The sequence below is a fragment of the Clarias gariepinus genome, chromosome 15 (assembly GCF_024256425.1).
Source record: "Clarias gariepinus isolate MV-2021 ecotype Netherlands chromosome 15, CGAR_prim_01v2, whole genome shotgun sequence".
Classification (NCBI taxonomy): Eukaryota; Metazoa; Chordata; class Actinopteri; order Siluriformes; family Clariidae; genus Clarias; species Clarias gariepinus.
Genome location: NC_071114.1, coordinates 10,146,758 through 10,433,027, shown reverse-complemented (window position 1 = coordinate 10,433,027; position 286,270 = coordinate 10,146,758). Strand labels below are relative to the sequence as shown.

The 286,270-nt window shown below is 37.9% G+C and overlaps 19 protein-coding genes across 26 annotated transcripts in view; 13 read left to right on the top strand and 6 right to left on the bottom strand.

Annotated features, from left to right (window-relative positions):
* si:ch73-40i7.2 (FYN-binding protein 1) overlaps positions 1 to 80 on the top strand; it is a 14,634-nt gene extending 14,554 nt beyond the window's left edge. The window contains exon 16 of the mRNA XM_053512567.1: positions 1 to 80. This exon is cut by the window's left edge and continues 121 nt beyond it. The gene's annotated coding sequence lies outside the window, so the exon portion shown is untranslated.
* Positions 81 to 3,034: 2,954 nt separating this feature from the next.
* On the top strand, positions 3,035 to 7,254 carry pex11g (peroxisomal biogenesis factor 11 gamma). Its single transcript, XM_053513502.1, has 5 exons — positions 3,035 to 3,330; positions 5,407 to 5,595; positions 5,694 to 5,872; positions 6,549 to 6,620; positions 6,760 to 7,254. Exons 1-5 carry the CDS (start codon positions 3,262 to 3,264, stop codon positions 6,968 to 6,970), a joined length of 720 nt encoding a protein of 239 aa, XP_053369477.1. The 5' UTR covers positions 3,035 to 3,261; the 3' UTR covers positions 6,971 to 7,254.
* Positions 7,255 to 8,748: 1,494 nt separating this feature from the next.
* Positions 8,749 to 17,966, top strand: si:ch73-40i7.5 (amyloid-beta A4 precursor protein-binding family A member 3). Its single transcript, XM_053513710.1, has 11 exons — positions 8,749 to 8,953; positions 10,983 to 12,260; positions 12,345 to 12,381; positions 12,464 to 12,609; positions 15,404 to 15,490; positions 15,565 to 15,738; positions 15,882 to 16,055; positions 16,328 to 16,540; positions 16,661 to 16,780; positions 16,914 to 17,054; positions 17,136 to 17,966. The coding sequence occupies exons 2-11, from the start codon at positions 11,283 to 11,285 to the stop codon at positions 17,205 to 17,207; spliced, it is 2,142 nt and encodes a 713-aa protein (XP_053369685.1). The 5' UTR covers positions 8,749 to 8,953; positions 10,983 to 11,282; the 3' UTR covers positions 17,208 to 17,966.
* A 2,425-nt stretch (positions 17,967 to 20,391) lies between these two features.
* On the top strand, positions 20,392 to 47,003 carry abca7 (ATP-binding cassette, sub-family A (ABC1), member 7). The gene is made up of 49 exons (XM_053513930.1): positions 20,392 to 20,501; positions 21,095 to 21,204; positions 22,242 to 22,335; positions 22,750 to 22,891; positions 23,013 to 23,140; positions 23,820 to 23,941; positions 24,837 to 25,031; positions 25,199 to 25,291; positions 25,622 to 25,859; positions 26,063 to 26,202; positions 28,081 to 28,197; positions 29,466 to 29,663; positions 29,752 to 29,957; positions 30,628 to 30,804; positions 31,282 to 31,504; positions 31,864 to 32,085; positions 33,064 to 33,268; positions 34,353 to 34,466; positions 34,571 to 34,742; positions 34,828 to 34,959; positions 35,055 to 35,194; positions 35,313 to 35,450; positions 35,566 to 35,789; positions 35,876 to 35,933; positions 36,169 to 36,371; positions 36,657 to 36,741; positions 36,997 to 37,142; positions 38,088 to 38,212; positions 38,292 to 38,384; positions 38,469 to 38,664; positions 38,770 to 38,864; positions 38,951 to 38,983; positions 39,726 to 39,831; positions 40,023 to 40,097; positions 40,185 to 40,354; positions 40,464 to 40,641; positions 40,766 to 40,881; positions 41,597 to 41,741; positions 41,858 to 41,981; positions 42,103 to 42,232; positions 42,324 to 42,447; positions 42,625 to 42,687; positions 43,484 to 43,590; positions 43,676 to 43,817; positions 43,993 to 44,127; positions 44,304 to 44,407; positions 44,660 to 44,752; positions 45,530 to 45,773; positions 45,861 to 47,003. Exons 2-49 carry the CDS (start codon positions 21,139 to 21,141, stop codon positions 46,245 to 46,247), a joined length of 6,963 nt encoding a protein of 2,320 aa, XP_053369905.1. The 5' UTR covers positions 20,392 to 20,501; positions 21,095 to 21,138; the 3' UTR covers positions 46,248 to 47,003.
* Positions 47,004 to 50,606: 3,603 nt separating this feature from the next.
* On the top strand, positions 50,607 to 57,041 carry r3hdm4 (R3H domain containing 4). Of its 2 annotated transcripts, XM_053513933.1 has the most exons (8): positions 50,618 to 50,875; positions 52,911 to 53,065; positions 53,331 to 53,449; positions 53,527 to 53,644; positions 53,904 to 53,989; positions 54,077 to 54,162; positions 54,253 to 54,308; positions 54,503 to 57,041. In XM_053513933.1, exons 1-8 carry the CDS (start codon positions 50,829 to 50,831, stop codon positions 54,604 to 54,606), a joined length of 771 nt encoding a protein of 256 aa, XP_053369908.1. In that variant the 5' UTR covers positions 50,618 to 50,828; the 3' UTR covers positions 54,607 to 57,041. The 2 variants fall into 2 exon arrangements, with proteins under 2 accessions (XP_053369907.1, XP_053369908.1); XM_053513932.1 differs by having other exon boundaries at positions 50,607 to 50,875; positions 54,253 to 57,041.
* A 3,305-nt stretch (positions 57,042 to 60,346) lies between these two features.
* On the top strand, positions 60,347 to 64,065 carry LOC128543000 (G-protein coupled receptor 54-like). Its single transcript, XM_053513264.1, has 5 exons — positions 60,347 to 60,643; positions 61,226 to 61,350; positions 61,696 to 61,831; positions 62,198 to 62,436; positions 63,387 to 64,065. Exons 1-5 carry the CDS (start codon positions 60,427 to 60,429, stop codon positions 63,732 to 63,734), a joined length of 1,065 nt encoding a protein of 354 aa, XP_053369239.1. The 5' UTR covers positions 60,347 to 60,426; the 3' UTR covers positions 63,735 to 64,065.
* Positions 64,066 to 66,559: 2,494 nt separating this feature from the next.
* On the top strand, positions 66,560 to 101,022 carry arid3a (AT rich interactive domain 3A (BRIGHT-like)). Of its 3 annotated transcripts, none has more exons than XM_053513321.1 (9): positions 66,560 to 66,747; positions 74,796 to 75,426; positions 76,192 to 76,474; positions 89,656 to 89,728; positions 91,659 to 91,842; positions 92,550 to 92,797; positions 94,115 to 94,396; positions 97,067 to 97,156; positions 97,437 to 101,022. In XM_053513321.1, the coding sequence occupies exons 2-9, from the start codon at positions 75,074 to 75,076 to the stop codon at positions 97,571 to 97,573; spliced, it is 1,650 nt and encodes a 549-aa protein (XP_053369296.1). In that variant the 5' UTR covers positions 66,560 to 66,747; positions 74,796 to 75,073; the 3' UTR covers positions 97,574 to 101,022. The 3 variants fall into 3 exon arrangements, with proteins under 3 accessions (XP_053369296.1, XP_053369294.1, XP_053369295.1); XM_053513319.1 differs by having other exon boundaries at positions 94,112 to 94,396; XM_053513320.1 differs by lacking the exon at positions 66,560 to 66,747 and adding an exon at positions 67,058 to 67,226 and having other exon boundaries at positions 94,112 to 94,396.
* A 6,358-nt stretch (positions 101,023 to 107,380) lies between these two features.
* On the top strand, positions 107,381 to 113,947 carry ctdspl3 (CTD (carboxy-terminal domain, RNA polymerase II, polypeptide A) small phosphatase like 3). Its single transcript, XM_053512657.1, has 11 exons — positions 107,381 to 107,660; positions 110,250 to 110,367; positions 110,514 to 110,630; positions 111,227 to 111,335; positions 111,476 to 111,593; positions 111,692 to 111,778; positions 111,906 to 111,968; positions 112,804 to 112,883; positions 112,993 to 113,119; positions 113,224 to 113,319; positions 113,544 to 113,947. Exons 1-11 carry the CDS (start codon positions 107,523 to 107,525, stop codon positions 113,607 to 113,609), a joined length of 1,119 nt encoding a protein of 372 aa, XP_053368632.1. The 5' UTR covers positions 107,381 to 107,522; the 3' UTR covers positions 113,610 to 113,947.
* Positions 113,948 to 115,656: 1,709 nt separating this feature from the next.
* On the top strand, positions 115,657 to 121,595 carry ndufs7 (NADH:ubiquinone oxidoreductase core subunit S7). The gene is made up of 8 exons (XM_053513393.1): positions 115,657 to 115,696; positions 118,194 to 118,230; positions 118,409 to 118,477; positions 118,764 to 118,881; positions 118,978 to 119,157; positions 119,230 to 119,276; positions 121,134 to 121,222; positions 121,351 to 121,595. Exons 1-8 carry the CDS (start codon positions 115,681 to 115,683, stop codon positions 121,446 to 121,448), a joined length of 654 nt encoding a protein of 217 aa, XP_053369368.1. The 5' UTR covers positions 115,657 to 115,680; the 3' UTR covers positions 121,449 to 121,595.
* A 3,884-nt stretch (positions 121,596 to 125,479) lies between these two features.
* Positions 125,480 to 128,557, bottom strand: gamt (guanidinoacetate N-methyltransferase). Its single transcript, XM_053512509.1, has 6 exons — positions 128,190 to 128,557; positions 127,146 to 127,291; positions 126,991 to 127,054; positions 126,821 to 126,888; positions 125,874 to 125,984; positions 125,480 to 125,789 (listed from the first exon to the last, which is right to left on the bottom strand). The coding sequence occupies exons 1-6, from the start codon at positions 128,362 to 128,364 to the stop codon at positions 125,649 to 125,651; spliced, it is 705 nt and encodes a 234-aa protein (XP_053368484.1). The 5' UTR covers positions 128,365 to 128,557; the 3' UTR covers positions 125,480 to 125,648.
* Positions 128,558 to 136,732: 8,175 nt separating this feature from the next.
* dazap1 (DAZ associated protein 1) lies at positions 136,733 to 151,536 on the top strand. 2 transcript variants are annotated; one of them, XM_053512505.1, is made up of 13 exons: positions 136,733 to 136,917; positions 137,698 to 137,738; positions 140,421 to 140,587; positions 140,737 to 140,802; positions 141,061 to 141,168; positions 141,372 to 141,420; positions 143,991 to 144,073; positions 146,065 to 146,218; positions 146,501 to 146,530; positions 146,637 to 146,786; positions 147,287 to 147,454; positions 149,702 to 149,791; positions 150,767 to 151,536. In XM_053512505.1, the coding sequence occupies exons 1-13, from the start codon at positions 136,853 to 136,855 to the stop codon at positions 150,937 to 150,939; spliced, it is 1,344 nt and encodes a 447-aa protein (XP_053368480.1). In that variant the 5' UTR covers positions 136,733 to 136,852; the 3' UTR covers positions 150,940 to 151,536. The 2 variants fall into 2 exon arrangements, with proteins under 2 accessions (XP_053368480.1, XP_053368481.1); XM_053512506.1 differs by lacking the exon at positions 149,702 to 149,791 and having other exon boundaries at positions 136,753 to 136,917.
* A 3,522-nt stretch (positions 151,537 to 155,058) lies between these two features.
* Positions 155,059 to 157,378, top strand: rps15 (ribosomal protein S15). The gene is made up of 4 exons (XM_053512510.1): positions 155,059 to 155,113; positions 155,580 to 155,665; positions 156,216 to 156,450; positions 157,223 to 157,378. The coding sequence occupies exons 1-4, from the start codon at positions 155,111 to 155,113 to the stop codon at positions 157,334 to 157,336; spliced, it is 438 nt and encodes a 145-aa protein (XP_053368485.1). The 5' UTR covers positions 155,059 to 155,110; the 3' UTR covers positions 157,337 to 157,378.
* A 1,926-nt stretch (positions 157,379 to 159,304) lies between these two features.
* Positions 159,305 to 161,073, bottom strand: abhd8b (abhydrolase domain containing 8b). The gene is made up of 4 exons (XM_053513687.1): positions 160,331 to 161,073; positions 160,059 to 160,229; positions 159,742 to 159,958; positions 159,305 to 159,629 (listed from the first exon to the last, which is right to left on the bottom strand). The coding sequence occupies exons 1-4, from the start codon at positions 161,020 to 161,022 to the stop codon at positions 159,372 to 159,374; spliced, it is 1,338 nt and encodes a 445-aa protein (XP_053369662.1). The 5' UTR covers positions 161,023 to 161,073; the 3' UTR covers positions 159,305 to 159,371.
* Positions 161,074 to 166,183: 5,110 nt separating this feature from the next.
* dda1 (DET1 and DDB1 associated 1) lies at positions 166,184 to 174,600 on the bottom strand. Its single transcript, XM_053512470.1, has 5 exons — positions 174,268 to 174,600; positions 171,771 to 171,851; positions 170,886 to 170,937; positions 170,730 to 170,791; positions 166,184 to 167,116 (listed from the first exon to the last, which is right to left on the bottom strand). Exons 1-5 carry the CDS (start codon positions 174,274 to 174,276, stop codon positions 167,006 to 167,008), a joined length of 315 nt encoding a protein of 104 aa, XP_053368445.1. The 5' UTR covers positions 174,277 to 174,600; the 3' UTR covers positions 166,184 to 167,005.
* Positions 174,601 to 176,614: 2,014 nt separating this feature from the next.
* Positions 176,615 to 225,257, bottom strand: ano8b (anoctamin 8b). 2 transcript variants are annotated; one of them, XM_053513211.1, is made up of 17 exons: positions 225,175 to 225,257; positions 197,696 to 197,806; positions 197,462 to 197,594; positions 190,005 to 190,143; positions 189,704 to 189,800; positions 189,358 to 189,474; positions 189,076 to 189,203; positions 187,806 to 187,967; positions 187,149 to 187,301; positions 186,016 to 186,142; positions 185,466 to 185,521; positions 184,343 to 184,417; positions 182,358 to 183,086; positions 181,256 to 181,447; positions 181,030 to 181,161; positions 180,815 to 180,925; positions 176,615 to 180,723 (listed from the first exon to the last, which is right to left on the bottom strand). In XM_053513211.1, exons 2-17 carry the CDS (start codon positions 197,760 to 197,762, stop codon positions 180,028 to 180,030), a joined length of 3,114 nt encoding a protein of 1,037 aa, XP_053369186.1. In that variant the 5' UTR covers positions 197,763 to 197,806; positions 225,175 to 225,257; the 3' UTR covers positions 176,615 to 180,027. The 2 variants fall into 2 exon arrangements, with proteins under 2 accessions (XP_053369186.1, XP_053369185.1); XM_053513210.1 differs by lacking the exon at positions 225,175 to 225,257 and adding an exon at positions 222,007 to 222,303.
* Positions 224,829 to 244,782, top strand: gtpbp3 (GTP binding protein 3, mitochondrial). Of its 2 annotated transcripts, none has more exons than XM_053513213.1 (9): positions 224,829 to 225,056; positions 225,162 to 225,463; positions 229,593 to 229,679; positions 229,894 to 230,096; positions 233,103 to 233,175; positions 235,124 to 235,267; positions 239,825 to 239,957; positions 242,176 to 242,481; positions 244,406 to 244,782. In XM_053513213.1, exons 1-9 carry the CDS (start codon positions 225,004 to 225,006, stop codon positions 244,635 to 244,637), a joined length of 1,533 nt encoding a protein of 510 aa, XP_053369188.1. In that variant the 5' UTR covers positions 224,829 to 225,003; the 3' UTR covers positions 244,638 to 244,782. The 2 variants fall into 2 exon arrangements, with proteins under 2 accessions (XP_053369188.1, XP_053369187.1); XM_053513212.1 differs by having other exon boundaries at positions 224,832 to 225,056; positions 239,792 to 239,957.
* Positions 244,783 to 248,365: 3,583 nt separating this feature from the next.
* plvapb (plasmalemma vesicle associated protein b) lies at positions 248,366 to 251,256 on the bottom strand. The gene is made up of 5 exons (XM_053512543.1): positions 250,773 to 251,256; positions 250,574 to 250,646; positions 249,819 to 250,465; positions 249,424 to 249,549; positions 248,366 to 249,036 (listed from the first exon to the last, which is right to left on the bottom strand). Exons 1-5 carry the CDS (start codon positions 251,157 to 251,159, stop codon positions 249,028 to 249,030), a joined length of 1,242 nt encoding a protein of 413 aa, XP_053368518.1. The 5' UTR covers positions 251,160 to 251,256; the 3' UTR covers positions 248,366 to 249,027.
* An 8,597-nt stretch (positions 251,257 to 259,853) lies between these two features.
* babam1 (BRISC and BRCA1 A complex member 1) lies at positions 259,854 to 268,225 on the bottom strand. The gene is made up of 9 exons (XM_053513944.1): positions 268,144 to 268,225; positions 265,790 to 266,226; positions 265,645 to 265,703; positions 265,445 to 265,565; positions 264,283 to 264,361; positions 264,145 to 264,169; positions 262,590 to 262,719; positions 262,411 to 262,497; positions 259,854 to 260,603 (listed from the first exon to the last, which is right to left on the bottom strand). The coding sequence occupies exons 2-9, from the start codon at positions 266,195 to 266,197 to the stop codon at positions 260,403 to 260,405; spliced, it is 1,110 nt and encodes a 369-aa protein (XP_053369919.1). The 5' UTR covers positions 266,198 to 266,226; positions 268,144 to 268,225; the 3' UTR covers positions 259,854 to 260,402.
* Positions 268,226 to 270,407: 2,182 nt separating this feature from the next.
* Positions 270,408 to 282,596, top strand: ushbp1 (Usher syndrome 1C binding protein 1). Of its 2 annotated transcripts, none has more exons than XM_053513658.1 (14): positions 270,408 to 270,713; positions 272,024 to 272,142; positions 272,231 to 272,376; positions 273,648 to 273,823; positions 274,004 to 274,213; positions 274,385 to 274,614; positions 274,723 to 274,863; positions 275,040 to 275,116; positions 275,589 to 275,670; positions 275,885 to 276,113; positions 277,029 to 277,187; positions 278,526 to 278,623; positions 279,319 to 279,441; positions 281,087 to 282,596. In XM_053513658.1, the coding sequence occupies exons 1-14, from the start codon at positions 270,705 to 270,707 to the stop codon at positions 281,250 to 281,252; spliced, it is 1,965 nt and encodes a 654-aa protein (XP_053369633.1). In that variant the 5' UTR covers positions 270,408 to 270,704; the 3' UTR covers positions 281,253 to 282,596. The 2 variants fall into 2 exon arrangements, with proteins under 2 accessions (XP_053369633.1, XP_053369634.1); XM_053513659.1 differs by lacking the exon at positions 270,408 to 270,713 and adding an exon at positions 271,815 to 271,923.
* The last annotated feature ends 3,674 nt before the right edge of the window (positions 282,597 to 286,270 follow it).

Sequence of the window (286,270 nt, the reverse complement as noted above, 5' to 3'; positions counted from 1 at the left end):
ATGAAGACAGGATGGAAGATCAGGAGGATAATTTCCAAAACTTTTGTACACTGAACAAACAAATACATAATTTTTACGAAGATGTGATAGTTTACAGGGCATTCTTATATTTATATTACTATTGCAAATTATCAATCACATAATCATGGTTTGACAGCAGATATTTCTATAAATGAATGGAAATGCACTTCTGTTTATCATGTATATATGAAAAAAATACTTTAAAAAAAATAAAAAAAACAGTGTTTTTTAAACAGAAAACTATCAAATAAGACATGGTATGGACTGCTTCTATAAGGTCTTCTATAAGGTCAATAATTTTCAAAGCCACACCACCTTAAATATAAACTTGTAGAGAACTATAGTGTACATTTTCTATTAAGTAGAATAGAATTAAATCCAATGTGATAATTCAATACCATGTGAAAACACTGTTTCTGGTGAGGATTACCCCAAAGACCAGATTAACTTGATTTGTAGGTGGTAGTGACAAATCAAATAACAAAAATGTACAGGTGTGTTAAACATAGTCTTACAAAACCCAACTTATTAGTACAACTACTCTTACATGCAGTCCCCAAGATGAAACAACATATCAGGAAAAGTTTAGAAATCTTAGAGCCAGGAAAACTGAATAACCAACTATGCACAAGAAAATTGGTAACAGGATCATGGGTACTCAAGGCTCACCCATGCCAACATAGGGACCAAAGGCCAGTCAGCCCAGTCCAATCCCACAGAAAAGCCAATGCAGCACAAATTGGAAAAAAACAAAAAAAACAAGCCAGAGCTGGCCCAGTCGATAAGGGGAACCCAAACCTTACAGTAAGGCGGTTTAATGTAAATGCTTTTAATGTTATGGCTGATCAGTGTATCTCTGTAGATCTTACTATATTTCTCCTCTCTGAGTCATATTCACACAGTGGATTGTGATACTTTCACTTTTGTCTTTTGGAGGCTGTTGGTGATGTCACTGACTGCTTTTTTGGGGTTTTCTTTACAGCTCTCGCAATATTTCTGTCATCAGCTACTGATGACTTACCTGTACAGTGTTTGATTTTTAAATCAATCAGTGTTTGATTTTTCTTGATTTCAGAATACCTTGCTTTTCTCTTTCATCTTAATATTGGTTTGTCCTTTTTCAACAAATGCAAAAATGACAAACAAATGGCTCAATTCACAGGTAAAACCCAGTACCATATTCTGGGTTCTAACACATGCAGATGTAAATATCAGGAAATGAAAGCTGAAATGAAAGCTCTTGTTTCATCAGCACCATTAGATTTCAAAACCAAGATGACTTCACAGGTGAAACCCAGGGCTCAAAAAAAGGATATGGCATTCCGAGCTAACAGTTATTTGTCAGGGCACACCTGGGAAACAACAGACACCTGTAAGTCACATGTTCCAATATTTCTGATCACTTGAAAAATGGGTGAATTTAAAAAGGTGTCATTTTCCAAGTTGTTATTTTATTGCCTCCGTGTTGTTTAATTTATGCCTAAGGTGACCTACAAACCTAAGTAGCATTTAACATAAAGCTAATTCACAAACCCCCTCTAACTCATAATCAAGTGATCTGTGGAACAAGTCATTGTACACTCTAAAGCTCTAGCTTTCCATTTTACGCTATTTGGGATTCAACCCTGGAACCTAGAAGTTAATGAAGCTGATATTTTAAAGAGGAATAAGTGGAAATATAAAGAGAAACTTATGAGATTTCCATCGCCTCCATGGTTTATTCTCTTTACCTTTTGGCTACGTAGTATTACATTTATTTTAATGTATAATATTTTAAAATATTTTTCCCCTTGTTAACTAACTAATTTACCAGTCGTGGATAGTTCTGCCAGGTGTGAAAGGATATGAGTTGGCTGAGCAAATATCTGGTTAAATAAAGAAGCTATTCATAATCTGCTGATAATAAATGTTGCTTGTGGAACTGTTGTATATCAGCACTGCTGTGACGCCTTCAGTACAGCGTTACAGCCGTGGGGATAACCAGCACAACAGCACCCCCTCTCGTGTGCTATTGCTTTTATACAACAGTTTCACAAACAACATTTATTATTAAAAGATTATGATTTGTTTCTTTATTTAATACATATCTTTGCTCTTTTGCTCCTGGAGAAACTAACTACCTGCATCTGGCAGAGCTGGTGACTGACAGGTAGTGTAAGTAACAGGGGTCTAAGTAGTTTTTAATTCTTACCGGCACAATATCGCGACCTTGAGTGTGATATTGCTTAAATATATTATATACAAATACCATTGATATTGTGAGAATTATTGAAGATGAGAATCAATTCAGAGGTTTTTTTTTTTATTTCGCTGTATGAATGTAAATTCAATACATTCTTTTTGTTCTTTGACAATAAGCGAAGCTATATTACTTTTATATTGTTACATACATTTGTTTTTTACATAAATGATATGAAATGACCTTACCAGCTTCCAAAAAGTACTCACTCAATCATTATCTATACAGCTTTATCCTGTATACAGGGTGTCGGGAGGCCTGGAGCCTATCCCAGGAGACTTAGGGGGTGAGGCAAGGTACACTGTGGACAGGGTGTCAGACCATCGCAGGGCATACACACACACACACACACACACACACACACTCTAAACTGTGGGAGGAAACAAGAGTACCCACCAAGCATGTGAAGAACATGCACACAGACCCTGAGGTGTAAGAATCGAACCCTGACCCAGGAAGTGCAAGGTGGCAGCGCTAACACTGTGTCGCCACAAAAATGACTAAAAACTAATAATCTTTTTATTCCTGGTATTTCTGCTATGTTCTAAAGATAAATTTTACAATATGAAAAATGAATTGTTTTATTGTGTGATTAATAAATGAAACCTTTAATACTTAAAACTACATTTTCAAAAATGTTTGACAGTGACTAAGCATTAATGTTTGTCTTTACATTTGAAGCAATGCCTGGTGTCTGAAGGCTCAGCTGATCTCACATACAATAGGTACTCGATTGGTCTGGTCTGAGAAAACAATTTCCTGTTCAAAGTTCGCTCGCTATTCATGTGTTCTTACACCGTGTGCTGAGCGTTAGGTACACTTGTGTCACGGTTCAATTTGGTTTTCGGTTAGGAGATAAAGGAAAATTGTAATATATTTTTGTTTTATATAGTATTGTATTTACATTCCATAATGAGATAGTACTGGTTAGAGTAGTTAGCAAGCTGTCACAGGAGCAGTCTGGTGGTGTTCATGTACCTGTATGCTCACATCACACATTCATGGTCATGGAGCATTCACTTGAGTCAGTGGTGAATTTGCTGGAGTCCTACAGAGGAAGAGATAAAGTGGTGAGTCTCCTGTGCAATTTAAAATCATGCATGTGATGCATGTGCAGACAAAAATGTGTGATATTGTAGTATATATACAGTAAATGTTGCAGTTGGCATGTTTTTGGACAAAATCTGAATGCCTGGTATTAGTGTTCATAAATGTGATTAATCAGTAATCGATTAAAGGTCAAATAAATGTCTAAGTCTCTGTCAATACCCACTTACTCACTCATCGTCTACACCACTTTATCCTGTACAGGGACGCGTGGGTTCTAGAGCCTATCCCAGTGGGCTAAAGGCATGAAGTGTGCCAGTCCATTACTGGGCACACAGACACACACACACACACTAAGGGAAATTTGGGAATGCCAGTTAGCCTAATATGCATGTCTTCTTCGGACTGTGCGAGGAAACCCGCCAAGCACGGGAAGAGCAGAGACCCCTAGGCAGGAATCAAACCCGGACCTCGGAGGTGCAAGGCGACAGTGCTAACCACTAAGCCTTTGTGCCGCCCTGTCTATACAGTACTTAATATTATAATAAAATGCTCTGTTCATTTGTGCAGATATTCTGCATAATTTTTAAAAGGTTTGATGCAAGAAAGCGGGCAGGGCTTTCTTGGTGGTTATGGTGTTGTACTGCTGACCAGGAGGTCCCCGGTTCGAGCTCCGATGCCGCCGGGTTGCCACTGTTAAACCCTTGAGCAAGGTCCTTCACTCCCAAGTGCAAGGATACAATTGGCGTCAAGCTGCTAACTTAAATATCTGCCACAGAAACCATGGATATATATCAGTCACCCAGTGTGTCTGGCACGTAGATGGCACCTGAAAGAAAGATGCATGAAAGTTTATGTCCTCTGTTCACTGCTAGGATTGTGCATTTTCTCTCATTCCATAGAAAAACATGTCCTGTGGTGGACTGGCTTCTCTAGATTTTGTCCGATATGTACAGTAAATGTGTATATGCTTTGTCCAAGTTGTGTAATAGATCCGTGTCCCATCTATGTTGTATTGTTCTCCTAGTTTGTCTGGATAGTGATGGCAAGATGAAGTTTCATTTAGGTGTCGAGTGTTCCCAGCCAGTAGTTTCATGTTGTTTCATGAAGTTTAGTATTAAGTGGCTTAGAAGATAAATGAATGATTAAGGTTTCCCTCTGATTATATTCTAGCAATACTATATTGGGAAAAATTACTTTAAAATTGTTCCCAGTCCTTCTCCTTCTTTTAAATTATTAACATGAATTTAAATGCAACTAACATGTCACTGTTTGGAATCTTGGAACAGAATCTATAAATTCGCCAAACAGTTTTAATAATTTAATACACAAATCAAATTAAAAAAATACACAGTAAAGAAAATTAACCGAAAAAGGAAAGAAAAAACTATTTTAAAAAATGCAATAGCAACATTAGGGTTTATTAGCTCAATTGAGGTCATTAATGTTAACCAAAGGTTTGTTGTGCATTTTAGTTTTTCATGTACTGTATTTCAAAGATTAAAAAAAAGTTTATTTTCCTGAATCTTGATTAATAAATTTAAAGGAATCCACAATATAATGAGTTCACAACAGTGAGACATCCATGTGATCGAGCCTTTACTCTAGCCATGTGAAATGCCGAATGAATCCGTCATGTGATTTCGGTAAAAGCAGGGCCTAGTTTGTCATTAATAAGTTTGACACTCAAGAAAACAACAAAGTGATCTGGCAACCAGCAAGAAATGTAGAATTCTTTACTGGCCATGTCATCTCAATTAAAATAGGCTTAAATTATTAATTGATCCATTGCTGTTGTAATGTCTTTGAAATTCTGGAAAAACTTTAAGAGGATATGTGCAACCTCACCTCGCACATTACACATGACAAATACGTATTTAAAAAAAATAGTTTGTTTAAATATTGTATATTTTCTCTCATTAATTAGTTGGTTAATCAGTTAAGGCATGCTATATGTCATGTTTGTTGAAGAGTAAAATCCTTAACCCTGAGCTTACAGATCACATTATTGTGTTTAATTTTGGTCATTTCCGCTCACTAGAGTGAGATGACAACTTGTTCTTCATTAACATCTTTGTCTACATATTTTTTGCCTTTAGATAAGGACAGTTTGCTATGGATCGCAGCTGGTCGGAGGCATCATTTCAAGAAAAACCTCCAACTCGTCACAGTTCGGTAAAAGTCTCCTAGTCTTCTCAGCTCAGCTCAGTCACTGCCGGACGGTACTGCGGCTGTTTGATGACCTTTCTATGGCTGCGTACTCGCGGAGCTATGGTCTAGGATCCACGGTAATGTCCAAGTTTGGTTCACACATAGTGCTTACATGATAGCTGTCGACTACTAAAAGAGTGGAGAAGGTGTTTAGTATTTTGCCTGTCATTTACAGGAGGAGGACAAGGTGCTACGGTGCATGTCGGTGCTGATTAACGTTGCAGATCAACTGTATTATCCCTGCGAACACGTAGCCTGGGCTGCTGATGCGCAGCTTATTAAAGTCAAGTCTGACAAATGGTGGACACTAAGCACAGTTCTGTGGGGTGTGTCTTTACTACTGGGTACACTCAGGTAAATCAGGAGAAGTTACGGCTTACACAGCTGCTTATTCTTGTTTTTGATATTTCACTAATTTTAATAGCGTATATAAAATTTTATTCAAAACCCCAGCCAATGGATGCACTGCCTGTCCCAAGCCCAGATAAAATCTGAGGGCATCTAGTGTAAAACTTAAATCCAGTGCCAAACTGTGTGTGGATTGAGTCCTCTGTTGCAACCCCTTGACGGAAGCCACAGAAAGACAAATAACAACACAGTTTAATAATTAATTCCATCAACATTAATTAAAGGCATAATTAATTAAATTTTGTTTTAATGCAACTGCTGGTTTTCGGACTGTAGGTTAACAAAGCTATGTACGTATAATAATCCAAATTATGTACAACTGTGATATGTGAGTTTTGTGGTCTGGTATTTTTTGTCATTTTGCGCTTCAGAATTGTTCCAAATTAAGAAAGAAATATGCAGGATATCTGTATATAATTAAAAATAAATCACAACTTACGATGGGGAATCTTTCAAAAACTCACTACTAAATAAGTTTTAAGTATTAAATCACTTTTTTAATCACTTTTTCAAATATCATTACAAATTAGTGTTCTTTTTGGAATTTATTTTGACACGTCCACTTTTAGAACAAATTGTAATAACTATAGTTGGTAATGAACAGCACTTGACTTGGTTTCAGGTCGCTCAGACAAATTCGAAAATTAAGAAAGAAGGCAGAAACATGCAGGAAAGCAGCACAAGGGGACAGCAGGTGAGTTTCCATCATTACTGTTCATAGAACACATTTAAGTTGTTTCAGTTATTTTACAGCATGAGCTGCTTTGTGAATACCAACTGCGCAGAAGATTAATGCTGTTTCGTGATTGTTATTGTTTTTTTGTTTGTTTTAGGGAAAACACTGCTACCGCTGCTGCTGACATTCAGAAGCAGATTTGGGGAGAGTTTCTTAATATTCTCTGCAGCCTGGCAGATCTGAGCAACGCTATTCATTGGATGCCACCTGGATTTCTTTGGGCCGGGCGCTTCCCTGATTGGCTGGTTGGACTAATGGGAACTGTGTCCTCCCTGCTTGGCATGCTGCACATGAGTTCCAGCGATTAACGTGCCAGTGTTGATGCTGATGAACTGTGAAGACCTGAAAGAATGTCCTTTTTTTTTTAACTACATAATATTCAATTTCTTGTTGATTATAAAGTTTGTGTAATGATGCAAGCTTCATAATTATTTTACATAATACACTATAACAAGTACATGACCAAATCTTAGAGAAGGTATGCAGCATATAATTATGACTAACTGTAAAGTAAGAGAAATATAGCACTTTAGATTAAGGATGTACACTGACCAAAGTCATCAAATACAATAAAAATTTAGGTATTCATTTATACATAAAAACTGAAAGTTTTTTTAAATAACTTTATTTAGTTATTGTCATTTACGTGTTTGAGCACTGGTTTTATTATTATTAAGCGGCAGGGTGGCGTAGTGATTAGCACTGTGTCCTCGTCCCCTGCCTCCTGATCCGTGTTCCCTGGGATAGGCCTGTTGTACAAGTTTTTTACAAAGACAACACTGCCTATTGTTCTTCCTTTTTTTTTTTTTTGTTTATCAGCGGTTGGAATCCAGTAGGTTATATTACTGCCAAATGTAGGTCATATTCTGTCTCGTCTTCCTGGCCTTTTAAAGTAGACCAGGCCCCCCCCCCAAAAATGTATAATTTTCCTTGATCTTGTCTTGACTTGTTTAGTGTCTTGAAGTCTTAGTCTGCTTTATCCAGCACTTCTACACAGTTTTTATTCTCGACACGTTACCCTTTCAGTACCGCTCTGTGTTTTCAGTTGAAGCCATCTAAGTTGTATCTTGAAGTATCGCCGCCAGTCTCTCGCTTTCTCTCATCTTCTCTTTTCCTTAAAGCCAACTTTCCAGTCCAGTCTTTCTCAAAAAAGCATAATGTACTTTCTTTTCTGATCATTGACTCCTCATTCTAAAAGACTTTTAGAATGAACTCTACTTAGTTCTTGGAGCTGTGCCACCATATCTAGCCTCTTTTGTATATGCGTGTATTCCCTGCATGAGAGCGGAACATGCTCACTTTCATGGTATTCCTCTCAGAGTGTCATTGGGTGCTTACAGCGCCATTAAGGTTGCCGTTTCGAAATCTTAGTCTGCTAAATAATACTTCCTCTTTCCAATGTTTTTCTCCTCCTTATCACATCTAATTTGCCTTGTATTGAATGCAAATGTCTCCCTTTTGGTTCATTATCCCACTTGTGTTGGCATTGTTGTTTTACTGTTCCCCTCTGAATTTGACAATTTGATATTGACCTCAACGTCCACTTTTTTGGTTGCTTTTTTTGCCAACTCGTCTGATGTCTTATTGCCTAATGTTACATTTAGTGAGGACATTAAAAATTATGATGATGCTGCCTACTGTAACATTCGGTGAGGATTTGTGACAGGCTCACAGTATGACAAAAAACGATGATAACACTGCCTACTATGGCACGCCTGTGACACGCCTGTGATGGACGGAAAAACCTGTGCACACAAACAGTGCACAATATAGGCCTACATCAGTGTATTTATTTAATAGAAGTTTAGTATCTAGCTATATATAAAACTAGGAAAAATATATAGGTAGCAAAAGTATAGTATTAAAAGCAAAAAAAGACTCTACATTTTATTAGGAAGAAAATATCCAAATGAGAAAGTAAATACAGAAGTGACTTGTGGACGCGCTTAACTAAATAAAATAAAAAGAGAGAGGAAACCCTTATGTTTGCTCTTGCTTTTCTTTCTTTTTCGGTGCAGCGATTGACAATCGATTAGTCGTGTCTTGGTGCCTTGGCGCATGCGCAGTCAGGATCCGTTTGCGACGAAAAGGTTTGGAAATGGAGCTGAACTCTTCTGAGAGTTGTCGGGTTATTTAAATCTCGTTCCTTCTCCTCTTGATATTATTTTGGGCAGTGTTACTGGGTTTTACTGTATAAGTAAAGGATATCTTAGACAGATAAACACGGATTTTAGGATGAACCACGTCAACTTTGTTGTACCGGAGAAGTTCCAGCTCAGTCGGTAAATAAGGTGAGTAATTAGTGAGTGAAAAGCCAGCTGAGACTGTACAGTACTAGTACTCTATAGTGATGGGATTTAGACTTGAAAAGTCTGTGTACTAGGTCTGACTGTAGGTAGTTATGTTTTAAATGTATGTTATTGTTTTGCATTGGATATGGAGGAGATAAAACTCTACACTTTGGCCCATTACACACTATACATCAGATTTATGGGGGAAAAAAAAAAAAACAATATAATATATAAAATATGTAACTTATAAAATACATCTTGATGTATGAAAGCATGTTTTTTTATACTTTACATTATTTCAAGATGTGATTATAAGGATAACTCAACACTTGTTGCCTATATAAAAACTAAAAAAGTTTATATTCATAAGATTATTTTCACTATATAGACCAATTCAATTTTATTTGTATAGCGCTTTTAAGAATTGTCATTGTCGCAAAGCAGCTTTACACAATCAAAAGAATTATTTAACTTTGTATGGAATGTGAATGTGTATAAATCAAAATGGTCGGATAGTCCCTGGTGAGCAAGCCGAGGGTCACAGTGACAAGGAAAAACTCCCTGAGATGGTAATGGGAAGAAACCTTGAGAGGAACCAGAATCAACAGGGAACCCATCCTCATCCGGGTGAAACAGAGAGCAGGAATTGATCTGCATTCATACTGTGTGTTAGGTGGCAGGCAGTTCAGTATAACAGTTGAAGTTGATTGATGTTAATATGGAGTCCAGGTAGTTATTGGAGACTCAGATAGACTTGTAGGAAATTCCAGTCCTGAACTATCAAACTGTCAAGTCCTCAGAGAAACATCTGTCAACACCAGTCAAGGCCAGAACCGTCTTCATGGTAAAGTGAAACCATCCCCAGACACCAGAAGCATCCCTAAGAGACACATCCATGCGGGGCATCCATGTGATGAGATCTCCAACCAGAAGCGGGGCACCAGGATGGGTCAGACAGGTCCGGAGGGCAGAGGGAGTCTGGATCACTGGCAGCTCAGGACCGACATGTTTAGCTTGACAAGAGGGAGAGAAAGAGATGGGGAGAGAGAACAAGAGCGGGGAGAGCAGGAGAGGAGAGATAGCAGTTAGTTATGGTTGCAAGAACATAATGTGTAATGTTAATACATATTTAGTGTAGAGTGCAAGCAGGGACTCCGGCAGGACTAACTATAACAGACATGAGGGCTCCCTGAGATGTAAAGTAAACAATCACCTCAACGTCAACAAATTTGATTGATCAACGAGAGTGAGGAGGACAGCATCTAAACATACCAGTTCACCTAATACTCTATGTCCATTAGTCGCCCAGATCTGCTCCTTTACCCAAGACAAATCTATTTATAAAAATGCTTAATTAAAAAAATAGCCTGTTTTTAGCCTGGACTTGAAAACTGAGATTGTGTCCAAATCCCGAACACTATTTGGAAGGCTATCCCATAACTTTGGGGCTTTGTAAGAGAAAGCTCTGCCCCCAGCTGTAGTTTTTAAAATACGTTGTATTCAAATACATACACTTCAATATAGAGTTGGTCCCCCTTTGGCAGTTATAACGGCTTCCACTTTCTTGGAAGGCTGTCCACAAGAGTTTGGAGTTTTTCTGTGGGAATTCGTAATCATTCATTCTGTAGAGCTTTGGCACTGACGTTGGACGAGAAGGCTTGGCTCGCAATCTCCGTTCCAGTACATCCCAAAGGTGCTCAATAGGGTTGAGGTCACAGGGCTCTGTCAAGTACTTCCATACCACGTCTTTATAGTCCTTGCTTTTTGCACTGGGACGCTGTCATATTGGAATAGAAAAGGGCCTTCCTTAAACTGTTGCCACAAAGAAGCATAGCATTGTCTGAGATGTCTTGGTTTGCTGAAGCATTGAGATTGCCCTTTGCTGGGGATAAGTTGCCTGATTGAAACACCTGAATTCGATAATCAACAGGTTTGGATAAATACTTTTGTCCATATAGTGTATGTTATTAGGATCTTGCTTTATGGAAATCACTGATATTGGTATAAATTATGATTGTAATTATTGCAGGTTTCTGAACGTGTTATGACGCGCTGCAGATGATCATGCACCTCTAGATGTTCCTCTCATTATCTCTAGAAGCAAGAACAAAGTCATCAAAGACAACGCAAACATTTTCTTTAGCGTTATCGTTATATCAACGTCACTACGACCCTTTTTTTTTGGGTTGTTGTTTGTTCACGCTGATTATCTTTCAACCTGCACCATGTATCAAGGAACATTTTGTGGCAGAATGGGTGGTATGATGGCTCACCCGTAACAAGCGGACAGATTTTATCGTTCTTGTTGTTTTACGTTTACCGACGTGACATGGAGAAGCAGGCAGACATCACTCACAGTAAGGTGGCATTATCATTTCAAGATGAGGTTCAGGAGGATAAACTTGAGGACCCGGATTCCTTTAACCCAATAGAGCCCCCTCCTCTGGACTGGAGGTCTGACTCTTCCAGTGAAGCATGTTCACTTAAAGATATCGAAGAACCTGGATCTTTTTCCATGGATACACCTTTGGATGAATTAAGTGACTGTGGGGCTCACAACATAAGTTTTACGCCAACACAAGTTGAGAATCGAGTGCTTGAGGAACTTCCAGATCACCTCACAAATCAGAAAGCTGAAGGTTGCACAAATAATACATGTAGAACAAATGAATCTTATGTTTCTGCACCACTGGAATATAATTTAGCAAAGACGAGGCAAAAGCCAATAGGGAATCAGAGACGGCATGACCAAGACCATGCTCACATTCAAGATTTACTTGATCAGCTCCAGCTCTTTCACCCAGCACCTCCTTGTGAAGATTCTGTCCCTGAAACACATGTAGAAATGTCAAACTTTAATGCTGAACATGTAGCCGAGAACCTGCCGTCTTCATGCTCAGTGCCTGAGTTTAATACAACTCACACGCACTCGGAGAAAAGCACGGTATCCGGCCTTCTTTTCACTGTGAGCAACCAGAGGGAGCTGCTAGAGCTGCTGGAGGACCCAGAACCTCAAGAACCCCAAGAATTTCAGGAATCTCTTGAAGATCGCCCCATTTACACAGAACAGGCTAATGAGAGCCAGCTCGGGAACATTTCACAGCTGCCTGACTGCCGGACCAGGTATATATCAAGAACTGGTGAGGCAGACGAAATGGTTTCTGTCTCATATGGCTCAGAAATCTGGCACAGCCCGTTTCAGGATGAGGGTATGATGTCAGGCTACCCAGAGGAGGAGGTCATGGAGCAATGGCAACAGCCGAGATGTGTTCTCTCAGATGAGCTGGCTTCTCATGGAGCTGACGTGGTGGGTGAAAATAAATTTGAAAATCATTTAAATGTAGCCATTGTGTAAATGCTTACGTTTTTTTTTTTTGTTTTTTTTAAACAGGATGCTGAAACTGAAGCGCCTGCTTCATATAAAGATGGTAAGAGAATTTAATAAATGAATAATATACAAAGCATAAGTCACTGCAGAAATTGTATAGTAGATTTATTATTGCTTTTTAGTGCCTGGTCCTTGCGATCCTGAGGATCTGCTGGATGGCATCATATTCGGAGCGAAATACCTTGGTTCCACGCAGCTGCAAACAGATAGGAACCCTTCCACGAATGCTCGAATGACGCAGGCACAAGAAGCTGTAGATCGCATCAAGGTGAAATATAGAGTTTGGATTTGAAATTACCTGCAGTTCCCGTTTCTGTGTTTTCGATATTTGTGATGTTTGTTGTAACCGTGGCAATTTACCATCAAATTTAGGATCAGTTGACCACACTGCCTCTGTCTTTAACCCACACACTGAAATATCATTTGTAACATGTCTGACGCACAGGCAGCACCACAAACACAGACACGACATGAGGCAAGGTCTTACGGAAAAGGGGCAATTTTATTAGGAATAGTGTGGAAGGAAAGGGTTAAAAGTAGGGATGCACCGAAATGAAAATTCTGGGCCGAAAACGAAACCGAAATTTTTGGATGCACTTGGCCGAAAACCGATACCGAAACCGAAAATTGCTTCATTAAAAAACATGTTTAAAATATTTTCTTTTTGTTTGTATTAAAAAAATGTTGCATATTGCAACTTTGCTGTCCTTATCTGAAACTTTGAAGTGCTTCCAAACCGCCGACATACTCCGTGTTTGATGCGTAATGACAGCGCGAACGAGACGGGAGGATGGGAGAGGCGTGGCGACAATTTCGGCTTTTATTTTCGGCGCTTTCTTACGTTTCGGCCGAAACCGATAATGCTATCTCGGCTGAAAATGTTCGGCGGCCGAAATTTCGGTGCATCTCTAGTTAAAAGGATGGTGGGATGGAGGAAGGGAAAAAAATGCACATGCCGGTCTGAAGGCACAGGCTGGTGAGCGGTAGCAGCAGGCAGAGTGGGCCTGCATGTGCATCAGCTCCTGCAAACTTCCTCAAATGGCTCATCTCGTTGATCGGCTGAAATTGGCTCCTCCCAACTCTCGTTGATGCAGCAGCAGGCGGGTATCTCCCGGACAACCCTCCTTTGGGCGGCTTTCCCAGCTGGGTGACGTGAGACACACAGCAGCCTTTTCCTCTTCGGCGGCAGGGTTTGATTGAGAGGTCAAATGCTGCAGGAGCTCCAGCAGTCTGGTCGGGGCTGTCCTCACTGCGGTGATCAAAGGGCGCCACTCCATTCGCTCCATTTGAAGCCCCTTTGGCACATTACACCACATCTTTCGCATGCCACTTCTCGCGTTTTAGGTCCGCCACGCGACTCTCCTCTGTAGGACTCCCAAGCTACACTCCCCGCTTTGTTTTTATATCACTGGAAGAAGCCTGAGATTCATTACGATGATTAATTACCAGTCGTTCCTGCAGCCCCGCCCCTTCGTACATCTGCAAAGGAGGGGCCGTCTACCTAGTCAGCTCCAAGATTTAGATGGACGCCATATATACTTGTGTGCTGTGGTGGTCATTTAAAATAATGACAGTCATGATGATAAATAAAATGTTAATTTATGTGAAATTGCTGTACAATATAATACCTACTATATAATCAGTATTTAGTCTTTGCTCAATCTATGCCCGCCTGATTGCTTCTGATGATCATGTACAAAAATTTGTCACACGAGTTCACAATTTACTTGCAAATTCCCGAGTTTCATCCATCTCCATACACAGGTGGACACGCTGTCATCAAAAAGTAAATGCCCTGCCACGTATTTGTTCCATCTATTAACTAAACCAGCTGATGCGAATTTGCACAACTCTCCAGGCAGATAGGTGAGAACTATTTAGTGACATCAGCTCAATTGTGCACAGGGGGACCTATAATCTATGACGTACAGTATGCTGCCTTAATAGACCATTGTACATGAGTTAAAATGTACTTTATACCCTTTCCTCTCATGAAGCAAACACAAAAACTGGCCAGTGATGTTTAGCTGACAATCAATGACTTGCACCAGGTTTAATATTTCATCATTCCTCACAGTCCTCCTTGTATCTCTAACATTCCCAATATGAACAATGAAATTCCCTTAAAGCACACAATATTAGCACTGTGGCCTCGCACCTCTAGGATCTGAGTCTGCCTTGGGTCTGCATGCATGGATTTTGTATGTTCTCCCTGTGCTTGGTGAGTTTCCTCCGGATACTCCGGTTTCCTCCAGCAGTACAACGACATGCAGATGTGTAGGCCTTTATGCAGGTTAAACTGGTATAGACAATGAGAGAGAGTGAGTGAGGAACATGTACGGATGGTGGTTACCAAGGACCTCCAGACATGATATTTTCGCGTGCCCTGTGATGGTTTGGCACCCCATTCAGGGTCTACCCCACGTCATGCACTCCTTAAGTCTCCTGGGACTCCCTCGTTATCAGGATAATGTGTTACAGACGATAAGTGTGTATGTGAGCAAGTACAATACAGAGTCTCCAGGCGGTAACCTCTCGAGAACTGCTATTTGGTGTATATGTACAATCAACAGTCAGAATTTTCCTCCCTGAGAGTTGAGACTTACATAAGCAGCCATCTTCTGCACCAGGTAAAAACCCCTACACCACACTGAGTCTCCCTTGGAAGTTCCAGACAAGGACAGAGACCTCACTTGTAAAGAAGTATGGGAGTCCATACTATATCTGGAGTATATCTAGTGTCATGAATTTCCATCTCGCATGCTCGTTCGTCATCCGTGATATAGTTTTCCACTTTCCCAAAGTCGATTTCCATTACATCAGTCTAATCCATAGGATGCCAGTAATCACATACCTACATGACACCAACTCCTCTTCTTACATGGGGTGAGCCTACATTCTAGCTTTATGGTGTCATTTCAAAGTGAACTCAGCCGAATTATCCGTGGCTGTTCAGAAGCCTTTATGTTACTATTATTGTAATATTGTGTGTTGTGTGGCACCATCCTGTGGAAAAAAAAACACCTCATACAAACATACTTACTGTTGCGTGTCTGAAACAGGCTCCTGAAGGAGAATCTCAGCCGATGTCCGAAGTGGACCTTTTCATCTCCACTCAGAGAATCAAAGTGTTAAGCGCAGATTCCCAGGTTTGTGACGATTACTTTACATTAAAATGAAACATCCATGTTTGTTTGTCAAAGACTTTTGATTTTGTCCTCAGGAGGCTATGATGGACCATCCTCTGCAGATGATCTCCTATATTGCTGATATCGAAAGTCTTGTAGTGTTGATGGTGCGCAAGAAGCCAGCAGATCATAAAACTGATTTAGCTGCTTGCTCTCCATCACCTTTGAAGAAATGCTGGATGATATGCCATGTGTTCTCTTCTGCAGATGTGAGTTTTCCCACCGCATATGTCTTAGAATTCACCGATAAGAGAGAAATCCTCATATCCTAATTTTCAGATGCTCAGACATTTGGTATTGTGTTTAAAGGGCGTTACTGAATTATTTCATTGCTTGTGTTTATCTGCTTTAGGCGCAGATTATAGCTCAGGCCATTGGGCAGGCGTTTGGTGTGGCATATCAGCATTTTTTGCAAGCGAATGGAATTAAAGCCGGCGAAATCCAACCAGGGGAGTATTGCCTTGGTTCACAAGAACTTTATAACGGAGATCTGGTGCACTTTTCACAGTCTGAAAATATCCGAGAGGTAAGACAGACTCTTAACATTATAGACAGAAACAGCACAAAACACTTTATATAATGATTTATGTTTTATGGAATTCCAAAAGGAATAGATTACATGGCTCATTTAGTTACACTAGAGGTGCCCAAGTCCTTGGAGGGTCTTAAATCACAAGGACAAGCACCTTGTCAGAGTCACTTTTCTCATCTTTTGCTTATTAAATGTTAAAATTGATTTTAAGTCATTTATTTGCATAGAAAATGAAAGGAATTTTTTTCTCTGTTATTTCTGGTAAGGTTTGCATTATAAAGAAGGTTGGGGAGATCCTTGGTATTGCCATAGTAGAATCTGGTTGGGGCTCCATCCTGCCCACGGTAGTGGTGGCCAACCTGCTGCACGGCGGCGTAGCCGAGCGCTCTGGGGAGCTGAGCATCGGAGACCGGATCATGTCAGTGAACGGGGCCAGCCTGGTGGGCCTTCCCATCACCACCTGCCACAACATCATCCGAGTGAGTTCTGAGTACAAGTGTAAAAAGGCAATGATTTATATAGCTTGACTGCAAGACACTGAAATATGGCTATCCTTACTTTTATGGTAATTTTTTTATTATGTCTCCTTTCCTTAACAGGAGTTGAAAAATCAGTCCCAGGTGAAGCTCAGCATAGTCCACTGTCCACCTGTGACCATGGCCATTATTAAGCGACCCAACCCAAAATACCAGCTGGGCTTCAGTGTAGAGGACGGAATTGTATGTTAGATTATTGACAAATCTAAGAGACAAATCACATTGACTGTCATGTCATGTCATTGACTGTCATGTGATAAAGTGATAATATTTGACCAATGTTTTTTTTTTTTTTTTTATCCAATTTTTATATCAGATTTGCAGTTTAATGCGCGGAGGCATAGCAGAGAGGGGTGGCATCCGCGTCGGTCATCGCATCATTGAAATCAATGGGCAGAGCGTAGTTGCCACGCCACATGAAAAAATCATCCATATTCTCACAAACGCCGTCGGAGAGGTCAGGGAACACATATTGCTATTGACTTTCATTACCATTTAAACTCATTGGCAAGAAATAATAATCTTTTGCTTTTAACAGATTCACTTGAAGACGATGCCAACATCCACCTATCGTCTCTTAACCGGACAAGAGCAGCCTCTGTTCCTTTGAAACAGATGAACCATGCAAAAACCTTTTTGTCCTGATGCATTTATTTATTTTTTTATTCAAGTAATGTGACAAACAATGACGGTGCACATCATCCATGTCATAGAAATCACATCTAAAAGCACAGAGCACAATTTAAGCACAAGAAAATTTTACAAATCGCACAGCATGCACAATTGTATTCCATTGTGCCTTCCATTGTGCATTCTGCTTGAATGTTTTCCAACAAAGTTGTTCATACGTTTAAGTACCACAGCTTTATCGAGCAGGTCACAAGCATCTGTTTTGCCGTATCGCTTGTTGTAGGCTTGCATGCTGTCTTCAATGCCTTGGTGTCTGCAAAAATAAACTAAGTGACATTAAGATGTTTGCTTTTAAGCAATAGGACGTACATACATATATTTTAAAGCTGCTGTATAAGACTAAAATATGTCACCTGATTCTGTATGAATTTTATGAGAGCTTCTTATTTTGTATTTTTAATTAAATAGTTATTACTGAGTTTTAGGATATGCCCAGCATCTATTTCAGGTGGCTTGCTACCTCACTTTTCAGTGGTAAATCAATATAATGCATTACTTTTAAGACTACATATGCATATATATCATTGGTAACAGCTGTTTCGACTTTTCAGTGGCATCAAAAAGAGGGTGTTTTTACTCTCTGACTGACTGGCCACATAGCTTAGGAAGTGTCTGTTTTCAACATCATCTTGTCAGTGATCCTGTTTGTGATACCTTTATTAAAACAGGTCTTTGCTAATAGAGTGTTATTATTATTGTAAACTGGTTTGTGTATGATGTAACATACTGTATAGCTAAAGTTATAAGTTATTCCATCAGGAAGGTGCTTTAAGCTGTAGAACTGCTACTCAATGGGTAATATTGGTCTGTTTGTCTGCATTGTTCTGTGTAAACTTCAGAGAACTTCCTGCATAAAAAATTTAGATCAACAGTATTTGAAATGGTCCATCTGGCATTAACAACTATTCCAGAGTCAAAAGCACTGAGATTAAAATTTTTCTTTTTTACCTGTATCTAAATTACTTTTTGCTTTGCGCTGCTGCCAGATGTTGGGCTGGGTGTGTAAATATGCAGATGTTTCTAGTAAAATAGAACGTATACGATTGAAGTTTACACTTAAAGTTAGGTTTAAGTGTAACTAATTACATTTAGGTTAAATGTATTATTTTTAAGGTTAAAGTCCTTAAAAACTATTAGGTTAAAGTCATTAAAACTGTTTTTAAAATCGATCTACAGATTAAAATTTTAACTAAGTTGGTTAGAACATCTATTTATGCATAAATCATTTTTCCAACAACTGTTTACGGATAGATAATGTACTTTGACAAATCAATCCCAGAACAACAGCAAATGACCTTGTCAAGACTCTGGAGGAAATGGGTACAAAAGCATCTTTTGTACAGTACCAGTCAAAGGTTTGGACACACCTTTCAACTCCATGGTCTTTCCTGATTAATTTTTTATTTTTTCTACATTGTAAACCATTATGTGTCTGATACTAATACTCAAAGTCTTCATAACATCTCTAATCTGAGGTGCTGTAAATTTCTGGTAACTCTACAGCAGCAGAGGTAAGTTTTGCTCTTTGGAATGGTCTTCACGAGAGCCAGTTTCATTATAGTGCTTGATGAGTTTTTGCAAATGCATTTGACAATGTTTTTTCAAGAACTCTTATAAAACAGCTGACCTTTATGTCTCAGATTAACTGACTGATTTTGTTACTTTATTACCTAATGCCGTATGTGTTTTTTCATAGTTTTTAAATGTCCAGTATTGTTCCTGAATATAGGAAATAATGAAAAAATATATTAAATCTTTTGACTGGTACTGTACATGCAAAGTAAAATGAGACAGATATGTCTTGAGATAGAATGTAACCTGAAAGGCCGCTCACCAAAGAAGAAGCCACTGCTCCAAACTAGAATCATAAAAGGCTAGAATCCGGCTCGAAGCTACACTTAGGAACAAAGAAATATCCTCTCCTCTAAAGAAATAGTTTAGCAAAACTGTTTGGCCATAATGAGGATTTTTGTCTGGGGGAGGCCTACAAGCCAAAGAACAGTACTCCAACCATAAAGCACAGGGTTGGGAGCATCATTGTGGAGGTGCTTTACTCCAGCAGGGACTGGTGCACTTCACAAAACAGATAACATCATGACGAGGAAAGATTATGTGGATATACTGAAGCGACATCTCAAGACATCAGCCGGGAAATTAAGGCTTAGTCGTAAATGGTTCTTCCAAATTGACCATGACCCCAAGCATACTTTCAAAATTGTGGCAAAATAGCTTAAAGACAATAAAGTCAAGGAATTGGAGTGGTCCTGACCATGATCCAATAGAAAATTTGTGAGCAGAACTGAAACAAAGTGTGTGAGCAAGGAGGTGTGACTTGAATCAGTTCTATCAGGAGGAATGGGCTACAATTCCAGCAGCTTATTGTAATAATAAGCTTGTAAAAGTCTACTTTGACCCAGGTTAAACAATTTAAAAGCAATATTACCAAATACTAATTAAGTGTACAGTATGTAAACTTCTGACCCACTAGGAATTTGATGAAAGAAAAAATACAATAGAATAAAATAGTGATCCTAACTGAGCTAAGACAGGAAATGTTTATTAGGATTAAATGTCAGGTTGTTGTTAGTCTTTTGGCTGCTCCTGTCGAGGGGCACCGTTCGATCCGCACAACAACCTGGCATAGGTTTTACTTTGGATGCCTTTCCTGATGGAACCCCTTTTATTTTATCTGGGCATGGGTCCGGCAATGAATCCAGTGGCTGGGTTTTAGGCATTGAGGGGATCCAGACCCCCTGTATTAGGATAAATCTGGAGGTTCATTTGCTTTGTGGTGAGAAGGTGGGCTAATTACAGATAAGATAATATCTTGTTCCCACAAGATATACTTAGAACTCATAACTCGTGCATACTGTACAGGATTTTTTTTTTTAAATCACACTTTATGATACTTTATATGCCCCCTGGTATAGTTCAGTTAGAGCAACGCAGCCTTCCTGATACCCTGCTGCCGGAAAGCGCCGTTAGCTGTTGTAAACATTAACCACGACGGGCGGGGCTACAACTAAAGTCCTAAAGCGATTGGCTGAAAGCGCAATGTGGTTGTAATGTTTTCCTCGAAACCCCTCCCACTTTCCTGTCTTTTCCTTCCTTCTGCACGAGCCGAAACCGGCTTTATGGCGCCGTGAAGAACAGCAGTGTTTCACTGTAACGCAGGATGTCCAAGATAAAGAAAGAAGTCATGTTGACCCCAGAGGTAAATATATTATCGTTATTTCTTCATGAGCTTTGTATAAGGGCCGTGACCGGAGTGAGCTGAAGGTGAAACAGGAGCCTGAGTATCGCAGGCTAACTCGTTTAGCTGGTTATGAAAGTACCTTGTAAACTGAAACAGACCATAATAATAATAATAATAATAATAATAATAATAAGGGACAGTATACCTGGCATATGGCATTTCATTTCTTTAACCATTAGGAAAAATTAACATTTGCTTACTGACAGCTCTTCTAGTACTTCCTGTTAAAATGTAAATAACTCATTGTGTTACTAAAAAGGTCCAGTTGAACTAAAATGTTATTGTTTATATTGTTAAATTCCCACCACAATAGTAAATATCCCTCTGAAGTCTGTGGAGACTTCACTGTTAGCTGTACTGTATACCAGACCTACAGTATGCTTCTGTACATGCACAAGGAACTGAGGTTTCTTTACCTTAACTCACTAAGCCAATTAATCTAATAAGTATTTTAGTGCTAGGAAGTCTTTAAACATTTCACTGCTTAGTAGCTTTCGTCATCCTTAAACAGCTCTGAATTTGAGTTTTAATTATGTGGTTGTTTATTTTAGTATTACAGCAAGCATCGTTCCATCATGGTCGTCTAGACGCCACCATGGCCATAGGAACCCAGCTTTTACTTCTGCTCTGGAAGAACTTGACCTACCGCCGGAGGAACAAGGTAACTACATTACCTTATATATATATATATATATATATATATACAGTATATATATAATTTGTATACATTGGTGGATGAGAATCAGCGGAGACCTCTCAGTACAATATTATCAGGATACCTAGGTGGTGAGTCTATTTGTATTCTGATTTTGTACGCACAGTGGTACCTTAGCATATAAATTTCATCTGTTTTGGAGTTATTAAGGCAAAAAATTGTATTGAGGAATATATTTTCCTATAGAAAATAATGTTAATGCAGATATCCGGTCCAACTGCCCAAAAATATTACCAATCGTAACATTTCCAGCACTATAATCATGTTTTCATACAGTATATAAAAACAATAAAAACACTTAGAAAAAACATGTAAATAAAATATAAAGTAAATAGACATCAATTTATGATTCCTCTTGGCACCAAAATTAAAACTTTTCTCCGTGCTACCATCCTTGCTACCTTTCCTTGGACCCTTGGTGCTATGTCTTCACTAAAACTTGTACAAAATGCAAAAATTCTCAAAAAAAACTGTAAAGGGTTCCTGGACATACAGGCTGTATGGTTCGGCTCAGTTTGTTCGTTTCCTATGCCAGAACTGCTTTGTATGCGAGGCATAATTTCAGTTCTTAAGTCAAAAATTTGTGAGGCAGGGCATTCGTATGTCAAGATACCACTGTATCATGATTTCATACATGTCCAAATATATACATGTCCAAATATATAAATAAGACTTTTTTTCCCCCAGATTTTCTTATAGTTCTAAAACTAAGCAAATTGTTCACTTTTACCACACAGGACGCTTTGCTGTTTAACAAAGGGAATAGTTTCAAGTGTGACACCTGTATGATTATAGAGCACTGCAACATATTACTACCTCAAATGCAAAAATATATAAAATAATAAAATAAATTACAAATTTTATAAATTTTATAAATGAATACAAATTTTGGAGTGTTTTTGGCAAAAAAAAAAATGACAAAAGAATCATGATACATAACTAAATCAATTTTTCCCCCATCTATATTTAATGTTTCTCTACAGATCCAGCTGATCATAGAGCTGCTTTGGCCGCTCTTCCTGTTCCTCATCCTCATCTCTGTACGCCACTCGCACCCTCCCTACAAACACAACCAGTGTAAGTGCCGTAGTTGTGTGTTTGTTTGAGCCTTTTGAAATCCCATAAGCTGATTAGCTCCTGCCAGAGTAATTCAGGATAGCGTTTGCCTTGTGACCTGCTCTTTCATGGTACTATAGTTTCAGGTCTGTTATGCTTTTTAATATGCTGCCGTTCTGCCCAGAAACTTATAGATGTCTCACAAATTGCATATAAGTCACATGTTTACCATTTGCACATTAATCTGAGATTTATTATTTACTTTCAACACCTATGTATTGTTATAGAGACCTAAAATCACAATAACTTTGATAATGTTACAATAACAAATATGTATGTGCCTGACAGTAATAATGGATATACAGTCTGTAAAGTAGAGAAGAAACTGTGTTATTAATACTTTATACAAAATGAAAATTCTGCATCTTGTTACAGGTCACTTCCCCAACAAAGCTCTCCCGTCTGCCGGCACTCTAGCTTGGGTTCAAGGCATCATTTGCAACATCAACAATCCATGTTTCCAGTACCCAACTCCAGGGGAGACCCCTGGTGAAGTGGGGAATTTCAATAAGTCAATGTCAGTGGTTTGTTTTGTTTATATTCTTAAAAAGAATTCTTTATTTTCCTTAAAATATTTTTATTTTAAAACTTAATATTTTGCTTAATATTAGGTTGATTTTGTATCCTGACACTTTCAGACTTTCCCGGCTGTTTGTGGATGGCAGAACCCTTCTCACTAACCTTGGCAACCAGACAACGCTCTCCGCCTTAGAGAACTTCTCGCATGTTGTTCGGAGACTGGGCGAGGCTCAGGAAGATTGGCCAAGTGGGACCTAGTTTTAATATGCTTTAAAATACAAAAATAAATCAATACACATTAATGTGCAACAGTGGAGTAGAGGGGGAATGCTGTTATATAAATTATATATATTATATAATTTCTGTAACACTTGTTGAGTGCTTTTTAGTTGGAGATCATTTAAGAGGCTGAAGCCATTAGTTCTCTGTGCAAATCCAGAGCAAAGCTGCTTTCTGTATGAGTTAATGTTGGTTATGATTAATCTATGTTCCATGAATCAGGCGGCACGGTGGCTTAATGGTTAGCAATGTGACTTTGCGTCTCCAGGGTTGAAGGTTCAAATCCTGCCTTTGTGTCTGTGTGCGTAGAGTTTGCATGTTCTCTCCGGCCTTCCTTCAGAAATGTACTCTAGTTTCTTTTCACAGACCAAATACATGCATATTAGGCTACCTGGTATTTCCAAATAGTCCATAGTGCATGAGTGTGTCTGTTAGTGCCCTTTGATGGATTAGCACCCAAACCTCCATCTGCCGTGACCCTTTACAGGATACATGATATAGAGAATGAATGAAAGAACCAATCAATCAATCACTCACTTAATGTGTTGTAATTTAAACAAGCACATTCATGCGCAATGTTTGCATATAACTTTACCATGATATTTATTATCATCTTCCTGATTTCTGTCTTAAATTTGATGATTAAGAGCTACCAGTGGCAGAGTACCTCAGAGACAATGAGACATTCTCATCCTTCTTGCGGACCAATTGCAGCCTTCCTAATTCAGCTGTAGACCAGTTACTGAGAGCTCAGCTGCGCCTCCAGGTGGTAAGTCTGTGAACTTCATTCTCCACTTCTGTTGCACACTTCTGGCAACCTCTACAAGTCATATACTGTTCGGTCCAAAAGTTTACACCCCCACCTATTTGACATTTGAAAACAAAATTCCATTTTGGGTAATTTTCCAACAAAAGATGTTACAAGCAATTCTTCGAAAAGTCACTAGATATTTAGTGGCAACCTCTGAAGATTTTGTTCTGGCTGATACTGCTCTAGTCAGTTTATTAAAGTTTACACATTTATATTTTTATTCTTATTTAAATCTTGGAAAGTTTAAAGACACATGACTGTTGACAAAAGGAAGAAAAATGCTTAATTTCATATTAATATTTTAATATTCATAGTTAATATTAATATTTACAATATTTTTATATTAATATTTTACAGTTATGTTATTTTAACAATTGTCTTGTTATAAGAGTGTGCAAATACGTATGTGTACACATCTGACTGGATCGCCACTGTTTCTATTTTATAATTTATTTGGTCATTTTCTTAAATTTTAAGTTCTCATTTTTATTTTACAGTCAAATTTGTTTTTACTTTAAATTTAAAAGGCAAAAGGATTATAATAATTAATAGAAACCTAATTGTGGCTTAAGGGCTATTTACTATTTGGATGAACTAGAGTTTTCTTTAAAAGTATTAGAAAAGTTTTCCGTCTCTACTCAATTGTCTCCAGTTCTTTTTGTTTTGCAATGTATAATATTTGTAAATAATATTTGGATATTTGGTCCAATGTCCAATGAATCCAAAACCTATTTATAAAAATGCCATTTTGTGAGCTAAAAAGTGAGAATGGAGAAATTGAATGTGTAAATCATCAGGCTGCTTTAAACAAACCCCTTCATACACACTATGTTTTTTTCTTTTTGTTCCCTAGGTGTCTCTGGCACGTCCTGGAATGCGACTGTCCGATATTGTCTGTAATGCCACACTGCTTGAGCGCTACCTCACAGTGCAAGGGAACTCCTCATTTACAGAGCTACAGCAGCACTTGTGTGCTGTTCCCTCAGATTTGCTGCAGCAGGCTGAGCAAATCTTCCTTTCACAGCTGAACCTCAGCAGAATTTTCACAGTTAGTGTTTTTCACAGATTTGCTCTGAAATAGATAGAGAAATACACAATCATAGAATTTTTTTTTTTTTTTCATTTTCGTTTCCCATATGGAGGTCAGATAGAGTCCTAGTTTTGGTTTTACTTACTTTGGCTTCTAACCAACTGATTTGCATCTGTTCCTGTCAGAGGGAGCGGCTCCGCTCCAATGCTGCTGAGGTTCGCCTGCTTAGCCATGCTGTATCCTCTGTGGCTCGGGAATTCACATCCATGTTGAATGATGTATGTAGCAATCTTTCATTTTTGTACTTCCCTTCTTTTTATCCTTTCCATTGTTATTACAGTGAGTACCCGATACCTAAACAAAACATGCTTAATGTGATAATAAGTGAATAGTTGGAAATGACACACAATGGATGTTCATATGTAAACAGATCCTGCTTAGCAAGACAATAACTGAACAGCATGTGAATAATAAATGAAAGAACACCCAATGAATGTTGATATGTACAGACCAGAGGCCCTTTTCGTACAGCGCCTTCCTTAGTGTCACTTTAATAAATGCTAATTGTCACAGCATTTTTTTTAATCCTGTTTAAAATCTCACTCCAGATATCTGCTTTATCAAGCTTCACGGAGCTGAATGCAGAACTGAGTAATTTTTTTCAAGAAAATGGCACAGTGCTGCCACGTGAGAGGTTTCGAGCTTTCTCTAGGATTGTATGTGGCCATCCTGAGGTGGGCGGTGAGAAAATTCCTTCCTTTAACTGGTATGAAGACCATGACATCAAGTCCTTCTTGGGTAAAGATAGAACAGAGGAAAATGGCTTAGAAAGTGACAATGCCACCAGTAAGTGCAGTTTTAAATTCCTCTAAGTTCTGAGTTCTTCTAAGATTTGAGTCTCTAAATTAATGCCCATTAAAAATAAATCAGACCGATTAATAATAATAGGTCAGAAATAATCAGCGTGTTTTAGTCTCGCATATAGGACTATAAGAAAAATGTATTACCCCAGCTGTGTGATGTTTACAGATTTGTTTGATTGTTCTTAGCTCCATACTGTAAAAACCTGATTGACACCCTTGAGTCGAGTCCCCTCTCTCGTATGGTATGGAGAGGCATTAAGCCACTTTTCATTGGGAAACTTCTATATACACCGGACACTCCTACAACAAGGCGCATCATGGAAGAGGTATTTATTGTTTTAGCTTTTCTGCTTTTTTCCTTCTGCTAGTTTTCTTTATTTACTAAATAAAAGCAAGAATACTGCATAAGGCAAAAACAACTGTAATGATTTCAACAAATAGTAACCTTTATTGTATGTTTAGAGCTAATATGCTATCAAGTTGGATAAACTAGAATTTTCTTATAAAGTATCAGAACATCAAAGCCTTTTGTCTTTTGTCAAATGTCTTCAGTTCGTTTGTTTTTGTTATATACTAAAAACATTTGTGTTTGAGATCAAATATTACCATGGCACCTTTGGTGGTACTGAAACAGTTGATGTGTGAAAATGGTTCCTCATGCTCCCAGAACCACACTTTTACAATTTGGAACCTAGGACGTGCCTGTGTCATCAGGGAAGAAAAATTTTACTGATGTGACAATTTATATACTTACTTACTAAGTACTTATATTACTATATATACTTATTAAATGTAAAGGGCCATCTGTTGAATTTTGAGAAGGACTAATGATTTTTCTAAGGTTTATTTTTATTTATATACTTATTTATTTATTTTATGATACTAGATGTGCGCGTAACTTCATTAACATGGAATTTATTTGCATACTTATAAGTGCGTTTTTAAAAATGTATCTTAAACACCATCTGTTAAATCTAGTAATGAACTAAATATTTTCTGTTACCGTGAAGTTTACGTAATAAAGGTGTGAGATCATGTTTATTAGGTAGATTTCAATTTCACACTCATAAGCATGTATTAAAAAATGTACAGCGCCATTTGTTGAATTTTGAGATGAACAAATGATTTTTCCAAGGTCGATTTTATTTATTTATTTATAATATAAGGGTGTTTTCCATTGACATTTCAAAGTTAAATGCTAATGATTGGTTTGCATATCTTAAATATCCTTTTTGCGTCATCACTGCCCTATGGAGGTTGTTGGTGATGTCACTGACTCTTAATTTTTATTTTTTTTACACAGTTCTTACAATAAACATTTCTGCCATCAACTGCTGTTGTTTACTTTGGCCCAACAATTAGATGTATGATTGTTAGTACGCCAGTGATTTCCTTTCTTTTTCAGGACATTAAATATAGGGGTACTGGCTAAGCCCAATGATCAGGCAATGAATATGATTGATTTTCTCAGCGTTAAAATGGCTTGCTTTTCCCCATAGACGCTTCTCTGGTCTTCCATTGATTTATCCTTTTTTTACCAACAAATGCAGGCTTCACAGGTGAACCCCAAGAGTAGACATTCATTGAATAAATTGATTGTATTTCTTAGACATAATTAAGTATTATAGCAGTCAATCAAACAGGAATAACCCAGGCAAATAGAAATACCTGTCAGTCACAAAAATATTTTTCTGAAATTTGATATAACATCATCTAATCATTTTTTTTTTTTTTTAATCTCAAATCCAAATTTCCTTAGGGCATACAGTAGCAAAAACAAATCATCTGGCCTATACTGAAGACTGTATAAGAAAACACTACCATAAAAATATATTTAAATATATTTCAAGGTTTAATTTTACTCTACTGTGCTGATGCAGCACCAGAATTACACTTTTTACCCTTGTAACTACTATTATTTAATGATTGAATATTTTATTCAATAATACTGTACATAAAAAATACTGTATTGCATGTTTTGAAATGAGAAGCTGTGTTAAGGCATTATGTTATTTTATCTTCTTGAATAATATACATTTTGTATTTGCTTGTAATGGCCATGACATTTTTTTATGTCATGCCCCCAAAATAAGATAAAAGTATAACTACAATGTAAAAAGATATATCTGATGTTCAAATCATAATATTGTTTAACATTCTGTTTAAATCCATAGTTTGTCTCTAAAAGTTGTGCCATTTTTTAGGTGAACAGGACCTTCCAGGACTTTGAAATTGTGATGGAAGTACATGCTGCATGGGAGGAGGTGGGACCCAGGCTGAAGAGCTTCATGGAGAACAGTGTGGACATCCGTTTGCTACAGGTTTGCTACTGGTTCCCCATCAGTGTTTAGAAGTTTGTCCATGTAGACGTTCTTAGCTAATATTCAAGTAGACATATACCGGCAGCTTCCCCCAATGCAACCTTATGTTTTCCTTTATTTTCTATATTGTAATGCTTGTAGTTAGATCAGAAGCACATGCAGAATCCACAATAAAATTTGTTTTCATTAATTAAATGAATTAATTAAAGTACAAGTCAAAAATTTAGACACCTACCAATTCCACGGTCTTTCCTGATTTTTATTTCTTTCTACATTGTAAAATAATGCTGAAGGCATCCAAAATATACACAAATTTTCTATGAACAGCTGAGATTCAGATTAAATTTATAATGGCTCTAATTTGGGGTGCTGTTAACGGGAGTTTTTTTTTGACTGTGCACTGACTCTAACTGAACTTCTCCATTGCAGCAGAGGTAAGTTTTGGTCTTGCTTCCCTGGGATGCTCTTTATGAGAGCCAGTTTCATTTTGGTACTTGATGGATTTCGCAAGTGCATAAAGTGACCCTTATGTCCTAAAAAAACAACTGACTTTTCTTGTTGTTGTTATTACTTAATTACCTAATGCCATATGTGTTGTTTCACATATAGTTTTGAAATCGCTAGTATTGTTCTAGTACTATATGTAGGAAATAATTCCAAACTTGTGTACAAACTTTGTACTGGGTACTGTACAGTACATTGTGTCAAAATACGGTGCTGTGTATGTCCATTTTATGGTAAATCCCAATTCTCCAAATTTGTCTCAGTGGACAAATAATTTCTTTCAGGATAATTCACTGCAGTTATGTGTGAATTACTCATTTTTAATCCACTTTCTCACATTGTTATGGATATTGTTTGCACCTTTATGTGATATTTTTTAAAATGTTCAGTCAATTAATTGACGTTTTCCTATCAGCTTTATATTTGATCTCCAATTAATATAAAAATAAATAACTTTCTTTTCCCTCAACTGTTGTATTAGGTTTTGCAGGATCATAGTCCCAATGCATTTCTTAAGTTCACTGCATTAGCACTCATTCTACACCAAATACCTGTTAATATCCATAATGCACTGTATCTTTAAAGATGAATGTAACCTGTGCACTAAATGACTGCAAGCCACATAAATGGCAAACGTTCTGATCTGTAGGGCTCCATTTTGAGCTTTTCATTTCCTTACGTTTCTCAAAGGACATTGTGGAAGTAAAGTCTTTAGCAGTATATTACCAAAGCATAATAATAATAATAAATATCTTGTGTTGCAGGATTCACTGAGGCGTCCCGAGGTGGCCGTTATGGTAAATCAACAGCTGGCGAACACTTCTTGGACAGCTTCTAGCATTGCCCATTTCCTCTCTCCGCAAAAGTCAGACACTTCTAAGAAAGAAGGAGCACCTCCTACATGGCTGGATCTCTATGAGGATTTCAATAGCACCATAAGCCTCCTGTCCCAACTCACAAAGGTGCAGTAATCACGCCCAGGATATGTTGTACCACCACAGTTTAATTCTCAAGTCCTCCATGTGACCAGTCTGTGTTGCCCTGTTGTAGTGTTTTTCATTGAATAAGCTGGAGGGAATGGCCACAGAAGGGGAGCTGGTGGAGCGGGCACTGGAGCTGCTGGAGGATCGGCAGTTTTGGGCTGGGATAGTCTTCCTCCTTCCAGACCCTTCCTCCTCAGACCTTCCTCCACACATCAAGTACAAGATCCGCATGGACATAGATGATGTCACACGCACCAACAAGATCAAAGACAAGTGAGGATGATGCTTGCATGTTAAACTATCTTTTGTAAACTGAAAGTGAATTTAGTGTAGAGCACCAAAAAGACTATAACAGATGATTGGTAATATAGAATGCACAGTTGCATTGCATTGATAAGGTAACCTTTTTTTTTTTTCTTATTCATGTATAACTTGTAAAAACATTTAGTCAGTCACCACATTCAACAGTCAGTCAACACTTTTCATTCTTGATGATTTATGGAGTTAAACCGAGTTTCTTTACTGTAAAATATAATGGAATAAAGCACAATAGAAAATTATATTACAGAAAATAATCTGCTACAACATGATTATTGAAACAGACAGCAAATTTATTTCTCTTATACTTCAATAATTTGGCATTGCTTGCAGTTTTTGTTTCTTAAAGAATTACATCATACATTTTAGCTGTTTATGTTACCATTTAATGCCATGAAAAAAATTACATTAGTTCCTGGTATCAATTATGCTGTCTTGTTAATATTCTAAAAAGCAGATTGACAAGTCAGGGAGAACCTTATAGCTCTCTGTCCTGAACACTTTCCCAAATCTTCAGAAAGCTTAACAGTCTTGACTGTCACAAAGCACTAATGATCTCTTAAGTTGCAACAAAAATGTGTAACTGTGTAAAATGTGTACTTATGTAAAACATGGTGTTTTGTAGGTTCTGGGATCCTGGTCCAGCTGCTGAGCCTTTCAGTGATCTGCGCTACGTTTGGGGTGGCTTTGTTTATGTACAGGATTTAGTGGAGCGAGCTGTAACACGTGTGCTGAGTGGCAAACAACCAACTACAGGAATATATATTCAGCAGATGCCATACCCATGCTTTGTGGATGATGTGTAAGTATCTAAGTAGCTGTATTGTGTGTTTCACTATTATATACATTTTCTACAATTAATGCTGTAGTTATAACGGCTATAGAGCTTTAAGCACCAGCATTCAAGCACTTGATCGCAGGGCATTTAAAGACACTTGATGAAATCAAGAATGTCAAATATAGGATAAACTACAAGAATGGGATTTCAAAATGTGTCCTATTTGGCAAAATAGCAATATTGGACTTGCCAGATGCCAAATGCGCAACTAGGATTACAAAGTGTAGAGAGGTAATTATCATAACTGAGAAAATAAGGCTGAATAAAAAAGGCCTGTACAATTTACTATAGAAGCTGCCATTTGCCTTGTAATAAAACTGTCAAAATAAATTAATCAACACCCTCTGGCCCATCAGAATTTAAAATGTAAATACAAATAACTAGCTGCACCTGCATCATCAATAATCACTTTACTTTCTGCTCTGTTTTTTTTACATCTAGTTTTCTGCGAGTCTTAAATCGATCTCTGCCCCTCTTCATGACACTAGCGTGGATATACTCAGTGGCAATGATCATTAAAGGCGTAGTGTATGAGAAGGAGGCACGACTGAAGGAGACTATGAAGATCATGGGCTTGGGCTCAGGGACACTCTGGCTTAGTTGGTTCATCAGCAGTTACCTTCCTTTTCTCTTCAGCTCTGGGCTTCTCATTATTGCACTCAAGGTGGGTTTGAGGTATCAGCCATTTATAGGTGACCTAAAACTGTAGAAGTATAAACAGTCTATATGTAATAGGTATGATTGGTTTTATTGAATAAAATTGTTTTCTTCCAAATGGGTATGATATAGAAAAAATCAGTTCTGATTATAAAATAAAACTTGAAGCAGTTGTATTAGATTCTGTTAAACCAGAGGTCTTAAACTCCATTAATTCTGGAAAAAATACCACATTTATTACTATTGGAAAGCATTATACAGTAAGTGGTGCACTAAGTAATCTTTGAGGCCAAAAATCTAACATGGTTGTTGTCTCTCCTGTGAAATGGTAAACATCACAGATTGATTGTTTTATTTTCCCCTCAGTTGGGAGACATCTTGCCCTACAGTGACCCCGCTGTGATTTTCTTCTTCCTGGCCGCTTTTGCTACAGCCACAATTATGTTGTGCTTCCTCATCAGCACGTTCTTCTCTCGTGCCAATCTGGCAGCAGCCTGCGGAGGTCTCATTTACTTCTCTCTCTATCTGCCCTACGTGCTCTGTGTGGCCTGGAGGGAATATCTGACCAGCACACACAGAATCCTAGCAGTGAGTTTTAAACTGAGCTTCATGTCTGTTTTTAGTTAAAGGGAGACAACAAGCGCCCATACATTCATTCTGATCATCTGGTTAGGAGAAAGAGGTCTTTTCTGTATTTTATAATATACGCATAAATTCAGGTGGATGACAAATTAAAGGGAAAAAATGTGGAATATTAATAATGGAGAAGCATGATGAAGGCAGATGATTCAGTATTGTGTTAATGTACTTACATTTCCCACATTGTCTGTGGCATATTTTCTGAGCTACATAACTTAAAAAAGTGCTCATGAGACATGGATATAAGCATTTCGGTTACAAAGATCACACTTGCTGTTTCAATAGGAAAAATTACAAAAATGCATCTGCATTTTAATATATGGTTAATACACTGTTATCTAATCACCCAATCATGTGGCAACAATACATTGTATACTATCTGAGATACTTGTTAAGTTAACTAAAATAAAAACATCAGAATGGTGGAAAACTCAAGTAACCATTGCACACTATACTATATTGCACATATACGGCAGATGGCCTACAACAGAAAATTGCCACAATGGTTTCCTCTTATTTTTGTCAAAAACAAAAATCAAAGAACACAGATTTACCAATATTGTGTAACTGAGACTGAAATAAAGCAACTGATGCTGTAGAGCTATAGAGTTTGTGCTGTCTGTAGCCTTAGATTCCTGTTCTAGGTTGACAAGTGTGTAGTCTTATGTGGTCTTCTACAGTTACAGCGTATCCACCTCAAAAGTTAAAATTCAGAAAAATTCTGGTGTAAGATGACAATGCTTCCATCCACAGGGCATCAGGGAACAAATCTCTGAAAGACTTTAGGTGGTGTGCAATGAGGGAACACCTTACTAAGACAATTTAATTTAAGTAAAAAGAATAAAAAAAATTGTTGTGCTGTTGTACTTGTTGTTAAGTGTAAGGGATCATTCCAGTGCTTCCAGAACTGTTTTATTTGTCTTGTAGAGCTTTCTTTCTCCAGTAGCCTTCGGATTTGGTTGTGAATACTTCTCTCAGTATGAAGAGCAAGGAGTAGGGATCCAGTGGTTCAACCTTCTGTCCAGTCCTGCTGAAGGAGACATGTACAACTTTACTACTTCTATCATTATGCTGTATGTGGATGCGGTCATCTACGGAGTCGCCACTTGGTACATTGAAGCAGTATTTCCAGGTTAGAATGTAGGGATTTTGTTGGGATTATATATAGATCAAAGACAAGTTTAGTTGATTTTTTCTGCATATGAAGAACAATAATTAATGTTTATGAAATGTGTTCGTACTTAAATAAATCTGTCATAAGGCAGGACGGTGGTGTAGTGGTTAGCACTGTCTCCTAGCACCTCCAGGGTCTGGGTCAATTCCCACCCAGGCTCGATTCCTGTCTCTGTGTGCATGGAGTTTGTATGTTCTCCCCATGCTTTGTGAGTTTCCTCTGGGTACACCGGTTGTTTCCTCCCACAGTCCAAAGACCTGCAGATTAGACTAATTGGCGTCCCCCAATTGCCCGTAGTGTGTGAGTGAGTATGTGAGTGAGTGTGTCTTTGGCACCTTGCCTCATGCCCTAAGTCTCCTTGAATATGCTTCAGGCCCCCCGCAACCCTGACTACAGGATAAAGGAGTATAGACAGTGAATGAGTGAGAGTAAATCTGTCATAAAGACAACTTTTAATGTATGGACATTACTGTGCAAAAGTCACATGCACATAACTGTTGTAGAGCAATTATGTTGTCAAAAAAGTTTATACGTTTAAAACAATACTACAAAAAGCACAAACAGTAATTAATAAAACCAGTCAATAATCGGTGTGATGACTCTTTGCTTGGAATATAGTTTCAGGTTAAATTTATACAGTTGTACATATAATGAAGTTAGCTTCTTAGTTTTAGTGAACGCCCTGCAGAACCAGCCACAGTCTTCCACAGAATCCTTCTAAGGACATTGTCACACCTAATTCTTTTTTCATGTATGCAAAACCATGAAGCTTTCTTTTTGTTTTTGTTTTGTTTTTTGTCTGAAAAGTGTTCTTTTACACAATACTGTATGCTGCTTTCTTTTTCGGGTCTACAGATATTTTAATGTAAGATTAAAATATTTAGCTGGAACTATAATATTTGAAAATCTGACTTAATAAAGAAGTCATAGAATAAACATGTTTAACAAAGTTTGTACCAAAAAAGACTTTTGCTCAGTACTGGATGCATGTGCATACCGTATACTGTATATGAGCTTTTCTTGGTATGATCCCATTTTTCAGGACAGTATGGAATTCCCAGGCCTTGGTATTTTATGTTCCAATTAAATTACTGGAGAGGAGTACCACTGGAGGCAAACATGCCCATTCCTCCAGTACCGAGTGATCAACCAGATGGTAAGAACACATTGCAAGTGAAATATGTTAAATTTAGCTAAATTCAATTGAAATTCAGATTTGTGCTTTGTGATAGCTCATGAATCCTAAATGTTCTTTTACAGATCACATAGAACCGGAGCCTTCTCATCTCGTCCTTGGGGTAGCCATACATGACTTGGTTAAAATCTATAAAAGAGGGGCCAAACTTGCTGTCAATCATCTGAGTCTAAAATTCTATGAGGGTCAGATCACATCATTCCTGGGTCACAATGGAGCTGGCAAGACAACGACAATGTAAGGAGCAAAATTGTCTAGAATTTTGTTAGCGTTACATTTATTGTATATTGTACAGACTCTTAAAATAATGTATTCCTGACAGGTCTGTTCTGACTGGTCTGTTTCCTCCGACTGCTGGCACAGTTTACATCAAGGGCAGCGACATTCGCACAGACATGGATGTCATACGTAGAACTCTGGGAGTGTGTCCTCAACACAATGTTCTTTTCCCAATGTAAGACCTTAAATCTGAAATATAAAATGTATTCGTATAAATAAAAGTAGTACATTTGTGGTTTTAAAGATTTTGCCGTACTGTTTATTCTCCAGGCTCACTGTAGAAGAGCATGTATGGTTCTATGGCCGCCTGAAAGGCATGAGCAGTTGCGAGGTTAAAGAGGAGACGGCGTCCCTGCTGGAAGATGTAGGACTGTTGTACAAACAGCATGAGCAGACCAGGAACCTCTCAGGTGCTCTTTTTAACACAAATTACTCCCTGTGTCAGAATGCCAGAGAAAGTCATGTTTGTTTGTTTGTTTGTCACTTATACTTGCCTCAGACATTACTCATGCCTATTTCTTTTCCCAGGCGGCATGCAGAGGAAGCTTTCAGTGGCTATAGCCTTTATAGGCGGTTCTAAAGTTGTTGTCCTGGATGAGCCAACTGCTGGTGTGGACCCCTATTCACGACGTGGGATCTGGGACCTACTTCTCAAATACCGCAAAGGTTGTTCCTTTTATTTCTGTTTCATTCCCATTGATGTACAGGATTGATAAGAAATTATAAAATGTAATAGCTATAAATTTATCTATGTAAATATTTAAGTCTCTTTATGTTTCAGACCGAACCATTATATTGTCTACACATTATATGGATGAGGCTGATCTCCTGGGCGACCGCATCGCCATCATCTCTCAGGGGAAGCTGTGCTGCTGTGGCTCTCCACTTTTCCTAAAGGCTCGACTGGGCACAGGATATTACCTTACTGTAGTAAAGAAAGAGCTCCAGAGTCTTACACCAAGCAGTGCCAGTGCTGCTAATCTCTCAGCCTCCTCACACATGAAGGTTTGCATATTTCATCACAGAAAATCAGAATTCAGTGATGTAGGCTTGGTAAAAAAATAACACTGTGTTGGTTGGTTGTGTTTTAGGAGAGCAATTCTTCCTTAAGTGATGATACTGGACTTGGAAATGAGATTTCTGGCTCAGGTGGGAACAGCAAGCATTGAAAAACAAAAATGTTGAAATACTGTAGAGTGAGACTGACTCTCTTTGTTAATGACTAATCAACAATTATATGTTAACAAATTAGTGGTTATTCATGAAGTGTTCAGCCACCAAGTTGCTCATTAAAACTAAAAAAAAGGGCAACCTTGACTTTTACAAGTCTGTGAATTGCATAGGTTTTTAGTGCATTTTCATACTCTTTTAAATGCTTCTCCAGACGTGAGTGGACTTGTGGTTCTTGCTCAACACCACATTGCTGGGGCTCAGCTAGTGGAAGATATGGGCAGAGAGGCAGTAATCAACTTCCCCCAGGCTGCCTCAGAGGATGGCACTCTTGCCCTTTTCTTAGCAGAGCTTGAAAAACGTCAGAGCGAGTTTGGCATTGTCAGTTATGGACTCTCAGATACCACTCTCGAGGAGGTGAGGAGCTTAATCCAAAGCAAGAACAACACGTTCAAACACAGTTTGAGGAGATTTTATCATGAAATTGTAAGGAAAGCTGCTGTACAGTGTTAGTTTTCATCTCATAACCAGTGGATTGTTTCTCCTTATTTAATTATGGTCCATCATCAGATTACATTTTTACCAGCATCTATAGATTTACATACTGTACATGACATCCGGCCTGTGGAATATAGAAGCAGGGTATTTATGTGTTTGCTGTTATAAGGAGATTAGTAAAAGAGAGGCATTTGTACATTTCAGATCTTTCTGAAGGTGGCTGAAGAGAAAGGAGTAAATGCTGACCAAGAAGGAGGTGAAGGAGAACCGCCTGAGGACGGAGACACTGGTAAACTGAAGCATTACTAATTCCTGAGATTCTCAACTAAGTAATGTAGCTCAGTTAAGGTTTAGAGAAAAAAAAATCCCTCCTTTTGTAGCTATGCAGATATGAGCAGAGATTAAATGCTATTTTTCATTTCTCCCCTTTTCTCAATGCTGACAGAAAGGACACAACATGGTAACAGTAGCTCCAGTGAATTTATGCTTGTTTTGATGCTGTAATGAGTAGCAATTAACCACAAAGCTCCTCTCTGGTACACAGATGCTAATGAAGCAGACCCGCTGAGCAGTAATGGAAAGGTTGGCTTGACCCTCACAGGCTGGGGGCTGACCTGGCAGCAGCTCCGCGCACTCTTTACCAAGAGGCTAAAGTACGCCATACGCAGCCGCCGAGGTTTCATTGCACAGGTACAGAACAGTGTGTTACTACAGAAAAAACTCTAAAAAAAAAAAAAAAAAAAAAACTCATACATTTTTCAAAACATTAGATCATGGATAATCAGTTGGCATTTCAGGAAAATTTATTTTTCTGAGCACAAACCTGATATCCAGTTTAAAAAAAATCGAAAAGTCTAAAATAAGAAAACTAGCCTTATCCGCTATATAGCAATTTTAGTTAAAATTGTTAGGCAGGTATTTTTAAAATTATAAATTTTTGTGGGTTTTAAAACAATTGTTGCAAGAGAAATTTCAGAAAATATAATAAAAAAAAAATATATTGGGGTTGGTTTAGATGTAACTCCAGAAGCATGAAATCAGCTCTGGTGAAGATATTATATTTTATTTCTTTTTTTTGTTATATCTATTTTATCTTCATGTTGTCAGAATTTTTTATTGTCTACAAATGCTTACATAGCCAAAAAGCATGGACATTTTTTTTTTTTAAATAAGGTACAACATTAAATAAATTCTTTAAAAAATGTGATATTTTGATTTCAGACAGATTTTTATTTAATGCTTAAAATTTTGTATTTTACTATTTCTTTAACAAGACACAGGTCTCTGAGATCTCCTAAAGTGTGTCCAGCTGAAATACAGATTAAATAATGCATTTTTCATCCGCCAAACTCTGTTTTTTTTTTCACTCTTTCTAAAAATTCACGATTTCAGTGTCTATGTCAATAAGCTACTACTGAGCCACACCTTACCATAGAACAACAGAACTGATGGAAGGGATGTTCTTATATGAGCCCGCAGTAGGGCTCATATAAGAACAAGTAAAAAAAAGTAAGAAATGACAAAAAAAATATATATGCCCCCCCTTTAAAGTAATGAAGTAATAAGCATTTTATATTACTGTATTCACGTTGGTTTATTAGAAAATTATAATTTTGGTTATTAAACCTTTTTAAGATTGTGCTACCTGCGGTGTTTGTCCTGGTGGCTCTGCTGTTCAGCCTCATCGTCCCACCCTTTGGAAAGTATCCCCCTCTTCAGCTGCAGCCGTGGATGTATGGCGAACAGTACACTTTCTTTAGGTAGCCACAATGAATTATTCATTAGACAGCTTTTATTTATGTGGGCACCCAGGTTTTCTCACAAATAATCTCTGTACAGCAACGACGCCCCAGAGAACCCTGAAATCCAGAATCTCCTCGATGCTCTGCTGGATCCGCCTGGATTTGGGACCAAATGCATGGAGTCAGACATGTAGGACAGCTCCTTCTGTGTATTGATGGATATTGTATATGTTACTGGAGAAATGCTAAGGTTTGTGTAACATGGTGTCAACAGGGAGCCCCAATGTGAAGACAGTAAAGTGGGCGCAAGCTTTGTTCGACCCCAGGTTTCTTACACCACATGGCATCTCTTTAACAAACGCAACTGGACAGTTGAGCATCCTTCTCCTGCATGTGAATGCAGCACTGAGGATGTTCGCAGAATGCTACCTGAATGCCCAGAGGGAGCAGGGGGTCTGCCTCCTCCCCAGGTGATTACACTACTGCATCTTCATCTGTCCCAGCTCAGATCAAAATAAAATTTAACTGCAATATCATGTTTTTAAAAACACTGCTTCTTGACTTCTTGGTTTTAGATAAAAAGATTGACAGGTGACCTGCTGCAGAATCTGACAGGCCGTAATATTTCTGACTACCTCATCAAGACTTATCCACAGATTCTGAAAAAAAGGTCTTGTCTAAATTTTCAAAAAACAAATTATAAGGTGGATTAGATTTTTGTGTTTGTTTTTATTTATTTCTTTTTTAATTATCTAGCATGAAGACTAAAAAGTGGGTGAATGAGTTCAGGTGAGTCATTTCACTGTTACAAGGGTGAATCAAAAATTATCAGCACTCTGGCTGTAGAAAACGAGTGAGTCCTGATATACTTTTGACTGAGCCAATAGTTCTTCACACACACACATACATGGTACATGCACGCACAAACCCCAATGGAAACACTTATCTGTTGGGATTTAGTTGTACTTTTTTCAAAGGTAAAGTGCAGGTTAATTTGTTTTATTTTTACTTTAAATTTTGTACTAATTATTTTTATATATTTTTTGAGGTTTTGGGACAAATAAATTAAGTTTTCATTATTTCTTATGGGGAAAATTGGCTTTTATATACGAGTGTTTTGATATACAAGCACGATTCCACGACAATTTATGGTCGCAATTCAATTCTCCACTGTACTTGTGTTTACAGTATGCTCTTCTGTGAGTTGTTTCAGCACCAGGGACACTAGCAAACCAGAAAAAAAAGAAATGTTGCACGCTGCTCTTCTTTCGTGCAGATCACAAGTGGGGCATCCATGTTTTCTCGCACCGCAGTTACAAATAAACTGATGTAACACTTTCACACCTGCACAGCGGTGACTGGGGAGACAGTACCCCTGAATGGAAAATGCTAATAAAACATTTATCAGAAGCAGAGGTTTTAATATAACTGGAGTGCAGATAATTTTTGAACCACCGTCGTAGATTAAACACTAAATACAGAATTCATGCATCAAGTAAATATCAAACGATTGAATTAACTGTGTCTACAGGTATGGAGGCTTTTCTCTGGGCAGTAAAAATTTGCAGAGTAAAACGGACATCCGTCAGCTAAAGCAGTCTGTAAGGTCCATCAGAACACGCTACAAAATAGCACAGGTATGCACACTAACATCAGAAGCACAATACAACTGTGCAGTTTAATATTTCTTACGAATTTGACCCAGACATATAATTGAAATGTAGTGTGCACAGCATTATCAGGAACCCAAGGTGATTGTTACATTTCTGTGCTAGTAGTCATGTTTTTTTTTCTTTGCATTTGCTTTTTTTTTTTTTTTTTTTTACAGAACAGTTCACTGGGTGAGCTTCTGGATAGATTACCAGACTTCCTTTCTGGGCTTAATAGTCAAAACAATGTTAAGGTAAGAGAAATAAAGTTTGTATCTTTTCTCCCAGTTCCCAGGAACATGTAGTACATCTAGCTATAAGTCTTTGCTTCTGTTTTCTAGGTGTGGTTTAATAATAAAGGTTGGCATTCCATGGTGTCATTTGTGAACATCATGAACAACGGCCTGCTTCGTGCAAGTCTTCCTCCAGGCCCAGACAGACAGAATCATGGAATAACAGCCTATAATCATCCACTTAATCTCACCAAGGAACAGCTCAGCGAAGTGGCCTTGTACGTGCGCTCTGTCATGTCCAGCAATGTGAGCTTTACTTCCTGTGAATTAGGTACATCTGTGCATTTATTAGCATTTAATCTTCTGTATATTTTACAATCTTTTCAGAATGACCACCTCAGTGGATGTCCTGGTATCCATATGTGTGCTTTTTGCCATGTCCTTTGTACCAGCAAGTTTTGTACTGTTTCTGATCGAGGAGAGAGTCAGCAAGTCTAAGCACCTTCAGTTCGTTAGTGGGGTCAAACCCATTCTGTATTGGACTGCAAACTTTCTTTGGGATATGGTCAGTTTCTGTCTAACTTATCCTAAATGGGCTAAATAATTAAATAATTAAATGTTCTATTTGTCAACATATCAGATGCATGTTGATTTTTTTGTCTCATGTCTTACTTTTTCTCCTTGAGCAGCTGAACTACACAGTTCCAGCTACCATGGTGGTCCTTATCTTCATTAGCTTTCAACAGCAGTCTTATGTCTCTGAAAAAAACCTTCCTGCGCTAGTGCTTCTTCTGTTGCTCTATGGGTAATGGCTAATAAACAGTACATTATTAAATATATAAATATAAAGGTATAAATGTAATGTATATTATAAAATAAATATAACGGTACTTAAGGTCATATAGTAAAGCAATAGTGCTCACTTTTTAAAAGCACAATGATAGGAAAATGTACCTATCTAATATTAACATTAAGAAAAAGACTTGAACATGTAAAATGTTAAATGTACTAATTATGATTTATATAGCAGCACTACTGGAATTTCCATAGCAGCACAACTCATTAGTTTTACCTGCAGTTTTTATAATAATCTGATCCTGTTACTATAGTAACTACCTGTATGCCACATAAACATTTGATTTAACATTTATGGAAGGAGTCTCTAGTGTCAGTGCTTTACAGTATAATAGTCAGACGTTAAACTTTAAGAAATGTAAGTTTTCCATGACCATAAAGTCTTCAGGACAGTGGGCTATACAATTCAAGTGACAAAATAAAAAGAAGTGAGGGAATGATTGTTTATAAATGTTATAAATTATTAAAATGTTAAACTTAACTAAAAGCTATATAAATAGTATGTGTTTTTCTTTAATAATGAAAAATGTGCGTTATTGGCAAATTGCTGAAAACTAGAACACACCTATCTAGTCGTATTCTTTATTTTTTAGATAATTAATAAATAGATAATAATATACTACTATATATTGTTGATAATGTTGTGCATTTCTATCCCAATGTAGTTGGTCCATCACTCCCCTGATGTACCCTGCCTCATTCGTGTTTTCTGTGCCAAGCACAGCCTATGTGGTACTCACCTCCATCAACCTTTTCATCGGAATCAACGGCAGCATAGCCACTTTCGTCCTTGAGCTCTTTGTTGATGAAGTAATGAAAGTCATACATCAGTTGCCTTTCTGGGTCTTAAAAAAAACCCAGACATGTTTATTCAAACTGTAAAATGTATTGTTCACCATTTCTTATTGTTCTTGTTCTGTTTTCAGCATTTAAATGAGGTCAACAGGATCCTCAAGAAGGTATTTTTGATCTTTCCTCACTTCTGTCTTGGTCGAGGTCTTATCGACATGGCTAAAAACCAGGCAATGGCAGATGCTTTCCAGAGGCTTGGTAAATTCCCTTATAACATCAGAGAACTTGTTTTTAAATTATTTTTCTTGTGTAACCTTCATCTCTTTGTGTAGCATCTTTCAGTACGTCAACAGTAGTATGGCTTTTCTGTTGTTCACAGGAAACAAGCAGACACTGGAGCCACTGGCATGGGATTTCGTAGGGAAGAACTTGTTTGCTATGGCAGTCGAAGGTGTTGTGTTCTTCATTTTTACTGTACTACTTCAGTACAAGTTCTTCATACACTCCAGGTACACAGTTTATTTACATTACTAATATACTGCTATGATTGGTCACGTTAACATACTTAATTTTTTGTGTGTGTGTGTGCGTGTGTCCTAGGCTGTGGTCTAAGCCTGTATTGCCACTACTGGGTCCAGAAGATGAAGACGTGGCAAATGAAAGAGAACGTGTGAAAATGAACAAAACCCAGGAGGATGTTCTCACTGTCAGAGACCTGAGCAAGGTTTGTATGATCCAGATGTTAAAATCAGCATGGGTCTGCAGTCAAGAACAAGAACAAGAATATTAAAATTAGCTAAATGATGCTGCTGATTTATGTGGGCCTAAATGTAAATGTAATCTTTTTTTGGTATTTTAAAATCATTAAAATCCAGTTTTCTTTGTCGTCAAATCTCTACAGGTCTATAAATCAGGCAAGAGGCCAGCAGTGAACCGCCTTTGTATTGGCATTCCCCGGGGAGAGGTGCAAAGCCATTCCATTAATTTGTGCATCATACACTACCACTCAAATATGTTTACGAATGCCTGCTGATCCACTCAAAATACATAAAAAAAAAATTCATGACAAATCAGTCATTTTGCTAATGCTAATATAATATTTATATTTAAAATATAAAAACAAGCTTCTTAAGATCCATTGTTTTGTTATGGTTCTGATTGCTGGTATGAACAATTCCTTGGACTATAGCAACAAAAACAGGCTTGCCTAATCCTGCCTAATCTAATTACTTTTGCACCACTTACAAAATGGTGAATCTGAAACTTACTTATGATTATTTGCTCATATATAAACATACTCTTTATTAACTGTATGTTAAATGTCCTCTATTGTAAGTTAACATAGTAGTCAGAGGTCCTCTGAAGTGCGCATGTTAATGCTCCAGCTGAAATAACCCTCAGATAATGTCTTTTTTTTTTCACATCTCAAAATCCCTTTATTTTACTACATCTTAAACACACACCCTTTCTGTGTAAATGAGCTACTGTTGAGCCATGACCTTGTCAGGTCAGTAAACAGAAAATCTGAGTAGAGCTGTTCAGAGCTGAGCAACAAGGGTATCTACATTTATGAGGTCACAGGGGAAAACATAACTGGCTTGTTTAAGCCCTGGCCAATACAAAAATGAAAAAGTTAATTTTGCGTAGGAGGTCCTCTTAACTGAACAGTTATCTTTATCTATCTGTTTAATATGGTCATGTCAATGTTTTAGTCACCCATTAAAATGCTGGAAATCTGTTTTTATGCTCTTGTTTTACAGTGCTTTGGGCTTCTCGGGGTTAACGGGGCTGGAAAGACTTCCACTTTTCGCATGCTGACAGGAGACACCACTATTACCTATGGCGATGCCTTTCTCAACAATTACAGGTCTGCTGATGTTGACCATTATACCAGCTTATAATGACCATACAGTGTTTTAAATCTGTGTGTAACTGTGTGAACTCTCGTTCAGTGTGCAGAACGACATGGACAGAGTGCATCAGCTTATGGGCTACTGTCCTCAATTTGATGCCATCAATGACCTTTTGACTGGAAGAGAGCACCTAGAGTTCTATGCTCGATTGAGAGGAGTGCCTGAGGCATATGTAGCAAAGGTACTAGAAGTTATACGTAGTTCTTCTGAAATGAATTCAATTAAAATCTAGGCATTCAAAATCCTGTAGCTGCAAAATACATCTAGATACAAAATAGGTTTTTAGTACATAAACAAAGCAGCATCCAGCTCTTTCATGTCTTAGCCATCATTAATAATGAATCTTTGGCCAATAGGTCTCACAGTGGGGCGTGAAAAAACTGGGACTGACGCAGTACGCTGAGCAAGAAGCAGGAGGATACAGTGGAGGCAATAAACGCAAACTCTCAACTGCGATCTCTCTTATCGGAGCTCCACCAGTTGTTTTTCTGGTGAGCGTTTTTCACAACAAAGCAAAAACATTCAGTAGTAACATACATAAATACTCTGACTTACCTGACTACTATTTTATTAAACATGCTAATTTTGTTCCTAGGCGGAATCAGTTGACCTTCTAAACTATTCAAATAAAAGAAACTTTAATGGTTTTTTTTATTATTATTATTAGGATGAGCCCACAACAGGAATGGATCCAAAGGCTAAACGGTTCCTGTGGGACTGTATTCTCAGCGTCATCAAAGAAGGCCGAGCTGTCGTTCTCACATCCCACAGGTACAAGACATTAGTAAAATAATGCATCTGATAGACTACACCACTTAAACAGCTTAATTTAATAAACTAATGTTTTTCTACAGTATTTATTCAGGTGAATTAGGTAACTCATAAAAAAAACATATTAATATTCCTTAAAAAATATTTGTGTAGATCACTGGACAAGCAGTTTATCCAGGTAATAAACTGTAGAACCTTACAGCTCCAGTAATATCCGGTATCTGATGTATGACTTGCTGTTGCTTTGTGCAGCATGGAGGAGTGTGAAGCGCTCTGCACTCGCATGGCCATCATGGTTAATGGGAGGTTCCAATGCCTGGGTTCAGTTCAACACCTCAAGAACAGGTACCTATCTGCCCACCTAAACAAATACGTGAGTGAGGTGAGTGCACAGTGAATAAATGCAATGATCATATAGCAAAACCTACTACCAGGAAAGTTTACGTCCGTTTTTATACTGAAAACCAATGGCAACAATAATGCACCTTGCATAGGAAAAGATGTACACCTGTCTGGAACCATTAATTACATTAGACTGCCATTAACTGTAGCATGGGTATTGATGTATGGGTTGAGTACTGTAGATCTGCTGGAATTTTCCCCCACGATAGACTCATTTTTCTTGCACAACAGAAAGTACAGCTTGTACTGGTGGGCAGAAATACTTTTTTGATGACTGGCTAAAGGCTAAAGTTTTACTTTTGAAGGCTAAAGTAACTCTTAACAGCCTTGGTAAATGAAAAAAGCATCCCATAGTCTAATTACTTAAATTACAATGACTGATTAATTCACTGCTATTTCAAATTTTTCCTATTCTGATATTTGAGGTTAAATGAATCTCTTGATTTGTAAGTTAAAGATTTTTTCATTGCACTACATGACTACATATTCTTCATGACTTCCAGTGTCCGTGTGGGTTTTCTCTGTTTTCCTTCCTCCTCTAAACTAAATTGCCCCAAGATATGTACCAGTTTGTGAATGTATGTGCATCTGAGGGTGTTTTCAGGATAGGCCCTGACCAGGTTACAGATAAATGAATCAATGAAAGAACGCACAAGTAAAAATGTAGCTTCAACCCAATGCACACAATAAGTAATATCTTTCCAATGTGCTTTCCTCCAGATTTGGCGATGGTTATACAATTACCCTCCGCTTGTCTGCATCACCTCCGGATCCCTGCCCAGTGGATGCCTACATCCAGAGCTGCTTTCCTGGAATCCAGCTAAAAGAGAGACACCACAATGTGCTGCAGTATCAGCTTCCAACTCACGCCTGCTCCCTCGCTCACGTCTTTGACGTTCTGTCCAACAAAAGTGAAGAGCTGGAAATAGCAGAATATTCCGTCTCTCAGACAACATTGGACCAGGTTAGAACTCTTTGAGGAGAAATGATTGTATGGATGCATGAGGTAATTTCAGAATGAAACTAAAAGTGAGGTGTTCCTCTCCTACAGGTGTTTGTCAACTTTGCGAAGGAGCAGATGGATGACGATGACCGACTAAGAGAAGTGGCTATAATTAGTGAATCAGATGCCATTCCATCTTGCACATTACTTCAGCAATCCAGTCAAACTATTTATCCATTGCTAACAACCTCTTCGGAACCTCACAGATCTCCGGCTATTGCTGCTCATTCACCCTGTCCGTTATCATCATCCAGTTTCAGACAGCCAGGAGATGAGGTGTTAAAGACTAAAGTGAGCAAATGTAGCCAAACGAAGCAACCTCAGCAAATACCAATGCAACCTCTAGTGGATTTCTCACCCAATGGATTAAAGTGCACAGAAGGAGAGAAATCACAGAGCAAAGACCTTAACAAGCTTTTCATAGTCAAGATATAATCAAACTCTTCGTCTAAGATTTAAAATAAATCAATCTGTCATTTCTATTCTATGTTTTAAAGATATTAAGTGCTCTCAGGACCACTTTGTCTGAAAACTGGTGTAGGATACTAGTTGCACTTCACATCAAGTCAATTTCTGGACAAATTGTCTTTACTTAAACTTTATTATATGATTATTTTTTTCATAATTATCTGTAAGTCTGTACTATGTGTTATAATCAGACACTGCCTTTATCGGTCAGTCTTTTTATTGTTGTTTTTGCTTTTAAAAGACTTCTCTTACGCACATTGCAAAAGCTTTGGAAACCCAAACTGTAAAATGCACTTATGAAAAGGGTGAGTCCTGTGTCACTGGAATGTATTTATAAATCAAAAATCACATTGTAAATAGTGCAAGCTTCATATTGCACATATAAAGTGATATTTGTTTCTTTGTATACATGTAGAAAAAAAAATGCAAATCCATTCAAGTTCAGAACTATGTGAAAATATGTTACATAAGCATTCAGAAACCACAGTAGGAAGAACCTGTTTCTTAGTACATTAAATTAAGTCTTTGTGCTAATAAATTTTGCACAGACCTCCATGCTCATTAAAAACATCTGCACCTTTTTGCACGTCATCATGCACGTATTTAAATACAGATGCACATTACAGTATTTGTGTCATTTTACACAATTCCAAAATTATTTAAACTACATAATATTGCCCTTATTTATTCGTATATAAGTACTTAATAAATGCATAAACTGAGTACAAGCATAACGTTTAATGTTTGTAATTTTTTGTGTAAAAGTCAAAGTATAATCTAATGGTAAATCTGCAAACATTTCTTTAAGTATTCTATTAAGTAGTGTGTAATGGCAAAAAAGCAGGTGGAAGAAATAAGGCTGAACAAAGTTGATAAAGTATTGATATAATGATAACTAATGTCACAAAGCTCTTTTTTTTATAGATTTTTTGGTAACGGGGGGCTTGAAGCCTCTTCAAGGGAACTCGCTCAAGCTGGGTATACCCTGGAGGCTAGCATTTCAGACATGAAGCAGCACGGCTGATCATGACTCTGGGTGTACTAAAAAATTCCAAGCACTAGTGAAATGCTGGGATAAGTACATTAGTGTAGCAGGGCATGATATGAAGAAATAAAGGTAGTTTTATTCTCATAATTGTGTTCTGTTATTCTGCACAGTCAAAAGTCCTGGTTTGACACGAACACCACTCATAATAGAATCACTGAACATAGTTTATGAGCAAACTTGTCTAACATGCTAGAAATTTTGGGAAACTATATAATTGTTACGTCGCCCATCTACAATCTGAAAACCAACAGAACATAAGATAAGAAAACGAATGAGACGCTTAATAACCAAACCTGTAGAGAATGCTTATGTGCATGTCTTGTTTTTAAGTATAAAGCCTCATAAGAACATTTTACAATATATTGTGTGGAATGAGATGTGTTAGAACCCGAGGAACACTAAAATATATGTTGCAGGCATGACCGAGATGTAGTCATGGGAAGGAAATCATGTTTGTTTTTAAGTAAGATTGGCAATGGAGTAAAGATTGGGTCAGACTGACAATGGCAGTTATGTGGCAATCACTTCAAGCCCACGCCTAACCACTGAGCAATTTTCCCTGCCATTGACATGGTCACTGTGACCCTGCTCATGTTCTTTTTTTTTCAATCTTTCTCTCTGTGAGCCAGTATTTCAAGACAATTTAATGTTTCTCCTGAAAGCACTTCAGCACACTGTGCAATTTGTGTGCTCTCTGTTTGTATTTTAGAGATATGGGGTAATGTACATGATGTTCAATTGCAATGTTCCCTCTGAAAGTTTTGCTTTGTTATAGAATCAGATTTGTTCTTTGTCTTAAAGCTGAAAGGTGAGTTTGGTTTAGAATACATTTCCTACACAAGATATTGTGAATGTCAGTGATTGAAATATAAAAGTTGAGAAAAAATGTGTAACAAGACTTTTTTTTTGTTGTACAGGATTCTATGACTGTAAGGAATTTTCAAAATGAAGCCATTCAATTGTATGTTTTATTTTAATATTTAGTATTTTTCCTGATGGAGGTGAACAAATTTATATCCCTATACTATTACTGTATATTCATATAAGGTCTCCCTAGTCACTGCTGTGCAGGTGTAAACATGTTACCGTCAGTTCATCTGTAATTGAGAATGGATGCCCCAAAAATGAATGCCCCACTTATCATTTGAACAAAAGAAGAGCAGCGTGCGGTGATTCGTTTTTTCGGAAAACGGTTCAACAACTTACAGTGCTTGTTGCAGTGAGACGTTTATTGAAGAGCTGAAGCCTAAACGTCTGCCCACACTGTCAACCATTTGTTTTGTAGTTATCAAGTATCCCTACAGTCCTGATCTTGCGCTATTGGATTTTCATCTGTTTGAAAGCAACCGTACGAGAATGAAGATTCACTTCTGATGAAGAAGTGAAGACAGCGGTGCATTCATGGCTCAGCCTAAAACATTTATTAATGAGGGAATGCGGAAGATTGTTGACAGATTGTTTTGAAAAGCAAGGAGATGATGTAAAAAAAATTATTTCTCTTATCCAAAGGTTAATTTAATTAAATGATTGTATCTAAAAAGCCAGCAAGTGCAGAAACAAGAGTAGAATATCTAACTAGGTGTAAGGAACGATCACGAGCAGATATGATTAGAGTTGTAGACTATTCTGATCACAGTACTGACACTGTAACATGTGTGTGGCACTGTGGTATTGAGTTCAAAACAGTCTGCAATCCCTGCTGAAGAATCCAACTTGTGCATTAGTGCTTAGTGTGTCTTAGTAACTATTTGTGTGTTTGTGTGTACTATCAGCAAATCCATCATGCAATAATGAGATCTCCAGCATGTGGTCTTTTACATGGATAATACCGTACATTCACCATCCTGAGGACACTATCCTGACCACAATAGAAGAAGAGCAGTATAGACAACTCCCCTTCTTGGACATTTATTGTATGTGATGATGGTTCTCTCAACACGTAGGTTTATCGTAAACCCACCCAGACCGACTACCCAGACTTGAGGGTCTAATCGTCTGGAACACAAGAGGTCAGTGATCAAGACTCTTTTTGCAAGACTAGACAAGGATATGTCTGATGATCAGGAATTGTTGAAAGAGATTCAAAATGTAAAGAAAGTTCTAGGGAAGAATGTGTAGAAAAGTGGGAATACACGCTGGATGTCCACATACTCATTTACAACTAGTGTAGCCACTACCAACTGTGAAAGATGTCCTCTAGTGATTGGGTTTTTCAGCCAGAAATGCATTAGAAGAGGAAAATAATAATTAACACAAACTATAAATGAATAAATTATCGATAGTGTCTGACTCTGAACCTGACTAACAAAGTAGCTGAGTCTAATGAAATGGTCAAAGGGCGTTCAAGTCAAAACGGGACTTGTGATGAAATTTCTCATGTATAAAGGTGTAAAACCGATTTACATTTCCAGAAGCCTTTAAGCACAGTATGGTGATAAGATTTAGGCACAGTAAAACATTTGAAATTGTGCAAAGAGAGAAAAAGAAGCTGAATAACGATCCAGAGCCAAAATGGGTCTTCGCCACCTCCAGTCGTTCCTGTGAACATTCAACGAGTGGAACACCTGGTCCTTGAAAATCTACAGATATCTTGTCTCCAACTTGCGGATGAGACGCATCTGTCTTGGAGGAACTGTAGACACAATCATTTACCAACACCACTTGCACATCACAGAAACTCGGGTGGGAGTTATCGCCACATCCTGAAATCACTTGATTTCTCCTAAAATCAAGAGATTCAGGAGATTTCAAGAGATTTCCACATGTTTGGCCATTAAAAGGAGTTCCTGGGAGGCCAGTGTTTCAGACATGAGGTAAATCAGCTGTATTTGTGACAGGTTAGTATGACAATTAAAGTAATGCTACCTCTACAGCTACAGAACCCAGACTTTTTGTTTATTATGTTAAATGCTAAATTCATGATTAGAAGTCTTGAGAGTCGTCAGGAAACCAGGTCAAGGCGTTTCCCGCTGACCCAGCTGCTTTATTACTGACAGTTCTCAGATGTCATGTTGGTGTCCTCAGGTATTCTGATCAGATAAACACTCAGTGCTCATTTAAACACCTTAAAAACTAAATATGTACTTAAATTATAAATCAAGGTCTATTCTGAGCCTTGTGCTAAATGTACACCCTGATAGCAGCCCTGGCTCTGGAGTTCCTGGGAGGCCAGTGTTTCAGACGTGAGGTGAATCAGGCAGTCTGATCAGGTCTCAAGAGAAACCTTTTTACTTTGATGGTAGAAAACGCTGGAATGTGTGGATTAATGTATCTGGGGATTATATAGAGAAATAAGGGGAGTTTTTACTCTCATAACTGTGTTCTGTTATTCTGCACAATAATGTCTAGAGTGCTTTATCAGAGGCTGCATTCTGTCTCATCTGGCAACCTTGTGGGCTGTTGTGTGTTTTAAGCAGCTAGTTAGCCTCCGAGGCAGCGTCCGCCTGCAGGACTCAGACATTTCTACATCATTTTTATCACATTTAATTGTGTCTTTCGAGATGGTTGTGCTTAATAGTAACGCCAGTAATGAAGAACACGATATAATGTAAGTAACTCGGTTTATAATAAATTTAACTTGACCTTGTTGTTGATAACAAGATGGCTAGCACTTAGCAGACGCTAGCTGGGCTGGCAGTAAACAAGCTTAGTGGTTAGGTTATTGAGGCGTCTTAATGTTGTTTTTTATATATTATTTGTGTAGTTAAGCCTTAGGTTTTAAATTAATAATAATAATAATAATAATGTTCTGTGGAAATTAACGCCATTCTACACAAAAAAGCAGCCAAGTTAGCTGCTGAGCTAGTTCTTGGGTATGTTTTTATTTGTGACAGGTTAGTATGACAATTAAAGATGCATAGGATTAAGTAATGCTACCTCTACAGCTACAGAACCCAGACTGTTTGTTTATTATGTTAAATGCTAAATTCATGATTAGAAGTCTTGAGAGTCGTCAGGAAGCCAGTACAAGGCGTTTCCCTCTGACCCAGCTGCTTTATAACTGACAGTTCTCAGATGTCATGTTGGTGTCCTCAGGTATTCTGATCAGATATACACTCAGAGCTCATTTAAAACCCTTAAAAACTAAATATAAAAATTATAAATCAAGGTCTATTCTGAGCCTTGTGCTAAATGTACACCCTGATAGCCGCCCTGGCTCTGGTGATCACAACCAGGACAAAATGTAGGTTACTGTACAAAGCAAGGAGATTATTATTTTTTTCTTTTAACTTTTACTCAGAAATGCTTCAGAATTCATGTTGCACATAAATTAAGACTTATGAGGGTAAGTAAAAAAAAATTTACAGGTTTTTGATAATGTAAATACATACTTTTTTGACATAATCTCTTTTCATTTTAATACTTTCAATACATGTCTGTTCCTTATTCCCTCATTAAAAATATGTTGGGCTGAGCTGTGAGCATGAATGCACTGCATAGAAAGTGAACTTTCGTCCTCGTAGGGCTTCTTTCAGGGGAAAAGTCTGATGGAGCGAAGTAAGGACTATAGGGTGGACGCTTTAACACCTCAAAAACAATCTTTTTTTAGTGTTCATCAACGGTGAAACTCATATGATTAAGCTTTCTGTAAGGAGATTTAACTAATATTTATTGAAGAAGGCCCGCAACAGTTTGACCTGATTAGGTCAAAAATACGAGGTGCGTCCAAGTCAAACCGGAACTTTTGATTGTGCAGATTATCAGAACTACCCTATTGAGAGAATAAAAAACTCATTATTTCTCTATATAAACTCCTCTTCTAAACTAGTGCATGTATTCAAGCATTTCACTAGTGGTTGGACACCATCAGGGTAGAAAGGTTTCTTAGTACACCAGAGAAATTATTGGACTGTCTGCTTGGCCTCCCTTGGCCTCACAGGAACTCATTTAATGGCCCAAACATGTTTAAATGGCGTGGATGCATCTCTTCCACAAGTTAGCGACAAGTTATCCATCTACTTTCAAAGATTAGGCGACCAATTGTTCACGAGAACAACTGCATTGGGCTGTGAGCCACCTTAACATGGTATCATCATCCACCGACCGTTTTAATGCGGCTAAGAGTCTCATCACCATACTGTACTTAAAGTCTTCTGTAAATATCGATCGGTTTTGCACCTTAATTCATGAGAAAGTTTAGCACAAGTCCTGGTCCGACTTGATCGCCCCTCGTAGTATATGCTGCCTCTGGATTTCCACTTGTTTGATGGCTGTGTTTTCTTAAAAAATAAATAGATAGATAAATATATATATATGTATGTGTGTGTGTATATATATATATATATATATATATATATATATATATATATAAAATTAAATTTTTATTTTTTTGAAGAAATGTTAAATACCAAAAATAAACGCTATGGATGAAACTATCTGTCATATTTATTTTTTTGTATTTTCTTTGCCTTACATCCTGTAAACTGTTGAAAAAAACAATGCAATGCTCCCAGTTTTATTTGTGAAACGTTTTAATTAACTTTACAGTTCACATACAAGGTAGCTTTACTTGATGAATTTTACTACTTGGTAGGCAGACTTAATAATTTAGTCATTAATTCTAGACTTTCTTTTGTTTTTAGCCTGCTAGAAGAGCGCTGCTCCTCACTGCCTAGCTCTCCTGCTAAACGAGTGTCTCCAGCCAAGAGGAAGCAGTTTTTTATAAGCCAGGCCATACGCAACTCTGACCTTACTCCCAGAGCCAAGGGGAAAAAAAGTTTAAGACGACAGGAGAACAGTAAGTCCTATTTAAAAATTTTTTTTTTTTTTTTTTTTCAAAAATCTCATTTGGTTTGGAGTATCTATGCATCCGAGCAAGCATGTATGACATGCCTCACTCACTGGCTTAACAAGAACAATCTGATTATTCGTCCTGAAATGTTTCAGATGATTAACCTAGATGTTCTGCGCCCTATTAAAGGGTAAAGCTAAAAATGATCTTGAGATGGTACATAGTTTAAATTTTCTTTTTTCAATTTTTTTTTGTCAATGAAAAAAAATAGCTCGCTACCTGGATAATCTCCTGGAGAGGGATGAGTGTACCAAAAATGAGACTGAAGCACAAGAGACGGCCGCGCCGACTATTTTCACCGAAGCATGCACCAATGAAAACTATGTGGAGGTACAGCAACCTGTTCCAGTGATTCAAATTAAATATGTTATAGTGCATTTAAAATAGACTTTCCTCATCTCTCTCAGTACTGGAGTGACTTCATGAACCGCTCTGGAGAGGAGCAGGAGAAAATGTTGGCCCTGCTGGATGAGGACACAACAAGACAGAGTAACGCTAGCAAGGCTCCAAAAGACCAGAGAGAGTGTGAGGCTCAACTCGCTCCTCACCTATCTACATGAATAAACCTACAGAGTTTTTTTTTTTTTTTTTTTTTTTTTTTTTACAGAGTACAAACCTAGAGTTTTTTTTTTCTTGCTAGACTAGAAGATTTTAATAATTGACTTGAACATGGTGCCTAACCTTTGTTTGGATGAGTGCAAGAGTTAATATCTGTGTGCTCATATAATTTTTTAAAAATTATTTATCATGGTAATCAGCAATTAATTCACATTTTTTCCATCAGTGAACCCTGCCTTCAATGCTCAGGAATGCTTTCAAAGAATTGATCGGAAGTTGCGTGCAACATTGAAGCGCAAACATATCCCCAAGGTGAGAGAGAGAGAGACTGTTCTGGAAATTATAGTGTACAAAAAAATCTATTTTAATCATATATCATTTTAATCTGTCCTGTTAAAGACGACACTGGAGCTTCTGGAGAGTGACCTGCTGAGCTTTTTTGAAGCTCACCCACAATCTATATACGTCGCCAAACTTAGCAACAGGTATGTTATCCATATATCGGAAATAATGGCCAGGAATAGTTTTTGTATATATTTTTTTCATTAATACTCGTAATTTGTTTATATCACCAGTTTTGAGAGACTGTTGCTTCATGCCATTTGCCAGTACATGGACCTTGCTTCAGCTAGTAAGTCGATGTGTGTTTTTCTCACACTAGCCATCTTTCCACTGAGGAAACTTATATTCTGGAACTACAGAGCTCTATGGTTTAGCTTACCACTAAGAGCTTCGCTATGACCATCTTCTCCCATCATATACGCAAAGATCCAGTCTATTCATGTGACCATGCACGATTTTCTACTAACACATCTTCTATCGCAGGTACCGACTGTAACGGGATGCGACAGACAAAAGTTGTGAACAAGCAAGAGGAGTTCCTCCCTCCTTCTCCATTGCTCTCGGCTTATTTGGAGCAGAGGAGCTGAGAGAAGGACGGTATTCTCGCACTGCCACCAAAATTGGCCACTATAAACCATAGAAGCAGCTTTAAATAAACAGTCTGTGTTCCTGGTCCAAAAAAAGTAAGGCTTTGTTTTAGAGAGTGTCACTTTGTTATTTAATAGGTCCATGCACTAGCTACTTGGACTTTAAACTTTAGCCCCTAAATCAAGCACAAACGAAATACAGTAGAAATTAAGAATATTCTCCTGGAAGTTGTACTGTTTTGTCAAAAAAGGGCTTTTAAACAGTAGGTGCTACCAGTAAGTTTAAGTGTTAGATTTTTTATTACCAAAAATCACACAAAAAATCATACTGGATTTACAGGTTAATGGAATTATGATCCTGATTTTCATGATGCTTTAAAAAAAAAAAACTTTTTTTTGTCCTTTTCATCCTATTTAGGTACAAAGATGGCTTGTAAATTCTGGCTTATGAACTTTTTTGTAAATTTTGCATGATTAAAACTTGAACAAAAAAAATAGCAATGCTTTGCTGCTAGCATCCTAAAATGTATCTTTCTACAACAGTGAAACAGCAGATGGATTTTAGCATAATGAAATATCCTTCTGCTTTCTCAAGGCCGTATCAAGGGTATGGTTAAAACTAATTGTGATTAACGTAGAGATCTTTTTCCGGTTTTAAATATAATGGTCTAGCAAACAGTATGTACATGTGACTGAGGCTGTAAACATGGAAGATGTAGAAACTTCTTTTGGCTTGGTTTTGCTTATTGTTAGAGGATAAGAGAACGATCGATAATATTAGCATAATATCGGTAAGACTTGCAGTTTTATTTCCTCACCCACTGTACAGGTGAAAGATAACTGCCATTTTTAATGCTTTAATAATTTAATTTTAACCCTATTATTACTATACAGTAATGTACAGTAGTGACAGTGTTGACGTGTCCATAATTAAAAACTCTGCCGTATATTGTGCTTTATACTTTTAACATTTTCATTGTAGTCACTGTAAAGATCCCTCATCATTTTACACAACAGTTTACAATACAGAATATCAGGTCTCTGTTTGGTTCTGATAACAGTGGATGTCAGTGATGCTATACTTAAAGTAAACAAAGCCTTCTAGGCACATCCGTGTGACGTCAATAGGCCTGCATTACTCTTTAATGCTCTTTGCCCTGTCACTCTGTCATGAAATTGCCAAAAGCCAAACCAACTTGCACTTACAACTATGCCTTACATATGAATGCCAATTTGTCAGCAATGTGTTTTTTTTTTTTCATGTCATACTGTACATTTATAGACAAAAGTTTGCTGAGGTTTACATTGTGAGAAAAAACAACAACAAAAAGAATCTGGACAGACCTGATCAGTCAGGGTGTTGGTGTTGCAAACCAAAATGTACATGTATGTGGTTGCTTATTTGCTCAGGCATCAAATTATGATTGTGGATTTCTGTACACATTGAACACTTTTTTTATTCACATGAAGCCAATTTTTTGTATTTTTCTTTAGATGCAAGTGATAGGCTGTGGGCCCTTTGTAGAATATCTATACTTGTCTGATATTGTTATTGTGGGTGTGTATAAGGTATACAGTGGGATCTGAAGGTCTGAGAACACATTAAAAAGTTTTTTTTTATACTGAGGGGAAAAAAATAATGAATCTTGTATAATTTGGAAATGCAAATTGTCGCTGACTTCTAATAGTCCGACTTACCATTTTGTGTTATCGCCTTAAGTGTTCTTATGAAGTTGGAGAATGGCTAGGCTTAGCTATGATGTTAAATATGTTATATAAATTCCTTTTCAGCTGTCACTGTTTTAAGTTAGTATGGGTTTATCCAGACAAAATTCCATGAAAGGCCAAATTACCTTAAAAAAGAAAGGTAATGTACAATGTTAATAATATTTAATATTCAACAACATGCACTATTTCTAGGTCCCTATTTAAATGTGAGCAGTTGTAATTTTGACAGCTTTGTGTACAAGCTCTGATTTCCTTTCTCATGTCTAATCTTTTTTTGAAGCATCAGTTCAGACACAAAGCTGATGGATTCGATATAAAAGTGGTTCAGTGGAGTTTATGCCAGCTCAAGTGCACACTGTCATTAAACCAAATACAGTTCTAGGAAACCTCAAAATACATGTAAATATTTCAAAGATATCTTTCACTCATGGTGTTGTCATTCATTTATAATGAAAATTCTAATGTTGAATTAAAAATGAGTTTCAAATAAAAGCATTTTGGCTAGAGTGCTCAGACATTTGGACCCCACTGTATAAAGAGGTATTTAGCATCATTCACTGTTAACCACAGGATGCTTAAGTGTGCAGCGTTAGATGTGCGACAAATAGAAAATGACTTGTTATGATGATTACATATTTATATGACCATTGTGCAAGCCATGAATGATTGTGTGTAGCTACATTTGAATAAATACTCTGTAAATGTTATGTTGAATATGTTGTGTAATGGTTATTTACACTCACGGTAACTGGGTCATGCCATTTAAGTTAAAACGTCTTTTAATGATTTATTACTGAGCTAGAATTGTAATAGACAAAGATATCAGAGTTTTACTGATACTGTAATTAGAAAAAATATTATTGAGCTGCAAAACATAGATATTATACATCTATGTAGCATGAATCTAGATTATTTGTCCATCCAATTTTTATGTTTTGATTTGTTTCACTCCTTAAAAAAAAGTGTAGGTTGTACAATGTAAAATATTTAATTCATTTGCTTTGCCATTTTCATTTTTTTATCTTTAAAACTTTTCAGGATTTTGAACAGAGCAGTGATCTTTTAAACCACAGCACTGTTGAATACTCAAATCAAACTGGTTAGAGGATGTCTGGTGCCAGCTGTAAGGCAAATTAGAACTTTATTATTATTATTGTGCTCATTTTTCTAAAGATGTTATTTATATAGTAACTCATTCACAGGAACAGATATAATATATGGCATACTAAGGCTAATAATCAACGCATTCAATTTTTTAATTGTCATTTAACAAAGTAAATGTATAAATGATTTTTTTCCTTTTTCAAAAAACATTTTAATCCATTGAATAAACAAAGTCAAGGAAACTTAATGAGCTTGGTGGCAGTACAGGAAGCAAAGCTCCACAGTCGGGTAAAATAACTCGCTACTGTAGCCTCTCCTACAGCCCACTGTTGATCACAAGTAAAGCTTTGTTGTCATTTTGAATATACTGATGATCTTTGATATGGTTATAATGATCCACATGTTGGCTGTTGTAAGTGCCAACATGTGGGGGATATTGGTTACTTCACAAAGGGACATTTTTGCCAATTTGTCAATGGCACAAGCTCTTTTTGTCGATTTTTCTCCACAATTTAGGGGCTAACTCCCACCCCTCATTGTTAGAGCACTCTCCCATCAAGGTGACCGGTACCAACCAAGGAAGACAAAGACTATCATGTGCTACCTATGATGTTAAATATGTTATATAAATTCCTTTTCAGCTGTCACTGTTTCAAGTTAGTATGAGTTTATCTGGACAAAATTCCATGGAAGGCCAAACTACCTTAAAAAAGAAAGGTAATGTACAATGTTAATAATATTTAATATTCAACAGCATGCACTATTTCTAGGTCCCTATTTAAATGTGAGCAGTTGTAATTTTGACAGCTTTGTGTACAAGCTCTGATTTCCTTTCTCATGTCTAATCTTTTTTTGAAGCATGAGTTCAGACACAAAGCTGATGGATTCGATATAAAAGTGGTTCAGTGGAGTTCATGCCAGCTCAAGTGCACACTGATATAAACCAAATACAGTTCTAGGAAACTTCAAAATACATGTAAATATTTCAAAGATATCTTTCACTCATGGTGTTGTCATTCATTTATAATGAAAATTCTAATGTTGAATTAAAAATGAGTTTCAAATAAAAGCATTTTGGCTAGAGTGCTCAGACATTTGGACCCCACTGTATAAAGAGGTATTTAGCATCATTCACTGTTAACCACAGGATGCTTAAGTGTGCAGCGTTAGATGTGCGACAAATAGAAAATGACTTATGATGATTACATATTTATATGACCATTGTGCAAGCCATGAATGATTGTGTGTAGCTACATTTGAATCTGAGATGAGTAATGTCAGCCAAACGCATCTTTTCACTCCTGCTTATGTAACATTAGGGACAGTGAAACACAATATACAGTACTCCACTTTTGAGTATATACCATTCCTTCTCTCGAGACGGTGTGGTCAATCTGCTCTCTCTCCCTGCTAAACTATCAGTTTCGGATGGCTCTTATGGTTTAAGTGACTCAATGGAAATTTCACACACAACAGCCTGTAGAATTCATTTAAAATGGTGCAATAAAGAAAAAACACTACTTTGGGAAAACACACTAGATAAGGTAGGTCAACAGACAATGGCCGGACTGAGCTGATAGAAAGGCTACAGTAACTCAGATAACCATTCTGTACAAATAATGTATGGTGAGCAGAAAAGCATCTCAATGCACACATCAAAATTTAAGGTGGATGGGCTGAGACTACAGTGTGCACTGGCTCAACAAAAGGGAAAGTTGTTACATGACTGTAAAAAAACATAGCCTGGTCTGATGAATCTTGATTTCGGCTGAGGTACACGGATAGTAGGATCGGAATTTGACAACAATAACTCGAGTCTATGGATTCAACCTGATTGTGTGAACACTTCAATTGTAATGATGTGAGAAAGGTTGTCTTGCCACACTCTGGACCCATTATACCAAAACCAGTTAATCACTGTTCTAATGCAATTTCCCATTTAAGTAATGTTGCTGACATACAGTACTATACAGACATCTTTTTATCATCTTCTAATGGTTCCTCCCAGCATGATAATGCACCATGTCACAAAGCAAAAGTGTGACATGTCAGTAAGTTGATTGTGTATTAGTGGTCTTCCCAGTCACTAGTTCTGAATCCAAATAAAACCCATTAAAAGTGCATCTGAAAAAAAAAAAAACCCCAGCTGGAACTGCATAATGCAATCATATCAACACAGACCAGGAGTGTTTCCAACATCTTATGGAATCTATTGTCGCCATCATCTATATCGCTTTATCCTGTATACAGGGTCACGGGGGGCCTGGAGCCTATACCGGGAGACTTAGGGCTTGAGATGGGGGAACACCCTGGATGGGGTGTCATTTCATCACCGGGCACACATATACACCCTCTCACATGTTCAGGCACATGTTACACAATTCGGAAATGCCAAGTAGTCTTTGGACCGTGGGGGAAAACCAGAGTACCAGGAGGAAACCCACCAAGCACGGGGAGGACATGCAAACACAGACCTGAGGAGGGAATCGAATCGGAACCTTAGAGGTGCTAACCACTAAACCAATCTGCAGGAACTGCATGATGCAATAATGTTAACATGGAACAGAAATGTTTCCACCATCTTGTGGAATTCCATAAACAATTCCATTTATTTGATTTAATGATGAAAAAATGATTTAATATTATTTATTAAAAATAAATGATAAGAGAAATGCACTGTAATACTAATTTTATAATGTTACATGTAGTATAACACTGGGGGCTCTATTAGTTAATCGAACAACCCTGTAACTCCAAGGAGTCATTTGTGGAATCGAACAAAGTGTTTCGATTCGTTAAAAAGATTCGATTCGCATCCACACTTTTGCTCTCGTGCCCTTTGCTGCAGCTCAAACGAGCGCGCGCTCGGGTTTTATAGAGACATCACAGAGACATGGCGGCGCTTTTACTCTGTACGAGGACATCACTTTCCTCACACTACTGTGATTACAGTCATCACTTGGGCCAGTTAGGGAATAAAAAACTACAATGAATGTTTCAATTAATTCCACCAACGAGTCTTGTCCTGGTCTCTCTGTGTGTGAAGAAGACACGCTCGCGCCCGGGATTCCCTTCCTGCTGGACGCCTGGCTCGTGCCGCTGGTCTTCGCGCTCATCATGGTACTGGGACTGCTGGGAAACTCACTGGTTCTGTATGTGATCTCTAAACACAGGAAAATGTGGACAGCGACTAATATTTATATAGGTGAGAGTCTTTTCTTCTTTCTTTCTTTTTTTCTTAAAAAAATCATGCTTAATGCATTATTAGCACACAAACATCCAAATTTTTTAAATGCATTTAAAATTAATTTCATTGCACTTATGGTCAAAATTAAATTACATATTTAAAAATGTATAGGGAAGAAAATCAGGTCTAAAATATTTCAGACCTGTCAAAAAATATTTTTATTGTCATGCAAAACAAATTTTTTATTGTAATGTAAAAAAAACTGTACTCAGTTTTACTGATTTTTGCTTTTAAGCAAATATAAGATAATTTCCATTATTGCCAAGGTGTGTTTTTTTTGGTGGCCAAATTACCCATAACTGTGTGAATGATCGTGTGAGTGTGTGCGATTGCTTGGCATCCCATCCAGGGTTTGGGCTCCTGGGATAGACTCCTGGTGGTATAGAAAATGAGTGAGTGTATTTTTAGTGTGTATCTAATACGAAAATTATTTGGGATTGTATGCAAAAGGATTGTTAAGAAATGTGAAACTACAAGACGTGCTACACTGAGAGCAGCAGATATTCTATAATAGTTTAAATGTCACTAATTTCTCTGCAGCAAACCTGGCGATGACGGACATCACCTTTCTGGTGTGCTGCGTACCTTTCACTGCGGTGCTTTATCCGTTACCCAGCTGGATCTTTGGAAATTTCATGTGTAAATTTGTCAGCTACATCCAACAGGTCAGTTTCTGCCCTGATGCATGAATTCCAGTAGAAAATGGCTTTTTTTTCCCATAAACTGTGTCATACTGTAAATATCGTGGACGATGCATTGGGATAAACAATTTGTAGATATATAATTTGTGGATAATGAATATGATTGCTTGGTCTAACTTTGAGTCTTGTTTAATATCAGTTAACCCAGGTTATGTTTAGCAATCATACTGCAATCAAGGTTTAAATACTAAACACACACACTAATAAAGTGTGTAGTATTAAAAGTTTGAACTGCACTACGGTGAAATGTCTCGTAGTAAATGTAGATGTTCATATTTATATCTGATGTTTTTTTGTACATCTGTCCAGGTATCCGCACAGGCCACTTGTGTAACACTGACAGTGATGAGTGTGGATCGCTGGTATGTCACCGTGTATCCGCTGCGCTCCTTGCAGTGTCGGACACCGAGAGTTGCCACCATGGTGAACCTGGGAATCTGGATAGGTCTGCATTTTTCCAATCAATGCAGCAATAAAGGAAATGATTCACCCTAAACAAGTTGCATCTTAATCATTACAATTAACATGACCTTCAGTTGCCAGATTTCTGCTACTGTATATTGATATTATAAGTCGACTTTTTTACTTTGTTGGCAACTTCGTTTCCTACATTACCCACAATGCCTGTTGACAGTGGTGCGGTAGGATTTTGCCCTTGCTTCCTTTTTAATTTTTAACTTTCTCTTAATCCTTTAGCTTGTGTAGTTCTCTTAACTTCTCGTGCTCAAACACGTCAGCATCCAAAGCTTCAACTGTCATGCCATCAACACTGTAATGCTCGTCACCTTTGACCCCTTTGTGTCCTGTTTAGGATCTTTCTTGGTGTCTCTCCCGGTGCCCCTGTACACTAGGACTTTAGCTGGAGAATGGTTTGGTCCACAGGTATTCTGCACTGAGATTTTTCCCACAACAACCCACAAGAAAGCCTTCATCCTGTACAACTTCCTGGCTGTATATCTGCTCCCACTGGTGACTATCTGTGTGTGTTACGTGGTCATGTTGTACCAGATGGGCCGGCCAGCTGTGGAGCCTGTTGATAATAATTATCAGGTAATGTCAAGCCAAAACGATGTCTATAATCAGTAAACAGTTGCTGTATTGCAGCTTTTAAAGGCGTAATTACATATTTCATGTATAAGGTAGGAGTTGGAGAGCATTGCAGATAGATTGCAGATCGGCGTAGTTCTGTGTTGAGATGTTTAATGTCAACAGATTTTGCTTTGCATTGCGACACATTTAGTATCCTCTCTGCTAACTAAAATAAACATGGCTTAGATAGCATTAAGTATTTCTTTTATAATAATAATGCGGTTATGTCTATGCAATGGATGTTTCTCTCACTGATAGGTCTGTGCGAGGTCTGTGCATGCTTTGTACGAGCAGTATTTAAGTCAAACTGGGTTTTGTAATGAAATTTCATGATTAAGGATATAAAATTGATTGACAGTTACAGATGCACAGTATGGTGATGAGACTCTTAGCTGCTATAAATAATTTAAATGATGCAAAAACTTTAAAGTAGGCTATACACCAATGAATGACGATCCCAGACGAGATTCACAATCATTCACGAACATCAATTGCACACTACAAGAATTCAGCAGGGAGTTATTACCACATCCCATGTACAGCACAGTCCTGACCTTCTTTCCACAGGTTCGGGCCATTAAAGGAGTTCCTGGGAGGCCAGACTGATCATGGCTCTGGCATTCTGAGAAAATGTTCTAACTTGTTGATATCCAGTGCATTAGTGCATTAGAGTAGTAGGTATTATACTGTATAGACAAATAAAAGGAGTTTTTACTCTCATAACTGTATCCTGTTATTCTGCGCAATCAAAAGTCCCAGTTTAACTTGAACACCCCTCATAGTTTTAAAAGACATTTCCATCACAGCAGAACTTGGTAGAACTTTCTCAGATGAGTCTCAAAGTGTCCGTATGATTATATTAAGCCTGCTTGCCTTCACGGTCTTCCTTGTGTAACTCTGTGATTTATCAGCTCCAGGTTCAGACAGAGCGCAGTGCTGCTGTAAGAGCTAAAGTATCCCGTATGGTGCTGGTGATCGTTCAGCTGTTCATTCTGTGCTGGGGTCCCATTCAGCTGTTCATCCTGGCCCAGGCATTTAGCCCACACTTCCGTCAGGACTACTACACATACAAGGTGAAGATATGGGCCCACTGCATGTCCTACAGCAACTCCTGCATTAATCCTATAGTCTACGCCTTCATGGGTGCCAACTTTCGCAAGGCCTTCAAGAAAGCTTGTCACTGCTGTTTCACACAACGGGTAAATGTCGCCGAACAGCCGAACGCACACGGAAACACCGAGATGCATTATGTGTCGTAGAGGAAATGTCTTATAGAGTATATCTCTTATCTCTATGTGGTGTGTGTGTTTGGAACCTTTGACCTAGTGCAGACATTATGCTAGTCTACATGAGGGGAAGAAAACTGAAATGAAAAGATTTAAAGAGGCAAATGGTGTAGGTTAAGGATACAATGTATTTTTTTAGGTTCGAGTGTAGTAGCAATAGGCCGTATGTTATGTGGCCATTGAAGCTGTATTTTCATTAGACTTAGTTTAAAGTACAAATACGTGCAAGTAATTTATATACCAAGACGCTGCTTTGAAAACAGATGGATGTATTGTACAGAATGCGCCATGGTGAAGGAGGAAGACAGTGAAATACCAATAAACGTCAGGCCTTTTATTTGTGTTACCTTGAACAGTATTGACTTGTATACAGATAACAATCATATCAAAATCTGTATTATTATGTACAGAAAGAAAGTTATTAAACAACAACTGTAAATGAAAGATTTTGACAGTAAGAATGTGCAAAAACAGATATCAATGATTGTATGCAAAATAAATACTTTATGACTGTTTATATGTTTTGGTCGGGTTTAATTCCTGAAATGAACTATTGAAAGCTGCTGTGTCGACTGTTTTATTTTTATCCTTAGTATTATAAGAGTTCATGTGTATTTAATTTGTCTATATACAGTAAGTGTATTTAGGTCTGTCGCCTTGCACCTCCTGGGGCCAGGTTCGATTCCCGCCTCTGTGTGCATGGAGTTTGCATGTCCAGGATGTACCCCCACCTTGTGCCCCAAATATCCTGGGATAGGCTCCAGGCCTTCACAACTCTGTATACAGGATTAAGCGATATAGACGATGAGTGAGTAAGAGAGATATTTCTGAATTTTTATTCCTTTGCACATACAGTATGTTCATGAACTTATAACTAAATTCCTAGTTGTGTATAAGGAAACCTGCTGATGAAGTCTTATTGGCTGCAAGTATGCACTATATTAGTTTTATTAAAGCCTAAGTTTTTTTAGTAAAATTAATCTGATCTAAGAATTTATTTTAATTTATCTGTTAGATGTGTTTATCATAGCAAAGTGCATCATCGAGTTCAGGATAGTATCTACCGCCACTAGGTGGTGCTATAAAACCAATAGGTTTTATGCTGAAGGAAAAATACACAGTAATATGTGACAATCACTCATCATTTTCTAAGTTCAATGATAAAGCAAGATTAAAGTTTAACTAGCACTCAGAGATCTAAGCAAGTGGATGAATTAGAAAACAAAAATTATTTCTATCAAATTAAACATTACATTAATGTATTCATTATGCTTGAATAAAGGCATTTCTGTTTAAATAATCCTAAACTTGGGTTAATGTCTGTTTAGGGGTTTTGTGCACATCCATTAGGGTTCCCACTGGGTTCTTTGGTGTTCTCGCAACTCCGAAATACATGCCATTAGGTGGACTGGCTAAAATAAGTGATGCTTAGGTCTGTCAAAATGTGTACATGGTGCTGGATGTATTCCCAACTATTGCAGTGTTTCCCGATTGACTTGTTCATCAACAACAACCCTGACGAGGAATAAGTAGTTACTAAGAAAGAGTGGGTGGTATCTGAGAAACAGTTCTATTCACCTCTACTCTAATAAAAAACCTGGTAGTTCAGGTTTAGTCTACTTTGAAAACTCACACGTTGCTGCGTATTTTAATTGTGCATTAGTTTAAATGAGGACTAACTTGCACTGCAAAACATGGACAATAACACTGACACACACATCATTTAATTTCATGCTTCATGTTTAACTTATTATAACTTATCAAGCTGCTGTCATACCCACATGCCATATCTTTACCCTTTTCCATTGCACATTCTGCATCATTTATACGTTATATATTTATATTTTAACTTTGCAAATTTGAAATTTGTAGATTGAACATTCATCCCACTTTTTTAAACGTAACATTTTTCTTAGTGCAATTTTTATTTTATTGCAGTAAAATCCCTCATTCTAAAAAATCTATCTTTCCATTTTTACCGTTGTATAAGTATTTCATCGCACTGTGTATGGTTGAACATGTGAAAAATAAAATTTAAATTATTTCTCACTTTGTGAAATTTTTATATGGTATTCTAAATAAGATGAAAAAGGTTTCTCCTGCCTTTTTTAATTTTTCGCCCGCTCCTGTCAAGGGGGCACCACAGCGGACCATCTGATTTGCACACAACTAGACACGGGTTTTACGCTGGATGCCCTTCCCTCCCTTTTTTAATCAGTCTTGAGACCGGCACTAAATCCAGTGGGTTGGAGTTGAACCCGGGCATTCCCATGGCAGGCGAGAAACCTACCACCAATGCCCGTTAGAGGAAACCAGAGTACCCAGAGGAAACCCACAAAAAACGAGGAGAATCGAATCCAAACCACACGTATATCAGAATTACTTAACATAATTGACCAGGCTCCTTTACACTTAGAGAACTGGCGTTAATGCTGATAAGAAAGCCTATAGATTAAAACATTTAGGGAACATCAACAAAGTCGAGCTCTCATATAAAACGTCAACTCTATCAGACTACCTCTTGGATAATAATTGCTATACATAAAAAATAAAAACCTAATTTTTTTAAAGTGGTATAACCCTCAATATTATTGGTTGTGTGGGCTTTTTTTTTTTTTACAATGAAACCTATTTAAGTGTTTTTCTTTTTTCACGCATTCCGCAAACTCTGCCATTTACACACGTGCCCTGGTGCTTATGGAAGGCAGGCCTCCTCTGATTCACAGGTTTGGAATTTGCATCTAAATGCTGTTTATCAACCAATGATTTGACTCAACGGCTGTGGACACACCTCAGATTAGTGCAGGATGCCTCGATACGACCAAAAATCAACTGCAGCACGAAGCAGACGTTCAATTATAACGTTCAACTGGAGCGAGTATTGAGGAAGCGCCTCGCGTGTCACGAGCGCCTTGTTTTCACAGGGAAATCAGGAATGTTGCTTCCGGTTCCCAGGAGTGCGAGAAACAAAACGGAAGCTCAATTGGTAAGGAGTTTTTTTTTTTTTTTTTTAATATATATAAAAAAAAATATATATATTTTTTTATATATTTTTGTTTGGAGAAATACGTGTGTTTTTTTTCTTATTATTTAAGCAGTCCGCGTGTTTTATTTGGTATGTGGAAGTCATTTAGTAGCGACGTAATGCGAATCGGTTGCGATGGTTACGACAAAAAAAAAAAAAAACCGAAGAAGAAAAATGTAGCCGCTATTGCAGTAAACAGTGTGTGAGTGCGAACTGGAGTACTCAGGGTGTTCAATGTGGGTGCATGACTGGTGCTGGTGTCCTATTTTCACACACTTCTTACTACTACGATAGTAAGCGGTTTCGGACAGCCGATATATATTTATCTAGCCCTGCCCTATTGGCCAGAACAAACCGGCTGACTCCAACAGTACTGTATATTAAACGTATAGGAGGACGTGTCAAAGCTTTTATGGAGGAAATTCTGGGCGTTTTAAAAGGTAAGGAGACGTATAGCGCGTGAGTGGAAGACGGGATAATACGTGAAGCGTGTTTCGAAAGCATTAAATCTATAGTTAGATAGTAAGTAAGTCGCTTATCATTAGTTAGTCAGTTGGGGAAGTGAAGGATTGATTGCTGGTCTGGGGTGATAGGGTTCAACTTTTTATCAGGATAATAGTAACAGCAAGAAAAAAAAATGCTGTAACACGTAAAAGTTGTTGATGAAGGACGAAAAATATAGCATATTTACCTTGTTTATGTCTTAACTCACATGATATGCCTTTAAACGTGTCGTGAAAATTCGTGAGCTGTCCTCATATATATATATATATATATATATATATATATATATATATATATAAAATGCATAACACATACAGTGTACATGCATACTGTACAGTTTGACTTATACTGAATGTCAGGAAGCCTAAATGTAAGCCAGCTCCACTCCACGTGGTCTGACTGCCTACCTGCTTCTGGTAATTTCACTCACTCACTCACTCTCTTTCACAAACACACACATAAGCAAGATGTTATTTAGTGCACCAGTTAGATATTAGTGCTTAAAACTGCCCCCTGTTTTTATTTGTCTTCGCTCAACTTGTCTATAAACTAAACTGGAACGCAGATTGTGTACATCAGCTCACTTCCTGCTAAATTTACAGAAAACAGTCATGGCTTCTGGTATGAAATATGTCCCAACTATGTGTGTGTGTGTGTGTGTGTATGTACAGGTATGCATTCCTTAGATCTTTCATAGTTTCATGGTTTGTTTCATTCCTCATGAAAAGGCATAATAAGAGACAGAGAGAAGGTGAGAGCGAGTTAGAGAGTGAGTGTGATGGAGATGTTTCAATTTAGATTTTTGTTTAGATGTTGTTGCTGATAACTTCTTCTAACAAAAATGACGAATCTAGGTTCTGATGTCACGTTACGTTTAACGTCATTTCCGACGCTTTGGATGCACCCGGCTGGTGTGGATTTTTGTTCTTTTTAGGAATTCTTCAAAGCAGCCCTAAATATAGTGTTGATTGATGGAGGTACCTGTGTCACGTCAGTGCTGTTGGTTGAAAAGATGATTAAATTTTATAGTTCAGTTAATTTTTTTTTAGATTGCCAGGAAGAGCAAATAATAAATAAAAAAAATTGAAAAACAACTAGCAGATAAATTATATATATTGGTAATATTTCCACTCACGCACCCTTGCTCTATCCCTTTTTTTTTTTCTCGTTCTCTCATTCAAATTTCCCGTAAAGTAAGTGTAGGAATGATGGTCTCTATAAGAAACAAGGCTTCTGTCTGTGATTGGATCTCGGTGGATTAGTAGCATGTGGCCAGGGATCAAGTTGAGGTCTTTAGAAACCGTAGCACGCATAATGAAGGCTTTCTAATGAATGGCGTGCCTTGTTAAAAGCGCATACATCTTGCTACAAGACTTGTTCATGCAGTGATGCATGGAATGGAATCAAATGTCAGACTTGGCATTTTTAATAATGGCGACGTGTTTATCATAAGTCAGACATCGATGGCATTGGGAAGTAGCAACCAGATAGGCATAAATGAATATGAATTCAAAACAACTATGGTTTCAGTGAATATTAACGTTATAATATTTCACAGTTTCCAAGATTTGCATTGTATTTCTAAAGTAAGTCTCATGAGTTGATGTTTTCCTGCAAACGGTTTCATCTCACCATCACACCTGGGGTTTTACATCTGCTGACGGATAAGCAAGTGTTTTTTTGTTTTTTCTTCTTCTTCTCTTCATTCTGTGTTTAATAAACATGCTCTTGGGTTCTGTTTTGACTTCGCAATATCACGTCATACTGTAAGACCTATTTCGAATGTTTGGACGTTCTGTCCTGACGCGAGCCATTTCCTGAGAAGCCTGGGGCATATAAATGTGATTGATAACATAAGCGAGAAGCTGATGTGAAAGATATGACATCATTAACCAGTATCTACTGAGGATTAAAGTATATTTTTTATATAAAAAAAACAATATGGAACTAACAGTAGACTATACTGTAGACAGGTGCTGTTGAGGGGGAAATTCACAAACTGCGAGAATTGGTTTAAATGACAGCTGAGTCTTGTCTGAAAAACTGGCTCAGGGACTTTTGCCTGATCTGACTTTGTTATTCAAATAAGGCTGATGTCTGGGGAAGAAAACGTGGCTACATAGTATTTGTTTCTTAGCCAAGAGCGTTCTTTTATCCCCCCCCTTTGAAAGGTAGGTAGGGTGTGTGGTTTTACTTAGTGATAAGAACTAGCACGTGAGAACAGTAGGTCCTTGGCTTTTTGCCCTGAGGTTCTTTACATTGTTTCATCTAATCTGATTTCTAGGTTTTTTTTTTTTTTTTATCTATTTCTTTTAAAGGATTCAAATCCTTGATCAAGCTGGCAGAACAGGTTTCCACTTGGCATGTTAGCAAGCAGAATTGGTGTCAGATTTCTGGTCCTGCAGCTCTCGCAGGGGTTGGCTGTATATAGATACAACTCAGCAATTAACAGAATATCTACTGTTAGCAAGAGATCCGTGTTTGAAACAGAAGATTTAAGGTGTGTTCGTTTTTTTTCTGCTGCAGTAGGAAGTCAAGCGGTTTGGCCACGACTCAAATAATCCACACGTTTGAGGGTTTTTTGGCACGGCATATCTGTACTTCTGCCAACAAACAGAGTGAAGGAAAGCAGTGATTTTTGTTCTTTTGAGCACACCATACTCCAACGAAGTGGCTTCCAGGTGATTTTGACTGATATGGGTCATAAATTTCCATTTATTTTGCAGTCAATGAAAAAGAAAAAAAAAACATACACGTGCATACAGTGCCAGTCAAACGTTTGGACACGCCTTCTTATTCCATGGTGACTTTTAAGTCTTTTTAGTTTTTCTACAGTGTAAAACAATCATAAAGGCATCAAAAATATGCAATCATTTTCTTTTGAATGGTTTATATTAGATCTGTGGGCTACTTATTCTCTGTAAAGCCTTCATAACGGCCTTCATAACTCGAAATAAACCGCAGAAGATCTTGCTTTCCTGGGATGCTCTTCATGAGGGCTGTTACATCATGGTGCTTGATGGGTTTTGCAAGTGAATTTCACAGTACTGTTCTTGCAAGAACTGTTCCAGAACAGCTGACCTTAAAAATATCTTTAAAAAAAAGAAAAAAAATTTTTTTACTGTTTAAAAAAATTTTTTACATTTTTTTTTTTTACATTTTTACTGTGTGTTAAAATAACAACTGACTGTTGTTGGTTTTGTTAATTTCAGTATTGTTCTAGAATGTAGAAAATACATTCAAAAACTTGTGTTCAAACGTTTGACTGGAACTGTATATATATTGATGTTAGGAATGCCATTCATTTGAAATACTTTTTTGTACTTATTAAATAGATTGTGTGATTACATGCTTGGATATTAGTCTCAGAAGACCACGCACGGAATCATCTGGCAATGAAAAGGATTCATGAAGGGCTGCATTATATTCGTATACACAGAGCCAGTGCTCACAGCTGTATGGACTCCCCAGCGTTTAGGCTTTCAGACGTGTAAAAATGAGTTGTTTTGAGCTGCAATAATTACATCCGAAGCCTCTGCCTGTGCTAATGCCTTCTAACTGTCTCTCGTTTCTCTGATTGCGACGTTGTCTCAGTTTCCAGCTCGAAGTCTGTTGCAAGAGTTCGATTGCATTGTAACAAGCCAGCAGAACTGAAATTTAAAATGGCAGTGGCACATTGTTTTCATGTTAACCACAGCAACTGGACCTTCCCTGCTAATGGGGAAAAAAGGGTGATAACTTGATTATACCCCTCCAGGCTGTAAAAAGTAAAAAATGAGGTTTTTAGCTGTTCTAATTATTTCTCATATAGTGTTGATCAGGTTTATTGTTTGGAAAAAATGGCTGCATTCAGGGTTTTGTTTCAAGTAATTAAAAAAAATTCTGTTAGCCATTAAAATAAAGAATAATTTTAAAAAATATAAAAAAATATAATTTTATATATATATAATATTGTGCTATTTCTCCACCTTCAAGTGGTGGTGTAATTTATTCTGGCATAATCTGGATAAATTAAAGGTTATATTAGGAAAATTAGCTGCACGGGTGCAAAAAAAAACAAGGAAAAAAAATGTTAATAAAGAATCGAATTTGTTGCATTACCATGAGCCCTTTATTTGAAGCCATTATCCTTGTGGCATATATATTTAGTCAAACATGCAAGGTTTTCCAGAATCTTCGGTGTGCAAGATAACAGCAGATACCCCAGCACCCCACCCCCAGTAGGCATGTTTGGTTTCTTGAGGCAAGTTCATGCTTCTGTTTCCTCTCCCTGAACAATGTGTTCTTCTCTCTATTTAGAGGAAACATTTTTTTTTTTTTTTTTGCTTGCAGATTTTCGACCTTCAAACATTCAACACGGATCATCAAAGCACTTCATGACAACCTTCAGCGTCCGCCCCCAAAAAATAACCAACGATCCAATCTGTGTAAATTAAATTACTGAATGTATGCATGGCTAGCCATGTTAATCAGATTAGCCTTTCCGTTCAGTAGATTCCATACTCTGTGGTCGACTCTAATATGTAGCAGTAATCCTCTGAATGACTGTGCCTTTTTTTTTTTCCTTTTTTTTTTTACAGTGAGAATTTGACTTTCCACAGAGCACATGCTGGCAGGGATCTGAAAAGCTACTGTATGCTTTTTGTCACTATAGAGAAATGAATGAAAGGGGATTTTATGTTCTTTGTTCTTTTGAAAAAAAAATTTTCCGCTCGTGTACCACTTTGTACCTCTCTACCTCTCTACCGTAGCTGTGTTCCTCGTCGTGTCACATACGGCTGAGCATGTCCGTCTGGTTAAGAGTGCTGCGAAAGCCTGTGACGTTGCATCCTGTTCATAAAACCAGGCTGAGCAACTGGTGTAAACAAAGAACAGTCAGCCTTTGCAAACCAGCCAACACTGTAAACATTCAGTGACGGATTTAGCTCTTTATTTAATCTTCACGTGCCATAATTAGAACCTTACTAAGAACATTATTTTTGTCGCCTGGAGCTCATCTTAAAAAAAGGCTACTCTGTCTGGGCAAAGAGAGTTTCTTTGTGCCTGCCAGTGATGTTAAATATGCATGCTGGTGCTTTACTAAGTTGTGTGTGTGTGTACTGTGGAACGACTTATAGGATGTGAGTTTAAGTCTGTGAATATGTGGAGTTAGACCCATAGCACTTTGTCAGATCCAAGCAAACAGTGAAAGAGATGAGCATTCTCTCAGTGTTTATGAGAAGACACATTAGCACTTTTTCTTAGTAGATCATTTGGTGTAAAGTCAGGATAACAGAATTTTTTTTCCCGCCTTCTGAAGATTAGTCAAGTGCTCTCAGACTCTGATTTATTAAACGAAAAAAGAGCACTTCTTAGAATGTATGCTTTGCCTGAGAAAGGTTTGAAACATTTATTTAAATGAGGCTTTTTGTTTGTGCTAATTGTTAGCCATGGCTGCTTTAACTCTCAAAGAGTCCTGGAACAGCAAACTTCACCATGTGTACCTCAGGAATAATGCAGATGATGGGTCATAAGAACACGTCAGAAAATGGTCAAAATAGGGATGTAAAATAAGACGCGAAACCAGTGTGTGTTCTGTTCACAAGGGCTGTGAAAATGAAAAACTGCAAAGTCATTGTTTTGATATGTTACGGCATGGGCTTGGATGAACATTCTTTTTGTTAAAGCATGACCGAAACCAGTTTTTAAAACTTCAAATAACTTTTATAACTTCAAATAACAGGTGCAAAATTAATGATAAGCCCGAATTGGGCTGTTGATAAAAATTATCATAATTTTTTATCACATTTGACAAATATCTTTAGCTCTGAAATATAATTTTATCTGGAATGCATATAGCCACAGATTTCACAAAATATCCAGAATTTGAATAACTAATGTGCGCTAGGTTTTTCTAGCAATGTTTTTCTTTTCCTTTTTTTTTTTTTTTTTTGGTCCAGCTTGCAATTCATACTTAAAAAAAAAAAAAATTCTTATAAAAAAAAATTCAATAAATAATTAAATCATCAGGAACTGACAACCTATTAAAAGAAGGAAAATGTGTGGTTACGACTTTAGAAGTTTAAGTAAAATGTGAGAGAGCATAATAATAACACCAGTTGTGCTTTTGGAAACTGTATACCAGCAGCAGCCAGCAGGAAAATATTTTTTTAGGTGGTTGTACATTAATGTGTAGTAAACAAACAAACAAAAAAAACTTTTAACACAGAACATTGTTGATACAGGTTAAACTTTTTACAAATATTTACTGCACATAAACTTTCTCTCATTTCCTCACATTACATTAAATTACTACAACAAAACAGAATTTTATATTAATTTAAACTCCTTTTGTCAGATCTTAAGCTTTATGGCAGTCATCACAGTACGACTGCAAAACGATCCCTGCTATGTCTGTCTGATATCACGCAAATGAGAATGTGTTCCCTGGTTTCTTCCTATCGCCATTTCTGGGAGTTTTTTCTTATTTCGGTCACCCTTGGCTTGGGCAATCTGATTATTATAAGCCTGGAAAACTATCACTGGAAAACTGCTTTAAAAATATTTAAAAAGTCTGGCTTATTGGAAGAAAAATATGAAATAAGGAATGGGTGGCTCAAGACCTTTACACAGTACTGTACATTTAGGCTTTTTATCTGCTCTTGTTTAAGTGTTTAAACTTTATATTGAATTCCTTTCTAATTATCACCATTAGATCCATTTGTCAATTGTTAGATTTGACACTCTGTTGTTGATGATTTAATGTTTTAGGCTAAAAATGCTCTTTTAACCAAAAACTAAAAAAATATATTTTTAATACTGTACATAAATAATTTTATTTTGCAATAATGTACATACAGCCTGTAAAGATTGGGAGGACTGTGTGATAGCACAAATCTTAGCAAGTAGTTGAAATTGTAACGATCCGCAGCTAATGAGGGTGCAGAAGGATACTCGAGAGACATGTTGGGAACAAGCAGAACAGCATCAATCCTGCTGAAGCATTGGCATAGGAAACTAACAGGAGGCTGAAGTGCTTTGATTTAAAACACTTTGTGTTTACAGCATAACTTGTGTTATTACAGTCAACATCAAAAGTTCAGGTCATAAATTTGGGCTTTATGTGGAAAACATCATCCAATTTAGTTTCCCTCCAGCATTTCAGACCAGTTATAGCACTTAATATTTGACCAGTACATACCTACAGTACAAGTAAAGTTGAGTTTGCACTCTGCATATCATATATATTCACTGGAAAAATAAATCTGAGTTTATAGGTCTAGATCCCTTTAGAGAGTGTGGTAATGGCTCTGTGTGATATCTGATATCTATATAGTTCAAATAGGACCGCTATCATTTATCTAGCTAGTATCTGTAGTTCAGAAAGTGCCCTGATGAAGCTAGATGATGATTTGGCAGCGACAGATAATTCTTACTCGTACACTGCATGGAAGGGTTAAAAAATATTGCTATTTGTACTAATGCATACTCTGTTTCTCTCCTTTTTTTTCGCCCCTCTTTTTCAGGCTCTGATAGAGCTAGCCACTCTTCTTTGGGGTGAGCTTCTCCTCTCTAAAGCCTGCTTCAGTGTTGTGTTGTAGTGTTGTAGAGGGCTGTGTCTTCGACCCAGTCTTGATCGACAATCCTCAGGTTCAAGTAGGAGGCGTTTCTCAGAGTTCTTCAGGGACGCTCCTTTACATCCGTTCGAAATAAAGTGTTCAGAAGCTTCACTGGTGCCCTTTTTTTTTTTGGTAAAGAAGAAGGTAAAGGAGGCGATATTTCTGCGCATCCCGTTCGCCTGGAGATGAAGCTGCAGGCGGTTATGGAGAACTTGCACAGGCAACAGCGGGCCAGGCTGCTTATGGAGATGGAACAGCAACAGCAGCAGATGGGTTCATTTCAGAGCTCCTCCCCCACAAGCGAGGAGCTGAAGCTCAGCTCCTCTTCAGACACGGAGCGTGCTCAGATAGCGGCTCTGGCAGCCATGAGGGCTGCAGCGGCAGGGCTGCAGAGACGGCCAATGGCTGACAGTCCTAGATCAGAGCACAGCACCGCCGAGGAGGAGGAGGATGAAGTAGACGGAGAGGAGGAGGAGGAGGAGGAAGCAGGAGAGGAGCATTACAAAGACATGATGGGGTCTGACGAGGAGGAGCAAATGTACGTACACTTGTAATTACCAAGATGCCAGGCTGTAATTTATATTGGTTTAGTGTGATAAAGATGCATTATTGTTGTAACTAGGCAACAGCTTGCAGTCATTTACACTTCCTAATGTTGTCTTCTCCCCACCTTTCCACTCTGGAGGAGGGTGCCAATCTGTAGCGTTCGTGCTGCCAAGTTCCCTTTGGTAGGCACCAGAAAGGGATCATTCAGGTTTTTCGAGCCTGTCTAAATCGCATTAAGTTGCCTGTAATTACATCACAATAGGTCTTGGCCGTTATAAATTTTCCTGTTCTTCACACAAATTGTGCGAGCTCAGTGGGACTGCGGAAGCTTTAAGTGAGTCTCAGCTGCACTTTGGAATGCATTTTCACATGGAACGAGGGTTGTGGGATTTGGCCTCAATTACTTACGTTGTATTTGCGTTTCAGGTGAAAAATTTTACAGGCTGTATGCAGAGCAGTAGAATTTATAATGACCAAGACCTATCGTAACGTCCTTATATGCACCTTAATTTTGATTCAAGACAGACTTGACTGTGCCTTCTAGGTTACAATACCTTGGCTATATTTTAACCTGGTATTGGATTTTCTTCAAATGTCATTAACTGTAAAATATTCCTTGAAAGTTTTCCTCTTGTGGATATTTAATCATGGACCAGACTTAATGTTTACAAAGATTACAGAACTCTGCTTGGGTCGTAAAATGTTTTGTACGCTTCATCTGGCACAAAATACAAGTCCACATTTCGATCATTTTTAGAAAGCAGAAGTGGGACGAGGATGATTTCGAGGGCGAGATGGAGGAAGACTACGACGATGACATGGCTGAGGATGGCCTGCAGATGAGCCGTGAGGCCATCACCCCAGGTCGAGGCATCTTGCTGCTGCCTCATCGTCAGCTCCATCCTCACTCTCAGTTGCTAAAGGCGCGATCAGGGCTCGAACCTGAAGCACGGGCCTCAAGTTTTTTAACTCCACCCTCTCAAGGCCAGCAACATAGCCAGGACCACACTGACTGGACCTATGAAGAGCAGTTCAGACAGGTAGGAAGTGCCAAATCATCTTGTGCAATTTTATTGTTCTGATATTTTTAGGAATCTGCTTATGGTTTGAGAAAAAGATTTAGGGAGAAAGTGATTTGATTGTCTTTACACAACCTTGCACGGCTACAACATCGGATGATATTTACTTTGAGTACATTAACAGATATTCATGTCCATAAAGGTGTCGCCAATGTGGACTTTACACAATTAACATCTAAAAAATTGTCTTAAACATTTATTTATTTATTCTTATAATTTACACGTTATTTTGGAATAATCGGAAAATCCGCTTTCAAGATGAGTTTTATGCGATTAACACTAGCTACTAGGGATGAGAATCACTTGGGAGCACCCAGTATGGTATTACGATACCTAGGTGCCAATTCGAGTTGCGGTTCTATAAGTAGCACCGTTTTATAAATTTCCCCATTCATTATTCTTTTTTTTTTTTTTGGACTTTGTTACAAAAAGGTTGTGTTTTCAAGTTTTTTTTTGATAAATCCAACCTTCTGTGTTATGATTTGTTGTAAGAGTTTATTCTCATCTATGATTGAGAAATGAGAAGCCAATCAGTGCTCCTTCCTCATCCAGTGGATGAGCAGTTCTCATGGAGTTTGCCAATCGAGAATGGATACCAATACCAAAAATGTTAATGTCTGGTACAAATATGTGCAAAAAGATATATATATATATATATATATATTTTTTTTTTCTGACGAGAGAAACGATCAGATCATGCGTTTACATGACGAACATTTACCTATCTAACAGATTATTAAAGGTTTAGAGCACTGTCTCATTCTAATTGAAATTGGATTCTGAACATGCCATATTGGGTCAAAGTGTTCTGATTGAGGTGGTTACATGATGTGTTTATTTTATTCTGACTATTAGTGGAACATTGGGGTCCATGCAAACACAACTACTGGCAACAAGCCATTTCCTTTTTGCACAGCTGGAAATATTATCAGGTCTGCCTTTTCTTTCCTTAAATCTGACATGGTGGATATGCTTGTTTTCCTGTGTTTTTAAAAATTTATTGGAAGATGAAATCATTCATTTAGTTTTTATAAATGGTAAACACAGTCAAAAAAAAGCAGAATTGAATGGAGTACTTAAAAGTAACAACTAAATAACACTTTTTTTTTTTTTACATTTTATGTGTTGAGTGTCCTTCAGAGTGCACATAGAAACTTTTTAAACTGCTGTAATCTCAATTATGATGTCTATAAATTGACCCGAGAGTTTTGTTCTTGGTTGTTTTTTTTTTTTGCAGCTGTTGAAAAGCCTCATGGTTCAGTGCTTTATTAGAGGAACTGAAAAGGAATCTCTCTGCATTTGTGTTCTTAATTAGCATGCCTCAAACCCTGTGGCACATAGTTTTTTTTTTTGTTTGTTTTTTTCTCCTTATTCTATTTACAAAAGATTCTTTAGACATATTGTCTGTCTTACAGTAATCGTTGAAATCACATGGTTTGAGTGTGTCACTTTAAGACCTGCCCCTTGAACGATGGAGGGGGAAATTAAGGACTATAGAAAAGTTTTGAACTAATAGATTTATCTTTGAGTGGATAACTTTCAGTCTTTTTCAAAGAGCAACCAAACAAGGGAATGATTTGTAATTAATGCTGAAGTAAGTGTAATTGTAGATTTATTTTTCATGTTCTGGCAGTTGCCCAGTTCAGGGAGAACTGAAGTTTGGAGATAGAGCTCCATATCATACTTTCACCAGAAAGCATGAGTCTTGGTGACCGTTAATCAATACTTGGCGTGTTCTTGTCTGTCAAGATAAAGGCAAATAATCGCATCCGCCTAATTGTTTTATGTTAAAGGTGCTTCGAACTGTTATGCGACCTGCATGTTTGTGTTTGGAAAGCGAGGGGTTAATGCACTGCAGTTTATTTTGGGCAGGTGGGTGGAAGCAGTTTGGAATGTGCCTGCGGAAAAGTGATAATCTGTCACTCTGGACTTGGACTCTGCCGCTACTCGTCGGCGTGTCTCTCAGCCCGTGTCAGTTGGAACTCCGCCCAAATGTTCTCTGGCTAGACACGACAAAATTCTATTTCTCAAGAGATACAGTATTCGAGCAAGCCATTAAACTCTGGAATCGAATTCAGATCGTTCTTGTCTTAAATGTCCTGGCGAAAGTACAGATGAGGAAGCCGAGTGAGTAAGTGTTTTAATACAGTTAGGTGAAATCAAATTTCAGATATAACTACCAGGCCCAGCTGTTTAGATGAATGAATAAAAGACACTGATTTATTCATTTGTATTGAGAAATACCAGGCTGCAGTCAACAAAGCATTAAATCTAATTTGTTGGTGAAGCTTTTTATGAGCCAAGTTTGTGGTTTTGGTTAAGCAAATCCTTGCATCAGAGTGCATGGTAATTTTGTTTGTTATTTCAAATATTAAGAAAGTGCTTACTACATAGGTTTTTGAAAGGCCACATAGAATCCCTCCCATGTCATAACCTGTTTATGAAATGTAAAGACTTTTACGTAACCTCTAATATACATTTGCAGCTTCAATTAGACTAGATGTCTTTTATATTATATATAAGCAAACAAAAACATAAGTAATACATGATGGGTAGTTAAAAATAGTTTTTGTCACCCCCTCACAGTTGAAAATAATAATTTCTAATCATGAAGCAGCTATAAACAGTTGTGTGTGTGTATTTATTTTAGTAGGTATACTAAAGTAGATTACTCAGCAAAAAAAGAAACGTCCCTTTTTCAGGACTGTGTATTTCAACAATAATGTTGTAAAAATACAAATAACTTTACAGATCTTCATTGTAAAGGGTTTAAACAATTTTTTCTATGCATTTTCAATTAACCATAATCAATTAATTAACATGCACCTGTGGAATGGTCGTTAAGACCTTAACAGCTTACAGAAGGTAGGCATTTAAGGTCACAGTTCTAAAAACGCAGGACACTAAAGAGACTTGTCTACCGACAAGTGAAAAACATCCAAAGAAAGATGCCCAGGGTCCCTGCTCATCTGCGTGAATGTGCATTAGGCATGCTGCAGGGAGGCATGAGGACTGCTGATGTGGCTAGGGCAATAAATCGCCATGTCCGCACTGTGAGACGCCTAAGACGGCGCTACAAGGAGACAGGAAGGACAGCTGATCATCCTCGCAGTGGAAGACCACGTGTAACAACACCTGCACAGGATCGGTACATCCGAATATCACACCTGCGTGACAGATACAGGATGGCCACAACAACTGCCCGAGTCACACCAGGAACACACAATCCCTCCATCAGTGCTCAGACTGTCCGCAATAGGCAGTCCATGAGGAGGAGATGCACTGCAGTACTTCAAGCAGCTGGTGGCCATACCAGATACTGACTGGTACTTTTGATTTTGAGCCTCCCTTCATTCAGGGACACATTGTGAAACATTTTTAGTTTATGTTGTTTTAGCTTATGGTGTTGACTCTTTTTTTTAAGTTAAGTTAAGCCTTTATTTGTCACATATACATTACAGCACAGTTAAATTCCTTCTTCGCATATCCCAGCGTAACTGGGGTCAGAGCGCAGGGTCAGCCATGATACAGCGCCCCTGGAGCAGTTAGGGTTAAGGGCCTTGCTCAAGGGCCCAACAGTGGCAACCTGGTGGAGCTGGGGATCGAACCGCCGATCTTCCGATCAGTAACTCAGTGCCTTAGCCCTCTGAGCCACCAATGCCCACCAATGACTCTTTTAGTGTTCATACAAATATTTACACATTAAGTTTACTGAAAGTAAAAATGGTTGAAAGTCAGAGGACGTTTCTTTTTTTTGCTGAGTATATATTAGTAGATATATCCTTTTTTCTGTTATTTGGTCACGTTCTCGTATTGTGCTCAATCTTCCTGAGGCAAAAAAAGAGGGCGGAAATGAGCTTTGTTGTCTCATCTGTATTGTAAATATCCCCAGTTGCATAAATGGAGCCCAGATGGACAGTAAAGCAGACAGGTCTTTAAAAATTTATCACAGCCCTCCACGGTGAGCTCCCATTTAAAGGCTTTCGTATTAAAGATTGATGCTTGAACTGGATAGGAGAAGGCAGTGCTGACTGAAACCATGGCACTAAATTACAGAGGTGTGTGCGTGTGTGGTTCATTTTTTTATTGAGAGTGGCATTGTGTTTGATCCGGCTTTTAAGTGTATTATTTGACTACAATTTGACAAGTTTGACTAGTGCACCTAGTGTGTATCTTAGGTCTTTTTAAACATACATAAATGAGATCACATTAAGTGTGTGTAATTTTGGATTATATTCAAGGATCTGAAGAGAGAAGGTCCATACTCTCAGAGAAGGAATACATACATACATACAGTATATACACAATTAGCCTAAAACTAAAGCTAACCATATATTGAGCCTTAGTTTATGGTGTTACACAAAAAATTCACAAATATACGTTTAGAAATTACAGCCTTTTTTTTGTTTTCACAGAATAAGCAGCAATTGTACAACAGGGTGCTAAGCAGTTTGTAAGCCAGCTCTGGGTTTTTTTCTTAATTATTTTATGATAAATTAAGGAGAGGAAATGTCTTGTGGTATTTGCGTTTTATGTTTGTCCAAAGCATAATAGTCCAAAAAGATGCTAATGCCAGTGAAGGACAGAATCATTAAACAGAACATTCATCATTAAACATTTATGTAAGGAAGGAATGCAACGTTTTGAAAGTCATAGAAGACTTTTAAAGTGGATGATCGCAGAAGTTTTTCCTCGGTGATGAAAAGTCACTTTACAACATTTACACAACTTAAGAACACTTTAAGGCAGACTCCAACACCAATCCACTTACCACCTCTAAAGATGAGATGCCTTTATAAATTTACATACAAAGTGTTTACTTCTAGATGCAAATCTATTCTCAGGAATAGAAAGGGCAGATTTTAAAAAGGCTGCCCATTTCTGAAACTCTCAGGGTAGATAATTTGTAGTAGAAGAATATGGAGAATGAAAAGAGGGCTAACGGCTGATTGTCCATAGTATAACCTATCAAGTACCTGTCAAACCTGTTAAAGGCAGCGTTATGGCATGGGCAAGAATGGCTGCCGGTGGATCTGGGTCGGGGGTTGTGGAAGTTATCAATGATGTGACTGTTGATCGAGGTACGGGATGCATTATAAAGCATATAAAGCAGTGCTTTTTGCTCAGATTCAGTAAATTATGTACATAAATTTAATTACATGAATCTGCGTTATTAAATATATTAATAGCATATTCAACATCTGTTTTAATTACCTATATACTGTATAATTCAACTAATATATCTGTTATGTCCATTATATATTTTTATTATTATGATCCTTTTCAAAAAGCCGCATTTAAACGTCTGTTGACCGTGTCTAAGCCTGTTACGACGAATACGCCATGTATTGGCACAAAACAACCTGGAACCAGTCCGTGTAACTCCTCATAGTTGAACTCGGTCCAAACCGTGCGTGCTGTCATGAGGAATTGCTCCTTGGCAGCGAATCCATGTGAAGATTTCTGCAAGCAGCAGTCGGACTGACGTCAGAGCCACACAACCTGAGGCTTTGAAAAACTGGCCGGGATTCAGTATAGAGAAGAGGGAGGGGGAGCTGCTGGAACGTAAACAAAGAACGCACAGAGGCTTAGCGCAGCAGTTTTTCCTGGCTTGCTCTCCATTTTGTACCTCTGAATTGTTTCTTGTATTCAAGTCAGTTCCTCTTTTTTGTCACATTTTTGTGCCTGGCATCCTCTGCTGAAAGCTCTATAAAAAGCACAATTGGTGGAGTTTTGTTGGTATTACTGAATTTACAGTTAAAAAAATTATTTCACTTTCAGGCAATCATGTTAGATAAGCTTTGTTGAACTTGATATTTGTTTAGCACAATTGTGTCCATTAGAAATGTATGTGTAAAAAAAAAAAAAAAAAAAATGCTGTACAAAGTACTGGGCAAACTTGAATCTGACACACCTACAGTACAGCTGGTAATCAGTCTGTCGTTTAGAGCCAGTGCTGTAGTAAAGCAGATATCTAGATTTGTCTTGGTTAACACGTATATAATCATCTACCTGCTTGGTGGACAGCCTAAAATATTCTTAGAACTGAGCTGGAATGTTCAAAATGTTTACCGAATGATATTCAAATTTATTGTAAAAAGTTTGCAGTTTTACTATAAAAAAGACATACAGTACAGTTTATTTATACAGTTCTTACGTTTTTTACTTTCTTAAATTTTTATATACTTTAAATATTTCTACTTTATACGTTATTTTATTTTATCGTAACAAAATTGTAGATTTTATTTTTTCCTATTAGCATTTTGCCTCCTTACTTTCTTATTCCTTTTCAAGGTCACAAACAGTCGAGTAAGCAGTGCATTGCATATTCAGTTCAATTCAATTCAATTTTATTTATATAGCGCTTTTAACAATGGTCATTGTCTCAAAGCAGCTTCACAAAGATAAAAGAAATTCAAAAAAAATAAAAAAAATAAATAATAATAATAATAATAATAATAAATTGTGTATGTGTGAGAAATGTGTCTAGATAATAATGAGATGAATGAAAATTTCTCTGATGAGCAAGCCAAGGGTGACGGCGACATACTGTACTGTATATACTGTACATATATCATCATACTGTGTATGTAACTAATTAAAAAAATATATAAATTTGAAAACAGAATGGGGGGGAAATGGGAACAAAAACATCTTTATCTTGATAAGGACTCCTCTGTCATTTCTAATGTCAGAATTTTTTATATTGAGAAAAGCAACATGCTGTTATTAGAGGAAAAAAAATCCTAGGTAGCATGGAAGTGTGTAGCGCTGCTTGGTTGTAAATAAATTGTTGTTTTGTTTAGTTCTGGTCAGCAATGCCATGTTTGTTTGTACTTTTGATAGCCATGGCACATGATACAGTTACGAACATGTAGGAGTGGCAGCACAGGTAGCAAATGTAATGTGATTGCAGAGGTAACCGATTTTCTCTTCAGTCTGCTTCTCATCTGCTGGGAAACTGAGGCTGCATGAAGTAGGTGAACAGTTTTTTAACAAAATAAGTCTGTGTCAGTGTAGTTCGATTCCACATAACTAACACCTTCAGTAGTAGTTTGTAGGTGTATTATGCAAAAGTCTTAAGCCACCACTCATTTCTTTTATTACATTATATTTAAATGATATAGATTAAGTGAAAGAAGTAAGAATTTGTGAGAATGCGACAGCCTACGAAGTGCATAAAGATACTTTTTAAAAATTGGTTGTTTATGTAACACCCAGAGCAGCAACCTAACTTTCCCTTTCATCTGTTCCAACCACTCTCCACTCAGCATCACCAGTATAATAATCACTGGCCTTACAATCTGTAATCACTTGTGTCCCTTGGATGACACTGGGTTCTTCTTAGCAGAGTTGAAGACTTTGTGTACTATAATGTACTTCAAGAGGGGTTGGGCTGCTTAAATAAATGTAATTATATAATATTCATAATAATGTTTTATTCTTTAAAAAAAACTTTTATACTGGTGTTGTCTATCAAGGATACACAATGTGTGTTGATGTCCTTTTGCCCACCTTAAAAAAACACACCCACCCAAATGCAAATTCTAATTCAAATTTTATTTGTCAAACACACAACACGGTACGAGTTGCTGTGAATTGGTTATCACAGCTGTCCGTAACATAAAAATAGAATTTAAATAAACCAGAGTATACAATTGTACAGACAGTAAAGAAAAAAAATATATAAAAAGAGTATTATAAAGGTTATAAAAGATGCTTAGGTACAGTTGCAAAGAGATAAATACGTGGCTGTGTGAGGGTAAAGATTTGTCATATTGATTGTGCTATACAGGATGGTGGATGGAGATTGTAATTAGATGCAAATTCAAGGTTTTGTGACATTTGGAGGGTGTTCAAAGGCCAAGCCATGCAAGGCTTACTAAAGCTTTTGCCATTGATTATTAACATATGAGGTCTTTCGCAGCTTCTTATTGCTCACAGTTTTGCATTAAATCTATTCTTAAATATGTTCAAAGAATGAAGCTGTTCTTTGTTATTTTAATTAAAGACATTATTCTTAAATAAAAATATAGAAATATAGATTTTTTTTTGGGCCTGTCTGTTAGGATCCCTCCAAAAGAGGAACTGAAAATGCAGGACTATTGCTTGGTCTCGATCTTAGTCTAGATAGTTGCATGCTTGCACTTGTGAGAACTCTCGATGGTGAAATTTGTATGTTTATTTATGGGGAGAACAGAAGAACATTAACTTCTTGTTTTTTGGGGCTTAAATGTGGGGAAAGTGTAGTCAGTTATCTGTAAGAGATTTTAGTTTTTTCAGGATATGTCATACAAATGAATTCGTTCTATACAAAAAAGGGACTTAGGGCTAATTTGCATATTACTTTGTATATTGTTTTTAGCTCTTTTGTTTCTTATCTGCTTATGTGGACATTCACGAGTGCTGTTAAAAAAAAATTCTGTTTCAGCCTGTCCCTCTCTCTCATTTTTTTTTTTTTTTTTTGCCATCTCATTCTTCACTTGTTGCTGCAGATGCACCTCTCTTGGGGGAAAAGACACAAAGCTGCTACTGTTTAAAATTTCGTTTCCTGCAACACACGGCACTTAACCGGCATTGTTTAATGTCTAATTTGCAAGATTGCTAAATTCAAAAGTCATTTGAATTATTAAATGGTGCAGATCTTGGAGATTCAGGTTTCGTTCTGATTCAGCGATACACAAAGTACGATTCGCACCATGCAGGTGTTTGTTACAGCCCTGGCTGTGCTGCTGATTCAGTTGGAGAGAATCAGGCCATGGTTATGGAAGCCAGCACTATTGTTTTCACACAATGCCTCACCTCTTTTATTAGAGACATTCGCAGGGCCTGCCTGCTATTCAGCGACAGATCTCTCGTGTCCCTTTGTTGGGGTTCTGCAGCATGTTGAGCAAATTTGTAAGACTGAAACTGGCTCACCGGTTCATTCCTAACCCCCACTACTCTGCGCATGGCAGGTGTGAAATGCCGTTAGAGTTTCGACACCGGCCTCTTGCGTTTCTTAAAGGAGTGTTGCGGAGGCTTTCTCTGTCTGGATCCATAACCCTTCGTGGACACAGTGTTTGCTGAATGACGTTGATGAAACATAATACATGTAGGCTACTTTGTGCAGGACATATATATATATATATATATATATATATATATATATATATATATATATATATATATATATATATATATATATATAATTATTATTATTTTTAAATATATAAATACAGAGCTGCTGTATTACGGATTCACATTAAGCGGCAAATTAGGGGCTTGGTTGATATTAGAGAAATATATTTACCAGCTCAGAAATGTAAGCATGTAAAAGTCTAACTGACAGGACAATCAGAGGAGAGGGTGAAAGAGCATGAAAGAGTAAATTTGTCAGGGAAAGAGTCAATGATTATGGAGAAGGACTTTGTATCGATACTGTTTTTCTATATTTTTGCATGTGTTCTCTGGTTGGATAAAAAAAATAAAAAATCAACATCAGAGATGCAAAGCACCATCTCCACTGCAGAAGTGAGCAAACCACACACTTAAAATTCCTGTAGACAGTGACATAAACTTCATATGACATGAAAATTACTGGTGCGGAAGCTTTATTGAGGCTTTAAAAAAATAACTAATGCATGGTGTGGGGAACATTTTTCTGCCTTTAATTAAATACCCAATCAGCATAGAAGTTCTCTTCTCCCATAACTTAAGTCAAATGTGACACGGCATCCTACATACTGTAGATCACTTATTATTAGATTCAGATTAATTTATTGTCATTGTATAAGTACAACGAAATTGAGACACAAGGTAAAAATGGTACTGATAAAATTGTGATAAATAATGTAGAAAAATAAAAGAAAGGAAAAAAAGATTTCCACTGGCAACGATAGTAAGAATAATAGACAATAAACATGTACTTGCAATTACAAATCATCAGTTGTGTATGATGTCAAAAAAAAAAAAGGAAACATGTAGAAAACAGAATATAAAAGATATATCTATGTATCTATCTATCTATCTATCTATCTATCTATCTATCTATCTATATAAAATTACAAGTTATATATTAATGTGTGTATATGTGTGTGTTATATATAAAATGAAATAAATATGTGCTAATTTAGGTGAATGAGGATGAATAATAGCGGATAGACTAGTGATAGACTAGTATACTAGGGAATTAATTAGTATATTGCAATGTTATACTTAATGCTTTCCTAGCATTCTAAAGAAATTAAACACAACTTGCTATTCTTTAACACTTTTATACCGTATATTCTATACTGAAACGCATCTTTTCTTTATGTTAATATAGCTAATAACTAGACCGAATTAACTCATTATATACCTTAACTAGATAAAATAAAAAATTCTTAATAAAATAAAATCTTAAATCAACGATTTCAATTTATAATTTTTTTACGATTTTTTTCCCTTTTTTCTAACATTCTTTTTCTCATTTGTCCTGCAGAAACGCACACAGTCAAATTAGAATAATATTTTTTTTAAAAGCCGTCATCTGTATTTATTATTTTTACGCATCAGAACTTTTTCCTTTACACAAAATTTGAAAGCCCTTGTCAGCTTGTAATATTTTGTGCTCTATTAAATTGCCATGATAACACCTGGTGTGCTTTTGTGAATTTTTCCGACACACTGATGATCCATATAACAAGCATTTTTTTATATATATATATATGTGTGTTGTGTGTGTAAAGACGCTTTCTCCTTTGTGTCAGACAGACGTGTTTCCACTGCAGTGTTAGGAAGCTGGCGGGTTAAATATCCTGCCAAATATCCTGTCATAAAGCCCGAGCTCTGTGAAGGGAAGCATGCAGAACAATGAAGGAGCTGATTGTTTTCTTTTTTCTTTTTTTTTTCTTTCATTTTGCTGCTCTCTGTTAACAAGCCTTTGCTGCTGTCGCGGGGTAGATAACGCTGATCAGGCTGCTGAGTAAAGGTTCTGTTTTTTTTACCATGCGTTAGAGGCGTGTATTTAGTAATGCACATCGATTGATTGCTGCTGCTGCTGTGTGTATCAACAGTGTGAAGGGACATCACCTGAAGGAAAATGTATTATTATTTAGCGTAGAGCACTGAGGAGTTGTTGAGGAGAAAGGATGTGTTCATAAGTGCATTTGATTGTGATGATGATGACTACCAAAGCTGATAAAGATCCACTGATGTGCTTTGGAATGTTGGGGAAAGGAAGGATGGTTTGTAAATAAGAGGCAGGAGGGGCTGATGGAATTCCAATACAAATAGAAAGAGAGAGAGAGACTGTATGACTTGACTATGGGGAGCTGTTTGAGAAATTTACGGTATGGTGCTCCTCCAAAAGTGCATGCATCCTGTAATTAAGCCTATGCTGCATTAACGGCCCTTCCCCTCCCCCAAAACCCTGTAATTTCCCAACCCCCACTCAGTAATCCGACTCCTCCCTTTCCTTCGTCCTCCTCCCCACGTGCGCGCACACACACTTTCCAATAGCCCCCTGGGACTACTTCACCCCGGCCTCATCCCTTGAAGTCTCACTCTACTTCTTTTGTTCCCAAGAGATGTAATAATTAACCTTTCCCATTACTCCCTGGATAGAAAATAGAGGCCGTGTGAGTACAAGCACAGCCTAATGTGCACAGCACGAGCTAATGATATCTGCATTCCTCTGTGGCAGTCTTGATATATGTCATTATCACAGTGAAGCCTTTAGCTGCTGCTGCTTTAGCTTTTGCACCCGTGAAAATGAACAGCTTGTACACGGCTTTGTGCGGCAATACCAGATTTTCCGGATGTCTGGCTTTTTTATATTGTCGCTTTTATCCCAGGTTCGCGTGCGTTTTAGAATTCGATATCTTCATGGATCACTGCTAGTTTCGTCATGACTAAACTGTTCCCGAGGTGTCAATGTTGCGTATAAAAGCAGATTCCATACTAAACTCCGAGTGCTCTTGGAACTGTGTCTGTGCTCCTTTTTCACGGCACCACATTTGAGAACTAGACTTTCAAGCTTTTTTTTTTTCTCCACAAAATATTTATTGTTCCCTAGATCAGTACCAAAGGCTCAGGATTGCTACCTGCATGATCTAAAGGTTCTTAAGTGTGGTGTTATCAGAAATGTTCCATATCACGCACATCATGTCTCTGAAATAACCAGCTTTACTAGTTTTACTGCACTGATAACAGCCTTATAATAAATACAAATAAATAAATACTGTGTGTAATAAAATATATGAATCATAATAACAAAAATGCTTGTAATATTCGTTCACATTCGATCAGGGTTTCGTTTTTTACATTTTTGTTAACATAGGTTAATCAAAAATCCATCCAAGTCTAAATTTCGTAAAGAAATAAATAAAAAAAAATCAAGTTATTTTCAGGTGTACTGGAAGGGCATGTTCTTATCTGCTTAAATTAGAAGATCACTAGAATATAATACTTGCATATAATAATATAATATTATATAATAAGTGTTATCTTTTGGTATTTTCAGGTTGCTCAGGCTTTCTCTTTAACCACTGAAGCGAAGCAGGCTATTATCCACATGTACAGTATGTGTGGAAGAATCTGATAGGTCAGACATTTTAAACAGTGAGACAACTGGCTCTTTTTGTCAGCGTGGTGGAGGCCATGTACTACATGTTTCCAGCTTTTTGCGTGTTACATGCTGGTTGGTTTGTCCCTACTCGTACCCCCATCGATTCTGGGTTGATTTTAATCATCAGGACCTGGTGTAGTATTATGTCAGTTGCTTTTAAAGTTTCGTTGGCTCTTGTTTTGGCATGAACATGCGGTGTAACAAGACTCCATTAAATGTCTTTCAGAATATAGTGAAACCACTATGGTTACGACTTTATACCTAATAACCCTTTAGAAAAACAAAAAAACTACACCCACTGCAGATTTTCAACCGGAGCTGAGTTAATCTTGCTGTTTGTGAAAGATTGACTGCTGATTTATAGATGATTAATTATTATTTTCTGTTGTTTTGAAATGATTGTGACAAGCCACCTGGTGGTTTATTTCCGTGAGCCAACATATAGTTATGTGTCTCGTATGTTTTTTACCTTTGAACATTTATACAGCCTTATCAAGTTTACAGCTGCAGCGTCTCATTCGTCTTCTTCTTTTTCCTTGGTTTTTCTCCACAGCTTTATGAACTGGACAGTGATCCCAAGCGAAAAGAATTCCTGGATGATTTGTTCAGCTTTATGCAGAAAAGAGGTACATGATCACCTCCTGAAACAAACATTCATTAGACATGTTTTTTCAGGTTAAAAACGGTTTTGCATTTAATTCATACAATTCAATTGCTTCTCAAAACCAAGTTTGCATTATAAAAACAGCAAGTCAGCATTACACAGTCACAAAAGCAGTCACGGTCCATGAGCATATTCATTCGTTAATTTTTTGTTAACCGCCAAGTTATGGAGTTCAGTCAGAGACACGTGTTTAAGCAGACATTTTAATGTGGTTAGTCTGCCTTCTTGACAACTAGATCTATTTCATTTAGCAGACTTGAAAAGTTTCAATTACAAGTTACAGTTACATTTACCCCCATGTTTCTCTTCCTGTAATGAGTGAACACCCAGCTCAGGTTTCAGCCTGATGAAGCAACATTTCTGAAATGTCTGCTTTATAGCTACTGACGTTTTTACTGCTTATAGTATGTTAAAGTTGATCTATGGCCTCTGAACATGTAGAAAATTGTCATATATGTGTGTGTGAACATGACCAGGTTGTAGTTTGGCCTTGGAATTATCAGAACATTATCTATCATCTGACCTTTTTCTAGTAAATAAGCTCCAACATAAAGTCATGTATACAGTTACTCCCTCTCCCTCATTTAAGCAGAAGTTCCCTATTTGTGGGAGTGAACGTTAAATCTAATGTAACGCACAAAAAGGAACATATACCCATTGTCTACATTAATATGAACACCTGTCCAACTGCTCATTTATGCAGTTATCCAATCAGCAAATCATGGTGCAGTGGGGCAAGTCATACTGTAAATCATACTTACATTAAACATGAGAATGGGGGGGGGGGGCGTGCGATATCTCTGACTTTAACCATTGTGTGGTCGTTTGTGCCAGATGGGCTTGTTTGTGTATTGTTAATCTCCTGGGAATTTCACACGCAGCAGTCTCTAGAGTTTACTTAAAATGGTGTGAAAAACACAGACCATCCCATGTACGGAGAGTCTGCAGGATGAAACACCATGTTAATGAGACAGATCTGAAGGGGAGAAATGACCAGCCTGGCAAATACGCACTCTTTAAAACCGTGGTGAGCAGAAAAGTGTAACAAAAGAAAACTGGGTGGTTAAAGGGGAAAAAAACCCTAAATGGTCTTTTCCCATTTGTCCAGTCTTAGTCCATGTCTGTGCCCATGGTGGCATCAGATTCTTGTTCTAGACTGGAGTAGAACATGATGTGGTCTTCTGCGGTTGTAGCTAACTTACCTGAAAATTTGATCTGTTATGATCTGAGATGCTTTTCTGCTCATAATGGTTGTATAAGTGGGTAATTGTCTTAATGTAGACCTTCTGTTAGCTCAGACTAGTTTAACTCTAAGCTCTCTTATCAGCAGTTAATTTCAACCTGCTGACCCACTGCTCGCAGGATTGCTTTTTGTTTTTCACTTTATTTTGTGGAAATTCTACAGACTTTTGTGTGTGTGTGTGTGTGTGCATCCCAGGAGATCTGTAGTATCGGAATTACTCAAACCAGCCCATCTGGCACCAAAAACTCATGCCTCAGTTTAACTCGGAGATCACACACGCAGACCTTTTTTTCCCCGTTCTGCTGTATGATGTGAACATTAACTGAAGCATATGACCAGTTTCTGCATGATTTTATGCATTGTCCTGCTGCCACAAGATCAGCTGATTAGATAACTGAATAAATGAATAGTGTCCAGCTGTTTCTGTGTACGGTATATACGTTCATTAGATCTAATACTGCCCTCTAGGGATGTAACTGGGCAGAATTTAATAAATAAATAAATAAAACTCCTCCCCTTGTTCCTCATTATTTGCATACACTCTATGAACCTGAATTGAGAAGTAGGATTTAGTTCATCTTAATGGAATTACAATATTGTGTAATAATTCCCATTTTTTTTTAGCCATAATCATTATGTTGCTTTGCAGGGACTCCAGTGAACCGGATCCCCATCATGGCCAAGCAGGTGCTGGATCTGTATATGCTCTACCAGCTGGTGACGGAGAAGGGTGGCCTGGTGGAGGTAATCAATAAAAAGTTATGGAGGGAGATCACCAAAGGATTGAACCTGCCCACCTCAATCACCAGCGCTGCCTTTACCCTCAGAACACAGTGAGTGTTTGACTCTACGTCCTTAACATCAGTGCTTTGTACTTTAAACTCGCATACACATAAGAATTTTTCTAAAAGAATGGTTAAAGATTATTCTTCTTATATCACAGCGTTTTTAGCAGTAACAATGTATTATGTATTAACAAAAGACATGATGTACGAATTATAAATTTTGTAAATTAGGAAACCTACTGGAACATCTGCAAAACATGTTCATTCCAGTTATTTAATAATTCTTCAGTGATACTCTTACCAGCCTTTCTTTTGTTTTTATCTAAACTCTGCATTCTGATGTTACTGAGACCATTATAAATAATTCCTTATGTCAGAAAAGTTAAAGAAACAACTTATCTTGACTGATACAAAATCCTGACACTTGAGACTCCTTGTAAAAATGCTAAATAAATACTAAATACGTAAATATTCTGTTAAAAGAAAATGTTACCACATCAAGAATTACAAAGATTTTAATAAATTTATGTAAGCTGTAACAATAGGAACAATAATTTGTAAAAAGCACAGTAAGCCTGTGATTGATCTACTGTACAAGACACGTTAGCAAATTAATCAAAACGTTCTGAGCCTATGTGATCGCATCGCACCCCTCGTCTTCTTCCTGAAGCTCAGAGGCAGGTTGGACGATCTTGCACCCGATGTTTATTAGCAGTTCTTTTGGACCTTATATTTATGCCCCCTTTTTTTCATAGATACATGAAGTACCTTTACCCATATGAATGTGACAAGCGGGGTTTGAGCAACCCCAATGAGCTTCAGGCTGCCATAGACAGCAACAGGCGAGAGGGACGGCGCCAGGGTTTCGGCGGATCTCTTTTCACCTACTCGCCCAATGGCGCTCCCACCATGTTCTCCTCCCCTAAAATCTCTATGCCTAGCATTGGAATGGCTGTTGGCACCAGCGATACCTCACTTTCCTCTATTCAAAAGGTCAAGAACGGTAAGAGCGTTTAAACTTTTAAATTTTAACTTTTAAACCTTGGTGTACTTGGTGATGATGGTATGCTTTTGATTGTGTGATGTATGACATTGTCTAGTAAAAAATAGCATTGCATTTTTTCATTGTTTTTACCTAAAGGTTAAATGGCTTTGTGAAAACATTGAGGTGTTTTAAATCCTGTAAATACTTCCATACATTAAATCCCCGACTTACAAACATTTGAGTTACAAATTTCCGCAGAAAAACGAATGGACCGCAGAGCTACGAATATTCGTAGATGTGAATGTGTATTGTAAAAAATAGACACTGCAGTGCACCAGATGTCAATATTTACAATTATGTGTGTAAGTAAATGTATAAAATGTCTGAAGTCCAGTATATTGTGTGTGCGTGTATGGAAGGAATGAGTCAGTCTTACCGGTTTCATTAAATCAGTCAAGGAGTACAATTATATAAAATGTCTGTCCTGTAAAACTGTCCCCATGGTAAATACTATAATCTTAATTTTAAAAATTCCCCAACAAGACAGAGTTCACAGTCCAATGCAGTTTTAAGACAAAATGCTATCTGTTCAAGCACGCAGTAAACACCATGTAGTGTTGTCTTTCTGGTCTGTGGACCACGCTGCGTCACAGGGATTCCCCTCGCGATTTGGAAGCATGAGAGTGAGTCTAAAGAGAGTCTCGTGAGAGTATAAAGCGGGACCAAAACACCAAACCTTTGTTGGTTTTTTATGCTTCACATTTGTATATTTGTGTCAAAGGTGTATAACTCCCCTATCTCACCTACGCTGTTTGACTCACAGTGAGACATGGTGTTAGGCACCGCAGGGGGCCATCCAACTTTCCATGAGGTTCTGCAGCACCCGCGAGCTTCCATGATGGCCGGCAAAAAATTAAACATATTTGTCGCGTGGAAAGATTGGATAACTACAAAACTGCAAATACTTAGTGAATAGCGATGAACTATACTTACGGCCACTGCCCGAAGCCGCACTGACCCCGGTAGGTGAGATGGGTTTAAGGCTCACTTTGCCGAACTAACAAACAAATTCGACTTATGAACCTGTTCCCGGAACAGAACTCTTTTGTAAGTGGGGGACTTACTCTGTATATAAACTATGCTCTATGGATATGGATTAATTGCTGAAGATCACTGAACAAATTCTTGCTCAGAGCATTAATGTTTTAATGAAAATAAGATGTTCAAAGATCGTAGCTGTTAAAAGCCCTCGAAATCCATGTCTCTGATGCTCACCTTCTGTCTGCCCTTTATCTGTTTTGTCGGAAAAAAAAAATTTTTTTTTTTACATAGAAGATGATGCCAGCCCATCTGTGACTGCACAGCCCAGCAGACTGCCTGGAGCTCTGGCTGCTCAGTCAGTGGCAGCAGCTCAGGCAGTGGCAGTGCAGGCTGCCATGGCCGCTCAGGTTGCTGCCCTTGAGCAACTGAGGGACAAGCTGGAATCCGGCGAGCCACCCGAGAAGAAGATGGCACTATCTACAGAGGACCAGCAACGGCTTTTGCAGAGGGCGCTGCAGCAGAACCTGCTTGCTATGAGCTCCCAGATGCCCATGAACATCCGCATCAACAGTCAAGGTACCAAAGCTTGGGATACGTCTCAGGTGGACACGAGCACCATTATCTTGCCTAATACTGATATGAATCTGAATAATGCCGCTGTCTTAAATTAGAAAAATGCAAACGCTTACGTTTTTGCGAGAGTATTGCCACTTCATCATTATTTCAGTTTATGGCCAGCTGGAACATTACAGCCACCTCCTGCACTGTAGTGTGGAGCAGAAGAAACAAAAAACAAAGATTAGCGCTTTGTATGAGAAATTACATTTAAACAGACCACATTTCACTCATTAAAATATTTTGATGGCTTTTAAAACTTCAATAACTGTAAGAAATAATATAGCCGCTTGGAACTAATTAAAGCGTAAACGTTAATGCTACTGAACCAGTTAAAAAATTGCAGTGGCCAAAAATCTAATTAAATATCATAGTTCAAATAAACAAAATAAAAACGGTCTATGTATGATTCACAGTTGATTAACATCTATGTCAAATTTCTTGAACATATTCATGCATATTTTCTTCAGAGTTATGTATGGTATTGTTTGCACAGAAGCAGCTCATATCATGATGCTTCCACCTCCTTGCTTCCTTCAAGTACTTCATTTTAACGACTTTTAAAATGACCTTGTGATCATACGAGCAGTTCTTCTTACTCCTATATTTGTTTCAGCTCATGTTTTTTTGTTTAACCGCTTTCAGTCCCTCATCTACGTGCTTCTTGTTTAGCAAAGGTGGTTTGCATGCGGTCGAGGAATAGAAGTTAATTGCTTATTGTTTTTTATGTAATTATTGTTCCTGTTGCCTTCAGGTTATTCTGCGAGGTAGTTTATGTGAACGCTGGCTTCTCTTCTCGCTTAACTTCCTCATGCTCTGAAATCCTATTCGTCACACCTGTCTGGCAATGATTAATTGTGGTTCCACAAACATTCCACCATATTATTAAATCGACATGTATTGACGGGGACATCTGTAATTGTTGCTAAGACTCTGTAGTCGTTTTCAATTTGAGTATTGTTTAATAAAGAATGTTGTCTGTACTGATATCACTGGAAGAGTTAGCCTTAGAAACCTTAAAATCATTTTTTTTTCTTCTGTCAAACCATTTCATTTTGAGCTCACTTATATTGAGCTGGATGGGTGACAAAGTGTTCACCTGGTCAAATTTGTGTTTGTGTTTCATTTTATACTGTTAGATAACGGGATGGATGTGCATAGTGGAATTTTAGTTGTGATTGCCAAACACAAATCAGCTGTTTCAAAAGAAATCAGCTTTTGTACATTAAAATTTTTAGTTGTTGCGTGGCTTAGGCAAACTTTTCAACACAAATGTTTTCAAAGACCGATAAATGAGGCTCATTGTATATAAATTTGATTTGGATTGATGCATTGGATGTTAACCAACAAAACCCAATTATCCAAATACTTTTACCCTTATAATTCTACCCTTATTTCATGGTTCATTGTATAAAGGGGGAAAAAATGTAAAGAAATATCAAAAGCACCATTTGCAAAACAAAACGCCAGCCTTTCTCCGAATTGGCAAGGCATTACCCATGAATGGTGAAATTGATCATTTTGGGGGAAACCATACTATACATTTTTCCAGCAAATATTTGTTGTGGTAAAGCATTTTGCTGTAATCTCCCGCCTTCTCATTGAACATCATTTTACTGCCTACTGTGCTCTTGTAGTGAAACTAGTGTTTCCTCAAGTTTCATTCACTATTATCATCATGTAGTAGTACTGACATGAGTCATCCAAGTCACTTCTCTCACTTTATGCTATGACGCACAAGTGTTTCCATTCTTTAAGCTATGCAAATCTGCTTAACTTCTCTGAGTAGTATTCCTACGCTGAACAGAAGCCACAGAACACTGTGACAGAAGGAGATTTTGATAAAAGAAATGAAGTCAAGGTGCTAACCCAGTTTTTACCTAAATAAACGCGCCCCTGCTTGCGGTGGTGGGGAAATCCCCTCCATGACTAACAGAAATAAGCACGAAGCGTAAATTGAGTGGTTGAGTTACGTGTGGTTTTATTTGAGAAAATTCATAGTAAACGTGAGATCATAGTAATGTCCCGTGCATATTCTTCCCATGTCTGCATGAGTTTTATCTGGGTTCTTTAGTTGTTGTTTTTTTACAAACAAATTTTTACAATTAAAAAAAAAAACTCTATTCAAGTACATGAACTGGCTACATCATATAGAGCGTTGGTGCAGTTGATGTCACCATTCGGTCACCATTTTATTCAATCAGCTATCTTGGTGTCCTTAAACAATAAATGCTGGAAAAGTGTTGTGCACCACAACGTTCCCAGGAGAGGGACATTAATCCGTACAGAATTTCTGCCGAGTCTGTGCCACACTGCAGATCCAGGTGGAAATTAGGCTGCCCTGTTTAATATATCTAACCCGAAGTATATTTGTATATAATATATTTCTTGTATATTTTAATTATTTGAACAGTCGATGCACTAGAAAGATTTTAGAACTATTTTCATTATATTTCAAAGCAAATGTTAAGTTTGGGCATATAAAATGTTTACTTTTCCTCTAGACAGAATTAATCCGCCAGCCTGCTGTTTTTATGTTTTACACCCCCCAAAAGTTATTTTAATTTAAGTTAAAAACAAAAATGTGTATTACTGCAAATTGTTAATTGGATAGTTTTTCCTCCATTTCAGAAAGCAGACCGGATTCTGCCCTGAACCTCACCATGAATGGCCTGAATAGCATCAGTATGTCCGTGGAACTCAACGGGGTCGTCTACACTGGTAAGTGACAAATACAGCAAAATTTCAGTGGTCAGGTCTGTTTTTTTTTTTTTATCATTCTTGTATGTATTTTGCAATGTAGTGTTGGACATTTACAGTTTACTTTGCTGCCAGGTTGCACTAGCTCTCACACTGAGTAACAATTGCTATTGCAAAATTGACTTTGACAATCAGACAGACCTATAAATACATATGTTCATTGCTTCATTCAATCTATAAATGAACCGTTTGCTTGTATTTGTTATTCATAACTGTGCATAATGTGCTTGTTCTGTTGCAGGTGTGCTTTTTGCTCAAGCTACTGGTCTTAACTCCTCAGGAACAGCCAACAAAACGACTGTAGAGCGCAGTAACTCTCAGCAGCCTCCCTCCTCTCAGACACCTACCTCATCCAGCTCCACCAACCCATCACCTTAAAACACCTCACAAACCTCCCCGTCTCGAAGCTAGCTAATGCCAAAAATCAACCTCATTTTCTAGAGCCTATGCCAAAAAAAAACCCAAGCAGGGATAACAAGTTTCCAGACCACTTGACGTACACTATCTCAGGTTCTCACTTTTCTTTTTTTTTACTCTTTTGTTCAGTAGCCAAAATGAACTAAAAGATTACAGCAACAAAAGAGTTTATGGTTAAAACAAACCTATAATATATATTACATACATACATACATACATACATACATACATATATGCAAAACCTGTGAATAATTTATTTCTTTTCTGGGTACAAAATACTTGGAATTAGTTGAGGAGTAGAATTTAGAAATGGTAGCACACTGTTTACACACTTTACTCATCTTCTGACTGACAATGAAGCTTCTTGGGAAACATTTTTATGAATGCAGTTTTATCACGGAGTGTTATAAAAACATAATGCAAATAAGGTTCTGAACTATACATGTATGGTGCATGTATATCTAGAGTGCCTTGCCGAACATCTATTTAACTTGAGTGTCTCATTCTTTTTTTCTCCTCTTAAATCGTTTGGTGACACGAGCCACAAGAGACTCACTAAAACGCCAACAACGATGATGAATGTGTGCAACTTCATGCCTGTTTTCCGACACCGCACGCTGAGTGCCTGACCACGTGGCATTTTGAGCAAGAATGACGGAAAGCTTTTTCCAGTCTTGGGAAAATTAAATGCCAGTTGTTTTCATTGTACAAGGTGCATCAAGTCACAGGACTTGAGATGAAATTTCTCATGAATAAAGGTGTGAAACTAATTGGCATTTCCAAAAGGCTCTACACACAGTGCGGTAATGAGACTGTTAGCTAAACACCTGATTCTTAAAAATTGACGGATAACTTGTCGGCAACTTACGGAAAAGACGCGTCTTTCTTTGGGAACTTGTGAACAACACTTGCATATTACAGGAACTCGCTTGTCCTGACCTCACTTCAAGTGATTTCCATGTTTTAGCCATTTAAAGGATTTCTTGGGAGGCTAGTGTTTTAAACTTGAAGCAGGCAGTCCAATCATGGCTCTGGCGTATTGACAAAACTTTCTACCTTGATGGTATCCAGACACTAGTGAAACACTGGAATAAGTGTGTTAGTATATCAGGGGATTACATAGAAACATAAAGGTAGTTTTTACTCACGTAACGGTTTTCTTTTATCCTGGACAATCAATAGTCTTGGTTTGACTTGAACCAACATTGAAGTCAATGTATACAAATCAACATATACATTTCTGTTGATTTAAACCGGTTTTGAACAGGTTGATGGAAAACTGCTAAAACAGGAATTCGTGTTTAATAAGTGGCCTGGAAAAGCAAAAAAAAAGTTATCAATAATTTGTTAAATATATAAAATGCAGATATTGATTTATGATATTAAAGATACACCTGTGGGAAACATTTGGTGAAATCTGTTTGGTCCTCTGTAATTAATAATAATATATTTTAAGCAAAACCACATATTCATTGAATATAATATTCTGTTTCTACAAAATGTTTAATATAGAGACAAGAAATTTGCCAAATTTGCATATGTAATATATCCATCGTTATTACGCTGATTTGTTGTTATGCAGAATTCTATATATTTGCATAATTTTCTTATAAGCACACACCATATTGCTCCCCTTTTCTAGAATGAAAACATTATATTTGAGAACTACACAAGGAAATGCTTCAGGTTCTTTTGTTTTCCTCCTTAGTCGCACAATGGATCTCAATGGTGGCTCTCATACCAATTAGAATCTGCGGTTCACTGTCAGCATGTGCATAATTATTTTTCATTCAGTTCGCCGACAGTAAGACATCACAGACTTGAACGTTTTTAGGCCCATAATGAACAGAACCTTGGTTACAACTAGTCTGTCCGTTATCACGAATTGTCAAGTGTGTTAGACAGACTGACAGGAGATGATGTGTTGATCAGAAAACAGTGTGTACACGTTTTCTTCCAGAATTATGCATTATTCTGATTAAGTGTTGTCATTTTTAACTGGACGTTTGGGGACGTTATCTAATCATGATGCGGTGATGCTTTTTGTTGTACTAACTTTAGTGTTACACTATATTCAGGGTCAGGTCGCTTATGTTTTATCTTTTATTTCAAGTCTGAAATGGCGTTGCTAGCTTTTTACCACAATACAATAGAGACATTAACAGTTCCTATAAGTAGCATTTAAACCTAAACGCACTAAAGCTGGAAAACTTCAACATTGGAGTGTTAGTTTGCGCATTTCCGAAATCTCAGAAAATGGTTAGTTTTTGGTCTTGAGCTTTAGAAAAAAAAGCTTGAAGAAATAGTGTCTAAGGCATATAGCGTTATGTTTTTGTTTTGTTTTGTTTTTACTTGTGCTCTGCTCTATCATTTCTCTGACTGAGGTGGCAATAAACAGATGGTATGCTGCCTGCCTTCTAATGGATAGAGTGCCCTCTATTGTCAAGTGATATCTTTTTTTTTTTTTTTTTACATCAGATCTCCTGGTTTCTTGTGTTCATTTACTTAAGAGCGAATTACTGAAGAGAGAGTTTTTGTGGACTTAAAACGTTCCCTTTTCGTTGCGTGGGGCGCATGAGAAAGTCTTGTATTTTGAGCTTTAAAATATTAAATAAAGCACCATCACTCTGTACTGGGATAGTGTTTTGTTATGTGTGTAGTTAACATTTTTGGATCAAGGGTTGAAAGACAAAAATAATATATATTATTTTAGATCTGCTCCTGTCTTTGACTATGAATAGCCAATGATGGTCTGACATGAAAGTGCATTTATTGTAAAAAAAATATCATTATTATTGAAAAACCTTTGAAATATGGAAAAGTACCCAGGTAATGTATGATTGACAATTGTGACTTCACTGTATTGTGTATTGCAAAGACAACCAGAACCGCTCACAGTTATTATAGGATGCCTTATGCTTTGACAATTATTGTTTTTTCTCCCCCCTTTCTTTCCATTGAATTATTGTTACACTAAGTGTGGTGTTGTTTTAACAACTAGACATTGTCGAAAATTGAGGTTGAATTAAATGACAGTGGATGTTCAAAAGGAACAACATTTTTAAATTGGCCACTTTCTTCTCTGGAAAGCTGATCTTGAAAAAAGTGCTTTATCTTCTAATGGGACGAAATGCTGGATCTGTACCAGCTGTGGACGAGTTATCAACTGTATTTTCATACACACAACTTTTATCTTTTTTTTTTTTTTTGAACCAAGGCATTTGACATCATCTCAGGAAATACACGTCTACCTCCACATCTGTAGATATTATCTTCATTTTTAGGCATTTTGGTACATTTAGTACACAAAAATATAATTCTACCTTTTATATTGGTGTTACAGAATGTCACTTGTATCACTGCTAGAATATATCTGTGTGTGTGTGTGTGTGTGTGTGTGTGTGTGTGTGTGTGTGTGTGTGTGTGTAAAAGATTTTCTTTATGGGCTGTTTTTTTTTTTTTTTTTTTTTTTTTTTAAATAAAACCTTAATGATGAATCTTCCTCCACTCAAATGAGTTACTCAAACCTAGACGTAGGAGTAGGAGTGTGGGCATTGCTGGGGATTGCCTAAATTAATAATTTAAATATGTGTTTAATGTTTTCTTTGAAAATGCGTGGCTTTTGCGGTATCTTGAGGGATTGTGTACGATGGCTTCCTGACACCTCTGACTTATTTCTCTTTATTTAATCCTGAATGTGTTTGTGTGAATTAATTTTATTTGAAATATGAATATATTAAATATATCAATTTTGTTTAAAAAGTCTAATTGAGTGCAGTTTATTTTTAACGCTTGACTTTGAAATTATTTGTGCTTTAAATGACATCCTGACTGTTTTATTAAAATGTCCTGAATGTGAAAAAGAAATACATCGATCAGCAAAACCATTACAGACACTGACTGGGGAAGTGACTAACATTAATTATATCATTACAGTGACACCTGTCCAGGGCTTTGATATATTAAGCAGCATGTAAACGATTGGTTTCTTAAAGTTGAAGTTTTGAAAGCAAAAAATTTGGGCTAAACATCTTGAGGGATTTAATAAAGGCAAAATTGTGAGGGCTAGATCACTGGGTCAGAGCATCGGTAAACCAGCGACAGGGGCACGGCATCAGGGTAAGCAACAAGGCTAGCCTGTCTGGTCCGGTCACGCAGAAGACTGTAATACAACTAGCTGAAAAAGTTCATGAGCATGAGAGGTAGACCATGGATTAATGGAAAATGGTTGCCTGGGTGCATGTGCGCATCATTTACCTGATTTCGCCAGGACGCACTATGCAAAAAAGCCAACTCGGTCAAGAAAAACCTTGGGTCTTGGCATTTATGTGGTTGCTTGGACATTTACCACCTACCTAAACAATATTTTAGACTAAGTACTGTACACCCCTTCATGGTAACTAAGGACACTTGTCTCTTTCAGCAGGAGTGGTTTAAGGAGTTCAAGGTATTGACTTGTTCTCCAAATTCTCCAGATCTCAGTCTAATTGAGCATCTGTGGGATGTGCTGGGCAAAGATCGGTCTAATCGGTTGAGGCCGCAACTTGTAGAAATTATAAGATTTCCAGAATCCACAGCACTCCTTCAGAGGTCTTGCAGCGCCCATGGCTTTGATGGATGAGAGCTGTTTTAGGGCACAAAGGGGGTTCATAACAAATTAGGCTGATCGGTCTACTCTGCTTAAGAAATCCCAGTTGTGTGTTTTAGAATAATGTAAAAGCAATTTCGGAAACGGAATGGATTATTTTGGTTAATTAGTTATATACAGCACATATATAAACACTTTTTTTTTCTTTGTCGTGCTAATCTTTGTCCAGCTTGGTTATCTGTAGTTGGCTGTACATTTGTTGATTTCAGTTTTAACAAGGATTTATTGTACATATTTTTCTCTTTTTTAAGAAAGAAAAATGTTAACTGTTTTTGTGTAATTAAGACTTCCAACTTGGTATGGAAGAAATATAATAAATTCAAATCTGGCTTATTATTAATATAGATAAAGACTTTTGTGCTTTTAATTTAAAGATTTAGAAATTAAACTGCATCTTGCACCATGCCAAGTCATTTAAGTATTTTTTTAAATCTATGAGGCCCTGCTTTATGGACCCTGATCACTTTGAGAATTCTGTACGCAGCTCTCAAACTGAAAGCTTATTGAACAAGCCTTAAGTTAACAATTTCTAGCCTTAGTGTCTGGCCTGTTTGCTGTAGAATATAGCTGTAAGGTAATCACAGCAGTGATAATACCATAATTTTAAGTATGATGAATATGTATTACTTTTTTGTACAATAGTTCTCTAAGCAAGGAAAAATAATGCTAAATAACAGCCAGCCAGACAGACAGACACTTCATTGATCCTGAAGGAAATTCCAGTAAAAGCAGAGCCTATTAAAAACTTGAAAATGAGAAAAAAGGAAAAACAAGCATTAAACATTTAAGAAATGTAGAAAGAAAAGACACACAGATGAGGCTACCGGATGGGCTGCCACTCGCGTTGGTGCCCAGACAAAAAAGTCCTTCTGATGCAACACGCCAAATATTTATAGAGGGTTTTTCCCCCTTCCTGTCTGTGAACCAAAATAGTTCCCAAAAAAGCCAAAACCAGATGAAGCATGTGTGCAGTCATAAAAATGTCCAGACTGACTGACAGCACATAGTAACTCATAGTAAGAGTAGTACCAGTTTCACTTTTACGAACTAGGAGCTAGGATTGGAATTTTAAGCGTTGAACAACCACAAGTGGTGCAATACAAAGAGTGAAATGGTGCAGTGCTTTTATGCTAAATATCAGCACTTCTGAAAAGCTGCTTTTCCAATCAAATAAGTGCCCTGGAACTAAATGTTGTAAGGTTCACAGCTTTACAGAACTTTCTCTTGTTTCAAAAATTATGACTGCCGAAAATCCTTACAGTCGTGTACCCATGATAAACTGTTACCAGAACGTTCCAGGAACCATAAGTGGTCATACTGTAATCTAAAATTAAGTAATATTTTTTAGCAATAATCCAAAGATAGCCAAATGCAGTCTGTTAATACGGTTCTGTACAACACTGTCAGAAACATGGCCTAACAGATGTTTTTGTCAATAATATTCCTTAGGGAAAAAAAGTCTGGACTATAAATATATTTCAACTAACTTAGTTAAAATTATTATATAAATATTGTCCTGTCAAATATATTATTACTGTGAGATTTTAAAAGGACATCGACACCAGCTGCTCTTTTCCGAAACTCTGCTCCAGAAACTATTGTACATTTGTTTCGGACCCGTTTCAGAAAGGTTCTTCTTCACATATTCTTGTTTTTATCCAAAGTTTGTTTGCTGAGTTTTGTTTTTCTTTTAAAGACATTCTTTTTTTTACTACAATAAGAAAGAAGAAAATGAATATTTTATAATAAATGTAATCTTTATTTTTAAACCATTTTTTTTATTCATAAGTGTAGTCTATTGGATGCTATCTATCTATCTATCTATCTATCTATCTATCTATCTATCTATCTATCTATCTATCTATCTATTCTATCTAGTTCTTCTATTGAATCGGACTACACGGGCCAGCCATTGCTCCCCATGTGCCTAAGGGAGCCTTGGCCACCCATGACCCTGTCGCCAGTTCACTGGGTTTCCTTCCTTGGATAATTTTTCAGGGTGTTTGGTATGTCATGATCAATGCAGTCTGGAAACACGTTTTGCAGCTGCTCTGACCCAGTTCCCTAAATACAACAATTTGGCCCCACGTTTTCAATATTTTATTACGATGTGAGTTAAAAGAGAAGGAGAAATTCTGGAGTGAGTTAGATGAAGTGATGCAGAGCATACCCAGAGGTGAGAGAGTGGTGATTGGTGCAGACTTCAATGGACATGTTGGGGAAGGGAACAGGTGATGAAAATGTGATGGGCAGGTTTGGTTTTCAGGACAGGAATGTAGAAGGACAGATGGTGGTGGACTTTGCAAAGAGGATGGAAATGGCAGTGGTAAATACTTTCTTCCAGAAGAGGCAGGAACATAGGGTGACATATAAGAGTGGAGGCAGAAGCACTCAGGTCGACTACATCTTGTGTCGACGTTGTAACCTGAAAGAGATCAGTGACTGCAAAGTGTTGGTAGGGGAGAGTGTAGCCAGACAACACAGAATGGTGGTGTGTAAAATAACCCTGGTGGTGAGGAAGGCGAAGAGGACAAAGGCAGAGCAGAGGACAAAGTGGTGGAAGCTGAGAAAGGAAGAATGTTGTGTAGTCTTCAGGGAGGAGTTGAGACAGGCTATGGGTGGTCAGGAGGTGCTTTCAGTTGACTGGACAACTACAGCCAATGTGATCAGGGAGACAGGTAGGAGGGTACTTGGTGTATCATCAGGTAAGGGGAAAGTGGACAAGGAGACTTGGTGGTGGAATGAGGAAGTCCAGGAGTGTATACAGGGAAAGAGGCTAGCTAAGAAGAAGTGGGACACTGAGAGGACTGAAGAGAGTAGACAGGAGTACAGGGAGATGCAGAGTAAGGTGAAGGTAGAGGTGGCAAAGGCCAAACAAAGAGCATATGAGGACTTGTATGCTAGGCTAGACAGTAAGGAGGGAGAGGGGGATCTGTACAGGTTGGCAAGGCAGAGAGATAGAGATGGGAAGGATGTGCAGCAGGTTAGAGTGATTAAAGATAGAGATGGAAATGTACTGACAGATGCCAGGAGGGTGATGGGAAGATGGAAGGAGTACTTTAAGGAGTTGATGAATGAGGAAAACGAAAGAGAACAAAGAGTAGAAGAGGTGACTGTTGTGGAACAGGAAGTAGCAAATATTGGTAGAAGTGAGGTGAGAAGGGCGTTGAAGAGGATGAAGAGTGGAAAGGCTGTTGGTCCTGATGACATACCTGTGGAGGTATGGAAGTGCTTAGGAGAGGTGGCAGTAGAGTTTTTGACAAGTTTGTTTAACAAGATCTTGGAGAGTGAGAGGATTCCAGAGGAATGGAGGAGAAGTGTATTAGTGCCAATTTTTAAGAACAAGGGAGATGTGCAAAGCTGTGGCAATTATAGAGGTATAAAGCTAATGAGCCAGACAATGAAGCTGTGGGAAAGAGTAGTGGAAGCTAGGTTAAGGGCAGAGGTGAACATTTGTGAGCAGCAATATGGTTTTATGCCTAGAAAGAGTACATCAGATGCAGTATTTGCTTTGAGGATGCTGGCGGAGAAGTACAGAGAAGGTAACAGGGAGTTGCATTGTGTCTTTTTAGATTTAGAGAAAGCGTATGACAGGGTGCCAAGAGAGGAGCTGTGGTATTGTATGAGGAAGTCTGGAGTGGCAGAGAAGTATGTTAGAGTGGTGCAGGACATGTATGAGAGCTGTAAGACAGTGGTAAGATGTGCTGTACGTGTGACAGAAGAGTTTAAGGTGGAGGTGGGTCTGCATCAAGGATCAGCTCTAAGCCCCTGTTTGTTTGCTCTGGTGATGGACAGGATGACAGATGAGGTAAGACAGGAGTCCCCATGGACTATGATGTTTGCAGATGACATTGTGCTCTGTAGCGAGAGCAGGGAACAGGTGGAGGAAAATTTGGAGAGGTGGAGGTATGCTCTGGAAAGCAGAGGAATGAAGGTTAGCCGCAGCAAGACAGAATACATGTGTGTAAATGAGAGGGACTCAGGAGGATCGGTGAGGCTACAGGGAGCAGAGGTAAAGAAGGTGCAGGATTTTAAGTACTTGGGGTCAACGGTCCAGAGCAACGGAGAGTGTGGAAAGGAGGTGAAGAGGCGGGTACAGGCAGGTTGGAATGGGTGGAGAAAAGTGTCAGGTGTGTTGTGCGATAAAAGAGTATCAGCGAGAATGAAAGGAAAGGTGTACAGGACAGTGGTGAGACCAGCGATGCTCTACGGCTTAGAGACAGTGGCACTGAAGAAAAGACAGCAGGAAGAGTTGGAGGTAGCAGAGCTGAAGATGTTGAGGTTCTCTTTGGGAGTGACAAGGATGGATAGGATTAAGAATGAGTTTATCAGAGGGACAACCCACGTTAGATGTTTTGGAGATAAAGTCAGAGAGGCCAGATTGAGGTGGTTTGGGCATGTTCAGAGGAGAGATTGTGAATATATCGGTAGAAAGATGCTGAGGTTGGAACTGCCAGGCAGGAGGTCTAGAGGAAGACCAAAGAGGAGATTTATGGATGCAGTAAGAGAGGACATGAAGTTAGTTGGTGTGAGAGAAGAGGATGCAGAGGATAGGGTTAGATGGAGGCAGATGATTCGCTGTGGCGACCCCTGAAAGGGAACAGCCGAAAGACAAAGAAGAAGTTTTCAATATTTTATTACAATGGCACCTGGAAGTGGGTGGGATATATTAGGCAGCAAGTGAAGCTTTTTCTGATGTTGATGTGTTGGAAGCAGAAAAAAATGCCCAAAAAATGGGATGTTCTCAGGATGTAGTGGTTAGGACCTACCAAAAGTGATCCAAGGTGACATGGTCAAGTGTGGTCAGGGCTTACTGATGCACATAGGGAGCGAAGGCCGGCCCCGTGTATAAATATCCAATAGAAGCAGGTCAAAGTGATGAAAACGTTATTGCTGGTTGTGATAGAAAAGTGTCAGAACACACAGTGCCTTACTGTCATGGTGGCAAAAGGTGGACCCACTCAATATTAGGCAGGTGGTCATAAACTTATGGCTCGTCAGATTAGTATTTTGTTACGTTGCCTGGGTAGTGACGTCACGCGCGCCCGTGCTCCGCCCACTAAGCGGTCCTGTGACGCGTTGTTTGTCCCCGCCCCCACCGGCAGATTTAAATCGTTAAAGTAGACTTGAGTGAGAGGCCATTGTTAAGGCGCTTGGGCCTTTGCAGAAATAAATAATAAAACTTGTAATAACAGAGTCTGTCACTTTTAGGCTGCAATTTAAATTGCCTGAAGTGTCCTAGTCTGCTGCTGCTCCGTTAATATGAGACTCCGGTCGAGGATTATTTCCCTGGAGAGCCCGTCTCCTGAGCCCAGCAGCACTCCGCGGAGACGGCGGCCCGATGTGACTCGCACGCCGCGGATCGGACAGAGCCAGCTTCAGGCTCAGACTCCGACTCAGGTGGGCCTTTTCAAGTGGAAATAAAATCTAACGGGGGTTAAATTTGAGCCTTTTCTGAATTAACACCTGCTGTTTACCACACTATTACCGATAACAATTAGCTCGTCGTTATTGTATGTGTCATAACACTACTGCTACAGTATGTTTGTTATTGTAGCTAGTTCGGCTAACATGTTTGCTAGTTCGGCTAACATGTTTGCTAGTTCGGCTAACTTGTTTGCTAGTTTAAGGCTAACAAACAGTGCTTATAAAACCCAAATGCCTTTCAAGATAAGGCAAAACTACTTGTTTGTGTTTCTCTATAGTTTAATCAGGTTTAGCCACTTGACTGTAGGAGTAAGTTTATAAACCAGTCACCAGATATAAAGTTTTGCTAACAATAAAGGCCTGCTTCCTGTTAGCTCACTGCTCGACTGGGCCTACAGGACACAGCGTCTGATTGAACAACTCATTATAACGGCTTATTCCTCAGACCAAATCATATTTCTTTACATACATGTAAGTTGGGGTTGAAGCTTTGGATGCAAATAGCAGGTGCATTTAGATTTAGACTGGACTGTAAGTTGATCAACACTACAGTCAAACATAGGCAGGTTTAGGAGCTTCTCAGAGTGTCTTCCTGACAGAATAGCAGTAATCTCTACAATTGTATAATGCGTTTTTAATTTGTAGATATTATAAAGGCAAAAATGTATGCACATTTAAACATAAAGACTATGTTCTTCTCCTCTGATGGTCACGTGATGGCATCAACGAAAGAACGACTGTTGACATCTTTAGAGGAAACATAATACTACACATGGCTGCCATGATTAGGGTTTTATAAAAGAGTTTAAATAACAGTTACGTGTTTACACATTTTTAATCCCCTCTATAATGTGTGTGTGTATGTACAGCTCTGGGGAGGAAATAATAAAAGGCCACTGCAATTTACTTCAGAAAACTTTTTTTTGCAATAAGTGTGGTATAAAGTTACCCAACAGCAATGTGAAAAACTGGTGGAGAGCATGCCAAAACACACAAAAGCTGTAAGTGCAAATCAGGGTTATTCCACCAAATACTGATTTCGTAATGTTATTTAACCAAAGCATTAACACAATTTGTTTGCAAATTATTTGCATTTTGTTTTATTTGAGTTATTAAAGCTCTGCAAGTACTGCATGATCTTGGGGTTTTTTGATATGTTGTGATGTCATTTCCTTAAAATATATGATTTAGATACAAATATTTGCACTTGGAATTTTGTCAAAATAGAAATATTGTCAGCCATTCATCTTACCAATACACACACCTGTAAGTAAAAAAACATAAACTGATTATTCTATACATATTTATATATTCTATAGTAGAGAGAGAGAGAACAGTATTTTCAAGTGCAAAGGTGTATGTATACAAATATGTATGCACACTCTTTCTGAGCAGTTTGTTAGAAATGCCTGCAGTGTTTCCCACATTTTGAGAGTTCTGCATTTTTGTGACATTATTACCATATTCAAGTAGAATTTACACATTTTAAAATGTACCTCTTTATTCTGTTAATGCGAGAGCAGTGTACTGTCCACTACTAGATAATTAATACACTGAAGTATAGTCTGTTTGTGGGAAACACTGGCCTGTACTTCGCTATTCATTTGTGCAGTTATCTAATTTACCAGTCCTGTGGTATCAGTGCAATGCATACCATTATTCAGCTATAAATCAGCAGCTTCTAGTTATATTTTTATCAACCATCAATATGAGGAATAAGTGTGATATCAGTAATTGTCGCTGTGCCATTATTATTGGTACTATATAGGCTGGTTTGGGTATTCTGTAACAACAGTCACAACTTTTGCCAACAGAATTGCCTTGCTAATCAGACTGAACTACAATGAATGGTCTGACAGGTTTGAGCTGACTGAAAGGCTACAGAAACCACTCTGTACAATTGTGGCGAGCAGAAATCCACGTGTCAAATCTTGATTCCCCTTCTGTCAGCTGAAAACCGAAAGCTGAGGTGACAGTGGGCTCAGGCTCACCAAAGCTATACTGTTGAAGACGGCAAACTTTAGTCTGGTTTAATGAAGCTCGATCTCTTCCAAGGCACACAGATGGTAGGGTCAAAATATAATAATATCAGCATGAATCCAGCATGCCTTTTGTCTTCAGTCCCAGTTAGTGGGGGTGTTTAATTTTTTTTTTAGCCCATTGTTGTTGTCTTGGCCGTTCCCAGTCACTAGATCTGAATCCAACCAAACACCTCAGGGATGAAGTAGCGCTGGAGGTTTGCAGCATGAAGGAGCCCCTGAAAATCCTCAGGGGTTGCATGATTCAGTCATGTCAACAGAATCCCCAAAGGAATGTTTCCAGCATCTCATTGAATAAATGCCAAGACAGTTTTGGCAGTTTTGAGAGTAAAAGCAGACCCTATTTGGTATTGGTACTAAATCAAATTTCTAACAAAATGCTCAGTAAGTGTGTATTGATAATGATTAGCACAGCAATATGACATTCTTTTAAATAATTATGCACATGTTTTCACTTTCATACTACTTGTGTGAAATGGACTCGTCATATGGTCTCTTCATCTTTATCTGTGACTGTGTTTAGGAAGCCCAGATTTTAAAGGATTGTTCCAATTTGTACTGCGAGACGATCCCAACTGCAATGAAGCGCCAGCGCTTAAGACATGGAAGGAAAAGGGTTCTACCACTGCAGGAGTGTAAAGGTACCAGAATTTGTTTGGAGCATTGCCTGTCAGTGTCTTTTCAGTGCTTTTTTTTCTCTCTCTTAAAAAAACTTTTATCTATGTCTACAAAAAAAAATCTATGAAGTTTTTAAAAATAAATTTAATATATATATTTTTTTCTTTAGAATCTGACTTCAAGACCCCAGTGCGGCATCTCCGGGAAAGGCATTACCCATCAGTCAACCCCGCCGCACGAAGCCTTTACTCTCCTGTAGTGCGCTTTGTCACCCCCACGAAAGACAGTAAGAACTGCTGTCACAAGCACGCCACATGGGTTTACCCTTACATTTAGTACTAATAGAATTCACAAGTCCTAGGTTGGTAAAGGTTTTACACATCATTGCATCCCGTTATTTAGTATTGTGTAGTTAAAGTGCATTTAATAGGCTGTTTTATGTTTATTAAAAAAAAGTATTATTTTTTTTATTAGGAAAAGCATTTATTATAATAACAACTCTTAACAAAACTTGACAAATTTAATAGATAACAAGATAAAATAACATGGTACCACAATTTTTTTTCATATATAACCATTTAGAAAGTGTTTTTTTTATTTATTTTTATTTAAAGGTGATTGCATGGCTAGTAAAGTTGATATTTTTAAATATTTTTTTTGTGAATGCAATTATGCATAATTGTATCGATTAACACAACTCTGAAGGAAAATAAATGTTATGACTTTTATTTTTTAAAGATGTGTTGAACAATGCTTAAAGCGGTCCAACAAAATATATCTTTCCAATCATTTACTCATTTACTTATTTGTTTAATACAAATCACATAAGACGAGGGAAACTTTCTTTGACTATTTAGAAATGCTGGTATTTCTCTTCCATAGACGAGAGGACTAGGAGAGGTGCAGTGTTTAGCCCTGAGCAGTGTGTGTTCGGGTACAGCGCCGTCAGCTCACTGTCAGAAGACGAGGAGAACGATGAGGTGTTCAGCCCGTGAGTGTCACTTCCCCAGCGCCAGGGTTTCAAAGTTACCGAGCACACAGCCCTAAATGACTGCGGTTCTCTGATCACGGATTTTTATATAAATTCACAGCAGGATCGTCTTTCATGTGTCACGCACTGTTATCTTACAGATTCACATTCATCAAAAACATCCCTAACCAGTCCCAACAGTCCAGAGTTGTCTCTGCTCCCCGGGACATACCACCAAAGACGAGAAGTACACCCGCAGCCACCATGGTGCTCGATTTGGTGAGCTTTTCAAATCAGTATATTTGCACACAATGTTTTTTAGTTTAAATGCAGTAGATACAATCACTAACCTGACACATATTGCTTCTCTTTTTTAGGATGAAACCCTTGTTTTTAGCTCGCTCAACCAAATCGAAGATGCAGAGTACACATTTAACACAGTCTTTCAAGATCAAGAGTACACGGTGATTGGGGGTTTTCTTGTTTACCAGCACTGCGTGTACTGGTGGCGTTGGATAAATAGGTTGCTAAAAGGTTTAACCTTTTGTACTGTAGGCCATGCTTATTAATAGATTTGTCTTTTACACACAGGTGTATTTGGTTCTCAGGCCATATGTGAATGAGTTTCTGCAAGCCATGGTAAAGCATTTTGAGGTAAATTGGCTTTATTAATAGACCTGCGACAAGCATAGCAGGATGTATTTTCAATGTAGGATGTAGCGTATACATTTGTATTTATTTATTTATTTTACCCTCTATAGATGTGTGTGTATATGTGTGTTATATAAAAATAAGGGGGTTTCAGTGTTCAAGGGTGTTGATTGTGCAGAAAAGCAGAACACAGTTTCAAGAGTTAATAACTATCTTTATTTCTCTATATAATCTCCTGCTACACTCATGCACTTTTCTCAGTGTTTGACTAGTGCTTGGATACCATCATGGTAGAAAGTTTTCTCAGTTTGTGGCCATAATTGGACTGCCTGCTTTATGTCTAACACTGGCCTCCTTTATTGGGCCAAACATGTCACTTGGAGCGAGGTCAGGACTGCATGGTGATGTGGCATGTTTGTGAATAACTGTATGTACAGTTTTCCACAGACACGTATGTCTCTTCCGCAAGTTGCTAAGTTATCTGCTGATTTTGCAAGTGATCAAGTGCTTCCTTTGCTTAATGTTTTACGGAAAGTCTACATTGGGCTCCGAGCCACTTTGGCCGGGATCATCATTCAAAGACATACATCTTAAAAAAAAAAAATGTCTTCTGTAAATGTTTCGCTTTCATTCTGAAAAAAAATTTCAAATTCAGACAGACTTTCATTTCCAGAAGTCCCAGTTTATCTTTAACATCTTTTTAAACTTTAATTGACATCTGCTTTTTTTTTTTAGTTTAGCTTTTCTCTTTAACGCACCCTAATATGTGTGTTTATGTTATCAGGTTTCTGAGAAACACTTTTTCTTCTTATCCATATTTCCCTCCTATATTTTGTAGATCTTTGTTTATACTTCTGCTAAAAAGGAATATGCAGAAATGATAGTGGACATACTGGATCCAAAGAAAAAGATTTTCAGGTATGGTGCTTTTAATCTTTATGTACAATTGTTACTGTGATGGTTGTGATCATCCTCATCTTTGTATCACAGAAACAATAAAGTAACTTCCTGTTTTCTTTCCTTTAAGACATCGTCTGTATCAGGATGACTGTTCATGCGTACTTGGACACTATGTTAAGGATTTAGAGGTGCTGGAACGAGATCTTTCAAAAACAGTCGTTCTCGACAACGCACCCCACACTTTCCCATACCACGTACGAGTGTTTCCGTTTCCTTTGGTGCCATTTTTTTTTTTTTTTTTACTTTTTGATTAGATTTTTGCAGGCACTAGTTACTTATGTGTTTGTTCTGTTTCCAGCTGATGAACACAGTTCCCATCAAGAGCTGGTGTGGGGATAAAGAGGACAAAGAGCTCCAGAGACTCGTACCTTACTTGGAGAAACTCTCTCAAGCTGTAAGTTCGGTCATTTATCTCACTCTTTTTAAACATTTTGGGTAAACCTAAAGAGGACAAAACCTGGAAAAGTGTATCGGTAAAGGTTGTCTTTTATGTAAAATATAAGGTAACTAAGTGTGCACATTATTCCAAAAGCAATATAATTGTTTGAGTCTTTTAAGATGTTTTCAGTATCTTTTCCTAATGTAATTACTTTTTAAATTCTTTTCTTTTTTATTTAGAATGACTTCAGGACTGTGCTTAAGAGAAGAACAGATCATTTTCACAACCTGCTCACTGAAGATTAAACGTCGCCATTTTTATTTTGTGTATATAAATTTTTGTGTACATAGTTAATGTGGTATTTTTAGATGTAATACAGGCTGAATCATTTCAAAATGTATTATAATGCTTTAAATAAATTCCAGCCTTATTTGAGGTGATAAGCCTCTTAAATTATTGTGAATATGATTTTGCTAATTTATTATTGCTGCTTTTTTATGTGACACTTTAAAGTGGATAGTGTATAATGATTTTTTTTTTCCTCCAGTTGTACATTGTTCTTATACCTAGTTTTTAAAATGCCCTTGATTTCTCTTATTTTCTTTAATTTCTTCAGAAAGAATAAACTGGTATACCAGCCTTGTTTCTGGACCCATTATATAGTTACCCAGCAATTCACAATTAGACACATTTTTTTCTGGCTTTGATTTCCTTTTTCTGCAATTGACAATTCTTTCTCCTTTTTTCCCTGCCATTTTTCTGATTTTATTTACCATTTGTCCACTGCTGTTCATTGCCCTGATTTTTGTCTTTTTGCCTTTGTTTTTCTGATATTTGTCTGAAATTTTTCTTACTATTTTTTCTTTATCCTGCTTTTTTTTTTTTGGCAATTGTTCACAGTTTCTTTAACTTTGCCTCAAATGTGCCCCCCCCCCCTTCTCTGCATTTTTTTTTTCCCAGCTTGTTTTTTCCACTATTTTCCCACCTTATTTTAAATGGTTTTCAGTTTTGTCTACTGTAATGCTACTTTTGTTCACAATCATCCACACTGTTGTTCAGCAGTTTTTTCTGTCTTTTACCCACCATTTTTCACATTGGCTGTCTGATATTTGGATTTTATTTTTGTCTTTTTTCTTCACGATCTATGCATGGAAGGGCTGAACAGGGGTAGAAAATGGTGGTCAAGGATGCCCATGGCTGGACAAAGCCACCAGGATTGAGTGATTTTTCACCGTTATGCCTTAACCTTCCACTCCGACTACATGAATGGGCTGCTTATTGGAGTTTTCTCCAATGGTTAAATGAATTCTGAAAAATATGCGTACATTAGTAAAAACAGTTTTTACTCAAATAGCAATTCTACATCACTTTTTTTTCTGCAAAGTTCTACAGGTGAAATCTAATAATTTGAGAGAAATTTCTTTAAGCCTTGTTCACATGGAAAACTTTGGTTCGTAAACTTTTTACCAATTAATCTTGCTTATGCCACACATGCTCAAACTTGATTGCCCAAACTTATTTATCAGTCAGAGCATCAATGGGAGCACAGGTGCCTGCTACTGTGTTATAAACACGATGTAACAACACATTACAGAGGAGTAGAAAAGAAGTTGCGTATGAGGAGGACATGGATTAAGAGAGAGACTGTAGAATATAAATAGCGTTAGTAAATAATGTGATCGTCTTGGGGGAAATTCAAGGAATTTGTTTGAAGAGACAATACACCCAGGTGCGCTGCATAATAAAGTATGAATGAAGCAAGTCTGAAATGTCATTGGTGAGGATCCCTAACTGAGTAAAAGCTGTGATATCTATAAGCATTCTCCTCGATAGTAATTAGTACTATGTTTAATTATGGTGGTGTAGTGGTAAGCAATATGGACTCGCATGTCCAGGGCTGAGGGTTCGAGTCCTGCCTTCATCCAAGTTTCCCCATGCTTGGTGGGTTTCCTCTGGGTACTCCAGTTTCCCCCAACAGTTGAAAGACATGTAGATTAAGCTACCTGGCATTTTCTGTAATTTTTAAGTGTGTTTAAGTTAGTACCCTGCCATGGACTTGCACACTGTCCAGGGTGTGTCCCACCTCCCCTTAGACCCTGTACAGGATAGAGGATGAGAGTAACTTTTTTATTTTTTGAGAGACTTTGAGCTATAATGTATTATAATAATAGTCTATAATAACTTTAATAGTTTTATTGCGCGCTGTTGTTAGGTTCTTTCTGTAAAGGGCATGCATTGATTTAAGAAAACTGCGATTGAGAACATTGCAACTAAATGCATTTCCAAATGATCACCAGCAGAGGGAGTCGTATATCCGAGTATCGCGTATTTCCATAACCAGAGAAGAAGCAGAACCGGAAGTTGTATTATGTAAAGATGGCGGCGTTGGTTGGTGAGTATCGGAACAGCCAAACCTTGCAGTTTTTAGTTTTACAAACGAAACTATGTGACTTACTCTGTAGTACGAAGAGAAATTAGGTTTAATATCCACGTTATTTTCTATTAAATGCGGCTGTTATAGTGGTTTAATCTCATCGTTATCTCAGCGTTTTATTCCCTGACCTTGTTGTGCAGCCAGTTAACTGCTAGCAAAACTGCAGGTGTGACATGAAGTATAAACAAAAAACTCTGTGAATGATTCATAACAATAAAAACATGTGATTTAGCCGTATAAGTGTAGAAAAGACCAACGTGACCAATATATACAAAGCATTAAAACGGTTAAGTTCATAATTATTACAGAGTACAACATAAAAGTTAGGTCTTCCTCTGACTTTAAACCTATTAATTTCACATAAAACATGTTAGTTATACGTGTATAGGTTACTGCAAAATATATACATAAAAATATTAATTAGTCAAAGTAATGTCAAAATTCACCTTTATATCTAGCACAGTTTTAAAGATATGATTGTACATGCTCATTAATTCATAAAGGACATGAAGGTAGCATAAAATAATCTTGTTAAATTAGAACCCAAAGGCTTTTTTTTTGGTAAAAGTAATCAAAGCTCTTTTATGAGGTATTATACCTACTGCAGGTAGCTTGTTTATCGCAGCGAGTTTACATACACTGTCTGGCCAAAAAAATACCCCCATTTCAGAAGTGCCATATTATTGGACTGCATTAAGCAAAGAAAACTAAGGAGATTTAAAATTACTGGAACTGGGTTAAGAACTCTTCAACAAAGGATCAAAACCTAGAAGGATGGTGCTGAACCGTCGACTTTGTTCAAGAAATGTGGTTGGGGCGAAAAAGAAGACTTGAACTTAAACATTTGAAGTTGCATGGTAAAAAAAAAAAATTAACAGTAAAAATCATAAAGATTGAATTTTGGAGCAATCCAAGAAGGTAATTTTGTCTAAGTCCAGACTGACCCTACTCTAGACCAGTTAATATCAGGGTAATAAGGGACACACATGAAAAGATGCACCCGTCATGAATGGTGGCCAATGTAAAAGCCTCTAAAGGCAGTGTTATGATCTGGTTGCTTCAGTTGGTCAGGTGGCAATAAAACGAAGTCAGCTGATGACCTAAATTATTAAGGTGGACTGTTATCTTACATAATACCTACATATGCTTACATGTTATGAGTTGTCCTTGTGAATCAGAAGACACTCCTTAAATTATAATCCAGCAGGTGAGATCATTTTATTTGCTTTACTTGGTTCTGTTGCTGAACCATCCCTAAAAGTTTATAAATTTCAACCAGATTATGGGAATATTCTATCTGGTAACTTGGAGATAAAAAGTGGTGGAATTTTGCTCCTACATTGATTGTTGTGTAAACTGGAAGGTAGGTCCAGTCTGAAGTAGTATACAGATTTTTCTTGTTTTATAATGGCTGCATATTAAAAATGATGCGCTCTAATTGAGCCTCAAATTACAGTGGAACCTTGAATTACGAGCATAATTCGTTCCGGAAGTGGTCTCTTGTTCCAGATTTCCCATCAGAAATCATGGAAACTCAAATTATCTGCTGCAGAGCCCAAAAAAATAAATCCATAAAAATAATTAAGACAAAATATAAAGTCAAAATAAAACAAATTAACCTGCACTTTACGTTTAAAAAAAAGGAAAAATAAATCCCGACAGATAAGTGTTTTCGTTTATGCGCACAGAAAATGGATCTTTAACCTCTCTAATGAAACTTTCTTTTGCTTAACGCTTGTGTTATAAGACACAGTACACGCGTGCTGTACACACACGCATACAAACACAAAATAAAATATACTATACGCACACACATGGTCACAGTGTTATAGTAAAGAGTACACACGTGCATGGATGTTGATTATACCAGTGATAGTCGCGCTCTAAGACCCAGCGGGGGAGACGATTACCCACAGTTCCGCAGCGCAAGAGAGAGAAAAACCATTGGCTCAGTTGTAATTAAATGACGCTCGGCATTAAAACAAGAAGCGCATGCGTGATACATGATACCCAGTACTCGTAAACCAAGACTTGCTCGTTTTCCAAGTCAAAGTTAATTAAAAATCTTTGCTCGTCTTGCGGGACACTTGCAAACTGCAGTACTCGCAATCTGAGGTTCCACTGTATGTTCTGCGTGCACATATTACACTCAGCATCCCCATGGGTTATCATTAAATTCTGTACTAGTTCAACATTTTTGGTCAGTATCTGGTTGTAAAATGATAGGGTTGCGTGGTGCATTAAGCGTACAAGGTTTGCAAAGTTGTGTGCGGATCAGATGGTCCACTCTGGCGACCCCTTTAACTGGTTATTGTATCCCATGTTGGAAAATTGCAAGTGAAATTGTTAATAGCTTACACCCCTCTACATTAAGGTTAATAATAGCTTATTTATTTATTTTTAAGTGCTGGCATCCGTGGTGTGTGTTGCTAACATTCATGTCCCTCTTTTTCAGCTCCTCGCCTGGCCACACTTGGCTCCTTTTCACTTAGGTAAGACATGACAGATTACTTTATCAAGTATTTATTACCTCCATTCAGACTGCTTCATTAGTTTCTAACCCTGATAATTCCATCGTGTTGGCATATGGAGATGTTCGATTGAAAGCTATGAGGTGTAAAAAATTAGTTTTGCCAATTTTCTAATCAAACTAATTAATCTCTGTTACAGACCCCTTTCTTCATTTGCTGCTCAAAAAACAGTTGTGCTCAAGAACACGAAGAATGAAGAAGCTAAGAGGTATCGAAAATAGTTTCGTCGGTGTCAGAAGTATTGGCCCCAGTTGGTAAAGATAAGTTATAACAACACCTGGGGGAGGGGTATAGTGAAAGGTGAAATAGTGAAAGTTGGTCTAAGAAAATGTAAAACATAAATATCCTTTTAGTATGAGGAGATTCAGAGGCAAGATTTCTTTAAGTATATTCTTCACCATGGGGAAAATTAGGAAATGCATAATCGAGTTTTGTTACCTGCTGCGGAGCTCTGTGAACCGTAACCACAGCTGTCGTTCCTTTCCGATTTACAGCCTGGTTCTATTCAGAGAGAAAAGCACTGCTGTGGCATCGAAACCAGCCTCAGCAGTCAGCAGCAAAGGGGAATACGTCATTACCAAGCTCGATGACCTGGTGAACTGGGCCCGCAGAGTAAGCACGCTACATTTTTGGCACATTCTGTTGCTTTGTTTTTTTATTTTTTTTAACAGAAATAAAAATTTGGATGCTTTTTCACTTGTTACCTAGAGCTCCTTGTGGCCCATGACCTTCGGCCTGGCGTGTTGTGCTGTGGAGATGATGCACATGGCAGCACCTCGCTATGACATGGATCGCTTCGGCGTCGTGTTCAGAGCCAGCCCCAGACAGGCTGATGTCATGATCGTCGCCGGGACTCTCACCAACAAAATGGCTCCCGCTTTACGCAAGGTCTAATATGATGAAAACACATTGTTTCTAACTCATTGTGTAGGGATGCTCTAAGACTATTCTTGTTTTTAGGTGTACGACCAGATGCCTGAGCCCCGATATGTCATTTCTATGGGAAGGTAAGAGCAAATACACATCTTCAAGCCACTTGATAGTACAAAGTAAGAAAAATGAGTGCATCTAACACAAATGTTGCAGCACAGGACATTAGGTCATGAGCAGTTGCCTAAGCATTTCACTGCATATCGTACTGTGTATGACTGTGTATGTGACGAATAAAATTTGAATTTGAATTTGAGGACAATTTGAGACATTGAAACACTTTCTGCATAATGACATCTGCAGAATGCCATAGATGTGGTGCCTGTCTAGTATACCTGATTAATTATGACACATTTATAATACTAACATCTTATTAGATGCCCCATGCCGCTCCAACCAGAAAAAAAAACATTTTCATCCATCTTCAAAAAATAAATAAATAAATAAAATGCAACAAATGATCTATGTCTGTTGTTTACTAGATGACCAGCAGCAGAAATGTAAAGCATAAAGACATAATACTTATTTTATCTGTCGAACAGCACCTTTAATATCTGTAAAAAGATTTTCTGTTAGAAGCTAGAAAATAGTAGCTGTAAATGGTTATATCCTCCTTTCTTTATTTTCATTTCCTTGTTGCTGTTCATGCTGCCCTTCCATCTATCCCCAGAAAGATCAAGACCTCTTTACATATCCGTCAAGACAATACTTAGACAATCCACGTGACATCTTAGACAATACTCTGCCTCCAACGTTGTGGCAACAGTTTGGTTTGATTTGATGAGCCCTGACCTCAACCCCACCAAGCACCTTTGACCTTCCTAACTCTTTTGGTCGTTACATTTTAATGCCGCTATCTAATCTCTCTCTATTGTCTCCCTAAAAGCTCTCTCCCCTATACTCTCTAACGACCCTCCCTCCTATTTTCACCTTCTCTATTGTTCACGTATAAAAAAAACAACCCGTTTCGAATAGAGGAGAATGCTTTGACGTTGGAGGACCTAAATACGAGAAACTTTCCAACTTACCTTAGAATGAAGAAGCTACTTGGATGAGTAGTGAAACGTTTCTACTAAATTAAGAAGTCGTCCAGTTGACATGACTCACCTTCCAGATTTTCATGTTGAAAAATTCTGAAGTATTCCTCCTCCTTCATTATTTCATCCAATTTGTAAAATGCACCAGTTCCACTGGCAGCAAAACCGCCCCAAAGTGTGATGCTACCACCACCATGCTGATTGCTGCGACCATGTTCTTGGGGTTAAATGTTTCACCTTTACCACTCCAAACATCTCACAGGTCAAAAGCAGTTGTACCCAATTAAGGTTATTAACTGACATTTAGACATTTAGAAGCTGAAGGTTTGGGCTTGTTAAGAAAAAAACAAACAAACAAAATAAATTAAACCTTGTGGCCCAAGTCCTTGCGGTTTTCTTCAATTGAAGATCATTGTATAATCGTTCAAATTTCTTTAAAATAAATCATACGGCATGTTTTTATGGACACTTATGGAAATCATTCTTTTTAAAGATCCCACACTAACTGATTACCTGGATGCTGATCTGATAAGGTCTTTATATGCTTTAAAATTTTAGCAGAGTGGTTCTGCTCACTGTGAAGCATTTAATCTGACCAAAATATAAAAAAGTATTTATTTATTTATTTATTTATTTATTATTTACTTTGTCTTCCTTTGTAATGTGATCCAGATCAAACAATTTTTACTCTGTAATTGTTGAGGAAGGGGATGACATTTGCCACTTTGGTATTTAAGTGTTAACTTTGAAAAGTAAGCATAAATAGCATATTTTGCTGCTTATTACAGGGATGAACTCTGAAAATTCGGACAGTAATGGGACCAAAGACCAAGCTTAGCTCTCACTACTTGACACCATCTTATATTGTGATATGATGTGTATTTTTGCTGTTTGTAGTTGTGCTAACGGTGGAGGATACTATCACTATTCCTACTCGGTGGTCAGAGGCTGTGACAGAATTGTCCCTGTGGACATTTACGTTCCAGGTAATAATTTTCAGTCTTTTACATGAAACACTTTAGTATAACCTACTTTGTGGCTTTAGTTATACGTTGTTAACAGTTTTAAACATTTTAAGATGGCCTGATGTGTGTTTCCTTTTTTTCCCCCTAAGGCTGTCCGCCGACTGCTGAGGCTCTGCTTTATGGAACTCTGCAGTTACAGAGGAAAATTAAGCGTGAAAAGAAATTGAGAATTTGGTATCGCAAATAAGATGTGCCATCACAGGTGATCTGTTGTAAATGTTTTATTTAACGATGGTAATTTGTTGTACTTGGAAGGATGTCAGGAGCTGATTGTGGTTCAGCTCAGTCTTTTCCTCTTTACAGTTACAATAAAGGACTATAAATTGTATCAGTACCCTGTTTACCTTGATTCCTTTTGTTATGCAGTTTAAAACATCAGGCTTTTAAAGTAAGCTTTTGTCTACACACTATGCCAAAATATAGTTGGAATTTTCATTTTTTATGTGTTGCTTTCCTGTTTTGTAATTCATAACATAACTTCTGAAGATTGGAGTTATGCTAAAGTTTATGTGCTCATCTGATATGTACGGTGGCCGTGAAGTGCAAAACACAATAACAAAACTGAAAAAAATTAGAAAAATGAAATAACAAATTCAAAACCAAGTTAACCAAACGGAGAACAAAATAACTCATTCAAAAACAAAATATCAAAACAAAATAACAAAACCCAAAACTAATTTATTATTTAGTTTTGGGTTTTATTGTTTTGTTTTTGGTTTTGTTATTTTGTTTTCGAATTGGTTTTTTTGGTTTTGAATTTTTGTTTTCCGTTTTGTTAATTTATATTGCACATACAAACCGGAAAAGGTAGGTATAGTTTGCGAATGAAATTCTTACCGTTGATTGGACGAGACATCTGTCACTCAAGATATACAGGAAGCAGGAACTTGTTTCTCTATCGTTCTGCTTCACTTTAAACTACGGTGGCCATGAAGTGTAAAAAAAAATTAACAAAACTGACTTTAGGGCCCCTGTAAGAACGCAATATTTAAAACCACAATAAGGACAGTACATGTTTGCACAATCATACACACAAAAATCTACCGCTACTACAGTACTTCCTGTATATCTTGAGTGACAGATGTCTCGTCCAATCAGCGGTAAGAATTTCATTCGTAAACTATACCTGCCTTTTCCGGTTTGTATCTGACTGGCCGAGAAGTGCAAATTAACAAAATGGAAAACAAAATAACAAATTCAAAAACAAAACAACAAAACCCAAAACAAAATTACAAATTTTGATATTTTGTTTTCAGTTTTGTTGTTTTGTTTTCCGTTTTGTTAATTTGTTTTGCCCTTCAGGACCACCGTAGATATGGCATAGGTAGTAAAATACTAATTAGAATTCAAGCTAATAATTTTATTTAAAAGCAAATGCCTTATTTGATAAGATGCAACCACCAATATACGTCAGTACTTCAAAAATATGTCAAAATATTCTTTCATATACAGTGGAACCTTGGATTACGAGCGTGTGTGTTTGTACCACATGGCGCCAGCCGACCGCATTTTTTTTAACTGCTCGCTCACCATTGGGGGGCGCATAACGCACTCGGAGAACAGCACTATCCATTCCTTCCGCTTGTGTGAGCTCACAGGCACCCCTAATTGGCTGTAGAGCCGTGATTAATGTGGGAGTACTAAATACCTCTCATCCCTCCCCTCTGAGAGTGTTCTGCAAATCAGCGCTCTCTAGATCTACGGCTGCGAGAGGTTACAGCATCACCTGGGAATCAAACTCACGATCTCTGGAACTCTTTCTCCTCTCTTATTTGAGTGTCTCACACACATTAACTGAAAGGAAAATTAGCAAGGAACATCGCTAACAACTCTCGCGTGAGCGCACACTAACGGAATCACTGCTGTAAATTAAAAATAAAAAACAAATTAACCTGCACTTTACCTTTGAAAAGAATCGCAATAAAGCAGTGTTTGTGTGAAGGCGCGAGGAGGAGTGGGGGGGGGGTGGGGGGTTATGTGAAAGCGAGCGGAGGAAGGTGTGTGTGAAGGGGCACAGTGTTAAATTACGCGTGCACACACACAACGGCATGCAAAGGGAGAGAAAAAAAGGGACATTTTTTTTTCTCCCTACTTGCCAATTCCCACCTATTACTTAGCTATCCACCTATCAGTTCCCAGTGATCTTGTAATCTTTAGTGAAAAATTCAGACATTCAAATGGTGTTAAAAAAATATACACACAAGCAATCATGCATTTTCTGGGTCTGTATTTTAAATATCTCTACAGTACACTTGAGGTCACTCAACATTCAGCTTCCTGTTTATGTAGGGCACAAACAAAATAAATATGAAGCTTTTTTATTTTTGGTTAATACCTTTTTCTTGCTCACAAGGATATCAAATGGGTTAAACTTTTTTGCTTGTTTAATTTCGATGATCATAAATAAAAAAAATACACTCAAGACATTAAAATATTTTTCAAGATCAGTCACAAAAGGATTTAGCATGAAGTGCTCTAAAATCTTCTGGTAGATGGCTTTGTTGACTTTGGATTTGATGAAACGCAGTGGACCAACACCAGGAGATGTCATTGCACCCTAAATCCTCATCAACTGTAAAACCTTCACACTGGATAAGCAACTTGCATTCTGTGCCTCCACCAAATAAAATGCCAGATATACTTTAATATGAAAAGAGGACCACTTTGGTCCACTAGACATCAGTTCTGTGGTCATCCTTGTTGCTTGTGCACCTTTTCCTACCACACTTTTCTCTTTTAGGCAACTTTCCATAAATATGCTTTGACACAGCCTTCTGTGAAGAGCCAGTTCTTTCAGCGATGACCTCCTGTAATTTACGCTCCTTGTGGTGTATGGTAATGGTCACCTTCTGGACCACTGTCAGGCCAGCAGTCTTCCCCACGATTGTGGTTGCTTGTACTGAGCTAGACCAAGAGATGCACAGCATTTATCCTGTTTAAGTGGTAATTTACTCGAATTTCGAAAAAAAAGGGCTCTAAAAAAAAGGGCTTACATTGTTTAAATGTCTGGCCTCGTAAGTGCGCTTGAAAATGGCACAAAATTATCGACCCCTGAATATCTTTGTGCCAACTTCCAGCCAGAAATGATAACCAAGACATCTGAGTAACTGCTTGATGAATGGACTGCACTATTTTAACCCTGCTTGTGTGTAATACCTGGATAAGAAGTCTGGCTAAATTCAGACTGAGTGCTTAATGAAGTAGAGCACAGCTAGGTTACTGAAGGAAAAATAAAACCACATGAGTCAAGATGTGCCACTCGGTCCTGTACAATGTTGCATCTTTCTTTTGGCTGCTTTTTGCCAACAGTATACAGTAGATGGACAAATGGCCACTTTTTTTCTTCAAATGCTTACAGATGTCAGAGCAGTCTTTTGTTTTCTTAAGAACGTAGAAATGACGTCATTAGATCATCAGCAAGTGATAGCTAGGTAATAGGTGGGAAGCAGGGAGAAAATAAAGTAAAAAAAATATTTCAAAGTATTGACATATGTTTAGGTCAAACCAGGACTTTTAATGGTGCAGAATAACAGAACACATTCATGAGTGTAAAACCTTAATTTCTCTATATAATCTTCTGCTACAATAATGCACTCATTCCAGTGATTCACTACTCCTTGGATACCATCAAGGTAGGAAGTTTTCTCAGTATGTCGAATTGATGATCAGACTGCCTACTTTATTTCTGATACTCTGGCCTCCAAGGAACTCCTTTAGAATGGCCCAAATGTGAAAATTGCACATTATAGAAACTCAGCTGAGAGTTATTGCCACATCCCCATGACCTCATTCCCAGCTGAGTTTCAATAATGTGCAAGTGGTGTATGTGAATGTTTGTTTGTACAGTTCCCACAGTGGTTCTTCTGAAAATTGGTGACAAGTTATCTGTTGATTTTTAAGAGTCAGGTGTTTCACTCACTGAATGTTCCTGGGAACAAATGCAGGTGGCTCTTAACCACCTCGGCTGGGATGTACGTACAGCCTTCTTTAAAACTGGGCTTCTTTTACTGTAAGAAATTTCATCCTAACTCCCAGATTGACTTGAATGTGCCTAGTGGATTATAGCTTTCTTGACAGATTTATAAAACTAAAACGCTTCTACTTAAAATAACAATCTTATTATTATTATTATTGTTTATGTGGAGCACTTCCTCTCTCATGTAAACCTGGCTCATTGTCATAGAATTTATTATTGTAAAACAATCATAATAATGATCATAATCTTGTGCTTTTTATTCACATAAATATTTATGCACATTTCATGATTCCCACCATACAGTTTAAATCATACAAAATTTTATAATTTTATACAACTTTAAAAAAAAAACAAAAAAAAAACTAAGACATAAAAAGCACAGGTGATGAACTTGATGCTTGGGCCCATGGCTTATTCTTTAACTATAGTTGGTGTAATCATTTTCTTGAAGGAATAGTATTTGCATTCACTTGGTGGTTCGATGTCCATCAGCGAGGTACTTATATTCTCCTTTTTGAACCCAGCTTCTAGCAAATGTGGCACCTGTGTTTCCTGAAAAAGAAGCACCTGGTAATTATTTTGTCTGAGAGTTGTCTATGGGATAAAGTATTAATTCACTGAATTTAGAATACATACCTGAAACATATTGTCTATGTTGTCATATTTGCCCTTGAGCAGCTCACCCCAGGAGGTGAGATTGCAGTAGGTAAGGACACCACCAGACTTCAGCAGCCTCTTAGCATGGGCCTAGGACATGTTTAATTGATAATAAAAAAAAAGGAAGAATGATAAAAGGGAAAAATAATGATATTGATAAATGTATTACATTTGTGTAGTGACGGCTTGACCGTAGAGTGAACTGGGCCAGAGATTGTAAAGTCCTCAAAGCTTTTACATGGTTTGAATGGGCAATAATTATAAAAAGTGTCACTTTTTCTTCATGTATGCTTGCTTTATTAAGTAACAGTATCCATAGAATAGATCCAATATCACAAATAGGAATTGAACAGAATGCTAGTAGAGGACTATTGAGACAGGAATCACGCTGCCCCAACAATTTACCTTGAGGAAGTTCATTAAAAAATGACTGGCCTACTTAAGATTTATTCGCCCCAGCAGAGAATAATATATTGTCAAAATCATTTGAAATGGAAACTAATGCATTTCCACAAACAAAAAAATTTAAATTCCTGACATATTGTGTCCATAATGTACAGGATTATTTTCTGTGGAAGGCATATTCTAAAGATTTCATCCATTCATCTAGGAACCTCTGCATTCCAACTAGGGACCATGGAGGCCAATGGTGACCACTGTATTTATTTCTATTTTAACAACTGTAGTAGGACCTTCGGCCAACATTCGCACACTACACGCAATTTGGGAACAGGAAATAGCCTATGGGAGGAAACCGGGCTACCCAGAGGAAACCCACTAAGCATGGCGAGAAAATGGCATGTCGCCTTGCTCTTCATTTCATTTAATTAATTTAAGGCTGTCATTATTAATGTGGTCCTGCCCCATTTAAACTCTATGGTAATGAGCCACTGCTTCATTTGTCCATCATTACATTTTTACTTTACCTTAATGAAGTTAAACTGGTGAGTGTGCCATGTTTCCTCTGACAAGGGATATGTGTCATAAAGGATTCCTGTAAAAAAAACAAAAAAACAATGGAATGTACAGTATGCACTTTTTTAAAACTATATGTTCATTGTGTAATAAAGTACAATGTTACTGTAATTTCTCTAACCATCAAAGTGACCATCAGGGAGGGTAGGAACCACATCTTCCCACAGGCCTTTAAGAGGAACAACCTGTATGGATAGGAAAATTAATCAATAAAAACATTAAAATAATTTTCACACTGTGAAAATGAATTAAATGTGCAAAGAACTTTTTTCTTGCCTTATGTGGCTGAGATTTGGCCCATTCTTGCAACCTTTCGTACACACCGTCATTGCACTCAATGATCCAGTGTTCCTCGATAGGAAAAGATTCAACTTTGGTGGCAGCTATTGCCATGCCAAAGCCAATCTCAAGGACACGGCCACCTGCACAGCAAATCATAAGAAGTGTGATTTTAATAAGGTAGGTCTTATCATTTCAAAGAATTACTGGTACCTAATGATTACACAAGGGAACTAATCTATGATTTTGTATGAGAATGACTGAATGATTAGTGTGAGTCCTTACACTGAGCAAGAAGTGGACATGAGAAACACTACACGAGGTGAAGTGTACACCATGGTATTTTTGGAGAAAGATAAAAATAGATAAGTGTAACAGCAAACAGTAAGCGTACGGCCCCTCAGTCAGGGTTTGAAAGTGATTTTAGGGTTCCTCCTGAGATACGTCACAAAAATATTATGGTAAAAATAATAAACTATGTTTAACAGTGATTTTTAATGCAGTTCTGCATATAATTAATAAAGGTTCTCTTTAAACTAACTAATTTGCTCTTGAAAAAAATAGAGAGTTAGAGAACCATTTAAAAAGTGTACATTTATTTTCTGCTGATCTTGAGAATGCCTTAGGATCCCAGATTTTTTTCTTTGTTACAGGAAAATATTTTTAACATGTATTATATGTACAGTAAGGTTATCGTATTGTTCGACTAGTAAATTAAATTGTAAAAACAAAAAAAACTTTAATTTTCTTGTATTCTTTATGAAATTTTGAGGAGTAAAAAGCTGTAAGGCTACAATAAAATTGGGAAAATATAATAGGATACTGTGCACACTGGGTAAAATAAACATAAGCCTAATAATAAAAGTAGTTGCATAATGTGTAAAAGTTTGTGAAATGCATTTTAAAGTTCATGGTTTGAGTTGCAGATCCCCTGGTTATCGAGCATATGGAAGCAACCTTTAAACTGTAGGACAGTTGATTAAACTTGAGTAAACATGATTTAAGGAATGCTCTGTGAGACATTAAAGACAATATATTTACCTTTAGATGCGGCGACAGTCGCGAGCGAGTGCATGTACGGAGTCTCCCAGCGCTCCATGACAGGTTTCCCCAAAATCTCCAGGTGTGTGTCGGTCTCATTGTAGTCGGCATTCGCGTTGTGCCAGCCTTGCTTGCAGTTCTCTCCTTTGGAGAAAATCGGCTGTGCGGAGGTCATGGCTGCTGTTTAATACTGTTATGTGGTGTTGTTTTTAGGGGGGGAAGGAGTAAGTTAGATCTGGTGTGTCCAGGCACGGAGGGCTGAAAAAGAGAAAGCTGTCTTACGAGGCGAGTGTTATATGTTGAAAGAATTGCTGAATCCGCAGGAGGCTGTACAATAATCTGCACTTTAACTGGGCCTCTGTGATAAGGAGCAAGAAGGAGGCGGTCACATTGCTGAGACAGCTGGAGCAGCACGTCCACAAAGTCAAGAGAACAGCTGTAAGTTTCACATGGCGCTCACTCCAGTTTGGTATCCTTCCGCCAGGGAGATATTCCTACATAACCAAACATAAAAAAACAAGCATTTCATATAACCTTTTATTTACACCAGAATTATATCGCGGATAAGTGCGGATGATAGAAAGGGATTCTTAAGAGCGTGTGGGGAATAAGGCCGCGCTCGTGAGAGTGCCGTTAAGACCATAGATGGAAATGTGGGCGTGTCTTTGTCGACAGAAGCTAAATAGCTAAAACTAGCATAAATGCCCGTTGTTGGCAGTTAAAATGTTTGTAGGAAGTGTTAAAAGGTTAAAGCTAAAATAAATAAACTTATCAGCTTTGATGTAATCAGTGATATTATTATTTCAGGTTGAATTTTACGGCGCTGGAGTCGTTTAAAGACAAAACTTAATCGTTATTCGATCCACGACCATGTCTGCCTGTCTTTCTCTACGGCAGAACTCTCTGTCTAACTTATTAATATAAAGATTTTTTTTTCCTAAGTTAGGAGGTTTCTAAGGTTTGTCACCTATGCCCTAAGTTGTACTTCCTGTTTGGTGATCAGAGAGTGAATCACAAATGAGAAATTAAAAAAGTAGATTAAATTATGATTATGTTTTAAATTTAAACTACTCCAGCGCCTTATACCACTTTAGTGCTGTTATTTCAGCAGTGAAAATATAAACTAATCCCAGTAAAAAATATTCAGTTTAGCTTTTTTAAAATTCAATTATCTATTGGTGCAGGTTTAAATTTAGCAAGTATTTTATTAGTAGCCTATTTTAAAGTATATTATCAAATCTGCCACATAATTGTTAATAATATCGATTTTACTCAACCTTTTGATTTTACTTATGGTGCAGGTTAAAACTTCAGGCAGATACTTTAAGTACCGCCAAAGTTTCAATAAATTCTGTCCAGAAGTCGGTTTAAGACGTGCCCACAGTTTGACACATGCGCAGTACGCTGCCAAAACGTACGGTTTCTATTTTGACACATAACTGCTCATAATTTTACTTCTACTAAATATTTTTATTTCATTTATGGCGCAGGTTTAACTTTAGGTAAATACCAAAGTTTCACTAAATTTTGTCTAGCCAGTTTTGCGTGATAGACAGACATACAGACAGGCAGTTTTCTGAGACTGTTTTTTCATAGTAGACAATGAGTCTACAAACTTCAGACCTGAGGCAGGAATCAAACCCTTGACACTGGCGGTGCGAGGCCACAGTGCTAACCACTACACCACCACGCTGCCTTATTACCAGACTTGAGAATACATAAAGTATATATAAAGTAGCTATAAATAGTCCAGTGCGGATAAGAGATCTGTGATGCTTTTAGAAAACCAGCCTTGCAGTAGATCAATATTTTTGAGCAGACAGTTTGTTCTATCCTATCCATTAAGTGCTCTGTTCTTTGCACTACCTTGTGAGAGACAGGAACCTAAAAAAGATGAAAATTATCTGGATATATCAATAATCCAATATACATTGAAGTGTAAAATACTGTAAACTCAAGTGTTCCACTCTAAACCCATGCCATCTGTCAGTTAGTGTTCTGATGAGTTAACCTTTTACATTGAGCTCATTAGAGCGAAGATTATCTTCATCTTCAGACAGATATAAAAAATGTATGTAGGTCAAAACATCATATACATCATACAATGTAATGAAACATCCAGATAGACACTAAGCCGTCGGCCTTGTTTATCTCTTTCTCTTAATCACAATCGGATGTCTAGGAAACCCTTCATGTACTGTACCTCCCCTCCCAAAAGCCTGATTTTGCCCTGAAGCAGATGGCTAAAATTTGCAGAAAGCTGTTGCAGGTGTCTCACTTTTCAAAATGCAGACCTCTTCTAAACAGTTCAGAACCTGATAAGAAACATAATGCTTTATGCAGCTTATATTAAATTCTATTTTAAAAAGACCTTTACCACAATCTATAGAACCATTCAATGCTTCCAAATTACTGTTTAAGATTACTGCTTACTGGTTTATCTTTATGCTAGGGGCCATCCTACAGGTCCCACTGGTAGCTAGCTCAACCAACTTATAAACAAACATATTCTTATAACAAACATAATAAATTATTTTAAAATACTATATTAACAGTTTCTACATAATGCCTTGGTATTACAGTACATTTTGTGCATTGAATTGGCTGGTACATTTTTTAAGCATCTTGGAGAAGCTGCCACAGTTTTGAAAAGTGTGTTATGTAATATGTTATTTTCTGACATACAGATGTTTTTTTTCCCATAACGTTCATGTTTTGTTGGAAACAGCAATGATTGGAAATTAATTTTATTTAACCCACTAATGCAGACATTGTAAAATAAAAAATTTAAGAAAAATTTGTATTAAAAATAGAGTGTGTATTACTGCACATTTTAGGTAAATGCAAAGTTTATTAATTGCTGTTCACATAAATCAATAATAATAATTAGTCAAAGTAGCCTAGCAACTATACAGAATGTCGGTACTAAATAACATTTCTCCTTTTTGTTACATCCAAGTGAATACACCAGCCTAGTATTTTGCATCACTAAATATAGATGATAATTATTTTACAGAATATTAAATAACAGTATTGGCACAGTGGCCTAGTGATTAGCACTGTAGACTCAGACTTCCAGGGTTGAAGGTACGATGCTGGTGGGGTTGGTAGGGTTTCTCCAGGTATTTCGGTTTCCTCTCAGTTCAAAAACAGGCAGATTAGGCTAACTGGTGTTCTCAAATTGCCTGTAGTTAGTGAATGAGTGTGTGAGTGTGTAGGATGTGCTCTGCAATGGATTGGCACCCTGTCCAGGGTGTACACCGCCTTGTGCCCCAAGTTTCCTGATAGGCTCCAGGCTTCCTGCAACCCTGTAAAGGATAAGCAGTATAGAAGATAAATAAATGAATGAATAAATGAACGAATATAACATTGGTGCCTGACCTCAACGACTATGTGTTCTTGCTAAACCGGAAATTGCATGTATGAACAACATTTATATCATTTGGCTGTTAACCTACCAAGCCAGTTTTTTGTCACTGCTTTTGCTTTTAACTGACGCTTTAAATGACCAACTACATACGATTTATCACATGTGAGATTTTTTTTGCTATTTTTCTGTGGAAATAAGTAGGTCTTTACTGCATTGAGTGACATTTGTTGCAAGAATCTTTCTTTAGCTACCACAGGGAGAACCATCAGAGTCCTAATAAAGTCTGTCTACTCTGCGGCCATCCTGGCAACACTTCTAGAAAGTTATTTTGGAAGGTTATGCATGGCCAGACCTCTACACAAATAAGTAAAGGCCCATGTATCAGAAACAGATAAAAATATGAGATTTCAAACATGAACTTGAAATGCCTGTTAAAATCTGAAAGAATGAATAGATATGTGATCTCTGACTAAAGTAACCAGAAAAACAAAAACAGGATCTGAATTGCCAGGTCTCTTCTGTTAGTATCTTTACCAAAAGGTGCTTTTTCTTGGAAGGGTAAAATTAAATTAATGGAACAGCCTCATTTATTGTTATGTGTCATACTGTCCCAGCAAACATGCCCCCTGAAGTGGTAACTGGGGGATTAAGTCTGTATCTGGTGGGCCTGACATGACACTTAACAGAAACTACAATAAGTAGTATATTATAAAGACCTCTTATAATACTGTAAATCTACTCTTCTGGGAAGGGTTTCAAATAGATGTGGAACATGGCTGTGTGGACTTGTGCGCATTTATCCACAAAAGCACTAATGAAGTCAGGCAGTGATGTTGTATGTGGAGTCAGAGTTCCGGTTCATCCCAAGTGTTGTTTGGTAGAGTAAGGTCAGGGATCTGTGCATTTACATTACAGCATTTAACAGACGCCCTTATCCAGAGTGACTTACATTTTTATCTCTTTATACATCTAGGGGTTTAAGGGCCCAACAGTGGTAACTTCGTGGTGGGGCTTTTCGAACATTGAACTATTCGATCACTAATCCAGTGCTTTGACCATTGAGCTGCTCCTGCCGTGCAGAGCCTATTCATGTTTGTCCATGTTATTGCTACCTTGGCAAATCATGTCTACGTGGCATTTACTTTGGGCATTGTCGTGCTGGAACAGGTTTGGGCATCTTAGTTGCAGTGAAAGGATATTGTAGAATAACTATTATTGAGTGCTTCAGATTTTGTGGCCACAGTTTGGGTCAGATCCACATATGGGTGTGATGGTCAGGTGTCCACCTGCTTTTGGTTACCTGCTATACAGTGTATCATTACTAATCCTAAAAAAAAGTAATCCTGAAAGTGTAGTGCAGACAGGTCAGAGAGAATTACAAAAAATATTTTATAATAATGCTTCTTGCTGGACCCATAGCCTACAGGCGCATAAGTCAACAGAACAAGCTGTAACTGAAAAAAACTAACTCTAGCTGAATTTTAGTCGAACAGACGGTCGTTTTGTCAGTCACATTGTTATCGGTGACTGTCTCATCGATGCTTAGAGCTCAGATAAAACATTATCAGGTTCCAGTGGTTTAAAACTTACTTTGTAATCTAGAAGTCAAAGTACATAGTGTCAGATAAGTGACTCCCGCTAATCTTATAATGTCATGTAGTCATCTCACAAGCTGTGTAACATCTTAGCTTCAGGTAATTTTCTTCCCCGTTATTCAACAAACAAACAAAAAACACCAAACCTGGCTAATAGTGAATCCAGCAAAACATAAATGCACCCGATTGCACATAAGCCCTGAATCTGTAATGTTTCACTCTCCTTGTCTAGCTTGGTTTTGCACTTTACTCTTTCAAACCGCTCTCTCCCCTTAGTTAGTTTATTTGTCCCATAGTGTGTTATCTCACTTCTATATTAACTCTTGCACTCTCATTTGTCCTTCAGGGCAGAGTGTCCTTTAAAATCTTTTTAAAGCATTCATTTATCATGCATACATTATCCAGTAATTACAAAAATGTTTCCTTCTTTTCTATGAAACAAATCTGAATTGAACTCTAGTCACTGTTAAATTATGTTTAATGAGTATACATAAGGTCCAGTCTTATTTACATCACACATTACTACATATTTTGTGCGCAAAAAGGAACACTTTCATATGCAATCTTTTTCATATTTCATTCAGTGAAAATGGTACACATCAAAAGCTTTATAAAGATTTATAAGGGAAAATGTCAGGTAGAGGTTTTTAAAAAAATTTGCTTTAATACACTGCTATTCAACGGATCTTGTTTCTTCAATTCAGGATTGCATTACTTTTTTTGTCTAATTGTTGTCTCTGCGTCTATCTAGAAGTGTCCAGCTCCACCCCTTTACCTTGAAACTCACAACACATGCACAGTTTCAAAAGGACAGGAAAGGGCCAGAAAAAGGGAAAAGCTTGTTAATGGTTTTATTGACCTTGCAATTCACCTTGAAATCACCAGAGGGCTCTAAAAGTTACACTGTACACTGCTAGGTTAAAAACACTTCCAGTGCCTAGATTTAATTATGCAAATTGGTAAGAGCCCTCCATTGGATATGCAGTAATTAATATGGTTCAGCTGGTAAGGAGTTATTTAACCCCAACCATGTCAAAAGACATTGTGATGTTACTCTGATTCAGAAGGGTCAAATTACTGGCTCAACTTACTGAATCAAGAAAAGAAAACAACTGAGGAGGAAAGTGATGAACCTTCATCTTCGAGGAAGAAATGTGGTCTGAAAAACATCCTGAATTATCATGATCAAAGCTCTCTCAAAGGCCTAGTGAAATCATACCTAATATAACAACAGTAGAACCTGCTATGTTTAATAGTGAAAGTAAGAGCATTTCCACACACAATGTCTGTTGGTCAGGTCAAGGTTCAGTGATGTTATGTGCCCAAAAAATGCGGTTTTTCCATCAGTAGATTTTTTTCTTTCCTGATGGCATGGGCATATTGCACGTTGACAGTGCCAGGATAAACAAGAGTTGTTCATCATTAAACATCATTTTTAAACATGGATTTGCCAGTTCAGACCTGATCCCCACAGAAGGCTTTATGTAGCAATCCAACTTTCCCATCCTCAATATAGGATTTTGGAGGAAATTAATTAAATTGTGGATGAAAATAAATGTTGTAAGATTTGCCTAAGCTTATTGAAACAATGCTGTTGCCATAATCAAAGCACAAGCCAGTCCAATAATATATTAGAGTGTATGACTTTTATTTATTAGGCCGGACATTTTATTTCTTTAAATACAACAACGATGATGATGATGATTTTATTATTATTGTTGTTGTTGTTATTTTTATTGTTATTCTTGGAAAATAATGTGCCATAACATGCATGTTAGAAGACATCTTAAGACAAGTGTCTCTCTCTTTCTCACATACACATACAGGACACACACAAAAGCACCACTTGTCATTTTTCTGAAATAAAAGATATATAGATAGATAGATTGATAGATAGATACTGTAGATAGATTGAGCTCCCACATTAATCATGGCTCTACAGCAAACCGAGGGAGCGGATAGCGCTGTCCTCCGAGTGTGTTACGCTGACCCATATGGTGCGTGAGCGAGTAGTCCGAACAGTTGCAGTTGGCTGGCGTCATGTGGTTTGGAAGATAGTAGGAGCATGTGAGGGCCACCTAGTGACGGGGAGAAAATGGACACCACTAAATTAGGGAGAAAATCGGGGGGAAGTCCAATAAAATAAAATAATAAAGAATTATTGAAGTATTAAAAATTAAAATTAAATAAGTAGTGAAAGTACTACAAAATGGGAGTAAAAACATACAATACCACAAAGGTGTCAAATACCAGAATGGTATGGATAAAGTAATATTTATAAAAAAGAAATGAAAGATTAAAATGTATAGTCATATTGTTTCAGACAGGTAGAAAACCTAAGAGACTGCAGATTAAATTAAATAAACAGTTGCTCTTCTTAATCCAGTTTAGAATATCAGTTTCCTTAATTTCAGGTTCAGGGGTTGAATCCCAAATAGCGTTAAATGGAAAGATAGTGTGCTAGGGTGTACAATTGCTTGCTTAACACAACAAGTAGTGACCTTGATTAGGGATTTGGGATTTAGCTTGTGTTAGAAGCTAGTTAGCTTTCTAGCTCAGTTTAGTCATAAATAAAACAACACAAAAGCAACTCAGAATGACTTAGAAGAGATTGTAAAGTAGATAATGTGTTGTTTAAAATGACATAAAATTATCAGATGTGTTTTCTTGCTAAAATGCACGTGAATGGTTTTGAACGTAGCAAAATTGCTCTCTTAGTACTGTGTTCCATACCGACATTCTCTCATACTCCCATGCTGCGATTAAGAGTTACTGGAATTAACAACTGTAAAACACAGAGGACATGGCGTGATACATATAGTAAAATGTTCCGGTGGTGTTGCCATCTACTATCACTACTCATGGAATGTCTTTTACCTAATCAGATTGCTTGGTCGGAACTAACATTTGCATAGAACCATCCATGAATTTGTAGCCAATTTTCATGACTGTGGAGCCCAACAGTGACCTTTCTATTTATTTCCATTTTCATGAATGTGGCAATTTGGGAACACCAATTACCCTAATCTGCATGTCTTTGGATTGTGTAGGGAAACCCACTAAGCAACTCCATGACACAAGTGCAAGACATTGCTAACTAAATTACATTTCATAAGCATTTCACCGCATATCGTACTGTGTATGACTGTGCATGTGACAAATAAAATTTGAATTTGATTTACATCACCATTGTGCCACCTTAACGGTGGTATATGTGTTAATGCATTGACAGTGCTTCCATAAATGTTAAATAAACGTTTCCTGATAGAAAACTTTATCTTATTAACATTTTAGGTATTAAAAACATGTATTTTAATTTTTAATTTTTATGTTTAGACCTGTGTGTGTGATGCCGCCACACTGTACATACAAACCCCTGAATGTGAGCTGTTACTATAGGAACAAACCGCGCATTAATATAAACATACCTTACGTTACCGTCGGAACTACTTTTCAAGAGTTCAAGCACGCGCACTGGTTTAGCCATTCTGTGTGTCATGTCGCCATTTTTGTAACGCGAACAGTTTCTGTTGACTACAGTTCCCAGCAGGTTTTGCGTTAGCAGCGCTCCCCCTGCAGGGCGGCCCCGTGGCTCCGCGTCAGCGTTGCGCAGGTTGGGTTTGAACCGAAAGCGGAGTGACCTTCCCGGGCTAGGAGCAGCGCAGGAGGCAGTTGTAGGAGACTGAGGCAGCAGACTAATGTCCGCACTCCAGTCCACAACTCTGGCTACAGATATGAACAACCTACCTGGAGATGAAATTGGGTGAGTTTGCTTGAAATATAGTTTCTAATAAAATATATACATATATATAATCAAATATTACTCTCGTGCGACCTGCGCAGTGAGTGATCGCGAGGATAACGCTCTCGCTATGTTAGCTCACAGTTACCACCAACTGTCATTCCGGAGCTAGCGCTCAGGCTGTTAGCAACCGGCTTACCTGTCGGTAAGGTGACCGAAATAAAGTGTTTTTTTAATTAAAAGTCGCAGTTTTACTAATTGCAATGTGAATTTGTTTAAATTTCCATCGAGTTTAATGTCAGTTGTTTATGAGAGCGGCTCATTCATAACTCGACGTCTTTGAAACTCTTTCAAGCTAATGAGACGTTAGCTTGTGTTAGCAGGTTAATTAGCCAGGTGGGTTAACGTAACATTGAATCAATATTGACTCTCAGTGTTGGGTTAGACGACCAAAAATATTGCGAGTCGTATAACTCGTTGTTTAATCTGAGCATGGTGTTTCACAAATAAACCTCGTTCGTTTTTGTTTGTTCGTTCATAAACGTGTGTTTTAATAATATTTAGTCGTGCCGTGGCCGAGTTTGTTGATAAGTTGAGTGTAAAAAACGAGCTGTTTCTTTGAAGGAGCAGCTAAGAGACAAGCTGCAGCTCTGTGATAAACCCAGCAAAAAGTGACAAAACAAGTCAGCCGAAATGATAGTGATAGCTTGCTTGCTGAATGAACATATCAATACCCCCCCCCACACTTAATTTCTTCTTAGTTCTTGCATTCATTGTTTCTCATATCCACTTGTCTTACAGGAAGCTGTTTGTCGGTGGATTAGATTGGAGTACAACCCAAGGTAAGTACGACTTAATATCTTGATTTTTTTGGCGTGAACAAAAAAAGACAGTAATACCACACTATGTAAAAATAAGTTTGTTGTTTAGATTTTCCTCAAATAGTTTCATAGACGAAGAAACATTACAGATTGGATCTGTTCATATTTACAACAGCAAGTGACTGATGTATCTATTTCTTAAAACACCCTGTGTGCATACATATTTGTCTTTCGGCTAATCTTTTTTAGGGGTCGCCACAGTGAAACGTCTGCCTCCATTTAACCCTATCCTCTGCTTCCTCTTCTCTCAACCCAACTAACTTCATGTCCTCTCACTGATCGCTTCTTACAAGCACTACTGTATTTTTTTTTCTGATGTTGCTTGATTTCCCCAAAATATCAGATTATTCACTAATTCTCCCGTCATCTTTGATTTTCGTTGTTCTCCACGGTTATGTTGTGGGCTTCGAAGACTGCCGATGAAGATGCTAGTGCATACATGTAGGAAAATATGCTGCACAGAATTTTCTCTCATTTATATATCACATTTGGGTAGGTATCTGATCTGGGACCAAAATACACTGAAGTGTCACGTTAGGGTGTGAACATGTGAAATATGAAAGTTATGTCGCTTGTACTGCAAGAACTTATTTTATATATGTAAATATAGTTTCCTATATGCTGACCAGTTGAACAAGTTGTTTGGAGGAGAGAATATATTAATTGCAAAACAGGAGAGGGGTACTCCAGAGCCAGGTTTAGAGACCTGTGTTAGAGAGAGAGCCTACACCATGGCCTAAAAGTAAAAATCAGCAGCTGTTTCTTTAAGAATTTTGTTTTGGATATATAGGAACAAGTCCGATTTGACCTACTATTTTTAATTTCTTAACATACTCTATAATTTTTAAGTTGTTTAATTCTGCCTGTTCTTATTAAATGTAATAGTATTCAGTCATGTCACAACTGCAATATAGTGTGAGAGTATTACTTGGTTGTCTTGTTGGAATTGCAGAAAAGAGCTTCAGAACCTAACATTATTAGTGGGTGAATGACAGCATAGCAAATTAAGCGTTTCTTAAATATTAAAGAAGTTAAATTGCCCTTGTGAGTTATTATGCGAGTCCGCGATTACGCTAGTGTTATAAGACTCCCAGGCTGCAAGAGTCTCAGAATGAGTGAAGGAGAATGTGTGTGCACGCTTACTGCACCTGAGTACACCTATAGCATGATGGGGTTTTAAAGTATCTGCTTGCTGCACTAGTTCTTTGGCTAGGATATGGTGGAAAATGCTGCATAAAAATTGGATAAATAGCAAGTTAAAGTAGTGTAAGTATGAACGCTCTGCTATAGTACAAGCTTTAATAGTCAATGACGTTGGGATTGCTGCTTTTGATTTGGAAAAGAAATACAGCTTTTTCAGAGACCTTGCTGTTTATATGCAGAGTTGTGAATACTTTTAAATAATAATATTTATAATAATAAAAAACCCTCGGGTTTAAGCATGTCAGTGAGAGGTTGAAGGAAATTTATAACTCAATGTATTGAGGACCCTATGCATGTTAAGTCCCCTTCCATTATTTCTTAATCATTTAATAGTTTAAGTTTAAGCCCTAAAAATCTCCTGCATGCTCTGACAGATTTGTCATATTTTGTTTATAGTCTGTGTGCTCTGTTGCTAGCAATAACGTATTCCTCTCCGTTTAAGACACACCTTGCTCATTGCAGTCTCTTACTACATGAAGCGAATGGGGCGAATTCCTCATTGTTTTACACTGTTGCCTGGCAAAATGCAGTTTGAGAAACTTTAGTGCTGAATCCACAATGACTAAGAAGTTATCCAAAGCAGTGACCCTCGTCTGTGATTTTTATTTTTTCCTTTCCAAACAGACACAAACCGACCAGTGCCGACCAGATTATTGTAAACATAATCCTATAAATGATTTAATATACATCTGTTTACTGTTGCAGTTTTTAATACTGGATATTTGGTCATGTCACACTTTTAAAGTATTGTTAAAATTGCAGTATTTGTTATTTATTAATTAAATATTTAAATTTTAGCATGCAGTAAATGTGAAGGTGCTTGGCTTTTAAGATTTTATTGCGTGCTTTATTTACTAAGTAGCAATAACATATTTTTTCTGTTTTATAATAAGCTTTCTAATTTGTGATGCATTTTTAAAACTTCTACATAATGTTGATTGTTTTGCACTGTTTATGATGCTCTTTTAACTCATGAACTGTGCTTCACACTTTACATGCTTTAATTTTACATGCTGCTGTAATAAAATTTCCATCAGGGATAAATAATGTATATCTTATCATATTAGTGGTATTAGGTTTTGGTTTTATTTTTAAGCTTTGCAACCATAGAATCTAAACCACTGACATTGTGTTAAAATGTATATGTTTGCTAAGCACAATATTTAACCAATTTATTTATAGCTGGCAGTCACTTTTATATCTGTAATAACTATCAGCACTTTTCATTATTACCACAATGTGAAAATTTGGCAGTATGTCAAATACCCAGCTTTGATAACCGCCCATATAGGCATGTAAACACGGTTTACAAAATATACTTGTATGTATATTGAAATAAAAATTTCCCTTTTTTAAAGTAACAAAGAATATAATTTATTAGTTTAAGTTGCTGTTATAAACATCATTTGCCATTACAGCTTATTTGCTTCCTCTTTTTAGAGACTTTACGAAATTACTTCTCCCAATATGGCGAGGTTGTGGACTGCGTCATCATGAAGGACAAAAGCACAAATCAGTCCAGGGGCTTCGGCTTTGTGAAGTTTAAGGATCCGAACTGCGTTCGAACCGTACTGGACACCAAGCCTCATAACCTTGATGGTAGAAATGTAAGAACTGAGAAGCTTATTCACTTCAGCCAAAAATCTTGGTTAATTTTTTACCACATGTATTTCCAATGATACCAAATGATAATTAAGGCAGAGCAATGTAAGTGAAAATTGAAGGACAGTCGAGGGTTAATTCTCTGCTCCTACAGATTGACCCTAAGCCATGCACTCCAAGAGGAATGCAGCCAGAGAAGACAAGAGCCAAAGATGGCTGGGTAAGTACTGTGATGCTCTTTTGCAAGTGTGAACATTATAATTCAGACCTTGTATTACAGATGTTATGCTGATATTGACAGAGTTTAAAGTAAATACTGAAAAAATAAATATGCTTTCCAGTGCCTGCAGGATTTCCCTAAAATGTGTGATACAATACCTTTGAATGAAAGTCTGCCTGTAAGCTCATGACTAAATGTAATATAGTTAGAGTTTTCTTATTGCTTTCCCTGTTAACTATGGTTATTTTATATTTTTAGAAAGGAGGTAAAAGTGACAGCAATAAATCCAAGAAGATATTTGTTGGTGGAATTCCACACAACTGCGGTGAACCCGAACTCAGGGACTATTTTAACAGATTTGGAGTGGTAAGATTTGGATCTTGGTTCTTTTTTTTTTTTTGATAGGTACAATATAATTGTCTAATGATGATAAGATTAAGATTATTGTTTTTACTAGGTTTTGATTGTAGAGATTACTTTTTGCGGGTGTGTTGTTGAATTTAGATCAGCCTTTAAGCGGTCACTTTGTTTAGCCACTGACTCACTTGTCATGCATTTTCTCCTTGAAGGTCACAGAAGTGGTAATGATCTATGATGCAGAGAAACAGAGACCCCGAGGTAAAAGCTGATCTAGTTCTGTTCCCAATACGTCTATCTTCATACTCATGACAAACTATTCTGACCCAAAGAGGGAGGGAGGGAGGGGTGGGGTGATTGAAAGTCTGCCTCGCTGTCCTTCTGCAGAGCTCATTCTGATCTCATTTCTCCCATGTCTCTCCCATGTCGAATTTGGCCTGTTGCATAAAAGCTCCTGCATTTAGAAAATTCAGAACAGCAGCACGTACAGGGAAGACATAGGCATGTGGACAAATCACAGAATCAGCTTTTGATGCATTTGTCTGTTGATTAGAAAGTCTGTGCAGTATTACCGTACCGGTATTTCCAGTAGTACCAGCATTACCAAACCATTGTGTAATGGTTAGCAGCATTACCAAACTGTTCACACACAAATAACAGGAACCCCTCTTCCCTACTGGAAGATAAGGCTGATTATGTCATGTAACAACTGGCAGTTAAACAGAATGAAGGTGAAAAAAGTGAAGCAGAAAAGTGCACAGGTGCATTAAGTGTTAGATTTTTTCATAGTGTAACACACTTTAAACCAGGTTCTACAGGAAAATCGTTAGAATGCACTTTGATGTCAAATGACATCATACAGAACGCAAATAATTGGGATTAAATATTGACAACACAAAATAATTTTAGGCACTGAAGTCTTTTCTGTAATAGGGTAACAAAGCACTGCAAATTATTGTATGTTGCTTCAGTTTCAGTGGATCATGTTTTCTTTTGCTTTCATGCATATTGTGTGTGTGTTGAGTTGTTTCCTCATCTTTTGCTTAATGCAAAATGCATACAGTAGGTCTCTTTGAGGTTACATGAATAGTTTGTCATTGGATGTTGTAGTTATATTAAGCTTTGTTTTTATTAACTATATACACTAAACTATTTTATAATATTTATCTGATATTTTTATTAAAGAGTTTTTAGTTATTTATATTCATATGGTAAAATAAGTCCTTTTATTTTTTTTCATACATTCTCCTTGTGAACTGTTGGATTGTAATTAACTGTGTTTCCTAAGATATGTGTTTTTTTTTTTTTCCTTCAGGAGATTGTGTTGACAGTGGCACCACACTGATAAAAGTAAAAAAAAAGATGTGTATAATGTGTTTCAGTGTCAGGTTGGCAAGTGTAGCCAAAATTCCTGTGTAAAACTGTGAGATCAAAACCCTTCTGATGCAAGTATAGCTACACAGTAATCTTTAAAGTTATACCTTGTTTATTTTGATGATGTGGGATTTGGTGTATTAGAAAGTTTTGAGGGTAGTTTTTGTTTCACAGAGGTGGATAACCAGCTGGAGTTGTGCAATGAAAATACTTTAAATGAAAAATAGTATTTTATTTCATATGAACATTCTTCCTTTCTTATCTGAATGCATGATGTGTGACAGAAAGCTGAAACTTTCCAGATGGTTGTTCCAGTGCAGGAACTTAATGAAAGAGAGAACTTCTTAGAGAACTTGATTTCTGTTTTACAACGTTAATGATTTTAAACAGCTTAGGTGCAGGTCAGATGTATTATTAGTGCTCATTTAAACTGATGAGGCTCTCTGTATAGTATCAGAAATCTCAAATTCCCATCTGGGTCTCAAAAGCTGCTTAATTGGAATCGGGTTAGATCCCAGAGTGGAGGGATTCTCACAACCCAGTTCTGCTGCACAGTTATTTGATCACTTTAAACTAGTTCATACAGTAGTGCTGGTGCTGCAGAAGACCAGCTCACCCGCTGTTTTATATGGTTCATCCTCTGTTTTATCATTAGAATGACCCTGAAAATAGGGACTTGGTTGTCTTTCTGTGCAGCAGTCTCAAGTAGATTAATGTCCTAAGTTGAACTTTTTCCCCTTATAAGCAAACAGTGTGTGTCTGCTTTCACATTTATTTTCTGAACCAGTTAAAAACAAAGGGAAAGCAGAAACTTTGGTTATACCTCATGTGATTCTGGTCATGTGCAGACTCTTAGCAGATAGCTAGCTACCTTTTTATCTGTGTGGTGCTTTTTTATAGCTGTGTTGTAAACTGCTGTTCTCTTAGCTTGTCCAAAATACTCTCATTTTTGGGAAGGCTTTGAGAATTTTTTTATTCATCATTATTAAGTGTTAATGATTGTGGCTGCTGTCAGCATTTGTTGTACATATTATACAAGAATATAACAAGGAGACATTAAAGGGTTTGGATGAAAGTTTATGGGAAGTAAAATTGTATTAAAAGTGGAGAAAAATTTGAAAAAGTAAACAAATGTTTTTTTTATTTAAGATTTTAATGTATAAATCTGATTTATCTGTTAATACAGAATATGTCTTGACTTCAAATGCATCAATAATCATTGATTGGTTAAACATTACATTAATTTGTTTAATCCTTTAATGCACAAACTAACAACAGTATTAATTCTTTTTAAAAATAAGATTGCAGCTTATATTTGCCGACCTTTGCTTGTGTCGCAGACTGCAGCATAATCCAAACCCCCCCAGTGTCACCTTGGTCAACTCCCCTTCCCCTGTTTTTCACCTTGTTCTGTCCCAACACCCTGCTACTTTGATTCACTTTTGGTCGTTGGCTAGGTTTTGGATTTATTACTTTCGAGGCCGAACAATCAGTGGACCAGGCTGTCAACATGCATTTTCACGACATCATGGGCAAAAAAGTGTGTAGTTGTAGTTTTATTTTACCCTAAGTAAGAAACTGAAGCTTGGGTGACCAACAGTGTTACTTTCTTCCAGAGTTATGAACTCCAATTTAAGCACGTTATAACAGACATGCTCAATTATACTACAACTGTCATTAACTAACATAGTAACAGGTCATAAAAACAAACAAACAAAAGACTTTTGACTGTAAATCATTGATAGTCACCCAAGGTTTGGTTTACTTGGACTGCTCCTTTGGGTGTTTTTATGCTGGTATTTCATTGTAGTGGTATCCTGGTTTTTGTAAAAAAATAAGTTATTTTTTTGTAGTCATATAGCACTTTAAATTTAATCCTTTTTCACCTAAAGGACCGGTCAATGTCATTTTTCATCTTTTATTATTTATTTCATTTTTGCCAGGTCACTTATAGTTTGAGTTCTTGGGGAAAAACCCACAAAGCAAAATCTCAATTAAGTGACCTCAGTTAGAATCTCCATACTGTGTCAATAAAAAAAAAAGCTTTCCTTAATTTAGTTTGTAAATATGTTATAGTTATATTGCTTAGGAAAATATATACAAATAGTCATTTATTTTAAGTCTTCAAATCTGGTAATACGTTGGAGGAGTACTGGCTCAGCTTTAAATTCTTGTATTGTTTATTCATTCTTCTTATTGGTGAATGTGTATTACTCAATAGTCTGAATTTGCCACAGGCATTTTTCTGTCCTGTGCTAGCACCGTGCACTGATTCAAAGTGATAAACCACTTTCGTGACGATGGTTTTACTTCCTTTAAAGGCTCAGTGTTGCTGTCCTACATTGTATTTATTTTTTCTCATGTATCTAATCTCCCCTTGACTCTGTCCTGTTTTCCTAAAGGAAACAGGTTCTCCAATACCTAGGCCATTGTTCTTGATGTGACATTATTGCAACAGGGTTTTTGGGGAGGTGGGGCTATACGTTGTAAAATTAGAAACTGGAACATATCAAACTGTTCTGCAATTCCCAGCTCTGGAGCCGGGCGCCACAATTTCAAGTCCTTCCTCGCATCGTGCTGAGCCCTGAAGCCCGCGGGAGAGGGCCTAGGTAGTTGTGCAGCAGGGCTCAGACTATTCGCTCAAACTGGCATCTAATTGGGTCAACAAAGAGAAGAAGGAAGGCAAAAAAAGGAGGTCACTGTGTTTTATACTGCAGAAAGCAAGTAAAAAAAAAAAAAAAGTCATGCCTTGCTCTTGATTCAAGGTGACCTCAATAACTCAACCCATTTAGCAGCCAGTCTATTTCAGGCTTACCCCTTTTTACTAAGGCTGGTACACCTATGGTTGTGTACTGAAAATGATAAGAGAAACTTTTCAGCTCAGATACTAAAGATTGGATAATTAGATGTATGAATAAAGAAATGGTTTAAACCTCTTTCAGTTTTATTTAAAAAAAAATACTTTAAATTACTTTTTTCTTTCCATATTTGACACAGTATGAAGATTCACATCTTATTAGATCTATGAAACCATTATTCTCTGCATGATTATTATTTTTACAGTTAGATCTAAAACTACTGTTCTCATATTTCTACTTCAAATTGATCTAAATTGAGGTTCTTAAATGCATTAGTAAGGTAAGTCTGGACTTTCTATCATAGTTTTTTATCCATTTAAAAGGGATAAGATACCAACAGAAATGCAAGGAAGATGTTTCTCAGGTACGCTTTTTTTAAGGAGCTGTTTAGGCTGTGTTTCTGCTTTTTTCATAAAACAATTCCAGTACTCTACATTAATTTGTAAAAGCTCTAAGTGCACGCCATTCAAAAGTACCTTAGAAACATTGCTTCAGCATTATGTAGAATAAGAAGCCTAGGATTAATTTTTCTAACTTTTTAGAAACTATTGTATTACATCTAAGTAAAATTATCTCAGTTGAATTGCAGGATTAGTAATTGATGGGGTGAAGAATGCACATTGGTTGCTGATTTCTGTGTTTTCATGCCCTTCTGGTCTTGTCCTTTGTCCAGGTTGAAGTGAAAAAGGCTGAGCCTCGAGACAACAAAGCTCCTGGCCCTGGGCAGCTAGGAGCCAATCAGTGGGGACCTAGAGCCATCTTAAGTGCGGCCAATGGCTGGGCCGCACAGCCTGCTCAGGGCTGGCAGCAGAGCTATGGGCCTCAGGGTGAGTGAGGCCGACTAAGTCTCCCTCCACGAACTTGACATTCTAGCGTGAAAAAGACACCAGAGGTGCCAGCTGCTATCTGAGCCTCAGTTTACGTTTTTGTTGCTGGCACTGTCTGTTCAAAAATAAAACAAAAGTATGTTTGTGAAAAGTGAAAGTGTGGCTGTTTTCACATATAGTCTATAAGAAGCAGGAAAAAAGTTTACAAAGTACTAGTTGAATAATTATTTATTTATTTATTGTACATTTTTGTAGTATAAAATACTTTTTTCTTTCTAACAGGTGTTTGGGTGTCCACGGGGCAACCATTGGGTAGGTTATATTATTTCCTCTAATTTTTAGACAGGCCTTATTTTGTGAGACAACCTGGCTAACCAGGGAGGTGCTTTCTAATCTTTGCATGTTTTTGATTCCTCAGGGGGATATGGTCCTCCTTTGCCAGCAGGCCGAGGTGCTGCCCAACCACCCTCGCCCTTTAATGCATTCCTAGTTACGGCACCCCCACCAGGAGGATTTGGGGCACCTCAGGGATATCCACAGCAGGGCTACAGCACACCTCCTCAATTTGGTAAGTCATAAACACATCTGCCTCTGTGTACATAGTGAGTAATTAGTGAGTGCTTTATGTATTTTCTGGCCTTGGTCCTCCATTCATTCATTTTCAGTAAAGGCTTTATCCTGGTTGGGTTGTGGTGGATGTGAAGCCTATTCCAGGAACACACCATTTTATTTCATATGCCTTGGCACCACACACGTGCGCACACATTCACACCTTCATTTACACCTAGGGACGATTTGAAGTCCCCACCTTATCTATGATCATGTTTCTGGCAAGTGTGAGACAGCAATGATACCACCCTAAACGCTATCTATTTAAAATGTAGGGAGATGTTCAGGTCAGTTATATTTCTTACTGATATTTCTTATTCTTGCATTGTAAGGTAAGAGTAGAAATGCCTTTTGTACTCTTGCACGTTCATTTAATGCCATGTGTTGCTCCTATCACATAATGCACTTGCTTTTAATTCTTTGCAACCCATTTTTAAATGTGTTCTTTTCTTGTTACAGGGTATAGTTTTGGCACACCACAAGGTGACCAGTTTGTACCCCAAGGAATGCCTCCACCACCTACTACTCCTGGAGCTGGGCCTCTTAGCTTTGCCCCTGCTACCACCCCTACTCAGGACATGAGCAAAGCCCCACCAGCACAGCCTGACTTCTCTTATAGCCAGTACGGTAAGTAAAGGGTCACCTCAGCCTGGTCACCTGCTCCTCTGTTACTGCCGATTGGATCCATTTTCTAAACCACCGTAGTTCTAGCCCATTACAATGATCACACAAGCAAGAGCTTGCTCTCTATACCACATGGCTGAACTGGCATGATGGCATTACGCTCAAACAAGCCTGCATACAAATCTGATAATCCTGCAGATACCACCACAAATATTCATATATTATTTAGCATTAATATATTGATATGCTATTTTGTATTAGTCTGTGTGAATTATGTTGATGTAGAACAATAATCTGATGTATGTTTGAATTAGATCATCCTGTGTTGCATTGTTGCTTTTTCGATAACATGAGATGACTTCTTTAATGTAGATAGGCTTAAGGAGGTGTCAAATACTGCCACTTAAATTGACATTAGGTTTTTAAATGCTTCAATTTATTTATTTATTTTATTGGCTTTTTAGTATTGATAGACAGAGTAACAGTAAAATTCCAGTCCAACTCTCAATTAAATGTTTATGTATGCGAAGATAATATTTAAACATTATGTAACTGCTCAAGGATACTCCTTATGTTTCAGATCATTAGTTCAACGAAATGTTCATAATTATAATAATACAGTGCAATTATGTATAATTCATAATTAATAATAGCAGTTATAATTTTTATTTGCTTTTGTGCATTATTGTACAGATTAGTTTCTTTGGCACAGTTTTTTCTTAGACTTTTACTTTATAATTCTTCAGATACTGTTAGGTCAGAAAATGTGTCTATACAGCAGCTTTAATATTAACAATAATATATGAGGATGAGTCAAACATAACCTGCACTCTGACTGTAGAACTTATTAACTTTTAGAAAAGTTCCCACTCTCCTTGCTTTTCAAAACACTTTGTCCGTCTGTCAATAAGCTTTCGTATTTCCATGATTAAAAATGTTTCAGGCTGCGTTATGTGCCACAATTGCACTGCTGTCTTCACTTCTTTATCAAAAGTGAATATTCATCCTCGTAGGGCTGCTTTCAGTGGCCCTAACATGTAAAAGTCAGATGGAGTAAGATCAGGATTGTAGGGAGGATGCTTTAACAACTCAAAATGATTTTTTTGTGGAGTGTCAACAAAGAGGGCAGAAGTATGCAGACATACATTGTCCTGTCGAATCAAAATACCCTTGGTCCTCTGCATTTAACCTGGTGTAATGAGCTGTAACAAGCACTCTTGTTTGTTGAACGTTTTTCCCATATAATGTTGCAGTAGTGGCCCTTAAGAATCTTAGAATCAAATTTCCAGCTAATGGTTGACTTTTTCTTGAGGATGTTTTCGTTCCATATTCTGCCGTTTACTCTCTCTGAGTGATGAGTATACCATGTCTCGTCACCAGTAATGATTCTCTTTAAGAAACTTTTACCTTGCTTAAAGTATCAGTCCAAATTTTGTTTGCTGATATCCAAACACTTCTGTTTATGCTTTTTTGTGAATCTGCCCCAGATACGCCTTCAGACCACAGAAAAACGAATCACGTCTTTTGTGCAAATCACAAGTGAAACATCCATTTTTGCTCGGATCGCATTTACAAATGAACTGACACACGTAACGTTACGTTTACACCTGCACAGCACAGACTGGTGAGACGGTAGCTTTGAACGGAAAGCGCTGATAAAACGGTGCGGCCAACAGAAGTTTTAATGTAACTGGAGTGCGGATCATTTTTGACTCACCCTCATACATCTGTATACAACTTAACAGTTTTCTTAATATACTGTACATAACTGAATACTTTTCAAAAGTATTCCCGTTGCTCAAAAGCTGGCAAGAACATAGCAGAGACTCTACATTGTACGATATGTAGACTCTCTTCTACATATCACACAATCCAATCAGCCCTGTGTGTATGCGTGCCTGTGAAATCCCAGAAGTTAAATGTTGTGCACTGGCATTGACCCGTATCTCATTAGCTGACTGAACCAGAGTCGGTCAGTGCAGCAGCGTTGCCCTCACCTGGCTCAGTGTGTCATGCTTATGCTTTGCTTCCATCCATCATTACCATTACAAGTGGCTGCCTTTAAGATAAAACAGTTTAAAGGCAGCAAAACTCACCTTTTTGATTCAATATCTTTAGAAGTGTCAGAGCAGCGTAATCTTTTATTTTTTATAGAAAAGCAGTTGTATAAGAAGCTCTTCCCCCAGAGCTAGTATCAAAGGTAGGCTTCCTCTGGGTTTAGTCAACCTGGTCTCCTCATCTCCCTGCTAGGCTTGGGTAACTATCCTCAGGACCCCTCTGCCTACGGACCAACGCGTCCATCTCACAGTTATGGTCAGGATGAGCAGGGAAATAGCGCAGGTAGGTGGGAGCTACTGCATTTTACAACCACCCAATAAAACAGCTGATACAACCGTATACAGACTCATGAGATTTCAGTGATAGTTTTTTCCCCCTTTTCCTACATGCATTCTACATACGCTTTAGTTTGTGCACATACTGTATGTATATGTTGTATGAATAATGTACATGCAATATACATACAGTTCATTTCTCCATATGGTATACTAAATACAGCTACACAGCATTTCTACAACAACTTGGCTCCTCTCCCTGTATTTATAAATTGTTTTAAATTGGCTATAAATATTAAGTCATTAAAGTCTTCTTTAAATGCCTGATATTTTGTGAAATAGTAGCTGTAGTTTACTATACAAAGACAGTATTCTTCATCTTATTTCTCCTTCTTTGTCTCTGCATTGCTTTGCTGGCAAAAGGATGATCTAATTATTACAGAATGTATATACCTGTACGTTTCTGCATTTTGCGCTCCTTTGTTTCATGCAACATTTGTAGCCCACTTGACGACGAATGTATTTTTCAGATGAATGAATGTGTTGGAAGTTAAAAAGAAAATGCTAGCAATCTATAAATCTTTATCCATTTTTCTTATTTGTGGAGGGGGAAAAGTCTAATCTGTTGTCATGACTGAACCACTGTAAAAATTTAATGGGAAATGTTTCAGAAAGATCCATTGTGCAAGCATTTCTTTTTAACTCTTGTCCTCCAAGAGTTAACTCCTGTCTTCCCAGCTTTGCTCTGAATATATTTTCATTACTTTGTCTTTTCTCTTCTGTTTTAGTAGTGGCATAGATAGGAAGTTTAGTGTCTTGCTGATAAAGTCTGTATTTTTTTAAAGGCTGATGTTAAAAAGGGCAGTTCTTCTAAAGGCCAGTCTCTTTATCTTTCAGGAACTCCTACTGTTATGACTTATTTCTTTCTGACTTAAATCTATAATGCCATAGATTTATTTATTTATATATTTTTTTGGAACAGGTTATGGGCAGGATCTGAGTGGCTTTGGACATAGCTTTGCCGACCCAAGCCAGCAGACTGCCTCATATGGTGCCCCTTCTGCACAGCCTACGTCAGCACCACAGCCCACAGCGAGTACTTTTGGTCGTGGGCAAAACCACAATGTCCAGGGCTTCCATCCTTACCGGCGCTGACCATTCCCTTCTGACTTCCTCAATGCAATACAAACCGTCAGGGAATTGATGTTCTGATCACACATGCCACTGGATTGTGAGCTCAATGAACATTACAAATGTAACTGGAGGGTGTTTGTGTGTGTGTGTGTGAGTGTAAATTATGAACAGGGACTAACTATACTCCTTTATGAGGAGGCCACATTTCTTGTGTATTTTCTAGTAGGGCAGCGCCATTTAGCAATAGATTTTCTTGATTGGTGAAACATCAGCACAGAAACCATGTCAGTCAGCGGAATGACAGGGTCTCCCATTTCCTCAGCTTTAATTCTGTTAGGGTGAAAAATAGTTTATTTTGAATTTTGTGGATTTTTGTTTACTATCTGAGCCTTTGACCATTTTATTTAAAAGTTGTTTAAAATAGAAATTACAAATGTGTATTATGAACCTGAACTGTGCAATTTTTTAAAAGGATTTTGTACTGTTAAATGTGCGCTTTTCTTGTTTTTATTTAAGGATGTAGTGGATTCCCTCAGGTGGCAGTTTTAGTGCACTTTGCACTTATGCAAAAAAGAGAGAAATTTTATTTGAAATAAATGATTTAAAGATACATATAAATCGGTGTCTTAATGCTTCACAATGTGTTTTATGAAAATGGATAATTGGGGAAATGTTAATGCATAATATTCAGTCTCTTCTGAAAGTACTGAAATAGCATGGCAATTTTATTACTTTTTTTATTTCCTGACAATGGCACCTTTTTATGGCAGAACACCTCATTTTAAGCTGAGCAAAAGTATAGGTACTGATGGTTCTAAAATAGGTCACATTAAATGTTTGGTTATGTATATATGAATGCCTCACTTGCCATGATAGTACTATCCCCGTGACCTGTTTCCACCTCCAAACTATTGTATTCCTCTTTTGTAATTCTTCTCCAGGCTTGTTTTGTAGCTTCTTTTAGTTGTGTATTGTATATTTCTCTGTAAATTGGCATGAAGTTTCAGTAGACTCCTGGATGTATTCTGCTGCCACAATCATGACTTTAGAGATCCATCATCAATAAAGAGTAGTGAGCCTGTTCCAGGAGAAGCCGATCAAGGCCATGCCATGACATAACCTCGACTGCTTTTGACTGATGAGCTTGTATGTTGTAGATCATGAACAGATCCTTTCTTTCTTTCTCTCCGCACGTTGGCCTTTCCTTAGTTTGTTAGAGCTTAATTTTTTTGCCTCATCTGTGTATTCTAATCTGTCTTTCAGATTCTGCTAATAAGTGGTTTGCATCTTGTGTTAAGGCCTTTGTGTCTGCTTTATAAACCCTTGTTTCAATGCTGGGTTGTTTGTCCTGTGGACCACCACATTTGTATACTGGCTATACGAGTTTTAATCTTTTCCTGTTTTGTCAGCTTTAAAATGACTTGCTTTAGCCCTCTGGTCATTGCGTTAGTTTATCCTTTTTTCTGATAAATGCAGTCTTTGCAGGTGAAACCCAGGGCTAAAACCACAAGGGGAGCTAACATGCTACATATGTCATTTATGCCAATATTTTTGATAACCTGAAAATGGTTCAAAGAAACTTAAGTTAGTTAACACAGATGTAAATATTAGGAAATTAAAGCCGAACTCTTTATATATTGTCTCTCTTGAACTATTGATTTTAATCCCAAATGTGTGCATTGCAACAAAAAGAAAACAAACGTTGGCAGGTGATTCTCTTACAACCTGTAGAAGCTTGTTTTCTCTCTAGGCCTTGTATTTTATTTGATAAAAAGTAAAAATAATGTATGTGATGTATATTCTGCAAGGTGCCGTATGTGTAAATGGAATGAAAGCTTTCATACATGTTTATATGTATGTGATACTATTTATATGAACCCTTACTATTTACTATGATCTACCAGACACACTTTAATAGCCCAGTATTCATTCTAAAGTGGATCAAAGAGAAAGTCTGGAACTAAAACAGGGAAGGTTTGTAGCAGGTTGATAACGCTCTGCTGCTCTGCTGTCTGTACCAGAATACATTCAAGAAAATCAATTTAGCGTGAATATTAAGAGTTGGTCAATCAGGAATGTTCATTCTTATATATCATACTCTATATCATGACTAGGGGTTGCCCACGGCTCTGCCCACATACATCCACCTGATGATTTGGTAATCAAATTAGGGTATATTATTACCTCACAATATGGCATAAAAGTTGATTACGCTGCCTGCTGTTACATTCTTTGAGGAACGTCTGTGACACACCCGCTACAAACACCAGTAGCAGGCCAAACAGAATTTCTGTATAAGCTGTCAGAGTTAGTTTTAACTGTCCGAAATAATTGTCAGGTGCCTGTTACATATTATATTTAATATAATTAAAGACACTTTATAAAGATTTAAAGGGCCCCAAAACAAACTCTGGAGGCTCTGTTGAGTCTGTTATATAAGTCTTTAATATTTCCTTATTTTTGTCTGTTCTGCAACCTGAAATAATATTTTCTTAGTGTGGTGGCTCAGGGGTGACGGGCATCCGACGTAAAACCTGTGCAAAGCTTGGATGGTCTGCTGTGGCGAACACTTGCCGGGAGCAGCTGAAAGACCAACAACTGTGTTTGTGAAAAGCTGCATTCACAATAAGAATGAGACAATAAACATGAGGATATTGTATAAGGATACTAGGATAAGTATGGAGGATACGTCTATGTGAACAAATACATACACTTGATAAAAACCTGTGTACACCTCCATGCAGGTATGTGCCGAAAGTGCAGTACGGATACGAGGCAGCAGGTTTGCATAATGTTCACATCAACTATCAAAACAGTGTAAAAATATGATGTTATTTTGACTGGTGTGATTGTTGGTAGCAGATTGGCTGGTTTGCGTGTTTCTATAACTATGGATCTCCAGGGATTTTCACACACAAAACAGTCTATATAGAGTTCACTCGGAATGGTGCAATAAAGGAGAAACATCCAGGAAGCAGCAGTTCTATGGACGGAAATGCCTTGATCAGATCAAGATCAACAGAGAATGACCAGACTGATTTAAGCTGACTGAAAAGTTACAATAACTCAGCTATCCCCTCTGTACAATTTTGGCAGGCAAAAAAGCATATCATAATGCAAAACACTACTTAAAGCTTGAAGTAGATAAGCTACAACAGCAGACCACATCGGGTTCCACAGTTTACCATCTGTTACTGGCTACTTCCAGCATGAATATACACCCTGTTCACAAAGCACACTGGGTTCATGAACATGACAATGAGATCAGGGTTGTTCAGTAAACATCTCAGTAGTACCTGCATATGAATCCAGAATCAGAGATTGACCCAGGGTCACGAGGTGTCTGGAGCCTATCCCAGGTGACTTAAGGCACGAGGCAGGCACACACACAAAATCAAGGCCAAAATAATAATTAAAAAAACCTTTGTGGGAGCTATGTAATGCAGTCATATCAATATCCAGCAAACTCTCAAAGAAAAGTTTCCAAAATGTAGTAGAATCCAGTACACAAAGAAGTGACGCTGTTCTGGGAGTGAAGGGAAGCCCTAACAAGGATCAGTAGTAGTGTTCCTAATAAAGTGATCAGTGATTTTATTTGTATTTAGATATACACCGATCACTCATAATTATCAAGTATACACCAGTAAACTAGTGACAGGATTGTGGGCAACCGAGGCCCCCCTTATCGGCGGGAACCAAAGGCCAGCCTGTATGATCTCGTCCCACAGAAAAGAACAGTGCTCCCCCGACCCCAACCCAGCGTACACGGGGCCCAGCAGGTAAAGAAAAATAGACCACCATCCCAGCCACAAAATTCCCTGGATCTCAATCCAAATGAGCATCCATGGGATACACATACAACATGAGTGTGTTTCTTATTAGATAAATTGTGGTTTGTTCATTTGACTGAATTAAGTGTATTAGTATAGCTGAAATTTTGCATTTTGAAAAATAATTCTTCACTTTTACTTGGGTTATTACATTTACTCAACTCAAGGGAATTATTACCATAGCAGCAGATAACAGCACTTCACTACTCTGTAATCTTTCCATCACCAGTACACCTTCAGGTGGTAGGATCACCTCCGCACCACTAGGTGGCGAGCTAATGTATGGAGGGCACACCAAACCCTTTTTTTTTCTTTAGCGCGAGGAAACGCCAAGTGCTTCCTTTTCCGGTTTCTCTCTCAAGATGGTAGGTGTTGTTTTATTTCTGTTTTATCGCAATCGAATTAAATCCACAGAAAATCCACTTAAATTTAAGGCGCTTGTTGTGTTTTGGGTTTATATTTGCTCAGCTGCATTGTTTTGTGGGATTATTTGTAAAGTTTAAATTTCATTTATGTGGATATTTTTGCTAGCGCGTAGAGTCCCGGTTCACAGACCGGAGCTGTGCTAGTCTGTGTGTTAAGAGACACATAGCCCATATCAAAATAAATGTTTTATTTCAGTTTTTCAACAGTTGTTAGTTATGGTTTATATGGATTTATATATAAAATAAGATTAGCATTAGTTTGCTAATCGGGCCTGTGTTCACACTGTTACACCAGAGTTCTCATTCTCTTTATACTGTATTATAGAGACATTCTCACACACAACCTTCATAGACAACCACTTTGCATTTGAAGCTTGTGTTAAATAAATTGTGATTGTGATTACAGGCGGACACAGAGCAGAAGAAGAAGCGTACCTTCAGGAAGTTCACCTACAGAGGAGTGGACCTGGACCAGCTCCTGGACATGTCCTAGTGAGTAGATGATTTGGACTTGTCACTTCTAGAAGAAAATCTAAGGTTTCTTTGTTAATTTGTTTTTTTTTTTTTTTTTTTTTAAACACAGTACTAGGATAAACTTTACAATGATATCCAAAAATTCTGGTGGACTAATTCATAATTTTGATTCAAAAGAACAACATTTTAAATCTTATTACAGCTTTTACTGAGCAGTTACATGTTGACATTCACTAAACTTTTGAGTCATTTAAACTATTCCTATAATCTCAGGAGGATAGTGTAATAAACAGACTGATAGAATTTCTGGTATTGCGAACTATATCCACCAAACTCAACTTCAGACTTTAACTGTGTTGCTGTAAAGTCGGAATCAAAATAACCGTAACTCGCAGGTTTCAGCTGTATCTTTCTGGCAATTATTCTTTTTGTTTACAAATGGTACTAAAAATCACCCACCATGAGTCAGTTTGTCATCTGAAACTGTGCACTTCTTTTTCCTTGTTAAAGTAATCGGGTAATTTTTGTTGCATGGAAAAGTAAAAGGCTTCACTGTCTGTTAATTCAGTGAGCAGCTCATGCAGCTGTATGGCGCTCGCCAGAGGAGGAGGTTGAACCGTGGCCTGAGAAGGAAGCAGCAGTCTCTCCTGAAACGCCTGCGCAAGGCCAAGAAGGAGGCACCTCCTATGGAAAAGCCAGAGGTGGTGAAGACCCATCTGAGGGACATGGTCATCCTACCTGAGATGGTGGGCTCCATGGTTGGCGTGTACAACGGCAAGACCTTCAACCAGGTTGAAATCAAGGTGAGGCACGGGGAAACAAAGTGTAACGTGGATACAGGCTGCTAAACAGGTTATGAGTATGTTGTGGGGATTCAAGCGAAAACTGCTTTATTATACTTTGTTTTATAGGGGGGTTAGAGCAGTGTTAACCTGCAAGCAAATGTTTAGCATTATGAAATAGTTCTTTAATGATTCATGTTAGTTTGTGTCCAGTTATGGTACAATTGAGAAGGAGTTTTTTATGATGCCCAATGTAGGTGTGTGGTGGCTCAAATGGCTTAGGCTTTGGGTTACTGATTGGGGGTTCTGGTTCCAGCACTGGCAAGCTCTCCACTGTTTAAGTTAAGCTTTTGTCACATGTATATTACTGCACAGGGAAATTCTTTCTTCGCATATCCCAGTGTACCTAAGGTCAGAGTGCAGGGTCAGCCATGAAGCAGCGCCCCTGGAACAGATAGAGGTTATGGGTCTTGGCTCAACGGGGTGAAGAGTGGTAACCTAGTGGAGTTGCGGCTTGAAATGTTGACCTTTGAATCAGTAACTCTGTGCCTTAGCCTTCTGAGCTTTGACCTAGCAAGGCTTTTAACCCTAACTGCTCCAGGGGCTCTTTAATCTGGACGCTCTGACCCCTGCTTCATAACTGGGATATGTGGGAAAAATTATTTCACTGTGCTATAAAGAACATGGGACAAATAATTAAATCTTAATCTCCTTAGGCTGTATTCTATAAACAAAGTTGATTGTTTATTAAGTTCATTCATGCATTAACTTAATACTTTTCTTTTTCTTGCAGCCTGAGATGATTGGTCACTACCTTGGAGAATTCTCCATTACATACAAGCCTGTTAAGCACGGTCGCCCCGGTATTGGTGCCACCCACTCCTCTCGCTTCATTCCTCTGAAGTAAAACATAATTGATGTAAATAAAAGTGACTTCCATCACATTAAATTTTCTCTTTCTTTTGTGTTGAAACTCTGACAAAATGTATAAGGGATTTTGATTACTTTATTATATACAAGCAAAAAGATTTATAACTACAGTAGAACAGAAACGGTTTACTGTGGTGTGCTAAATGTGATTTTTGGCCCTTTTAAGGTGGCGATAAAATGAGAATATACATAAAAAAATGGCGCAGGTGGGCTTATACTTTAAAGGTAATAAAAGTGGAGATCTGTCACACTGATTGGCAGACACTGCAAATATTTGCCTAGGTCTTCTCTAACAAAACGGATGTCCATATTTGGAGTTGCCAAAATGAGATGCGCAATTTATGAAAATGCAGTAGAAAACATCTTGAACTGATTTACTGATCCAAAGCCTGTTGTGGAAATACCTGGGGCTAATTTAATATAACCCTGGACCCTGCAGTAGCAGCACCTCACCAGGAAGTGGTACTGTTGAATAGGCTTTTTTTCCCCATGTACAGTGAGTCAAAGGCATCTTTGAATGTGTAGTTTTTTCATACATCTAATGGGTTATTAAATTTAGAGTATTATAACTTATTAAAATGTGCAAATAAGTCTGATTTAAAGAAAGTAGTTTTTAAATGATACTCAACTTTAATGGGTTAAACTAAAATATCACATTAAATATGGCCATTTAAATTTTTACCAACTTCCTCCATTCTCACAGATTGGAAAAACTTACTCATCTACATGTATGAAGCAAATTTTTATATTGGGTTTGTCAGGGGTGGCTGGTATAGCAGCCGTCCGTCACGGTGTAACAGTAGGCATCATCATACTACGTGGTGGTAATTATAATCTGCTGCAACATTGGAGCAGAGTGAGGAGCGTCAGTGAGTTGACCACACAGTATTTGCAGGTGGGGGTCAGAATCTGCTTATAAGTGGAGCCTCATGGAATTTGTAAATGCCAGTTACCTTAATCTGCATGTCTTTGGACTATGGGAGAAAACCAGAGCACAGGGAGAATGTGCAAATTCCACATGCCACTGTGCCACCAGGAAAAAGCAGCTCAGTTGGGTTTGGGTCAGGTGACTGATTCAGCATTCCATTTCTTTGCTTTAAGAAGCTCTTGGGTGTTTTTGCTGCATGTTTTGGTTCATTAGCCATTGTCTTTACCGTGAAACACTTTCCTATCTGTTTGCAGCATTTGACTGAATCTAAGACCACGTACATGTTTATATACTTAACCCAGACCCATTTCTCCTTTTTGAGAAATTATAGGGCATAAGACAGACCAAAAAGAGCACATGGAATACATTTTAAAATGTCACATGATATTGTCCCAGACAATTTTAGGGATAAAAGCCCTACGTGGTATTCCTAATTTGTTTTTTATCAATTTGTTAAAGAAATCCAGTCAGAGCAGGTTAAATATAAAATGAGGTGTTATTAAACCATTAGAATTGTTAAATAGGATGGATGTTATTTTCAGTAACAAAAAACAAACTTGTTAAAATTAACTAGTTGTGTTATGTGCTACCCAGACACAGACACTGTTTATCAGTCAGAGTGTCCAATTAGAGTCTGTAAACATGGCTATAATTCCTAAATAGTTCTTTGTTAAATTTGAAAGTCTAATTTTTTTCATTGTCTATACCACTTTATCCTGTATACAGGGGCCTGGAGCCTATCCCATCAGACTTAGGGCACAAGGTGAGGTACACCCTGGAAAGGATGCCAATCTATCACAGGGCGCACAAACACAACATGCGATTTGGAAATGCCAATTAGCCGAATGTGCACGTCTTTGGACTGTGGGAGAAAACGAGGGTACCCAGAGGAAACCCACCAAGCACGAGGAGAACATGCAAAGTCCATGCACACAGAGGTGGGAATTGAACCCAGACCCTGGAGTTGCAAGGCGACAGTGCTTACCACTACACCACCGTTGTATCTTTTCTCCTCACTATTGAATACCTCTGATTGGCTCTCTTAACATGCCAAATCTAGTAGATCTTTCTCGTCATTGTGTAATCATGTACATTTTATAGTCTTTGGTAGAGTTATCGAGTCTTGCTCTAGGGTTGCAGTCTCAGTTGTCAACCTTGACATTTCGCTGTAGGTGCTGCTTTTGCTAGCATTTGTAATTGCTGTTTCCTGTTTGGGTTTGAAGGCGGTTGTGGGCTGCCAGAGAAAAAATTCATGCAACAACGTATTAACTGTATCGGGGCACTCCATCATCACCATATGGCTTCCATCTTCAATGACTTTCAGGAAGCCCAGAAGCAGTATCTGTCAAGACATCGAGTATAATTAAAATAGTTATGGACTGGTTATAACATTCATACACCATAGATGATCTGAAATATGGAGTGTTTCGATTACGGAGCATTAAAATGTTTACCTCTGCCATGCGCTGGTCCTCTTGTAATGGCACAAACCTGTCATACATGCCGTGTACCAGGAGGACTGGCACAGTGAGTTCAGCATGGTACACTTCATCACCCTCTGGCCAGTACTGCCCGTTCATCATTGCACGCAGCACGAAAGATGATACGTTGAAGGCTTTTTTCTCTTTCAGAAGTTTCTTTTCCTTTGTGCCCTGATGAGCAAAACCAGCCCTGGTGTCCAAAGAATCAGAATGGGAATGATAATATGCTATAACAACTTATATGCTGTAAAAGACTTTCTGAGAAAAGGTTACTTCAACACAAGTCTTACATCAGGAAGCTCCATGATAGGCATGGAGACAACGAGTGGAGTACACATGTTGGCAGATTGAAGACTGAACAGAGGCTGGGTTCCAGGGCTGTAGGTCCTCCACCGTTAATCATCACCACTTTATGAACCTGATCTGGATACTCATGAGCCAGAAAGGTGCAGAAAGACACACTAAAGGGGAACAGACAAAGACAACACATTTGAAGGAAAACCTTTCCACAACTAATGGTAAAACTACATTAATAATCTTAGAGAAAGAATCAACTCCTTACCCATACGAATGCCCAATGAGAATATTCCTCCGTTTTGCGTATCTCATGAATATGAGCCTTACATCATCAGCAAGGGCATAAAACGTGTACGCAGCTGTGATCTGAGGTGCAGCGCTCGCTCCATGTCCAGCCAGGTCAGGCGCAATCACCTCATAACCCAGCTGAGAGAAATAATCCAGCTGGCTCTCCCAAATATCTATAGAGCCTCCTACTCCATGAATGAAGAACAAGGCCACATCAGGGTGTGTCTCTTTGCACCGAGTGATCTTGCGCTCGCAATCGATCATCACGGTACGCTTGGGCTTGCACCATTTACGCTGTGGCTGTTCATGTGCTACTGCCATGCTGGACTCTACCACCTGTCCTGGTTCGGTGTTGTTGCTGTGCAGCTCCACGGCGCCCTCTCCATTTTCGCAGGCCACACGTTCTGGATGAGTTGCCTCAATGAATATCTGTCCGCTGTGATACATAGTGATCTTCCTTTTACAGCTCACAGTAGCCACGTCGCCCGTCTCTGGTTCCTCTGTCTCAGCTCGCTGAGGGTTGATATGACAAATACGCATCACTCTACCAGGCTTTACCTCTACAAACTCGAAACGTTCTGCAGGATCTGATGTTCTAACAGGGACCACAATGTTCGCAGACTTCCCCGATAAACAACAGAGAATTCCATCTATGAAGCCGGTTAGCATACTGAACACCTGTGGCTGAGGGAACCAGTTGGCGTATGCAGGTAGCTGCGCTCTTCTGAAATGAGAAATACACACTGTGAGATATTGGTATCAAGGAATAAATTCTCCTACTAATATTCCCTCCCGCCATAATGCTGTATATTAGATTACAGATGATCCCAAACATACGATGGTGTTACATCCTGACAAACCCAATCTCATGTCAGAAAGATGGTAAGATGCATTTAATTCTGCACATCTAACCTATAAAGGGCATAGCTTTAAAACCGCTTAGAACAGTCATGTTCTACAGTGTATATGTTCCATAGATGGCCTTAGTATCAGACAAACAAAAAAACGTGATATAACGTTTTCCACTGTGCCATTATTTATTTAATAAAAAATGAATAAAAAAATATATATATTTGGGCAATACTATATAGCCCCTTACTGCTTCCACAGGATTTAAGAGGGTAAGTTGCAGCCGGATGCTGCTGATCATCAGCACTTGACTAATTGACCATCAGCAGGTTTGGCAGTTTGCTGGTCTGGAGCATTCAGGTCTGTGTTAACACAATGCCAAGAGGAACAGACGGCAGCAGTAGTCTTTCTGAAGCAATCGTTGCTGCACATCAATTTAGAAAGGGCTATAAAACCATTTCCAAACAATTTGGACTTCAGTGTTTTACACTGAGAAAGATTATTCACAAGTGGAAAGCATTCAAGACAGTTCCCAATCTTCCCAGCACCGCAGTGGAGGGATGAAGGTCTTGGACTTGTTTTGCAGGCACAAGGACCTTGACACCTTGCTGTCATTGAGTTGAACATGCTCTCCTCAGTATATCATTTGTGAGGCCGTCTGTCTAACAAGGAAAACTTGGGTCATGCAACAGGACAATGATCTGAAGCACACCAGTAAATCTACATCAGAATGTCTGAAAAACCAAATATCAAGGTTTTAGAATGGCCTAGTCAAAGTCCAGACCTCAACCCAATACAGTGATGTGAGAGACAGTGAATGGTGAGTTATTGCTGCTAGCGGTGGCTCTACAAGCTAATGAATCATGTGGGTCTGGCAGAACTTCAGGCAAGCTCCAGGCTTGCATTTATTCAGTTTGCACAGCACAGCAACATGACTCGGCCGTCACAGACTTGCAGTTTTCACCCCGTCAGGTTTAAGTTCATGCACCTTGGCAAGACATACTCTGCTAAGAGATCTCTCTCACATACATTCTCACTAGTCTTTTCTCACTTGTGAAAGCACAAAGAAGTAAACTTGTCACTGCTGTTGCTGCTGTCCAGCATTTTGAAAGAGTATTGCTTTTCTGAAAACAATCAAAATTCAGAACTTTTATATTACATGCATATTGCTTTCACACCATCATAAACTCAAAAACTTGTAAGTCAAACAATCGTAAGTCAGACACCTTCTTAGCACCTATTGGTCAGAAAAAACATACCAATGATAATAAAGGCCCATTGGGGAAACAAGCACTCTGCCCCATGCTTGGGAATAAAGCTGCAGATACACTGGTTCCATAATATTGCCAGTACTAGTTTACAAAATACTCTGCAGCCAAACATATCTTCTTTTTTTTTTAGCAAGATGCATAAAACCATATATTGTAAAATTAAATATGTTAGGGTTTCCCATGCAGTCTGGGAGCAAGAAACAAATCTTTGCATTTCTCAGTGCATTTTGGGAGCTGTTTTCAAGTCATTTGTGTGTATTTTGAGATGTAGTTGGCCTTACTACACAGAGTTACACAGAGTTCTAGTTTTCTTAAAATGTTCTTGATCTTTCAGCGTCTCCAGGCAAGGGGTCGCCACAGCAGACCACTCGATCCACACACATGCTTGGCACAGGTTTTATGCCTGATGTCTTTCCTGATACAATCTTCCCATTTTATCCAGGTTTGAGACCAGAACTGTGACCAGTTCCTGGAGTTTGGGCATCGACTGGGAATCAAACGTCCACATGGCAGGCAAGAAACCTACTACTGAGCCACTAATGGCCTAAATCTCTGTGTCTGATACATTATCTTTATTTCTGTTGTTGCCTTTGAATTCAGAATGCTGTTTGTGTTCTGCAGGAATCAGAATATTCACTTAAACAACACATATTTTATTATTTATTTATTTATTATTATTATTATTATTATTATTTCTCATGATCATGAGTCAGGATTCACCAAAATATCTGGCATAGCTTTACACACAACTTTATATTCAGCTTAGTGCAAAAATGCAACAGAATCTCTAACCATTAAATAGACATTTCTAAGTTTACAACAGTTGGATGTATAGAAGAAAAGAGAAAAAGAAATATAAGACTACTCATAATAGGAACACATTACAATATAATAATCCAACCTGGACCTGTTGTTCTGTGGCAGATTTCAATAACTTTATAGCTGCTTTTCTTCCCCGTGTGAAACCTCTAAACCATGTCTATCTGTTGTTCACCTTTAGCCCAAGTGTGTGTATTTCTTTGTTGCTCTACTGCCTGTAAATCTACAGATTAAACAGGGATTACACCTGCAGTCCATCTGCTGCCACAACAAGCAGTATTGGTGCTTCTTGTCTTCTCCAGAAACAATAGCGCCCTCTGGTGGTCAGTTGACTGTCCAGATAAAAAGTGGCATTGAATTCCTATTTATTAATTACCCCCAAATACTAAAATACTTTATACATACATACATCTAGGAATCTCTGTGGTCAGGTAAACATTGTATTTATTCCCATTTTGACAACCATCCTAAACCTCTGGTCAACATTCACACACACTATGGGAAATTTGGAAACACCAATAAGGTTCATTTGCATTTCTTTGGACTGTGGAAGGAAACCAAAGTACCCAGAGGAAGCCCTCCAACTCCATGCACACAAACCCCGAGACAGGAATCGAACCCAGACCCTGGAGGTGCAGGGGAACTGTGCTAACCACTAAGCCACCGTGCCACCAAAAATGCAGACAAGTCATTCACTGAATAGTTTCTTATGAACACTATAATAATAGTGAATAAGAAGGCACAGGTGGCTCAGTGGTAGGTGTTCCGTCTGCCATGTGAATGACCAAACTCCAGCCACTAGAGACAGTGTCGGTCACAAGCCTGGATAAAATGGGAGGGTTGTGATAGTAAAACTTGTGCTAAGCTTGTATGTGTGAACTGCATGGTCTGCTGTGGCAACTCCTTGCTGGGAGAAGCTGAAAGACCAACAACGACATACTAAGGCTTCACTTTTTCATCTGAACAGCCTTAGTTCTTCAAGGCATGGATTCCACTTGATGTTGGAAACATTTCTTCGAGATTATGGTCCATGTTCATAAGACTGAATCATGCAATTCTTACAGATCTTTTTACAGGCACACTTTCATGCTCTGAATTTTTTCGTCCTACCACATCCCAAAGGTGTTTTGTTAGATTCAGATCCAACCACTGAACTCATCGTCATGTTTATGAAACCTGTTAAAGACATCCTTTGCTTTGACATGGTGCATTACTATAGCAGATGTATTCAGTAGAAGATGGCAAATTGTGTCTACAGTATCCTGCTTTTCTGCTCAGCACAATTGCACAGTGATTATATCTGAGTCAATTTAATCGTGCTAGTCATTTTTCACTGACCTTTCTCATCGACAAGGTGTTTCAGTTGGCAGTAGTGCTGTGTACACTGTTTTTTCCTTTACTGCCCCATTCTGAGTCATCTCTAGAGAGTTATTTTTGTGAAAATCTCTGGAGTTCAACTCTTTCAGAAATGCTCAAATCAGCCTGTCTGGCACCGACAAGCATGCCATCCTCCATGACTGGAAAAATGTGGCCTGCTCTGATGAACCCTAATTACCTGCTGAGGCACACAGTCACAGTCATTTGACTCCAACAGCATAAATCCACAGACCCAGCCTTCCTTGATGTAACAGTCCAGGCTGGTGGATGTGGTGTAAGGAAGTGGGGAATGTTTTCTTGGCACACTTTGTCTACATGGACCAGAATGTTTCCAACATCTTGTGATATCCATGCAATAAATTGCTTGGTGAGGAGGTTTTTTTTTAATAGTTTAATTTCAGAACTATGTATGCTATGTAAATGCTATTAATTTGACTATTAAACATAGCTATGTTTTTTTTTTACTATACAACTTTAATTGTTTAAGTGGTCTCCATATATGATTTGGTCAGGACAACATTTCTTTTTTAAAGTTGACGGATTATCCATCTAGGGTTTAATGTGTCGAAGGGTTCTTAACCAAATTCTGGTAATTTCGAAACTCCTTAGTTCGTCTCTTTGCTTGACGCAGACCAATAATTTTACCCTTGGTGACTTTTTTGGCCAGGTAGTACATAATAAATGAAGTATAAACTTCATTAAAAAAATAAATCCCTAAAAAGGAAAAAAATAATTTAATTTTTGATCTTTTAAATTTTCTTTTAAAACAGCATTAACAATTCGTGGCTGTATATGTATGGTTATCGTGTAGTCAGTATAGATCATATCACATGTGAAATTCTTTTAACAAAAGTATGAAAAAAAAGAAAAAATACTAATCTATGTTACCATAAACACTTTTTAACTATTAATGGTGTAAGATGCTTTTTTTTTGTCAAACTCTATTACCTTATCAATACTAGAGCTAATTACACATGGTTTAGCCAACACTATTGGCTTGCAAACTTTTAATTACACAACAAACACACAACAAAACTTTGCATTGAAGAGGGAAAAGGAGCACTTAATGAAAAACTACACACACCTTAGCTTTCCTCACATTGCATTTCCCAGTGGTCTAAAAACCATTAAGGGGACATATTTTAGTTTTTTTTTTTTTAAAAAAGCAAAGGGCTACATGCAGAAAACTCTTTTAACAGATGTGTTACAAACATATAGTCTGAATCGTCTGTTACAAACATATCCTCTGAATGTTTTTTTTTTTTTTCATTCATACATATAGGGAGATAAAAGGTTGTAGTGTAGCACTGATTAGTGCTTGAAAACCAAGCAAAGAACCAGAGCATGGCACTGAATTCTAATAAAAAATAAACCTTCTTTACTATTATCCACGTACAATCAACAACCTGAACTAGTCGAGCACACAGGGCTTTCAATCATATTCTTAGTGGATGACTGGATATATATGTATATATAAAAAAAAGAATTGCCTCAGAATCTGCAAAGGGACTAAATCAGATGGAAAGCATTTAATATTTTACCCGACCCTCATTTATACATTCAAGAACGGACCAAAATTTGGCTGAATCCTAGATAATGAGTGTTTTGTCGTTGTTTTTTTATTTTCAAAACAGTACCACTGAAACAACTTTCAATTTTCAAGACATGATCAATGCAAATAAAAAGATCAAAGTCTTAACAGTGCATTCATGCACAATTAGGCACACGCTAGGAAGATACTACATCACTTACACCGGTACTCCTATGTCTAAATTTGCCCCTTCCCCCAAAAAATATTTTCACATATCTATAAACTGCAGGTCAGTGGAAGGGAGGAAAAAAAAAAAAAAAGAAGAAACAATCCACAGCTGAGCTACTGGGAATGACTATTAAACTGGACTTAAAATCTGCACACACACAGACACACATATCCACGCACAACACTGTGTGATGCAGGCTAAAGTTTGCTATGCACTGCCAAATTCCTTCACGGTCAAGACTAGTATTCTGACTTAAGTCAGCAGCCAACTCTCCCTACATTACCTGAGCAAATTTCAGTGCACCAGGTCGACAGATTCGGGCAGTGGGAGCTAATAGCGATCCTAAGTGTTTATCACCAGGCTGCAAGGATGCACGATGGGACAAGTTTGACAGGAAGCGCTGAATTAAAAAACAAAAAAAGAACAAAACACCATAAAAAGGTCTCACTTTTCGCTTTCATTTTTTAAAGCCAGTCTCATGTGCAGGTGTCTACAAGAAATGTAGACCATATTTTATTCTGAAAAGGCTGTCATTTTTTTTGTGCCTGTCCCTGTGCTGTTTGGTAACAATCCAGTTTAGGAGTCTTCATTCATTTCCTGACTGTCGGTCCGTGCGATTTTGCGTGAAGGTGCAGGACTCCCTCCTTCACCCTGCTCTTGCTCCCGTTCCCGCTTCTTGGCTGCGTTCTGCACACAAAAACAAGTACAAAAAAAAAAGTTACTTAGAGCTACAGAATTGGATTACAAAACTGCAATGTCACAACACAGCTTTTCAGTTATGGACAAGATTCGTCGCAACATCAAAATGGGCTGCAAAAATGTGTAATGCAATACAAATTTCCAACCAAAAAAAAAAAACAAGTCGCACTGAAACATAAAACCTTCATTAAATTATTCTGTGTGCTGCCTGATCTCTTCAGTGGTAAAAAGACTGAACTGCATTTCCCATATGGATATTTCAAGTGCATGTTCATTCGTGAGAGGGCTTTGTACTCTAATAAACAGAAAAAAGATCTGACTGCAACCTGGAGCTAAGCCATCACGGTCCAGGGTGCTTTACCATGCATATAAGATGATGATCTTGTACTCTTGTTCTCTGATGGTTTGTGACTGCATTAGCTCAATAGCTTAGAGCTAAAATTCTCACAAACAGTTTTGTACCTGAGCCTCCAATAATGAAAGTGGACTCCATATTAACCTCTCCTGTTATGCTAAACTTCCTCTCTTCTAACACACAGTATGACTGCAGATCGATTCCTCCTATCGGATATCACTCAGACGAGCGCCCTGTTGAGTCTGGCTTCTCTCAAGGATTCTTCCTATTGTCATCTCAGGGAGTTTTCCCCTGCCACTGTCACCCTTCACTTACTCATCAGGGACGATTTGATAATTAAAGTTTATACACATTTCCTTATACTTTTTAACTCATTTCCTTTTTTTTTTTTTTTTTTTTTTTTTACATTTTGTAAAGACGCTTCCCAACAATGACAAATGTTAAAAACACTGAATATAAAAAGATGGGTGGCACGGTGGTGTAGCGGTTAGCACTGTCGCCTTGCACGTCCAGGGTCCGAGTTCGTTTTCCGGCCAGGTTCGATTCCCGTCTCTGTGTGCATGGAGTTTGCATGTTCTTCCCAAGCTTGGTGAGTGGTTGTGTGTATGTGTGTGTGCCCTGTGATGGATTGGCACCCTATTCAGGATGTACCCCTCCTCATGCCCTAAGCCTCCTGGGATAGGCTCCAGGCCCCCAACGACCCAAAATACAGAAAGCGGTATAGAAGATGAGTAAGTGAATATAAAAAGAATGCATGAGTTTGTCTGTGTTTCTTAAAGAGTCATGCCCCACCACTAAACATTGATATGATTAAAACATCAATTGTCAGAATAGGGGGAAAAATTACAGTGGGGGAAAGAATAAATAAAAATTACACAGATACAAAGTGAAAAAGTGTAATCTCTTTGACTGCAGCATGTCTGTTTTTGATGCCAGATGGGCTGGTTTAAATTCAGCTGTATATTATACATATATACATACACTGTGTTCCAAATTATTATGCAAATTGGATGCAAGTGTCAAACATTAAATGTTTAGTTTTTAAATTAAACTCATGGACTGTATTGCGTCTTAGGGCCCTTGGATCACTGAAATGAATGTCAGTTAAAGAAAAAGTACTGAAGAAGTTTGTTCCACATTATTAAGCTCGCCACAGCTTTCAAGCAATATGGGAAAGAATGCCGAAAAGCATCAAATAGTGCATTGCCTTGGACAAGGTATGAAAACATTAGATATTTCATGAAAACTCATCGTACTATGAAGACATTTGTGGCTAATTCGGAGCACAGACAGGTTCGCGCAGATAAAGGCAGAATGAGGAAGTTTACCTGCCAGACAAATTCATCGGATTAAGAGAGCAGCTGCTGAAATGCCATTACAAAGCAGCAAACAGGTATTTGAAGCTGCTGATGCCTGTGGAGTCCCACGATGCTCAAGGTGTAGGATCCTTTAGAGGCTTGCAGTTGTGCATAAACCTACTATTTGGCCACCCCCAACCAATGCTCACAAGCAGAAACGGTTGCAGTGGGCCCAGGCATACATGAAGACTAAACGGTTTTGTTTACTGATGAGTGTCGTGCAACCCTGGATGGTACAGATGGATGGAATAGTGGATGGCCACCATGTCCCAACAAGGAGGTGCCGGAGTCATCGACAAGGAGGTGCCGGAGTCATCGACAAGGAGGTGCCGGAGTCATCGACAAGGAGGTGCCGGAGTCATCGACAAGGAGGTGCCGGAGTCATCGACAAGGAGGTGCCGGAGTCATCGACAAGGAGGTGCCGGAGTCATCGACAAGGAGGTGCCGGAGTCATCGACAAGGAGGTGCCGGAGTCATCGACAAGGAGGTGCCGGAGTCATCGACAAGGAGGTGCCGCAAAGACATTCAAGCAGAAACTGTCCAAAACCAGTTCAATGGATGCAAGAATTGTGAAGGTGATATCAATATATATATATATATATATATATATATATATATATATATATAACCAGCAAGCAGCAGCAGTTTTGTAAACTGAAACACCTGGAGTGCATCAATGAAGTAAGGCAAGACTGGTTCGAACTGGCAGAAAAACTACAGTATTCACTCTGTACAACTGTTGAAGAAACACTTCAGAATGCACAACACATTCATTACTGAATTTCGCACCAAGACCCAAACTGCCTTGTGTAAACAGTCCAAGACTGGTGGAGGTGGTGTGAAGAAGTGGGGAATGTTTTCTTGGCACACTTCAAATCTGTTAATACCAATCAATAATAGGCCTCATTACTTTAAATAGGATGTGATCATTGCTTTTGAACATGCGCATAAAAATGCACCTGAAAAATTTACAGGAACTGTGTGATGCGATCACGTCAATCTGAGCCAGAATCTCGAAGGAACGTTTCCAACACCTCGTGGAATTAGTGCCATGACGAACTGAGACTGTTTTGAGAGCAAAGGGAGCCCCCTAATTGGTATTATTATAGTGTTCCTGATGTGCTCTGTGAGTCCATGTATTCGCTTTCCATTGCAGTTTTCTGCATGTCACAAATAAAACTCACCACCCTCTGTGGATTGCATTTCATGTTTTTGCAGCGCAACGATTGCTTTTACTCAGATCGGTACTTTTTTTATTACTTATTTATAACTAGGGATTTGTGGAGTCTCACTGCTGGCTGCAAATGGAAAACAAAAACAGAGAACTTGCTCTCCATCCTGAAACAGGTTGTTCAGGTTTCTCTTTGTGAATTCCTTACAATAACGCTGTGATTAAGCCGTTAAATTGAATCAGGTGACGAATATCAGAGTGCTAATTACATTCTGGGGTGTGCGTTCAAATTACATGTTGCACTAGAATCTGCAAATTAAAAACATTCTGCTAGTCTCATAATAAATATCAGTAAGACCTACAACTAATGCTGATGGAGTATGGTTATTAAACCCATAGCTTTGGAACCGTGTGGGGATGACTGCGATCGTATCAGTTATAAAGTAGTCACGTTATCGCTCTTCACGTTATTTCATGTAATCTTCATTTAGCTCGTTTATGGAGCTTTAAGAATTTCTCGTTCATACTCAGCGCTTTCATTCTGAGGACAGCAAATAGAGCAGACATTAAACCAAACGACTATCTGGCATAGACAGAAATCTTGATTGCCGAGTGTGCACAGGTAAGCTTGTAATCATAATGGCTTATACGCACACACTGATACTGCCTGCTGAAGTAAATTCAACAATGCAAACAATCTCATTTAGATGCAAATACCTTTTTGTCCCACTGTTGGTGGAGGTAGCGCAAAAGAATGTTTGTTTTCTCTGTGACGATAACTGTGAAGAAAGGGCACAAGAAAGGACATTTATTTATCAATAGATTATCCACTTATCCTCCACATATGCAATAACACGTCACCTGAACACTTACTCTGCTCTGATGGATATTCCCGTGTTGGCAGATAAACTGACGGCCTTCTATTCTGTAACAAATTATAAATACTTTGAAGATACAATTCACAATTGTACGAGGGCCTTTCAAATCAAACCGGGACCTCTAAATAACAGAACACAATTATTAGAGTAAAACTAGCTTTTTTTCCTCTCTATATATAATCCTCTGCTACAATAATGCACTTATATCAAAGTTTTACTAGTGCTTGGATAGCATCAAAGTACAAAGTTTTCTCAGTAAGCCAGAGCCATGATCGGACTGCCCAGCCTTCTGTGTCAAAACGTTCCTTTAACTTACTGAAGATTAGCAATCTTCTGTTACAATTAAAGGTAGGAGCCCTGTCGGTACCCAACATGCCTTTTGGAGATGCAGGTGTTACTGTGTGTGCAGGTATAACTGTGTGCAGTTCCTACAGACTAATACATTTATCTGTAATCTCTTTCTTTCTTTCTTTTTTTTTTTACAGATGAGGCGTTCAATTCACTAAACGTAAACAACTGTACTGGTCTCCGAGCCAGCTCAGCTGGGATCAACATTTACAGACGTACTGACTTCTTTAAAACATTTACACCCCATCACCGTACAGCCCTCGAAGTGATCTGTAAATGTCAATCACTTTTAAGTTTTCATTATTCTGCTCATGAGATGACGTATCCCGGGTTGACTCGAATGCCTCTCGTAATTAAATACAATTGTAGGCACAACATTCACATTATATTTACTGCAGACTGGTATGACCAAAACCACATCTGTCAAAATGTGATGCTCACTAAGGCAACATAACAGTGAGACAATATCACATTTTTTAATCGGTAAAAAAATTATAATAATATTTTATAAATAAAATTTAAAAATACCTACCGATGCTTTGCACACAGAGTCTGCATGGAATCTACTGAAGTTGGTCTTGTTGTAAACAGGGAGACCTTTTAAGAAATCCGCCTGGGAATGACAGAATTGTTATATGTAGGAAATTTTACATTAGGACACTCAATATATGAGGGTGAACTGAAAAACAACAAACAAACAAACAAAAAAACAGTAGATGCTTTTATATGGACCCTAACATCCCACTTATAATCAAAATAATAGCACAGTCCTAATAAAACTTTATATAAGCACCTCAGTTGAAATAGTCTGACCTGATTCGGCTTCATCAGAGTGAATTATCAACTCGAAAGAGAGGGTGATGTAAACCTTTTATGAAAAATATTAGCCATGTGAACACTTAATCTGAATGTTTCTCTTGCTGAAATAAAAATATTTTTTCTGCGCATTTTTGCCTTACATGGGGAGATTACAATCGAGTTAATATATTTTCTGGGAGTGAAGATTAGCTTAAATGCCTGACTCTGCAAAAACAAATCCACTAATACGGTATCAGGTTGAGGTAGGAGCACTGATTGACCTCCTGGATAGCCTAGATGGGAAGCCTAAAAGAACTTCACTAGAGGTGAAAAAAAACCCAACTTCTTTTTCTGTTATATTTCCAGCAGAACATGCCACTTTTGCATCTTATCAAATCAGCATCCATGTAAACAGGCAAGTTAGAATCTTTAATTGAAGCTATTTCAATCGGCTTTAAAAAAAAATTGCCAGTTTAAACGTAATGCTAACTCGCCACTACAGTACAGCATGTCCCACATCAGGGGCAGAACAATCAGTATTTAACTGGACAAACACAAAACTAGTACAGGATGAAACATCAAACTCGTTTTTGATATGTTTAAGTAAAATTAACAACAATAAAAATATCAAATATTACTTTAAATACCAATTTTAATTTCACAGGCACTATTCTGAGTGCACGCCAAAAAAGAATTAAGTTTTAAGCTTTCATTTAATCACCTTTAGCTTTGATTACAGCACACAACGTGGTAATCAGTTCACGTGTGAAAATGATTTCTCATGCTCCCAGACACACACGTTCACATTTTGAGTCCTGGAATATGCCTGTGCCATCAGAGAAGAAACAAACCACTGATATGATAACCTGGTCATTCAGGATATTCAGCTCGTCGGCTGACTTCATCTTATAGCCCCATAATGTTGCTGACCAACTAAAGCAACCTCAGATCATAACATTTCCTCCAGACGGACACTATACATGATGGGTGCATCGCTTCATGCACTTCCCTTCTTACCCTGACACACTATTGCTTGCTCTGAAATAGTGTCAAATCTGGACTCATCAGACCACATGACCTTTTTCTATTGCTCCAAGGTCCAATCTTTGTGCTCCTTAGCAAACTGAAGCCTTTTTTCTGATGTCTCATTAACAGGTGGTTTTCTTACAGCCATACAGCGGTTTAGTTTTAATCCTGAGTTTTCACATTGTGTGTGTATTAAACATAGCTATAATTTTTACTGTTTATTTTTTTTTGACCATGCAACTTCACCAAGTGTGTAAGTTAACTCTGTTCATGTTTTTTTTTTCTTCTTCTTTTGACCACATTATTTGTTGACGATTAATGGTTCAGCACTATCCTTTTAGTTCCAGTAATTTTCTTAGTTGTTGTCTTTGCTGGATGAAGGCCAGTAATTTGATCCTTCTGAAATGCTGACTTTTTTTCTCATTTTGACAGGGCAGTGTATTATAAACAAACATTCGCAGGGATGGGTCCACATGAGAATATGATTCAGTAGTGAATAATTGCTGTATATTAATCAGAGCTCAGAGTGACGTACGGGCTATTTAAGAGATGCACACATAAGCAACAAACACTGTGATCATATTTATATTTTATAACATGGTCACTCTGGTTCTCAGTCCTCGGGTTTATTTATTTATTTGTTTGTTTGTTATAGCCAGAGATAAAGCCGGTTTGTGTTTTTAGATCAGCCTGGGCGTTTCCAATATCCAGGTATAAGTAAAACTGCTTAATATTTAGTCGAGAAACGTTAAGATGCAAAGTGTAAACAGTATATTTGCGTACAGTTTACACATTATATATGATTAAAACTATGGTGTTGTTGATCTGCTCGAGTCAGAAACACCACAGACAGCTGAGAAATCCAGATTGAGTCCAGAGTGATAGCAAGCAGCTGGCTTAGCTCCTATGTTACTTGATCCACTGCTAATGTAAACAGCATGCTCATTTAAAAAATATATAAATATATATTAGCAGAATTATTTGACATGCTCATACTAACGATTTTACATGATTACAGCTAATCAAATAGGCCAGCGCGCGGATGCACGCGCACATACACAACTAACCGGCTAACCCTAGCAACGTTAGCCAAGTTAGCTTGAGATATCACGTAGCTCATTATGACAAAATAAAATACAGCTCTACGTCAGGTAGCGATTATGTCTCTCCCTAAAAGAAAAGAAAACAAAATTCTATTTACTTACTTTATCCATTGTGAAACTGTAATTAGGATCCAAGAGCCCTGGAAACCCCCAGCACTCGCCGCTATGCTAGCACAGCAGGATTACACGGCTAGCTCGTGTAGCTAGCTCACACAAGCACAGGGCCAAAACTAATTTTATACCGACAGATTGTTCACCTGGCTCGCCTTCAGATAACTGAGGGATGTAGGCAAAACAATTCCGAGTCTTTCTGTCGTGTCTGTCAAATTCACAGAAAACTAACAATGAAGAAATATACCCACAAACATTAATTAAACAACAAACATTAAGCGGACGCGTAAGTAGCCAAAAAAACTGAACCTAGCGGAGAGCGATGGGTTGCCAGGTGTGGGAAATGTACACACATTCTTCATGTGAAAGTCGCTAGAAGTCGCCATGACTTCACAGACAAAAAATATTTATTTATTGGTTCATGATTCATAATAATTAAACAACACGTTTTCAATCAATTTATTATCACTTTTACATTATGCACAAGTAAATTATTATTAAGTCACGTTACAGCTTTAACTTTACTGTCTGGCCAAAAATCTCACACACTTTAAGATTTAATTCAATAACCTTTAACTTTAATTAGCGCACACAACGTGGTGGGAAGTTCAGGAGTGAAAATGAATCCTCATGTTCCCACAAACACTCTTTTACAGTTTCCAGTCCTGGATTATGCTTGTAAAATCAGAGAAGAAAAAACTCCATACATGTGACAACCTGGTCATTTAGTACATTCAGGCTGTCAGCTGACATTTTTTGCCCCATAACATTGGGCAACTGAAGCAACACCAGATCTTCAGTTGCCTCTTCACTGGAGGCGTCTGGAAGCTTGTACAGTGGCCACTATGCATGAGGGGTGCATCACTTCATGTGTATCCCTTCCTACCCTGACGCGTCCGTCACTCTGGAATAGGGTCAGTCTTAACTGACCGCATCAGATCACATGACCATTGATTCAAAGTCCAATCTTTTGCTCCCTAGCAAACTGAAGCATTTTCTACTGATTAGCCTCTTTAATGAGTGGTTTAAAGTGTTTTTTCCTAGTGTTTTTTGCTATTTGATATGCCATTTATTGGGGCAGTCATGTGTCAGTGTGTTAGGGATCTGAGTTACTGTTTGAGCCCCAGCTCCGCCTCTGCTGTCGGGCCCTTGAGCAAGGCTCTTAACCTTGTCTGCTCCAGGGGCGCCTTATACTGTATAATTACTAACAAAGCTGGGATATGCAAAGAATTAAGATTTTCACTGTGCAGTAATGTATATTTGATGAATATAGGCTGAATTTATTGTCATTTTTTTTACCATGCAACTTTATCAAGAGTTTTGATAATGCATTAGTTTTTAACCCAATTTCAGAAATTTCAAATATCATTAGTTGTTTTCTTTGCTTGATGTAGGCCAATCATTTTAACTTTCTGAAATGGCAACTTTTTATGACTAGGGAGTGTAATGCAAGAACTAGAATTATTATAATTACAACGGGGTTACATCCTGATAAACCAATCTTATGTAGAAAATTTGCAAGTTAAGCCATTAATACAGGTTGGGAACACACATGTTATTGTGTATATAGTACAAAATTTGCCAGCAATTTTAATGTAAAAATTATTAGTGAATAATGTTGCATATTTTAATGGTTTACAGTTAAAGTTGATGTTGTGAAACATTAAGGAGAAAAATTGCTTCCTGTTCTTAACCATATTACAGATGTGATAATCATTTACTCATCATCCTCCCTCTCTATTTCAAAATACGGCCTGTAATTTGACCAAGAACCCAGAAAGTATAAACTTTAACTTTGACGATGCACTTAGAGACACCTTCTCCTAAAAAAAAGTCTGCTTATTTTAACCTCATGACAGATGAATGTCCTTATATATCCTTTGTCTACACAGTTATATCCCTGTGTGATCATATGTGCAATGCTCATATAATGATTATAACTAACTAACTGTCAGTTGTTAACTGCCGCCAGATTAAAGCTATTTGTGAAAGGATATGTGTTGGCGGAGCAAAATAACTAGTTAAATAAAGAAACATATTAACAAAAAGAAAGCACATACACTCTATTGATAATCAATGGTCTTTGTAAAACTATGGCATAAAAGTAATATCACACGCGAGGTCTTGCTGTTGTACTGAATATGCCCTCTGCCTACGACCATATCACAGCCATGCTTATATTCAGCACAACAGCACTCCCTCTTGTGTGATATTAGTGTGATCAAGTATAAGATATTAAATATCTTATTTATTACTATTGAATGTATCTTATGAGTTTTTATGAACATCAATGTCACTTAAAAGAATCGGGAAGCAGACAGGAAAACTGTAAATTTAAAACTGTTTATTATTCCATTTTAGGTCTTACAAAAATATGACAAAAAAAATCAACAGAAATAAATAAGACCATTTCCTATGATCATTTTCTTTGAAAATGAAAGAAACTTTACAGTGGTGTTTTGGAAGAGCATGTTAGTTTGTGAGGTTGCCTTCAGAGAAGGAATTCTACACATTTCAGTACTACTAGGCTCTCTTCTTCCACTGTCTGTAACCGCACATATCCGCTTCTGAGTGGCAATTTCTTAAAAGCAAATATAAATCAATAGCCCATTAATTATTCACAGTAGGGTCGAACATAAACCACGGTTCCTAAGTCACATGTAAGGTATTGTTATAGATTAGTAAAAAATAAATGTCTGATCTTATTAAACAACATTAACTGATGAATAACTGGTGATGACAGTAACTGCTGGACAAATATGACAGAAACCTTGCAGCATCCATATTGTTCTTTAGTTCAACTAAGACACCAAATTCAACATTTTGCTATAAATACAGAGTAACACTCAAGATAATAGGGTAGGAATGGTAGGTTATCATCTCATATTTGTAGAACACAGACGCCGTGCCACGGTATTATTTCACTTTGCACAGAATAAGAGACTTTTTCTGTCGAGGAAATATTGTCATTAATAAATAATGAAATTGAAATGAAAATCTATTTTTAACCCACAGTTATATCTACCTGTCCATGATGTATGTTTCCTTAATACTCCAGAGAATTTTTGCCTTTGTTAAAAATTACAATTAAACTTTGCTAAAGATCACATTTTAATTTCTAAATACTTGATTGATTATGAAATGTCATTGCTTTTTAAATGCCTTGTGTGTGTGTGTGTGTGTGTGTGTGTGTGTGTTTAATACACTTTTTAAGGCATTAAATACTTCCATGGGAGCATGTTACTATTAACTCTAAATAGCTATATACTATAAAATAGTTGACAGGAAATAGTTTGGTAGTTCGTTTGTGATTATCATATCATTTGTATTATAATAAAATGCAATATTCAAAAACGCTTAAACTTAGAGGGATGAAATTGTTCAAAATATTAGAAGTCTCTCAAAGTTGACTATTTCTCTTATTTCAGATCCAATGGAAGCATGGGGCCGATTCAGGAGGTTTGGATAGGGCTAACAGATGGGTTGTATGAACATCATAACACATAAAAGTTAACATTGCAAAAGACCAGATACCTAGTTAAAATTTGACTTTTTGACATTACTTAACATTCAGAACATAAAACCTCAGATCTGGATGAGTAAGGATTATTGTTCAGGCTGACATATTATTGCAACAGTTATTTGAGCCAACTCTGTTAATGAAATGAGGAAATAAGTGCATAGTTCCCGTTACTCATCACATTACTATAATACTAAATAAAACTGATTATTTTTATCCCTGGCACCACTCGTTCTTTTCACACAAAAATGTCATCAAATCACATGTATCTTACTGATAACAAACAGAATTGCTTTAGTTCAAATCCATCGATGGGCATATCAGAAGAATCGTTTATTAACTGGCTTATCATTCCTTTTAAATCATTTGTCCTTTGTCCATTTTTTATTTTGGGCAATGCTAATAAATCATGAAAAACCCCTATGCAAATTGTTTGCCGTTCCAGTTTGGGGTCAATTCCATTTCAGTGATTTTTAATTCCTTTGCAGTTCAGTCAATGAGCAGATTGCTGAAATCCAACTATAGGCTACATTTTAAAGCTGATGATTGTTTTAATATGATTACAAATGAATTAATACTGAATTAATGGAACCTTAATCACCTTCCGTGTGCAGCACTGAAACACTGTTGGAATTATATGTATTCTTCTATTTTCAATTAACTGGTCATCAGAGCTGCAATGAGTTTAGTTTTTTTTCCCGCAAACTGAATGTATCTTCTGCTAAAATATTTGAAGCGATTATGGCTTTACAAACACACTTCATCACAAAGCACAAAGTATTTCTGTTTTGCTTTGGCAAGTAACAAAATCAGCAGGTAATGAAATCAAAAGACAAGGTAGGAATGAATAGGCAACATAAACAGGGTAGACCGAAGATAGAGAAAGCACCAAGATGTACAGAAACCAGATGGGTTAATAATGCTTCTGTAGTGCATTGCAATGAAAACAATAATTAAGCATTTGCATACATTATGAGGCAAGCTGGTGTTCTCCTATTCTTAGATTAGGAAGTCCTTCCCTCCCACCAGCAGTAGGATTTAGTGCAAAATGTTCTCTGAGGCTGCAACTAGTATGAACTGTGGGAATGGAAATGCTACGCATTACTACACTTCCCCAAAGGATCCCTTTTGCAAGGCAATGCTTGTATTTTATGATGGTCCAGCAGGCTTTTGAGTTGCAAATCAAGGGAATGTCTTCATCACAAATCTGGAAAAAAATCACTCCTCCTCCATACTGTACCAGCGTAAGAGCCAAAAAATTAAACGTTCCGGTCAAATGCTATACTCTAGGTTCAGTACTCTATTAAGATGCACAGGAGGATTCATACGCACACACTTTAATTTTTTTTTTATTTTAGTACCATGATAGTCCTGACCTCCAGCATTTTCTACGTATATTTTAGGCTATACTAACAAAGTAGGGAAACATCTTTTAAAGCAGTTATCTGCACTTTTTCTCCCATAAGAGATTGTATTTTGAAGTAGCCTCACATACACTATACTAACACGTTCACATTTTGCCCTTGCCACGCTTGCCTCAAGGTTTTACGCAGTTTTACACGTTCAGAATGACTCCTGGCTGTTTCTCACAAACCTGCGTATCTGTCATTCAAAATAGAGATATTGCATTTTTTTATTCAGTTCGAAACTATATGTTCTAGTGATGCAGGAATTTCTCTAACTTGCAGGTTTACAGCACCTCTTTATTCATGAAATACTGCTGCAATTGCTAAACTAGTTCAGCTGCTTTATGTATAAAAGTTTTCATGATTAAAAACACACAGCTCAAACCGATAATGTTTATCAATCTGTGTTTTTTTTTTTCTTTTTTCAAGGTCTGACTGTATGATATAAAACTGATGGGAAAATATTTTTCAAATGAAGGGTGCTTAAAATGCTTACAATTATCCGACCATGATAATTTAAAACTGCAGGATTCTTTCCGGAATATAATTTTCAAAATGCATTAGAAACGCAGCTCATGCATTCCTGTATGTATTGTAGACAAAAGGCATTGTGTGTGTATGTAGGGGAGGGGTCATCAAAAGCCTATGCTCCTCAGCAAAAAAAGAAAAAGAAAAAAGAAAAAGAAAAAACAACACTATTTCATTTTCCCCACAGTATTACTTCACAGCCTCTAGGCTTAGTCTTTCACTGTGCTGAAGGGCACTGAAAGAACCTTCTGTTTCCCTTTGTTAGTCAGTTTTCTACAGTAGGTGTTCCTATTGGACTTAGATTTTAGGGCCTGAGGACTCAGAGTCTAATACGTTTCCATTCTCCAGTTCTTCTTCCCCTGGGGATGGGATCTCGTCTGGCACATCATTGAGATCAGACCTTGTTAGCGGCTTCTCCACTGGCTGTACCCCCTCCCCTGGTTTTGTGAGCTGAGCCCCATTCATACATGCCCCACCATCTGATTTCCCAAAATTGAACAGTTTCCCAGGATTGAAAGATTTGCTGGGGGACTGAGATCTCTCCTGTCCGAGTGCAGCCATGCTAGGATTGGCAGAAGCTGAAGCTGTTGTTGCTGCTGCTTCCTTTTTGTTTTCTGGAGACTTGAGGAACTTGAAGCTAAGGAAGCCTGGGAGCTTCGGTTCAGTCCCCGTTGGTGACTGCGGCGAACGAGCCGTGCCAGAAGAAAACTTGCTCTGCAGAGGGATGATCTGTTTGAGTTTCATTACGTTGTTGTTGGCCAGCAGCGAGCTGGGTCTCTTCGGTTTGTCGCTTACAGAACCTCCACCCCCACCTCCAGATCTGGATTTACCTCCTTGACTCTTTTCGTGATGGTGGTCACCTCCAGAGGTGTCTGGCCGACCATCGTCCCGCTCCCGCCGGGCCTGGTACTCAGCTTGCCGCTGCCGTTCTTCCTCTTCTCTTTTTCTTCTCTGCTGTTGCTGGAAGTGCTGCTGTGCTTGGCGCTCATGTTTCTGGCAAGGACCAAACACACATGCATAACATACCAGCAGGGGAACTAAAAAATAAAAAGATTTTTGAAGCCTGCTAATGAATGAGATCTACCTTGAATGCCTCCCTGCGCTGAAACTCTAGTTTGGCCATTTCTTCGCTTACCCAGCTGGGGATGTCAGGGATTGCCACATGAATTACGTATTTCAGTAAGATAGCAAAGTGCTGCATAAAACAAAAAAGTACACTATGTAATAGAATATATTACTGGAGATAACAACAAGCTTATGAAACAGTGCAACACGTGGATATGTGGTGAGCATGTTTACCTCTAAGATTACGATAGAGATGATAGCCATCTCAGGGCTCAGCCAAGGGAAAAGCCTTTGGAGCTGCCCACACTGCCCAATCAAGTAACAGTTCACGATGATTGCTATCAGACCCATCGCCTCCATCAGTGTCTGTACAACAAAACATACAGTCATGCCAATATCTTTCAACACACCTTAAAAAATTGTTTAAAAAGTTTTTGGTTGATGTTAATACTATTCCAACCTGCCACTGGCCAATGCTTGCCACTCTCATGCCGAATGGCCTCTGGAGGCCGGTGCAGAGCTTGAAGGCATCACTGCGGATCTCGATGATGTTGTTAATGAGGGCACACATGGCTGCCAGTGGGAAGGCAGAGGAAAAGAGCACCACATAGCCAAACTGAATAAACATTTCCTGGTAATCCTGGAATGTGTCCTAGAAGATCAAAACAGTAAATTTGATCACACCGCTTAACTTAAACACACCACAAGGACATGAAAGCAACAGGAGATGATTGATGTAAATAGGGTGGGGCCTCCATGGATCAGACCTCTTTGTTCAGCACACCCCATTGATGCTTAATCGGATTGGCATCTGAGGGGGTGGGGGCCGGGTTGGTGGCCTTGGACTCTTTGCCTGCCGGGCCCCATGTGGGATGTGCTGTGATGTACTGGGTTTTCTGTGGGATCGGACCAGAGAGGCTACACTTTGCTCCCCAAAGGCATAAATGAGCCCTGGGTGCTGATAATCCTATCATTGGTTTATTGGCATATAATGTTATGGATGGTTATGATCTGTGTATTTAAACATAAATTGGCCTTAGATATCTATATTAAAACACAATTTCTCACAATTTCATTCAAAAAAACATAATATTATATTATAGACTTAAGGTATTTCCTAAGCTGCGATGATCTTTATTCTTATTTAAGGCTTGATGTTAATGGAAAGCAAATACTCATTAGTTTTTATATAAATGAATGTTCTTTAAAAGTGACCTTTAGTCTCAGTTAGGTTCTCTATATGGTAAAAATGCTACATTATTCTGTATACTTTATTCTATAAAATATGTCCAACTAATATAAATATTCACATTTAATCTTTATAATATGTACTCTATTCACATTTTCTGTGTTGCTGATCATCAGATTTATACATTTTCATAGAATAGTATATGTTATGGAATATAAGTTATATATTGGTATATTTGTATTACAGTAAATGTACAATAAATGCAATGCATTAGTGTGAATTAGTACACTGCTATTATGATTAAATCAATTCGATAAAGCCAACACAAAATACAAATATTTAACAACAGTTCTCTTCGAGACAACATTTTTACCTCATATGTTTGCATGCAGCTCTCGATTTCAGCTTGTGTGAGTGTAGTGGTCTCCTGCTCCTCAGGGGGATCCATCCATGACTCTCTTTTGCTCTTACTGTCAGCCCTCTCCAAACTCCGGCCTCTTTTCTGCAGCTTTGGCAGACCACCGCCCTCAGGCACATTTGACTCTGCGACCTGTTCCTTTGTCTCTGAGATGGCATCATCGTCATCGTCACACATCTCGAAGACCAATGCTGGGTCCATGCCCTTCTCCACCATGGTGGGGCTCCCTTCCTCCAGGAAGCTCTTCTCCAGGGGACCGATGCAACCGACAGACTTGCGGTCCACCTTCTCGATGAAGCTGACTTTGCGCAGTTTGAGGCCACAGTCGATGGCATTCTCCTCCTCTGTGTCCTCTGCACTGTTCCTCGCTCCACACTCTTCCTCAGGCTCCTCGTCTGGGACGCCACAGCCTCCGTTCAGACACTTGCGCTCATAACGCTCTTGCTGGCTCAGAACACCTTGCTGGTTTCCTTGCAGGGCCTGCCCGGGGATGCTGGGTTTGCTAGGAGACATATACGCCCTTCCAACTGCCAGACGTCCATACTTTATTAATGCTGACACTAGGAGGTCCCACACGGCACGCAAAGTGAGCTCTCCCAGGCGGTGGCGCTCGTACAGGTACGGCTGCAGCACTTCCTTCAAATTCTGCATGAACTGACGGATTATCAACAGTGTTGCTAGCATCTGCGGAAAGATTTGAAGATTTTTTATTATTTATGAAAACTGCTACACATGCATTTTTTACATTTCTTTTTGCTGTAAAGTGTTATTAATTTCTTAAAATGTCCTGAAAAGTTGAAAAGTTTAACTTTGTGTTTTATCTTATAGCAAAATACTCGCTCTCTCACTCATCGTCTATACTGCTTTATCTTGTATACAGGGTTGCAGGGGAGGGGGGGGGGGGTGACGATGCCTGGAGCCTATCCCAGGAGACTTAGGGAACAAGGCAGAGTACACTCCTGGATAGGGTGTCAATCCATCGCCGGGCAATGCCAGTTAACCTAATCTGCATGTTTTTAGACTGTGGGAGAAAACTGGAGGACCCGGAGGAAGCCAACAAAAACAGGGAGAACATACAAACTTCATGTACACAAACCCGAGGCGGGAATCATGCTACCCACTAAGCCACTGTGTCTACGTATTGCAAAATCCTCGCCCAGGTGAAAGTTGCTTTAAAAAAAAAAAGGGGGACGGATATAAATCTAATCAGTCGGAATGCAGTATTTCCGACCAGTCACTTATTTGCTTTGGGAAAACATGGCAGGAGCAAACAATCGAAAGAGTCATCATATTACATTTTACGGTCTGAGTTGTGGGTCTTGCTGGGAAAGCACAGAAGGTTTAAAACCACCTGTATTGTTTTTCACATGGCTCGAATAACTATAAATTACCTCAAGAATTAAAGCTCTATCTGACTATTTCTACCTAACCATACCCAGATAAACCCACCCTACATTCTACATCATAATTTTTACTCCACTTGAATAATCTACATAAGTAAAAAAAAAAAAAAAAAGCATGACAAATTACAGTTCAATGAAACATGAAGAAACGATGTTCACAGATTTACTACATTTCCTGGATACAGCATGTGTGACCAAGATGATACCTCTACTCATTCATAACGTCTACCACTAGCTTTTTTTCTATTTCTGTCAGGCTGTCAACCAACTGCCGTACACTAGTACTAGGAGACACGTCACACTGCTCCTGGGTTGCAGCTACAGAAGAAAAAGGACTGCTGTAAATATTTTGCAGGAGCCAAAAAAAAAAAAGAGGCAACATAGAAGAGTTAGACAGATGTACCGAGGAGGAAAGCTGTGGGAAGATACATAATGGAAGATTTCCCCATAGAAAGACGCATTTCACCCAGAGCAATACCAGAACAGATGCTGTGAGCAGTCACAAATGCACAGCCGTTCGTCCATCCGTATTCTTACCTCCTTTAGACGCTCCATGTCTTTGAGGTAGAATCCAATGTAGAAAAGGCTGAGATATGAATTTACAAACTGAAACTGTAAGAGAGAATAAAAACACTTTAAAATTTTCATGATTAATATAATCATTTTACTGCAGTATTCTGCAAAAGTATTGAGCCAGCCCTCATTTCAAACCTTTTTTTTTTTTTTTTTTTTTTTACATTTTTTTTAATGTAGTCTTGAGTCACTGTACCTGAGCAGTTTCAGGGGAATGATTTTTGTTTTTTGACCTATAAATTATTCAAGCATAAAAAACGAACTTAAGGCATGAACGGGTGAGAAACAGGTGCAGATGATGACACATGATCAGGTCGGTAATTAATACACTGGTGATGCTGAATGCTGAATGGTTGGAATAGACGAGAGGGGAAATGAGGTTGCTGCTGAGGTTGTTACTGTACATAAAGACCTTTGTAACTTTGGGCACTTTACAGGTTGTAGCAGTAAAACATTTGTTCCACTTTCTTACATTTCTTTAGTCTACATAGTTAATTGAATGTGATGTCATGTAATTGAATTTAATATGAAGAAATGAAGGGTGGCTACATGCATGGTTTTCAAATCCCCAAATAACTGATAAATGAACTGATAAAGCTCAATGACTATGGAAATGTCATTGTGTGAGTGTGTTCTTACTAAATTATGGATGCAGAGTAAAAACAGTGAACAAAAATCATATTACAGTAAAGCATATGAACTTATTTCTCTGTATAATGCATTTTTCAATACAATACATTTTATCTTAGCTTGCGTGGAAGCTCGTGCCCTGGAGCAGGGTCATGGCCTGCAATAGCATCTGGGATTTGACCTCTTTATCTCATGATCAATAGAGCCTTAACTGCTAAGATTATACATTGTTTTTGGCAACATCTTAGCATTTTATAGTATATCTATGTATGTAGTACAGTGTGTTTACAACTTTATAGTAATTAATATCACGGCTGCCTTTTTATACATGACGATTCTAACGCATCATTATTCCCCCTGATGTTAACAGACACATCTGAATATCAGAACATCCGTTCATATCTTATTATCATTTTAATAGACTTTTGTTCCACACTGTATAAAAAAGATTACTTACAAGAACCATTTTGATGATGAGATTTTTCTCATAGGCACTCTGGAGTCTGTAATTCTCTGTTGCAAATATAGACAGTTATTTACATTTAAAATGTCCAACAAACAGACATAGAGCAAAGACTTCAGAGTGAAACTGAACTCATACCATTTTATCTAACTACCACATAACCACTGTTCATGCAAACGAGTACAAGTTCTTAGAGACTTCAAGAGCTTCATTATTCTATTTATTACATAAGCAATCAACAGTAATTAAAGACAGGGTGGTGTAATGCCTTTAGGTAAATATCTTTCTATAAGATCACGTACAGCATAATTAATTAATTTTTCATTGAATAAAGAATAACAGCATATTTTCCTGTTACAGTTTCATTTAACTTTGTGAAACATCCACAAAACATGTGGAAAAAAACTTACGTTATTTCCCTACTTCTCCTTATTAATGTGTTTTTTTCAAAATATGATTATATTATCTTGTACGCAAACATTATTAATGAAAATCACTTCAGAGAATGAATCATAATTCTCCTCCAAAAGCGGTGAAGACTCACCCATGTCATTAAGCCAGCAGGCTATCTTTCTGTACACCTCGTCACATGCAGTCACAGTGATGGCCAGTAGGATTTCAGGGATAAACCTCACCACCCGTGGCAGCTCTTTAATCCCCATCACAAACTCCTGCCGACCAGAAACGAAAGCTGAGTCAGACATCTTTAAATTTGTAATGCTTACTTATTGTTATTCTTATTGTAATTTTTTCCTACATCAAAATGACTTGTATATGACATCATTTCAACATATCATTACTGAAATAAACCACTGCATGCCTGCGCAAGATCGATCTATCTATCTATCTATCTATCTATCTATCTATCTATCTATCTATCTATCTATCTATCTACAGTGGGGCAAAAAAGTATTAAGTCAGCAACTAATTGTGCAAGTTCCCCCCGTGTGGTTCTGGGATTTTTGCTCACAGTTCTTGTGATCTTTTTGACCCCACGGGGTGAGATCTTGCGTGGAGCCCCAGATCATCAGTGGTCTTGTATGTCTTCCATTTTCTAATAATTGCTCCCACTGTTGATTTCTTCACGCCAAGCTGCATACCTATCGCAGATTCAGTCTTCCCAGCCTGGTGCAGGTCTACAGTTTTGTTTCTGGTGTCCTTTGACAGCTCTTTGGTCTTGGCCATGGTGGAGTTTTGAGTGTGACTGTTTGAGGTTGTGGACAGGTGTCTTCTATACTGATAATGAGTTTAAACAGATGCCATTAATACGGGCAACGAGTGGAGGACAGAGGAGCCTCTTAAAGAAGAAGTTAAAGGTCTGTAAGAGCCAGAAATCTTGCTTGTAGGTGACCAAATACTTATTTTACTGAGGAATTTACCAATTAATTCATAAAAAAATCCTACAATGTGATTGTCTCTCATAGTTGAGGTATACCTATGATGAAGATTGCAGGCCTCTCTCATCTTTTTAAGTGGGAGAACTTGCACAATTGGTGGCTGACTAAATACTTTTTTTGCCCCACTTTATCTATCTATCTATCTATCTATCTATCTATCTATCTATCTATCTATCTATCTATCTATCTATCTATCTATATCTATCTATTATTAACTAAACCTGAATGACCTTTATGAGCGTGACAATGATGTAAAAAGCGAAAATATGATACCACCAACCTGAAGCTGAAAGCAGATGAGCATGGCCAGGAAGACAAAGCAAAGGCAGAAAATACAGACAGGAAAGCTAACCAACCATCTAAACACCCTCCGCCTCCAAGGTGGGTAATAAAACTCCTCGCAGCCCGTCACGGGACTGCACCGTTTCACACCCTGGAAGAGAAAAAAGGGGACAAAAAAGAATATGGGAAAGAAGGCCATACACTACAGCTAACCCTGGAATAAAGTAGTGCCTAATTTTAAACTGTCCTATAAAAAGGTCACAATTAGGGGTCGTGATGAAAAGATGGTGACTAGACGGTACATTGTGATAAGGAACTTGGAAATAATTATATCTTTTATGCTGCGCTGGTAAAGATAATGGTACCTTTGATGCTGTTAAACCCGGTTATGAGATTTGTAAAACAGAACAAAAAGAGGCTATTTAATAAGAAAAATACCTCCCAAGCGTTAAATTAAGGCTATGGGGAATCCTCTTGAAGTCGTAGAACTTTAGAAACAAATTGGTCCCAGGTTTCCTATCAAATAATTCAATACTGCCACTTTAGATGGCACTGTAGAGCTATTTAAAGCATATTTCACTTTCCATACAGATTTTGTGATAAACTAAAATCACAATAATTCATACATTTTTTATTTATTAAACTGTTGAATTACCCTAAACTGAGGCCGTGGCTCCTCAAGTGATTCGGCTGGTGTGTCCAAGGTGCCCCATCTATAAGCCAATTCCGCCCCTCTTCGCTTCCATCTCTCCAGGAACAGCGTAGCCCACACCACGTTAAAAAGGGCGAACACTACACAGCATATATCTCTGCTGGTCTGTGTGAAAAATGGTACCGGCATCAACAATTAGGTGAATGGAAGAAATAGAAAAAAACACAATCAACACTTATCGTCCATTTTATTAGGAACATCTGTACGTCTTATTCCTGCGATTATTTAATCAGCCAATCCTGGGGCAGCATCGCAGATAGGGGTACAACATTTTTATTAAAAAACAAAACAAAAACAAAAAATATCCCGATTATTAAAACTGTGACATTTAAGTATTAAATATTCCGTTTTGTATTTAAATGTTTTTTTTTAGGATATCACCAAGTAATTGGACAAATAATCTGAGAGGTTACTTGCTAATATTTATTTATAAAGTCAAAGAAAAATAAAGAAATACTTAAATTATCGGCAAACCCCACATGAATTCCCAACTTTGCGTATATTAATTAATTAATTAATTCATTCATTCATTCATTAATCAACACATTCACATAGCACACACACATACACACTATGAGCAATTTGGGAACGCCAATTGTCCTAATCTGCATGTCTTTGGAATGTGGGAGGAAACCAGAGTACCTGGAGAAAACCCACCAAGCAGAGAAGAACAAGTTGAACCCTTAACTCTGGAGTTGTGAGGCCACAGTGCTGACCACTACACCATCATCCCATCTATGCATATGTTACCTGTAATAAATTGCAGCCTTTTGCAATGAAATAATTGCACAGGTCCATCTGTGCAGAACTAATCGCAGTTTATAAAAAAAAAAAAAACAAGAGTCAAGTCAATAAGAACTTCTTTTTTTGCACCATTCTGTATTAATTCTACAGCCAGAAAAACCCAGAATGTTTGCATTTTCAAAAACATTCACACCAGGTCATCTCAGACTGGCAATCACACCACAGCCAAAGTCCAAGATAACATATTTTCTCCATCCTAATGTTTTTGGTAAACACTGCCCGACCCACTTGATCTGTATCTGCATGACATTCTGCACTGTCCTGCTTCATAACTGGCATGAATTCACAGGTGTTTTTAATATACTGGATGATGAGTGTACTGTATATGTGAACATACAAAATGCACTTGCACTAAAAAAGCAGCGCAGTAGAGAGTCAGGTCTGAACAATAATCTTCCTGAATTGTTACCTGATCAGTCTCAGTCAGCATCCACAGTACGAATCCTATCACAGCAGGATACAGCATAGAGGTTGTGTAAAAACCCAGCCAGGCGAAGTACATGGCGATCTTCACTCCAAAGTAATCACATATATCATCTAACGGAGGTAGAGATGAAAAAAACACAGAGCATATGTATGAGAATGGTAATAATACAATTAACACACCATCATCAACAGCTAATGTGTGTGTATGTGTGTGTGAGTGTGTGAATATCACTAGACATGTAGCATGTAGTAGAAAATGACAAACCCAGGGGCTGCTTCTCACACACAGCTTGCACCCACGATTTCATCAGCTGGCCCAGAATTCTCTGCTCGTGTAGGGGGAAGACTTGTTGGATCACACCTCGTGCCTTTAGCTCTGGGACTGTAATAAACACACAGTTTAGAGTTACACACGGCACACACACGCATCGCACCTCAGGAACAGTGGGCGGCTTTTAAGACTACGCTACAATTGCTTTAGTTCTCTCTTTGACAGATGAAGAATTTTACTGCAACGGAAATAATATGCATAGATATGACTTTGAATTTCAGACACTGTGGATCTATTTTAGGCAACGCCGACCACATCAAAGCACAGAGTGAACACGTACTTATGGGCTGCCCTTCAAGAAAGTGGATGTTGTGAAGGACCTCCCCTGGTTTGGCTCGGAGATTATCCAGCCAGTATTTGATTATGTTCTGGCGTTCCTGTGGAGGTTCAAAAACAGAAAACAGTTCTTTTATTTTAGTCTCCTGTAATAGAAATTTCCTTTGAGCTGATGGTTATGATTATAAGTTACAATAACCCGATATTCCTCAATGCCTCCATTTATTTGTGTTAAAAGTTCTTTTTTTAATATAATACAGCAGAATACACAGAGGAAGCAAGAAGGATTTGTTGGTGTGAACCACCTGTGATGTGAAGAAGCACAATTCACTCTCAATGTTCTCATAAATGTAGTCCTCCTCACAAGAGAAGTTGCGTGATCCACCTCCGAACTCTGGCTTCACACCTTTCCGTAGACCCATCTCCTCTGCTCCTCGCAACAGACTAAACGAAACAAATGTATTAAGAAAAGAACAGAAAACACTCACATCTGATCCACATTTGTGAACACTCTCCTTTTTGAGCAACCTGGATTCACCCGGTATAATAAATAAAACGTTCACACACTTATTTCTTATAAATTTGGTGTCAAAAGTACTAAGAATACTTTAAAATACTAGGAGTGTCCCGATGGAGGCAGAATCCATCCCTGCATAATAATTTGCTAAAGCCTAGATAAAGATCATGCTTAGAGATGAACAAGCATCTCTGTTTCAAGATGCAGCTTTATTTGGTAAGGCACTGCAGCATGGCTGATGTTCTGTGAAGAATTTATTTTGTACCAGAGCATCATCAATCTGCTCAGCCATCCTCTTGCCGTCGGCACTGCACAGGAATAATATATGACTGTCACAACTTCTATTATCATGCAGAAGGTCTTTCAGACTTCAGATCCCTCTCAATTTCAGTATGGGTTGCATTAAAATGGTGGCTGCTTAACTGATTTACAAAAGTATATGATGTATATGTGTACCATGATAAGCCATAACATTATGACGCGAAAACCTATTCTCGGGATTAACTTGCTCACGCACTGTTGGGAATGGTGTATCACTTGCTTGTGTGTGCTCAAAGATGCTGGTGATTGGCTTCGAGTCACGATTGATGTGCCTCCCATCTCTCCCCTCTTAGAGAGAGTTTGGCCAATCATCTCTCTCTAGGCCCCCAGCTGTGAGAGGCTTTAGCATCACCAGGGATTCAAACATAGGGCAAGCACTTTACCAATGCGCCAATTGGGGGCCGTGATCTGGGACGTTTGGGGGTCTGTCCAGCGACCTAAGGCTCTTTGTCTGCGGTGCCCCATGCATGGTGGGCTGTGGTGCACTAAATGATCTGGTGACTTTCTATCATGGCCAGTATTTTTCAGCGATTTGTGCTTCATTGGCTTTTCGGGAAGATGGGACTAGACGGACTGGCCTTTGTTCACCATGAGTATGGGTAAGCCTTGAGTTCCCATGGTCTTATCACCATTTTACTGATCTATAATTGTTAATCAATGTTAATGTAATGGCTGATCGTTGTATACCTAAGGCATGTAACAAATCTCATTGTCAAAATGTATAGAACAGGATGAGGGGGGGGGAGAATTTTCCAAGACATTAAAAGAGACACTGAGGGCCATTATTAACCAAGGTGCCTAAATAACCCAAAATTATGTAGGGTAATGGGCTTTGGCCTAATAAGACCAATGCTACGGCATAATTCTAATTCAGAAAACAAAACACCTTATCACCCATAGAGGTGTGGTGGTGGTGGCAGGGTAGTGGTGTCTTGGGGACTGGGGACCTGATGAAGATAAAGTAAATCATAGATACCTGATACCTCAAATACTGATCTATTTCGGCAATAAAATAAAAAAACGAAGAAAAACCTACAGATCTCAGGAAGACAGCATAAGAGGAATACACGACCCATCCTATCAAGTCAAGCATCACGTCTCAATGGTTAGTTTTGGGCAACTTTGTTGATGAAAATCTTATCTGATCCTTCAACAGAATCGAGAAAGTTTTAATCCTAAACATTATTTTAAAGCACTTTAATAACCACTGGTTACTCCAGTTGTTATAGAAATACATGCATCGCTATAAAACCGCGCTCCTGGCGAAGTTATTTTTAGGAGCAGCAGGGAAATCCTGGTGTCAAAATGAGTCTGAGGGTTCCCTCTTTTTTTTTTACTTCCTCACAGGCGTTCCTCTTGTGTCCATATCTTAGAAACCAGACATGATACAGTAATAAACTTGGTATTGAATTGGTGCTTATTTGAAAATGGTACTTAAAATTAAAATGTGCATAACTCAAATCACTCAAAATGTAACCTGATTTCATGTGATGGGTCACGTATAAAATGTACCTTTCCAGCACAATAACAACCTAAAGCACAAGTCAACAAAGGAGAGGTTTCAGGAGGAGAAGAACAAGATCAACTTTTTGAACCGGGCAAGTCAGAGCCCAGATCTAAATCCTATCAAAAACCTGTTACTTCACAGGCTTTTTATAGGATTTACTGTAGATCTGGACTCTGACTTGAACTTGAAGTGAGCTGTGGACAGGAAATATTCTTCAATATTCAATATAAGATGATAGACTTGGAGCATTTGGGGGAAAATTGGTAAACCTTTGCCTAGTGTTTGTTTCATTCAATTCTATTGGCAGCTGTATCACATTAAAGGTGTAAAATGATCTGACATGATTTATCATCATACCTTCATCATAAAACTTGTGTGGCTTATTAAAGGGATAAAACTAGTCTGTTTGTGTACTATGGTGCAATTGCATGGATCCACCCTGTAGATAAATACAAAAAGGCACAGCAAATCAATACTAAGTTATTCTGACTGATCTTTGTCCTATGATGAAACACTTCTATCCTAATAGAAAGATCTCTTCGAGGATGACAAGACAATGGCCCGTAACAACCACTGATGTAATAACTGCCCACCAATGTAAAAAAACAACAAAAAAACATAAATGTAATAGAAATATGCAGCTTAATCTGCAAATTTAAATGTAATTCTCCCATAAATGTAATAAATTTCCCACAAACATAGATTTGTTATGTGTGTGGGAAGTGTTGTGGGATTTTTTTCATTAAAAGCTCCAGATTTGTAGTGCAGTTGTGGTTTATTGCGTTCGTGGGCTGTTATTATGTTGGCGGGTGTTAGGGGCCGTCCCCGCCCCCACACGATCTTGAGAGACTAAATCATATTGTACATTCGATCCAATAAGTTCTTTCACATGACTTTTCATAGACTTTGGTACAATATGTTCTTCTTGTAATGTCCAAACATGCTCATCAAACTGTTTACCATTCTGGTTCCTGAGAGGTAGAATGAACTGCCTTCACCAGAACAGCCCTGTGTGTTTATTTCAATAATAAAAGTTTCAAATTCTTTCTCTTGAGACAGCTTCTTACTTACCGCACCTTACTTTCTTTGCACTTGCACTGCATGATATTATTTATTCATTTTTTAATGTAATGAATTATTTATGCATTAAACATGCCACTTTGACAACTCTAGCACTTTTAAAAACCAGAATTTGTCTCTTTTCCAGAAAATCCTTATTTTATCTCTCTGTGTACTGCACATTGTCTACTAGATCTATTTGACTTGCCTTCCAGGCCATGAACCATTGCAACTTCTCAAGATGCTTTGCATCTGTGCACCTTAAACTGTTTTTTTTTTTTTGTGAGTAACTTTAAATAAGAGTGTTGAAGAAGATGCATCAAATGTGGAAGTAAGATGATGCTGAAATGGTCAAACTAAGGCAATAAGTAACACTCTACACAAAGTTTTATCTACATGTACCTCAGGGCATGTTTATGAGGGGTGTTCAAGTCAAACCGGGACTTGAGTTCCTGTTCTATTATTCTGCACCGGGACTTGTGCAGAATAATAGAACACAGTTACGAAAGTAAAAACATATATTTCTCTATATAATCCCCTACTACACTAGTACACTTATACCAGTGTTTCACTAGTGTTTTAGGTACACTAGGTAAAATGTTTTTTCAGCACCATGATCCATGATCGGACTGCTTGCTTTACATCTAAAACAGTGGCCTCCCAGGAACTCCATTAATGGCCCAAACACATGGAGGACTATAAGAAGATGTGGCAATAACTCTCAGCTGAGTTCCTGTAATGTACAAGTTCTTGGTGAATGATTGTGTAAACTGTTCCCACAGACAGATGTGTCTATCCACAAACTGGTAACGAGATATCTGTGAATTTTCAAGGATCAGGTGTTCACCTCAGTGAATGTTCAATGGGCTCTGAGCCACCTGACCAGGATCGTCATTCTAAGGACATACGGCTTTCTTTAAAATATTTGCACCATTCAAATGCAGCTGAGAGTATAATCAGTATAATCACTATACTGTGCTTCAGTCTTCTATAAATTTGAATGGGTTTTATACCTTTATTCACAAGAAACGTAATTATAAGTCCCAGTTTGACTTGACCACCCCTAATTGATGACATAAATATCATATAAATTTAAGAAAAGACACTTAGAGCATAAGCATTTATATTCTGCAATCTAAGTCCGTCCATCACACACCCACAAAGACACAGTGTATGTTACAGAGCCACTCTGTCTAGAAAATAAACCTTTTTTCTTTCATATTCATTCTTAGAAAGTAAAATGACACACAGATAAGTTAGTGCCGAGGGTGTATTCTGTCGTAAGATACATATCGTGTTTACCTGTCCATTATTCACTCTGCTCATCATAAATTTCAAAGAGGTTTAGAGGGGACAAAAAAGGTATGCACTACACAACACATGAAGGGGATTTAAACATCAGAGTGGGAATTTACCCTAACATGCTAATAAAGGCTTTTTACCATTATATGCCCACACACACTTCATACCATCACACATGTGCCTTTAACCAAACATCCTACGTACAACGGCGTTATCTACTGACTGTGGGCGTTTCTGTCTACTGACTGTGTAAGTTTCTGCATTCTGTATCTTCTGTATTTTACTTAATTTTTTACTTAATGTTAAGTTTATGTTCTATGAGGAAGGTAAGGTATAATTTATATGGATTGTTTTTCTAGTAAAGGTTAGACATGTTTTGAAGGAAATCTCTGACTTAATAACAGGCCCAGAACAAGTCTTGGTTTACGAGTACCGAGTTTCATGTAGCATGCATTTGCTTCTTGTTTTGACGCCGAGCGTCACGTGATCACAATTGAACCAATTGTTTTTCTCTCTCTTGTGCTGCGGAATTGTGTGTGCGCGTAAAACATTAAAAAATATATATTATTTTGTGTTTGTATGCATGCTTGTACAGTGCGCGTGTACTGTTTATTATAACACACTTGTGTGCGTTCATGTAAAGCAAAAGAAAGTCTCATTAGAGAGGTTAAAGATTCATTTTCTCTCTCCCTTTCTGTATTAGCCTGCTGTTTGTGTCTGATTGCGCGCGAGTCATTGTACACATGGTGTCCCTTCACACACACACCTCTTTTTTCGCCTTCACACACGCACACACACACACCCTCCTTCTTTCGCCTTCACTCACACAAACACACACACCCTCCTTCTCTTGCCTTCACTCTCTCTCTCACACACACACACACACACACACACACACACACACACACTCTGCTCTACACAGAAACACTGCTAAGTCTCGATTCTTTTCAAAGGTAAAGTGCAGGTTCATTTGTTTTATTTTTACCTTTACAGCAGTGATTCCGTTAGTATGCGCTCACGCGAGACTTGCTAGTGATGTTCCTTGCTAATTCTACTGATAAAACAGTCTTTCTGTTTATGTATGTGTGTGTGTGTGTGTGTGTGTGTGTGTGTGCGTGAAACTCAAATAATTGAGGAAGAAGGGTTACTGTGTAAGATGTGGAATAAGACCCCCTTCTCCCTCTTCTCCTCTATCCTTACTTTACCTTTACACACACACACACACACACACACACACACACACACACACACACACACACACACACACACAGCACCTGCACGCATAAATAGAAACACTTATCTGTCTGGATTTATTTGTACTTTTTTTAAAGGTAAAGTGTGGGTTAATTTGCTGTATTTTTACCTTTTATTTTATTTTATATTTTGGATTAATTATTTAAATTTTAATTTTTTTGGGCTGTGGAACGAATAATTTGAGTTTCTATTATTTCTTATGGGAAAATTTGCTTTGGAATACAAGCCCACTTCCTGAATGGGTTATGCTCGTAATCCAAAGTTCCACTGTATTAAGATTTCTAGTGATGACTAAAATAAAGGCCTAAGGAATTAAATATTTAAATCCCAAAGTAACACATACATTTAATCTTTGGCTGCTCCTATAGTCTGGTATATTCCCCTATATTGGTTACAGGAAGCCAGTGGACAAAAACATAATCCTAAACTACATAAACATTTAGAAATACATACATACAGACATACATAATGACCGTGACAAGTGACAGGTTTTTTGTTGACATAAGGTTGGACTGTCTTATGTTAGAACGTCATGAAAATGAGTTGAGTGCGAATCTGATATGTGAGAGTAACATAATAGAATTGCCCATGAAAGGACATGCCAAGCTCAAGAAACATTTATTTTATTGGGACAAATAAAAAAAAAGACATAGTGTAAAGGAATTCTTATAGATTTTTAAAAAAGATCATTCATTCATTCATTCATTCATTCATTTGTTCCAGGGTCAACATGCACTGCCCAGACAAAAAAAAAGTCACCACCTGGATTAAACTAAGCAAATATTTAAGAACCTTAGTGAAATGACATTGTTACAACAGTAGAACTCACGACCATGTTTAATAGTGAAAGTAAGAGCATTTTCACACAACTCAAGGGACTGGTACTAAACAGCTGTGTAGATTAAGGGTCTTTGGAAACAAGGTCTAGGTTCAGTAATGATATGTGGCTAAATCAGCTGACAACCTGAATATATTGAATACCCAGGTTTTTTCCATCGATGGATTTTTAGCTCTATTGAGAATCTTTGGGAGGTGCTGGAGAAGACTTTACATAGCGGGGTGTCTCTCCATTCCTCAACGCAAAATATTGTAAAGAAATTAATGTGACATTAATTGTGACATTACCCAAGCTTATCAAAATGATACATGGCCACAAAATATAGTCCAACAAAGTATTCGATTGTGTGATTTTTTTGTTGTTGTTTTGACTGGGCAGTGTACTAGGGATGGTAATCACCAGGGACCATCTGACACGATATTATCACAAGACCTAGGTGCTGATTAAATTTGTATTGCGTTTTTATTACTATAATGATTTTATTAACATTTTAATTTAATCCTAATATTTTTTTCAGATTCTGTTACATTTCTAAACACTCTTAGCAAATAATTTTCTCCTGCCACACAGGATGATGTTCTGCCTGCCAACATGTCAATAGTTTAGAGTGCACCACCTATAGGATTATAGAGGAACTGCAACATCTAAACGTATAACAAAAATATTGCCTTATAAAGACGTAGCCTTGCTCCACATTGTCTTAAACTACACACTATGCCATTATTAAGTACAGTGCTCTAAAGATTTATATAGCTAAAAAGGACAGTGAGTAGACATTAGAGTTGTACTTTAAATAAGCACAGAACTACTGTAGTTTCTCAGCTGTCAATCACAGGGAACTGCTTGGATGAACAAACCTGTGCAGCACACTTCTGCACTGCCGAATTCTTGCAGAGAAGACTGTCATTAAATATTTACTTAACAACTCACACACACACACACACATAAGTAAACCCAGGCTTACTTTTCATATGTTGCTGTGACGAAGAACGCATAGACTCTTGTGTGTTTGTGGTGTCGTATCTGGATGATAAGTTCCGGGATGCCGAGGCGTATTTGATTCAGTAGCCACAGTAACGTGTGGTCGTCTGTGGTGTCTAAAAATATATAACTCAGGATTACTATTTATTACGATACGACTTATCATGTAGATTTAAGGAATCAGTGGGGAGAGAGTGGAGAAAAGGGTAAGGAGGACCTGCAAAAGTCATGAGGACGTCGCAGTTCTCTGTGGGCACGGTCTTCATCCAGGATTTATGGGACATGATGTATCTCCCAGCCTGCAGCAGCCTCTTTCCAAACAGTTTATCTATGAGCCAGAGAGAGAGAGAGAGAGAGAGAGAGAGAGAATGTCAGTGACCTTGCCATGTTGCTATGGACAGACACACACAGACTCACATACACTGTGAGGCACACTCCCTCGCTCCTATTTCTCTTTGTCAAGTTTAAATGTCACCCACGTTTCCCGTGCAACATGAGAAGACTAGATGTGGCTGGACTTTTCTATTCACAGAGCCATGCCTACATTCTGGATGTGTTTAAAACCTACCTTCAAAAAACTGAAAAATCTATTCGCATTTGGTATTTGGGACGTTATCATTATATCATATATGGGATATTTTAGCACTTGGGCTTGGGTGTTAACACCGAAATGTGGTAGGTGGATGAGTAAACTGTTACAGATTAGCACATAGCAGAGAAGTGTGAAAAGCACCTTTTGCATTGAGCAACTCAAGGCTGGAAAAAAAATAGTTGAGCAGCGTGGGAAAAATCTGAATTGAAACAGTTTTATCTAATATGCTCACTGGCAACTTTATTAGTAATAGCTGTATAGCTGAGACACTGTAAAGACTTTTTGCTTTTTTTTTGGCATATTTAAATTGTAATCAGAATTGAAATCTGATTGCTTTCATGTAGTCTGAACAGAAAAAAAAACACACTCAATCTAATCTGATCCACATCCAGATGTGGTGTGAAAGCAGATTCAAATCTGATTCCCAACCAAGTGCCTCAGTCTAAACTCTCTACATTTTCAAATCGGATTTCAAACTGTCCATTACTTCACTTGCAACACGATGACTAAATTCAAGTCCACACGAACACGTGGTATTGTCATGTATCCATGGTTGAAAAACGAGTGGGAAGACGATGGAAGAAATGGAGCTTGAAATAGTGCAGTTAAGCCAGCTGCTCTTCCTCTTCCTGAAAACACGGTTAATTTAGCTGCACGGAAAATCCAAGGGCGCGGCCTTTACATACTTAGCGGTAAAAGCATCAAAAGTGGAAACAAGACCCTCTTTGAGCTCCTAAAGCATAGCAACTTAACTTTCTACAGAGCGTCTGGCTTAACCGCAGTATGGAGACGGAGAACAATAGCCTCTGGACAGGGGACGAAGTCTGATAGCACTTTGGAAGATGTGTCAGTGCAGGCAAAGCTAGAGGGAACGTAAAGGAACAGGGTGATATATGAGGAAATATTGTTCTGCAAGCCTCTGGGGTCGTTACTACAGCAACCAATGCAGATAGGTTGACAATGTGTCAGAATTTGGCTGCCAGTCTGAACAGGGCCGAATCCAATCTGATCACTTTCAAATAACATTGTAGGACAGACAATCCTAAAGATCAGATTGGTTGAATAAATTAGATTGGGTTCTGTCTGAACAAGGCCTAAGTTCGAATCCTGATCATGGTCATGCGTAGCTGGGAGTTAAGAGCAAAATTGGCCAGTGTCTCTGGATGTGATCGAATCATCTCTGGATGAGTCAATTGTGGGAAAAACTATGGTAAGTCAAATTACCACTCTTTACCACTATGGCTAGCAACCTACAATGCTTAACATGTCAGACCTTGACCAGGGTGGGCTACAACAGCAGAGGATCAGTGAGTTTCACTTCTGTCAGCCAGGAACATATATCTGAGGCTACAGTGGACACAGGCTCACCACAACTGGGCAATTAAAGCTTAAAAAATGTTTTTTTTGTTTTTTTTTTCAATATTCCCAAAAAGAATATAACAGAAACAATGTCTTTAACCAGAAGTGAGTACACATCTTATTAGTCCCGTGTGTGTTTTAAAACTTGGTATATATGGCATCAGCCCTGCTCCCTACTAGGGATGCACCGAAATGAAATGCTTGGCCGAAGCCGAATAATAATGAAATGCTTGGCCGAAGGCCGAATACCGAACGCGGTGTTTCGCATTTTTTTCCATTTATTTTGCCAATTTATATTAATTATTTATTAAATAGCAAAAATTAGCTTTTTACTATTTTGTGTTGCTTTTCAGAGAAATAAATCAAATAACAAAAATACAATTTCAAAATATTTATTTAACACTGAACATTTTTTTTTAACATTCCAGCAGATATTATACAAACAAAGCACAATATAACTTAAAATAAATAAATTAGTAAAATAAAAAAATATTTTTATTTGGCCATCTTTGAAGCCCCCCTTCTTGAATAGCCTATGTTAGGCCTATAACTGACTGCTGAAAGAATGTAACTCTGTATGTCTACTACAACAAATGTGCATTGAATAGTGCAAAAAATGTGGATTCGCTGCTGCTGTTGCCGTAGCCGCCGCCGTGTCTTTCTCGTACTCTGCATGATGTTCGGAGTGTCTTGATTTTAAGTGATCACTGAAACTTGAAGTGCTGTACGTTTTTGTAGATGCACCCCCTCTGGACAATTCAGCAGAACAGTGTCTGCAAACGGCCGTTGACACTTTAAAGTGCTTCCACACAGCTGACATGTTTGCTGCATAAAGCGCTCACTCTACGCGGGTTACTATTTGATCGTGTCATTAAAAACGTCATTGTTCGGTGCATCCCTACTCCCTACCCCAGAAGTTAGCTGGATCTGCGTCTTGATTTGTTGTCCAATAAAGAATATTTGCATAATTTTGCACGCTGATTGCATTACATGGACGTATTCTTGATCAGTGACAGTTTCTTAGCATAGCAATACTTATTTTTTCACTCACTTATTCTTTATGCTGGAATCCTGAAACCTATACTAGTGAACTTGGGCACAAGGCAGGGTACACCCTGGACAGGGTGCCAATCCATCATAGAGCAAACATTCTTACACACTTCAAAGAATTTGGAAAAGCCAATTTTCCTACCACTCATGTCTATAGATTGTTTAAGGAAACAAGCCTGGAGGTGCGAGGCCACAGTGCTAATCACTATGCCACCATGCCCCCTAACATCGCAATATATTTGACTCATTTAAAAACAATAAAGCGGTAATGGTGCCGAAAGCACGGCTATTTAGGCAGACTAGAGATATTTTTCTAAATTATTCAGACCATGTATTTCAGGCACATCAGCAGGAACTCTGGAAAGTTTTGTTTCATTATGGAAAAACCAAAAAAACAAAAAACCTAACTTGCAAATACAACGCAGCTGGCAGCAACTGGTAAACATATGAATTACAGCTCAAAAATGCCCTGTTTTATTGCTCGGACCTGTATAATTGCTGTGTATAGCTTTATCTGGTGTCACAAACACCAGGTCAAAAGAGGGCTTTGTAAAAGCTCAGTGCTCTGTGACTGTAATATACCTAGCTGCAGCACTGCAGTGGCTTTGTCCTCACTCGCTCAGACGCAGGATCCTACAGATGCTCATCCTCACGCTACAGGCACGCCACATTTCATCAACAGCCATCTGGCGCAAAAATGATCTCTTATTATTCAGTTCTGAAACGAAATAAGCACGAACGCACGATTTGTAATCCTTACACGGGTTTCGTGACCGACATACAGTAGAGCTGGTGCTAAAGATCATCTTATGGCTATTATGCAGCGAAAAGGATATTGACATTTTATAAAAGTAGAAGTAAGATCTGCCTATTTGGCTGGGCAAGAACTTTGACATTTCCCTCTCTGAGCTTATAAAGGAATTAGACCTGTGGATCTTAATAGTGCTCACATTGAACCTTTACGTGAAATGGAAACACTCTACTGTATACTGTAGAGACTACTAGAATTACAAAGAAATCAAAGAAAAAATTGAGATTGCTTTAGTGTGTTGGTTTATTTTTTATGTGAAAATTTGCTGTCACGCAGAGCGAGTGTATCTACACATCCGTCTTAGGTAAGAACAAAACAACTTGCTGCAGACAGGCCATATAACATCATCCTCACATCATAACTGCTATAGGTATCTTCTGTCAAATTAAACTGTCATCACTTAGTTTTTTATCTCTCGGTTTTGTTTCCTGGGAGATACTAGTATAAGATCTACATTGCATTCTATTTATAAATGGAGCATGGTAGCATTTGGTGCTGCAGGGGTGATATCTCATTATGCCACTGACTATCTAATACAACTCGAGGTGCTCGGTGATGTTTTGCCCACCAGATGCTTTCTCCAAAAAATTAATTGCACGTTGCTTTTGTTTCTTCCCTAGAGCTGTAACCCCGCTTTTCACAGCAAGATATGTTTTCCGTTTCTGCCTGTGGATGCTGACTCATCAACACATCGGTTCATCAGTTCCCTCGATAAATTTGACTATTTTGTTTTTTTCCTACATTATTCACTCAGTTGCACAATAACCTGTTTTTGGCATCGTCCCGCCATCGTTCTTTATTATATTACACAAGGGGCGTTCGAGTAAAACCGGGACTTTTAAATGGGCAGAATAAGAGAACACCGTTTATTTCTCTACTGCCACACTACTGCACTTTTTCACTTGCACTAAACTTCCCATCTGCATTGCATTGTATCATTTATTCATCGAAATGAATATAATGCACTTTTACAAACAAGCACTTGTCTCTTTTCCAGGACATCCTTATTTTATATCTTTGTGTACTAAACACCGTCTATTAGATCTACTTGACTCGTCTTTCAGGTCATGAACCATCGCATCTTGTGAATCAGCTTAAAATGTTTATACTTTTTGTGAACCACTTTGATTAAGAGTTTCGTATAATATTTATATATAAATATGGCAGTAAGATGTTGCTGATCAAATTAAGACAAATCTACTCAATGATTAACCTACATATTCCTCAGGGCATGTTTATGAGTGGCATTTATGTCAAAGCAGGACTTTTGATTGTGCAGAATAACATAACACAGTTATGAGAGTAAAAGATCCCTTTATTTCTCTGAATAACCTCCTGCTTCAATGATGCACTTATACCAGCGTTTCACTAGCACTTGGATAGGTAGAAAGTTTTCTCAGTACTCCGGAGCCATGAGCAGACTGTGGCTTCACGTCTATACCGGAAATGGTATGTATATCATGTAAACTGTAGTCCAAAACCCATGTCTTGGTATAGAAGCGGCTTTAACCTTGCAAGCTCCTGAGATCTTAACAGGACTCTAAATGAGTGCTTTATTAAAGGCAAGGGCATTTGGTGGGTAAACACATTTATCCTATAGATAAAAGACTCAATGTGCCAATATCAATTATAAGGTAAATAAATGTTATGTGCTATGAATTCCTAATTATAGTGATCTACAGTATTTGTATATCTACAATGTTTTCAATTAGATCTAGACTGTTTCCAGAAATTTCTCCCTTACATTGATATTCTTTGTTAAAGCTTATTAAAAATAGAATCAGCATTTTAATGCACAATTTTGCAATCCATATAGTACATGAATATAAACCACAACTTCTTGCGAAGGTCATTGCAATAGTGTGTTTCCAGATTTCCCAACATATAAACATATACAGTAGCTGTTTTGAACAAAGCATTGGGGAAGTGGGAGAATAATAATAATAAAATAAAAAAAAAACTACAGAATAAATAGTAAAGTAATACATTTATTTGACAAATAAATAGGTGACACTATTATTATCTTATGATTACACTTTATAAATGCTTTTCTTTTGCGGTGAACAATAATAGCTGTGCTGGTTAACTGCTACATGTGTATTGTAGGTCAGGTTGGTTTTTATAGACCGCAGAAGTGACCACCGGCTTGCATGCTACTCAGAAGGCTGGCTCGTGATACAATGTGCATTGGCGTATTGATATCTTAATGTGTTGTTCTCAAAATGCTAAAAGTGTGTCATTGGTTGAGGTTTGCAATATGGATAAAGTTGTGTATCTGGAAACATTATGACCGTTCTTCTGCAGATTTTATTAAAGGTTGCAGAGTCATAGCAGCTCCAAATACATCTCAAGTGTAAACATAATGTGAAATAAGAAAATCTCATTTTCCCTTATTGCGCCCAGTAACTTCAATAGGTTGGGGACATAACCCCCCCCCCCTTTTTTAGATAGTTTAGTGTGTTAAAAATTAGAAACTACCCATTTACCCATGTAAAGTCTCTTAGGGAGCCTGTATTCGAGATGAGCCAGCAACCATCAGATTTTCTCAGATGGGTCACAAGGCAATATTATCACATCAGTGGATGCTTGAAGTATTTACAGGAAACTACAATCATGATATTGTGGCATATGTGAATATAAATTCGGAGGCTGTAGGCGTACCAGCTGTCATAATAATAGTCAATTAAATCTTCTATTAGTTTCCCATTTAAAGACCCTCTAAAACATCCGTCACTCTGTGATTAGATTAAAACACAAACAAAAGTCCCTTAAAAACCAGAACTACAGTACTACAGTACCTAATAGGTAGAGTAAAAAAAAAAAAAAAGTCCAGAAATGTTTTTGGTTTATAAACAATCATGCTCCATTTTTATTCTCCCTATAAAAAAGCAACTTCAAAGTTTCGCTTGTGCTTTGTTTCACTTTGTTATTACACATTTGTCTTGTTGGCTTCAAGATACAGCAAAGAAAAGGAGAAGCAGGTGCTATTACATTTTTTGACCCAAAAATAAAAAATTACCATTTGGATTTAAACAACCAAGTACATCAGAGCCTTTAATAGTATAATTATTGCAGTGATTAATGTTATAACTGGCATTGATTCTTATAACCCCCCACTGATGCAGTGAATAGCTTCTTATTTTCTAAACAACAATCACGGAAGACATATCCTGATCCAAATTATTGGCCTGCATCAAGCAAAGAAAACAACTAAGGAGATTAGATAAGGAGAGAAATGTGGTTGATGGTCAATGCTGGCTATGAGAAAAAGGTATCAGAACAACCAGAGCACCACAGCCTGTCATGCACGAAGCTTAACAGACAGAGCCCATGTCCGACAACGCGTCCTACAATATCCCCAGAGCCCAATCTGATTGAGAACCCATGGGACGCACCAGTCAAACTGGTCCGCTCCACAGAGACCCCTTCCTGCAACCCACCTAGTCCTTACACGCACACATTGGCACTGGTTTTATGTCGTAGGGTTGCCACAGCGGACCATCAATCCACACAACAACTTGGCACAGGTTTTTTGCTGGATGCCCTTCAACTCTTCCATTTTATCCGGGCTTGGGACCGGCACTGCCGCAGTGGCTGGGTAGTACATGGTGTGGCAAGCTACAGACAACGGGGCTCGACCCTAGGTCCTCAGATCCCTAAACCAACAACCTAGAGCCTTAGCTGCCTGAGCTACCACTTCCCCATAATAAAATGGGGGATAAAATGGAATAATACTTGTGATACTGGTGATTTAGAACTTCTGTACTAAAAGATACTTTATTTTCTGCCAGTAGAAACTTTAATATTACATGAAGACAGACAGCGGATGTCCATCAACTGCGCCCTCATACATTTAGAAATACACAAACATGCAAGAATACAGTAAACCTAAAGAGTCAAGGACTTGTTTACAATTCCCAAGACATCATCATTTGCAGTATGCAAGAGCTGCAACTAAAACATTCTGCGTGACTTCAGTGTCACGAGTGGGTGGGAGCTAATGTGCCTAGCATACTACAGTTTCAGAAAAATATGAGAGAAAAATAAATAAATAAAACTCGAGAGACTGTTAAAACATGTTCTTTGAGATTAAAACTCGTTATTAGGAATCTTGGAGACACTCCAGATCAAAACACTGGCTTTATCTCTATAATATAGCCACAGACACCAAAAATCTCTCAGCAGCAGCAAAACACACCACACCTCACAACTCATCAGTGTGTTACAGTCTAGCGTCCATATGGAATTCATTAGTCTGATGGAGGCATGTGAAGCGTAACAGATGATATTTTTTGCCCGATAATGGAGATACGAAATTAATTTTTAAAATTTTTATTTAAAGTTTATTGGGGATAACATTTCCAAAATTATACACAACTTTTAATACAATGAAACCCCCCCCGCCCCCCTTCTTCCTTTACAGTTCACTAGTCCTAACTGTCCTACAGTTATATATATTTTTCTTTTCTTTTTTTTTAATAAATGGCAAACAACTATATTACACAAAAGAACATACTAGGGTGCATTTATTACTATAAAATTAAGTTATATTAATAAAAAACAAAGTATTGTGTATTGGTGTTTCGGGGAGATACAGTATACCGCTTCTATTTCCCCCAGATTTCTTCAAATTTATCTTACTGTAGCCTCATGGAGAAAGTAATTTTGTCCAAAACAAAAATGTCATAAATTATATAATACCGATCTTCAATAGTTGGAGTATCTGGTTATATACCTTGTTATAGCTTTTCTAGCTGCTACACTTAACAATCCAAAGAGACGTTTTAATTTAAAATTCAAGACTGTTTGTGGAAACCCATAGAAGAACTCATCCCAAATAAAAATAATGCTTTTCCCAAATATTGTGACTAATTCTGTGTAGATTTTAGACAAAAAAATATTCCCTTTTGGACAGGAACAAGAACAAGTGATAGTGATTAGCATTATGAGAACCGCAATTTCTCCATCAACTGGAAGATCCCAAATGATTGATCTTCTGAGCTGAAGAAATAAAAAAATCTACTGAGGCTTTTCCAGACAAATGTTGTCCATGACACTGAGCTCGTTATCCTCCATTAAAACTCACAAAACTTTGTTCAATTAGTCTCTGATATATTTTTGCCTGCATCTCTTACCCATTTTTGTCTTATATACTGTATGTGGTGTTTACTGTTTTTACCTTTTTAAGTCCCCTGTAAAGTCTTGAAATTACCTTAAGCCCCGAGTCCATTGTGTAAACACTAAGAAAAATCTTCAATAGATGATGATCAAATGCTTTTGGTTCCCCTGTTATAGAATGTTTTATATAATGTCGATCCTGGAGAAATCTTAAAAAATCACTATTGTTTAAAATATATGTTTCCTTTAATGTGTAAGAAAATCATGATTAAAGAAGGTAAAATACGAAGTAAGGCCCGATCTGCCCATCCCCGGTAATTTACATCGAATTTATTTGGACTAAAGTCGAGATCATAGGGGCATCATCTTAATATCTTTATCTCTTCTATTAAGTTATTTTTCTTAACAATTTTCAACCAAATTTTAAAAGAAAGACTGATCCATTTATTACCTTTTTCTTTCAAGTCCTTCATTAGTTTTTTTTTATTCCCTTGCCGTACATGTATTGGAATTGCCAATGGTTTGTTTTGTTTAATTTCTTTTCATCTTGCTTGATAATCCGAATTTCACTAACAAATCAAGGTTCCTAGATACTGAATTTCAGTACTAGATGTATAGTAAAGTAGTGCAGTCATACCAAAACTGGCATTCCCGTTTCCACTAATAGTCACTGCCACCAAGAGATCCTCATGTAAATCAGTTTAATTTCAAGCCAATGCTAAACATGTCAGGATCTCCACAGAGAACATTTTGCACAGAACTTTTTTGGCATATGAAAAGTCCCACCTCATGAATTTTCGCCTTAAGAATTGAAAATTTGCAAGAAATTTGTCTCGGCATATGAAGCATTTTCGGCATAGGAGCGACCAAACAGCGGCTAAGTTGCGGGTACATCCAGGAGCCATTTAAAACATGTTTGTGACAGTGAGAAGCCAAGCGAGACGAGTTTACCTTATTTTTGCATTTTGTGCACGATTTAGTGAAGACCTAGCATACACTACATCTTCACTATGGTGCCAACAATGTTAGCAAGGATGATAGCAAGAAGAAAAGGAAACCAATTTCAACTTCATGTTTAAATCAGCCGGTGCCAAGAGGAATCATAAATCAAGGTTAAGTCAGGTTTATTGTCTATTTATTTCATATTTAAAGTCTTTTTAAGTCTTTTCTAAATGTTAATTGTTCTTTAATGCAAAAATACGATTATAGTGTTAAAAATGGGTAGGATTGGTAAGATTTTAAGGTGGCTGGAACCGATTATCTGCATTTACATTATTTCCTATGGAAAAAAGCATTTCGCAGTATGAAATTTCACCTTAAGAACGGAATGGATTCAATTTATATGACAAGGGTACTGCCGTAATTTTTAGACCATCATCAGTAACTGGTTAGCACTTTTAATGATTTTGCATTATTTGCATACCAGTTCCATCCCTGTGAAAACTTCACAAGTTAACAGTAAACAAAGTAAAAAAAATAAATGCTGCATCCGTCACAAGTCAAACTGCTGAAATGTCAACAGAGTCTTCACTATCCTGCAAATTTGACTGCTTTGGTTTCAACCACAACAGAAGTGTTGGCCAGTTTTTTCACATTTGCAGTCAGCAACTTTTAACTGCATGTATTCTTACTGGCTACTAAGGCTGCATGACAGTTCCTAAAATGTCGAATGATAATTTTTTTCCAGGGGAACTGAGATGACGATTCGCTTACACAATTCTCATTTTTTTCAAGCACACCATTTATTACACAGTAAAAAAAAATAATAAATGACTGCAAATGGCTTTGCAAGGCAGGTTTTTCACATGTCTTGCAAAAAAAAGAAAGAAAAAAAGTCACAACCCTTGACAAAGCTTTTAATAAACATAATAGACTCAGCCAACTACAGTACTTCATCTCTGTATGCGTTAGTTTATATAATTATTATTTTGCATAAGGTAAATGCGGAAAATAAGTAAAATTGAGTTTATTACTTGGATTAAACATACATCATTTCCAATATAGAATGTAATGTTGTCAAAGATTTTATTGCTCTCATACTTCTAGTATGATTCTTTGGATTTGTTCTCAGAGTCTCAGTGTAACAGCTAGAATCAACGCATCAGGTTTAATTAACTAAGACGGTCAATTATATCCCAATTAGAATTGTACATGCCTGTCTCTGTTCTGACAGTAGCATATTCTGTATTATTGTTTTATAGTGTGCGCATGTGTGTATGCGTGCGTGTGTATGTGTGAGTGCGCACGTGTGTGCACAAGACAACCTTATACGGACAAATTTAATAACACTACAACGTAAAGTACGTATATACTAGCTGCAAAATGCAGCAAAGGAGAAAATGTAATGGTTTGACACAAGTGCATTGAGGGGACACAGCGAGCACAGAAAGGAGCCCATCAGAAACAGGTTATCAGAAAGTACCCCTCTCTAGCCTCTGACTGGCTGGTATTGTCCCTACTTTAGCCTCATATCGGCTGGAATTGAGCGAGCACAGCACTGTGATATTAAGAGAGTGGAAATACAGTTTGGGTGAATGAAAAGAAAAACTGAAGCTCACGCGAGTCAATGTTTGAGTGAGTGAAACTAAAATCTGAGTGAAAAGGTTTTTGGCACGAAAATAACAGCACATTACTGCAACTTCACCAAACAAACTGACTAGTCTATTTGGCTCTGCCTTTGTGTTTCACGTCACGTGAGTGACAGCGGAACGCTGTAAATGAGGAAGAGAGATGAGAAAATAATTAAGTCGTCTAGCCGAATCATTCGCTAATCTCTGGCCTGATTGGGGAATTAATAGTGTTTCTTTCTACACTGAATGAGTGTAACCAATGAGTGTGACTGAAACAACATCTGGGATTGTTGTCATGTAAATAAGTGAATGCAGAATAATCTGAATGCAGGGAAATACATGCAACCGAACTGCCGTGATTCAGAAATGAGATTTCGTGTATGTATGAAGCGAGATCATAAACACTTACTCATCATCCATACAGGTTTATCCTGTGTGCAGGGTCACAGGGGCCTGGAGCCTATCCCAGGAAACGTAAGCCACGAGACAGGGTACACCCTGTACAAGCCTTTAATCCATCGCAGAGGACACAAACACACACAGACATACTCATTCATTGTGGGAGGAAACTGGATTACCCAGAAGAAACCCACTAAGCATAGGGAGAAAAATGCAAACTCCATGCACACAGACCCATCTAAACTTCTATAGGCAAACTCATTGCCCTGAATACATTAGGAATGCACAAAAAGCACAAACAATTCTTTCTTTAAAATATATCTATGTCCTGGTTTCTGAAAAAAACTTCACTACTTTAAGTTTGACTCCCAAATTAAGTTCCTTCAGTGTATTGAAAGATGTCAATTCAAGACGGCTGCTCACAGTACCAAAAATAAACCAAGAAATACCTTTAAATACAGTGATGTAAAAAAGTGTTTGCCCCCTTAATGATTTCTTTTTTTTTTTTGCATGTTTGTCACACTTTAATGTTTAAGATCATCAAACAAATTTAAATATAAGTAAAAGATAACACAAGCAAACACATCATACAGTTTTTAAATGAAGGTTTTTATTATTAAGGGAAAACAAAAATTCAAAACTACATACCCCTGTGTGAAAAAGTGTTTGCCCCCTAAACCTAATAACAGGTTGAGCCTCCCTTAGCAGCAACAACTGCAATCAAGCGTTTTCGATAACTTGCAATGAGTCTGTTACAGCGCTGTGGAAGAATTTTGGCCCACTCATCTTTGCAGAATTGTTGTAATTCAGCCACATTGGAGGGTTTTTGAGAATGAACTGCCTTTTTAAGGTCATGCCACAGCATCTCAATTGGATTCAGGTCAGGACTTTGACTAGGCCAGTAAGTGTGACAAATATGGCAAAAAAAAAAAAAAATGAAATCAGTAAGGGGACAAACACCTTTTCACATCAATGTACAGTTGGTTATATTGTCCAACTAGCTTTAGGTGAATCAACATACAGGTATACTCCTTTGTTAAATCTAAAACTCTGAATATATAGTTTACTTCATGAGAAAGAAAATATACATCACTTATCTAAGGTAGCAGCCTAGCAAGTTTCTAACAAAACCTGAACACAGGGTGTCCGGTTTCACACTTTCAAATACGCCAGGGATAAACATGACGTAATGCTGACAGACAAATTCCTGCTTAGGATAAAATACTGAATTATATAAAAAAAAAACATGTTTATATGACTTTTCAATTCTGTACAAATTGCACATCTATGAAGAGCTATTTGGTGGCACGATAGCGTAATGGTTAGCCCTGTGGCCTGCCATCTCCAGAGTCAAGAGTTCGATTTCCACCTCAGGTCCGTTAGCAGAGTTTGCATGTTCTCCCTGTGCTTTGTGGGTTTCATCCCAGCATTCTGCATCCCACAGTCCAAAGACATGCAGATTAGGCTAATTGGCATTTCCAAATTGCTGTGAGTGCATGCTTGTGTGGCTCTACATGGATTGGCCAGAATGTACCCCAAAATTAATTCAAAATTCCCAGGGCCACATACCTTTTGCTCCTTATCCTAGCTAATATAACCTCATCGATGCTGTCTCACTCATTAGCACTTTCCACTCATGAAGTGTTGGTTGTGTGGGTGATTTCCAGCGTCTCAATAGAACTCTGGCAGCAGAGACTATGCCAACCATAAGAAGTGAATATTCACTTCTTGTCAGATTTGGTATTTCTATCTCTCGAAAGAAATATTCAGGGGGAAGCCGGTACGGTTATCCCTACCTATGTCCCTGAAATCCCAATACTTTCAAACAAAATGGTTTAACCATAGAGCACTTCCATGTGCGATGCATAAAGATGGCCGTTTCTTTATTGCACTTGCAACATGTACTGCTACCTGTTAATCCTGTTTTGAAAAACCTACATGGTATCTAGTAACACCAGTGTAGAATTTTATATTGAATAAATCTGCCTCTTGTTTTCCTCATATAGAGTCACATTTAAAAGTTAGTACTTCTTTTATTTCTATGTGTTATCTGATCATAGCAGGTCTCAGTATTAGGCGAATACAACCTCAAACAAACACCAACATATAACTTTTTTCATTGTGAAATTAAAAAAGAACAAAAACATGTGGGAAGCACTAAGTACCCCCTTACTGCTTCCACACGATTCAAGAGGGTAAGTTGCTGCTATTTATCAGCCTTGATTAATTGATCATCAGCAGGTGTGCAGACCGCTATAAAAGTAGATATTTTGGCAGTTTGCTGGTCTGGAGCATTCAGGTGTGTGTTATCACAATGCCAAAAACGAAAGACATAAGCAATGGTCTTAGAGAAACAACTGTTGATGTACATCATGCTGGAAAGGGTTGTAAAACCATTTCCAAGCAATTTGGCCTCAATTGGTCTACAGTGAGAAAAATTATTCACAAGTGGAAAGCATTCAAGACAACTGCCAATCTTCGACATTAATCCCAAGATTAGACTGTACAGTGCTCAGAGAACTACAAAACAAACCCGACAGGCCTCATTGAGCATATTAAAAGTCAATGACAACTAAATTAGTCGAAGACTGAACAGTTAGTTTGCAAGCGTTGCCAAGAGAAAACCTCTTCTGTCTAAAAAGAAATTGAAACCATGACTACGGTTCACTAAACTGCACCTAAACAAAGCACAAGGCTTCTGGAACAAGACTCATAAGACCAAAGTGGAGTTGTTTGACCTTGACGCACAGTGCCATGTTTGGCAAAAACCAAACAGAATTTCAACAAAAATGCCCCAATTTTTTCCACAATGAAGTGAGAAACTGATTAAGTCATACAACGAACAAGTACTTTAAGTTATTGCTAAGGAGGATCTATAGACTTTTGAATCATGCAGGGTACTTTGATCTTTATTATGTTTATAAACAAAAACTCATCGAGTTAAAAGAGTCAGTAATAACATTTGAACATGCTAACATACCATTTAATATTATCAGCCCAAATCTGGTTCTGTTCCAGTAATTTTGTTCAATTATGGAGAAACTCCCCAGCTCTATTTAAAGCTAGGCTATATTTTTACATGGATCTCAATGCACATGGAAAGTCCTGCACAGAACGATACATAAGCCAACCAGCGCTTTTTTCTTGCCAAAGAGCCATTGGATGACAATAAGACTGCTGGGGGAGAGTTGTGCTGATGGAGTTATATTAATATTCAGGGATGAAAACAAAATTTCCTTTCCGGAAACTTGTCGCGTTAACTAACGCTAAGCCCACATACAGATATATTAATCATGTTGAAATGAGAGAAACGATCTGATCAAGTATTTACATGACTAATAATATGATCAAGGTTTTACACCATCCCTCTCATTTTGATTGAAAATTTACTCTGATACAGCAGGACCGGGTCAGAATGTTCTGACCGAGATGCTTACATGACGAATTTTTTTAGCGATTGGGGGAATTATTCATATTATTAATAGAATATTAGGGTCCATATAAATGCACCTAATTTATACATATCTTATACAAGCTGTCACAATGAGATGCTTTTACAAGCACTGCTACCAACATGACACTGATTAGTACGTCAATGTCACTGCTGAGAATTTCATACTGACCTAATAAATTATTTTTGGTGGCGGTGGTTGTTCTATTATGGTCCTCCCTCAATTAATAGAAAAGAGTCATCAAAGCAACAGAAGGGGTGCATTCAGTGCTTTGAAAAATTCTGTAACATTTAATTAAACATTTAACTAATTAAATTGTATACGAAAAAAAATCACCTGTACTCTGGGTGTATGGCCAATGAGCGTTTTATAAAAGTACAAAATAAAAAATAAAAAAAAAATAATAACATTTGTATTGGTTTTTTTTTAATCATTTTTCTTATTTTTATTAATATTTGTGTATTTTATACATATAAAATATTTTATATCATGTATAACACATATTTTATACATTATTTTTAGTAGAGTTCTTCAATTTCTCAAAGGTTTTTCCCCCGACATGTCGTAGCCAACTGGCACCAGAAATCAATCCCAAGTGGTCATCTTGTGTATGGTTATAACTTTTTTTCTACCTTTCCTAGGTAATTTATTCACAATTCCATATCAAGCTGAATTTAAGCACATCTATTAATGATATGATATAGCTTGTAAATGTTATAGCTTAAAGACATATGGTGGTTCTCCATAGACGTCACATTCGATGCAAGACTTATAACAATAACAACCAAAACAAATTGTGTTTGGTCACAATCTAAATCACAATCTGCATATAAACAGAGATCTACTGCATCAACAAGATATAATACAATGAAGTCAGTAACAGACGGTAAGTAGGAGCATTACAACCTGTACCTACTGTATAGCAGCTGTGACATAGATGGATGATATTTAGAAAGAATTAATGTCTTTTGACATTTTTGAAGAACAGTGTCATTGTTTCATTGACATTATAAAAAGTGTACCTTTAAGCTCGAGTATCTGTGTTCATTATTCAATTTTAAAAGAAACCAGTGTATTAAATAAATAAATAAATAAATAAATATGAAATCTAGAGCAGTCATGACTTCAGGCACTACATGGTCAACTCATTTAAACCCATGTACCACTTATAGAGGGCCTTCTGCCACTGTCTCTGTCTTCTACCTGCTTTTGCCCATTTGGGCCACATACTGTATTCAACGAGGGCCGTTTTAGAAGTGTGTTTTGGAACACGGCCAAGTGTTTACGCTGCCTAAACAGGTCATTTTCCAGTTAAAATCATAAAACAAATGCACTTGACCTTTGTTGGCTAAGGGGAAATCCTTCGTGTTCAGTAGAAGCAGAACTGAAATGACAGGTGAGCGTGGTGAGCTAATGCTCCAGGAACAGCCTGCGAAAACAGGGCACATCACATTGCAGGCAGTCTGAGTGGCTCGGTCGTTTGGTCAGCTGGAGATGGAAATTTGCTTCAAAAAGCAGAAAAGTGAGGGCGTTATTCAACATTCACCAAATGACCTTTTTCGTAAGATGTTATTCTAAGTTAGTAAGATGTTAAAAAAAGGATGAAAAACTTGCACAAATACTACCATTATTTCTGTGCACCAATCAATTACATGTTATTCTCTCAAGCCTGAAACATTAAGACACACCGCAGGTATAAATGTCTCACTACTGAAATGTATTGATGAGCAAGCAGCATGCAAATAGACTCCAAGCATGTCACATAGTTATTAACCTATACTGTATCTGATTTTTTTAACATACTCATACTAAGTTAACCTCCATAGATAATATTGCTCAATCATGCCATATATTATATACACTCACCAGCCAATTCATTAGATATACCTGTTCAACTGCTCTTTAACGCAAATATCTAATCAGCCAATCACAATGCACCAACTTAATTAATTAATGCAGGCCAAGACGGTCTGCTGTAGTTTAAACCATGCATCAGAATGGTGAAGAAAAGTGATTTAAGTGGCTTTGAACATGTCATGGTTGTTGGTTCCAGACAGTCTGGTCTGAGTATTTCCAAAACTGCTCATCTGCTGGGATTTTCATGCATAAACATCTCTAGGGTTTACAGAAAATGGTCTAAAGAAAAAATATCTAGTGAGTGGTAGTTTTTCGAGTAAAAAAAAAAATCTCTTGTTGATGCCAGAGGTCAAAAGGAGAATGGCCAGACTGGGTCAATCTGATAGAAAGGCAATAGTAACTCAAATAATATCGCACTACAACTATAGTTTTCTGAAGAGTATCTCTAAACAAACAACACATCAAACCTTGAAGCAGATGGGCCACAGCAGCAGAAGACCATGCGGGATGCCACTCCTGTCAGCTAAGAACAGGAAACTGGGGCTACAGTTCACATGATGTCACCAAATTAGAAAAGCGTTGCCAGAAAAACGTCTGAGGCTTGGATTACTGCTGTGACATTAGGATGCTAGGGTCAAAATTTAGAGTAAACAACACTAAAGCATGAATTCATGTTGCCTTATGTCAACGTTTCAGGCTGCTCGCGATGATAATGGTAATGGTGCGGGGGATATTTTCTTGGTCCACTTTTAACAATCATTTAAATGCTACAGGCTGGCCTCCGAATGGTGCAGTGGTAAAGTGCTCGCCCTATCATCCTCCGCAGCCTGAGGTCTAGAGAGAGCTGATTGGCCGAGCTCTCTCAGAGGGCAGGGATGAGAGGTACTGTGTGCTCCCACATTAATCACGGCTCTAAGACCTGCAACAATCAGGGGCGTCTGTGAGCTCGCGCAAGCAGAAGGAGCGGATAGCACTGTCCTCCGAGTGTGTTACGCCGTCCCCAAAGGTGCGTGAGCGAGTTCAAAAAGATCTCTGGCATCACGTGGTTTGGAGTTAACACGGGATAGTCTTCGGCCCTCCTGACTGAGTGGTAGTAGTACCCTTAATGTGGGAGCCCCCTAGTGACAGGGAGGAATCGGACACGACTAAATTAGGTAGAAAATCTGGAAAAAATCCCAAAAATAAAAAATAAAATGCCACAACCTACCTGAGTATTCTTGCTGACCATGTCAATGTCCTTATGACTACAGAATAAGACACCACGTCTTAAAATCATCTAAAACTGGTTTCTTAAACATGACAATAAGTTCATTAGGCCTCAAATGGCCTCCACAGTCACCAGATCCCAATCCAATAAAGCACATTTGGGATGTAGTGGAACTGGAGATTCACATCATGGATGTGCAGCGAAAAAAATCTGCAGCAAATGTGTCAAATTATCATGTCAATAGGTGCCAACAACTCTAAGGAATGTTTCTAGTACCTTGTTGAATCTATGTCACAAAGAATTAAGGCAGTTCTGAAAGAAAGGCGGTCCAACCCTGTGCTAGCAAAATGTACCTAATGAAGTGGCTGTTGAGTGTATAACATCCTATGTACCACACATCCACGAGTATGTTATCCTCATTAAAAATCAATATGATATTCTCCGAGTTGCAGTTCCCCGGTATCTCAGTGGCTAAATACAGCTTTGTGAGAGTGAACTTAAATTATAAATGAGAAAGTGAGCCTGATTCTATGAACACACAATAACATATTAACAGCGTGAGGGTGTATGCAAAAAGATATTGCATTAAGGACAATCAGAATGCATTAGAAAAAAAATTTTTTTTTTCACCGTCTCATTATTTATTTAACAAAAATGAATCCAAAAAGGAAAAAAAGAGGGTAAGTTGCAGCCAGGTGCTGGTAATCATCAGCCCTTGATTAATTGATCATCAGCAGGTGTGCAGACCTCTAAAAAAGCAGAAAGCTAGGCGGTTTGCTGGTCTGGGGCATTCAGGTGTGTGTTAACACAAAGCCAAAAGGAAGAGACATAAGCAATGGTCTTAGAGAACGATTTGTTGCTGCACAGCAGGGTAGAAAGTGTTATAAAACCATTTCCAAACAATTTGAAGCTGAAAGTTCTACAGTGGAAAGCATTCAAATCAGGTGTCAATCTTCCCAGGAGTGGACTTCCCAGTACATTCACGCCATCGTCAGACAGGACAGTACACTGCTCAAGAACAAAAAGCCCAAAACTAAATCTACGTCAGAATGGCTGAATGATCAAAGTATCAAGGTTTTAAAGCGGCCTAGTCAAAGTCCAGATCCAAGTCATGTCCGAAACTATTATTAGTTTAAAATTATCGCTGCTAAAGATGGACCTACAATATATTGAATCATTGGGGGGGTACAGTCTTACCCATATAAGATTTTTTTCTTTTTGGTTTAATTTCTGTTAAGTAAATAATGTTATGGTGAAAAAAGTAATATGTTGTTTGTCTAAGGTTGTATTTGCCTAATACTGAAACTAGCTATGATCAGATAATTATTTTTTTTTTTATGAAAAAAAAACATAGAATAAAAAAAAACAAAAGACATGCTACTAACTTTTACATATGCGTGTATGTACATTACTAAGATTGACAATAGAGAGGGAGTATCCATCCCTCCCACCCAGTGAGCCTGGCCACATCTGCCCTCTTGATCAGCTGTGGATGGCTGTATCATGATGAATGCTCTTCTCTAAGCACTGGGAATTGCACTGGGAATTGCACTGGGAATTGCAATGGAAATTGCACTGGGAATTGGAGTCATAATGTCACTCATGAACCGTGTGGCCGATTTAACCAACCCATTTAGATGTTGCTTGTGTAACATAACCAGTAGTGAAAGGGCTCCCAATATCTGAGTAGAATATCTCCTGTTTACATGCTTGACATGTTTGATGTGAGATCACGCTCTTTGTGTCCATGTGAGAAATTGCAGAATTTTACAAAGGTTAAAAAAAAAGATCAAAATATTTCTCAATATTTTAGATGAAAACCAAGCAGCATTTGTGACTTTTTGATCTTAACATCAAAGGCTTAAATAGCATTAAAAAGGACATGCTACTTTGAATGTGGCATGGTTGTTGCTGCCAGATAGGCTGGCCTGAGCATTTCCGAAATCAACTGAGATTATTTATGCACAAACATATTCAAAGTTTACAGAGAATGGTCAGAAAAAGAAAAAATATCCAGTGAGTGGGTGAAATGCTTTGTTGATGCCAGAGGTCAGATGAGAATAGCCAGACTGGGTCAAGCTGATAAAAGAACAACATTAACTGAAATAACACCTTTTTACAACCGAGGTATCCAGAAGAATATATCTGAATGCACAGATGGGCTCCTTAAGGACAGAATCTGACGTAAAAAAACACAAAAGCATCGATCCATCTTGCCTCGAATCTACAGTTTAGACTGGTGTTGGTGGTGTACTGCACACATTGATCCTCTCAATACCAAATGAGCATCATTTAAATGCCACGGCCTACCTGAATATTGTTGTTGAACATGTTCATTCCTTTATTAACACAGAATAACTTGCCAAGTCACAAAGCTTAATTTATTCTCAAAGCGTTTTTTTGAAACCACTGTACTCAAATGGCCTCCACAGTCACCAGATCTCAATCTCATAAAGCACCTTTGGGATGTAGCGGGATGGAGCATCAGCATCATGGATGTACACCCAACCAATCTGTGTTACTATCATGTCACCATGGACCAAAAGCTCTAAATAATGTTTTCAGTACCTTGTTGAATCTATACCACAAAGAATTAAGGGAGTTAAAAGCGAGTCCAACACATTACTACTAGCACGCTGGATCTAATGAAGGGGGTGATGAGTGTACTGCATAATACAATCTCTGCAACAAATAGATTTGCTTCTTAAACAGGTTTAATTTGTTACATGCACTTCTCCTGAAGATAGTGAAAAGCTTTGACCTTGCCGTGTTTTCCTTTGTAATGAATTTACCAGAAATATGCTGAAAATAAGGGACGTGTACTTGAAATCTGCTTCCATCCCATAAAACGAGTCATTTCCAGGTAAAGACAGGTAAGTGCGTAATCACATACCATTTACTTAAGGGAAAATAAACATATTAGCTCCTGCTTGTTTTTTCTTTTTTCCATTTGTGCCAGTGTCCTCTCACTTGGCGCTATCTAAATGGTGTCAAATACTAGGAGCTTGTGTAATTGTGCTTCATATATGACCTTGAGCATAGTACCAAGAGAGATGAGGACAGAAACAGTGTTTCGGCACACGTTCTCTAAACGCTTGACATATATCTCGCCAGATAACAGATATCTAGGCAGCGAAACAGTTAACAACAAAGCTATGCATATATTCGACAGAGCTTATGAAAACTTATCTTAACATCAATGATTGAAGGTCTGGACATTTAGCTAATTCTTTCATTTCTATGTATATATGTCAGCTTAAAGGTTGCACAAAAGCTATTTGGAAGAGGATTAAACCTGCCTTTTTCAAGACCAATTCTCTGCCGATTCAGCCGTGGATATGTTTAAATCAAGAGAATACTAAAAACAGTACGTAGTAGCTAAACAAGCTAAAGTTTTGCTAATATGACGACAGAAGAGGTCTTTACACAAATTTTCCAGGCACAAAGTCTGCTCTCAGAGCAAACGACAATAGAAAGTCTCTATTGAAATATGTTCGATTTTAGAAAAACAAGCTATACAAATATCAGGTGCTGAATATGACTGACAGACCACCAACTGGAAACGGACACGGCGTGCCGTAAGCAAAGCAAACATGTAAAGGAGAAAGAATAATCGAATTAAATCCAAGCTAATTTGATAACAGCACAACACTCTGAATTATTGAGTTATACAGAAATCCTAAATTGAAAATACTGAAGAAAGGAAAGAAAATATGGTGTAATAATTTCACATTGCTGAGACAAAGACGAATGAGATCTGGTGAGTGAAGGCACATTTATTTTCTGCACCTACAGACTGGAACACTGGGTTTACGTCAGCTTAGACAGGTAAGATAAGAACATTTTTATAACCGGAGCTTAACATAAAGAGAATATGGCATATGCAGTGGTATTTTCAGTATAATGATTTCTTTAAGATGAGAAGTTGATGATGCTTTTAAAATTCTAAGAGGAATTTTACAATATTCATTAAATCATCGTATCTAATCTGAGAGGGAGAAAAAAGTTCAGTGCTTTTAACTGACTTTACATACACATAACTGTAAATCAATCCTGTATATTTTTTCTGTGTTAGGTTTTTGTCCCAGGCCCCTATCTGGCAAAGACTCGGCCAGATTCCTAACATGTTAAATAACTAAGTGTTTCATTTTAAGAATGTTTTAGAAGACTTTTTTATTTTTAATGTAGTCTTTAGGAATAATTCTCCAGAATTCTCCTGAAAGACTTTCCCCCAGTTCCTGTACCTAAGCGCTTTTAATGGAATGTTTTTGTTTGCTAATGAATCATTTAAGCATAAAAACCCCATCTAGCTTCAGGCATGAACCATGAGAACCAGGTGCAGACGATGACAAATGATTAATACAATGGTGATACTGAATGATGACTTGTTGAGACAAGATGGGAAATGAGGTTGCTGCTAAAGTTGTTACATAAACAAAGTGTAGGCCCTTTGTAGCCTGTCGCAGTAAAACATTTGCTCCAATATCTTTAATTTTATCTACATCATGTAATTTAATATAAAGTAATCAGGAGGGGCTCAAGGCTATTTGAATTTTTAAACAATATCCAGGAAACTTAAGACTGCTAATAAATACTTGGGTTATTAAGAACAATTTACAGAAAAAACAGCGGTATACTAAAAAACCTAGCTCAGTCCTTTTTGCATGGATTTATACAAATGAATATTCTAGTGAACAAATTCAATTCAATTCAATTCAGTTTTATTTATATAGCACTTTATCAATGGTCATTGTCTTAAATCAGCTTTACAAAATAAAAAATGTGAGGATATATGTATAAATCATAATTATCAGTTTGTCCCTTATGAGCAAGCCGAGGGCAATGGTGGCGGAGAAAAACTCCCTGAGATGACAATAGGAAGAAACCTTGAAAGGATACCTTGGGTGATATCAGATAGATATATCAGGGATTGATCAGCAGTCACACTGTCTGAAATCAATTTATAAACTTATCACAAATTATAAGCACGAAATTACCAAAGGAAAAAAAAAAGAGTTCGAGCCAGTTAAGCTAACATCAGATGTTGACATACTGGAAGCTATGCCATTGCTGTATCAAAACACTAACTAAACTCAAATTGTATTGATGACCTCAAACACTGCCAGAGTTCCATATGGACCCTTTTAATATGGTAAACTCAAACTGTAGCGGTAATGGAAGATACTACAACATCAACCATCACCAGAGTTCTATATGGACCCTTTAAGATGGTAAACTCAAACTGTAGCAGAGATGGCGACTACATAAATGATGATATCAAACATTGCCAGAGTTCCATATGGACCCTTTAACATGGTAAACTTAACTTGTAGCAGTGACGGAAGATACCAAAAGGATGACATCAGAGTTGCATATGGACCCTTTAATGGGGTGAACTGATTGTCTTGTTCACAGTGTACAATGTGTCCTGCTGACTGCTCAAAAAACTGCGCTGCATGCAAGGTACCCTCTATAAACAGTTGCAATACACACACATAAAATTCACACATTTGATGTCTTGCAGCTGATGCATCACACTACGCCGCATTAGAATGAGTGCAGGATGCGGGCCCGAACAGAGGGTAAACAAAAACCGCTGAAGTATCAACCCACAAAGACAAAAACAAAAAATTGCTGCAGGACACCTAGACCGTGCACAGGCATGTACAGTGCTTAAAGATAAAAAAACGCGCGTGACATCAGCTGGTTGCTTTTTCCACAGAAACATCAAGGAAACATGCACGAGCCCGCACGATCCATAAACAGCACAAAGCCTGAACAGAATGTGGGCTATGCATCTCGTGGCCCGCTGCACGGAGCGAGCGCTGCCTGTCATAACGCTGAATTTAGCCTAATGTTGACATCCAATACAGCGCATGACCTTCCAGGCCTGAGCCGCCTGCAGCAGTCCACTTGGTCTCGCGAGCTCCTCGTGCACTTCAGAGACACAAAAGCAGAGGCGCATTGTTCGTTCCGCGCGCGCCTCATGACGTTCTCCCGTCACATCATCCACCTGTCCCGAGCGCGCGCCTTTCCCTCTACTGGCTCTCGCGCTTCAAGTTTCTTCCTCTCTTACTCTACGTGCAAGGCGAAAAACAAAACAAAAAACTCACCCAAAACGCCAGACGACGTCGGCTGGCACGAGGCGCTTTGCTCCGGCTTTTCTGCTTCTGCCTGCGCGCGGTGGCGGTGGCGCGAGCCGTCGGGATCGGCGCCGTTACTGTCGGGCATGCTGCTGAAGCACGGACTGACTGCTAGGGCTTTTTATTCCAGAGGAGAGGGGAGGGCATGCGGTGTCCTAGGCTGGACGAGCATGCACCGAGTGCCGGTTAACGGGGGTTACATGAAACGGCGCGTGAAGGCAAGCTTGTGGGTCATCTTGCTTTGTAGACGGGGTTTTGTGTGTGCGGATCCACCGCTTACCGATCAGCACAGGGTTTACTATGGAGGAGGGACAAAGAAGAGAAGTGACACATCGCCTCTCTCTCTCTCTCTCTCTCACACACACACACACGCGCGCGCGCTCGTTTTTGTCTTCCTATCCTTTCGAGGATCTTCAATTCACAAATTTTTTTTATGCAGCTAATTAACTCTGTCTACACCTTAACCTTAAACACCAAAGGGACACAAATGTTTTCTGGAAACAAATAATAATAATATTAATAATAATAATAATTATTATTATTATTATTATTATCACCTTAAAAACATTTTCTGTCTTTTTGTTTTAGTTTTTGTTGATACCATTAATAACATTATTATTATTATTATTATTATTATTATTATTATTATCTCATTGTCTATATCTTTTTATTGTGTATACTGAGTCACAGGGTCTGGAGCCCATCCCAGAAGACTTAGGGCACGTGGGTTACATCCTGGACATGGTGCCAATTCATCGACGGGCACACACACGCACGCACTCGCACACACGCACTCGCGCGCACACACACACACACACACACACATTACGGGCAATTTGAGAATTAGCCTCATCGGCATGTTTTTGGATGGTGGGAGAAAACCAGAGTACCCAGAGGAAACCCAAAAAGCATGAGAAGAACATTGAAGTTTGATCTTGGAGGTGACAGTGCTAACTACTAAGCCACCATGCTGCCATTATTAATATTATTATTATTATATGTTATTATGTCAGCATGGTGGCTCATTATTTAGCACCTGTGCCTGCAATACATTGGCATACCCTGTCTGGTGCTATAGGCTCCCAGTGCCTCCACAACCCTGGATAAGTGGGTTGTATGAACTATTATTATTATTTTTTTTATTATTATTATAAATATTATTGTTATTATAAATATTATTATTATTATTATTATTATTATTATTATTATAAATATTATTGTTATTATAAATATTATTATTATTATTATTATTATTATAAAAGCAGTCTTGTGGGGACCAGTAAACTGTCCATACAGTGCTAAAAGTATCAGATATTCTCATATTTATAATACATAGAGAGAGAGAGAAGGAGAGCTAAAGCCAAGTTTCTCAAATTTCTCCTTTCTTACCCCCACACAGGAACATTAAATAATGCAGTTAGTATTTTGACATAGACTATAAATGCAGAGCCAATCATTTTACCAGTCCCTGTGGAATTGCACTGCAGTGTTTTGTTTGTGTACATTCGACCTCTTTTGGCCCTTTTAATCTAATCAGGAAGCATTTGCATCATTTCATAACTAAATACTAAAACTTGTGAGTCATTTTTCTCAGCAGGTGCATTCTGTAAAATGGTGGCACTAATTAGACGCTGGCTGTGACGAAGGATCAAGAGCTGTATGCTTTATTCATCAGTGCAAAGAAATGAAATAAAAAACTGTGCCTGACTCAAATGTAAGTCAGATTGTCTAAGATCTCAGCGTAGAATAAGTTGCAAAAATTATGTTTAAAAATGATTAATATTATACATCTGCTATACTAAAAACACTATGGGCACAAGAGTGTGTGTGTGCTGAGTGTAATGATTTTGACCAAGACTAAAATAAGACAAGGAGCTGTATGTGGCAATACTCATGACTGGGGAATCTAAAACCGTGCTCAAAACTGCTAACTACAGACAGGACCATACATATTTCTGTCCCAATCCCCCTGTAGCTACAAAGTAACCCTCCCCTCAGTGCTGAGAGGAAGCAAGACAAGCCATATAATTTTTGCTTACTCACCATCCTCCTGCCTTACCACCTCTGCAGAGAGGTGCACCATGCTCAATGAGCTCTGGGATCTTGTACTCTCAGCTCATTGTTCATGTGTTTTATTGCCCATGTGCTTGATTTAGGATACTGTTTCCTGTAGGCTGTTAATAATATTTTATTTGGTCAATAATTTCTGATGACATTAACTTCCATGAGCAAACCAGAAAATGACAAAACTGCTAAAACATTATTTATGTATTATTATTATTATTATTATTATTATTATTATTATTATTATTATTTAAAAATGGTCTAGTCATGGTTTTTAGAAAAATATGTCATTGTACAGGGTAAGTTTAAACTTTCTAAGTAACTAAAATGAACAATCAGTACTTGAACCAATAGACTGTCAATAGATTTTAAATGTATGAATTTGACAGAAATACTAGTAAATTGATTGAAAAAAATAGATGATAAAAGACAATTTAAGTAATTTTAATAGATGTTAATAATGATAAAAATTATATTTATTTGTTTGTTCCTTCATTTATTTATATGAATATTTTATATTTTAATCTATATTGACATTTGCAGTGTCAACACGGACACTTTATAAGGACGCACAGAGGCGGGATTATATTTGATTGACGGCATTATTAACCAATCATATGAGTCTGCGGAATTACGTAATGAGGACGCGGACCAATGACATTAAGGAAAAACCAAACACACGCAGCTTCATTGGATTTTTAAACGGGAAGACGCGCTTTCACGTGTATGTGTTGGAGGATGTATATATTTTTGTAGTTTCTGCTACATGTGTTAAGAGGTAAAAAAAAAGGAATCTGAAAAGTGACGTCATGTAACTGCGAGTGATGTAACCCTGGAAATTATTATATTGTAATCTTTACCACGTCGCATCCTCATCCGTAGCCGTATGGCATAAATCCTACCATGACGCTTTCCGGCTGCTGCAGGAGGATTGTCCTCTGTACAAATGTCACAAGGTTTGTGCGGATTTACAGTGCAGTATGTATTATTGAAATCCCCGCATGATAAACATCTTCAAAAATAAACATCATACAGAATATTAATTTATAAAAATTCCCTAGGCCAGGAGTGTACCTCAGGTATCCTGTGGTCTCTGCCCAGGCTTGCCGTGTCAGACCCCTGTGCAGCAGCAGTAGTCCTGTCGCTGTCCCTGGCTGTGAGGACACGATCTTCGCTTTGTCTTCCGGAAGAGGTCGGTGCGGAGTCGCCGTGGTGCGCGTGAGCGGAGCTGGTGCAGCCGGAGCTCTGCGCGGGCTGACCGGCCTGAAGCACGCGCTCGTCCCCCGCACTGCGCTCCTCCGCAGCATCACGCACCCCACATCTCACGAGCTGCTGGACCGGGGCCTAGTGCTGTGGTTTCCAGGTGCGTGATCAGCCATACTGATTAGTTTGGATAAAACCTTATCCTCTAAGGACTCATGCAGCACGTTTGCTACATTCCTGCAGGTTCAGGACGAAATACCTGGGGTGTTCAAGTCTAACCGGGACTCGTTATTGGGCAGAATAACAGAACACAGTTATGAGGGTAAAACTCCCTTTATTTCTCTATATAATCCCCTGATACACTAGTGCATTTATCCCAATGTTTCACTAGTGCTTAGATTAATTCACACACTATTTAGCCTAATCTGCATGCCTTTGGCCTGTGGGAGGAAACCAGAGTACCTGGAGGATACCCATCATGCACTGGGAGGACGTGCACACAGACTCAAGCTGGGAATCGAACCCAGACCCTAGAGGTGCAAGGTAACAGAGCTAACCACTAAGGCACCTGTTTGGATACCATCAAGGGGCAAAAAAAGTTCAGTATGCTAGAGCCATGATCTGACTTCTTGCTTCACATAGGAAACGCCAGCCTCCCAGGAACTCCTTTAATACAGCAAATATGTGGAAATGCCTTGGAGCGAGGTCAGGACTGAATGGAGAATGTACCAATAACTCCCAACCGAGTAGTGTTCGCGTATGATTGTCTGTACAGTACTCACAGACAAATGTGTGTCGTCCACAAGTGGGCGGCAATTTGTCTGTCGATTTTTAGGGATGAGCTGTTCCACTCGCTGATTGTTCACTGCAACTAGTGCAGTGAGCTCAGAGCCTCCTCGATCAGGATTGTAATTTACAGATGTATGCCCTTCTTTAAAACATTTGCACTGTTCAAATGTTTTACTGTAGCTAATAGTCAGTATACTGTTCTGTGCTTGACGTCTTCTGCCTTCAATCACAAGGTCCCAGTTTGATTTGAATGCCCCTTGCATATTGTTAGTTACATTCTTTCATATTTATACTTGCATGCCAAACTGTATGTTAGCTGTAAACTAGGGATCTAGGGAAGCTAGGACTAGGGAGGCATCATGGTACGTATTATCATATGTAGGTGCATTTGATTGGTATTGCGATTCTTTAAGTATCGTGATTTTATAATTAACCTGATTTAATGGCCATTTTATTTTCAGATTTTTTTTTTTTTTTTACAATTCTGAACAAACTTAGCAATTAATTCACTTCTACCACACAGAATGCTGTCCTGCCTGCATACGTTTGAGTAGATTAGCTCACAACACCTGTAGGATCATACAGGAACTGCAACATTTAACCACCTCAAAGGCAAACAAATAAAAAAAATATATAATAATAAAAAAAATAAAAATAAATGTAAATTGCCACACAAAAAAATTGCAGATATGTAGGTGAATCGATACCCCCCCACTGAATCTACTGTAAACCACTGTAAATTCTACTTGATGGTTGTGGGAGCATGACAACTCTGATGACAAAAAATGTCTGGTTGGTTTCATCATTTTGCAGCAAGGTTAAGCAAAGTTGTGTACTGTACATAACTGTATTAATGAATAAATGAACACATGACAGCAAGGCAAAAATTGCCATTTTAGCCCTGTTCTTGCACCTCATGATAGGGTTGCATGATTTGAACAAAAAACATTTTTAATTTTAATTCTGCCATTAAAATGTATCTCATGATGCATTTGATTGGCCAAACTTATTTGATGCGTTATGTGAATGTCATCAATACCTGTGGAAAGATGTCGGCCTTGATAGGGTGACAGGAGGGCTGGCAAAAGTTTTCTGAGGTCTTCAGAAAGATCTCACCTTGCTGAAAGTCTTAAACCATCATTCCCATTGTGAAAATAAATGTAATCGGTGATCTCCAAAGCTATCGTCTGGTCGCACTTACTCTGGTTATTATAAAGTGTTTTGAGAGTCTGGGCCTTTAACACTTTAAAACCAGTTTCCCGCCCTCCTTGGGCCACACCAGAGCGAACAGGTCTCTTCAGACTGCACTGATCCACACTGAGCACCAGGAGAGCTATGTGAGGATGCTTTTCATAGACTTCATAGTCACTAGACTTTCTCAACTCAGGATCATGAACTTCCTGAACAATCGATCCCAGACTGCTAGACTGCATTCACATTATAAGCACCATTGTTCGATTCATGTGAAGTCCCATATGTATTCGATCTAGCACTATTTACAAAATGCCTGGGATCAATCTGAAAACATTAGATTTCTGCATTCAGACAGCCACAAAAATGAGATCTCACCTTCACCTTACCAGCATGAAATGACTCAGATCTGATTTTTACCCTAATGTGACACAAATCTGACTTTATGGCTTCAACACTCCCTGAGGTGAGTTAGCACCGGCAGTGAGGGGATTTCATCGCAGTTTTAGCAATATAGTGGGTTTAGAAAATACCCACCCCATAAAAAATAATCACATTTTGCTGCTTTATAGCTTGAAATGAAGACAGACACAATTTTTGTTTCACCCAGCTGTATCCACTTAATGCAACTGTAAAATATATAAAACGTCAGGAAGAAAAATGACAAGAAAAAACAAAAAACAGAATTATTGATTTTTGAAAAGGAGCACCCCCTCTTAAAAATGACCTATAACTCAATCAGGTGAAGCTAATTATCTTCTCAATTGCACAAAAAGCTTTGCACATCTAGACGTTCGAATTTATCTGACCACCCGCGTTTCAAAACGTTTTTGTAAAGCCCAGTCAGTCTCGAGGAATGACTTTTTTTTTCATGCACCCCGTTCTATAAGCTCTTTGTTATAAATTTCAGCAACTGCTTCAGAGTTGCTGTAGGCCCTTTTGGAAGCCTATCTCATCAGTTTCCTCCTGGTCTTTCATCCAGTTTGGATTGACATCCTCATCCAGGGAGGGTCGAGTTTCCAAGTCAATTTTTTTTGAGGGGGGGAGGTTGCCAGGTGGGAGATGTTGGATGTTAAAAGTTATTTTACTAAGTAAATATAGCTGGATAAACAAAAACTTTCTGTCTTCATTTTATCCTGCAAAGCAACAAAATGTGATTATTTTGATATACCTACAGTAGCTGATAAAACTGGCTGCCTTGTGTCTGGTTCCCTTCTTTCTTTTTACACTTTCTTACACTTATACCAGAGCCTCACAGTTCTCTTTTTTATGCTCCTGGGTATACACATAGCTGAAGATTTCTTCTGGACCACTAACACCACAGTAGTAGCAACTGCTCTTTCTAAGGATCCTCAGGAAAACAAGCTGTCTGTGTCCTCCTACCTTTGCTCCATGGAGAGCGTGCTGACGTATTGTATTTCATAGTAGCACACCAGCTGCTTGGTAGCAGTCAGAAGGGCCCTTCTGGGGGTCGTTAACACCTCCCAGAAAATCATCAGCTGCTCACTGCTCTCCTTGGAGGACTTATTACGCCTTGCTGTCTCAGAAAAGCCACAAATAAACAGAAAGACCTATCCCACCCTGGACATCATGTGTTTGACCTGGTGCCTTCTGGTAGGCGTTTCAGATTCAGAATCAAGGACAGCTGTTACCCCAGAGCCATATGAGAACTGAGCAGTGTCACTTACTAACACTGTATTACACATTTTTTTGTTTTACTGCACTTTTGTATGTATTTTTTTGCCAACTGCACTACTTGTATTTAAAACTGCAATTTGCCAAATACTTGATATGTATTTTTTTGTATTCTCTGATCCTATGGTTGAATACTTAAACTCCTTTTCTATTTTTATTCTACTTCTTTTATTTAATTTTTTAAAATTATTTTGTAAAAACTTGTGGTGACGGTGGTATGTGAAAATGCATGGTCAGGATTGTTGCTATATCATTTAATAAATATTACATGCATCAAAGCCGTACTATATTCAGCAATACAACACAACCCCGAGTGCGATACTGCTTTTATTCAACAGTTCCATCATTTTTTTTTTGTTTTATTTCTTGCCACATACTGCGACCGACATTTAGGGACGTGGAGTGATCCATGTAGTTAAATCCATGCCGTTACAATCCTTTATGACCACTCTTATCCAATAAATGCCTCTCGTCCAATCAGATTGCTCGGTCGGAACTAACTTTTGTATAATGTACCTTATGCAGTGACCATAAAGGAATGTTTATCTTAACCATTTACTTATCTTGGTCCGTTTCTCACCACTAAGTGTTATGTACTTTGTGTTTTCCTGCAGGCCCTCACAGTTTCACAGGAGAAGACAGTGCTGAGTTTCACATACATGGAGGACCTGCTGTCATTAATGGTGTTTTACAAGCCCTTGGTATGATTATTATCTTTATTGAAACATTTCTAGGGTTTAATGCACCGAAATGATTTCAGTTGGTAGCAAGACTCCCATGACGACTGATTTGCCTTGTACGTTTTAAACCACAAGATGGCAGTTGGTCCCTGCCATCTTTTGTAGATATTCTCTCGGACTTTGCTGATGTTGCAATTTCTCAACTTGACTCGATTTTATTGTATTTGCTCTTCAGGGAGCTTGCCTGGACTGCGGCCTGCCGAGGCAGGTGAGTTTACCCGACGTGCGTTCCATGCAGGAAAGCTGGATTTGACAGAAGTAGAGGGCTTGGGGGATTTGATCCATGCAGAGACTGAAGGTCAACGGAGACAAGCACTCCGGCAGATGGCAGGGGACCTCAGTCGCCTCTACAACGACTGGAGTCACCAGCTTAAGCATGTATGTAATGTTTCTGAAGTCAACACGACAGAGTCCGGATTCATGTTCAAACATGCATACAGCATTATTGCATATTTCAATTAGCATTTCTATAGATTAGTATATTCTGTTTTATTTTATCGTGCAAAAGTCTTGAGTCACCCCTAATTTCTTATTTTTTTCCCCCCTTAAAAAGCCAGACTTTCTTTTATTTTTAACGTAATCTTGCGTTAAGCTTTCCAAGTTCTTGGGCGTTACATATGCAAGTGGTATTGTTGAATGATTGTGTGTCCAGTTCCCATCTCTTCCATAACTTAGTGACAAATATCATGCATTCCACTTGCTGAATGTTCATGAGAATAATTGCAGTGGACTTCCCCACCTCAGCCAAGTTCACCCTTCACAGACGGCTTTAAAATTCTTTCACCATTCAAATGTTTTCACTGCCACTTATAGTCTTGTCACTCTACGGTGCTTAAACTCTTCTGTAAATAATAATCATCTGTACACCTTCTTTCACGAGAAATTTCCATCACAAGTCCCAGTTTGCTTGAACACTCCTTATAGTCTGCGCTTTCCAAGAATGCATTTTGAGTTCGTGACTGAGTCGGTCTTACACCAACAGGTGGCAGTGATGCATTAAAACAGTGAAGAGTGCCTCTAATAGCATGTCAATCATCATTAAGAATGCAAAAAGGTACACATGTATTTGTATAGAATAAAAAAAGAGATGAAATAACATTTATTTTTCATTATGTAACCCTGTTAGTACTGACAGAATGGGTCTGGCTCAAAAGCTGCAGAGACATGGTATTCAGTTTGTAATTCAGTTTGGGTTATTTTGTGGATGTAACTCGTTGTTTATGTGTGTGTGTGTGTGTGTGTGTGTGTGTGTGTGTGTGTGTGTGTGTGTGTTCCTCCTTATCCCCTGCCTGTTTGTGTTTTGGATCTTATCCAGAACTTTTCAGTAGGTAAGGAGCACAGCTCATGAGGCAGGAAATCCTGCCATGGGTGTCTGCCAGATTCTTACGTTCCTCAGTGATTTGAGTGACAGAGTGGCTCACTGGTCTCATACAAACATTTTGTAAGAACTTCATAACACATGTTCTGCAGAAAGCCTGCAGGAATTTTACTGATTGATTTCTTTGCAGCCTACAGTACGTGTAGTGGCTTGATCTTTAAGATGTGTTCTAAATTTGAGGCCTATGTGACTACTGAATATTTTTTTCATTAGACTGTGAAATAAATGCGGAATGTTTTAGTAGATTAAATGATAAATGACATGCTTTGATCATATTGCTTTTATTTAAGCTGCTATGGTACTCAATAGATTATCACATTATTATTTAGAAGTAGAATTTTGAACCAAGAATCACCTCCTGTAGGGCATTTTTTCTTTAAAGGTTGAAGTTGACGTCTTAATATTAATTAGTATTGTTGACCGCTTGGTTTATCTGTTCTGTCCCCAGATAAAAAGTGATAATAAGATTAAATAAATAAAATTTTATTATTGAAATTATCATTTTAAGTCAAAATAGCATGTAACCCCATTGATTAAGATTTGTGGATTAGTTTAAAATTAATAAATGATTATACTGCATACTGGGTAATATACGTCAAATATGTTGGAATTAATCTTTCAAGAAAACTAACCAGAGGACTAGATGATGACGAATTGGGAGACATTACAGCCAGGGTCCAACAAGATAAAATAGTTTATTGTATTTACAAAGTCAGGCTGGATAATCCAGTCTAAACGTGAGTTGGAAGACAACCAGTATTCACACCAGTCTTACAGTATACTGAGGTGTCCATAGAGGAAACCACATACTGTACAGTATAGATGTGGTGTGATGAATTGTCCATACATTACAGGGGTGACAAACTGGATCCACAAAGGGGCATGTGGGGGATCTTTCTTAATCCAGTTTGACAACCCTGATATAGTGAATCAAAATGTCATTAAAATGTCAATTATTTAACTTCAATTTAGTTTTGCTGTTATGCAGGTTAAGAACTTTAAAATTCAGTTATTTGTCACATGTACAGCACAGTGAAACAATGTTTTTGCACGTCCCAGTTAGGAAGCTGAGGTCGGGGCACAGGGTCAGCCAGGATACAGCGCCCCTGGAGCAGACAGGGTTAAGGGCCTTGCTCAAGGGCTGAAGAGTGGCAGCTTGGTCATGCTTGGGCTTGAACCCCCGACCTTCCGATCAGTAACCCAGACCCTTTAACTTATTGTCAGTTTTTCAGAGACTGTACTACAAAAGTCTTAAGCCATCCCTTATTACTTCATATTTTACTTCCAAAGAGCCACGCTTTCTTTTGTATTTTTCTTGCATTTGTCTCTCATTTTCAGTACCTAAGCAGTTTCAGAGAAATGTTTTTTGTTTGTTAAGCCACGCAGTGACCTATGAATCAATTAATCATCTAACTTAAGGCATGAACCAGCGGGTGCTTAATGCGGAGGGGTTGGAAATGAGGTTGCTGCTGAGGTTGTTACATAAACATAAAGTCTTTAAATTGTATCAGTAAAACATTTGTTCTTATTTCTTTAATTTAATCAATATAATTTCTTCATATTCAATTAGGAGTGGCTCAAGACTTTTGCAGAGTTCTGTACGTTGCTTGTACGGGGTTAAATTTGGTATCAGGCTGAAATGATAACTAACAGTGCTGTTGTTGGCAACGGTTGTGTTTTGGGATTGTGTGTGTTTTTTCGCCCGCGGTTCCAGACCTTTCCTGGGAGGTCTGTAAAAACATCCCAGCCGTTGGATATGGTCCAGCTCTTTAGCTTGTTTTGCCAGTATGTCAGTTTCTCGGCTCTCACAATGACCAAGAGCTTAGAAACAGAAGCTGATGTAAATTTGAAAGGGAAAGTGAACGAGAAACTTTAAAAAATGTGTTGAATGTATTATTTATTTGCTTAAATGTTTTTAGGAATGTTGGAATTTTTACGCACTGTTGGTATCACATGCATCTTTTTATTTTGAACGATAACGAAAGATATTTTCTGTTTGTTTGCAGTGTTTAGCGCACATGGAGGCTTTCATTGACTTCAGCGAGGATGAGCTCATAGAGGATGGAGTCTTAAATCAAGGTGCGTCTACAAATCTCGGGAAACATCCTGTTTGGACCGGAGTGTTCATTCCGTACACTGGTTGTGGAACGATCATTGAAGTCCAAGTGCTGAAATGTCCGTTTCCTTTTGGAGAAATTGACAAATGAATGTGTCCGAGCGGCTTTGCGATACAAAATAACTATCAAAGCTCGGTGCTCAGTGTACCTGCTATCATTTCCCCTGCATCTGTATTAGGCAGGGACACATTGTGTTTGTGTTGTGATGTGATGTGCTTCTCGAGAGAATTTTGGGACGTTGTAGTGCGTCAAGGAACAAGGTTGTCACAGACCATCTCCTTCCTCTGAGTGACATCAGCTTGGCTGGAGGTGGCTAGAAGCTGAAGTGCGAACGGAAACTGGCTTTGAATCGTATTTTTTGATAGCGTTATATAAGAATGGGTGATAGTCCAGTTATTATTTAAGCTGCGTACATTAGTATTGAATTTTACGGACATCTGAGAAGGGATCAATTACAACCGAATTATGTTTTTCATTTATGTCCAATACGAAGAAACCTGAAATTCACGACAGACGAGAAGTTCGTGACATCATGCAGAGTTTTTTATTTTATGGAATGTCCTTTCTCTGAATTAAATGCAATTCAATGCTGATGGGCCCCAGGCCTCTTCATCTGACCTCAGTAATGACCTTGTGGTTAAATATGGAAATCCCCACAGCAATGCTCCAAAATCTAGTGACAAACCTTCCTAGAACAATGGAACTGATTTCAACAGCGAAGCAGTTTTGAAAAAGCACATACGAGTGCGATGGTCAGGTGTTCATAAAATTTTGGCCACATATGTATATTGTATATTTTGCCTGTATATGTGTATTTCTCCAAAATGCTTATACAGTAGTCATACATTTGTCTTGTTTAACCGTTCCTCGCACTTTCCTCATATTTTAAACATGTAAAAAAAAAAACTTTAAGGAACCACTTAGTCCCGAGTTGACTTTACCCATACATGCATACATACATGCATTCATACGTTCATACATATACGACAGACGTTCAAGTCAAACCAGGACTAAGTGGTTTCTTAACATTTTTTGAGCATTATATATTTATTCTAAAGAACATCAAAACTCTCCAGGCAGCTAACAACCATTAACTACACAACAACGCCTTCTTTTTAAACTCTTAGGAAACAATAAGTGTCTAACGCCACCCAGTGGGAGATTTAGGATTTATGAAACAAGTACTATTTAAAATATTGTATTATGTTCGTAACATATGCACTGTATGGGTATCGTAACTGCAACGCAGAGAAGCCTGGTCGCTACGTGATGTCTGGTTTTGGTATGCGTTTGTAGATACGGCATTAGCGCATGAGGCATTGTTCATACACTTGCATCCGGATCTTATACACTGTATACCCAGGAGGTTTAAAAGCGGCTTTCACTGTTTCCATCAAACTTTCCAACCCACGAGCTCTGTTTGCCTTTAAGCCTTTCTGCTTCTGTCTTTATGATTATTGTCATGAGCTGCATCTCAAATCGCGAAACTCTGACCTTACATTAAGAAACGTTTATTCGTCTAAGTTTTTTGTAAGTTTGAAGTTGTAAAGACAAGTTAGTATTAGTTTTAAAGAACAAGTGTCTAGAACAATACATATGCATTCAACTTGCTAGTTGCGTTCAAAGGAGAGGTAAGGGCAGGGAAATTTGTAAGGTACACGGCGTGTTATGCTTTTTACGTACCATGTACGCTGGGAATTTAAATGCTGATCGCCTCCAGCTAAAAATGTAAAATATTACCAAACAAAACCTGTTTTCAAATTTCTACATTAAATGAATTCAGTAAAATAGAACGATATGTGTTTGCCACTGTGAATGGCAGTGCAATTTTTTTTTTTTCCTGAAATTAAAATTTCTCATTGCTAGATGTATAAGCTGCTTATTCAATGCTTTTATTTCTACCCATGCAGTGGACACCGCAGTATCCAAGCTGCAAGTGCAAATACAGAAGCATCTTTCTGATGAGCGGAGAGGGGAGCGTCTGCGCAGTGGCGTACAGGTGGTCATAGCAGGATCCACCAATGCGGGCAAGAGCAGCCTTTTCAATCTGCTGTGTAAGAAGCCTTCTGTCAATAAGCCTGGTTTCTTTAGTTGTAGTAAGAATTTTTTTTTTGTACTTTTATTTGAGCATTATTGGACATTTGGAGTTGTTAGTTTAAAAAGTTATTAGAATGAAAGAATAACAATGCTACAGTATTTACTGTCTACAATCCAATAGATGTATACAGTATGTTACAGTAAATCCAATAGATTAACGTTAGGATCCAGTCAAGTTCGTCAGTGTAAGGGGAAAAAAAAGTAATAATTCCAAATGGTCATCTACTGTGGCACAGGCATGAAGGAAGTACCAGGGTGAGTCAAAAATTATCTGCACTGTCTATATTAAAACTTCTGTTGGTGGTGCGTCTTATCAGCACTTTCCGATCAAGGCTACTGTCTCCCCAGTCACTGCTGTGCAGGTGTGAACGTGTTACATCAGTTCATTTGTAATTGCGGTGCAAGCAAAAATTTAGTACTTGCATGAAAGAAGAGCAGCGTGCAATAACTAATTAATTTTCAGTATGAGCCTGAGAGTATGGAACAATCACAAACCAAGAAAAAGTTATATTATTAAAAATATGTATTATATGATATAATTATAAATACCAATAATTCTATATTATATCATTTATATAATATTTGGATTCTTAAGGGCCAATATTGTAACATTATCACAAAAATAGTTCGACAATCAACCGAGCTCGCTTATTGTGAAGAGCCGAAGCCTTAAACGCTTAAAAACTTAACTTCAGGTTAAACACAAAGGACTGCTATCCAAGAACGTTGTGATCTTGCATGTGTAAAGTTATGTAGCGCCGGGGCACTGACACAGTGACAGAGGTAGAAGGTTTACCGGTGCCAGAACAAGTGCGATTTCTTTTCTTTTCTTTCTCAGACTTGTGCAGGCACACACACACACTATGAGGAAATCCCTCACTGTCATCTGTTTCCCTCAAACATAGTCTGTAAGAAAAGGAGAAAGAAGCGAGTTTAGTCTTGGACTGACTTGCTGGCCGCCTTTTGTTGTGCTGCTTTGACCCCCAGACGGTGAACGTAGTGGTTGTATGGCCCGCCGTGACACATGGCAATACACTTCTGCTGACACCGGCAACACTTTTGAGGTGTTAAAACGTCCTCCCCATAGTTCTGATCTTGTTCCATCTTTTAACTGTTTCGTCCCCTGAAAGCAGCCCTATGAGGACAAATGAGGACTGAACTCGCAGCTCAGCCTAAAACGAAGCGCTTTCTGACACATGGACAAAGAGATTATCTGGAGAAATTATCTACGTCTTTTCTAAAATTAATAAAAATTAATTCTGGACAGTTTTTCACTTGCCCTTTGCAGTTTTATGATAAAAAAATTTGTACGAATTTAATCCGTACAATTTGTCTGAATCTTTGACACCCTTTGACAAATTTTTTTTTCTTCTAGGCATGCTTCGGACTTTATTCCGATATGAGAAGAAGAAAGCAAATAGAAGTCATATTAAGGGCAGCACATTCGGTGCATAAAATTTTATCATAAAACTATGCGTGTCTATTTGCTAATTTGACAGGTTAGACAGCAAGTCAACTGTTACCTAATGGTGAAGTCAGGATATTTACAGGATATTCAATACATCGCTCCACGTCACTGTTGTAAGGTTAACCTGACAGAGGTATTTATTACTCATAATCTATTAGTCATTTGGCAGAAATGCCACAAAGAACACAGCGGTGGATAGAAATGAGTCACTGTCTGTCTTGAAATGAATGTCCTGTTGTGACGTATTGAAGAAACGTTCAGCATCATCTGTTTGTAAACGTGTTTCCTAATATATATTAGGCGACCGATTCTCAGACTAGAGGTGAAATCCTGCTATTGTTTTATTAAGTAGGTCCAAGTTCCCTTTTTGGGATTTATTAGGATAAATTGGTGTCTGAAATATCGCTAGACATAACAACTCTAGGCAGTTGTTACTCGGGCCACATCTCCTTCCTCTGTCTGTGTCACATTTGTAAATGAGCAAGACCGGCTCCCAGAGTGCATCAGAGTTAAAAAAAAAATAAATAAAAAAATGCCTATGCAGCCAGAAACCTGCTTATCCATGCAGAAATAAGGTATTTCTAGCTGCTTGTCTTCAGTTGGCTGTTTTGATATTTTATTCTATTTTAATGTATATGCTTTTATTAAAGGCGTTTAAGTCGAAGAAAACTGGCATAAAAACGATGCCATTTGGAGAAAGACTTGCAAAGTGTTGCAGTATGGTGATAATCCTGTTAGTCTTTTTAAAAGAATAAGTAGAGAATTTAAAGAATGATGTACATCCGTGAATGACGTTCCTCGCTGAGGTGGCTCTGAGCCCAATGAAGTCTTTCCCATGAACATTCAGCGAATGGGACGCCTAACTCCGGAAAATCATCAGATAACTTATAGGAGCCGTATACAGTATCATTTACTAACGCCATTTGCATGCCTCTGGAGTCCTGAGAAAACGTTCTACCTCTACGGTATTCAGGCACTAGTGGAACAATAGGTGAGATAAGTGCGTTAGTGTATCAGGGGATAATATGGAGAAATAAAGAGAGTTTTCACTTTCATAACTGTGTTCTGTTATTCTGCACAATCAAATAGTTCTGGGCATTTATTTTTTCGCTGTCTTGATGATATAAAGTACTATGTAAATATGGAAGATATAAACCAAAATGAAAAAGTAACACTGTTACTTTTTTATAGCATAAATTGCCAACAGTATAGGAAGCTAACGTACAGGATGATGATGATAATAATCATAATAATAATAATTCACGGTGTTGTTTTATCTCACTTTAATCACTCAGCTTATCTAATCGCTGTCAATGCTTGAGGTGTTTTCCTTCTCTGACACACAGGGCAATAATGACAGTCGTGAGGGCTGCAGGGCAGGGCGTGTGGCTATCGCTGGGTTTCCTGCCCCGAGTGACCCGCATTCATTAGTTCTCAGTTTTATTCCTGTTATTGTTTCCAGTCCTGCTCGGACTTGTAGAGCTTGTTCTATTTGTTTTTGTCTTTAATACTGGAACATAATGTTTAAAAATATATAACATTATTGTTATTATTAATAATAATATTAATAATAATAATAATATTATTATTATTATTATTATTATAACAGATTATATGGGGCCTTTCCATGTCAGATAAAATGACTTTTAATCAAATGTGCAGAAACAATAAAAAATAATACTGATATGGAGTATACATCTAAAATATATATACTATAGAGTGTGTGTGTGTGTGTGTGTGTGTGTGTGTTTTATATATATATATATATATATATATATATATATATATACATATATACACTAGGGCTGCAACTAACGATTATTTTGATTATCGATTAGTTGGTCGATTATGTTTTCGATTAATCGGATAACGCCTAACCACTTCTTTAATTTGATATTTTGCTTATAACTATTTAAAAAAACATAAATCAGGTATTATTTATGTATAAAAAGAAACTTTTAAAAATGCAAAAGCCACATATAGAGTTTAATAATCTTTAATTTTGACATTTTAAATGAACACCTTAAATGAAAATATAATATATACAGTATAAATATATACTATATATATATATATATATATATATATATATATATATACACACTTTAAAAAATACACTGATATATTCAGTTAATAAGATATAAACAGCTAAAATAATGTAATTTTGTATAATAAAATGATGTATGCATAAGTAAAACCACAGTAAATTACAAGTTAACTTTGTAGTAGACTATAAAAAAACTGTAGAAATGCATAAAGCTAATAGTCACAAATATACTGTTATTTGCATTCGCTGAAAACCACAACATTTACTAAATGTTATATTCTACTGTTATTCGCACTGTGTAAATTAAGCTACTCATTTAACTAATCACTATTGCTCATGAGGTGATTGCGCAATGTGATGCTAGCGAGTAGCCCGTGAACAGATCTAGCGCGCGACTGTCCCGAAGTTAGCAAACAGTTTAAACAAAAGCACTTAAACTATACAACTTTTACACGATGGAGATACAGTTTTTACCGAACCTGCTGACCTTTCGCCATCCGTAACACCAACACGTTTTCTGTTTAAGTGTTCGTGCATGACATGCCATGAAAGCTTGGTCTTGCATAGCGTGCAGGTTACCGTCTTCTTAGAGGCGTTTAATGTAAATTGCTATCAAACCTTGGAGGACTCGGGGCGCGCGCTTTATCCTGCAGACGCTCCTGTAACATTCATTGCGCGAGCGGCTGTGTATCTGTGTGTATTTGTGCATCTTGTGGTCGCGGTCTTTAGTGACGTGAGCAGCCCAACTAATCGATAACCGCATTCGTTGACAACGAATTTCATTATCGATAATTATCGATTTTATCGATTAGTTGTTGCAGCCCTAATATACACGCACTCTATAGCATATATACTTTACTCTATCTATCTATCTATCTATCTATCTATATAGCTATAAGGATTATAGAGAACTGTAAGTTTTCTCCTCAAGTGTTTGTATGGGTGTGTGTATGTGTTTTACTACAGGCCAACGTCCTGCAGCCATTGTGTCTCCTATAGCAGGGACCACCAGAGACGTTGTGGAGACGCCACTGGACATCGGAGGTTTTCCGGTCCTGCTGAGTGACACGGCTGGTTTGAGGGAGACGGATGACAGCGTGGAGCGAGAGGGCGTCCAGCGTGCGTTGAAAAGGTAAAAACAGCTTGTGGGAAAATGGTGAATAATATAAACAACACTAAGTCTAATTTAAACCACAGCATTTTAAAGAAGTGACTTTTTTTTTTTTTTTTTAAATGCCCGGTGGAAGGAAACAAACCCATTGCCTTTTCCTTAGTGTGAATGGAAACAGTGGTTTGGGGGAAAAAACAACAAACATCACAATAAACTATAAATATAGAAGAAAAAAGACGTAACACTTGTAATTAATATTTAATGTTTACCAGTGGTGTCTTCATTTTGTTATGCAACATCTTTTATTGACAGGTTGGTCTATTTTTCCTTTGATTAACACTTTAATAGTATAACTAATCCGCTACTCAGCTAGACTCTGATGGAACAGTGAAAATAAGCCCTTGCTCTTAACTAGATGAAGCGAGGGATGTAGCGGCGTCCTAGTCCTTCAGTCCCATCTCTCAACTCTTCATCTGCACACTCGGCTTAAACCAGACAGCTTCTAACATTTCAGCATCCATGATATTGCTGTTCTCCATTAAAACTATTTAGATTTTCATCTAATAAATTGCCAACTAGCCGAATTGTTTGCGGTCCTAGTGCAAATATGTCATATATAAAAATTTTAGTTTAATTTCAGTTTTAAACATGTTTCCCCTCCTTCTACATCAGCTTTCTCAGCAAATCTTTTTCGTCTTGGAGCGAAGAGCAGGACCTGACTATTATCACATAAATAAAAATTTATGTCTTTGTTACTTTGCTAACACTTTGAACACAACCACTGCGTTCTTACAGGAATAAGGAACTAATGCAATCAGCCAACAAAATCAGTAGCAGAATACTGTAGCTAAGCCCATTACAGTTTTCTGTTATAAACACATTAAACATGTTCCAAGGTGGACTTTTCATTTACACCGTGCACAAGATGTGCTTAGCGAGGCGGAAGAATAATGGTCTCTCTTAGTCGTTTGCACTTCTGACCTTGAACATAAGTGTTCTGTTGTGCAGTGTCCACCTCAGCGAGACGCAGCACGTCATCCTGCACCACTGTTTAATCATTTGCTGTAGCATTTTCACCTTGACGCAAAATAAGTAGACGCAAGAAACTAAGCGTTCATTTGCAAAAACGGATAAATGGCATTCTTCAAAAAAAAAAAAAAAAAAAAAGTGAACTGATCGCCGTTTATAACACGTCTTTATACGTGCCACATTCTAAATCAGAGGAGTTATCAAAACAACCCCACACCTACTGGATTGATATTTCCTGGGGTCAGAGCCGGTCCTGTCTGCCCTGGAACCCTAAGCATAAACCGATGACCGGGCCCTGCTATCTGACGCATTCTAACTCACCACACAGTCATACAGATACCCCCGTGTCCCCACTACACTGTAAAGGTACTATTTAACTGTACATAGTTGACATTACTGTTATTCCATTAAATCAAGTATTTTGCTCCGCCAACACATATCCTTTTGCAGGACCTACATTCAAAATCAACTAACCGCGACTGGCAGAGCCGGTGACCGACAGTTAGCAACAGACAGTTACGCTAATTAAACTAATAAATCGCAAATTGCTCCCCATCTCCTAGTCAAGAGCACTACTTGGTGTGTGCGACAATGGATTATACACCCTACTTAGCGCAGGAGCTTTCCGTTTAATGCTTATAGACTAGCTAGTGCATCAATTAAACCTCATTGATGTTGCTGACATCCAACATGGGGAGGCGAGAAGAAATGCTGACCTGCAGTTCACTCTCTTTTTGCGTGTGTGTGTGTGTGTGTCTGTCCTTCCACTTGGTTCACTCACTAAAATCATAACCATTGACACACGCATGTTCTGCTTGAGGTAAATAATAAAAAAGATTGATTTGTGACAATTGATGAAAACTGAGATTTTTGCAAATGAACCCTTCAAATAAAGAGGGCCATAAAATAAACTGTCCATGCATGTGTTTTAAATCCAAATAGCGACCATGAGACCCCTACCTTAAATGTCAAAGTTTTGTAGGACAGTTTTATTATAGTCTGCTGTTGGGTCAGCGGTCCCCATATGTAATGTGCACAGTGTTATGCGAATTAATAGGAATTATTTTATTGATGACTATATAAAATGGCAGCTGGATCGGAGATCTTTAAGATCTTATACCGTCAGCTTATCGGTAGAAGCTATAATCCATAGGGTGGTAGAAGTGTTTTTAGAAAGCATAAGCGTTTTTTTTTTTTTTTATGTCTGTAGGGTGGATGAGGCAGATCTGACACTGGTTGTTGTCGACTCAACACAGCTTCCTCAGGAGCCTCAGATGGTGCCAGGTTTCCTGAATGACTACCTCGACAATGTGTTGCCAAAAGAGACCCAGGATCACGTACAGCAGCGCCTCCTGATCCTGAACAAAAGTGACCTCCTGCCTACTGAACACGTTCGCCTCATCCAGAGAGCCCTCAGCGATGCTGTCACTGTGGCTTCAGTCAGTATTTTGTCATGCAGCACCAGAGAAGGACTGGCTGAGTTTTTGAAACTGTTGCATGAGAGAGTTAAGACGATGTAAGTGAACCATTTTTTTAGATTCCTGTGTTTTTTGCAGATTTACAATTGCACAGGCTCAAAATGCAAACATCATTAAAAATATTGAAATATCAGATTAACCTCGGTGATGGATGAATATATGGTACAAAAATATTGGAACAGTTTTTGGTTTGTTTTTCCCACTTTGCCATTTGCAAAAAGAGTCCAGACTTTTGGCTTTAATTCAAGCGGTTTGTCCACAGTGCGGCAGTAACCATTCAGGTCTTACAGCCATTTTCAGAAACACACAACCCAATTTTTAGTGACTTATAATTAATGAAAAAAATGACTGAGAAGCAGTTGCATGGCCAGGTGTGGCCTGTTAATTTATTATTCCATGATTAAACAAGCAGATAAAAGCCCGGGAGTTGGTTCTGAGCATGAGGTCCATAGAGCTTTCTATGTAAGTATTTTGGGATGTTCCTAAAAAAAGTGAATGACTGCAGAATTTTGTCTTAGTGAATCCTTCACAACTTCTAGCCAAGTCAAGAACACTCTTGAGGAGATAGAAGTTCCATTCTTAAAGCCTAATGTCAAAAGACAACTATATAAAATGAATAAGGATGTTTCATGAAAAGGTGCAAACCACTGGTTACGCTCAAGGACATGAACTGATGAAACCAGAACTAACTTCTGTCAGAATGATAATTCCCAAATGGTTAATGCTATACTTTGGTCAAACCACTTGAATTTACCCTGAAAGTCTTGACTTTGCTCACATATTAAGCATTTAATTCATTACATTACCCAAAAAACAAACAACAACAACAACAAAAAAAGTATTTTTCCAATATTTATGAACACGACTATTAAATATGGCAGTAAAGGTTGAACACATATTCAACTAAACAAATAGGTATATGTTTTTTCTGATTTAGGGCTGCTGCTTTTTCCCCCAATTTTTTATTTTTATTTTTACCAAATACTTCATGTTATTATGCACAAAAAAAAAATTGATTCCTTTTCATGGAGTGAGCACCATGTCACTACTGTTTGAATTTGAAAACTACAAATTTTTATTATTCTGTAATTTTCTTTTTATTTGTAAATGAAGTTGAATTAGTAGTTCTACAGTATATACCAATTATCACCAAACATGACATTTTATTCCATGGCTTAACTTTATGTGCAAGCTTTCAATTTAGTTTTAGCATAATCTAGTATATAAATTTTAGTTAATTTTTTTGTGCTCATTTTTTGGCAGCACAAGCTTTTTATTTTAGATTCATATCTTAAAAATTTGGTCTTCACTATTTCAGTTACTGATTTAGTGCCTTGAAAATATCAATCAGAATTTTAAATGGCCGGTTCTACAAACAAATTAGTTTTTTCTATGCATATACTGTATTTCTATATTCTATCTCATTTAAAAAATATATATATATTATTATGTATTTTATATAAAAATTCCATATATTATGAAAAGGCCAATGTAGAACAAATTGCGGAAAAAAAGTTAATGTGGGGTAATGCAGGGGTAGCTCAGTGGTTAAGGCATTGGACTACGGTTTGGATGGTCCCAGGTTCAAAGTTTACCAAGATGTCCCTATTGGGCCCTTGAGCAAGGCCCTTAACCTTTAACTGCTCAGATGTATAATGAGATAAAAATTTCACTCCGGATAAGGGCGTCTGCCAAATGCCCAAATGTAATGCTGATCACGACGGAAAGGTTTTCGAACACCCAGTGCATCACGGCTTGACTCGTATGGAGTTTAGCAGGCAAATATTTTAAGGTTGTTGATCCCAGGGCCAGACATCACAGCATAACATTAAATGCACGAATTCATGCAATAGTATAAAATTTCAGTTTAAAGAAATCCATCTCCCAAACTTCACATACAAATTTTATATAATACCTCTCTCGTCCTGTGTCATATCCTGCCCTTTTCCCTTTTCTACCAAGGTGTGCGGATCCGCTGGTCGGTAGCCCAAGTCTAACTCAGACCCGGCATCGGACTAACCTGCAAAAGAGCATTGAGGCCCTGAGACAGTATCATAAGTACAGAGATGTGGACCTGGCGCTGGCAGCCGAGGGACTGCGCTTGGGCCTTGTATGCTTGGGTAGAATTACTGGCAAGGTTGGCACTGAAGAGATCTTGGACGTGATTTTTAGAGATTTTTGCATTGGAAAATAAAAATGAAACTGTCATAGTCTTAATGTCAGATGAATTTAGGATGAACTTTAAACTGCTGTATATGTAACAAATACTGTTCAGATTCTTTAAAGCAGTATCTGCAGTGTGATTTGTTTTTTAGATGAATAAAGCTATTTTGCTAAGATTTTACTGGAATTTATTTATTTTTTTAAATAAAGGTGAACATATTATGCATCACTTACAGTTACACCCGAAATTATTCAAGCCCCATAAAAAATTTGATTTACTGTAAAAATATAGTTTAAACATTTTAAATAAAAATTATTTAAATAGCTCAACAAAATTAATATAAAGTGTTTTAATACTACAGTATTAAAATTATTTATAGCTCCTTAATAAGAAAGATCTTCAGTACCTAGTAGAGCCCCCCTTTAGCCTTGATGACCTGCTGCAAACATGATGTGTAGTGAGACACTAGCTTGTCATGGCAGTGGTTCTAAGGGGTCTTGGCCCATTTCTCATTGGCCTTTAGTTTACTTTAATCAGTATGATTTCTAGGTTTGTGTGCAACTGCTTTTTAATAAGTACCGAACATTTTCCATTAGATTCAAGTCAGGCGACTGTGACTGTTGCTAACCAACACGCTGTTGATTTCTTCTTTACAACATCAGAAGAATTTGCCCATTTCTTTCTTCACAGGCCATTCAGGTTCTTGTTCAGTGCCTTGTTATTTCAAGACCGGACTACTGCAACCTCATCCTGGCAGATCTGCCTCTGCCACACTTCTCCGCTCCCTGCATGGGCTTCCTGTAGCTGCCTCAAATTCAAAACGCTGTTGCTTACCTCTCTGCTCTAATCACACCACGCACTGCACCACGTTCCCTCCGATCCTCTCCGGTCCCATCATCTCTCAGGGATCAAGACATGCATCTAGTCTCTCTTCTGTTCTGACACCTAGATTGTGGAATTAACTTCCTCTACTGTAGGTGTCTGTACAGCTGAATCTCTGGCAATCTTTAAACAACGATTTAAGACGTATCTGTTACTTTAGTACTCAGGTTAATATCTCCCTTCCCTTCCACCAACCCCCTGAAAAACCCCCAACTGTGTTTGACTGGTACGTAGTTAGTAACCTAGTAACCCAGTACAGATACAGTTAGGAATCTATTCAATGATGGAAACTTTTGTAAGTCGCTTTTGTAAGTCGCTTTGGATAAGAACATCTGCCAAATGCCTAAATGTAAATGAGATGGCCACTCTAGAACCTTCTAGGACTTTATCTGAAGCCAAGCCTTGGTTGCCTTTAAAGTATGCTTGGGATCCTTGTCCTTTTGGGAGGTAGAATGACGGCGAAGTTCCTGCTTACGTACAGATGCATGACGTTTTCTTCAGGGATTTCAGGATACTTGATTTAATTCAGGTTTCCAGTACCAGAGGGGGCAAAGCAGCCCAGATCATCAGCGAGCCACCGCCATCACTGTAGGCAGGGTGTACTCTCCTAAGAGACCTTCAGTGTTCAGTACTGTATGTGCCTTATAGTGCAGAGTGAACCTTCAATGCCTACTGCCATCAAATCTTTCTGTAGGTCCTTTGCAGTCAATTGAGTGTTCTTCAACACTTGCCTTCACAGGAGTCTGGTAGCTGAAGGTGATGGCTTCCTCTTTCTGCCACGCCCAGGTAGTGTAGCCACTGTTTCTTTAACTTTGACCTTGAGGAATCGGCTTCCTACAGTATTTCTAGGAACTTTTAGGACCTTCGCAATTTTTTCATATGCTTGTCCTTGTTTGTGCCAGGCAATGATTTCTTAACTTTATGGACAACTCACTCAACTTCCCTTAGCCATTTCTGACATCTTAATCAACAAATATCTAGAAAGCCCAGGTATTTGATGTGTTCTAAGTCAAGTACACCAGAGGCATCTAATCTCATGCTTAAGACAATGCCTGATTTTCAGATGTGTGCTCTAATGAGGGATTTTATTCAGGCTGTTGAGTAATAAGGGCCATTTGTGTTGAATTTGGAGAAATTTATTATAATTTATTTTATTCTGTCCTAAATCAATACTGAGGTGTATATACAGATATTAAAATAGGTCTTGGTTGTTATAAAAATTTAAATGTATAAGTACATTAGAACTTTGTAAGATACCAAATGAATAAAGACCTTAGAATAAAGGTTATAGAATTTTTCTTTAATTACTTACACTGTACGCACATTTCTTGTGACAAACTTCATGGCCAGTGTACAGATCAGGATGATTTATAACAACCATGATCTATTATAATGTGCTTATATGCACCTGTTGATTTTAATTAGTCCAAACTGTAATGAATATCAACATTTGCCTATTATTATTATTATTATTATTATTTTTTTTTTTAAAGCACTCCATTTGAGTAAAACTTTACTGTACTTGCTCTTGACATTGAATACAAATTCATGAAGTGGAGATAATAATAAAAAAAAATAATAGACATTGGAAATGGTGGAAACATGATAAACAAAGTCAGACACAAAATTGCAAAATAGATTAATTAATCTTAACCATATTTGTATAAATAATTAGAATTCTGAAAAAGGGGATTTAGGTGTACAATAATCGTGTCCCATTAAATAATAAAAGTGTATATATATATATTTCATTTTAAATGAAGATTTTAGATTTTGACTTTTAATCACGCTGAGCAATGTAAACAGTTAAAATAATAAGTAAAATGAAAATACTACTAATAAAACTAATAATTAGTAATTTCATTATTATACAAAATTGTGCTTTTCTCACCCTATTATGATTATTATTCTCTCTAAAAAAAATTTTTTTTTAAACATTAATGTTTTTAGACTGCTTATGGATTTTTAAAAAGGCCAGACTTGCATCCTATTCAAAATCTGTGGCATGACCTGAAAAAAATAACATCCACCAACATATCTCCATTTTGTCTGGGTGAGTTCGTGAAAAAGACAAAAATCTAACTGTTCAAAGTTCTTAAAGACTCATGAAGTCCAAAACCATAACTGCAGCAAAAAAATGTGCGTTTCCAAGTGTAATACTTAGACTCGGAAACGCACATGTTTTACGTTAAAAATGTCTTCAGACATCTAAATCATTTCTTTAATTTGATTTCTGTAGAAAGTCGCTTCAAAGGTACAGAAATATCCCGTTCTGACATTCTTAAAATTGCAACCCAGCAAAATGAGAAATAATCACTGGAGGGGGAATACTTTATGTATGCGCATCTGACTGCTGCATTGAATTTTGTGAATTGAAATAGTGTTTCTGATGAGACATGAGAGAATTTCGACCACATCTAATTTGTGGATGTGAAATAAAAGTAGTTTTAAATTAGAGTGGTGGTTTCCAAAGTCTGGGCCATGACCCCCTAGTGGTCCGTAAAGGTACCGCAGATGGGCTGCGAGACGTCATTATAACAAACAAAATGTAATACCTCAAATAAAATACCTAATAGCTGATAGAACTAATAAAACTAAGCCATATGATTTAAACAACTTGATATTCTTTCATTTTATTATAGTCTCATGTTGATTGGAGTTGTGGTTAAAGGTTCGTGTGGGCTGCAGATGATTTTCACTTTTTAAATTTGACCAAAGTATTGTTAAGCTACAACAAGTAAAAAAAAAAAAATTCTGTCAACAGAAACTTATTCAATGTATTAGTTTTGCAATCAACTGAAGTAATGCTATGGCCTTAAGACACAGAAAATTATATCATTTTATTTAGTTGCACATCATTGACAAATAAAAATTAGACAGGTTTTTTTTATGACTGTAACAAAATTATTGCGATTTTTATTAACTGTATTCAATAGTATTTACAAAATCACATTTTTAAGAAAAAACAAAAAGGATTGAAGATGAATATACAATGTGTGTATATATATACAGTTCATATGCCTTAAACAAATGCGTAACTATAAATATTACAAATATTTTAATATCAAGAAAATATATACAGGCTCTTGTTGGATTGCTTTTACCCCAGCCTCGCCAGAATACTTAAGGCTAAATGGGAAGCTTGCAATGTTAACATACAGTAAGTAGAGTTTAATTGACAGATAAAGCTAGCTATTAATTTACCTTCATTTTTTACATTTTACAGTGAAGTTTATTCGGTCCTAATTTGGAAAATAGTCAAGGCCATTTTCACACTTCCCTGAGAAGTATATATGTTTTTTTTTTTTTTTTATCTTTTTTTTTTTTTATCCATGAAACAGTTTCGGTCATCTAAGACATACAGTCATTTACAAACTGATGATGCATTCATGTACAGTAGAGTATGTACAAATGATCAATAGGTTATTGTCACAGTATTATTAATGCCTGCAGTTCGAATACTTATACAGGTCACCTGAAGTTTCTATGAGACTGGACAGGAGACACGGTATACTGCGTGCCACTCGCTCCTCACGCCTCACCTGGCCTGTGTGGGAGATACAGTAAATAGGAATTGTTTAGAGATGAAGAACAAATCACATATTTTTAGAGTATTCTGTACACTTACACACACCCTTATGCCAATGAATTTCTGTGTTATTATTTTACATACAGTATAAAGTATGGTTATAATAATAGCTCTAATAGTCTAATAATTAATAGTTAATAGATATTAATTTGATGGTTCTGAAGTGGTAATAACTCATTCACATGCACTTCTACAGCAGATGACTAATATAAACCATAATCAACTACTACCAGGTTTCACCTTGCTGCGGAGATAAAGGGTGCCATTTAATACTTAATAGCATTTTTATAGACATGAAACTATAAGACAAAATTATAGACAAGAAGAAGAAGAAGACCTGCGTACATTTGGATTGTTGAACGATCTGCTTTGGATTGAAGTGTGTGATCCAGGGACGCCCATCTGTCCTTGCCGACCTTGCTGTCCGTATAACGTGTAAGAGTCCTGTCCGTTCGGCTTCGGCATGGGGGGCTGTGGAACAAGTGACAACAATTTCTAAGCTTTTATTGAACAGGACATGCCATGTCAATGAGATGACTAAAAGACTAAAAGCCGTCTCAGACATATTTCCCTTTTTAGTCATCCAGCTCAAGGAAATAACCGCTGGATCTTTGGTGTAGTCTTAGACATTTTAGTTTGTGTCTAAAATCTACTCGAAATTAAAACAACAGAATCTGTTTCAGTAAAAAAAAAAAAAAGGGGGGACAGAAACTTTCCTTTAGTGTTTGAGACGGTCTTACCTTTGGTAAACATGAAGCTTGAAGCATCTGCTTCTCCTTGAGCAGTTGTTTCTGGGTGTTCAGCAGTGGCTCCACCAGTCTGTCGTGCATGTCCTGGACCTCCTGGAGACGCTTTGCGCATTGCTCGGTTTCCTGAGCATGGTCCTGCTTGCACTTGTCTTTGTCAGAATTTACGCGCTTGTTTTCCACTTCCAGTCGGCTGCTCACTGCCTGAAGGGTGGAGACTCTCTCCCCGACCATGTTCAAGTAGGTCTGGAACTTGTCTTCTATTTGCCGGGAAAGGTTCGTGCAGTTCGCCTGGATCTTCTGCATTTGTTCTTGTTGCTTCGAACAAGTAAGGTGGAAGGTAAAGGTGTCGGGGAAGAAGTTGTCAATCTTGGTGAGGAAGGCAGTCGTGACGTCCTGGATGCCCTGCAGCGACATTACAAAATCTTCCTTGCACTTCTTTTTGTAAAGTCCAAGCTCAGATGTCACGTCATCCTTCTCTTGTTTCAGTATCATCATGGCTAGCTCGTTCTTATTTTTATCTTTTATCGCACTGTCCAGGTTGAACTTGAGGCTTTGCACCGTTTGACTGAAATTGGCCTGGAGAATGGCATACAGAGACTTCTGCTGCTCCAAAAGAGTCTGTAAGGTTCTCATGTGTTCTGAAAAGTTCATTAGGGTTTCAGATACAGTGCTACTTTTAGCCCATACATTGAGCCCATAATGTATTCATAATGCAGAAGAATTTGGAATCAGGGGTCAAAACTTACCATTTGAAGCACCGCTGGATGGACATGGGGATATACCCCGAAGTAAAGGTGTCTTATTTGCATTGCAGCTGGCCTGTAAGTGGAGAAAGAAAAAAAAAAAAGCAAGCAGATTTTAATGACCACTCAACTTTTTCTGCAGTGGTAATTAAACATTCCTGAATCTAGATAATACTTTAAGCCAAAATGAATGAAGACATACTAGTGCTTGGGTATATTTCGTTATATTTCCTTTGGCAGAGTCCAAATCCGCTGTGAGTTTCACCACTTTTCTATCAGCTGCGTCCTTTTCCATCGTCTTCGTCCTGAGTGCGAGGGTAAGGTTGGCTTTCACTTTGTTCAGCTGGGTGATGTTCATGGTGAGGTTGTAGAAACTCTGCTGCAGCTCCTCCACCCTCTTCTCGTCAGCGGTCTTCTCCGGCTGTCCATACACTAAGAAGAGCACCAGGCTCACGATGATCAGAGACTGGATCAGTGAAGAGAAGAAGAAGATGAGCCGTAGATAATAACCACAGCTTTTTCCCTTCGATCTGCGAATGTCCTGAGCCTTCAGAGCCACGTTGGGCCTTTTGTAACTGCTGTTGTACATCTTTCTATCGATGCCTCGTTGAAGTCTTTTAAACCATGAAGTTGAAACCTCAGCAAATGCTTCCTGATTAGATTCTCCACCTTGTGAATGCTACTACCAGGTTTCACGTTGCTGCAGTGCTTATATACACACGCTGGCATCCACATCCTGTAGGGCAGCTCTTTCCTGACCCTCCTACTAGTGGTTATCTGTACTTCACATTGTGCTGCGGAGTTACATCTCACCTATGAATCATATTTTATTGCTAACACTGTGTGACTTCCTTGGCTTCCGTGACTTCCCTAGGACATAATCGCAAGTTAGTTACCAGATGATGAATATTCATGGCTCTGTATTTATAACCAACATACAGTACGTCAATTATTTTGATAGATATTATAATTTCATATTTTTTTTTCTACCAAAGCATGTTTAAGTTCTCAAATCAGATTGGTGAGAAAGTGTTAATTTTATTTTCAATTTCATGTTTAAAATAAGGAATTTGTTCTGTTATTAATTGCATTTTTGTTTTTAGTACAGTAGTTACAACTCATAGTCTAGGACTTTCCTGGTGGAATAGTCCACATAAAAGATAAATGTTGATATGGTAAAGTTTTATAATGATTGCTGATTTAGAAAGGAGTCTCCAATGGCAGTCTTTCGTAATATATTTTCCTGTTTTGATGCAAGACTTCTTTGTCACACAGGTCCTATTTGAGTGATTAGTAATAGTGATTAGTACTTTAAACTACTACACTATTTTTTATTTTTTTTTATTATTTACGAAACAGTTCCGGTCATCTATGACATACAGTCATTTAAGAACTGATGATGCATTCATGTACAGTGGAGTATGTACAAATGATCAATAGGTTATTGTCACAGTATTATTAAAGCCTGCAGTTCAAATAGGGCAGTGGTTCTCAAAGTGTGGGGCGCGCCCCACTAGTGGGGAATACAGATATGACAGGTGGGGCGCAATGAACGGTATGGGAATTAGTGGAAAATAACAGGAAAGTACCTATTCTAATTTATGCTTTTCTTTATTGATTTATTTAATCTTTATTTTCTTTATCGGACACTCGAAACTAAATAATGACACACAAAGAAATTAATCATTAATACAAGTAAATTAAAAAAACATCAGAGAAAAAGTGAAACCATAGTGCAACAATAACGGTTTAACGTCAGCATGTTAATTCCAGAGGAACAATATATAAGGAAACATTTAGTATTATATATGTAATTTCATTTATTCCAATGTGTATGCTGATGTTTCTGTATTTTTGTTAAACATTTATATTTTATCAGGCAGTAATACATTTATTACATGGACCACAAATAAGCAGGTGATTCAGCACTATCAGCCTAATCAACCAAAAATCCAGCCGAAAGGAAAACATGATGAAGCCTATGTTGCGCTTGGATTCATGGTTGGGATGGTGGGGGCAGAGGAGAGACCTCTGCGTGTTTTGTGTCTTAAACCGCTGGCAGCAGACAGCACGAGACAAAGTAGGAAGACACTTAGAGACAACACACCCCAGTCATGTTAATAAGCCACTCAACTTCTTTTAAAGAAAGCTCTAGATAAGTGACAAAGTAAGCCTGTTATAACAATTGCACGTGTATTTTATCTGTTTTGAACTTGGTGTTATTTGATCTTACTGGTTTAGAAATTGATTTTTCAATAAATAGTACACTTGGCCATTTTCGTTATCATTTTGTTGACAAGTGGGGCTTGAAAATTCGCCCACCCCCTAAGTGGGGAATGACAGAAAATGTTTTAGAATCACTGAAATAGGGGGACATCAGGTAAATTGGGCCACTTTTTGGTAAATCACTTGGTAAAGCTCCAAAAAAAGCACTTAGTGAGACTGATTTGTGTTTTTATTTTGAATATGGTTTGTTTACAACATGGATATGCTGAATTAATTAAATAAATAATTAAATAAATTATTATTATTATTATTGGTTAGGCGCTTTAACTTTTAAAACATCAGTTGTTGCACATTTTTTAGCTGAGCAGTGTTCAGGTAAAGTGAGCCATTTAAAATGCTAAGGAAACCCGTCATTTCTGATCAAACAATCAGATCTTTCTGATCAATTAACTTTATTAATCAATTTGAACCCATTTTAACAAACATAACACATTCAAGTGTTGATCTAATAATTCATGAACTACAACACAGACTAATTCAAATTCAAATTGTATTTGTCACATACACAGTCATACACAGTACGATATGCAGTGAAATGCTTGTACGACCGCCGGTGACCTTAAAAAAGAAAATAAAAACTATATATAAGGAATAAATATTAATAAAAAGAAATGAAATACAAAGGAAAATAAACGTAACTAGTAAAATAAACAAACTGTACAAATAAGGGCATGTAAAAATATCACAAAATATAGAAAAATAGGAATAAAAAACAACTACAATTAATTCATTAATGAAACATTTTGACAGAACTTTTAAAGACACAGTCTTTGCAAATGAAACCATCCTCATCAAAGATACCATTCTCTTCAGCACAGCTTTCATGAAACCAGGCAGAACATGGATTGCATTTTACGCATTCCTCAGTAGCCTTAGGGTCAGTTGGGTCACCATAATGGGTTTTGCAGTCTTTGCAAAAGACTGAACAGAAAGAAAGTAACAAAAAGAGCCTACGTTATTGCAAGAAACAGAATAAATAACCGGTGTACATCTTATATGATTAGGGACTAAATTGTGTGTGTGTGTGTGTGAATGTGCATGTGTATGTTTGCATGAGCTAGCATGTGTAACATGTCCTGTAGCCTAAGTTTAAAAGTAGCCTAAAGTAGTAGTCTATGAAATATCACTTACTGTGGAAGTGGAAGGCCCCTCATCCTGAGAGTGGGTTTTTTCCTGTGGTGTGAACTGAATAAAAAGGTCATTATCTTCTTCCGGTACGTCCTCCAACACAACCTCTTCAAACACCTTATCATCTACTGGGTAAAAGTACAGTGGTTCCACAGGTTGCAGGGGTGTCAGGGAAGCAGAGGACTGAGGTCTGGCTGGCGGGTGGGAGGGCTGATGTCCAGAGAGCAGGGCTGATTGCTGGTGGGCAGAGTGGGTCAGCAGGGGCGACCGGCGGGGGTGAGAGAGACTGTGGTCATAATCCTTCGGTCGGTATGTGAGTGTGTGGGTGCGTGTGCACACACACACACACACACACACACACACACACACACACAGAAACACTCAAACACTCAAACACATATGTATGTGTGTTTGTGAGTGACACAGATGATGGCCCATTTGACCTCAGTGGGTTAAGGTAAATTGGGCCACCAAATTTTTAAAACATATGTTTATATACCAAACTAACAGCATTATTTCTTATGCCAATGAATTTCTGTGTTATTATTTTACATACAGTATAAAGTATGGTTATAATAATAGCTCTAATAGTCTAATAGTTAATAGATGTTAATTTGATGGTTCTGATGTGGTAATAACTCATTCACATGCACTTCTACAGCAGATGACTAATATAAACCATAATCAACTACTACCAGGTTTCACCTTTCTGCGGAGATAAAGGGTGCCATTTAATACTTTATAGCATTTTTTATAGACATGAAACTATAAGACCAAATTATAGACAAGAAGAAGAAGACTTATGTACATTTGGATTGTTGAACGATCTACTTTGGATTGAAGTGTGTGATCCAGGGACGCCCATCTGTCTTTGCCGACCTTGCTGTCCGTATAACGTGTAAGAGTCCTGTCCGTTCGGCTTCGGCATGGGGGGGCTGTGGAACAAGTGACAACAATTTCCTAAGCTTTTATTGAACAGGACGTGCCATGCAAATGAGATGACTAAAAGACTAAAAGCCGTCTCAGACATATTTCCCTTTTTAGTCATCCAGCTCAAGGAAATAACCGCTTTTTTAAATCAACTTTAAATCTTTGCAAGTTCTCCACAAAGCCACCAGCATTGTGGCTGACCGGACACACCCCTCACACTCACTCTTCACCCTCCTGCCATCTGGAAAAAGGTACCGAAGCATTCGGGCACACACATCCAGACTACGTAACAGTTTTTACCCACAAGCCATCCGTCTCCTCAACACAAAGGGACTGAGCTGATAAACACACACATGCACAATCACCCTGATCTACAACCGTTCTGGTTCTGGTAAAGTGTGTTGTTAATTCATGTTGTGTTGTTAATTTATGTTGTGGCATGTACGTAGCACCTGGAGGAACGTTGTTTCGTTTCACTCTGTATTGAACTGCATATGGTTGGAATGACAATAAAAGCCGACTTGACTTGACTTTAGTTCAAATGTAATGTTTCTATCTGTTGAAATAGATGTATGACCATACGTATTTTTGTTGTTTACACTGATTAGCCATAACTTTACAACATTAAACATTAAACAGTAACATTTAGGTTCCCCTTGTTTTACGCCCAAGGACTCTGCAGGTGTGCTGTGGTGTCTGGAAGCAGGACGTTGGCGGGGAATGCTTTGGGTGTGGTGGGTTGCGGTGCGGGGTGGGGCCTCCGTGGATCGGACTTGTTTCTCCACTCAATCCTATGGGTGCTCAATTGGATTAGGGATCTGGAGATTTTGGAAACCAGATCGGCAGCCTCGAGCTCTTTCTTGTCAAGGCTAAGTGTGGGATTTTATTAATTTATTTTTTTTCTGATTTGGGTTACGTTGGCTTTTCTGTAGGATTGGATCGGACAGGCATGGGTGAACCCACCGGTTAAATGATATATAATTGATAATCAATGTTAATGTGTTAATGATATGTGATCGTAATAGTTTTTAACAAATACAGAACCAGTCAAAAGTCTGTGCACACCTTGTGCACTGATTTTTTTTTTTCAGAATATGCAATAATCTCCTTTGAACAGTTGATATTGAGATGTATCTGCCTCTTATGCTCTGCATAGTCCTCATAACGCCTCTAATCTGAGGTGCTGTTTGTTAATTGGTGATTTCTGAGGCTGGTAACACTAACTCTGCTTGATTAATTTTGCATGTGCACTTGACAGTACTGTTTCTTGCAAGAACTATTCCAGAACACCCGGCCTTCATGTCTTAAAATAACAACTGACTGTTGCTGCTGTTGTTGGTGTTACTTAATTGCCTAATACCATAGGAATGGGGGGGGGAAGAGGGGGGGGGGTATAATTCAGTATTGTTCTGGAACGTTGAAAATAAATCCCAACATTTGACTTACTGTATATAAAATCACTTTTTATTTTGTCACTTTTCTAATAAACTATCCTTTAACATTAATATTCATATTAAGCCTTAATAAGAAACACTAAACAGTTGATCACTTAAGTAATCATCATTTATCCCACTATAGATATTTAGAATAAGTGTGTTTTTGTGTTTGCACGTACTGGACGTGAATGAGTGCAGGCGCACGTGTTGTGAGGGTGTGAGTGTGTGTTTGTGTCGGCTGTGTTTAACTTTGACCAGTCTCGTCAGTATATAGCACAGGAAAAGCAAGTAGCGAGTAAATGACAGGACCCGAGCTCTACGCTATCTCTTCCTCAATCAAAAGCCACACATAAACACAAGCGTTCAAAATAAGCCATCGAAATTCCAGCTTCCTGTGCTGCTGCCGCAACTGTCGCTGGGACGCTGAAGAACAACAATAGTGACCTGTCAGCTTTTTTTTTTTGGTATGGAGGTGAATAACAAATATTCCCAGCCGTGTAGACATGCTAGTAGACATGTTTGATCCCATGCATTCTTGTTTGCAGCGATGACGTTCAGAGCCCAATCTCCTGTCCGGGACGGGTGTGAAAAGGGAAAATCACGAAAGCCAGGGGTTTTCCTGCAGTCTATTGTCTCCGCTCCAATGTGTCCTCAGAGGAAAAGCATAATTTATGACGAACCTTTTTAAAAAGGGGGCAGAAAGTAATAAAGGGTTCTGCCAGATAAGAGATCAATTTTAAAACATAAACAGGAAAGTTGAGATATGAAATATTTATAACTTGTTTATTTCAGGTGTTAGTTGATTCGGCTCGTAAAGTCTCTCTTTCTTTAAAGGGGATCTAATTATTATTATTATTATTATTATTATTACAATTTTTATTATTTTATGATTCTTTTAAAAAATGAGCTAAGAGGTACATCTATCTATTTTATTTGGAAATCCGAAAAAACATTTGCTAAAGCAATAACAAAATATGTTAATATGTACAACAGCTGGCTTAAATGGCTTTGTTGACTTGTTGACATGGTTTCGGTCTTACAATACGGACGGCACACTATTGTGTACTAAGTGTCGATGGGAAGAGGTCATGTTAAATTGCACACAATCACAGTAGGGCAAATGCACCAGTTCCCTTTCTGGGAACGATGCAAAGGCCGGGAGTTCAATTTGGGCTGGTGTGCTGCGTTTCTGAGAAATGAGGAGGTTACAGGTGTTTGAGGTTCCTAATTATTGGCCTAAAGAAAGGACATTAGAGTCGGGATTACTGCAACCATTAAAACCTTTCCGACAATTATTTAGCAAACCGTGCACATGTCAGCTTTCAGTGGATACAACAGGATGCAACTTCAAAGCTGAGCTGGTGTTTACATACAAGTAAATAATTGGGCTAAAAAACTTTGTTGACAAAAATGAACTCTGTGTATGTGATTGGTGTGGAAATGTTGGGTGGGAATAAATAGGTGTGACAGAAATGAATAAGAAGTGTCATTATGACCTCTTGAAATAAGGTGCAATCGGCTTGAAGCCAAATTATTTGAAAAAAATCCATTTGTTGGTCATATGGATTCAGTTTGTGTTGGTCAGCTTATAATTAGCCATAACATTAAAACCACTGACATGTGACATGAATATCACCTGAGGGCAAGATGGCACTAGGATGCTCTATGGGATGAAGGTACGCCTGCAAAGGCAGTGTAATGCTCTGGTTAATGTTCTGCTGGGAAATCTTGGGTCCTGTCATTCATGTGAAAAAGGACCCAAATGAAGATGGGTTCCCCTCAAGGTTTCTTTCTATTGCCATCTCTTGCCACTGTCACCCTTGGCTCGCTCATCAGGGACAATCTGCGCTGATGAGTCAGATTTTTTTTTTTTTGACGATCAAATAAATAACATTCGGTGAGAAGCATTTCTGTTCACAGAAAGACCTTGTACATGTAGGAGGTCATAGGAGAAGATCCAGACTATCGGCAGCGAGCACAGACCCACCCAAACTGGGCAGTTAAAAACTGAAAAAATGTTGCACACTGTTTTCCATTCTTCGCCCATTCTCTGCTAATGTGATTTTTGTTTGTTTGTTTGTGCAATGCTGGTGACAAGGTTAACAATTCTTGATCTTTTGGTTAGCTATACATTTCTGTACTTCGCACATTTTTCTTATGAATATTAGGAAAAAAACAGACTGACATCTCTTCATATTGTCAAACTAAAGCGAAGAATTTCAATGCACTCAATGTACAGTGCTGTGAAAAAGTATTTGTGTGTCTGTTTTTCGTATGTCTTATATGATTATGATCAACAAATAAATCTTTATATTGCTCAAAGATAACCCGAGTAAATACAAAATTCAAATTGATGCAAATGATGATTTCATTCATTACCTGACCCTATGCAAAAAGTTAAAGGTACACCCAGGCCCGATTACTGCCATACCTGTTGAATCAAGAAATCATATAAATAGAACCTGTCTGACAAAGTGAAGCTCCATAAAAGATCTAAAAAGCAACACATCATCATGATGTAAAGAAATTGAAGAACAGATGAAAAACAAAATAATTGATGTGTCTGTCTGGAAAGGGTTACAAAGCCCACGAACCACTGTAAGAGCCATTATCCACCAACGCAGTACCTGTATCAGTGGTAAATTTTCCATGGCCAGCCTACCAAAATTTACTCCAAGGGCACAACGATGACTTATGTAGAAGAACCCAAAATCCAACATCTAAAGACCTGTCACTGTGAGAAAGTCACATATTTGCCAAACATCTCGATTATTCCCAAGACTTCTGGGCAAATATTCTGCGCACTGATGAGACAAAATGTTCTTCCTTTTTAGAAGGTGTGTGCCCAGTATAATAACTAACATAGCGTTTTATATACATACCAACAGTCAAACATGTTAGTGGTAGTGTGAGGGGTGGGGTTGCTTTGCAGCTTCAGGACCAGAACGACTTGCCATAATTCATGAAACTATGAATTCTGCAATCTACCAGAAAATCCTGAAAGTGAATGTCCAGCCAGCAGTACATATTGCTGTTCATCAGTTTGTACTGATGTTTTTTTCAAGCTCAAGTGCACTTTGCTTATGCAGTAAGACAATGATCTGAAACACACCAGCAAGTCCAGCTCTGAATGGCTAAAGAAAAAAAAAAAAACACAGTTAAGGTTTTAGAGTGGCCTAGTCAGTCCAGACTTAAATCTGATTGAAATGCTGTGGTTTGACCTCTAACAGGCTGGATTAAAATATTTCTGCAAAAAAGAGTGGTCCGAAATTCCTCAACTGTGATGTGAAAGACTCATTGCCAGTTATTGCAAATGCTTGATTGCAGCTGTTGTCGACAAAGGCGGCAACATTAACACAAGTTATTAGGTTAAGGGGAATTACTTTTTCACATAGGGTCGGGCAGGTATATATATATATATATATATATATATATATATATATATTATATAAATTTAATTTAATCATATTAAACAAAAGATATATTAAACAAACTCATTTTAATGTGCCATGGCCTTTTCTTTTTATTAATTGTTATGCAACAGAACAACAATCGTCTTTACATATTTTAGTCATCACAGCTTTTGAAAATGAAACCAGGGCTTCCAATTCGGATTTCCCCAAACTTATCTTAAGGGTTCATGTGTTTCTGTTTTTGTAAAAAGAAAAAAATAATATTTTAAAATAATATATGGTGGCTACATTAAGTGCACATACAATTAAAATACAGAAGATGAGAGGCATAAAAATGAGCAGATGCTGAAAAATTTTAAACTGAACCAGTTGGTGGAAAAAAGCCAAGCTCTTTCCCCTCAATGTCTCAAACTCAAAAAAATAATTCACAGCAGTCCACATGCTCTCTTTTTTATTCCCCCAGCACATAAAGTGTCCATTATCAAAAGACGATCTTGGGGGAAAATGCTTTGTCAGCCAGTCCTAACACAAATACATCTCCTCATGAAGACTGGTTATTCAAATGAAGCGGTGTTACAGCAGTACTGGAACTGAGCTCTGCAGTGTGATTTCCACAAGCCAAGGTTCGTGAGCGGCGCTTTACACCGTGGCCTCGATCTCTGGCGGCTCGTCGCCCTCTAGCAGGCTGTAGGAGGCATGGCTCTGGAAGGGTCTCTGCAGCGGGTGACACAGCAGCTTAGCCATGCAGTTATGCAGCTCGATGGCTGGTCCGCACAGTGACACTTCAAACCGGTAGCACATTCCCTTAGAATCCAGCTTCGAGAAAGATTCATACGTGTCCTGCCGGGAGGAGAGATGGGCGGAAAAGTGTAAGGGAAGCTACTCTCACAGAATGACGCGTAAAGATAACCGGACAAACACACTCAACTCAAAACAAAGGAGACAAAGAGACACTAAAAAACAAAATGCTGCAACGTTTAAACATACAAATATACATATCCCTGTATAATGCAAAATTAGGTTTCACTGACATTTACTCTATTACCAGAAGCAAAAAAAAAAAAAAAAAAAGATAAACCAATATATTGTACAATAAACGTAAATTTATATCAATTTTACATCTCTAATGCGAAATGTTATATGGGATAAATAAATAAATTTAAATTATTAATAACAGATGGTGTGGTGTGGTGCATCCTGACGCAAACTGAAAATCTGATGCAATGGCATTTTGATTTCAATGCTCTTATAACACACAAAAAATTATATATATATTTTTTTCTAATTTTTTACTGTAAAAATTGTTTAATGATGTGGACTGCTCATGAGACAAGTTACAGGAGTTACTTTTATCACTTACATCCATATTTTTTATATTTTAAGAATATACAGTATAAAGTAAAATACATTACTGTGCAAATGTTTTTAGCCATTTATCATTTCAACATCTTACATTTTATTTGATTAGGTCGATTAAATTAAAGAAATGCCAAAAACTTGACAGGAACGAAAAAACAAAATAGTCCTTCAGGAAGCCTAACGAATTATTCCTTAGTGATTAAAGTGTTAGACTATTGATCAGATGGTCCCAGGTTCAAACCCCAGCACCAAGTTGCCACTGTTGAGCTCTTGAGCAAGGCCCTTAACCCTGAAACGCTCACATAAATTATATGAAACTGTAAGTCACTCTGGGTACGTAGCTGTCGTGACTAGTTTCTGTTCCCAATCTTTAAAACAATGTACATTATATAATTAAATAAAGAACTACAGTAAAAATGTTTTGTGCCATCAGAATTTATCTATCCATCCATCTATCCATTTATTTATTTAAATATAGTGCCATGCAACAATCCAAAACATTACACATTTTAGTCCTGAAAGTTCAGTCCTTATTATGGTTGTTATATTTGGGCAGACCAGTTTAGCCTTTTCCTTTCATGGACAATTAGTTTTTTTTTTTAAATCTTAGTTTTATCTTACTTTCATATCGGTAATATTTAAACCATCATAATTCTGTGAGGCAAATGCTCTTAAAGGAAGGGGTGGAATACTTGCACATGGAAGCCTTCATACCCATTTATTGCCACACAGACTCCAAAATCTTGTTTTTTAAAATTATTATTATTATTACTAAAATTGTAATTTTTATAATTATATATATTTTTTACATTTATAATACAGATGCACGAGTTGATCTGCCCGTGACCAGAATCGGCTATAACTAATGTTATAAAGAATAAACTACATTAATTACTCATGTTCAATTCAGAACAAACCTTTTAAATTATGACAACTTTTAAAAAGAATTAAAAGTTAACATTTTAAAGGTAACAAAACCAGATAAATTTAATATCAAATCAGAATCACAATGTAAATCAAATCAGCACCTAGGTGATATTGTATTAGGTTGGCAGTGGTGATTCCAATTTCTATTATTTAATAATAATAAACAATAAATGAACATACAATTGAGTTTTCCATTAAGTAAAAAGATTTTTAAAAAAGTTTGTTTATGCCCTCAATTATGGTTCTCTGACAGCAAGAAATTGCAGTTGGCCAAAATTAGAAACAGCACACTTTTCCACAAAAATGAAATCAGCAAAAAACAAAACTGTATTTATCACTGACAATAAAAAATACAAATTACCCTCCAGGTGTTGTCATCCATTTGCTCATCGGTGCCATTGTGAAGGTAAATGACATCAAAAAAGAAGTATGGAGAGCGTAGCATTTTCTATAAGAAAATATTTCAACACTAAATTTTAGAAGCAGAAATCACATCATGTCACTGCAGGAAACCTTAAAAATGACACATGTTTCACTTACATTGACAGCATCTGAAGGGTTAAACTGCAATTGTCCTGCGTGCCGACTATAAATGAGGAGAGTACGGACCACAAAGGGCGGTGGGATCGTCTGCACGTTGTCCATCAGTGGAAGCTCAATCTTCTGGAGACTATACAAAAGTTGAGGTGTTACAGCAGTTAATTATATTGTTCATGTTATATAAGTGGATAACCAGTATATACTTTGCAGACACAGGACCTAATGGAGGCCTACTGACATTACATAACATGTAATTATGTAACAGTAGCAGACACTAGAATTCTTGAAGTATGCAATCAACAAAATAAATGCCAATTCAGTTCATCCTACAAAAAAAGACAGTTTTTGTCCTAAGTCAATCCAGAACCTGTCATCCATCACCTCAAATATGAAAGAACCAAGATGTCCAATGTTTAAAGTAAATCTTAAAATACTTAAGTTAAAGTGCAGTATAAAATAATGCTGATTCTATCTCTATCAAACATTAAATTTTTCCAGCAAGTTGTACATTGTCTTTCTGTGGGATCAGGCTAACCTTTGCTTCCTATTGGTATAAATGCGCCTTAGGTGCCCAAAGTCCTAACGTCTAGTATAAATATTATTATTAGCCTGGTTTGTATTGAAGTGACTAAGTTTTCACCACTGCATAAGGTAGAGTTTTTGTGTAATCTGGCCAACCCGAGGAGTACAAACGAGCAAGAAAAAATTCTGTGCGAGCAAAAACACAGTTAATTAGGATGTGTGTAAGAGAGTTAGGAAGAGGAAAAATATTATTTGTGCACATGCAAAAAAAACCATGTTTTTCAGCAATAGCAATATATTCAAATATATAACACCATACAAAAGATGTACAATTTTATTTTGCACTGAGATGGTTAAAGTGCAGTGGCAACTCTAAATATATTGTCACCCTGTCCAGAGTGTACCCTGCCCCATGCCCTGAGTCCCCCTGGGATAGGCTCCAGGTCTACACTTTATAGAAAATGAGTAAGAGAGTGATTAAACTGCAATTAATCTACATTTTAAATGCATCCTGAACCATGCTGAGATCACAGATCAACTCTGATCCATTCCACCACTAATTAAAAGCCTCAGCTTGATTTAAAGACACATACTGGTAGTCACAGTTTTTTTTTGTTAATCTGACCAGAGAATTGGTCTCCAAAAGTTTGCTGATCTCTGTACACACCTAAAACACACACTGTCTTTTTAAACAGTCTGGATGAAGTTAATGTAATGATTTTGTGACTGATTACCCAAGTATTGTAGACTTGTTGTAGTCCACAATACTTGGGTAATCAGTCACAAAATCATTACATGTACATTAACTTCATCCAGGCTGTTTAAAAAGACAGTTGACTTAATGGATGTAAATGTTTGTCCCACAAGAATAAATAAGTTTCTAATCGATTTTTTAAATTTACCTCTGATTTGCACAAAGTAGATGCACTGACCAACGTACTAAAAAAAAAAAAAAACTAAAATGAAATATCTTTAGCCTAGATGTATGAAAATATTGAGCCTCAACTTCACCAGACTGCACCAATACACTTACATGACGTTGAGAAGATCCTCCAGGTCTAGATGTAAAAGTTAAGAAATTTTTTTTTTCATAATTTTTTTTTTTTTTACAGGAATCATGTAATTCTGCAATTAATTTAGCAAATGTTGATTATGGGTGTAAAAAGGATACTGAAAGATTCACAGACGTTCGTCTCGAGATCATACAAACAGCTACACAGCTCTCGTGGGTCAGAGGTGAAACCTGATAACTAGATACAAAAAAGAAATCAAGGACAAGTGTCTTTAATTCTCTTGCTAGGATTTACAACAACTGCCAGTTTTGGGGTACTGTACCAAACATAAATAGCTACATAAAATATGATTAGCACCAATTCTGATATGAGTTTATGCACATTTACAACACAGGAATACAGGAGTCTCAGTGCTGATTAGTCAAAAGTTGATTAATTTTCTTAAAAAGCATGGCTCATAGTTACACAAAGAAAATGACTCACTGCGACTGATTATAACTGGATAAAAAAAAACAACAACGTGTGTTATTCTTAATCATACAACAGTTACTTCTGTTGTTTAATTAGATATTACACAACAGATAATATCAAGAAATCTGATAAGAAGAGAGACATCCCATAAGTGGTGTTAATGAACGATAACAGCTACTGGGTTGTTTCACTATATATATATATCCACATCTCAGGTGTTCTACGATAATTAATTACACTGTCAGTTACCAGCATGGGTGTAAGTAGGTCTGTACTGTATAGTGCGCCTTACTGTGGAGAGAACAACTGCTAAAAGCCACATTCAAAACTAGTCTCAGATGCATCCACCTCCATGGTTTATTGTCCTCACCTTTCGGCTACATGGTAGCAGTGAGAATTTAAAACTACTTTCACCCCTGTTATTTTCACTAACTGTCAATTTCCAGGTCATGGTTATTTAGCTCCGCTATTCGCAAAAGGATATGTGTTGGTGAAGAAAAGTCATGTGTTTAATAAATAAACAAATTATAATCTGTTGTTTGTAAAGCTGCTGCATAAAAGCAATATCACACTCGAGGTCGTGCTTTATCGCTGAATACTGGCACAGTCGTTGTGTCTACAGTTGCCTCACAGCCATGCTGATAATCAGCATAGCAACACTCCCTGTCGTGTGATATGGCTAAAATAAATGCATTTTAAACGAATAAACAACTGAAAAAAAGTATAAAATATGCTAAATAAAATGAGAAAATATGATGAATAAAATGCTCTGAAAAGTGCTGTTGTGTGATTATAATTCATACGCTAGAAGATTCATGAACTATGGCGAGTTTCCTATTCACTACTCACCCACAAGGCGTCATCATTAACCACCACCAAGGCGAATTCGTGCCTCTTGTCTATCTTGTGCTTTGTTCTCACAAACATTTCAATCATCTTCTGCGAGATATTCAGAGCGTTCGTCTTGGATCTGAAACCGAGAACTGATTTTTAACATAAAGATTTCTATAAAGATCATAAACGTGGCTGAATTTGAAGTAGAATGTTACCCGTTGAAGGACTCCAGCTTCTGCATGGACATCTCCTCTGACAAATCCAAACAGATTATCTATTTTGGAGACATAAAACACACCATTACGACAAGGACTTGACTAATATTATTTGTTTAGGTATTATTTCACTTGTCTGACTCACCACTTTTTCAGGGCAGTTGACTCTCGGTGCTCGCAGCTGGACCTCTGAAGCTGGAAGAACCTGCGATGGCAGCGAGGGCTGGCTCGGTTTGGGTCTTTCTTTGGCAGGAGCTATTGAAGCAGGCACTGTATTCGACATGGCGCTTGCTGTGGACGTGGCCGCAGCAGCGATGGGGGCGGAAATAGTAGTCGTGATGGTGGATGTGGATCCTGGAGGACTGTCTGTGCTGGCTGCTTCTCCTTCTCCCTCCACTCGACTTCCCACAGTAGGCTGTGAGGGTGGAGGACTGTTCAGACCACCGTTACTGCTCCGTCTGTCCTCCGCTCCCTCCGGATTGGAGCGTGTCCTCGGCCGTAGTTCTGCCATTCGCTCCTCTCCATCTGCAGGGCCTGGATCAGCGCTCTCCATCACGCACACACTCAGCTTGGACCAGGAATCTGCAAATGTTTTTAGAACCATAGAAAAAAAAACCTTACATCATTTATTGTCGAAAAAAAGCGTTGTTTAGATTAAAAATCTACAGATACAGCTTTTTTATTGCTTACTGCATGTTACACCAGAACATTTCACAATAATCGCTGCCAGTAAACAGTTCCTGACTGAACAGCTGGTAATATTATTACACCCTCCTGTACTTTCCTTAACCTGGAAATCATATAAATCCTCACCTTCCTGTCTTTTTTGGCCTGTCAGTTTTTGACATTTAAATTATTTCTCGTAAGCAGGGGTCAAAAAAAATTATATCGCATTTATGTCTACCTCTCACCCTGGTTAAGAAATAAATTTCTGGAACTTTTTTCAGGAAATGTTTTGATTCTTTTCAGTTCATTATTTTACTCCAAGAACTACTGAAACATTAGACGTTTAGTACAGCCACGGCCGGCAGAGGCTCTCTCCTTTATCAGCAAATCCTAGGTGTGGGTGTGTGAGGTCATGCATGTAGAAGAGGATGGATAATGATTTCATCAGACCGTGTTACTTTGCAGTATGATGCAGAACAAGCAGCAGCTTGAAAAGACTCCGTCGTCTGACAGGACAAACACACACGAATGAAACAATGTAATGCCAATGTAGACTAGCAGTCGGTTATACAAGGACATAGTCAAAGATTCTGTAAAAGAAACTAAGTAAGTTAGCATCGCCAGTCATTAAAATAGTCAGATCTGTTAGCAAAAAAGACTGTACACTGTACCTCGGCATACGAACAACCCTCACAATTTTTTTCACCTTAGGAAACTACAATTTTGTAAGAAAATGTCTCGGCACATACAGAATTTTCGGCCTATGAGTGACGAACCAAAAAATGGCTTGAGTTCCACATTTGTCTGGGAGCCGTTCATAATAAAGGTGAAGCAAGTTTTTTTTTTAAGACATAGAACCATGGGTCCCAAGAATGTTAGTACAGATGGTAGCAAGAAGAAAAGTGAGGGACTTTTAGTTTCATTTTTAGAGCAGCCGGGGCCATAATGAATCATAAATTAAGGTTAATAAAGGAGGTTAAATGTCTATTTATTTCATATTTTACTTAATTTACATGTCTTTTCTGAATGTTTTAATTGTTTTTATATGCAAAAACATGATTATATTGTTGGAAATTGGTGATATTTTTGGGTGCCTTAAACAGATTATCTGCATTTACATTATTTCCTATGAAAAAAAAATTGTTTTGCAATAAGAAATTTTTGCCTTAAGAACTCACATTCGTATGCTGAGGTACTACTGTATCTAAATAGGATTCCAGAAATAATAATTATTTCATGAAGTCTCACTTGACACCAATTTTTGCAAATAAAAGTGCAATTTATGTTGATGCTTTTGTGAAGTTATTGCTTGATTTGACATCACTTTATCACAATCCACAAAAAGCATCCTTGTTGTTGTGTCTAAAATTTAGAATATTAATTTTGTTCAGTTTTTTTTTTTTACATAACTAATAATCTAAAAAACATTAAACCTAACTTTCACTACCATGACAGTGACATTTCAGTCCAGAAGTTCTCTGTTAAACTAAAGAGTAAAGTCAGAAAGCTCTACATCAACAACCACCTCCCAGTTAATCAAAGCTTTCATACAACGCCATCGATACGGGTCGCACCTCAAATTCCCCCGTACTCCCTTCACAAGCTTGACTTCATAGGGACAGAATGGTGTGTTCTACGTCACAGCTAGCGCTCTGCAGGGATATGGCACAGCCGTTTGACATACTGCCTGCGTCTAATAGCTAGCTATTTAGCACTCAGCAGACGCGCGTCTTTTTTAGCCGGCAGCAACAGGGTAAGGAAATGTTAGCTAACGTACAATACGAACAGTTTACTTACACATACGTAACCTGAAGAAATATTTTTATATCTTACCAAAATCTGTCAAAACGTAGCAAGAGATACGCGAAATAAATTCACTCAACACTTCCTTATGCGGCGCTACTTCGTTGACAGTTGCGGCAGAGAGACAAGCGTGAAGGGCGCTATCGCCCCCTAACGGTCAAACTTGCGTTACATCAAAGCAACATTTTTCTTTTCTTTTCTTTTCTTCAGTATGTGTGAAGGAATATGTATAGTATGTCAATAAAAAAAAAATCTATATATATCCCCCCCATAGTATTAAATTACTTTGCTTGCACAAAAAGGGCACATATCATATTCTTAAGATTTCATTCAATAACCTTTAGATTTGATTACAGCACATGGTGTGGTAGCCAGTGTAAAAATGTGACCATGTGTGAAAATGATTCCTCATGCTCCCAGGAAACTACAATTTTGTAAGAAATTTGTCTCGGCACATAAAGAATTTTTGGCCTATGAGTAAATGAACCGACACGAACCAAAAACTGGCTTGAGTTCCACATACGTCTGGGAGCCGTTCATAATAAAGGTGAAACGAGTTTTTTTTTAAGACATAGAACCATGGGCTATATCTTTTTTATAATGTGTTGCAGGATTTTTAACCCACTTCCAGGGATTTCAAATTTCTTAAGTAGTTGTCTTTGCTTAATGCAGTCCTATAATTTGACCCTTCTGAAATGGTGACTTTTTTGTCCTGGCAGTGTACAGTATATTGTCCTATTTACCTTTTAAAAGAAATAAAATATGTTATTATTATTACACTATTATTATATGTTATAAAGTAGTTTTATTACTAAGTGATTAGTAGTAGTAGTATTATTAGAAGTATTTGTGTGTAAATATCTTTATGGAACAACATATTTTACCATTATGAACTAAAATGTGTTAGGAGATGTGCAAAAAACAACAACAGTCTATTGGCCTTTTACCAATAAAAATTGCATTTATATTGATGATTGTATGATATATATGTTGTCAAGTGCAAAATCCGTCAAGCACCATAATGAAACTGGCTCTCATGAAGGCCATCCCAGGAGGGCGAGACCAAAACCTACCTCTGCCGCAGACGAGAAGTTCATTTAGAGTTATCAGCCTGAAAAATGACCAATTAACAGCACCTCAGATTAGAGGCGTTATGAAGTCTTTACAGAGCATAAGTAGCAGACACATCTTACCATTAACTGTTTAAAGGAGATGAATTTATTTTTTTTGGACGCCTTCAGCATTCCTTTACAATGTAGAAAGAAATAAAAATCAGGAACGATCATGGAGTTGGAAAGTGACCCCAAACTTTTGAACGGTAGTATATATATATATATATACATACACAGTATTTTTTTGCCCCGATGTATCATTGTAAACAAATATATACTATTAAAATATTTTTTTTGGGAACAGAATTCTCACCCTCAAAAATGTATTAGTGATATCTCTTGGTCATTTGTTCAATTTTAAATAATGTGCAGATTTTAAAATTGTAATGCTTGAAAGACTGGTGAATAGGAACTATGGATGTATTATAAGTCAAAAACTGTTCACAAGTAAAAGATGCACGGCCTCCTATTTCCTTTAATGAAACTATACTTTCGAAACTGATTTTCAATATCAAGTTAATTCTTTAATTTTAGCTTTAATCAAAATAGTTAAAATCACAGAAAAAAAATGCATATACACAATATCTAATCCATCATCCATCAGATTTGTGCATCTTTATTTTGTTCTCATTAACTAATCAGCCTAATAATATAATATACTATTATTACAAAATCAATACTCCAGAAATATAGACATGATCATGCCATACCGTATAGCTCCATATTGTTGAGGTGAAAAGGTTTATTTGGATTTCACTCTTGACCAGAAGAAAGGCTTTATTCATCATCATTCACCATGGCTTTTCTAATGTAGTGAGGCTGTTTCCCTTTTCATAAAAAGATGGATGTAGATTTTGCAAAAACCACATCCATCCCTTTTTACATGTTAAACATACCACAGATGTACTGCCTAAAGTAAATCTGAAAATGTCCATGGAATTTTGAGGACAAGAAAGCTTACTTTGTTTTCCAATACCTTTCGTATACCTTTTCCGGAGACAGTGCTATAATACTTAATGATATGTTTAATAACCTCACACTGTACTTTTCTGTAAACCTTTTAATCGGGGGCTTTTTTTCTCCAACACACTCTTTTGCCTGGTTTTCAACACTACCTTTCAACAGAGCCAAACAAGTCTAAACGAAAACAGGAAAAGATCACACGAGAGCCTGGGTGGGGGCTGTAATCATGGCTTCCATTACTTTCCAGATGTCTTTATCACAGTGTAGAGAAGAACATGAACCTCTTTCAATAGACTGAAGGCAAATAGAAAAGAGGTGGGATGGGGAAATAAGACTCTTCCTGATCTGACAGCGTTGCATGCCACGAGACCGGCACTGCGTGGATTTACTCAAGCCTATAATCACACCCCGAGCAACAGGGCGCCAGATCCTGTCCAGAAGCCGACAGCTCTGCCGGGTACATTTTGTGTTCTTTAGGAAGGGGGACGGAGGGAAAAGTTTCGCAAGAGAACCAGAATGACAGAGGTGAGTCTCTTTCTTTAGCACGTTGTCTTGTGGAGGAGTCATGTGACTCTTTGTGTTGCCTGGTAGCAGATCCTCAGTAAATAAGGCCTATGTGTAGGGAAACCATTTTATATACATAGATTCTGTTCATGTAAGGAATATTAATATCAGGATGTTTTCTATTATGTAAAAATCTACTTTTTTCCCCCTCCAAAAGAGTGTTTTAAACCATATACTGTATGTCTAACACATGTTTATACATTAATAAAGACAACAAAAAGTAAGAAAGTATTTTTCCCATGAATTTAGGGCCAAGACAAAAGAAACAGGAAGTATACTTAGCTACAGGATGTATGTTTCCTCTGTTCCCTTTGCTCAAAACAACAGGCTGTACACTAAAAGTAAATATTTCATCCATGGAAGATTTCCCCCCTTAGCAACATAAATGTGCAAAAGTTTGCACCCCCACAAACACAACAAAGACATTAAGTGTGTCTTACGGACATTCCTTTATTATGACCAGTAACCGAAAACGCCCCATAACATACCTTAATAAAATACCTTCCGAATTCTTTTTGTCGTCAGAAAACCTCACTTGTGACTAAATCCTCCATACATCTTCAACTCAGGTTTGGACATGTATAGAAGGTTACAGGCATTTTTTTTTAACTGACATTCCTCATTCTTTAAATTTATTTTTTTTTTGGATTTTACATTTTGTGTCAGTTTTTTGTCTTGCCATTTTAAACCTAGTGGAAAAATTATAAAACATACCTCGCACACAGGGAGTGCAAACTTTTGCACTCAACTATGAATATGGCATATGAGCACAAAACTGTTCTGTATACAAAGTCCAACATACTGTGTATAAGTAGCTCATATTGATTTGAAGGAATTAATATAGTTATTTAACTTAGAGGTAGGATGGGTGTTCAAGTCAAACCAGGACTTTTGATTTTACAGAACAACAGAACACAGTTATGATTGGGATTTCTGTATCACGTCCAAAACATTGGCCTACTTCTTTATTTGCTCAAGCAGAACGACTTGATCAAGCCATTTGAACCATTTTCAGGAGTTCCTGAGAGGCCAGCGTTACAGAAGTGAAGCAGGCAGTCCGATTATGGCTCTGGTGTACTGAGTAATCTTTCTACCTAGATGGTATTCAAGTGTTAGTGAAACACTGGGATGGGTGCATTAGTGTATCAGGGGATTATATCAAGAAATAAAGGTAGTTTTTACTTTTATAACTGTGTTCCGTTATTCTGTACAATCAAAAGTCCCAGTTTGACTTGAACACCCGCTTCTCGCTCATGACCCGTGTCTTGCAGACGACAGACAGCTTGGCATGTGCTGACTCTGAGCTGGCACAGTGCGAGGCCGAGGTGGACACTTTACTGCAAATCATATCTGATCTGAATGTGAAGATGCGTGCTCTGAAAATCCCACGGTAAACACACATGCACACACAACTTCATGAGAAAATATTCATTGTTATATTCTGTAAACATTTAAAACTTTATTATTACTATTATTAGGCATCGAATGGAGTATGGAACCAAAGCCTGCCAGCCAGTTTCAGGCCAGAACTCCAGTCCCGCAGCACCACAGAGAGGCCCGGGAACTCACGCTGGAACTGCATCGGGGGAGTCGGTCACTAAGCCATCCCCAGGGGAACATGAAGGCATGGTTTATTTACACCACGTCTTAGCATCAGTCACGCTAACCTGGGTGTTACTTAAGTCCTTTTGTGTATTTCCAGTGCTGCAACTGCTGTGTTTTTGCTATTAGTGCAGATATTTCTACATGCAAGGAAGAGAGTGAATACAGACTTCTACATCACAGCAGTGCCTAATTTTCAGTCAGATAAGAGCAGATGTTTATTAATATCTTTGGAAGGGGTCTACAGTGTTATCCCTTTCTATAACAGACATGACGCTGTTTCTTTATTAAGATGGACTTTGCACTTCATTGTTAAAATAACTAGTTGACTTTTTCTTCTAAGAGACTGATTGGCTTATTGCAAAGGTCGAACACTATAAATAGTTAAAAAGTGCAAGCAAATTTGTAAATAAATATTTTTATAGTTTTGACAAAAAGGGAAGTCACGCTCTCTGCATCGTGCTGTGGTGTGCATTAAGTTGAGCAGCACTGCCTTGTTGCTGAGGTTTTTTTCTTCCTAGAACAGCAGTATGCATGTTTGATGTCTTAAAGATAAGAAGCATGCAAAAGCCACAATCATACCTGTAGGTCTGTACATTACTTTTGACCTCCATGTCACACATACACACTCACACAGCCCCCAGAATAGATGTTGTGTTTTCACATCAGCATTTTGAATTATTCTTATTCTCTCCATTTACTGTTAAGCGTAGCAAGAGGATTGTATAGAGAAATGGAGTTTTTACTCACCATCATCTAGGAACCTTTGTAGTCCAACTAGATACTGTGGAGACCAGTGGTGACCATTTGATTTATTCCTATTTTTACGACCGTGATTGAACCTCCAACGGTCACACTACGGGCAATTTGGGAACACCAATTATCCAAATCCGCATGTCTTTGGACGGTGGGAGGAAACCAGATTACCCAGGGGAAACCCACCTAGCACTGGAAGAGCATGCAAACTCCATGCACACTGGCCCTGGGGTGGGAATTGAACCCTTACCCTGGAGGTGGGAGACGACAGAGCTAATCACTAAGCTACATAACTGTGTTAAGTTATTCCGCAGAATAAAAAAGTCCCTGTTTGACTTGATTGCACCCCCAAAATTTTTACATTGAACCTTTAATTGGACATTTTTGTAACAAAACCCAACACACTAAATAGTGTATGAGTGAAATGCATCTCTTTCTTTTTGCACTGAAATATAAACATATATGAGGTCATAGTGAAAATCATTTTGACTCAATATTTGCATTCCATAATCTTCATAATCATGTTGCACTTTTCAGTTTTGGCAACAGAGTGCAGTGGAGAGCTATGGTCAAAACTTCAGCAGGTTTTGTCCACTCTGGAGTCATCTGCCAGCAGAGGGAGAAAGCTGGTCTCCCCCCACATTCAGGATGATGAAAAAACCCAGGAAGAGCACATTACCGCAGCACGTGACACCTGGGTTCAGGCCACACAAGTAAGCTTCTATGATTCCACAATCTCAGGAGATACTCCACACCCCAAGTTTACAACAATGCCACCATTGTTAACCTGTCACATATGACAAATTACAAACCACTTGGTCTTTCATTGCCTTTCATGCTTTTTTGTTTGCCAGATATCATTTTTCAAGTAAAACATTTAACATCTTTCTCAGGTATTAGAGGAAATGGAGAGGGATCTTGGAATCTCCTACCTATCCGCATTACCCACCGAAGAGCGTCAGAAATACCAAAAAGAGGTTCTGTACCTGGGTAATCTCAACCAGGAACTGAGCACCAGCCTACAGAAACGTCAAGAAGAACAGAAGAAAATGGACGGAGCCATTTTGGAGATGGAGGCGGAGAAGAAAAGCCTTCAAGAAAAGGTTCACCACCATGCTATCACCAGTTATACTTGAGATTAGACAATTTTCTCCATCATAGATCAGGTGTAGTGACTTGTAGATGTAGGTGTAGAGACTTTACACTCAAAACATGTCTTGTTGAGCAATTTGACAAATGTCTAATGGGCTCTAAAATGCACCTTTTGGCAATAGTTGGACGAGCTGAAAAACAAATGGCTGATTACAGCTAGTTGTTCTCCTCCCAGAAGTCCATCCTTGTCCTATAGCAGGACCCCAAGCCCCTGTTGGGCATCTCCTACGATTCCTGCGTCTCCTCGTTTCTCGGGCAGAATGCCCATCTCACCCCCTGGCTCTCCGTCCAGGCCTTCAAGACACAGTTCTGGCAGTTCAGTTCTGGAAACCGAGACAGAGCGTCTCCAGAGGTGAGGAATGGGTTTGGAATTTTCTATGTAAACCATTCCAGTTGTTTTAATGAGTTGCAGAAATATGTCGAATTCAAGTGGGCATCTTCCTTATGGTTTGGTATGTAGGACATTGGAGAGCCTAAAAGCAAGAAACGAGCGTCTGACGGCAGCTCTAGAGAGACGGAAGAGCGAGTCAGAGCAGGTCAGCATGGCCCTGAGCCGGCGCGAGGCTGACTGCTCGGCTCTGCAAATGGCCCTCACATACTGGTGAGCTTTTCCTGCGTACTGTACTTTAACACTGTGTGCTTTTCCGGCGTTCTTTAACACTGTGTATATAGTACCAAGCACTGATTTTAGATATGGTGTGAAAAAATGTTTGCACAACTTTAGCAGCAACAAAGGTTTTGGTATGAGAAAATAACGAATAGATTTTTGACTGACAGTGAGGAATGTGAGGACGCATACAGTGACCTTTTGTCCCTTTATGAAGCCAGGAAGCAACAGAATGCTGCAGAAGCAGGTACCTTAAACACACAATGTTCACCATGTGTCATCTCTCTCTGTCTCTCCTTTTGTCTCTCCATCTCTGAAACAAGGAATGTTAAAATGTGTAAATAATATTAATATTGACAAAATATTTCAAAAGCAAATGCGCATATAAAAATACAGTTATTTTATTTACTAAGGAATTATTTAATATTAGATAGATCTATCTATCTATCTATCTATCTATCTACACACACCGTCAATATCATTATTATTATTATTATTATAATTATCATTATAATTTATATAAATTTGTTTTTATTTGCGAAAAAAATCTTATCTATTTTCTGTATGTTAGTTTAGTTAGTCATCTGTTTAAGTTAGTTACGTAGTTAGTTAGTCAGTTACCATAAAACAAATTTTACCCATTTCCCACTGATTTAAGAAACGCACACACACATTCTTCTTAATTCCTTTTTTAACCTCGCCCCAATTTCCCATTACAGATCTGTCGACTCCACAACAAACTAGCAACCTGAGTACTGCGAATGAGGAGTCGGCCTGTACTACAGCGAACACCCAGAACAGGTTACAACGAGCATCTCAACCTTCATTCTTGATAACTAATTTGCTAAATATAAATAAATAAAGAAAGAAAGAAAGAGAGAAAGCCAGGAACACATATGCCTTTATTTGAAGCTAGATTGAAGTATCCACTTCGTTCCTATAGGATGTCTTCTGTTTGTCATGAAATTACTTTGCTGTTTGTACAGTATAAAATGTCTTTATTTTTTCTTCTTAGTTTGTCAGCAGAGGAGTTTAATGAAAAGGCTGAAGTCATTCAGCAGAGAATCGCCCGTCTGAAGCAGGACAGGGCGGCGGTGTGTATTCCACAGGAGATCAGGACAGGAGAAGGGAAGCTCAGCCCTGATACGGGCACGCTGGCAGGAGTGAGGAGGCTAAGCTTTTTGTCCTCGAAAAACCCCAAAGAAGAAAAAACAGCACTGATGTATGAGTTAGTCAACGTCAGGGTGAGCTATCATAATAAAAAAGTGTAATATATATAAAATTTACTTAAATCACAAGAACGATCCTGATGTTAACTGGAATTTCAGATGATTCAAAAATACTGGATGGATAAAAAATGATTGCATTTAATTTAGGCAAGCCATATGTGTTAGTTTAGCAGGTAATATGCCACCGATTTTATAGGAACATCTGTACAGCTGCTCAAACAATGAACCAATCAGCCAATCAGGTGGCGGGAATTCAGTTCATAAAATCTACCTAACGTCATCTAACAGTCAAAACCTTGAGTTAATCTTACCGTAAACCATGGTAATGTATTTTAATCAGGTTTCTCATGCTGTTTCATGAAAATCTATTTTTGAGCTCATTGCCAAAGTGCAACTACACACACATGCAGAAAGATCAATCTAGTTGGTTAATTTAGCTAGTTAGTTTTTCTAGATAAAACGCATGCTCTGGTTGATGGAGAGAGTATTCTTTGAGCTCCAGCTGAGTTTGCTTTCTGATGGGTTTTGTGTAGCTAGGATTAGCTAGCTAGAGTGAGATTAGTTAGCTTGCTAGGTACAACATAGTATGGAAAACAAACAAAAAACACACATGCCTAGTCACTTTCTATTGTGTGTATTTCCATTAGCTGATGTGTGTCCTCTGTGCTGATTTGTGTTCTCCTCGCCTTATCGCTAGTTAATGTTGACTGAGCAGCCACTCAATCCTCTGTGAGGTTTCTAGGGTTTTTATGTTGTCCTGTTGACGTCTATAATATTTGTGATGTATGATGTGTAGAGAAACCTTTTTCAACTAAAACAAATGCAGCATTAGATGACTGAACACCTAATATATTGTATATATATATATTTTTTTGTTTTTTTTTGTTTTACGCTAAAGTCATAACGCTGGTTTCCTGTGCAATTCGCTAGGACGAAATGTCTGAACTTCAGGGACTCATCAGGCTCAGGGAGAAGGAGCGTCGCTGTCTGGAGTCTTCTCTGGTGGCCCAGAGGTGTCAGGATTCAGCAGGGGCTGCCATGGCGAGGAGCCTCCAAGCGGAGCTGGAGGACCGGAGAGCTGAACAACAGGTGCTTTGTTTTCTTCCGTGTGGGCTAATTAGCATTTGGAAATGACCTGATACTGCGTATGACCTCTTCACACCATGCCACCTACACACTTTTAACTGAATATTGTATACAAAGTCTGCTTTCCTGTGGTATACGCAGTATCACTTGACAAACCCCAGTGGAAATGTCACATCAACTCAACCAGACTGATGACATCATAGGTGTGAGTCAGAAGCAGTGTCTAAATGTCATTCCCACCATACAGTAGAACTTAAGAAGTCCCCTGTATGGAGGTTACAATATTTGCGGCTGATAGCATTCAAAGCAAACCCTGATATCATTCGAAGCTGAATAAAAGAGTGCTGTAGCTCTTAAGTGTTGCTAAATGCTTTTGGAAAGCTGCAAACCTTAACGAAACTCTCTCCTGATGATTACGCTGTTTGCACAATGAGGACTGTGTTTGAAGATCTAAGCAGGCTGAAAGTTTTGCATGCAACTGGATCACATCATTTCTGGTTTTATGCATTTTATGCATTGTTGTTCCTGTTCTTGGCTTACAAAAATGGGGCCTGATGTGGACTTTTGGTGTTGTAGTTTATCCACTTTATTGTAGTTTTATTGTCAGCTTTAATCAGTCTAAGCGAGTCATTTTGCATACAGATCTACTACTGACTGCATTTTTTTGAACATCCTGGACTTGGCTGATTAGATAACTGAGTAAATGATGAAAGGCACAGGTAGCCGGTGAGTGTACACCGATAATATTATGATCACTTACAGGTGAAGTGGATAAAATGGATACACCAGCAAACTGGTGACAGGATAGTGGGCACCCAAGGCTCACCCATGTACCTGCAGGGACCAATGGCCAGTCTGTCCGGTCCAATCTCACAGAAAAGCCACTGCTACAAAAATCATGAAATAAAGCAGATTATGCCACAAGAGTGACCTGAATCGTAGGCAGTTTTAATGTTATTGTTTTACTGTTATGGCTGATCAATGTATATTTGTACTGCAGGTACAGTATGGGCAACTTGCATTTTCAAACTTCAAAAGACTAAAATGTTTGTGGAAATTGTTATAAAACACTATTGTTATAAATTCCTATTTTAAATATGCCAATAAATAAGGTTTTGAAATTGAATGTCTTTGATGTAAGAAACACTCAAGCCAGAAGAAGAAAGGTGATCGTGGGTCAGTTTATACGCCTGAATTTTATCTTTCCATTTATTTTTCTGGTCCTTGGGCAATATTTTAGGAAATTATGTAAAATTAATATGTGAACAGAAGGAAAGTAAAAATGATTCAGTGATATACATATAAAAAAATAAATAAAGATGTTGCTTGTGTTTCTTTCAGAGGATGGATGAGTATCGTGCCAAGCTGGAGAGTGGTGCAGGACTTCCTGGGCCGAGGAATCATGCCATCATGAGAGACCTTCAAGCAGTAGCAGAAAGGTGCCAAGTTTTTAAAATGTCATGCTCAATGAACATTCAGAGATTCACCTCTTGGAGGGATTTTGATTCATGCTGGACTTTTGATTGTGCAGAATAATAAAACACTGTTATGAGAGTAAAACCTACCTTTAGTTTTCTATTTAATCCCCCAATAAACTGATGCACTTATCCCAGGGTTTCGAACTTCTCAGTATGCTTCACGTTTGAAACGCTGGCCTCCCAGGAACTCCTTAAGTGGCACAAACATGCGGAAAATTGCTTGGAGCAAGGTTAGAACTGTATGAGGGATGTGGCAATAACTCCCAGCCAAGCTCCTGTAATGTACAAGTGGTGTTGGTGAATAATTGTGTGTACATGTCGCATAGACAGATGCTTCTCTTCCGCAACACTCGTTGAATGTTCACAGAGGCGACTGCAGTGAGCCCTGAGCCACCTCGGCGGGGATCATCATTCACAGACATGTGGTCTTCTTTAAAATGTTTCACACGTTTCACTGTGGCCAAGAGTACGATCACCATACTGCGCTTAAAGTCTTCTGTAAATGTCATTCGGTTTAACACCTTCATTGGCGAGAAATTTCAACAAAAGTACCAGTTTGACTTGAACGCCCCTCATGAAATGCAGTACTAGTTGATTTTATATTATCGAATTGAATCATTAAGACTGCCGAATTAAGTCTCTGTTTTCTTGTGCAGGGAGCAGATACTGAAGAGGAGAGTGAGATTTTTACGAGAGTCATTGGACACAGCGATGCTGGACTACAGCACACAAAGCAGAGTTAACAAGGAGGAAGCGGCTCGCCTCTTGATCTGTCATGGGTACGGCATCATTATTTATTTCAGCTGTTTTTTTTTTCCTGGTGATCTCAAATGGCCTGGGTGATGCTGAGGAATCAGGGTTACTTTGGGGTATAGGCTTAGGATTAGAGGCCTGAGCATCAGGGATAATGCTTAAGATGTAATCTGATTACAGTTTCAGATTTAGAAAGGCTAAATGTTCCAATACAATGGAAAATGTAAAGCTACAGAAAATATGAGAGATAAAAGAAGATAAAAATGTGAGAATGAAATGAAAACAGTTAATAAGAAAAACAAGGAACTGTATTTTGCAGAAGGATTGAAAACTGTTATACTTGCATTCATTTTATTTCAATTATATTAATAATAGGGACAATAAGACAAACCTGCAGGCTTAATGTAGCCTGTAAGTTTTTAACCAGTTGCTGATGAAAAAAAAATAATAATAATATGCAGGATAGTTAAGCCTGATTTTTAGCCTCAGTAGACACTTAATCTAAAGTTCATATGCAGAAGGCAACTCCACATAATACACTTTGATCCTACACTGTTTCCAGGCATGCTTATACAATCAAGCTGATATTGTGCAGACAGGCATGATATAATTACTGACTCATAATGAGAACGCACTGTATTCATACTCCAAGGGAATAATTGTTCTGAGTCATGAAATGAGGAGGTTAAACCCGGACTGCTCGATCACTGAAGATTACTACTCAGGATTCACTTTCACTGGACCTTAGTCGATGTTAAAGACTTTTTATTGGTATTCTTTTATTACAATGTTATAAAAATATTTTTCTGAAAATTTGACTTTTTCCAGTTTCTCATTTCTAGCATCCCAGTAAAGCTAGAGTCACCACCTGGCCTGTAAACCCAGAAACATCTTAGATGTTTATCACTATTTAAGGTTTATATTCTCTATGATATTATTCACTATTCATGCTTTGGTGAAATAATAATTCATTCAAATCGGTAAAGGCAATCAGCTCCCGTTACATGTTAGCGATATTAGTGTTGTACCTTCAGTTAAGAAATAAAACAATGTTCAACGAAGTCAAGCCGGGACTTCTGACAAGGTAAAAACTCCTTTTATTCTTCTTCATAATCTCCTGCAACACTAATGCACTCATCCCAGTGTTTCACTACTGCTTAGATACCATCACAGTACACCGGAGTCATGACTGGGCGGTCTGTTTTACGTCTGAAACGCCGAAACGCCTCCCAGGAACTCCCTTTAATGGCCCAAACATGTGGAAATCACTGTGAGTGAAGTCTGGACTGTACGGGGGATGTGGCAAAAAGTCCCAGCTGAATTCCTGTGATGCAAGTGGTGCAGTATGAGGTCGTGCATCCTGCAGAAACAGAACGCCTTCGATGGTCAAACCAGTCCATTTTTTCCTGAGAGTGTTCCACCGCTGAATGTTCAAGGGAACGACTTTAGCAGGCTCCAAGCAACCTCAGCACACTTTAAAACTTTTGCACCATTCAAATGTTTTACTTTGGCTAAGAGTCTCATCACCATGCTTTGCTTGAAGTCCCTATTCTTTTCCCGATTTAACATGAACGCATTTGGGATCAAAGGAAACATTTTGATTGTTGACTTTACTTCAAAGCTGGTTTTAATGAATGTGCTTATTAATCAAAGGTTTTCCCTTTTTCACAGTAAAGCCCTGAGTGCATGCAGAGGCGCCCGCAAAAAGCACCACGAGCAGCTGTGGAGGATCGAACGACAAATGACAGCCATGCAGGAACGTCACAAGTCTCAACTGGTAGAACTAAAAACCACGCTTGAGGCGCTGGAGTGGAAGAAGGAGGAGACAGTGCTCTAAAACACATTTTAGAAACTAGAGTACAAGCACAATAAAATACATTAGGTAACGTAAACCATTCTACGTTTATCTTAAGGTTCAGAGGACACACTGGATAGAGCAGGGAACGTTGAGGGAGTTTTGGACATATTTTAGGACACAATGCCAAAAGTTTCATTTTAGACAATTAAGTGAAAATACTTCGCAAAGTTATTTGCAAAGCAATGACTTAAGTGTCCTTTAAACATCTCTGTATAAACCACCCTAGGACTAATGAGTAGCCTCTTTTACAAGCTATCCTGTGATATTATTAGAGGCACATAAGTTTGCTCATTTAAGGGCGTCTCAACTCTAGGAGGAACGGATCACGAGAAAATGGGAACAATGTTTACCAAAGGTCATGTCTTTTTCTGTATGCAAAAAAAAAAAAAAAACACGCTCCCTGCAAAGATCTGGCCCTTCGCTCTGGTCAAACAAAAGATAAAAGACAAAAGAGGCTGAACCTAGAGGATCTCAGCTTGGCCATTTGTCTCTTTTACTGAGTCCACCTTTCTGAATACTGCACGCTCCCAACCCCCAGCCTCGGGGCAGTCGGCCGCAGCTGCGAGTGCCAGTCAGAAGGTTGAAGCAAAGGTTGAGTGTCACTCCCCCAGGGGTCAAAGGGCGGCCTGTACCGTTGTTAAAGCCTGTGAATGTCGGGGTTACAAGGCCATGCTTAAGCGAGACTCTAGCCTGAGCTAGAGATAAAGAAGATCAAAAGAGGTGGATGACCGATTCTGTTGCATGTGCTGCAATGATCATCGTAATGATAACGAGGGCAGGCGGCAATTACTCTCAATCTCATAGAATGATGTTTTGTAACGATTTAAAGCTGGATGATATAATGATAACATTGGTATCATGATAAATTATTTCACACTGCAGTCTTCCGTCATATTGTGATATTTTTTTTTATTAACCAGGGGTGTTGGGAAGGACTGGGAACAATAAAGGGAAAACTCTGTTTATTTCACTATGTAGACTAATGGTTGCTGCACTAATGCACTTATTCGCGCATTTCACTAGTGCTTTAAATACCATCAATATACCTTGGACACCAATTGCTTGAATACCGTCAACTGCTTCACGTCTGAAACACTGGCCTCCCAGGAACTCCTTTAATGGCTGAATGTGCAAATCATTTAAAGAGACTGCTGGAACTTTTTCCTGGCGGTTTCCTGGCAAACGTGTTGTAGATATCATCATGCATGTTCTGTGTTTTCGTAATTCTTGTCCTTAAAAATCATCATCGATGTAACACCAAATGTCAACTCATGGGCTTGTAATGTGATCTCACACACTGAAATATATTTAATATAAAAGGCAACCATTTTAAACATGATACAGTGTAGACCGTTTATTTTCTGTAACTCATTTGTCATTGTATCTTGTGTTTTTTTTCTTTAGTTTTGTACTATTTAGCTAAGGAATGAGCCTGCCATAAATAACAAACAAGTTAGTGAAACGAAGACCAGTGGTGGGAAAACAAGGTGCCATAAAGCTCCAGCATCTGTTGAATGTGAGGACATTGGTGACGCTCTGATGCCTGGGAAAAATCCTCAGTGTTTCGAAAAACAGTGACAGAGCCTGTCAATCACGGGCTCCAGAATGGATTAATATCCCCCCCCTCCCTTTTCTTTCTCCTAAAGCATACTTTTCTTTCGACCTCACTCACTCACACACACTCAAGCACACAGAGGGCACTGACCCACAGGGTGAAGGTCAACTAATTTACTCCAAACATCCGCTTCTCATTTGAATACGTTGTCCCCATGAGTGGTATAAAGAGATCATGGGTTGGTCCTTGCCTTTTTTTTCTCACAGATGTCAATATGGCTTTCTCAAGCTTTCTCCCTCCTTTAAATTTCTCCTCTGCATTCACCTCTGTGCTGTTCACAATCTCGTCTAGGATGAAAATGCTGTTACTTAGATAAAAAGAGGTTTGACCTCAATCAAGTGACCAAACACGCATTGTTATCTCGACACACACTCACACACATGCGCACACAGGCGGTTAACCCTACTTGTCAGCGCAGCGGTCTAACACACAGCATGAGAAACCAAATCCTTGTTTGTGTCTCTGAGCTTCAGTGCAGGTAACCTCACACAACCCTTGCTACCTCAGTGAGGCAGATTAACAGGCTGAAGGCTTAAAAAGTAAAAGGAGGAAGGAACGGCGTCAGGTTTCTGTATTGGAAACAGATTTCTAATCCGTTTATCCTATAAGATCCCTTTAGTCATCCCATTAGATGTCAATTCGGGAAAAAAACTCAGTCGACCCATGAAAGTCTCGCAAAATGATGTCACATGATGTACTGATTCAAGAAAATTTACTTTATTTCTTGAAATCCAAAAAATAAGGCTTCTGGATGCATGCTAGAGATCAATAAAATTGTTTTTGGAACTTTCTATTCTATTCTATTCTTTCTATTCTTTTTCTATTTTTTTTTGTATGTATGGTAATATAATGCAACCAAATATTGAGTAAAATATTTATAACGTCTGCCTTTTAAATCGATTATCGCCTATCATGTCGGCTCATTTAAATAACAATCGCACGAGTGTGACCTTCTCTCCAATTCCACATCGTTCTCCATGGAAGTTAAAGGTGATTTAGATTGCCTTGGCCTCTCGTCTTCTGGCGTCTCCCTAGCAGATGTTTGGTTTCACCCTGTTCCAAGCATGTTGTTTATTTTCTGCTCCCCATCCATTCTTTTGAGGTCAGAGGCCTCCCAGACACAAGAGAATAGCTTTTCATGTGTTTCAGAGAGTGGGGAGGATGATGCATTAGCAGTTGCGTTGCAGGTTGCTGATGGCAAATTGCTCACAGCCCCCTTGAAATGGTTAAAGTTTAAACACGCTGAGTGCATTCTTCCACACCTGAAGCAGGAGCCATGTTATTGCTCCTGCGCTCGGTTAACTTTTACTGCATGCAGCTTCCTCTCCAGGGTCATACTGAGACTTCTGTTTTGAAGACGAGCAACCAATCTAATTATTTATTTATTCGTTTATTTCTCTTAAATACGATTAAATGCATTATATTGTAGACAATATGCTGTTATGGTTCAGTGGAATATATAGTGAGTGAACAGTATTAACCTAGTTAACCCAGTGTAAGTATGTATCCAATGTTGTAAACATTAAAGCACTTTTTGTAAGTCGCTCTGGATAAGAGCGTCTGCCAAATGCCTAAATGTAAATGTTAATGTAACAGATTCAGAGGGGTGGGTTCACACAACCTTCTGAGCATGCTGAGAGGTTTCTGGTGTTTTGTACCAAAGGGATCAACTGAATACCAGTTGTGTGTGTGTGTTAAGTCCTTTACCAGTAATAGTCTACTCACTGTGCAAGAATGCAAGAATGTGCAAATCCAAACTTACCAGACTCCAGCAGAGCACAGCTGCATTCCTGCTCTGCAGTTCAAAGACCAGGAGCCCAAGAAGACACACACATACACACACACACACACACACACATAGAGAAAAAAACCCAAAACAAAGAAAGTAAAGTTGGTTAAAACCATAGAAGGCATCATAAACCAAAGCACCATCAGTTTTCTCACGTCCCAGTACAGCTGATTTAACTAATCAGATAAAAAAACTGTTTTTTTTAATTGACGTGGGTGTAATAGAGCAGAGAAATCATTCAAACATGTGGCGAACAGGCGGTAGGTTTACTGAAAAAATTATCCATCCATCCATCCATCCATCCATATTTATCAACTCTTGCATCTCCTTTACATTAATCACTATATATATGCTGTCAGCAGCAACCTCATTTCCCGTCTCATCTGCTTCAACCACTTAGCGTCAGCAACACCAGTATACAGTATTAATCACCGTCCTTATCATCTGTCATCATCTGCACCTGTTTCTCACTGGTTCATGCATTGAGTTGGATTTTTTTAAATGATTTTTTTAAATGAAAGTCACTGTGTGGCTTGACCAACAGAAAACATTCCTCTAAAACTGCTCAAGTACAGTGTCAGGGACTGGACTGGAAACGAGAGCCTAAACAAGTCCTTCAGGAAGCCCGGATAACTATTCCTCAAGACCGCATTAAAAATACAAGAAAATCTGACTCCAGCAATACAAGACATCCAGCCCTCTGAGCTCCTCTCTCGTGCTTCTTTCAAACACCGTAATTCAGATTAACACTACTGAAGATCCGCCGATGACCTTCCTACACAAAAAACACGGGCGAGATCCTCTGGTTCTGCAGCACACAACAATGAGGGTTCGCCGGTCAAAACCTGACAGCTCTTCTATGACGTCATCTATCATGCTTTTAACGTGTAGCTGTGAAGAGCACTTTGAAGAGAACGGGAATGACATATTCAACGTTATTAACTTGAGAGAAATGAAATGATGATGAGATGGAAATGGAAAACATGGCGCTTCGCAGGGTTTCAGGTCTTATCTGTGTGATCAAAAAAGAAACACAGAGGAGCTTTCAGAATGAGTGTGTGACAGTAGAGTTCATCAAGTGAATTATTTTTTTTTGTTATGAGAGTGCTGGGTTTAACTAGCTGTGTGTGTGTTTATATGATTGTGAGTAAGGAGTGCTTAAAGACTATCAGTCCTGTTAAGCAGTGCTTTATGTGTGTATGTGTGTGTGTGTGTGTGTGTGTGTGTGTGTGGCAGTGCTGATATTGAAGTACATGGTACAGATACATTGTGCTTAATAGCCATTAGCTCTGTTGTTATGTGGTGGAGCAAGGGTTAACTGTGTGTATATGTGTGTGAGAAAGAGAGAGGGTGTGAGAGAGAGGGTGCGAGAGAGAGAGAGAGAGAGGGAGAGGGGGAGGCAGGTTCGGGGGTCAGCAGCAGCAGCACATTCCTCTCTGGCTGTGCGCGAGCCCTCGGCAGCCCACTCGCTGCTCTTTGACTCCTCTGGCCATATAAGGCAGGCGTCACCATGGCAACCATGGGGCTTGAATAGCAGTGTCAAATCCCTGAGCACACACACATACACACACTCCTGCACTCAGAGAGAGAGAG

What these genes read in the sequence shown, in the direction of transcription:
- pex11g (XM_053513502.1), top strand. Translation starts at nt 3,262, where the DNA reads ATGGTCATGGAGCATTCACTTGAGTCAGTGGTGAATTTGCTGGAGTCC. An exon ending in GCTATGGTCTAGGATCCACG is followed by an intron (nt 5,596 to 5,693) that starts GTAATGTCCAAG and finishes TGTCATTTACAG; the next exon opens with GAGGAGGACAAGGTGCTACG. An exon ending in GCAGCACAAGGGGACAGCAG is followed by an intron (nt 6,621 to 6,759) that starts GTGAGTTTCCAT and finishes TGTTTGTTTTAG; the next exon opens with GGAAAACACTGCTACCGCTG.
- si:ch73-40i7.5 (XM_053513710.1), top strand. Translation starts at nt 11,283, where the DNA reads ATGGAGAAGCAGGCAGACATCACTCACAGTAAGGTGGCATTATCATTT. An exon ending in AAGCTGTAGATCGCATCAAG is followed by an intron (nt 12,610 to 15,403) that starts GTGAAATATAGA and finishes TGTCTGAAACAG; the next exon opens with GCTCCTGAAGGAGAATCTCA. An exon ending in ATGTGTTCTCTTCTGCAGAT is followed by an intron (nt 15,739 to 15,881) that starts GTGAGTTTTCCC and finishes TATCTGCTTTAG; the next exon opens with GCGCAGATTATAGCTCAGGC.
- abca7 (XM_053513930.1), top strand. Translation starts at nt 21,139, where the DNA reads ATGGCCATAGGAACCCAGCTTTTACTTCTGCTCTGGAAGAACTTGACC. An exon ending in CAGCCTCCTCACACATGAAG is followed by an intron (nt 35,790 to 35,875) that starts GTTTGCATATTT and finishes GTTGTGTTTTAG; the next exon opens with GAGAGCAATTCTTCCTTAAG. An exon ending in GCCTGAGGACGGAGACACTG is followed by an intron (nt 36,742 to 36,996) that starts GTAAACTGAAGC and finishes TCTGGTACACAG; the next exon opens with ATGCTAATGAAGCAGACCCG.
- r3hdm4 (XM_053513932.1), top strand. Translation starts at nt 50,829, where the DNA reads ATGGTTGTGCTTAATAGTAACGCCAGTAATGAAGAACACGATATAAT. An exon ending in TCCAAAAGACCAGAGAGAGT is followed by an intron (nt 53,645 to 53,903) that starts GTGAGGCTCAAC and finishes TTTTTCCATCAG; the next exon opens with TGAACCCTGCCTTCAATGCT. An exon ending in AGCGCAAACATATCCCCAAG is followed by an intron (nt 53,990 to 54,076) that starts GTGAGAGAGAGA and finishes GTCCTGTTAAAG; the next exon opens with ACGACACTGGAGCTTCTGGA.
- LOC128543000 (XM_053513264.1), top strand. Translation starts at nt 60,427, where the DNA reads ATGAATGTTTCAATTAATTCCACCAACGAGTCTTGTCCTGGTCTCTCT. An exon ending in GAACCTGGGAATCTGGATAG is followed by an intron (nt 61,832 to 62,197) that starts GTCTGCATTTTT and finishes TGTCCTGTTTAG; the next exon opens with GATCTTTCTTGGTGTCTCTC. An exon ending in CTGTTGATAATAATTATCAG is followed by an intron (nt 62,437 to 63,386) that starts GTAATGTCAAGC and finishes GTGATTTATCAG; the next exon opens with CTCCAGGTTCAGACAGAGCG.
- arid3a (XM_053513319.1), top strand. Translation starts at nt 75,074, where the DNA reads ATGAAGCTGCAGGCGGTTATGGAGAACTTGCACAGGCAACAGCGGGCC. An exon ending in CAGCTTTATGCAGAAAAGAG is followed by an intron (nt 89,729 to 91,658) that starts GTACATGATCAC and finishes GTTGCTTTGCAG; the next exon opens with GGACTCCAGTGAACCGGATC. An exon ending in CATCCGCATCAACAGTCAAG is followed by an intron (nt 94,397 to 97,066) that starts GTACCAAAGCTT and finishes CCTCCATTTCAG; the next exon opens with AAAGCAGACCGGATTCTGCC.
- ctdspl3 (XM_053512657.1), top strand. Translation starts at nt 107,523, where the DNA reads ATGAGACTCCGGTCGAGGATTATTTCCCTGGAGAGCCCGTCTCCTGAG. An exon ending in AGGCTCAGACTCCGACTCAG is followed by an intron (nt 107,661 to 110,249) that starts GTGGGCCTTTTC and finishes GACTGTGTTTAG; the next exon opens with GAAGCCCAGATTTTAAAGGA. An exon ending in CCCACACTTTCCCATACCAC is followed by an intron (nt 113,120 to 113,223) that starts GTACGAGTGTTT and finishes TTCTGTTTCCAG; the next exon opens with CTGATGAACACAGTTCCCAT.
- ndufs7 (XM_053513393.1), top strand. An exon ending in AAGAATGAAGAAGCTAAGAG is followed by an intron (nt 118,478 to 118,763) that starts GTATCGAAAATA and finishes TCCGATTTACAG; the next exon opens with CCTGGTTCTATTCAGAGAGA. An exon ending in TGGTGAACTGGGCCCGCAGA is followed by an intron (nt 118,882 to 118,977) that starts GTAAGCACGCTA and finishes CTTGTTACCTAG; the next exon opens with AGCTCCTTGTGGCCCATGAC.
- gamt (XM_053512509.1), bottom strand. Translation starts at nt 128,364, where the DNA reads ATGACCTCCGCACAGCCGATTTTCTCCAAAGGAGAGAACTGCAAGCAA. An exon ending in CCCTGATGGTCACTTTGATG is followed by an intron (nt 126,889 to 126,990) that starts GTTAGAGAAATT and finishes TTTTTTTTACAG; the next exon opens with GAATCCTTTATGACACATAT. An exon ending in ACATAGACAATATGTTTCAG is followed by an intron (nt 125,790 to 125,873) that starts GTATGTATTCTA and finishes CTTCTTTTTCAG; the next exon opens with GAAACACAGGTGCCACATTT.
- dazap1 (XM_053512505.1), top strand. Translation starts at nt 136,853, where the DNA reads ATGTCCGCACTCCAGTCCACAACTCTGGCTACAGATATGAACAACCTA. An exon ending in CAAGAGCCAAAGATGGCTGG is followed by an intron (nt 140,803 to 141,060) that starts GTAAGTACTGTG and finishes TTATATTTTTAG; the next exon opens with AAAGGAGGTAAAAGTGACAG. An exon ending in AGAGAAACAGAGACCCCGAG is followed by an intron (nt 141,421 to 143,990) that starts GTAAAAGCTGAT and finishes GTCGTTGGCTAG; the next exon opens with GTTTTGGATTTATTACTTTC.
- rps15 (XM_053512510.1), top strand. An exon ending in CAGCTCCTGGACATGTCCTA is followed by an intron (nt 155,666 to 156,215) that starts GTGAGTAGATGA and finishes CTGTTAATTCAG; the next exon opens with TGAGCAGCTCATGCAGCTGT. An exon ending in TCAACCAGGTTGAAATCAAG is followed by an intron (nt 156,451 to 157,222) that starts GTGAGGCACGGG and finishes TTTTTCTTGCAG; the next exon opens with CCTGAGATGATTGGTCACTA.
- abhd8b (XM_053513687.1), bottom strand. Translation starts at nt 161,022, where the DNA reads ATGCTAACCGGCTTCATAGATGGAATTCTCTGTTGTTTATCGGGGAAG. An exon ending in CTCATTGGGCATTCGTATGG is followed by an intron (nt 160,230 to 160,330) that starts GTAAGGAGTTGA and finishes GTTCCCCTTTAG; the next exon opens with TGTGTCTTTCTGCACCTTTC. An exon ending in CTATCATGGAGCTTCCTGAT is followed by an intron (nt 159,959 to 160,058) that starts GTAAGACTTGTG and finishes TTTGGACACCAG; the next exon opens with GGCTGGTTTTGCTCATCAGG.
- dda1 (XM_053512470.1), bottom strand. An exon ending in GGAATATCCATCAGAGCAGA is followed by an intron (nt 170,792 to 170,885) that starts GTAAGTGTTCAG and finishes CTTTCTTCACAG; the next exon opens with TTATCGTCACAGAGAAAACA. An exon ending in ACCAACAGTGGGACAAAAAG is followed by an intron (nt 167,117 to 170,729) that starts GTATTTGCATCT and finishes TTTTGTGTGCAG; the next exon opens with AACGCAGCCAAGAAGCGGGA.
- ano8b (XM_053513210.1), bottom strand. Translation starts at nt 222,124, where the DNA reads ATGCCCGACAGTAACGGCGCCGATCCCGACGGCTCGCGCCACCGCCAC. An exon ending in GTCACAGCAACATATGAAAA is followed by an intron (nt 190,144 to 197,461) that starts GTAAGCCTGGGT and finishes TGTTTCGTTTAG; the next exon opens with TCTGTTGCGAGGAGCAGAGG. An exon ending in CTGCTGGCTTAATGACATGG is followed by an intron (nt 185,522 to 186,015) that starts GTGAGTCTTCAC and finishes TATTTGCAACAG; the next exon opens with AGAATTACAGACTCCAGAGT.
- gtpbp3 (XM_053513212.1), top strand. Translation starts at nt 225,004, where the DNA reads ATGACGCTTTCCGGCTGCTGCAGGAGGATTGTCCTCTGTACAAATGTC. An exon ending in CCTAGTGCTGTGGTTTCCAG is followed by an intron (nt 225,464 to 229,592) that starts GTGCGTGATCAG and finishes GTTTTCCTGCAG; the next exon opens with GCCCTCACAGTTTCACAGGA. An exon ending in GTCCAGCGTGCGTTGAAAAG is followed by an intron (nt 239,958 to 242,175) that starts GTAAAAACAGCT and finishes TTATGTCTGTAG; the next exon opens with GGTGGATGAGGCAGATCTGA.
- plvapb (XM_053512543.1), bottom strand. Translation starts at nt 251,159, where the DNA reads ATGTACAACAGCAGTTACAAAAGGCCCAACGTGGCTCTGAAGGCTCAG. An exon ending in CGAAATATACCCAAGCACTA is followed by an intron (nt 250,647 to 250,772) that starts GTATGTCTTCAT and finishes CTCCACTTACAG; the next exon opens with GCCAGCTGCAATGCAAATAA. An exon ending in AAGCTTCATGTTTACCAAAG is followed by an intron (nt 249,550 to 249,818) that starts GTAAGACCGTCT and finishes CTTGTTCCACAG; the next exon opens with CCCCCCATGCCGAAGCCGAA.
- babam1 (XM_053513944.1), bottom strand. Translation starts at nt 266,197, where the DNA reads ATGGAGAGCGCTGATCCAGGCCCTGCAGATGGAGAGGAGCGAATGGCA. An exon ending in GAGGATCTTCTCAACGTCAT is followed by an intron (nt 262,720 to 264,144) that starts GTAAGTGTATTG and finishes ACTTTTGTATAG; the next exon opens with TCTCCAGAAGATTGAGCTTC. An exon ending in TGGATGACAACACCTGGAGG is followed by an intron (nt 260,604 to 262,410) that starts GTAATTTGTATT and finishes TCCTCCCGGCAG; the next exon opens with GACACGTATGAATCTTTCTC.
- ushbp1 (XM_053513658.1), top strand. An exon ending in CAAATGGCCCTCACATACTG is followed by an intron (nt 274,864 to 275,039) that starts GTGAGCTTTTCC and finishes TTTGACTGACAG; the next exon opens with TGAGGAATGTGAGGACGCAT. An exon ending in ACAGAATGCTGCAGAAGCAG is followed by an intron (nt 275,117 to 275,588) that starts GTACCTTAAACA and finishes TTCCCATTACAG; the next exon opens with ATCTGTCGACTCCACAACAA.